The 288,358-nt window shown below is 41.9% G+C and overlaps 1 protein-coding gene across 3 annotated transcripts; it reads right to left on the bottom strand.

Annotated features, from left to right (window-relative positions):
- Nucleotides 1-48,677: 48,677 nt before the first annotated feature.
- Nucleotides 48,678-188,353, bottom strand: LOC115147218 (VPS10 domain-containing receptor SorCS1). 3 transcript variants are annotated; one of them, XR_003866295.1, is made up of 27 exons: nucleotides 187,166-188,350; nucleotides 118,950-119,017; nucleotides 115,702-115,801; nucleotides 100,389-100,547; nucleotides 88,151-88,224; nucleotides 86,143-86,207; nucleotides 85,067-85,185; nucleotides 84,635-84,724; nucleotides 82,343-82,522; nucleotides 79,565-79,711; nucleotides 78,411-78,513; nucleotides 75,332-75,408; nucleotides 72,594-72,685; nucleotides 71,632-71,739; nucleotides 69,720-69,837; nucleotides 67,560-67,693; nucleotides 66,437-66,550; nucleotides 65,529-65,700; nucleotides 65,060-65,246; nucleotides 63,911-64,044; nucleotides 63,235-63,358; nucleotides 62,131-62,243; nucleotides 57,168-57,302; nucleotides 52,157-52,256; nucleotides 51,380-51,485; nucleotides 50,184-50,349; nucleotides 48,678-49,826 (listed from the first exon to the last, which is right to left on the bottom strand). XR_003866295.1 is itself a non-coding variant. In XM_029689324.1 (27 exons), exons 1-27 carry the CDS (start codon nucleotides 187,976-187,978, stop codon nucleotides 49,762-49,764), a joined length of 3,867 nt encoding a protein of 1,288 aa, XP_029545184.1. In that variant the 5' UTR covers nucleotides 187,979-188,350; the 3' UTR covers nucleotides 48,678-49,761. The 3 variants fall into 3 exon arrangements, 2 of the variants coding, with proteins under 2 accessions (XP_029545184.1, XP_029545185.1); XM_029689324.1 differs by having other exon boundaries at nucleotides 50,184-50,353; XM_029689325.1 differs by lacking the exons at nucleotides 48,678-49,826; nucleotides 50,184-50,349 and adding an exon at nucleotides 51,705-51,802 and having other exon boundaries at nucleotides 51,401-51,485; nucleotides 187,166-188,353.
- Nucleotides 188,354-288,358: the final 100,005 nt, after the last annotated feature.

Genomic DNA, 288,358 nt, shown 5'->3' with positions numbered 1-288,358 from the left:
CACAACTAATCATCAAGCCCTCAATGAGTTGAATGAGGAGTGTTTGTCAAGAGCTACAACAAAACTGTGTACTGTTGGGGAACTTGAGTACCAGGCTTGGGAAACACAGCCATACTCTATAGAACTGTTTAATAAGTAAATATCCCAAACCCCAGTTCAATTAGGCTTCAACTCAGCGACTTCAGCCATTCAAGAAACTGACCATTTACATTACTCGTGAATACTTCTGCATTTACTTTCATTCCAGTTATCGCCATTCCGAGGTGAAATATTAACAAACAAAACCATCTTCCAGGCTTCTGAAAGAGAATCATCACTGACTCACACCATTCATCTGTCATATTTTTTTTGCCCAACATAGTAGTATTTTTGTCCCCCCCACATTCTGAAATTATCTTTTTGTCCCCCCCAGGAAAACGTGTGCTTTAGGACCATGCGGAAGCCTCCGAGCAGTCGGGTAGGCTGTTTGGAGTGTTTATCCAACTGGATAAAATTGAAAATATATACACTGCTCAAACAAATAAAGGGAACACTTAAACAACACATCCTAGATCTGAATGAAAGAAATAATCTTATTAAATACTTTTTTCTTTACATAGTTGAATGTGCTGACAACAAAATCACACAAAAATAATCAATGGAAATCCAATTTATCAACCCATGGAGGTCTGGATTTGGAGTCACACTCAAAATTAAAGTGGAAAACCACACAATACAGGCTCATCCAACTTTGATGTAATGTCCTTAAAACAAGTCAAAATGAGGCTCAGTAGTGTGTGGCCTCCACGTGCCTGTATGACCTCCCTACAACGCCTGAGCATGCTACTGATGAGGTGGCGGATGGTCTCCTGATGGATCTCCTCCCAGACCTGGACTAAAGCATCCGCCAACTCCTGGACAGTCTGTGGTGCAAAGTGGCGTTGGTGGATGGAGCGAGACATGATCTCCCAGATGTGCTCAATTGGATTCAGGTCTGGGGAACGGGTGGGCCAGTCCATAGCATCAATGCCTTCCTCTTGCAGGAACTGCTGACACACTCCAGCCACATGAGGTCTAGCATTGTCTTGCATTAGGAGGAACCCAGGGCCAACCGCACCAGCATATGGTCTCACAAGGGGTCTGAGGATCTCATCTCGGTACCTAATGGCAGTCAGGCTACCTCTGGCGAGCACATGGAGGGCTGTGCGGCCCCCAAAGAAATGCCACCCCACACCATCACTGACCCACCGCCAAACCGGTCATGCTGGAGGATGTTGCAGGCAGCAGATCATTCTCCACGGCGTCTCCAGACTCTATCACGTCTGTCACATGTGCTCAGTGTGAACCTGCTTTCATCTGTGAAGAGCACAGGGCGCCAGTGGCTCTGTGGACGTCGGGCCCTCATACCACCCTCATGGAGTCTGTTTCTGACCGTTTGAGCAGACACATGCACATTTGTGGCCTGCTGGAGGTCATTTTGCAGGGCTCTGGCAGTGCTCATCCTGCTCCTCCTTGCACAAAGGCGGAGGTAGCGGTCCTGCTGCTGGGTTGTTGCCCTCCTACAGCCTCCCCCACATCTCCTGATGTACTGGCCTGTCTCCTGGTAGCGCCTCCATGCTCTGGACACTACGCTGACAGACACAGCAAACCTTCTTGCCACAGCTCGCATTGATGTGCCATCCTGGATGAGCTGCACTACCTGAGCCACTTGTGTGGGTTGTAGACTCCGTCTTATGCTACCACTAGAGTGAAAGCACCGCCAGCATTCAAAAGTGACCAAAACATCAGCCAGGAAGCATAGGAACTGAGAAGTGGTCTGTGGTCTGTGGTCACCACCTGCAGAACCACTCTTTTATTGGGGGTGTCTTGCTAATTGCCTATAATTTCCACCTGTTGTCTATTCCATTTGCACAACAGCATGTGAAATGTATTGTCAATCAGTGTTGCTTCCTAAGTGGACAGTTTGATTTCACAGAAGTGTGATTGACTTGGAGTTACATTGTGTTGTTTAAGTGTTCCCTTTCATTTTTTGAGCAGTATATATATATATCTATATGTATGTACTGTATGCCCCCCCCAATTCTAACACCAAAGTTAAGTGCCTGATCGTTACACACAGCTATACCTGCATTGAAGATCTCCCTGTGTTCTGGTGTCTATCATTTCTGTGATGAAACAAATGCCACCACATCTCCCCACTCGACACACAACTCTGTGAAATGCAAAGTACGTCTTAAACGCTCAGTTTCCAATATGCAGGGTCTAGTTCAACCTAGCCCAGTGAGCTTCGATTGTACTCTCTTCAAACATTTGAGAAATGTTTCAGACAAACTCATAGAAAATTATGAGTTTTCCAACCCCCTTACCTGTATTGGTAACTCTCCTACGGCATCCACTTTGTTTTTGTTGTTGTTTTTTTACAAGGTGCTAAGAATCAAGGACAAGCATCCATTCCACAAGGGAGGGAGGGTGGGAAGGAGTACACCAGTTTGTCTTCTTATTTGATGATTCCAGATGCTTCATTAGGACTTGATGTCTTTCATCATTTTTCTTTCATGTTATTCTGTAGCGCTCGGCACCTGCACTCCACTCAGGTTGCACTGTTTGTTTTTTATGGAAATCGATTTTCATCACCAATGACATAAACTGGCTTTGAAAAAGTAGTAGAATACTTCAGAATCTTCCAGCAATTGCTGAAATCATGAGGGGAAAGATACTGTATAACGTTGATGTAACATTGGCCCAATCATCTGGAATTGACTTTCATTTTCCGTTGACTGAGTACAACGGCAGGCAGATGCACATTGCATGTTTATTGCACATCTCCATTTTGGGTTTGAAATTACAAAACAATTTCTGTGTGTGCAACACTTTTTATACCCTTTGATATACAGTACCAGTCTAAAGTTTGGACACATACTCATTCAGGATTTTTCTTTATTTTTACTATTTTCTACATTGTAGGCATCAAAACTATGAAATAACACATATGGAATCATGTAGTAACCAAAAAAGTGTTAAACAAAAACAAAATATATTTTATATTTGAGATTCTTCCAAGTACAGTAGGCACACTTTGCCTTGATGACATGCTAAAACTCAGAGGTGAAACCTTGCAGCATTGTGTAAGCAGCTGGATGATCTGAATACACAATAGCTTCAGACACAATAGCTTTAGACACATTCCCTATGGTCCTTTGGAGATGGAGAAATTGAAAACGAATGCACAGATCCTGTACATTTGGAGATCACACTTCATCAAATAGTTTTTAAAAGTGTCATGAAATTCTAATACCATTGAGTGTATGTAGCTCAGTGCAGTGGCGGATGACAACCCCAATTACATAAGGAATCAGTTACATTTTCTCTCTAAGGTGAGTCGAATCTTATCATTGAGGGAAAGCAATTGAAAACAGGTTATGTTATCTTGTCTCCACAGACCAATGTTAGACAGTGTAATGTGCAGCATTAGTGTGTGCTGGTTCTTTCACACAAATGTACAGGGATTTTTTCCTTGAACTAGCGATGAACCAACTATCTAGTTGGCCCAATAATGAAAAGTAGCTATTCCATATACTGTTAATGCACCATGTTCTCTCTGACTGCATCCCAAATCACCAGCTTCCCCTCGCCACTCGGACCTCCGTTTGCGCATTCACGTTTGCTTCTGCAATTTGCACAAGTGTCCCAAAGCTGAGGGAAGGTGTAGAGGGTGTAGGGGCTAAGTAGACCCTCAGATAGTTACTTCGGACGAGCCAGCAAGTCTGTAGGCTTCAGAGCAATGTGCTATCCCAACACCCTGTGATATGTTTGGAGTTTGCACAATGTCATACAACATAATGGAGAGGTGTGCCTAATTATGTAACGTGCATTTGTTTATGTCTGATTTCGAGACTTGACATGTAACAGATGAAATACCTCCCAAATTAAATGTTTAACTGAGGTTACTGAGGTCATATCTTGTAACACAATAGGCGGATTTATCAATTTGAATTTCATGCTCGTTTTATTATTTAAAAGTGGAACATGAATTGCATCATTCAAGTCAGGAGGAGTGTGTCCTGAAATTGATGGGTGTATTGATCCCATCCCCAATCTCTGAAAGTCACCCTCGGAGTTTCGTCAGCAACACGTGACAACGGAGGGCCCTCTGAGTTAGTTGGTAGGGTCTCTCTCTCTCTTTCTCTCACTCAAAGACAGATTACAGAATATTACAAACTTAACAAGTTTACCTCCGTTTCCTTATATTCTTAAATGATCAAATTTTGCATATGCCTCAATATACTTACGTACATACGCTTGTCTTTTAATGGATATTACTAATCTAAATATCTACATTACCATCAATATAATCATATTGACAATGAGCTCAATATCTCCCTAACGGACCCTCCATATCTCCCTTATTTAGCTATTTTCTAAATCTCTGCAGTGAAGTTGGACCTTCTGCTCACCCATGCTCCTCTATGACCCTGTAGAGTTGATATCAGGCTTAGACAATTATATTACCTTCATAAATTGAAGTTAAATTATCATAAATTGAAGTTAAATTAGAAGATAATGTATTTCCTTTTTATTTAGTTGGAGCCCATGTCCAAACGTGTTAGTGCAGATAATTTTTTCATACATCATACCATGATTCAGTCCTAGTATTGAAGATTTTTTTTGTTCTGGCCAATGGATTGCTGTTACAACACGGGAGAAGTCATGCTTTAGATAAGACTGATGAATGATGAGTAGAGTTATTGTGATTAAGATAAATTGGGAGTTTTAATTTGATTGACAACTGTATTTTGTATCTAAGTTATATAAATCAACACACAACACAGGAAAGATGTCAACAAGTCACTGTATATGCAGTGGTTTCCCAAACGTATCTCCTTGGGTGACAAAAATCCTCACCAGAACGGATGATGACAGATTTGTTACCTGGGTACAATGATGGGTACAATGATATATATTCAGCTTTTGAATTACGACAAATAGCCTCCGGTGTTGTTGTGCTAACTGATAAACAATTACTGGATATCTGAAAGCTCCATTTGGACGAGAGGTAGACAATTCATATGTATAATATCATCTGCTGAGCATGTGAAATCATGAATAAATATTCCCTTGTTTTTAAAAGCGAGACAATGTTTATGTTTCATAACTGATTTTATGTGATTTTGAGAATTGATTTATGCTAAACTGGGAGAGATATTGTTCAAATATTGTGGACAGCAGCACATCTCCTCAGATACTTCAGTCTGTAGTAGGACCCCAGAAGGAATACTAAATATATTGTTGTTATAGCCTGGCACTCACTTCACTTCACTTTTCTATGTTAAATGTATAAGATTACTCCCACTTGCAGAGTCAAAAAGTTGCTGAGCTCATTTATATTTGATATCAAACCAATTCTCTTATGATAATCGACATGGTTAATTTGTATACCCTCTCTTCAGGATAAGTGTTTGCTGAACTCTTGAGTGACTAGAAGGGCTTTTCATCTAGCTAAGTGCCTCTGTTTATGTAATCGGCTTCTTTGTGAATGTGATTTAGTGGTAGATTTAATAAAATTAATATTATTATTAGAATATGCATGGCTTCCTGTCCTCTTCCGGTCCCTGTGGGATGTAAGACAATGGAAAGCTTTCCTCTAGCCTGGCTGCTGTTAGTAGAGGAAAATAACTCTAAGTCAGAGGCAATTACAGATGCTTATGAAGGTTGTTTTCCTCAAAAATGTATTTTGTCATCTCTATGTTAAACTCAATGGGAGACACAAGATGATGACCGTGCAGTTTTCAAGCAAGACCACCTCATTTGACGTCACATGTCATCACTGTTTGTGCAATACCCCAGTGGACCTATAGTAATAAGTATTTTGATAAAGGGAAAGAGGGATACCTACTCAGTTGTACAACTGAATGCCTTCAACTGAAATGTGCCTTCCGCATTTAACTCAACCCCTCTGAATCAGAGAGGTGCAGGGGGCTGCCTTAATCAACATCCACGTCGCCCGGGGAACAGTGGGTTAACTGCCTACTCAGGGGCAGAACGACAGATTTTTACCTTGTCAGCTCAGGGATTCAATCCAGCAACCTTTCGCTTACTGGCCCAATGCTCTTTCGCTTACTGGCCCAATATTTGAGTGATTACACTGAAACGCCAGTCATTTTTTGTTCACCTTTTGTGATAAACTATATGTGGGAGACATGGAACTATTATAAAATGGTTTATGACAGAAAACGCTAGCTGGTGAAATTAGCATTTTCATTATGATTACTCACAATCAACTACTTTAAACACCAAAAAACACATCCTCGAGCCCTGTACGGTCTTGACAAAATCTACATCCTTATCAAACCACCTCTTTACCGCACTATCATCCTAACCAAATATCAGTGTTATACTATGTGTGGGATCTCTGCATACTGTATGTGTGGTAGCCCAGCTCACATTTAAACGATGTGTAAATACATTCCAGCCTAGCTCCAAGCTTCTATTACCCATCCCACAGGTCTATCAGCAACCCTCGCCAAGGGTTAGAGTATGTGCTTGGGGTTCTAAGGCTGTGTTTACACAGGCAGCCAAATTCTGATCTTTTGTCCACTAATTGGTCTTTTGACCAATCACATCAGATCAAAATACCAATTAGTGGAAACAAGATCAGAATTGGTCTGCCTGTGTAAACGCAGCCTAAGAGACCTGTAATACATTGTGATGGGGTCCCAATGCGAAAGGGAGAGACAAGCCCCAAGAATAATCTAACCCTAGGTACAATGAGGCTGCTCCGAAGGAGTCAAGACAAATGGCCCTTGTTTATGCCAGGCTTTACCATCCAGTAGTATCCATTTCATGTCCAAGTCGAACAATCTGCCAACTACGCCTGAAAACTGCGAAAGTTAAATAAACTGTAATCGAAGGAGAGCGTTTATTCATATATAAGTGACAGAGTACTTTTATAGTTTGGTGAAGGCCCAATCCTGTGAGGGGATTGTGGCTTTCCAGATGACAATGCTGCCATCTTTCTTGACAAAGGGTATTTTATCAAGTGCAAATATTCTGCCTCCAATCAATTCTTCACCGCTTCTTCAGCTCTTACCGTCTACAGGCGGCTTGAGGATAATGAACAAAAACAACGTGGCCACTTAGACAACGCTCATTGTTGATGTTCGAGTGGTAGCGGGTGTCACACGGCGCAGATGTCAAATTAGAGTCGATTTAGCTGTCAGTGTGCAAAGAATGGCGAGGGAATAGATCAGAAGGGGAGGTGGCATCCCATGATACCGTGAGGTCATCCTGTCGCCGTGGTGATAATTAAACCAGTGCCTCATGGGAATAACTCTAACTTGTTCGGGTTCAGGAAGGAGACACGCAGCGACTTTGCTACCATACAGGAAGTGGAGAAATATCACTTCTCTAAAATATCAAGATGCAGTATAGTATCTACAATAACAGGATACAATATAGTATCTACAATCATGAGATACAGTGTAGTATCTACAGTAACTCTGGGGCCTTTCAGAACAGGTGTACATATACAGAGATCATGTAACAGATCTTGTGACACTTAGATTGCACACAGGTGGACTTTATTTAATTGATGATGTGACTTCTGAAGGTAATTGTTTGCACCAGATCTTATTTAGGGGCTTCATAGCAAAGGGGGTGAATACACATACACGCACCACTTTTCCATGTATTTTTTTTAATAATCTTTTGAAACAAGTCATTTTTTCATTTCATTTCACCAATTTGGACTATTTTGTGTATGTCTATTACATGAAATCCAAATAAAAAGCCATTTAAATGACAGGTTGTAATGCAACAAAATAAAAAAAAGGCCAAGGGGGTGAATACTTTTGCAAGGCACTGTGGGTCCTCATGAGCAAGCAGCTTCAAGTTAAGTGAAAAACATTAGGGTAAACCGTTTTATTACAATCATTGGGAAAATACACTTCAATTTAGAATAACTGTTGTTACAGCGCCAATAAGTGTAATTACAATGCGATTTCAATGCAATTACATGGTTCACAGGATATATCAAAATGTCAGTTATTACAATGTTGTTAAAAAGAAAAGTATAGTAACTACAATGTCTCTACCCAGGAACAAGCAACTTCATGTAAAGTACTATGTAGTTATTATATGACAATGATACCAGACACCCAGTATTGTACTTGAAGTTGTGATCAATGGGAATCCATCTCAAATCTTAGAAAAACGTTGTTAATTCACCTTAAAAGTGAAATTGCTATTTACTTTCAATATTGTTAAATATTTCACAGGGTAAATGAAATGTTTAAATATTACAATGTTGTTATAAAGAAAATTATTTTAGAGACAATATTTTTACGCAGGAACAAGCAACTTAATGTCAATTCTGTGATTATCTTTCACTGAACATGTACAGACTGCTCTCTCCACTGCTCATCTGGAGCAAGCGTCAACTACTCACAATATTTTTTGTTTATTTACAGCCAGAACATGCTGTATCCTTAACAGTTCAACGTACACTACCGGTCAAAAGTTTTTGAACAACTACTCATTCAAGGCTTATTTTTATTTTTACTGTTTTCTACATTGTAGAATAATAGTGAAGACATCAAAACTATGAAATAACACATATGGAATCATGTAGTAACCAAAAAAGTGTTAAACAAATGATATATTTGAGATTCTTCAAATAGCCACACTTTGCCTTGATGACAGCTTTGCACGCTCTTGGCATTCTCTCAACCAGCATCATGAGGTAGTCACCTGTAATGCTTTTCAATTAACAGGTGTGTCTTCTTAAAAGTTAATTTGTGGAATTTATTTGTGACAAGGTTGGGAGAGGGGGGGGGGTATAAAGAAGATAGCCCTATTTGGTAAAAGACCAAGTCCATATTATGGCAAGAACAGCTCAAATAAGCAAAGAGAAATGACAGTCCATCATTACTTTAAGACATGAAGGTCAGTGAATATGGACATTTTCAAGAACTTTGAAAGATTCTTCAAGTGCAGATGCAAAAACATCAAGCACTATGATGGAACTGGCTCTCATGAGGACCGCAACAGGAATGGAAGACCCAGAGTTACCTCTGCTGCAGTGGATAAGTTCATTAAAGTTACCAGTCTCAGAAATTGCAGCCCAAATAAATGCTTCACAGAGTTCAAGTAACAAACACATTTCAACATCAACTGTTCAGAGGAAACTGTGTGAATCAAGCCTTCATGGTCGAATTGCTGCAAAGAAACCACTACTAAAGGACACCAATAATAAGAAGAGACTTGCTTGGGCCAAGAGCAAGAGCAATGGACATTAGACCAGTGGAAATTTGTCTGGAGTCCAAATTGGAGATTTTTTGTTCCAACCGCCGTGTCTTTGTTAGACGCGGTGTGGGTGAACGGAGGATCTCTGCATATGTATTTCCCACCGTGAAGCATGGAGGAGGAGGTGTTTTGGTGTGGGGGTGCTTTGCTGGTGACACTGTCTGTGATTTACTTAGAATTCAAGGCACACTTAACCAGCATGGCTACCACAGCATTCTGCAGCGATATGCCATCCCATCTGGTTTGGGCTTAGTGGGACTATGATTTGTTTTTCAACAGGACAATGACCTAACACACCTCCAGGCTGTGTAAGGGCTATTTGACCAAGAAGGAGAGTGATGGAGTGCTGCATCAGATGACCTGGCCTCTACAACCCCCCAACCTCAACCAAATTGAGATGGTTTGGGATGAGTTGGACCTCAGAGTGAAGGAAAAGCAGCCAACAAGTGCTCAGCATATGTGGGAACTCCATCAAGACTGTTGGAAAAGCATTCCAGGTGAAGCTGGTTGAGAGAATGCAAAGCTGTGTGTGCAAAGCTGCCATCTAGGCAAGGGGTGGCTATTTGAAGACTCTCAAATATAAAATATATTTTGACATGTTTAACACTTGGTTACTACATGATTCCATATGTGTTATTTCATCATTTTGATGTCTTCACTATTATTCTACAATGTAGAAAATAGTAAAAATAAACAAAACCCTTGAATGAGTAGGTGTTCTAAAACGTTTGACCGGTATTGTACATTTCTGCAAAATCACATGTATAGGGTGTATGGAACAGTTCCATGTGCCTCATTTAAAAAATCAGACTAACACAAAAAAAAGTATATTTATTTTACCACGGGAATACACTGTATCTTACTCTTACTTTCTCTCACATTATCTTGACCTAGAGTATGTGTGTGTGTGTGTGTGTGTGTGTGTGTGTGTGTGTGTGTGTGTGTGTGTGTGTGTGTGTGTGTGTGTGTGTGTGTGTGTGTGTATATAATCAGTGTTTATTTGAACTTAAGTTATAGGGAGCAGTTGATTACGCCTGTTCTCTTTTACAGTGTCGCTCACCTCTGCTATTGCGTTTTTGGTGATCCTTCTTACATATTGGTTTAGCGTCTCTTTAGAGCTGTCAAACGCTGGCTGTGAACGACCACTGGCTTGAATCACATCGTAGCGTAAAAATACTGTGAGTTACATGCCAAGCCTGATAATGATGAGGTTTATGGCTAGGGTTATTACAGTACAAGCTGGATTGTCTTAGCTCTTAGCTCAATTCCAAATTGACAGGCGTAATACAAGGGTGTGTGTGGTGGGAGGGCTGTTGGGTGTGTGTGTGTGTGTGTGTGTGTGTGTGTGTGTGTGTGTGTGTGTGTGTGTGTGTGTGTGTGTGTGTGTGTGTGTGTGTGTGTGTGTGTGCTTATGTGAGTCAACGCATGTATTTGTGTCTGTATGTGTGCTTGTGTGTGTATCCATTAGACATGCATTTGTTTGTAAGAACTGCATTTAATCCTCTGTGTTGTTGCTTCGATAGCTAAAATAGCTAAGGTTTGGTTTGGAATAGCTTTCCTTTTTTCTGCTGATGTGGAACAGGTCTTTGCTGGCTTACCTCATACAAAATGTATTAATTGTCTAGTCTATGATTGATGACCTCAGCTTTTGCTCCCTCGCTCCCATTCATCACCAGCAGTGTAGGAGGATGGGACTCCAAATATTACATTTTTCTTCCTTTTATGTGCCACAGCTTTGTGAGGTAGTCACAAAAAAACGTGTTGATGCTCTTGTTGATTTGATTGAGTCGGGCTTGTTGGTTAACATACTGTTGTTGTCCTACATTGGCAATGTATATATCACCGCCAATGAATCATGTGCTGTCATATTGTTTCAGGTATGAATTATGTTGAATTAATGTATCTGCTGCAGTACAATTGTTTTGGCTCACAGAGGATTCCAGGGATACATTTATCACATTATACACACTTTGTAATAGGTATAATACAAGTGTTGACTGATGATTAATAATAGCTACAGAATCAAATCATACAAAGTCGTAATATTACTGAAGTTATTAAATTGTGTGGATTGGCAGTTCAGTATATACCAACCTGGACTAGACATAACAAAATCTTAAATCTGTCTCCCTCCATTGTTACGAATTAGAATTTGTATGATATATTATGAATTGCAATTTGTACAATATGTTACGAATTTACTATATACATGACATATTAGGAATTCCAATTGGTTGTTGCAAATGTTAGCTTGGTGGCTAATGCTAATGTTAAGCTAGGCTAGGGGTTTGGGGTTCGGGTTAAAGATAGGGTTATGGTTAGGAGTTAGGTTAAATGGTTAAGGTTAGAGTTAGGGGAAGGGTAAACTAACATTCTAAATAGTTGCAAAGCAGCTAAAAAGTTGTACGTTTCAAATGCCATCTGCCACCAATCTCTGAGAATAGAATAACCATAGGGATGGATTCTGTTCAAAAAGACCCCCTACCAGCTCAGTGTCACTCACTGAAATGCTTGACTGATGCACTGTCATTCACTCATTCATTCATTTGGCAAAAACTCCAGGGCTCCGTATGAAATAAAGGTTTGGATCATATTTATTTGAGAACAATTATGACTTTCCAAAAAATCTACCTAATGCTGTCTGTTTTGTATTCCAACAGGCAATCTGGATTTCTTTGTAGCCAAAATACTGCATGTGTAAGTCTTCGGCCCAATGTTAATTACAAATACATGTTCTCCTTTGCTCATCTTTTTTGTTTTCTATACTGACATTGATGCAAAGATATGCAGCTAATTAAGAGTATTGGGCCTAGCTGCTCTAGTTCAATGACAACTAGTGTGATCTTTATAGCAAAATGAATTAGGCCTTATACAGAGTTTGGAAGACACTGATAATGATAATCTGTTAGTGCTGCCAATGTGATATAGATTGCGTTACCCCAGAGACAAAGGGCGATAATGCATCTGTCTGATGCCTATGTAGACGTGGAGAGAGCTAGTGGCCACCACGGTAGCAACGTACCTTCAGGCTCTGATCAGGCCCTACACCCAAACAAGGGCACTGCGTTCATCCACCTCTGGCCTGCACGCCTCCCTACCTCTGAGGAAGCACAGCTCCCGCTCAGCCCAGTCAAAACTGTTCGCTGCTCTGGCACCCCAATGGTGGAACAAGCTCCCTCACGACGCCAGGACAGCGGAGTCAATCACCACCTTCCGGAGACACCTGAAACCCCACCTCTTTAAGGAATACCTGGGATAGGATAAAGTAATCCTTCTACCCCCCCCCCCCGAAAGATTTAGATGCACTATTGTAAAGTGGTTGTTCCACTGGATATCTTAAGGTGAATGCACTAATTTGTAAGTCGCTCTGGATAAGAGCGTCTGCTAAATGACTTAAATGTAAATGTAAATGTAGCAACGGAGGAAACTGAAAAACACATACGGTTGAAGTCGGAAGTTTAATTACACCTAAGACAAATACATTTAAACTCAGTTTTCACAATTCCTGACATTTAATCCTAGTAAAAAGTCCCTGTTTTTGGTCAGGTACGATCACCACTTTATTTTAAGAATGTGACATGTCAGAATAACAGTAGAGAGAATGATTTATTTCAGTTTATATTTCTTTCATCACATTCCCAGTGGGTCAGAAGTTTACATACACTCAATTAGTATTTGGTAGCATGGCCTTTAAATTGTTTAACTTGAGTCAAATGTTTCGGGTAGCCTTCCACAAGCTTCCCACAATAAGTTGGGTGAATTTTGGCCCATTTCTCCTGACAGAGCTGTAGCAACTGAGTCAGGTTTGTAGGCCTCCTTTCTCGCACATGCTTTTTCAGTTCTGCCGACACATTTTCTATAGGATGGAGGTCAGGGCTTTGTGATGGCCACTCCAATACCTTGACATTGTTGTCCTTAAGCCATTTTGACTCCACTTTGGAAGTATGCTTGGGGTCATTGTCCATTTGGAAGACCCATTTGTGACCAAGCTTTAACTTCCTGACTGATGTCTGAGATGTTGCTTCAATATATCCACGTAATTTTCTCTCCTCATGATGCCATCTATTTTCTGAAGTGCACCAGTCCCTCCTGCAGCAAATCACCCCCACAACATGATGCTGCCACCCCCGTGCTTCACGGTTGGGATGGTGTTCTTCGGCTTGCAAGCCTCCCCCTTTTTCCTCCAAACATAACGATGGTCATTATGGCCAAACAATTCTATTTTTGTTTCATCAGACCAGAGGACATTTTTCCAAAAAGTACAATCTTTGTCCCCATGTGCAGTTGCAAACCGTAGTCTGGGTTTTTTATGGCGGTTTTGGAGCAGTGGCTTCTTCCTTGCTGAGCGGCCTTTCAAGTTATGTCGATATAGGACTCGTTTTACTGTGGATATAGATACTTTTGTACCTGTTTCCTCCAGCATCTTCACAGGGTCTTTTTCTGTTGTTCTGGGATTGATTTGCACTTTTCGCACAAAAGTACGTTAATCTCTAGGAGACAGAATGCGTCTCCTTCCTGAGCAGTATGATGGCTGCGTGGTCCCATGTTGTTTATACTTGCGTACTATTGTTTGTACAGATGAACGTTGTACCTTCAGGCATTTGGAATTTGCTCCCAAGGATGAACCAGACTTGTGGAGGTCTACAATTTGTTTTCTGAGGTCTTGGCTCATTTCTTTAGATTTTCCCATGATGTCAAGCAGAGGCACTGAGTTTGAAGGCAGGCCTTGAAATACATTCACAATTACACCTGCAATTGACTCAAATGATGTCAATTAGCCTATCAGAAGCTTCTAAAGCCATGACATAATTTTCTGGAATTTTCCAAGCTGTCAACTTACTGTATGTAAACTTCAGACCCACTGGAATTGTGATACAGTCAATTATAAGTGAAATAATCTGTCTGTAAACATTTGTTGGAAAAATTACTTGTGTCATCCACAAAGTAGATGTCCTAACCAACTTGCCAAAACTATAGTTTGTTAACAAGAAATGTGTGGAGTGGTTGAAAAACGAGTTTTAATGACTCCAACCTAAGTGTATGTAAACTTCCGACTTCAACTGTACAAAGCCTTTGTCTAGCTCAGTCTCTGATGTCTGTGATGGACCTTGTACCATCAACTTTCAATATCCTCAAAGACAGATGAGGGAAAGGGAAGAATAATGATGCATATCTAAAATATCATCACATTTGTATCTGAATGTTGCCATTATAGAGCTCAGCGTTTGACTCCCGGAGAGATAGATAATTACTCTAGGCTGCACGGTGCAAGGACATGTGCAAATAGCCTGTTAGTCGCATCTCCCGTGGCAGCATTTCACCTCGCTTTTGTTCTCTGTCATCGTAGCCTCGCTAATGCAAATAAGCCAGGAAACGTTTGAAGTTATCACAGCTTCTCGGAGTTAGAGGGAATAGCTAATGTCCAATCACAGAAGACACCGGAAGAATACCTATCGAAAGTAAGAGAGAGAGGGGAAGAGACAGAACGTGTGTGATGAATATAGAGGGCAAAGGAAGGGACGGGGAGAGAAGGGACAGAGTGAGAAAGGTGGGTCAGAAAGAGATAGAGAAGGGACAGAGAGGGGGGGCAGAAAGAGAGAGAGGGGGCAGACAGAAAGAGAGCGAGAGGGAGAGAGAAAAGAGAGGGGGACAGAGCGAGAGAGACAGAAAGAGAGCAAGAGAGAGACAGAGTACACAGTGGCAGAATACCTGACCACTGTGACTGACCCAAAATTAAGGAAAGCTTTGACTATGTACAGACTCAGTGAGCTACCGAGAGAGGCTGCCTTAGGCAGACCTGGCTCTCAAGAGAAGACAGGCTAGATGCACACTTGCTAACCTCCTTGCTAACCTCCTGCCAAATGTATGACCATAGAGGCACATATTTTCCTCAGATTACACAGACAAAGAATTCAAAAACAAATCCAATTTTGATAAACACCCATATTGTTAGGCGGAGCGGAACAGGTGAACCCAAGGGCAGACTCGGACAAGGGGACGGGGATGAAGTAACCAAGGTATTTATTGGAACACAGGGGGAAGATGGAGTGCAGGTCAGGGGAAGATTGGGCGGGTTGCTGGAGACCAGGTCCGGAGGCTGAGGCTGGAGCGAGAGGGGTTGAGATAGGGTAAGCAGGTCCGAGGAGGAATCCAGGGGAGTAGTGGAGTGAGGAATCCAGGACAGAGTAGCAGGATGACGAGATGTGGGACAGGAATCAGGGACCAGAGTCAGAGCGGGCAGAACTGTAGTGGAAAGGAAAAGAGCGTCAGGCAGGGAAACATGCACAGCAGTTTAACAGGATCTGAGTAGTAACAAATAGCTAGAACCATAGATTGACTGAGCAGAGATTACGATCTGGCAGTGTGGAAGTGGCAGGACTGAGTATTTGTAGAGGTCTTGATTATGCAGCTGGTGGGGAACTGCTCTGACTCCAGCACACCTGTCTCCACACACACACACACACACACACACACACACACACACACACACACACACACAGGGAAAGAGCACTGGGGGAGGTGGCAGGTCAAAGAGACACAGGATGACCAGTAGAGTGTGTTGCAGGAGCAGATGTGACACATATCTATTGGGTGAAATACCATAGTGTGCCATCACAGCAGCAAGATGTGTGACCTGTTGCCACAAGAAAAGGGCAACCAGTGAAGAACAAACACCACTGTAAATACAACACATATTTATGTTTATTTATTTTCCCTTCTGTACTTTAACTATTTACACATCGTTACAACTCTCTATATAGCCATAATATGACGTTTGAAATGTCTCTATTCCTTTGAAACTTTTGTGCGTGTAATGTTTACTGTTCATTTTATGTTGTTTATTTCACATTTGTTTATCTATTTCACTTGCTTTGACAGTGTAAACATGTATTTCCCATGCCAATAAAGCCCTTTGAATTGAACTAAATTGAGAGAGAGAGAGTCACGCCTCCACCCGCTCATCCCCCCCTGGCGCTCGAGGGCGCCAAGTTCCCCAGCATTACACAATCCTGGTACAATCCACCATCACCACGCACACCTGTCTTCCCCCGTCACGCGCATCAGCGGTTATTGGACTCACCTGGACTCAATCACCTGTCATTACCTCCCCTATATCTGTCTGTACCCCCACTCTGTTCCCAGCCTCAGCATTGATTGTCAAATGTCGTTGTTTTGCCCGTGTGCTAATGCTGTGCCTGTCTTGTTTCATGTCTGTTCCTTATTAAATGTTGACTCTCCATACCTGCTTCTCATCTATGGCGTCGGTCCTTAAAGAGAGAGCATTGGAAAGGAGTGGGGCAGAGAGAGAGATACTTTAAACACTTTGTATACACAACAATGTGAAACACCCTTAACCTGTCTGGGCTAAGGGGCAGTATTTTCACGGCCGGATGAAAAAAAGTACCCAATTTAAACAGGTTACTACTCTGGCCCAGAAACGAGAATATGCATATTATTAGTAGATGTCGATAGAAAACACTCTGAAGTTTCTAAAACTGTTTGAATGGTGTCTGTGAGTATAACAGAACTCATATGGCAGGCAAAAACCTGAGAAAAATCCAAGCAGGAAGTGAAAAGTCTGGGAATTGTAGTTATTCTTTTGATTCTCTATCGAAGCTCCAGTGTCTGTGGGGTGACGTTGCACTTCCTAAGGCTCCCATTGGCTGTCTAAAGCCTTCAGAAAGTGGTTTGAGCATTTTCCTGTCACTGCGCAGAGTATAGGAGCTCAGTTACTGAGTGGTCTGCCTGGCAACAAAGTGATTGGATATGCTCGGTCCCGCGAGCGCGCCCCTCCTTTTTCTTCTTGAATGAATATGCTATTGTCCGGTTGGAATATTAATCGCAATTTTACGTTAAAAATACCATAAAGATTGATTTTAAATAGCGTTTGACATGCTTCTAAGTACGGTAATTGAACATTTTGACTTTTCGTCTCTCTATTCGCGCTCCTGCATTACCCTTTGGATAGTGCTCTGAACGCACGAACAAAACGGAGGTATTTGGACATAAATATGGATTATTTGGAACAAAAACAACATTTATTGTGGAAGTAGCAGTCCTGGGAGTGCATTCTGACGAAGATCAGCAAAGGTAATACAATATTTCTAATACTAATTCTGAGTTTAGGTCGCCCCGAATTTGGCGGGTTTCTGAATAGCTCGCCGTGATGGCTGAGCTATGTGCTCAGAATATTGAAAAATGTGCTTTCTTCGTAAAGCCATTTTAAAATCTGACACAGCGGTTGCATAAAGGAGTAGTCTGGCACAGGTGGTGTGGGGCTGGCACAGGTGGCGCCAGACTGGTGACTGGTAACCTCAGGGCAAGTGCGAGGAGCAGGCACAGGGCGTACCAGGCTGGATATACTCACTGGAGGCCTGGTATGTGGGGCAGGCACAGAGCGCACCGGGCTGTGAATGCGCACTGGCGACACAGTGCGCATCACCGCATAACACGATGCTTGCTCAGTCACTCGCTCCCCACGGTAAGCACGAGGAGTTGGCTCAGGTCTCCAACCTGACTCTGCCAATCTCCCCATGTGGCCCCCCCCCCAAAAAAAAATTGGGGGGCTGCCTCTCATGCTTCCCTCATTGCCGTGCTTTCGCTGCCTCCACCTGTTCCCATGGGAGGCGCTTTTCTCCTGCCCCTAATTCCTCCAAAGCCCTGGATATACTCCTCATCTCCTCAATACACCAGGATGCCATTTCCTCCTGGGTGTCTTCCCAGGTCCATTGCTCCGGACCATGCTGCTTGGTCTCTTGGTGGTGGGATCTTCTGTGACGATCGTCAAAAGGAGTAGACTAAGGTGCAGCGTGGTAAGTGCTCATATTTCTTTAGTGTAACTGAGAACACTAAATCAAAATAATGAAAATGAACGTCACGTTCTGCAGGCTTACGGAGTTGTACAAAAACAAGATCCCACACTGAAGGAGGTAAAAAGGGCTGCCTAAGTATGATTCCAATCAGGGACTACGATAGACAGCTGCCTCTGATTGGAATCCATACTAGGCCAATCAAAGGAAAAAACAACATAGAAATATAACACATAGAATGCCCACCCCACACCCTGACCTAACAAAATAGAGAAATAAAACGTCTCTCTCAGGTCATGGCATGACAGTTGTTGGGGTGTGACAACATGAGGAAGACAGCAGTGTCGATGCAAATGAAGCTGTCCAATGAATTATGGTGCTCACTGTATGTCTCCAGCTTCAGTGATTTTTGCAATTCGTTCCAGTCATTGGCAGCAGAGAACTGGAAGGAAAGGTGGCCAAAGGAGGTGTTGGCTTTGGGGATGACCAGTGAAATATACCTGCTGGAGCGCATGCTACGTGTGGGTGCTGCTATGGTGACCAGTGAGCTGAGATAAGGCAGGGTTTTACCTAGCAAAGACTTATAGATGACCTGGAGCCAGTGGGTTTGGCGACGAATATGAAGCAAGGGCCAGCCAACGAGAGCATACAGGTCGCAGTGGTGGGTAGTATATAGTGCTTTGGTGACAAAACGGATGGCACTGTGACAGACTACATCCAATTTACTGAGTAGAGTGTTGGAGGCTATTTTGTATATGACATAACCGAAGTCAAGGATCGGTAGGATAGTCAGTTTTACGAGGGTATGTTTGGCAGCATGAGTGAAGGAGGCTTTGTTGCAAAATAGGAGGCCGATTCTAGATTACATTTTGGATTGGAGATGCTTACTGTGAGTCTGGAAGGAGAGTTTACAGTCTAACCAGACACCTAGGTATTTGTAGTTGTCCACATATTCTAAGTCAGAACCGTCCAGAGTAGTGATGCTAGTCGGGCGGGCGGGTGAGGACAGCGATCGGTTGAAGAGCATACATTTCGTTTTACTAGCATTTAAGAGCAGTTGGAGGCCACGTAAGGAGTGTTGTATGGCATTGAAGCTTGTCTGGAGGTGTTTTAACACAGTGTCCAAAGAGGGGCCAGAAGTATACAGAAAGGTGTTGTCTGCGTTGCGGTGGATCAGAGAATCACCAGCAGCAAGAGCGACATCATTGATATAAACAGAGAAAAGAGTCGGCCCGAGAATTGAGGCCTGTGGCGCCCCGATAGAGACTGCCAGAGGTCCGGACAACAGACCCTCCGATTTGACACACTGAACTCTCTGATAAGTAGTTGGTGAACCAGGCGAGGCAGTCATTTGAAAAACCAAGGCTATTGAGTCTACCGATAAGAATGTGATTGACAGAGTCAAAAGCCTTGGCCAGGTCGATGAAGACGGCTACAAAGTACTGTCTTTTGTCGATGGTGGTTATGATATTGCTTATGACCTTGAACATTTACATCATTTAGCAGATGCTCTTATCCAGAGCGACTTACAATAAATGCATACATTTCATACATTTTTTTTTCTTATTTTTTATTTTTTCTGTGCTGGCCCCCCATGGGAATCAAACCCACAACCCTGGTGTTGCAAACACCATGCTCTACCAACTGAGCTACAGGGAAGGCACTGAACGTAGCTGAGGTGCACTCGTGACCAGCTCGGAAACCAGATTGCATAGCTAAGAAGGTACAATGGGACTCGAAATGGTCGGTGATCTGTTTGTTAACTTGCCTTTCGGAGACTTTAGAAAGGCAGGCCAGGATAGATATGGGTCTGTAACAGTTTGGGTCTAGAGTGTCTCCCCCTTTGAAGAGGGGGATGATCGCGGTAGCTTTACAGTCTTTAGGACAATACGAAAGAGAAATTGAACAGGCTAGTAACAGGGGTTGCAACAATTGCAGCAGATCATTTTAGAAAGATTGTCTAGCCCAGCTGATTTGTAGGGGTCCAGATTTTGCAGATCTTTCAGAACATCAGCTATCTGGATTTGGGTGAAGGAGAAGTGGGGGGGCTAGGGCAAGTTGCTGCGGGGGGTGCAGAGCTGTTGGCCAAGGTAGGGGTAGCCAGGTGGAAAGCATGGCCAGATGTAGAAAAATGCTTATTGAAATTCTTGATTATTGTCGATTTATCAGTGGTGACAGAGTTTCCTAGCCTCAGTGCAGTGGGCAGCTGGGAGGAGGTGCTAATATTCTCCATGGACTTTACAGTGTTCCAAAACTTTTGGGAATTTGTGCTACAGGATGCACATTTATGTTTGAAAAAGCTAGCTTTTGCTTTCCTGACTGACTGTGTGTATTGGTTCCTAACTTCCCTGAAAAGTTGCATATCATGGGGGCTATTCAATGCTAATGCAGTACGCCACAGGATGTTTTTGTGCTGGTCAAGGGCAAACAAGTCAGGACTGAACCAAGGGCTATATCTGATCTTAGATCTACATTTTTTGAATGGGGCATGCTTATTTAAGATGGTGAGGAAAGCACTTTTAAAGAATAACCAGGCATCCTCTACTGACGGGATGAGGTCAATATCCTTCCAGGATACCCGGGCCAGGTCGATTAGAAAGGCCTGCTCGCTGAAGTGTTTTAGGGAACGTTTGACAGTGATGAGGGGTGGTCGTTTGACCACAGACCCATTACGGACGCAGGCAATGAGGCAGTGATCGCTGAGATCCTGGTTGAAAACAGCAGAGGTGTATTTAGAGGGCAAGTTGGTCAGGATGATATCTATGAGGGTGTCCGTGCATACGGATTTAGGGTTGAACGTGGTAGGTTCCTTAATCATTTGTGTGAGATTGAGGGCATCTAGCTTAGATTGTTGCACGGCCAGGGTGTTAACTTCTATTGGCTACGTGTGCGTCCCACCTGCGGGACACAGCCAGTGAAATATCAGGGCGGCAAATTCAAAAACAACAAAATGTCATAATTCAACTTTCTCAAACATACAACTATTTTACACCATTTTAAAGATACACTTCTCTTTAATCTAACCACATTGTCCGATTTCAAAAAGGCTTTACAGCGAAAGCAAAACATTAGATTATGTTAGGAGAGTACATAGACAAAAATAATCACACAGCCATTTTCCAAGCAAGGACATGTGTCAATAAAAGCCAAAACACAGCTAAATGAAGCACTAACCTTTGACGATCTTCATCAGATGACACTCATAGGACTTCATGTTATACAATACAAGTATGTTTTGTTCGATAAAGTTCATATTTATATCCATAAACAGCATTTTATATTGGCGCGTGATGTTCAGAAAATGTATTCCCACCAAAATGTCTGGTGAATGTGCACATCAATTTACAAAAATACACATCATAAACGTTGATAAAATTTACAAGAGTTATTGAAAGAATTATAGATACACTACTCCTTGACGCAACCGCTTTGTCAGATTTCAAAATAACTTTACGGAGAAAGCACATTGTTCAATATTCTGAGTACATAGCTCAGCCATCGAAGCAAGCTATACAGCTACCCGCCAAGTTCTGGCATTAACAAAACTCTGAATTAGTATTATAAATATTCTCTTACCTTTGCTGATCTTCGTCAGAATGCACTCCGACGACTCCTACTTCCACAAGAAATGTTAGTTTTGTTCGAAATACTCCATATTTATGTCCAAATACCTCTGTTTTGTTCATGCGTTCAGATCACTATCCAAAGGCATAGCGCAGTACCAGAGACGAAAAGTCAAACAGTTCCATTACCGTTCGTAGAAACATGTCAAACGTTGTTTACAATCAATCCTTAGGGTATTTTTAACAAAAAATGTCGATAATATTCCAACCGGACAATAGCGTATTCATTCCAGGAGGAAAAGAAGGAATGGCGCACTCGCGGGATCGCGCATACCCAAGCTCTTTGTCCATAGGCAGTCCACTCATTGACTGAGCTACTATTCTCTGCCCAGTAACAGGAGAAGGATGAAAAAAACTTTCTAACGGCTGTTGACAGCCAATGGAAGCCTTAGGAAGTGCAACGTGACCCCACAGACACTGTAGTTTCGATAGGGATTCAAAAGAAGAACTACAATTCTTAGATTTCCCACTTACTGGTTGGATTTTTCTCAGGTTTTTGCCTGCCATATGAGTTCTGTTATACTCACAGACATCATTCAAAGAGTTTTAGAAACTTCAGAGTGTTTTCCATCCAAATATACTAATAATATGGAAATATTTGACTCTGGGCCCAAGTATTAGGCAGTTTACTCTGGGCATGCTTTTCATCCGAAATCGAAAATACTGCCCCCTATACCTTAAAAAGTTAACCAGGATTCAGACACGGCTAGGATATCAGGGTTGGCGGAGTGTGCTAAAGCAGTGAATAAAACAAACTTAGGGAGGAGGCTTCTGATGTTAACATGCATGAAACCAAGGCTTTTACGGTTACAGACGTCAACAAACGAGAGCGCCTGGGGAATAGGTGGGGTATTGGGGGCTACAGGGACTGGGTTAACCTCTACATCACCAGAGGAACAGAGGAGGAGTAGGATAAGGGTATGGCTAAAGGCTATAAGAACTGGTTTCTGGTTGGGGAAGGATTTAATAGTCACAGTGGGTATCACATGGGCATCACATCACCTAATATACTCGCTCACCGAATCAGCATATACATCAATGTTATTGTCCAACGCTATCCGGAACAAATCCCAGACACGGGTATGGTAGGATGAGAGTACAGTGGAGGTAAACCTAGGCATTGAGTGACAATGAGAGAGATTGTATCTCTGGAGGTACCAGTTATGCCAGGTGAGGTCTCCGCATGTGTGGGGGGGTGGTACAAAAGAGCTAGCTAAGGCATGTTGAGCGGGACTGGGGGCTCTACAGTGAAATAAAACACTAAGTGCTAACCAAGACAGCAGTAGACAAGGCATATTGACATTAGAGGGAGGCATAATGCAATCACGGGTGTTGATCGGTAGAGCTAAGACAACAACGGGTAAATGGCGATGAATGGGCAGAGAGGGTCAGTTAGGTATGCACATGACCTGAGTTCGAGGCTGGGGCCGACAGAAAAAAAAAGAGGTACCGTATTAGTGAACATTCCAGCAGGCATCAGCTGTGTAGTCGATTGATCATAGGGTCCAAAGAGCAGCAATAGGTGAGTCAGGGAGCTGTTCAGAAGTTGCTACTACGCTAGGTGAGCGGGAGACAATGGCGTTCAGAAAGCTAGCGGGCCGGGGCTAGCGGATGGGTCTTCGGCAACATCGCAACGGAAAAGCCTGTTGAAACCACATCGGATGATTACGTCGGCAGACCAGTCATGATTGATCAGCAGGGCTCCGTGTCGACAATAAAGGGTCCAGGCCAATTGGCAAAAGAGGTATTGTACCCCAAGAAGTTAGCTGGCATATGGGCCTATTACGAAGCTAGCTCAAGGCTAACTGGTGCTTGCTTCAGGACAGAGGTGTTAGCTAACAGTAGCCACTCAATTGCAGCTAGCTAGCTGCAATGATCCAGTGTAATGGTCCAGAGCTTGCAGCAGGAATCCGGTTATGTGGTAGAGAGAAGCAGTCCGATATGACCTGCAGAACCACTCCTTTATTGGGGGTGTCTTGCTAATTGCTTATAATTTCCACCTGTTGTCTATTCCATTTGCACAAAAGCATGTGAAATTTATTGTCAATCAGTGTTGCTTCCTAAGTGGACAGTTTGATTTCACAGAAGTGTGATTGACTTGGAGTTACCTTGTGTTGTTTAAGTGTTCCCTTTATTTTTTTGAGCAGTGTATGTATTTGAAAGATTTCAAATAATACTTGAACCCAGGTCTGACAGTCAGGAGAAGCATTGGGCTGCTGAGCTGCAGTTGTCTTTCAAAGGGCCAATGTCAATGCACTAGACTGGGACCACATGAGAGAGAGCGAGAGAGAGAGAGATCTGGGATTCCCTTTGCATCTCAAAATTATTATTATACAGTCCCCATTGACATTTGTCCTGCGTGAAATTCAAGCTTATGCAGTTGGCCTAACTAAGCATGGATGTTGAGCTGCTACCAGACTGTTCTATGTAGCTCTTCTGGTGTCATTTGATGTTGCTTTTAAACCCACCACTCAAACTTCATTGGGGTTGTCATGATCCAAGACAAATTTAATATTAAGAACTCAATGGGATTCTTTTTGGAGCTGCCAGCTCTTCCGATAGTATAAGGCTGTTGAATACATGCATAACCCAGATGGGGAATGGTAATACAGTATTGCGGATGAACACTCATTTTGAGAACATGAAAATCAGGGCCGATATCACAGATGTATTTACCACGAGTCAGTCGCAGCTTTCAGTGGCATCAATTGAACCTGCACCACCTGTTTTTAAATCCTTTGAAATGTATATTTTTTTATATCCTGGAAGGGCTACAGAGTGTCAAGAAAGCATAGTTTCCAACAAACACACATGTTTATTTATGAGAGTTTTGTCTATCACCAGAGGCCAAGGGGCTATAACAGCCATTCTTTCTCAATAACACCCACTGTGCAACATTCAATCCAACTGCAGTACCAATCGTAGAAATATATATACATTACTTTCACAGGAGCCTGCTGAGGGGAGGACGGCTCATAATAATGACCAGAACGGAGTATGTTTGATGTATTTGATACCATACCACTGATTCCGCTCCAGTTATTACCACGAGCCCGTCCTCCCCAATTAAGGTACCAACACTATAATATTTTATAAGTGAGAGTTGGCATTTTTGAGTATTCCAAGACGTACATGTGGGCCAATAAGATGCCTTGGCTCATTCGAGACAAGACGGCACCATCAATTCTACACCATAGAAATGCATGAGAAGAAAATCTAAGGCCAAAATGAGCCCCAATTCCTATTGGATGAACACCTACCGGTTGCATCCAATCGGACGATAGACAATTCAGTCATATAGTTAGTGCCAAACATTGACAGTGCACATCCAGCTAATCACTTTTAGCATACAAGTACTGCACCAACTGTTGACAGTCTGGCATGAGCTGATGTACTCAGCACCTAAAGTGATGGAGAAGTCCCTATCTAATACACTGTGTGTCACCAAACATGGTATAGGCCATTCTCTTTTGCTGACTCAAGTCTGCATTGTGTAAGTGTCGACTATGCTACTTTGGTAAGATGGGGGTTTCTTTCTGTAATTATGAAATTATTATAACTGCAGCGGCCATAAAATGTTAAGTGGATAATAAAGTGATTTTATTGATGTGAATTGAGAATACAGACAAACTGATGAGTCAATAATGGCTTAGTTAAACTTTGAAGATGGAGAAAGTCATCAGACTATTCATTACACTTTTGCTCAAGACTGTGTGCACAGTGCCACCTAATGGAAGTCAAGTAAAATGCATAGATGGAATATATGGGAGATGTAACTACGTGTACTATAGGTGGGTATGAGAATATGCCAGTCTTGGTGGTGGGTATGATTGCTAATTCTTTTAAAAAATTGCACATTTACCACATGTGGTAAAAATACCTCAAGTAGAGGTACTGTACAAATGTGTTCAGTATTTTGGACATACTCCGAGGATGAAGGAAAGAACAGACATAAGGCTTAGCATACACGTTGGCTTCTCAGAGACTGCAGTGTTCAATGTCATTTATTTCCCTGTTGAGGTATTACAACAACAATAGCAGTATAATTCGGTTCAAAGTCAAATCGGTGCTAAAACGGTCAATATTGAGAATTGTGAAATAAATGTCATACCTACAGAAAGCCGAGACCCTCCTCTCTCCAACTGTCACAACAGCGAAATGGGAGTAATGAGACAAAATGGTCATGATATTGTAGGCTCGGTCTGGTCCTGCATGTCCATTGTGCATGCTGTACATCCACGTTTGGAGCGGGAGTGTAATTTGTACCTTTCTGGGGTGACTAATCTAACAGCTCACATTTGTTGCCTATGTTTTGGACCTAGTGCTTATTTGACTCAGGTATCTGGCTTTATTTGACAACCTTATTTGAAAGAATTTAGGGTTAGTTTGAATGGAAAATCCCCTCAGAAATGTATATTTTGGTATTTACAGTGCCTTCAGAAAGTATTCACACCCTTGACTTCTTCCACATTTTGTCTTGTTACAGCTTGAATTTAAAATGTATTCAATTGAGATTTGGTGTCACTGGCCTACACACACTACCCCATAATGTCAAAGTGGAATTATGTTTTATAATAATATTTTTTTTTAAATGAAAAGCTGAAATGTTTTGTGTAATTAAGTATTCCACCACTTTGTAATGGCAAGCCTAAATAGGTTCTCGAGTGAAAATGTACTTAATAAGTCACATAAGTTGCATGGACTTAAAAGTTGCAATAAAAGTGTTTAATAAACATGATTTTTGAATGATTACCTCATCTCTGCACCCCACAATTATAATTATCTGTAAGGTCCCACAGTCAAGCAGTGAATTTCAAATACAGATTCAACCACAAAGACCAGGAAGGTTTTCAAATGCCTCGCAAAGAAGGGCACCTATTGGTAGTTGGATAAAAAATAAATCAGACATTGAGTATCCCTTTGAGCATGGTGAAGTTATTAATTACACTTTGGATGGTCTATCAATGTACCCAGACACTACAAAGATACAGGGGTCCTTCCTAACTCAGTTGCCGGAGAGAAAGGAAACCACTCAGGGATTTCACCATGAGGCCAATGGTGACTTTTAAACAGTTACAGAGTTTAACCTGTTGGGGCTAGGGGGCAGTATTTGCACGGCCAGATAAAAAACGTACCCGATTTAATCTGGTTACTACTCTTGCCCAGTAACTAGAATATGCATATAATTGTTTGATTTGGATAGAAAACACCCTAAAGTTTCTAAAACAGTTTGAATGGTGTCTGTGAGTATAACAGAACTCATTTGGCAGGCCAAAACCTGAGAAGATTCCAAACAGGAAGCGCTCTCTCTGACCATTTCATGGCCTTCTTGATCATCTCTAACCAAAACAGGGGATCTCTGGCATGACGTGACATTTTCTAACGCTCCCATAGGCTCTCAGAAGGCGCCAGAAAGATGAATGGTGGCTTTGCAGGCCCTGGCTGAAAAACATTAGTGCATTTTGTAAGTGGTCGATCTGAGAACAATGAGACTGGAGGCGTGTGCCCGAGCCGACACCATGTTTACTTTCTCTCTCTTTGAACGAAAACAACCACTCCCGGTCGGAATATTATCGCTTTTTTACGTGAAAAATAGCATAAAAATTGATTTTAAACAGCGGTTGACATGCTTCGAAGTACGGTAATGGAATATTTTAATTTTTTTTGTCACGAAACACGTCGGGCGCGTCACCCTTCTTTACCCATCGGATAGTGTCTTGAACGCACGAACAAAACACCGCTATTTGGATATAACTATGGATTATTTGGGACCAAACCAATATTTGTTATTGAAGTAGAAGTCCTGGGAGTGCATTCTGACGAAGACAGCAAAGGTAATCAAACTTTTCTAATAGTAAATCGGAGTTTGGTGATGGCTGGCGGTGATGGCTGGGCTATCTACTCAGAATATTGTAAAATGTGCTTTCACCGAAAAGCTATTTTAAAATCGGACATAGCGAGTGCATAAAGGAGTTCTGTATCTATAATTCTTAAAATAATTATGTTTTTTGTGAACGTTTATGTATTGTATAACATAATGTCCTAGGATTGTCATCTGATGAAGATCATCTAAGGTTAGTGCTGCATTTAGCTGTGGTTTGGGTTTATGTGACATTATATGCTAGCTTGAAAAATGGGTGTCTGATTATTTCTGGCTGGGTACTCTGCTGACATAATCTAATGTTTTGCTTTCATTGTAAAGTCTTTTTGAAATCGGACAGTGTGGTTAGATAAACGAGAGTTTTGTCTTTAAATAGCTGTAAAATAGTCATATGTTTGAGAAATTGAAGTAATAGCATTTCAAACGTTTTAAAAATCGCGCCACAGGATTCAACTGGCTGTTACGTAGGTGGGACGAATTCGTCCCGCCGGTCCCATAGAGGTTAAAATGGTGTAAAATAGTCATATGTTTGAGAAATTGAAGTAATAGCATTTCTAAGGTATTTGAATATCGCGCCACGGGATTACACTGGCTGTTGAGTAGGTGGGACACAAGCGTCCCACCTAGCCCATAGAGGTTAATGGCTGTGATAGGAGAAAACCAAGGATGGATCAACAACAGTGTAGTTCACAGAGTGAAAAGAAGGAAGTCTTTAAAGAATACAAATATTCCAAAATATTAATCTTGTTTGTAATAAGGCACTAAAATAATACTGCAAAAAAAGTGGAAAAGCAATTCATTTTTTGTCCTGAATACAAAGTGTTATGTTTTTGGCAAATCCAATTCAACATATTACTTAGTACCACTCTCCATATTTTCAAGCATAGTAGTGGATGCATCATGTCATGGGTATGCTTGTACTTGTTAAGGACTGCAGGGTTTTTCAGGATAAAAAAATCAACAGAATGGCACTAAGCTTAGTCAAAATCCTACAGGAAAACCTGGTTCAGTCTGCTTTTCACCAGAAACTGGGAGATAAATGTACATTTCAGCATGACAATAACCTAAAACACAATGCCAAGTCTACATCGAAGTTGCTTACCAAGAAAACGGTAATGTTCCTGAGTGGCCAAGTTACAGTTTTGACTTAAATCTACTTGTAAAATCTATGGCATGACCTGAAAATGGTTGTTTAGCAATGATCAACAACCACTTTGACAGAGCTTGAAGAATTTTTTTAATTATAATGGGCAAATGTTGCACAATTCAGGTGTGGAAAGCGCTTAAAGACTGACCCAGAATGATGCACAGCTGTAATTGCTGCCAAAGGTGCTTCTACAAAGTATTGACTCGGGGGTGTGAACACTTACGTAAATTAGATATTTCTAAAAACATGTTTTCACTTTTTCAATATGGGGTATTGTGTGTAGATGGGTGACATTTAAAAAATATTTAATCAATTTTCAATTCAGGCTGTAACACAACATAATGTGGAATAAGTCAAGGGGTATTAACTACTTTCTGAAGTCACTGTACATTTTCAAGATATTGGACTTTCAAGAAGCAAAGTGTCACCGGGCACAAAAATCATGATGTGGCAGGTGATATTTTGCTTCTTGAAAGTTGACTGCTGACAAACAAAACATTTTGGGTCTGTATCAACAGCAGTCTTATGCAAAAAATAGTGGGTTTACCAATTTAAAAGTTGGGATAAACAGGACAGCAAGGCATCACTCAATCTTCAACTATGTAGGCCTAGTTGACCTAAGCCAAAGGTTATAAGTGCAGCAGTGCTGTTGATTGGATACCTTACTGACGGTAAGAAAAGTATTTCATTCTGTTTAATGCAGTTTGTCTTCGAGGACAATGAAGCACTGCTTTCAAATTTGAGCTGTGAACGTAAAACAATGTTAGCCTATTGACTTGTTAAGTCATTGAAATTCATACATAGCAATGAGTGAGTGTGGAGTGCAGAGGATCCTAGAAGTTAGACTATTGAAATCTAAAATAATCCAGGCCTACATGTAGCCTACTGTATATCAAATCACAGCGTGTAGACTTGTTTACATGCTGCTGTGCGGTTTGTTGCTAACCTTACTTTGCTACCTGCCAACTTTACGTTTTATATTTCAATTTTTTCCCTCGCTCAACTTTTTTCATTCAACTTTTTCACCCCGGACGCTTTATCTGGACGTGGTTCATCAGGACTTCCACCAGTCGAAGCTAAGTAGTAACATTAACATTATGCCTTCTAATTGCAGTCGCTGTACTCATAATATACAGGAGAACGATCTCCTTATGGCAAGGATAGCTGTGCTGCAAGCCCAGCTTCAGACGCAATTGTTAGGCAAGGGTAATTTAAGTGTAGGATGAAACAGCGTCTGTACCACCAATAAGTACAGATAGTAGTATAAATCTCCTCGCACAGTCCCCGCAGCCGGACAATTTTCTCATGGCTTCTGGAAGGAAATGCTGTAGGAATGCACGAACGGTGTCGCTCATTCAGCCGACAGAAACTTTCAACCGGTTCTCCCCATTAAACAACGGGTCGGAGTCAGAGGCCAAGCCTTCTCTGGTCTCTCCTCCTCCCATTACGGGGTCTGAGATGGCGAAGGCTCCCACCATTAGCTCTGACAAATTGAAAACCCTAGTCATTGGCGACTCCATTACCCTCAGTATTAGACTTAAAACAAATCATCCAGTGATCATACACTGTTTACCAGGAGGCAAGGCTACCGACGTTAAGGCTAATCTGAAGAGGGTGCTGGCTAAGGCTAAAACTGGTGAGTGTAGAGAGTACAGGGATATTGTTATCCACGTCGGCACCAACAATGTCAGGATGAAACAGTCAGAGGTCACCAAGCGCAACATAGCTTCAGCGTGTAAATCAGCTAGAAAGATGTGTCGGCATCGAGTAATTGTCTCTGGTCCCCTCCCAGTTAGGGGGAGTGATGACCTCTACAGCAGAGTCTCACAAGTCAATCGCTGGTTGAAAACTGTTTTCTGCCCCTCCCAAAATATAGAATTTGTAGATAATTGGCCCTCTTTCTGGGACTCTCCCACAAACAGGACCAAGCCTGGCCTGCTGAGGAGTGACGGACTCCATCCTAGCTGGAGGGGTGCTCTCATCTTATCTACGAACATAGACAGGGCTCCAACTCCCCTAGCTCTACAATGAGATAGGGTGCAGGCCAGGCAGCAGGCTGTTAGCCAGCCTGCCAGCTTAGTCTGCCACTAGCACAGTCAGTGTAGTCAGCTCAGCTATTCCCATTGAGACCGTGTCTGTGCATCGATCTAGGTTGGGCAAAACTAAACATGTGGTGTTCGTCTAAGCAATCTCACTGGAATAAAAACCTCCTCCATTCCTGTCATTATTGAAAGAGATTGTGATATCTCAAATCTCAAAGTCGGGCTACTTCATGTTAGATCCCTCACTTCCAAGGCAGTTATAGTCAATAAACTAATCACTGATCATAATCTTGATGTGATTGGCCTGACTAAAACATGGCTTATGCCTGATGAATTTACTGTGTTAAATGAGGCCTCACCTCCTGGTTACACTAGTGACCATATCCCCGCACATCCCGCAGAGGCGGACTTGTTGCTAACATCTACAATAGCAAATTTAAAAACGGAAAAACAGAAAAGTGGTGTGTGCATATGTAATCACCCCCTTTGCTAGGAAGCCCCTAAATAAGATCTGGTGCAACCAATTACCTTCAGAAGTCACATAATTAATTAAATAAAGTCCACCTGTGTGCAATCTAAGTGTCACATGGTCTGTCACATGATCTCAGTATATATACACATCTGTTCTGAAAGGCCCCAGAGTCTGCAACACCACTAAGCAAGGGGCACCACCAAGCAAGCGGGCACCATGAAGACCAAGGAGCTCTACAAACAGGTCAGGGACAGTTGTGGAGAACTACAGATCATGATTGGGTTATAGAAAAATATCCCAAACTTTGAACATTCCACGGAGCACCATTAAATCCATTATTAAAAAATGGAAAGAATATGGCACCACAACAAACCTGCCAAGAGAGGGCCGCCCACCAACACTCACGGACCAGGCAAGGAGGGCATTAATCAGAGGCAATAAAGAGACCAAAGATAGCCCTGAAGGAACGACAAAGCTCCACAGAGGAGATTGGAGTATCTGTCCATAGGACCACTTTAAGCCGTACACTCCACAGAGCTGGGCTTTACGGAAGAGTGGCCAGAAATAAGCTATTGCTTGAAAAAATATATAAGCAAACACATTTGGTGTTCGCCAAAAGGCATGTGGGAGACTCCTCAAACATATGGAAGAAGGTCAGATAAGACTAAAATTTAGCTTTTTGGCCATCAAGGAAAACGCTATGTCTGGCACAAACCCAACACCTCTCATCATCCTGAGAATACCATCCATACAGTGAAGCATGCGGGTGGCAGCGTCATGCTGTGGGGATGTTCATCATTGGCAGGGACTGGGAAACTGGTCAGAATTGAAGGAATGATGGATGGCGCTAAATACAGGGAAATTCTTGAGGAAAACCTGTTTCTGTCTTCCAGAGATTTGAGACTGGGATGGAGGTTCACCATCCAGCAGGACATTGACCCTAAGCATACTGCTAAAGCAACACTCGAGTGGTTTAAGGCGAACATTTAAATGTCTTGGAATGGCCTAGTTAAAGCCCAGACGTCAATCCAACTGAGAATCTGTGGTATGACTTAAAGATGTACACCAGCAGGAACTCATCCAACTTGAAGGACCTGGAGCAGTTTTCCTTGAAGAATGGGCAAAAACCCCAGTGGCTAGATGTGCCAAGCTTATAGAGACATATCCCAAGAGACTTGCAACTGTAATTGCAGCAAAAGGTGGCTCTACAAAATATTGACTTTGGGGGGGGGGGGGGGGGGGGGGGGGTTGAATAGTTATGCACGTTTAAGTTTTTTGTCTTATTTCTTGTTTGTTTCACAATAAAAAATATTTTGCATCGTCAAAGTGGTAGGCATGTTGTGTAAATCAAATCAAATCAAATGAATTTATATAGCCCTTCTTACATCAGCTGATATCTCAAAGTGCTGTACAGAAACCCAGCCTAAAACCCCAAACAGCAAGTAATGCAGGTGTAGAAGCACGGTGGCTAGGAAAAACTCCCTAGAAAGGCCAAAACCTAGGAAGAAACCTAGAGAGGAACCAGGCTATGAGGGGTGGTCAGTCCTCTTCTGGCTGTGCCGGGTAGAGATTATAACAGAACATGGCCAAGATGTTCAAATGTTCATAAATGACCAGCATGGTTAAATAATAATAATCACAGTAGTTGTCGAGGGTGCAACAATTCAGCACCTCAAGAGTAAATGTCAGTTGGCTTTTCATAGCCGATCATTGAGAGTATCTCTACCGCTCCTGCTGTCTCTAGAGAGTTGAAAACAGCAGGTCTGGGACAGGTAGCACATCTGGTGAACAGGTCATGTTTCCATAGCCGCAGGCAGAACAGTTGAAACTGGAGCAGCAGCACGGCCAGGTGGACTGGGGACAGCAAGGAGGAGTCATGCTAGGCAGTCCTGAGGCATGGTCCTAGGGCTCAGTGTCACAGTTTACGTCGGTGAAGGACGACCAAAACGCAGCAGGTATGAGTAAGCTCATCTTGAGATTTATTCACTCCAAAATGAACGCCAAAATAACAAACGAGAACGAACGATAAACTGACAGTCCTGTAATGTTGACACACACTAAACACGGAACAATCTCCCACAAGTGACAAACACAAACACACCCTCATATATGGGACTCTCAATCAAAGGCAAAAGGGAAAACACCTGCCTTCAATTGAGAATCCCAATCCCAAATAATCAACCATAGAAACACACTTACTAGACTAACATAGAAATACATAAACATAGACCATAAACCAAACACCCCAGAAATACTAAATCAAACACCCTTTTAACAAACACACCACCCTGAACCACATAAAACAAATACCCACTGCCACGTCCTGACCAAACTACAATACTAATTAACCCTTATACTGGCCAGGACGTGACACTCAGGTCCTCCGAGAGAGAGAAAGAAAGAAAGAAAGAGAGAATTAGAGAGAGCATACTTAAATTCACACAGGACACCGGATAAGACAGGAGAAATACTCCAGATGTAACAGACTGACCCTAGCCCCCCGACACATAAACTACTGCAGCATAAATACTGGAGGCTGAGACAGGAGGGGTCAGGACACCCTGTGGCCCCTTCCGATGATACCCCCGGACAGGGCCAAACAGGCAAGATATAACCCCACCCATTTTGCCAAAGCACAGCCCCCCTCACTAGAGGGATATCTTCAACCACCAACTTACCATCCTGAGACAAGGCCGAGTATAGCAGTGTAGCCCACAAAGATCTCCGCCACGGCACAACCCAAGGGGGGCGCCAACCCAGACAGGAAGACCACGTCAGTGACTCAACCCACTCAAGTGACGCACCCCTCCTAGGGACGGCATGGAAGAACACCAGTAAGCCAGTGACTCAGCCCCTGTAATAGGGTTAGAGGCAGAGAATCCCAGTGGAGAGAGGGGAACCGGCCAGGCAGAGACAGCAAGAGCGGTTCGTTGCTCCAGAGCCTTTCCGTTCACCTTCACACTCCTGGGCCAGACTACACTCAGTCATAGGACCTACTGAAGAGATGAGTCTTCAGTAAAGACTTAAAGGTTGAGACCGAGTCTGCGTCTCTCACATGGGAAGGCAGACCATTCCATAAAAATGGAGCTCTATAGGAGAAAGCCCTGCCTCCAGCTGTTTGCTTAGAAATTCTAGGGACAATTAGGAGGCCTGCGTCTTGTAGCTGTAGCTTACGTAGCTTACGTGTAGGTATGTACGGCAGGACCAAATCGTAAAGATAGGTAGGAGCAAGCCCATGTAATGCTTTGTAGGTTAGCAGTAAAACCTTGAAATCAGCACTTGCAGAAAATTTATTTTAATTCCAGGTTAAGGCAACAAAATAGGAAAAATGCCAAAGGGGTGAATACTTTTGCAAGGCACTGTATATCTCTTGACACATTGATGAAAATAATCATGGCCTCTAAACCTTCAAGCTGCGTACTGGACCCTATTCCAACTAAACTACTGAAAGAGCTGCTTCCTGTGCTTGGCCCTCCTTTGTTGAACATAATAAACGGCTCCCTATCCACCGGATGTGTACCAAACTCACTAAAAGTGGCAGTAATAAAGCCTCTCTTGAAAAAGCCAATCCTTGACCCAGGAATCTCCCATTCCTCTCAAAAAAAATTGAAAAAGCTCTTACCCAGCAACTCACTGTCTTCCTGAAAACACTTTACTTTAAACAAAGTACAGCTTATAAAGGCTTAATATACAGTATACATAAAGGCTTCATCTATAAGCATATGTCATACTCTATAAATGGTGTATAAACATACGTAGTGCGTTATGTCACATTTGGCATTTCACCCTTTGGTTGGAATGGCTATGTCATTCTTTACACACCATTTATAGAGTATGACACATGATTATAGATGATTTGTGAAGCATTTATGTAGTGCTTATGAAGCCTTTTGTATGCTATATAAAACCTTTATAAGTTGTACTTCGTTTAAAGTGGGACCCAAAAATACAACACAATATTAGGAAAATGTTCCTAATGTTTGGCATACTCAGTGTAAAGTGGACAATACCATGTGGGAAGATGACACACTTCTTTTGAGTGTAAAAGGAAGAAAAGCGTCCCAACATTGTAGGAGGAGATCCTCCCTCATCTTAAAATCCTTAGTGTATTATAATACAGATATAGACATTCGTCTTGTCCTATATCTATGTGCCAATATCTTATCACATACAGCACACCTGGATACAACAACAGATGTGTCTATTTCATTTCTCTCCAACTTCCATGGAGCCTTAGCCTGCATGATAGAGGCAGTCTTTTACTCAGCTATGTGCCAGTATCGTATGACACATACCACGCCTGGATATAACCACAGTTGTGTGCTGTTCCTATTCTGTGTATAAGTCTAAATTTAACTCCCATTCTTCCAAAGCCTTTATGACAGAGGCATGAGGTTTTGAGAAGAAGATGATGATTCACCTCCCAGTCGGTGATCTTTCTGTCAGACAGCCTCCTGCTAGATATTTTTCTGATGGGTAATAATACAATAATTACAACATGACCTAACAGCTCCTTTTCTCACAAACCTCCCTCCCTCCCTCCCTCGCTCCCTCCCTCCCTCGCTCCCTCCCTCGCTCCCTCCCTCCCTCTATCCTCTTCTCTTCTCTTCCCACATCTCCCTCTCCCTCCCTACTCCCCTTACTTATACCCCCTCTATCCTGCTCTCTTCTCCACTCATCCCTCTATCCTTGCAGGGGTAAAAGTTGCCCCGTCTGAAGAAGCATATGCAGAAAGCAGGAGAATCTGCATTGCTGCAGATGTAAGATGTCTCTGAACCCAGGCACGGGATCTCAGTGTGAGTTCTAGTCGCTGTGCCCATCAGTGACGTCACTCTCGGTGCTACGATTCGGTACACACTAACCCGGCGCCCATCAGTGGGTGTCGACCCGTTTTCTCTCTGGTTCTGTTTTGATGTTGTTTTGTTGTTCCGTATCAAACTTCATACAACAATAAGCTGCTGATATTGTACCACAGACGTGTGCCTGCATGGAACTTACAGTACAGTGATCTATAAAGAACTTGTACCATAATAAATATAAATACATGCTCAATGTATAGACCTAACCTTTCTATGGAGGTGAACTGCCACTGTTTTGATAAGCCATACCGAACTCTTTACTATGGTCTGTTCTCTCAGTATGTTGCAGATCTACTCACAGTGTAAGATACTTTAACATGACAGAGCCACACCTCCCCCTGTTGAGGGAAAAGCGTACTGCTGCACACAGTTTCCACACCTTGATAAGCATAACCACTGTTACTGTTAACTTTAAAACCCCTCATAACTAGGGCCAGGAGATTTTCCTGATCATGTGACAGGGATGTGAACAGGAAAAACTCCAGGCCCTACACCATCAAACTGAAACATGACCATTTTCATATCGTTAGAGTATTGGATAAATAATGGTACTCCAATGACTGTTGCTCAACAAATACACATAATAAACTCTCTATGATGTTCTACTAAAAGGTCTTAAAGTCCAAGCAAAGTACTGTACCCATTACCAGGGGTTCTTAAACTTTTTAGCTCGTGACCCAAAAGAGAAATTGACCGTTCTCCCAGGACCCAAATCGTCATCCAATGACCCAAATTAAGAAGAAATAGTGGGTAATTATAGACGTATTCTCATAACTCGAGGCCCACCTCTCACATGCCCAGGGCGCAGTTTGGGTTCCGACCCATAGTTTAAGAAACCCTACATTAGACAAATGTTTTGCCAACATGTTGCGCCATGTTGAGCACTTCTGATAATTTACGCTCTGTTTCATTTCCAGCTGTCTAATGGAAGAATTCCCTGCGCTGGTATAGTTCACATAAATTGCATTTTAGTCCCATGAATGATGAAAACGTTTAGTTTGACTAAAAGCTTACGATAGCTCCTGGTTTCTGCACTCACAAGTGCCAAAGGAAAGGAAAAATGTCATGCATTTAATTGGCAATCATCAAGAGATATGGCTTTCAGGGATATTATCAGATAATATGACTGTCTGTGCGCCAATTCGTTTGATTCAGGTTTAATGAGAATTTCATTTTTCCTCAATTAATTATGAATCCATTTTAATCTCTTAGATTTCCTTTCAATTGAATCACAGAAAAGATGAACAGGAAGTTAAAAAGAAGCTTTTTGGGAAGAATTGTGTTGATTATCAGCTGGATCATCTTTTTCAATTCAGAATACATGCTTTAAGAAACAAAACTAGATTTGACTTCATTATTCAACTTAAAGTAAGACTTCTACTCTACAGCATTCATAGCACAATGCAAATGAGTTTTAAACAGAGCTATCACAGAAACAGAGATAAGCGAGGAATATGAGGCACCCAAGTGGATTCTAATGAAAACCTGTCAGTCTCACTGCATCTTGGCTTCATATTTGTTTGAGTTGCTTGTAACGTTTAAACACCAAAAGCAAACAGTGGCACAATAAACTGCTTCATAATGACTACTGCCTTTATTTCTCTGAATGTTGTCTGTCTTTTCTTTTTACCGTTGTACTTATCGTAAAATAGTCTGAAGGTATTATGAGTTCACCAATCATAATGCGAGAAAGTGTGTGTGTGTGTGTGTGTGTGTGTGTATGTGTGTGTGTGTGTGTGTGTGTGTGTGTGTGTGTGTGTATGTGTGTGTGTGTGTGTGTGTGTGTGTGTGTGTGTGTGTGTGTGTGTGTGTGTGTGTGTGTGTGTGTGTGTATTCAGTATTCAGCACCATGGCCCAATAACTAAAGAGTCCAACCGCATTGAACTCAGTTTTAACTACCTGGCTGTAAGCTCCTCTTCCAAGGAGAGAACATTAACATGTAAGACCATTAAACTCCCGGGTACTGTACGTTAATGATCTTGGGAAGGCGGTGAGGAGTGTGTGTGTGTGTGTGTGTGTGTAAGTGTTTGAGTGTGTATGAGTGTGCACGACCATGTGTGTGGGAGGGTGTGCATGTATGCATGCGTGTGTGCCTGTTTACATACAGCTGGCCTACTGTGTGTGCATGTGTGCGTGTGTTTCTGTGTGTTTGAGGGTGTATGAGTGTGCACGACCATGTGTATGGGAGGGTGTACACATATGCATGCCCGTGTGCCTGTTTACGTACAGCTGGCCTACTGTGTGTGTGTGTGTGTGTGTGTGTGTGTGTGTGTGTGTGTGTGTGTGTGTGTGTGTGTGTGTGTGTGTGTGTGTGTGTGTGTGTGTGTGTGTGTGTTGTATTGTCAAATCCTTGTCGAGCCTCCTGTAGGGACATCATCGTCAAATCACATTAATTGTAAGCTCAATGGATAAACACCCTCTGTAGTCAAAACAAAAGGCCTATTGTAGCAGCCTAGTCTTCATTCAAAATATTGCATACACAGAACGCCCCTAGAATGAAGAAGTAATCAGTAGAACTATAAAATTAATTCTTTGTATGGGTTGGTGTGTTTGTATGTGTGTTGTCTTTCTGCGAATGTTTCCCTTTCATATACAACCCTCCTCCCAAGAAAATTGCCATTGTGTTTCATATGTGTGTGTGTGTTTGTTTGGAATGCATGTGTTTGTGTGTATGTATGTGTGCATGCTTCTGTCTGCAGACTTCTTACCAGTCCCTCTCCACTCTGCTGCTTTAGAAGGTTACCAGCAAAGGCATTTCTCCCTCCAACTCTCTGCTCTGAAGCCTCTCTGCAGACCTGTCCCCTCAGGGAACCCCCTTTACTGAAATAAAGCATTTCCAATGGCAATTAATATTAGAGCATGCAAATCACTGAGGAGAGGACCAAAGTGACATTCCCTCACCAGTGTCCTCACTCGCCCTTCCTCCTCCTCCCTACTTCCTTCCTTCCTCGAGGGACAGCCAGCTCCCTCTCTAAAGTACACGACACAGGCTCCATCATGTGGAGTTAATAGAGAGAGGATGGCTGGTTTGTTACTGCTACACTGCACGCTGGCGTCCCTGTATTAGAGGTCCCGTTTCTAACCTTAATGGTTCACTGTGTGATGTACTTCTACAGTTCCTGGGTGGTGTGTGTTTGCTAGACTTTGAGGTGTTGGCTCAAAGTGAAGAGAAGACATGTCCTGCTATTGCTTTTTGTCAGACGCATCTTTGGGTGTAAATGTTGTTACAGGATGAATAAGCCTTCTGAGAAGTCTACTGATGTGGAACGACCACTACCAGGAATACAGGTTGTTGTCTGTAAAGTAATACATTTTACTGCAGTGTGCTAAATCAGGGTCACACAGGGTGTTTCTTGGTAGTCCTAAACAAATCAACTTTGAAACAAAAGTATACGCCTCACATGGGCTTAAAAAACAAAGAAGACACCTGTACCATGTCAGAAGCATACCACTCTGCATCCTCCTGCTGGTTTGCCGCTGAAGTTAGGCAGGGTTGGTCCTGCTTGGTCCCTTGATGGGAGACCAGATGCTGCTGGAAGTGGTGTTGGAGGGCCAGTAGGAGGCACTCTTTCCTCTGATTAAATAAAATATCTCAGGGCAGTGACTGGGGACATTGCCCTGTGTAGGGTGCTGTTGTGTCTCTGACTGATTAAATTAGATGACAGGCTATTTTATCAAATCAATTACCTAACGTTTAATTGATTACGTGATTGAATTAAACCATGCAACAATTAACTCATTAATAACCTGGGGCACCACGGAAGAGTGTTTATAGAGGTGCTGTCTTCCGAATAAACTCTCTTAAAGATCTGAAGACCTTTTGTATCAATAGTAGTCAATTATTAACCGTCACCTCATTCAATCTCATTCTGATTGTCGTAAAGTACTTGGTTATCTGCACGAACCCTGGCTAACAAGTTGAATCAGCAATACACAAATTGGCTTAATTATTTATTTACTAATCACACAGAATTACATGTATATACACAGGATTGATCATACATCGATTACTAATCATGCCATGAAATCATGAACTAACCCAATATGACGACTGGTTACACAAAGGAAGGGGGTTGGGTTTGAAGGAAAGAGAGGGAAGACTGAGGGACAAAGGAATTGGGTCTCTATTGGACCTTGAGAAGCTATGCTTCTGTAAACGCAGAAGCGTATGCATTCTAATAACCACTCATTCAGAAAAGGAGAATGCAACATATATATTTACTCAGCTGCGCATCGATAGATGGGTCGAAGATGAAATACTGGTTTGCCCAGCAGAGATCGCCATTGTCCTTTGAAGAATCGTTCTGGTCGTAGCGTTGTAGAGCGGATACGTTGAAGTACCCTGTCGTTCTTAGGAGATTGTCTGTTCTTTCCTAGGCCACATATGTTTACAGCTGCAGCTGATAACTCGACGTCTAGGATGTATCACTTCTTCTTTAGTGAATAATAGTTCAAAGTTCATACCGAGATTCCATAATCAGCTCATGCTGTATTCTGGCTGGTCTAGTCGAAATTCACCATTCCAGCTTGGTGATCGTCACCTCCACGTTGAAATTCGCCCTTTTTTAACGTTCGGACAGCAGTCTTCACATTTCTGGAACTAAATGTTAATTATCGTTACGGGGGCTTTTGTACTGGGGAGGAGAAGGGGCGTGTTTCATCCTTCTAACCAATGTCTGTGTTCCCATGGGTGGGGTTACTGAGTGAGCATACGTTTACTTACTCATTTAGAAGCTAAAATTACATTTTATCTTCTCACAAATACTTTCATGTTTAATCACATAAGTTTTGTAACATTTTGATGTAAATCTGATAACTAGAATGTGTAGACTTTCAAATATACAATTATGTCATCCTATCATCAGTAACAATCTATCAAAACAATGACTGATCTGACATCATATTCTTTAAGTACCATCGGACCCTTCCATTACAGAAATATTGTCTGATGTTACCATCCTGTAGAGTCTTTCTCTGTGGTAACAAAGGGCTTTCCAAAAGTCCATTCTGTAGAGTGGAGAGAGAGAAAGTTTTGGTATTTATGGGGGGATCATAAACTGGTGGGGGGGAGAGTGAGAAGGGGGGGGATTATGACCCTCACCCAACAGGACAAAGTTATGATGGGATGGGACTTTAAACGGATATCCTAACTCTCTGTGGTCACTAAAGATCACATGGCACTGTGCCCTGGCTAAATTCCCAATCTGACCATCATGGCCACCTAATCATTCCCAGCTTCCAATTGTCTCATTCATCCCCTGTAGCTATTCCCCAGGTCATTGCTGTACATTAGAATATGTTCTCGGTCTACTTACCTGGTAAAATAAAATGAAAATAGTTTGCATCCCAATATTACACTTTATATAAATCACTGAAGACTGAAATATAGCAAAACTGTTTGACATGGAAAAACCCGATTTTTGGCGGGTTTTATGAAATTCTGAAAAACATGAATAACATTCCATCCATGAGACCACTAGGTAATTTGACTGCAGGAAAGGGCTACTTCTCGAGTTGCCTTCAGAGGAATATCAAATCAAATTGTGTTAGTCACATGCGCCGAATACAACAGGTGTAGACCTTACAGTGAAATGCTTACTTACGAGCCCCTAACCAACAACGCAGTTTAAAAAAATAAGGATAACAATTAGAAATAAAAGTAACAAGTAATTAAAGAGCAGCAGTAAAACAACAATAGCGAGACTATATACAGGGGGGTACCAGTACAGAGTCAATGTGCAGGGGCACCGGTTAGTTGAGGTAATATGTGCATGTAGGTAGAGTTATTAAAGTGACTATGCATAGATGATAACAACAGAGAGTAGCAGCGGTGTAAAGGTGTGGGGGGGGCAATGCAAACAGTCTGGGTAGCCATTTTATTAGGTGTTCAGGGGTCTTATGGCTTGTGGGTAGAAGCTGTTTAGAAGCCTCTTGGACCTAGACTTGACAATTTTTAGGGCATTTCCTCTGGTATAGAGGTATAGAGGTCCTGGATGGCAGGTCCTGGATGGCAGGAAGTATGGCCCCAGTGATGTACTGGGCCATTCGCACTACCCTCTGTAGTGCCTTGCGGTCGGAGGCCGAGCAGTTGCCATACCAGGCAGTGATACAACCAGTCAGGATGCTCTCGATGGTGCAGGTGTAGAACCATTTCAGCATCTGAGGACCCATGCCAAATATTTTCAGTCTCCTGAGGGGGGATATGTTTTGTCATGCCCTCTTCGCGACTGTCTTGGTGTGCTTGGACCAAGTTAGTTTGTTGGTGATGTGGATACCAAGGAACTTGAAGCTCTCAACCTGCTCCACTGCAGACCTGTCGATGAGAATTGGGGGTGTGCTCCTGGACTGTGTTATAACTATGCAGTTCCTTGTCTTTGATTGATGTAAAGGCTAAGAAGGGGCTTTAATTACCCAGGGCGCTGTTCCACCAGAAACACACACACTCTCCTGTCCTCCTCCTGTCCTTCCCTTTAAACCTCTCTCTTCAAGCAATTACGTCTTCTTTTCTTCAGCGCTAGACTCCCTGACTTTAAGTCTGGGCTTTAACTCAACATGACATCATGGACTATTGAAGTTGACATTATCAGGGGTGGCTAACTCTATAAGGGATGATAGGGGACCAGGATTACAGTCATTGCTAAAACCGATGTATTACTGATCATCAATGATCAAACGCTATGTGTACAGTGCTTGTAAAAGTATTCAACCCCTTGGCATTTTCCTATTTTGTTGCATTACAACCTGTAATTTAAATAGATTTTTATTTGGATTTCATGTAATGGACATACACAAAATAGTCCAAATTTGTGAAGTGAAATAAATAACTTATTTCAACAACAAAAAAAAAGAAAATTAAATTAAATTATGCATATGTTAAATTGTGCATATGTATTAACCCCCTTTGCTATGAAGCCACTAAATAAGATCTGATACAACCAATTACCTTCAGAAGTTACATAATTAATTAAATAAAGTCCACCTGTGTGCAATGTAAGTGTCACATGATCTGTCACATGATCTCAGTATATATACACCAATTCTGAAAGGCCCCAGAGTCTGCAACACCACTAAGCAAGGGGCACCACTAAGCAAGGGGTACCACCAAGCAAGCGGCACCATGAAGACCAAGGAGCTCTCCAAACATGTCAGGGACAAAGTTGTGGAGAAGTACTGATCAGGGTTGGGTTATAAAAAAATATCCGAAAATTTGAACATCCCAAGAAGCACCAATTAAATCCATTATTAAACAATTTAAAGAATATGGCACCACAACAAACCTGCCAAGAGAGAGCCGCCCACCAAAACTCACAGACCAGGCAAGGAGGGCATTAATCAGAGAGGCAACAAAGAGAGATTTGAGACTGGGATGAAGGTTCACTTTCCAGCAGGATAATGACCCTAAGCATACTGCTAAAGCAACACTTGAGTGGTTTAAGGGGAAACATTTAAATGTCTTGGAATAGTCTAGTCAAAGCCCAGACGTCAATCCAATTGATAATCTGTGGTATGATTTAAAGATTGCTGTACACCAGCAGGAACTCATCCAACTTGAAGGAGCTGGAGCAGTTTTTCCTTGAAGAATGGGCAAAAATCCCAGTGGCTAGATGTGCCAAGCTTATAGAAACACATCCCCAGCTGTAATTTCTGCAAAAGGTGGCTCTACAAAGTATTTACTTTGGGGGGGTGAATAGTTATGCACGCTCAAGTTCTGTTTTTTTTGTCTTATTTCTTGTTTGTTTCACAATAAAAAATCTTCAAAGTGGTAGGCATGTTGTGTAAATCAAATGATACAAACCCCCAGAAAATCTATTTTAATTCCAGGTTGTAAGGCAACAAAATAGGAAAAATGCCAAGGGGGGTGAATACTTTCACAAGGCACTGTAGGTATCATGTCCCTGTAGGTATCATGTTCCTGGGGTGATGAACCATTGAAGTCAAAGCACACTAGAAATGCAATCACATGATTAACTTAAAAGTGTTTGATGCCATTCTCTTTCTCTTGTAGAGTCAGGTGATTTAACAGGAGGATAGAGGCGAAGTGTTCCAGAGTGTACACGTCGGAGGCAGAGTTGGCTACCCCTGTGTCTCACTGGTTTCCTTCTCTCTCTCTCGGGCTAATATTGGCATTGCAAGTTGAACGTCATCATCGCATGTTTTACTTCAACAGTGTTAAACGCCCTACTCTGTCTGTGTGTCTCTACCGTCAGTCTAATAATACCAGCCCTATATAGGCAGCAGGGCTACACTGTGCTGTGATGTGTGCTCTAGCTGCTGGGTCTCTGGGGGCACTGCAGTCCGTTTCCTTGAGATGTCAGGAGCAGCAGTAGGGAGCGCTGGGCTGGCCCCCTGTTGGCATTGATCTTTGGTTAATCTCCCCTCCGTCTCCCAGGGCACCGGCCCTGGTCTGACTTTGAACGATTAAAGAGTCCCTCAAGTCAGTCTGATGCAGCGTCACCATGCATCACTAATGGCCCCGGACGTTACTTTTCTAGTCTCCATCTCTCTTTCCATTGTTCTTTCTCTTTTTCTCAATTCTGCTCTCCCTCTCGGTCTTTCTCTCCCTCACCTACATCATTCTCTCTCTCTCCCTCCATATCTCTGTCCCTATCCCCATCTCTTCTCCATCTGTCTCTATCGCTTGATCATCTCCTTTCTGCCTCTTTTACTCCCTCTCTCTTTCTGTCACTCTCTCCATTGCTCCCTCTCTTTCTCCCTCTCTTTCTCCCTCTCCCATTAACCCTTTGTTAGGGACACAGGGTTCTGTATTACCGTCAGAATTATCATCACCACTCTTGCCTCTTGCGTTATGTTGCCTCAGATACCCTCACAGGACAGGAAGCGTGATGAGGATTTTATAGTGAAGTCATTGTTGTGATAAAAGAATAGGCTATATTGAGTGCTTTATGCATGGTAAGGTTTGTACTATTACTTAAAGTTGACATATCAAGTATACCATTACTGGAATCACTTATGAGATGCTAAGTCACATCTGCATGTCAATTTATATATCTCTCGAAGTATGCATATGAGAAAATACATTTGTCATTGTATTTACCAAGTATGCATGTAAAAGTAAATGCAACATTTGTCAATGTATTTGTCATGTATGTCTGGATAAGAAAATACCAACACCTGTTTGATTCAATTTTCTTTATAGGTTGAATATAACTTCCCTCAAATACATAATATTTTTTTTACAAATATTGTAAGAAAATGAAAACACTTAACATCAACTTTCTTTCCATTTAATAAATATGATTGTAAATGCATAAAACAATTACACACAGCACATTTAAGGTCAAAACAAAAAACATTGTACACCTAAACTTTTGTATTTTTATATAAAAGCTTTACAGTAATAAAACTCTGTCTACAAAAATAATCTCACTAACTCTATGGGGGAAGAGAGCGAAGTTATAGCTTAGGGATGAACAAAATCAAGTCCTCGTGAAGTGTGAGTGTCTGCTGGTTTCCTTTTAATGCTTTCACACATCTGGATAACGTCCTAAAATGGACACCATACTGCAGGTTTCACTGGTAGAAATCAGACCTTGTTTCAGATGTTAAACAAGGTTTTACAATGTCCATATTAGAACTGCTTTAGAAACAAAGACATTCGGGCTGTTGAGAACTGGACATGCCCGTTTCTTACTCTAGCTAGTCTGTCGTTCGTATACAGCCCAGCCCACACCTTGGGTTCCTGTCCTGTGACATCACAGTATGTTATAACATCCTGTCCTGTGACATCACAATATGTCTGAACATCGCGGCCCAGAGTTTCCCTATCACTTGCCAGCAGAGCTTCCAGGAAGTTCCACCTGTCCGCCTCCATATGTGAACCTGAAGGATTCAAAGGCAGAAGGTGCTTAACTTGAGCCAGTGTGGGCCGGTGGATTCGTTCTCAGCTGAATATTGCCTAAGGGGTTGTTCTGAGAGCCCCGCCATTGTTCTATAGGTCAAAAATACTTATATGGAGCACGAAAGCTTGTTATTCGAGGACTTATGTTAAAAGAGACCATTCACTCAGAAAAGTCTCTCAAATCCTTTAATGTGATGATAATCAGGAGTAAATATAGGGTCATATTGCTAGAGTTTCCTGCTGCTCTGATGGAGTTATATATTCTGTAGTTCAACCAGTCATTTGTTAAAACATTAGCCAAAAGCTGTTAAAATGTCATAGTTTTTGATATACATAAAATAATAGCAACTTTATAGTATTCTTTCTGAGAGGAAATTACTGTGTTCTTGTCGATTTGTAAGTAAAAAATTAAACAAAATAAACAGAAGATGAAATTAGATTTGTTATTTAAAAAAGTACTAGCATGCAGCCTCAAATATACATTATTTAAACCGGAGAATGGGCTGTATTTTTTATATTGAAATATCTAAGAAGCTTTGTTATGAAACACTATTGGAAGATCGCAATGTAACAATGAGTTAGTCCAGTCCATATCTATGTGAAAAGGCCTCTTATTTCCAAGGTCATAGACATGAACACTGTCCTGTTTCTTTCTCGATTTACAGTACCAGTCAAAGGTTTGGACACACCTACTCATTCAAGGGTTTTTCTTTATTTTTACTATTTTCTACATTGTAGAATAATAGTGAAGACATCAAAACTATGAAATAACATGTGGAATCATGTGGTAACCAAAAAAAAAAGTGTTAAACAAATCTAAATATATTATATATTTGAGACTCTTCAAAGTAGCCACCCTTTGCCTTGCCTTGATGACAGCTTTAAACACTCTTGGCATTCTCTCAACCAGCTTCATGAGGTAGTCACCTGGAATTCATTTCAATTAACAGGTGTGCCTTGTTAAAAGTTAATTTGTAGAATTTCTTTCCTTTCCTTCTTTCCTGAGTTTGAGCCAATCAGTTGTGTTGTGACTAGGGTGGTATACAGAATATAGCCTATTTGGTAAAAGACCAAGTCCATATTACGGCAAGAACAGCTCAAATAAGCAAAGAGAAACAACAGTCCGTCATTACTTTAAGACATGAAGGTCAGTCAATGCAGAACATTTCCAGAACGTTGAACGTTTTTTTCAAGTGCAGTAGCAAAAACCATCAAGCACTATCATGAAACTGGCTCTCATGAGGACCACCACAGGAAAGGAAGACCCAGAGTTACTTCTGATGCAGAGGATAAGTTTGTTAGAGTTACCAGCCTCAGAAATTGCAGCCCAAATAAATGCTTCAGAGTTCAAGTAGCAGACACATCTCAACATCAACTGTTCAGAGGAGACTGTGTGAATCATGCCTTCATGGTCGGATTGCTCTAAAGAAACCACTACTAAAGGACACCAATAAGAAGAAGAGACTTGCTTGGGCCAAGAGACATGAGCAATGGACAATGGACATTAGACCGGTGGTCTGATTAATCCAAATTTGAGATGTTTTGTTCCAACCGCCATGTCTTTGTGAGACACAGAGTAGGTGAACAGATAATCTCTGAATGTGTGGTTCCCACCGTGAAGCATGGAGGTGGTGGTGTGATGGTGCTTTGCTGGTGACACTGTGATTTATTTAGAATTCAAGGCATACTTAACCAACATGGCTATGACAGCATTCTGCAGCGATACACCATCCAATCTGGTTTGCGCTTAGTGGGACTATCATTTGTTTTTCAACAGGACAATGACCCAAAATACACCTCCAGGCTGTGTAAGGGCTATTTGACCAAGAAAGAGTGTGATGGAGTGCCTCATCAGATGACCTGGCCTCCATAATCCCTCAACCTCAACCCAATTGAGATGGTTTGGAATGAGTTGGACTGCAGAGTGAAGGAAAAGCAGCCATAAAGTGCTCAGCATAGGTGGGAACTCCTTCAAGACTGTTGGAAAAGCATTCCAGGTGAAGCTGGTTGAGAGAATGCCAAGAGAGTGCAAAGCTGTCATCAAGGCAAAGGATGGCTACTTTGAAGAATCTCACACTTTTTTGGTTACTACATGATTCCATGTGTTATTTCATAGTTTTGATGTCTTCAATATTATTATACAAGGTAAAAATAAAGAAAAACCCTTGAATGAGTAGGTGTCCAAACTTTGGACTGGTACTGTACATTCTAGGTTGTGTGTTGGTGGGTGGGTGTTCGTATGTGTGTATACAATATGTATGCTACATAGTTCAAGTCACTTGGAATATTTTAGCATCACTGTCCAGCTACAGTAGAATAATGGTTACATGAACATTTCAGAAATATCCACATTTTTCCACCATAATTGTCTTTATGGAACGACAAGGACAATAAGGGCCTTCTGAAATGCCATAACCATCAACCAAACAATCACGTCTGTCAGAACACTTCAGGGTTCGACTGCGTCTAACCCTGCTTCTCAAAACAAGTTAACCATCCATGTACCCTACCATCCTCTACTGTCTGCGCTCTATTTCCTTTGGTTCTTGAAAGGGGGTATAATACGCTACAGAGATGGAGAACACGAGGCCGAGACTGGGGGACATTAGCCTAAATGTGTCACCAACCTTAACCAGCATTGAGCTTGACTGGCTGCATTAACTAAATTCCCGACTAGACTTGCTGTTCTGTTCTCCCTATTTCAATGCCCTGGTGTGTCTTGCCCTAAAAGGCAGCCCACTCTTTTTTCGCTCTGAATGCTCCATTTGATATTTCATCTTAAAGCAGCTGTTTTTCATTTTAACTTTTGCAACCTCCAAATTGGGACATCAGTTAACTTCGGGAAAAAAGGTTACTTTGAGAGGATATTGACTGATTTTGATGCCCGCCAAATAACTGTCTTCTGCCCATTTCTCTTCTATGAAATCAAGTGTAACTAATGCATGGTGTCAGAGGGAACTGAAAACTTAATGAATCTACATTGACTTATCTTGAAGTCCCTATCATGGTAGCAGGCTAGCACCATGGTTCTCAGGCAAGCTATTATACTGGGGAAAAAACAAAGTGTCATACAACTAGTGTTTCTCGTTAAATATAGCTCGTAGTGTAGAGATTAACAGCAAAGTTCAATAAAATCACCAAATCAAGAGAGACAACCAAACCCTATATCTGTCTTCAAATTATTACATTGTAAGCAAAAACAAAACATTTTAGTACAAAAGTGTATTGTGCCATAATCAGCTTTTCGCGAGACAGTGAACGGAACGGAAACAAAATGGTTGTATTAATAATTGATATCGTTTTCAGTTTGCAATTTGTTATTAAAATACACAAATATCACAGACATTCATGATTTACTAAATAAATGTGATTTTAAATTCAATTATATACTTTAAAGTATATTCTTATGAATAAATAGTGTACCACCTCTGTTAGCGACACACAGTAGCGAAAAAGATGTAAGACACTTACAGTAAGCTAACCAAAAGAGTTGTTTTTTATGCATTTTTTTCTTTAGATCATGCTGGCTTTCCATTTGTAGTTATGTACTTGACTTTGTATAAATACATTTCATTAAAAATTATTTTTTATTGGATAGACATATATTATGTATAAAAAAAAACCTGTATACAGTTTCTTCTGGTTTTCACAGAGCACAGTAAGTGTCAGCAAAGTCAGTAAAGTCCAACATGCACAGGTATAAAGCTCAAAACCATTGTGTCCGCTCAAATGATTCAAAAAGTCCATGACACAGAATGGAGTTGCTGTTTTCGGAGTTGTCCAGAGTTTTTAAACGTTGATGTACGTGGGGAGTTCCGTTGAGAACTTGACATGTGCGTGAGGTTTGATGCATCCTTTAAAGGAGAAAATGATGGGAGACAGAGACATGAGGAAAGATGTCAGAAGACATTCCAGTCAGTATGAGTTAAGTCACATTTCTCCACAATGAATGAGGCTCTTGCTCAAACCTTGAGTGGAATGGGGCTATCAATTTAATAATCAAAACCTCAGTGACAGTCTCTTTTGTGAATGACAAAAGATTATATTCATGGCAACCGATATAGTATGTGAAAGCGATGGAACCAATTTAATTATATGACAAGAAATTGCAGTAAAAGTTAAATTAAATTTGTAGTACTACACTTTGTAACTCATTAAAAAAAAGAAAAGAAAAAGAAAAACATTTTTATAAAAGTGGCGTATTCATTCACCGATGGGCCGTATGTTCAACTCTGTGTCCATAAGCTCCGGAGAAGTCACCAGCTCCCTCGGAGTGTTCGGGGACACCAGGGTGCTTTCCGTCGGACTTACTGGACTCGGGATCATTTCTTGTTCTTTTTCGTTCTGCATCTGCGCATAGACGTTGAGGCCTGGGATCTTCCTTGAGGAAAGATTTACAATGAGACGGGGGATAAAGAAATTTGCCAGACTAATAAAATGGGAGAGGGATTGCCTGCTTCAGGGACCAAATAATTCTGATGCTCCTCTTTACAACCCAATAATGTGTAGCCGCACCCAGGAGACATACCCAGTTGACTTAAATGCTTTGTTTCAATGCCTTCCGGCCTCATGTCTAAGTTTGTATATACAGTTGTATGTAAAATAGGATTATACTGTATGCTTTTGGAAGGCAGAGGGTCTGGGCAGAGGAGTTGTAGTCGTTGTTTGTGTGTCTCTGTAAGTTGCTGTTCGTATGTGTACGTTTGTATTTGATGCAAAAAAAGGGAACACAAAAATACAATATTATTAAAAAACGCAATTAGACATTCTACTGTATAAACACATTTATGTTCTAAGACCTATGCGTTGTTTCGCTCTCCCTCTTCTGTTTCTCTCTATAGATCTCGTCTCATTGACCCCTACTGCCCTTTCACACAGAACTGTAACATGGTGGATGGAAATAATTTAACATTTCAGAAAGGTCAACTAGCAAAGCTCAAAGGGCTAAATATTGATAATGCCTGAAGGCTGACTGGCATTTCATTTGCGGACAGAGAAAATGCCTCGACAAAAGGATTCTAAGAAAGTTGAGAGAGATAAGCCATTTCTCCCTTGAAACTGAAAGTTTTCACACAGACGTTTGATAGACAGTATTTTTGTTAAATGCCAAATGTCTAGACACTCAGTAACTCCCATTTGGTTAGTCATTTTCCCCAATGTACTTTCTGATGTATAACCATAATTATACTGTAGCTCATAGCTCACAATTGGTGTCAGAAGTGGGATTAGACCCTAGTCGAACAGTGAGATCATAGATCACTCCTCAGTGTCCTAGCCAATTCAAAATGTTTTGTCAACACTCAGGAACGTTCCCACTTGGTTAGTAACATTCTCCCAACGTCCTGGCAACTTACAACCAGATATGGGTTATAGAGATCGTCTCTATAGTATATCATGAGCACTGTACCTTTTGAATTTATAGACGACAAATATCGCCAAACCCAGAACCACAACCGACAGCAGCATGAGCATGGCCGAACCGCTGTGGTTCTCACTCGTGTCCACTAGGGGCGCTGTAGAAGTGGGAGACAAGAGTCACACAGTACAGTATACATTGAATTCCAAACAGTTTCCATAGAGAACAAGTAAATCATGCGTTTAAGAAGTCAACATGAAAAGTGACACCTACTAATTAATAAAATACAAAACATAAAATAATTAATAAAAAAAATATATAAAATTGTATTGTGATTACGTTTTTGATACGGTAAGTATTTATTGACTTCTCTTACTCTTTATCTTATAAGCCCCTAGGACAGTAGCAGCATCCCCAAAAGGAAGAGGCACACATACTTGTAACGATGCTCACTCTCTGAATGTCTCTGTGTAGCTACATGATGGGAGCCAATCAGACAACAGGGTTGGGGGGGTGTTAGTCGCTGGGCAGGAAATAGACCTCCTGGGCCTGTATTCACAAAGAGTCTTAGTGTAGGAGTGCTGATCTAGGATCAGGTCCTTCCTTTCCATATAATCTTATTTGTTATGATCTAAAATGCAAAACTGATCCTAGATCAGCAGTCGTATTCTGAGACACTTTTTGAATACGGGCCTTGGCTCTCTATTTCTATCTAGAACTATCTCTATCGATCTATATAGTCATTAAAAAGACCCAGTTATCCTCAATACACCGAGCAAACACAAACAAAATGCAGGTATTTGTATTCGAAGAGATGTAGACACTTACCTGCTGACAAATGTGCAGCGTATACTGTGACCTGGACCCCAGGCCGAAGGGTGAACTGGACCAGGTTTTGGTTGAGGGCGCTAAGCAAGATTTCAGAGAGCTAGAGAGGGAGAGACAAACACAACAAAAAACATCCATTTAAAGTATATGCGCATCGATTTACACAATAATTAGAGTATTAAGATTTCTAAATCAACTTATTGGAGCTTTTTATATCAGAGAAAGAGTATATACAGTGTGTGCAAATGGCATGAGGTGGTAAGGCAATAAATAGGCCATAGTAGCGAAGTAATTACAATTTAGCAAATTAACACTGGAGTGACAGATGTGCAGATGATGATGCGGTGCAAAAGAGCAGAAAAGTAAATAAAAACAATATGGGGATGAGGTAGGTAGATTGAATGGGCTATGTACAGTTGCAGCTATTGGTTAGCTGCTCAGAAAGCTGATGTTTAAAGTTAGTGAGGGAAATATATTGCTCATATATTTGTGAGCAAGACAAATGAGCTGATCATGGACAACAGGAAAAGGCGGGCCGAACAGGCCCCCGTTAACATCGACGGGGCTGTAGTGGAGCGGGTCGAGAGTTTCAAGTTCCTTCACCAAGTCCACATCACCAACGAACTATCATAGTCCAAACACACCCAAGCCAGGGCACGACAAAACCTTTTCCCCTTCAGGAGATTGAAAAGACTTGGCATGGATCCCCAGATCCTCAAAAAGTTCTATAGCTACACCATCGAGAGCATCCTGACACGTTGCATCACCTCCTGGTATGACAACTGCTAGGCATCTGACCATAAGGCACTACAGAGGGTAGTGCGTACGGCCCAGTACATTACTGGGGCCAAGCTTCCTGCCATCCAGGACCTATATACTAGGCGGTGTCAGAGAAAAGCCCAAAACATTGTCAGAGACTCCAGTCATCCAAGTCATAGACTGTTTTCTCTGCTACCACATGGCTAGCAGTACCAGAACACCAAGTCTAAGACCAAAAGGCTCCTTAACAGCTTCTACCCCGAAGCCATAAGACTGCTGAACAATTAATCAAATGGCCATCTGGACTATTTACATTGACCCCCCCATTTGTTTTTACACTGCTGCTACTCGCTGTTTATTATCTATGCATAGTCACTCTACCTACATGTGCAAATTACCTTAGACTAAACCACTGTATCGTTATTAGCCTCATTATTGTTATTTTATTGTGTTACTTTTTATTATTATTATTAGTTCATTTGGTAAATATTTTTTTAAATCTTTCTTGAACTGCATTCATGGTTGGTTAAGGGCTTGTAAGTAAGCATTTCACTGTAAGGTCTACACTTGTTGCATTCGGCGCATGTGACTGATTAATAACTTGTTGGGGATAGGGGGCAGTATTTGCACGGCCGGATAAAAAACGTACCCAATTTAATCTGGTTACTACTCCTGCCCAGTAACTAGAATATGCATATAATTGTTTGATTTGGATAGAAAACACCCTAAAGTTTCTAAAACTGTTTGAATGGTGTCTGTGAGTATAACAGAACTCATATGGCAGTCAAAACCCTGAGACAAATCCTGACAGGAACTGAAATCTGATGTGTGGATATCACTTCAAACATTTGCCATTGAAACACACAGGGGCTTATGAATCATTTAGCACTTCCTAAGGCTTCCACTAGATGACCCCAGTCTTTAAAAGTGGTTTGAGTCTCCTACTATCAAAACTGACTGAAAGAGAGGCTGTGGAAAGTGGTCACAGGTGGAGGGCCATTTACCATTATGACGCGGCCGCCCATGGCTACCCTCCCCTTTTGAAACGTTTTGAAAGACAATGCAAACGTCCCCATGGAATATTATTGAAGCTCTGGTTGAAAAAGGCCCTAAAGATTTATGTTATACAACGTTTGACATGTTTGAACAAACTTAAATATTTTTTTTTTGTACATTCGTGACGAAAAGTCCGACTCACCACGGTACATTTTCAGTAGCCTTCGGAGCGCGCTAACAATTGGGACATAAATGATTAACTTCTTCGAACAAAACTACATTTGTTATGGACCTGGGATTCCTGGAAGTGCTTTCTGATAAAGATAATCAAAGGCAAGGTTTTATTTACAATAGTATTTTTGATGGTTGATCGTTCCAAGATGGCTCCAACATGTATAGCCTAGCCTATTTTGCTGGGCATACCATGTCGTTTATTGCAAAGTGTGATTTCCCAGTAAAGTTATTTTTAAATCTGGCAAAGCGGTGGCATTCAAGACATGTTAATCTATAAGTCTTTGAATGACAATATTACATTTTAACAATGTTTTCGAATAGTAATTTTGTAAATTGTAGTGCTGATTCACCGGAAGCATTTGAGGGAAAAGATTTTCTGAATGTCCCGCGCCGATGTAAAATGCTGTTTTTATATATAAATATGAACTTTATCGAACAAAAAATGCATGTATTGTGTAACATGATGTCCTAGGATTGTCATCTGATGAAGATTGTCAAAGGTTAGTGCTGCATTTAGCTGTGTTTTGGGTATTTGTGATGCATCTAGTTGCTTTGAAAATGGCTGTGTGATTATTTCTGGCTGGGTTCTCTCCTAACATAATCTAATGTTTTGCTTTTGCTGTAAAGCCTTTTTGAAATCGGACAACGAGGTTCGATTCAGGAGAGGTGTATCTATAAAACGGTGTAAAATAGTCATATGTTTGAGAAATTGAAGTTATAGCATTTATGAGGTTTTGCATTTTGCGCGACGCGATTCCACTGGCTGTTGATTAGGAAATGTTTTACCTAGTCGGAGCAGAGATTCAAACGAGCAACCTTTCGGTTACTGTCCCAATGCTCTTGACCGCTAGTCTATAGATCAACACTAAATCAAATCCAACTGTATCTAATCTGCATATAACCTCTCAATACACTTCACCATACAGTATAAGAGACAGAATATAAATAGTATACCTACTAGAAGTATCGGTTCGTTTCAGAATGAGTTTCATCTCATGCATACCATGCTGAGGCAGATCTTTCCACCACATACTTACTGATACTAGACACCCCCACGGCTCGCTGCTACTAGACACCCCCACGGCTCGCTGCTACTAGACACCCCCACGGCTCGCTGCTACTAGACACCCCCACGGCTCGCTGCTACTAGACACCCCCACGGCTCGCTGCTACTAGACACCCCCACGGCTCGCTGCTACTAGACACCCCCACGGCTCGCTGCTACTAGACACCCCCACGGTTCGCTGATACTACACACCCCCACGGCTCGCTGATACTGCACGCTCCCTCCATCCAGAAACACATTTAAAGTGAAATATCTATGGATGAATCCATGCAGGTTCTCACCACTTTAATACATAATGCAGGGCCTATTTGATGAAAAACCTTGCTTTTACTCCGGTTTTTAGAGCGACAAGTAACCTTCTGCACAGAGAACGTGCAGTTTGGACATAAATCAGACATATCACCCTGACCTTGAGGCTACAGCTTGAATACAATGTTCCATTTCATGATGCTTCCAATTTAGTCTGGACATAGTCCCCTGAACTATACCGTCCATTTGATATCAAATCACACAAATTATGATTTGTACCATTATAAATCTAAACTGAAATGCATTATGTCAGATGTGTCATTTAACAAAGTTGTATCCTTTTTACTTTGCGTTCAGGCCAAAGACTAAAACAGAGAATATATATGCAGGTCATGCATAGAAAGACCCTGGCTAAACAAATTCCCTTTTCCCTGCGGAATCCATTTTATTTCTTTGCTAGGCTTCATTAATTTTATCTGCCTCATTTACCAAATGAATTGTGATATGAGTAGTTTCTCCCAGTCCTTCACATTGCTCCCGCTTTTATTTCTTACCAAGTTTAAAATTAGACTATAGCTATGAATAATTACTTTTTCCTCACTGTGTATCGGGGTCACTAAATCTATTATACATTCTAATAAGCACAACCGCACATTACACTTTCAAGATGCAAATCTTGAATAAAGATGTATTGCTGGGGCCTGAGTGAGAAGGGTCTTGCCATAGCCAGGTAGATTTGAAGGGGGGGGGGGGGGAATACAATTCATTTCTTCCTGGTTCTATTCTACTCACATATTTTTAATGATCATCTATGATCTATTATTTGGCCTTGGAGCTAATTCAGTACATCTTGATACCTGCTGGTGATTCAGTGGCCAGTATCAGCAGAGACACTATCTTTGTCAGGGTTTATTCCTGTGAAAGACTGCAACCCCTGCCCTCTCACAGAGATGACTCGGGGTATTCTACAGTAAAATTGTCCACAGTGATGACTTTTAAAAGCGTGTCACACTTATTGATGAGGCTAGTTGATATTCTGCAGTGTGTGTGTGTGTGTGGGGGGGGGGGGGGGGGGGGGTGCATGTGTAAGCCCATGTGGACAATATTGACATCTACTGGAGAAAATATGAAGCCTTATAAGCCATACAAATACGTTGCAATTCTGTTTTCAGACCATGTAGCAGTATAGACCAACACAGCTATGTATTAGTGAAGAATATTAGAAAAATGAATATTTCTAAGCCTACTCATATTTAGTTCAGTGGAGACCTCTAAATTATGCCAAATGGAATAACAAGGAAATCAACAGATGGCGAACATGTTGGTGCAAGAAAACAAGTGCTTAGCTGTCAAACCCAAACATCCAACAAGCAGAGTAATATCCCCCTAAAATATAGCTCCAAATGTCATTCAGTGATAAGTATTTGTCAAAAGAACACATAAAAAGTATGCTCCTACTCCCACTCAAACATCTGGCATGAATCAATATAGGAACATGATGTATTCAATTTTATAGTTTACTTAGATGTCAGATACCCATTTTGCTAATAGTTAACTGACAGGTAACACTGACAGATATGCTTTTTTAACCTGTTACAAGCATGAATAAGCCTTTATATCATGTATTTTGAATAAGGCTAAGGCCTATAATATGTTATGTCTATGTTTCAAACTCACAGAAAATGCCTGTTATTTAATCGATCATACCTGGTCTAAATGAGCTGAGTTCTTCTCTGGCTTGCCCTCCGTTAACTCTTTGTCTGGCAGGAGGAAAACCTCTGCTGCCGTGGGCAACCCTGGTAGGACGGTGACAAGGAGCTGCTCTGGGCTCACCCCTGTGGCCTAGAGAAAGATGAGGAGGAGGGAGAGAAAGAAGAGAGAGATGAGAAGGGAGAGGGGTAGGATGATGAGTTGGGAGAGGAAGGGGAAAGAGAAAGCGGGAGATGGAGATCAGGAAGATGGAAGAAGAGGAGGGAGATGGAGAGGAAGAGCAGGAAGATGAAGAGGGAGAGGAGGAAGAAGAGGGAGATGAAGATAAAGAGGAGGAGGAAGATGAAGAGGAAAGGGAAGAAGAACAGAAAGAGGACCAGACTGGATCGCTTTTCATGTCACTAAGCACATCAAAGTGGAAAGCAGTGGCATCGAAAAATAGGAATTGTCTGTATGATCATAATTAGTGTGACTGTGATACATTGCTGTGATACTCACTGTGATGCATTATTACTAACATCAATGAGACTTAGATGTGAAATTATCATACTTCTCTGGTCCTGAGCTGTTTGTATCAAATATGGTATGATTTCCGTTCTCAAATATATTGAATAGTATGAGCAATTCAATACATTTTGTGGATACTACAATGTCTATCCAACATGTCATGTGAGAATTTGAAGTACATTATACAGTTGAAGTCGGAAGTTTACATACACTTAGGTTGGAGTCATTAAAACTTGTTTTTCAACCACTCCACAGATTTCTTGTTAACAAACTATAGTTTTGGCAAGTCGGTTAGGACATCTACTTTGTGAATGACAAGTGATTTTTTCCAACAATTGTTTACAGACAGATTATTTCACTTATAATTCACTATATCACAATTCCAGTGGGTCAGAAGTTTACATACACTAATTTGACTGTGTCTTTAAACAGCTTGGAAAATTCCAGAAAATGTCATGACTTTAGAAGCTTCTAATAGACTAATTATTATCATTTGAGTCAATTGGAGGTGTACCTGTGGATGTATTTCAAGGCCTACCTTCAAACTCAGTGCCTCTTTGCTTGACATCATGGGAAAATCAAAAAACATCAGCCAAGACCTCAGAAAACAAATGGTAGACCTTCACAAGTCTGGTTCATCCTTGGGAGCAAATTCCAAATGCCTGAAGGCACCACGTTCATCTGTACAAACAATAGTACGCAAGTATAAACAACATGGGACCACGCAGCCATCATACTGCTCAGGAAGGAGACGCGTTCTGTCTCCTAGTGATGAACGTCCTTTGGTGCGAAAAGTGCAAATCAATCCCAAAACAACAGCAAAGGACCTTGTGAAGATGCTGAAGGAAACGGGTACAAAAGTATCTATATCCACAGTAACCTGAAAGGCCTCTCAGCAAGGATGAAGCCACTGCTCCAAAACCGCCATAAAAAAGCCAGACTACAGTTTGCAGCTGCACATGGGGACAAAGATCGTACTGTTCGGAGAAATGTCATCTGGTCTGATGAAACAAAAATAGAACTGTTTGGCGATAATGACCATCGTTTTGTTTGGAGGAAAAAGGGGGAGACTTGCAAGCCGAAGAACACCATCCAACCGTGAAGCACCGGGGTGGCAGCATCATGTTGTGGGGGTGCTTTGCTGCAGGAGGGACTGGTGGACTTCACAAAATAGATGGCATTATGAAGCAGGAAACTTTTGTGGATAGATTGAAGCAACATCTCAAGACATCAGTCAGGAAGTTAAAGCTTGGTCACAAATGGGTCTTCCAAATGGACAGTGACTCCAAGCATACTTCCAAAGTTGTGGAAAAATGGCTTAAGGACAACAAAGTCAAGGTATTGGAGTGGCCATCACAAAGCCCTGAGCTCATCCTATAGAAAATTTGTGGGCAGAACTGAAAAAGCGAGCGCGAGCAAGGAGGCCTAGAAGCCTGACTCCATTACACCAGCTCTGTCAGGAGGAATGGGCCAAAATTCACCCAATTTATTGTGTGAAGCTTGTGGGAGGCTACCCGAAACGTTTGACCCAAGTTAAACAACTTAACGGCAATGCTACCAAATCCTAAGTGAGTGCATGTAAACTTCTGACCCACTGGGAATGTAATGAAAGAAATAAAAGCTGAAATATATATCTCTCTCCTATTATTCTGACATTTCACATTCTTAAAATCAAGTGGTGATCCTAACTGACCTAAGACAGGGAATTTTGTACTAGGATTAAATGTCAGGAATTGTGAAAAACTGAGTTTAAATGTATTTGGCTAAGGTGTATGTAAACTTCCAACTTCAACTGTATATACAAAAGTATGTGGACACCCCTTGAAAATAGTGGATTAGGCTATTTCAGCCACACTTGTTGCTGACAGGTGTATAAAATTGAGCATACAACAATGCAATCTCCATAAACAAGCAATGGCAGTAGAAGGGCCTTTCTGAAGAGCTCAGTGACTTTCAACGTGGCACCGTCATAGGATCCCACCTTTCCTACAAGTCAGTTCGTCAAATATCTGCCCTGCTAGAGCTGCCCCGGTCAACTGTAAGTGCTGTTATTGTTAAGTGGAAACATCTAGGAGCAACAACGGCTCAGCTGCGAAGTGGTAGGCCACACAAGCTCACAGAACGGGACCGGCGAGTGGTGAAGTGCGTAGCTCACTACCGAGTTCAAAAATGCCTCTGGAAGCAACGTCAGCACAATAACTGTTTGTCAGGAGCTTCATGAAATGGGTTTCCATGGCCGAGCAGCTAAGCCTAAGATCACCATTCGCAATGCCAAGCATCGGCTGGAGTGGTGTAAAGCTTGCTGCCATTGGCCTCGGTTAGTGTCCCAACACAGTGGAAAAGCGTTCAATGGAGTGATGAATCACACTTCACCATCTGGCAATCCGACGGACGACTCCGGGTTTGGTGGATGCCAGGAGAATGCTACGTGCCCCAATGCATAGTGCCAACTGCAAAGTTTGGTGAAGGAGGAATAATGGTCCGGGGCTGTTTTTCATGGTTCGGGCTAGGCCCCTTAGTTCCAGAAAAGGGAAAACTTAATGCTAGAGCATACAATGACATTCTAGACGATTCTGTGCTTCCAACTTTGTGGCAACAGTTTGGGGAAAGCCTTTTCCTGTTTCAGCATGACAATGCCCCCGTGCACAAAGTGAGGTCCATATAGAAATGGTTTGTCAAGATTGGTGTGGAAAAACTTGACTGGCCTGCACAGAGCCCTGACCTCAACCACGTCGAACACCTTTGGGATGAATTGGAACGCCGACTGTGAGCCAGGCCTAATCGTCCAACATCAGTGCCTGACCTGTGAGAGAAAGATTACGTATTTACCTGCTTTGTTTTAATATTAATAGTTAACAATTATATGCTTAACAAATAGTAAGAGATTTTCATAACTACTAATGCTGTGCTTCTGTAGAGGGATGGTTCTCCTCTAGCTCCCTGCAGCTGGTCTGTGAGTTTACTCAAGGACATGGGGTGACCTGAGATAGAGAGAGCCTGGACGGAGTAGAGCAAACCCCTATTTGTCAAGGTGGCTTATGATGCCCCAATCTGCATGGGAGGGGTGGAACCAGCCATGTCTAAGAATTTTTAGGTCTGCTATATGGGGCCTCAATTATTTTAAGTATTGTTGAGCTCTCGGTCCATCACTCAAGAGTGTGGGGTCGACCAGCTTCATTATTGCAATAATTAATCGATATTAAATTAAGATCATTGTTTGAAGAAATGCCAAAGTCTCTCTAACTTGGTTAGAATTTCCACCATAGACCTCACTAATGCTCTTGTGGCTGAATGGAAGCAAGTCCCCACATCTAGTGGAAAGCCTTCCCAGAAGAGTAGAGGCTGTTACAGCAGCAAAGCGGGGACCAACTCCATATTAATCCCCATGATTTTGGAATGTGACATTCAGCGAGAAGGTGTCCACATACTTTTGTTCATGCAGTGCATGTCCCTCACACTGACGGTTGATTACATTCGGAGCTACAGTCCAGCTGGGCCTAAATTCACTAAACCATGACAATCAGACATTCAGTGAGATTTATTTGTACATGTATGGCCTCCATAAATACGACCCTGAACTCACAGGCGACCAGCAATCCCATAGTTCAATGTGACAGGGAAGGCAGTGCAACAGCAATTTAGAATGTACTTGAAGTCATTTTCCCTTGCCAGTTATCATAAAACGTGGATTCATCTCAGTCACGACCTGAGGTCACAGGGAATGTATTGTAAAGTGGACCACAGACTAAATACACTGAACCAAAATATAAATGCCAAAGTGTTGATAAACAAAGAGTTTTATGAGCTGAAATAAAAATTAAAATCCATATGCACAAAAAGCTTATTTCTCTCAAATGTTGTGCACAAATTTGTTTACATCCCCATTAGTGCTCCTTGCTACAATAATCCATCCACCTGACATGTGTGCAATTGGCATGCTGACTGCAGGAAAGTACACCAGAACTGTTGCCAGATCATTTTCATATCTCTACCAGAAGCTGCCTCCATTAGAGATTTTGGCAGTACATCCAACTGGCCTCACAACGTCCAACTGGTCTCACGTAGACCACATGTAACCACGCCAACCCAGGACCTCCACATCTGGCTTCTTTACCTGTGGGATCGTTTGAGGTGGGGGGGATTTGTGATTAGCTGGGCCTGGCTCCTAAGTGGGTGGATCTATGCCCTCCCAAGTGGGTGGGCCTATGCCCTCCCAAGTGGGTGTGCCTATGCCCTCCCAGCCCCACCCATGGCTGTGCCGCTGCCCAGTCATGTGAAATCCATAGATTAAGGCCTAATGAATTTATTTGAATTGACTGATTTCCTTATATGAACTGTAACTCAATAAAATCGTTGAAATTGTTGCATGTTGCGTTTATATTTCTGCTCGGTATATACTCTGTGTGTGTGAGTGTATGCATGTAATATACAGTTAGATACAAGGACCACTCACTTTGACCATGGAGTTCTTGATGACTCTGCTGACGTCCAGTCTCCATTCGGCCACGTCGGGGTTGTGGTCATCCAGGTTAGATGAGAAGGCTAGTAGATGTGACCTGGAATATTCTACACAGAGAAACAACTATATGATGATCAGCTGATGATGATGCTTTTCTATTTCTGTCCTATTGTCTGAAATAATTAATGTGTCAAATTATCGAGTAGCAAACAATTACTTTTAACTACCTCTAAATAGCTACCGTAAATTACGGACTACAAGCCGCAACTTTTTTCCCAGGCTTTGAACCTCGCGGCTTAAACAATGACGTGGCTAATATATGGATTTTTCCCGCTTTCATTTTTATTTTATTTTTTAAAAACACATTCTGTGACGTGCTCAGTTTTTTGGCGGCATGAACTTTCATTAGACCAATGAAATTGCCGAACGGGTTACGGTCAAACAACTTTTTTGTTTACTGTTTAGATTAAATCGAGCGCTCTCAAACTTCATCATTCTGATTACGGTAGTCATTTTGTCACCCTCATCATGGCAAAGACACGGAGAAATGCATATGATGCAGCTTTCAAGTTGAAGGCGATTGATCTGGCTGTTGGAAAAGGAAATAGAGCTGCTGCACGGGAGCTTGGTCTTAATGAGTCGATGATAAGACATTGGAAACAGCAGCGTGAGGAATTGACTCAGTGCAAAAAGACAACTAAAGCTTACTGCAAATTTTTTGTTACAAGCCGTGTTTCGTTAAAGCCTACTCATTTTTGTTACAAGCCATGTTTCGTTAAAGCCTATTTATTTTTGTTACAAGCCGTGTTTTGTTAAAGCCTGTGTAAAGGTCATTTGTTTCAATGTACCGGTAGGCACCTGCGGCTTATAGACATGTGCGGCTTATTTATGTTCAATATATTTGTATTTTTTAAAATTCAGTGGATGCGGCTTATATTCAGGTGCGCTTAATAGTCCGGAAATATGGTACTTTAAAATCACACTTACTAGCCAACCTCCAGTGCATTAAAATCTACAAAGTCAACTAGAAACCAACCTCTGGCAGTATACATGGCTGTCTGGCTGTTTACAATACAAACCAAACAAAAAACAGCTCACCGTGGACAGCGATGGTTTTCCGGTCCTGCAGGATGGCGTTCCCAGCGGACACCTGCACAGTGACAGTGTTGACGCCTTCCTGGGAGAATGTGCACGCCACGCTCCCTTCCAGGGTGATTATCGGCTGCAAAGAGAAAGAGAAAGAGAGAGAGAAAGAGAGAGAGCGAGAAAAAGGGAAGAGCGAGAAAGGGGAAGAGCGAGAGAGCAAGGGGGTTCCCATGGGAGGCCCTTATCAACCTTGTTAACATCTCACACAGGCACTATTTACACTACAGAGGTGTCAGCCGGGAGGCAGGCAGGCAGCCACAGACATAAACACAACCCACATCGCCCCCCAAGGAACCATGATCGCAGCTGTGCTACATAGAACTGTCCGGAGAGAGTTCCATGAGACACCAGCAGTTCTCTCTGTCGTTACTTGGATCTCCATTTGTTCTTGAAATGGCTCAGACATGCTAATTCTGGATAATTTCCTCATGTACTAGAATAGCTAGCAGCTGCATTAGTAGTTAAACTCATTGCCCAACCAAACAAAACAAATTTTGAATTAAGTCAGACAAATACTGCTCAAATTTATAAATCTGGCACAAATCTTTCTTCACGTCACTTTATCTTACAGTGTGAAGGATGAGCATACAATAAAACTACAAGTCCCAGCAGTATTGAAGTATCTTACCTCAGTGTTATTTCCGAACCACCAGATGTAGGTGACTGTTCCCACTTGGCTAGGCCACAGCACAGCGGTGAGGTTGACTTCCTTGCTCTTCACTGCCACAAAGGGAGCGGAGAGATGGATATACTCCAGCTGACCTACTCAGTCACAAAAATACATGACAGTGAACCCACTGAGACTGACTCCACAACGTTTTGGGGCCTCTTATGAAATGGATGAAGTTGCATTCAAAATGATCTGCCCCAAAAATGCATCACAGTGAAATGACTGAATCCACAAAGTAAGTTTGTAGCCCCGTATGATATGAAATTAAACCACACAAAATACATACTACAGTGAACCAATTGACTCCTTAAAATTTTGTGGCCTTGAATTAAATGAAGGTAAGCAGAAAACTTCAGAGTATCCGTCTATGGGGCCCTTATGAATTGAAGGCACACAACAACAACAAAAAAAGTGCGCTGCATTCAGAGGATCTGGTCCATTCTGGGACGTTGTGGTCACCATCTGTGTGTTATTTTTCATCCCTGGCACTCCTGAGGCCTGGCTGGTCCCATTTGGAACGGCTGGCACATCAAAATGGACAGATTGCAAGGTCCCACAGCTCCCTGATCAATAAGTCAACTACGTTACATCTGTTACCCATGAAACCACCAGTGGTGGTCAGCCCCATCATCACAGAGAAGACGGGAATGACTTGCATGTTAGAGTTAGAGTGGGGGTACCCTGAAGGGGTATTATATAGAGAAAATGGCTTCGGCTTGACTGGAATTGTAATGGATTTAGGCTACCTTCATCTCCACTGATGTCGGACCACGACATGTCGGACCACGCATATTACACAAACAGATAACAAATATAGCGTTCTATGCCAGGACTACAATACAAATGTGTACTGTTGGGGGTACTCGAGGACCAGGGTTGGGAAACACTGTTCTACGCAAGTAAAAGTCTGCAAAGGAACAATTTTGTGTGTCAGAATTGTATAACTACCTCATTCATATGTCTGTAGATTACGGGCTACACTGACATAAGGTAAGGTGCGGTAAGGAATAAAACTACACTCACATGTTAAAGGTTGAAGACCAAACATGAAGTACGGAGGATGAAGATCATGACTTGGTGAACCCACAGTGAGAGAGACAGACTCACATGTGACGTGGAGGTACAGCACCACGCTCTCCGACCCCAGGCTGTTCTCTCCCGTAGCGGTCACACGGTAGATCCCCACAGCCTTGTAGACGTGCTTGACCCCATCCTCTATGGAGCTCACGTTGGAGTAGGTCAGTGCGTGACCATCCCCGAAGTCCACCATGATGCTCGTCCTGGCTCCGTCGCCCTATACAGGAGGTAACAGTCATCAACGATTGAAGAAAGAAAACGGTACTCTTACAGTAGCTACTGTAGGTATGTTTGAAATAACATTTCCATGAACATGTTATTTGCTAACACTTTATATGAAGATGTAATGGCATAGTAATATAATAGAGAGTATTTTGTTGCTATTACAGAAGTGGAGAGTTGACATACATTTTACAATACTGAGTTAAAAGTCAGCGCCCGGTCTGAATGAACAGGGAGCCAGTTATTGTATTGCTCCTTAGGAAAAAAAAACACTCACCTCTTCAAGAAACACCAGGAAGGTGACATTGGTGCCCAGCGTAGCTGTCAGCTTTCCTTCACTGGTGACGAGGTGCAGGCCTTTGGGGGCCTGGGTAGGACAGTGCTGCCTCCTGGCCGTGTACTCTGCTATCACTCCCGCTGTGCAGTTATTGGACACAACCTTCCTGTAGCTGAATGTACATAGGTCACAACCGCGGTTAGAAGCTTTGCTGATGGATACATGAGCATAGAGAAGGACGACCTTAGCAGGTTGGCAGGTTGGATATTGAGAATACATTCTCTTACAATAATGTCCTGTCATTTGAAATATCCTTATTCCAAGTGTACCTTTGCAGTCAGTTTTAATTAAATAGTGAATGAGTGTACATACAGATGTAGGAACTTAATTTGAGCCAGAAAATAACATCTTACTGCAGTGGGCTAAATCAGGGTCACACAGTGTGATTCTTGGTAGTCTTAAACAAATCTACTTTGAAACAAGAGTATACAACTCACACACACGGTGATGGGCTTAAAAAAAGAAGACACATGTACCATGTCAGATATAGAGTTGAAATGTATTCCATTTTTAGTTTGCATCCCAAAATTACTCTTTATATACACATCACAGGAGACTGAAATATACCAAAACTGTTTGACATAAAAACATCTAAAATCCGGTGTTTCTATGAAAAATATTAATAACATTCCACCAAAAACATCTATTTTGGTCGTTGACGGCAGGAAAGGGCTACTGAGCGTTTTTGTAAGGGAAAATTACAAACTTCAGAAGCCTTTTTAAACCTCAAATACACTACAAATTTTACATTTCCTGCATTGCAGGAAAGTTCTCCTTCAACAGGGTGATCAAATTAAGATCCAACATCTGTAAGAGGCTAATGAGAGTCCTGGGGAAAATCTGCTTACCCAGTGCTGTTGATGAAAGTAGTCCCTGTGGTACAGCTTCTAGACATGGACGATGGGAGGAACCAAAAGGCAGGGGTGCACTTGCCGTCACTCCGCCTCTCGTAGCCATAGTCACTGTAATGTTTGGATCATATCAAAATAAACAGCAGTCGAGTGAAATGCTACACAGTAAACTTTTATAAGTGATTCAATTCCCGTCTCTGGTTTGTTTGTCCTATCATTAAAAGGCAACGTTGCCAGCATGCGCATCCTCAAAATGATAGGAACAAATTGGCCCAATTAGGCCGACATGCAGAAGTGTTGTGATAGTTAATGAACACTATTAAGCCCGATGATTAACTGTCTCTTACTAAAACTCATTCCAAGTTCACCGCCTCACTCAAGGGGCCCATGGATTTAGGAATTAACAAAAGCAACATTAATAATACTGATAGATAATTAAAAGAAATTGATTGTGAAGTTTGTAGCAAATATGCTTTGGAAATGCGTCGTTGATGAACAGAGTCACTGGCAAAAGCAGAAAACCACAAAAGCAGTGACAGAGTTGGTTTCTTAAACGTATGGTGACATTCAAGGAAAAACACACACACTTCCCTATCCCACTCCCTATCCCCATGCAAACTTGGATCCTGTCAACCCTCCTCTCTCTCTGTGCTTTTTCCTTCATTCTTCGACACACACACAGCTTGGAGTGGTGCAGTTGACTGCATTCCAAGCCTCCAAGAGAATCCAGAAGCTAAGTCTCCTCTGCAATTCTAATCTGGAGTGAGCTTCACCATGACGGTGATCCCTTATCTTTTCATCCTTCGCTTCCAGGCTTCTTTTTTTCATCCTCCACTCCATATGCCAGTGGTATATTGATAGGGCGGCTTAGGCAGAAGTTGTAACGCTAGATGTGTTTGTGGTCGAGTAGTGTGTTGGAGTCTCTCCTCAAGTACCATCAGCCAGTTCCGGTTAGTTGATCTACCTATTCCATTCAAATAAACCGTTAACTTGTGTAATGTTTACTATGTGTATTATGTGCCAGTTTACTTACATTGTATTTACACTGTACCTACTTATGCGTAATTTATGCGTAATTTAGGGGTACTTAATGTGAAGCGGGACACATCTGTCTACTCACCACTCAAAGTCGGCCTCTGTGCAGTCGCAGGGCGCCGAGGTCATCGTGACCGAGTATGTCTTACCCATAACGCACCTGGCTATGGGCTTCAACTTCCTGTAGATTCTTTTCACTCCCATGATGCACGGCTCGCCCTGTGGATATATTTTCCGAATTGAAAATATATTTTGGAGAAAATGGGTTGCTTTTGTTACATTTCACCCCATCGCCATACATAATTTACTGCAGTGCGGTGAACCATGCCTGTATCATACTGTGTGTGAAAAGGCATGCTGTTGCTTTTTCCTTTACATGGGCTTATTTTGCATCGCTGCCCACTGAGGCTCATGTGTGGTGTGCTAGCGGTAAGCGTAGCTAAACTTAAGACACTTCTCTCTCTCATGTATCCTACACCCAAGCTGTTACAGCTCGCTTGACTTAGTTTCGGAAAAACATGTATATTTTTCGTTTTGGTACGTAGGGCCGTGCTGGATGAATCAAAATGGGGTTTTTTTAGGGGCAAAACAGTAGTTCTGCCATTCTCTCTCGTAGAGTCAGGTGGTTTAACAGGAGGCTCGAGTGTACCCTTCAGAGGCAGAGTTGGTGTCTCTCTCTTGTTTCAAATAGGGATACCTACGTAGATTACATACATATGAATTTGGACTATGACAGCAAATACACTGAATGTGGAGTCAGGTGGTTTAACAGGAGGCTAGAGGAGTGTACCCTTCAGAAGCAAAGTTGGTTCTCTCTCTCTCTCTCGATGTGATAACACAAATGGCCTGATTGTGGCTTTAAGACCATTTGGACCCAATCTGCTATTTCAACACCTTACCCTGCCACAGACTGTTGCTTTATAAAACACACACACACACCACAGCCTTTCCTTTGTGCCAGTTCCCAATCTGTTCTGCAATGTTTACCTCTATAATTGAATTGGACTGTTGTCCACTTCCATGGCTATATGTTTTGATCGTTAGGGCCAGCCCAATCATATAGCTGCCTGAGTCAATTGTGGTAGCTTGGTCAGAATAAAGAAGCCCTCTCCGTCTCATCCTTATGTTTGGCTCTGGGTCTGTCTAGGCATGAGGTAGAGCATTCGCTCTGGCTCAAACGTATGCAGTGTTTTATAAGGAGCGTTGTAGAGACATCAGCAAGAATTAGAGGGACTATGCCTAAGTGCTTTTGGGCCTGAGGGAGAGGAACGCCCGGCACCTGTCCAGCGCACACTCAAGAGCTCAACGCAAAGCAGAGGGTGGAGGTAAGTGAGTGATCAAGCAAGTACACTGCATGCCAAAACTGTTTTTCATTCTATCAAGGGTCTCGGTCTATCTTGACCTCTCTGTCAAGTAAATGACAAGAGATGGAGGTTTGTGGGAATGGCCCCAGAACACACATAGTAGCAGTAGGGGCAGCATGTAACCTAGTGGTTAAGAGCGCTGAGCCAGTAACCGAGAGGTCGCTGGTTCGAATCCCCGAGACGACTAGGTGAAAAAAATATACCGATGTGCCCTTGAGCAAGGCACTTAACCTGGATAAGAGAGTCTTTTGAATGACAGAAATGTTCATGTAGCAGGTTAAAGACGCATTATGCAGAAATTGCTCCGCTGGTTGCTAAAATTCTAAAAGTTCGCCTAATTTCAGTTTATGTGGCAAGTATAGTGTAGAGAATCATTGTAATATCTAAACCACTGTGGAATATATTTTCCGTAACCAAAAATGTTTGAAACTGGTGTACAAAATTATAAGTGAGACTCAAAAACAAAACTTATGACCAGAAAGCATAGAAGTAGGACACAGAACAGATCTACCACTTCTTAGACTTGCTTTCAATGAGAATGACAGATCTATAACTGAATTTGGTCGGGTCGCCCAAAAAGTTACATATTGCAGCTTTAACTTGATAACATTTTCCTGACGTCAGACATCTTTTTGAAGAAGTCAGAGTAAGTTACAAGTTTTATCCCCATCTTAAAAGTTTGGGTGACACTTCAAAATAGAGGTAAGTGCAAAATATAAAGTGCTCACAACTTCTTGCAATGGAAGTTCTTTGGTCATAAAGCACAGAGTTGGGTTGTTAGTGTTCTACATGTTAGGAGCTATCCATGGCTGAAATGACCAGGCTGAGGTAGGCCTGTGAAGCTAGTTCTTCTGCAGACAGAGTTATGTAGGTGCCATTACCCGGTTGTGTAGGTGCCATGTTTGGTAATCGCCCTCTGTACATCTCCGGTTGAAGATGGACCTGAAGTCAATCTTGACCAGCTGCCACTCGGACCGGTGACTGACGTGGCCAAAGATCCTGCAAACAGCAAAGAACCTTACAGCCTTAGCAGAAAAGGTACACTGGTATCTGGTTGTCAGTTAGCAAAGCCACAGCAGCTGTGAACACTGATAGGTACACTACACTGAAACACAGCAGTCTGGTTATAAGTACAGAAGGTGGCAGAGGGAAAAACACTAGTCAAACTAAGGTGTGTCAGGTATGGCACCCATATTAGGAAGTCCCTCAGTGGTCAGACCGAGGCATCAGTCAAGACAAGACACTTCTGAGCTGAATAAAATATACTTAGGAGTAGTTGGCTAGAGGAATGTAAAAAGTGTGGACTCCACATATTTTCTTTCTTTGACTTGGACGAACAGGACAGTTATTACTAAAAGCTTTAGAGAAACGGCATTTGGCAACTAATGGAATGTGTACTATGGAATCTAAATGAATCACTTTAAAAGAAGAGATATGTCTTACAGGGTGTGTATTTCCCTCAGATTCAACAAAAAACTTCAACCGAAATTCAAGGTTATAACACCACATCAAATTAACATTCACACGTCTCAGAAAACATTCCTTCTCAGAGAAAATTGGGTGGGAGTTTAACTGGAATTGACCTCCTCTCTCTGCTAACCAAACAACAAATGTATCACAATCAATCCATCAATTAACGGACTGAGGCGCTGGTCCATAACTGTCACTAACTGTAAAATCATTATTAATTGATAAGAAAATGATAAATAATGAGGTGTCCATACACAGAGATGCAGAACAGCTGTAGTAGGCTGTCAACAATCTCCTAACAGTATCATATCCCACAGTCCTGTCTGTCTCAGCTGGTTCAGAGAAGTGTATAGCACTCTGGGCCTACAGGGAGAAAGTCATTTATCCTATAAATTCCTTCCATCTTCCCCGCTCTCTCTTTCCTTCCCTCCCATCATCTGTCTGTCTCTCCCCTCATCTCTCTCGCCCCACTTCTGTCCTTCCCTCTCCCAGTCTCAGCAGCTGTGGCCTATCCTTCTGTTGCCGTGCCGACTACAAAGTCAACTGTCTCTCCGTCACTCAGTTACGGTGATGACAGGTGTTAGAAAAGACTGATGTAAGGGCTATGGGAAACCTTATGCAGCAGCCGTCAAAGTTTTACACCAAAAAGTGCAATAAGAGCAGTATCATCTCATGTAGTATAGCTAAGTGGGTCATTCTAGAACGAAAGAAGTTATCGGAAAGACGGAAAACTTCATATGCCGTGTTTCTTAAAACTATTGAGTCAATGTTGCTACATAATGCAGAAAGAAGTTGTAGAGTCGTACTTTCCTCTTCGGTCCTTCAGACATAGTCTATTTTATTTTTGATGATGTTCCTCGTGTTCTTCAAACGGAGTGCTCTGCTGTCGCCGGTCTCCCAACACCACTGATGTCTCTGTGATCATAATCCCGAGACAGATGGTTTTGATGTGAGTCTAAACCTTGAGAGGGATCTATTCCATTCATGTTAGGGAAAATGAGCAGTCAGCGCTGCCGTTACTACCAGGGTTTGGATACGAGCAAACTCCCACTCTCGCACATAATGTTAACACATCTAACACGGTTACGGTTCATTCAATCTCAATTCACTATGTTAACATGTCAAACATACTGTTTATCTGCAATCAGATGGGATTTGATTTCACTGTGTGGTGTAGTGGCAGCGCTGTAGTCTATACGGACAACATACAGTAACACTTCTGGGCCAACGTTTGAGTCCTGCATCCAGCCCTTTTCGGCTCCGAGTTTCCCCTTTACCGGTCTCTCCCTCTCATTCAAAAGTGGGTAAATAAAGTTGACTTACGTCATGATGAGAGTCTCCTCCCCCGGCTCCCCTAGTAACCCGTCCACAAACAGGGGCGACATGGTGAAACTGTATTTATTCCACTGTCTCCCCTCGTCGAAACTCATCCTGCGAGAGGAACCATAGAAATATAACTACTTTTGTTCTGTATCTCTATGGGAGAGACCATAGCAATAGAATAAGAACTCCATTAGTGTTTTAAACAGTATTATAGTATTTTATGCTGTATCTTTATGGTAGAAACCACAGCAATATAATAATAACATATACCATAACTGATGGACAGAATTAGAACATATTATAGTGTATAATATTACAGTGTTATATACATCTCTACGGGAGAAAACACAAATCTTCTCCAGTGTCTCATCAAACTGATAAACTGAGTTTAAATTATTCCACCATGACACAGGATATGAGCACTGCATTCTAAAAGGCACTGAAAGGCAAGGCTTACATGACGTAACGAGCAGGGAAAGGTGAAATTTAATGGCAATCGTCAAAGGAGGAGAATATCTCACGGCCTACTGGTTTGGAATTACACTAATCACTTCGTATGTTCTTAGACATACTCATTACGCTATCGGGCTTGTGGGAACGTGAGGATTGAGTCTTCCTCAGAAAGAGAGGAAGGAAAAGAGAGAGAGGAAAAAGAGAGCGAGAGAGAGAGAGAGAGGAAAAGAGATTGAAAGAGAAAGAGAGGAGTGAGGGAGAGAGAAATGAAAGAGAGCGAGAGAAAAAGAGAGAGAGAGGAAAAGAGATTGAAAGAGAAAGAGGAAAAGAGATTGAAAGAGAAAGAGAGAGAGGAAAAGAGATTGAAAGAGAAAGAGAGAGAGGAAAAGAGATTGAAAGAGAAAGAGAGGAGTGAGGGAGAGAGAAAAGAAAGAGAGCGAGCGAGCGAGCGAGAGAGAGAGAGAGAGAGAGAAAGAGTGAGGGGTTGAGAGAGAGGGATAGAGATTCACCATAGGTGTCGGATGGGGAGTGGAGTGTGTCTTATAGCCACCAGGGCTCCTCCTTGGTCCAGGTAGAGAACACTGTACTCCTCATCAAAGATCTGAAAGACAAAAGGTATAAATTATAAACTCATTAAATTACTAGCGTTATTGATTACCAAAACATTTTTGTTTTAGTAGTGGACTTTAATGTTGATGAAAGAGCAACCTAATGAATGAAAGTACACACACATAGGCATGCACACACATACACACACACACACACACAAACCTGAAATGAGTTATGGCTCAAATCAGCATGATGAGAATACATCAGACACCCCTCCCCACATCTCCCTCCCTCTCCCCCACTCTCCCTCCCTCCACCCCTCCCTTCACTCACCCCCCTGGCTCTCTCCATTCACCCCTCCCTCCCTCCCCCTCCACTCCTCTCCCTCTCTCAATCCACCCTCTCTCCCTCCACCCCCCCTCCCTCCAATCCTCTCCCACCTTCTCCCCCTCTCTTCACCCCATCGCTATCCCTCCACCCTCCCTCTCTTCCCGCTCTCTCCCTCTCCACCCCTCTCCCTCCCTGCCTTGACTCACCCCTCTCGCTCTCTCCCTTTCTCCATCCACCTCTCTCCCTCCAGGCCCTCTCCGGCCCTCTCCCTCCGGCCCTCTCCCTCCGGCCCTCTCCCTCCGGCCCTCTCTGTCCACCCCTCTCTGTCCCCCTCTCAATCCCTCTACCCCACTCCCTCCACCCCCTGTCCCTCTTTCCTTCCCTCTTTCCCTCTTTCCCTCGCTCTACCCCTCCCCCCGGCTCTCTCTCTCCACCTCTCCACACCCTCCCTCCCTCCCTCTCCACCCCTCTGTCCCCCTCCCCGTCCCGCTCTCCCTCCGCCCCTCTCCCTCTCCCCACCCCTCCCCGCCTCTGCCACTCCCTTCACCCCTCCCTCTCCCTCCCCTCCCTCCCCGCCTCTGCCACTCCCTTCACCCCTCCCCTCCCTCCCCACCACCCTCTCTCTCTCCCTCCCTCTCTCCCTTCCTTCACAACTCTCCCTTCACCCCTCCCTGTCCTGCTCTCCCTCCCTCTCCCTCTCCCCTCCCTCTCCCTCCTTCCATCTTCACCCCTCTCCCCGCCTCTGCCTCTGCTGCTCCCTTCACCCCTCCCTCTCCCTCCCTCCACCCCTCTCCCTCCAACCCTCTCCCTCCAACCCTGTCCCTCCAACCCTGTCCCTCCAACCCTGTCCCTCTGTCCACCTCTCCACCCCTCTCTATCCCTCTCCCTCCACCCCTCTGTCCCCCTCCACCCCCCTCTGTCCCTCTCCCTCCACCCATCCCTCTCTCCCTTCCTTCACCCCTCTCCCCCTCCACCCTCTCTCCCTCCATCCCACTCTCCCTCCGCCCCTCTCCGGCCCACTCTCCCTCCGCCCCTCTCCGTCCCACTCTCCCTCCGCTCCGTCCCTCTCCCCCTCCGCCCCTCTCCCCTCCACTCCCATCTTCACCCCTCTTCCCGCCTCTGCTGCTCCCTTCACCCCTCCCTCCCCACCCCTCCCTCTTCACCCCTCCCTCTCCCCCCTCCACCCCTCTCCCTCCAACCCTGTCCCTCTGTCCACCTCTCCACCCCTCTCTGTCCCTCTTCCTCCACCCCTCCCTCTCTCCCTTCCTTCACCCCTCTCTCCCTCCACCCCTCTGTCCCTCTCTCCCTCCACCCTCTCTCCCTCCACCCCTCTCAGTCCCCCTCTCCCTCCGTCCCACTCTCCCTCCGCCCCTCTCCGTCTCACTCTCCCTCCGCCCCTCTCCGTCCCACTCTCCCTCCGCCCCTCTCCGTCCCACTCTCCCTCCGCCCCTCTCCGTCCCACTCTCACTCCGCCCCTCTCCGTCCCACTCTCCCTTCGCCCCACTCTCCCTCCACCCCTCTCCGTCCCTCTCCCCCTCCGCCCCTCTCCCCCTCCACTCCCATCTTCACCCCTCTTCCCGCCTCTGCTGCTCCCTTCATCCCCCTCCCCACCCCTTCCTCTTCACCCCTCCCTCCCTCCCTCCCCACCCCTCCCTCCCCACCTCTGCCACTCCCTTCACCCCTCCCTCTCCCTCCACCCCTCTCCCTCCACCCCTCTCCGTCCCTCTGTCCACCTCTCCACCCCTCTCCGTCCCTCTGTCCACCTCTCCACCCCTCTCCCTCCAACCCTGTCCCTCTGTCCACCTCTGTCCCTCTCCCTCCCTCCACCTCTCTCTCCCTCCACCCCTCTCCGTCCCTCTCTCCCTCCGCCCCTCTCTCCCTCCGCCCCTCTCTCCCTCCGCCCCTCTCCGTCCCGCTCTCCCTCCGCCCCTCTCCATCCCGCTCTCCCTCCGCCCCTCTCCCCCTCCATCCCTCTTCCCGCCTCTGTCGCTCCCTTGACCCCTCCTTCTCCCTCCCTCCCCACCACCACCCTCTCCCTCTCCCTCTCCCTCCCTCCCCACCACCACCCTCTCTCCACCCCCTCTGTCCCTCTCCCTCCACCACTCCCACCCTTCACCCCTCTCCCCCTCCACCCCTCTCCCTCCACCCCTGTTCTTCTCTCCCTCCACGTCCCCGTCCCTCTCTCCCTCCCCCTCTCTCCCTCCTTCCTTCCATCTTCACCCCTCCCTCTCCGCCTCTGCCACTCCCTCCACCCACAGGCATGGTTGTACGGGCAAAGGCAGGGTTTATCTGCACTAAATCACAGCGGCGGGTGGCAAGGTGGTGGATTAAACACCATCCTGGGGATCTCTCCCTCCCTCCCTCTTACCTGTCTCCACGTGTTGCCGGCGTCCGAGGTGATGAACATGCTCACGTTGCTGGTGGTCAACTCCGCTCCGATGGAGCCTGAGGAGAGGAGAGGAGTGGGGGGGGGGGTTGGGTGAAGTGTTCAGGATGAGAGAGTCCCGTATGACTTTAGCCAAGTGCTAAACTATTGATATCCTTGTGGGTGTGGGACTGATTTAAATCAAATCCAAAATTCCACAGCTGCCTGTGGAATTCCATAACCTTAATAAAATATGTTTCTTAAATTACAGAAGTGATTGATGTTATTTCTCCCTGAAGGACGCAGATTGTACACTAGAGTCAAAGTCAGTCATGTCCTTTCATACAATGACAACTAAAACGATTCCCTAACACACATTACAGTAATAGAGTCCACTTACAGTGCTGTATTAACCATCCAGTCTCCTCTATCACATAAAGACCTCCGCTATCAGATTGAGGCTGTTGAGTCTACTATAATTACTCCCATTTAGTGGCTAATTAGTCAGGTGGTTTAACAGGAGGCTAGAGGAGAAGTCTCCCTCTCGCTCTCCCCTTCATGTATATATCTACCTCCGATACCTCGTACTACTGCACATTGATCTACCCCTTGTATGCAGCTCCGTTCTTGTATATTATATCCCTCGTGTTACTATTTTTTTTTTTATTCTAATTTCTTCAACTCTGCATTGTTGGGAAGGGCTCGTAAGAAAGCCTTTCACGGTAAAGTCTACACCTGTTGTACTCGCCGCATGTGACAAATGAAACGTGATTGAATTAGATGTGTACCCTAGGATTAAGGGCTTTTATCCAGTGTCGAGGTAAAACAGTGCTCTGCTCAAGTTCCCTATAGCTGTTGCTTTAGAGATCTATCACCCAGCAAAACACTGTCCTTTGCAGTAGCCTACTTTGAATGGATACAGAGATGTGAAAACACTATTTGTGTGTTTGTATGTGAATGACTGGTCCCACAGCTGTTGTCCCAGAGCCATGACTCGGCTAAACACAGTCAGTCAGTTACATTATGGATATATGGTCCCGTGTGGCTCAGTTGGTAGAGCATGGTGTTTGCAACGCCAGGGTTGTGGGTTCGATTCCCACGAGGGACCAGTACGGGAAAAAAATGTATGAAATGTATTCACTACTGTAAGTCGCTCTGGATAAGAGTGTCTGCTATATGACTAAAATATAAAATGTAAATGTAATAATATTCTATATAACGGATACAGAGATGTTCTGTAATAACAATTCTACTTGTACTAGTGATAGATCTTCTGTCATACTATGCCAGTTATACTACCCCGTGAAGTCCTCCAGAGACCCCATGGCACTGTCTAATAGTAGACTAGACCCACTCCTGACTCCTAAGGGGTGTGGAGATATGTCATAGACTAGTCTAGCCCAGCAGGAATTAAAATGCTGCTAAAATGGGAAGCCATTCTGAGACTGATGCTGATCGTGAGTCCAAAATGGCACCCGATTCCCTATTTAGTGCATAGGCTCTGGTCAAAAGTAGTGCACTATATTGGGAACAGGGTGATATTTGGGACACATCATAGTCTCTGATCCTCCTGTGGTTTTTGTTGTACTCCACTAATGGTGGGGAGATGATGAGTGCATCGAGCGGATATGCACTCCTGTGCCTGGATGCCCATTCGGCAGCCATAAAGGGCTAAACCATGATGAGTATAGTTTTGGGCACCACTGTGGGTTTCTGGAATATGGTTTCCTGTGTTAGGCCACAAATTTGAGATGACACAGACAGGCTGCCACCTAGGTTCCTGTGGGAGAGAAAAACTCACTGTGGATGGTAGGGCTGGGTGTTTTGTTTTTTGTCCCTTTTCATACAACAGGTGGGTCTAATCCTGAATGCTGATTGGTTAAAACCACATTCCAGCTGGTGTCTATTCCACAAGTTACCACCGGCTAAAGCTAGACGTTATAATGCCTATTTACTCTGTTCCATCTGACTGCGCAATCCACCGTCTCATCAGCCCAGGCAGGCACTTCATAAACTTTATCTCCATTATAAAAAGCATCTAGACATTATCTCACATTTCTTTTAGACTAATATTTAGTTTTCAACAGCAGAGAAACCTTGCTGTCTGTCTCTCATTGATTCAATATTCAAATTCAATCTCCAGCTGTCCCATAGTAATGAACGTGTCGGGAGTCAGGACGAGACAGATAGGCAGGCAGGCAGCGTTTCTCAGCCAGTTTAAAATCATGAATCAGCTGGCATCATTTTTATTGATGTATACAAAGAAATGTCAATTGAAAAAAAGGTCAAACGAAACAAAGTGCAGCTAGTTTGCAGTCTTTCCAGCTTCAGTTTGAAGTGATTGACTTCATCTCGGGCCTAACAACACCCGTGCCAATATATCCTCCAAACACCGGCTTCTCTGCATTATCACTGAAATAGAAACATGTTCAGTTGGGTGGCAAAGGTGGTATTTTAACATTGCGAAACCATATATTTAGTCTCTGTTCATGTGCAAATGGGAGAATGTCATGGGCCATGTGAAGCCAGTGATGAGCAGTGTGTCACAAAGAGTCAACAGTTCCATACAGCACAATATAAAAGACAATAGAAGGGCACTAGTCAGGCAGTGACTGGAGGAGAAAAAGAAAAAAGGCACTTAAGAGGAACAGCAGGCACTCTGAAGATTCTGTCCCACTCCAGAATTCCCAAGTGTAGCACTTAGCTAGTAAATCTATCTGTATACAACGCACAGTGGTGACAGCGCGGGGACGTCAGTATGGGCCAACAACAAATATTATGCATGGCCGTCCTAAAGTATGCTGGATCAGAAACTTTTCAGGAAGTGCTTTGGGCTGAGTACGTCATTTAAATCCAGATATTTGCAACGTGAATGAAGCCCCCGAGTTGTATAACTGCCAGAGCTTGAAAATTTTAACACAGGATATGTTCTTCCGGAACGATAAGGTTTGTAAATTGTCTAAACTCAACTCATAAAGTCAAAAGAAACACCTCAAGTATCTGAGCTTCACAAAATTTTCGCAATAAACGTAACTTTAAAAATCCACAATGTCACTTTAAAGAAAATCCCATGTTCACCTACCTGAGGCCACAATGATCCCCGGGGCAGAGTCCTTGCTCTCGATATTCCCCGACGTGTAAGGGTTGGCCGATACATGTAGGTGGAGGTGTAGGGAGCAGTATGGCTGGGGAGGAAGGACAAACAGAACAGTTAGACTGACTCATTAACAAACGAGGGGGAATATCTGTCAACAGAATAGACTTAACTGTATGTCAACACAAACACTCTTTAGAGAAGACCCCCAAGCAAATCGAGGTGGGATTTATTGACACACAGGAACGCACGCACAGGAACACACGCACGCATGTGCACACACACACAACCCCCCTCACACAAACTCTACTCCCCATTGGCTCCTTCCACCATTAGTTTTGATTGGAATAACCTTTAGCTACACAATTCTCATTAGGACACTGCAAATGCCAGTTGTGCGAGCATGTGTGTTGTGTGTGTTTAGAAGTTTATTAAAAGGCTGACATTTTCTGACAAATGACTGCATCATACTGGGTGAAGGCGAGGTGCGCTATTGAATCACTAATTACTTTATCAAAGGGTAATTATTTTGGGGTGTATAAAGGGAGCTAAAAAGGGGCTATGCTCTACCCCTTGGCTGACTGGGACCTGTATCTATAATATACACTGTAATAAAGCTGACCATTAGAGCAAATCTGTGTTACTTTTAGACGGCCAACACACTTAACAATTAGAAAGACACCGAATAGAGTTGATATCCACAAACAACAGAGCAAAGGTCTCAACTTTGGCCACTGAAAGTAGCTACTAGCTAGCATGAACAATCAACACTCAAGTTTGTGGAGAAACAAAGAAAAGAAGGGCATAGTTTGTCTCTCTCTTTATGACACATATCCAGCTCTAAACGTGAGATCAGTTTATTGGACTGGATCAAAATCAAAATGGCTGACCTTTCAGCTCCGCTAGCTTCCTCCACTGCACAACCTCCGGAGCGCTCAGCTTTGACGAGCAGTGCTCTTTCAGAGCTCTATCCCCACTCCCTCACCACCGCGGCAACGGCCCGGCTCAGTCAACTTCTGACAAGGCCCAGTTGACAAGTCCAACAGTGTTATGACGTGTGTGTGTGTGTGTGTGTGTGTGTATCCATGTGTGTTTGGTACGTGCGTGCATCTGTGTGTGTGTGTGTTTTTGTGTGTCCTCACTAGTTCACAGCGGATGCTGTTGCCCCTCAGGTCAGCAGTGGGAGCCTGCAGTAGCCTCCAGTCTCTCCCTCTGTTGTAGGTGATATAAGTCTTCACCACGTTGTCCATCTTCTTGTTGGCGAGGAACATCCCTTTTATACCCGCCACCTAGGAGATAGAGATTAGGGAAAACATATTTGGAAGATGTAATTCTTATTTTATATCCTGCTATCAGCACCAAATTTTAGCTGGTCTAAGAATGACTGGTTACTTCAAGGAAGGTTCTAGACCTATTTCTAGGGAAACGGTCAGACACATTGTTCTCAACTGAAAGTGGTCTTATGGTATTTTTTGTCTTTTATTAACATAAAAAGTGCAAAATGTAAGTTTGTTATGAACAAAATACGAGACCAGGCTGTCTCATCAAAACAATGGATGAGGGATAAAAATACCTGACTAATATTACGTATTTTCATAGAGTCTAGACGATAAATCATGTCTTACTTATCTTGTAATACAAACATATATTATATGGTGTTTAGCGAGATGTATTCACGTTTTTATTGTTATAGGATGTTTGTGTGCAGCGCCAGAGGAGATCTACTGTAATATGCTTCATAATATATTGTGCTCTGCTTAATGCAGGAAATATGATTGTGATACAGATGTCAGATCTTAATTAGACCTATATTAATCGCAGCAAAATAATCCTGCAGCAACAGGATTTGAACGTTTAGTCCATAATGTTGCTTGATCGGTGGTTAGGCTGTTAGCTGGCAAAAAGTAGGCTACATAACCGTGTGTTAGTGCGGGTTTTCAGTTCCTTTATGTCAATCACAAAGCTCATCTGTATTTTCTGCAGCGCAGGAAAATTCTCAGCAACGAGAGATCAAATTAAGATCCGACATCTGTAACACAATCACATCTCCCTAATTAAGCAGAGCACAATATATTATGATGCACATTACAGTAGATCCCCTCTAGAACTACACACAAACATCCTAGAACCATAAAAGCGTGATAACATCTTGCTAAAAGCCATTTATTACAAAATAAGTAAGAAGCGATTTATCGACTCTAGAGACTGTAGTAAGATACGTGTGTCCTAAGTTAATCTGACTTGGGGGCTTGGGAAATAACTCTGAATATGAAATTGAGTTGAAGTCCTCACGTGCATCTGCCAAGCACTCCCTTCTCGTCAATAATTGACAGATACTTCAATCTCGCCTGGAGCTCAGATTTTAGCATATGCTGTGTTTCGGGTCCCCGACCCCAATCAAGGGACTGGATTTGATTCTATCGCCGACCGCAAGGCCAAATGAGGGGTTTAGACACGGCTGGTATATCATCAACAGCCTAATTATTTGATTTTCCATGGAGCTGATATCCATTCAGAGCTGCTATTTTCTTCCCTGGCAATCTGGTTTACAGCGGGCCCCTTGTTTGTATCAGGTATGTAAGCTAATGTCTGCAGTTACTCATCAAAGAAAAGAATATGCGCGTCAGCAGTTTGAAACTGCTTCTGTGTTCATTCCAAAGCGCGTTTGAAAATGGAACAGCAACTCGGTTTACTTCCAAAAGTGACAGGAGATTACTTTATTCTCTACACCTCCTGGTTCTTAAACTCTCCCACATTGATCGCTAGTCAATATAATCTAATATTACCGGAGTAGGAAAGAATAGGTCTATTTGGGAAGATTGCATTGAAACGAGGCTGTGTGTGATGGTTATTATCAGTGATTTATTCATTCCATCTGTCAACTGTGTGATTGGAAATCCTTCAATACACCTTGTACTTGGGGGTCGAACACCTTGAAACTGTATAGTTTGTACTTCTGCCAACATTCGATATCATGGCCCCGCAGGGACGCCACACTTCAAAGCCTACTATAGGCATGGGCCTATGTACTGTACCACTAGAGTATGTGGTATAGGTGTCCCAGAGCATAGCTCCATAGGCAGCATTTCACTTCCGGTCTCAGGAAAGATGAAGGCAATTGGTATCTCAAGGTTACACTCTCGTGCAAACCACCTCTGTTTCTACAATTACATGCCAACCTTGAGCATTGTCAACCTGTATGTGTATTACACCTTTTCTCCAGTGTATTTACAGATCAATCATGACATTAAGCATGCTCCTTCGCCACACTCCTGCCTTGTTTCAGTATACTCACTGTATACATATACAAATTATAAATATATATTCTATATGTATATTATGTATATATTATTGAGACAGAGATAGGTAGAGATGAGTAGAGAGACAGAGAGAGAGGACGATTCAGAGAAGCAGTGGAGCCAGGATGACGTATTTGTGCTGCAGGCATCAGTGTTACCCACACAAACAGGTACATCTATCTTATCTCCAGTATATTTACTTTGTACATGTACAGGAGGTCTATCATGACGTATATTTACCTCATACAGCTCTATCATGACATTGTATATTTACCTCATACAGGTCTATCATGACGTTGTATAATATACCTCATACAGGTCTATCATGATGTTGTATACAGTATTTACCTCATACAGGTCTATCATGACGTTGTATAATATACCTCATACAGGTCTATCATGACGTTGTACATTTACCGCATACAGGTTGATCATGACATTGTACATTTACCTCATACAGGTCTATCATGACGTTGTATATTTACCTCATACAGGTCTATCATGGCGTTGCATATTTACCTCATACAGGTCTATCATGACGTTGTATATTTACCTCATACAGGTCTATCATGACTTTGCATATTTACCTCATACAGCTCTATCATGACATTGTATATTTACCTCATACAGGTCTATCATGACGTTGCCCTCGTGCCCCATGCTGCTGACTACGTTCTCCAGGGCCAAGGTGTAGAAGACCCCTCCATTCTCTGACACGTACAGGTTGTAGGTGTCGTTCTGGTTCCACTCCTGCACCGCCGCAACCACCCGGTTCTCATCCGTACTGATCACATGCAGATCCTAGCAGAGAAAGAACGTCAGTGGGTTACATTTGACATTAAGTTGCATATATACTGTATCATGTAATTAATTACAGACTAATATACATTGAGTGTACAAAACATTAGGAACACCTGCTCTTTCAAAGAGAGACTGACCAGGTGAAAACTATTATCCCTTATTGATGTCACTTGTTAAATCCACTTCAACCAGTGTTTATGAAGGGGAGGAGACAGGTTAAAGAAGGATTTTTAAGCATTGAGACAAGGATTGTGTATGTGTGACATTCAGAGGATGAATGGGCAAGACAAAATATTTGTGCCTTTGAATGGGGTATGGTAGTAGGTGCCAGGCGCACCGGTTTGTGTCAAGAGTTTTTCACGCTCAACAGTTTCCTGTGTGTATCAACAATGGTCCACCACCCAAAATATATCCAGCCAACTTGACACAACTTTGGAAAGCAATGGAGTCAACATGGGCCAGTGTCCCTGTGAAACGCTTTCAACACTTTGTAGAGTCCATGCCGCAACAAATTGAGGCTGTTCTGAGGGCAACTCAATATTAGGAAGGTGTTCTTAATGTTTGGTACATTGAGGTAAATGAACATTTAAATTAATCCTTTTTACAGCAATTTTGTTTCATTACAATTCAATAATTAGTTGGTAGCTAACAATTTCAATTAGATTGCATTGGTGAAACAATCAGGTTTAATTAATGACATGCAGGCCAACTGTAATTTCACTTACACAATAAAATAATGACACAATAGTAATTACAGTGAAATTACACTGGAATGAACAACTTAATGAAGAGATTATCAAGCAACAGACTCAAACGTCCAATTTTAAAATCCCCATGTAATTATCAAATTACAGAGGTGATGCAGTATGTAACTCTCAAAATGGTAACAGAAAAACAATCTACTGCTTCAGAAGTAAGTGATCTGATACTATCTCTAACTACTGTAGCTCCCCCCCCCCATGGAGATGATAGTTCAACCCTGACAACTTTTGCATGCATCTACCCATTTAGAATGCATTCTATTAAATCCAGCACATAATAAGGAACGTAACAAAAAAATACGAAAATAACAAATTATAATCGAATCTAACCTCTCCCTTGATTAACCTGAAAAATTGACACTTTGAATCAGTTTTGATTTCCATGTACCCACAATCAACGCCTGTTAATAGTAATATGTCAACGGGTGTATTACAGTGGCCTTTCGAGAACCTCCGTCTACCCAATTTACCATCCCACCCCCGCTGGGTTTAATCAGAAGAATAAATCAGTATCCGACCTCATTCTCACCAACGTAACTCCAGCGAGGAGGATATTACACTTATTAACTTGAATTGTGTGCTCGTCGGCCCGCACTAACACAGAGGGACACAAGCTGTTCTCGCTAGTGAATTTCATCTACCTCTGGCTGCGCCTGCAACACCTCAGTGTGGCGAGAGAAAGAAAGAGACAGAGCGAGAGAGAGCGCGAGAGAGAGCGCGAGAGAGAGAGCGCGAGAGAGAGAGCGCGAGAGAGAGCGCGCGAGAGAGAGCGCGAGAGAGAGAGAGAGAGAGAGAGAGAGAGAGAGAGAGAGAGAGAGAGATTAGGATGGCCCATGGCTTGATTGAATAAAACATGTTTAATTGTCAACGGAGAGGCGGGAAGGCCACAAGAGAGGCCACAGGCATATAGGTGCATTGAATAACAATGCCAGAAACAATGGCAGTTGGTTTTGGCCTCAGTTCACTCATAAATAACAAAGAGATGCTGGATAGAAAGCTACCTGTGTTGTTTCCAGTATTGGTCTCATGATGGCTTAGGTTTGAATTCCCATAGAGATTATTCTTTTGATGCATTTAAGGTAGGTTGAAAGATAGCTATATAACTACTGGACCGGAGTCTGGTCGAGTGGGTAACACTCTTGCTTCTGGAACCATATACTTCTTCCTGCAGCAGGGATCCCGGTTTGTTCCCGGCATGAGCCCTAGACACTTCTGTTCCCTCTACTCGGTCTCCCTGCTTCTGTTCCCTCTACTCGGTCTCCCTGCTTCTGTTCCCTCTACTCGGTCTCTCTGCTTCTGTCCTGGAATGTTGATCGACCATTGTATGCCCATGTGTGTCTGTGGGTTATACCTTAGGCAAGGTGTATTTGGGTAGCTTCATGGGTGTGAAGACTTCCCGCTTGGCTGACACGTAGTAGATCGGACGCCCACCAGTTGACACCTGCAGGTCATGAAACCATTGAATGAAAACACATTCAAGATATACGACCCATCAAGCGTACTACATACTAAATCCCTGATTAATATAACCTGTTATAATACATTTCCAATAAACGTATTACATGGTCTCTCTCGCACACACACACACACACACACACACACCCCTTTGGATTACATCAATAAAACACGTTTATCAGTAAAACGCACCAATCCCAAAAATACATAGCCTTAAAATAAACACTTAAGAGTAAAATGATCTTCAACATGTCTGATAATCCTATTACATGTTCTCTTACACACAAACCTCTGTTCTGGTTCACGTCAGATATGGGCAATTACCTACCTGGACAAACACATACTCGTCTTGCACCACAAGGGAATTGGGGTCAATGTAGCCAGGGAACGGCTTGCCCTTATTGGCCTCAGTGCAGTTCTGCAGCTTGCAGGTGACGTACAGCGCCTCTGCACACAAGGAGAGAAGAAACCGCAGCCATTGAACCAATGACCATATTAGCCAATGGGGGACAGGCAGCCTTCACCGCGAGCTAGCCTTCCATCAGGTGTCTCACATTAATTGCATCAATAAAGTGGCGAGCAAAAAGCGAGGGGAAAGCAGATGGTGGACCAGGGAGGACAATTGCTTTCTTTCCCTTCAACAGCGGTGTGAGGTGGGGAGCGAGGTGTGGGACTGGCTGTCCCTGTGTGTTAGGCTTCAGCTAACTATGTTGTCTGGTTTACACAGTGAGCCGCGTGACCAATGGTGATGGCCATACAGGGGCAAGGCTTGCACTGTCACAAGGGTGTCTGTATCTGTGGTGGCTGCTAACTGGGGGTGATTCTGCCACTCCGGCCAAAAGGGTGGTTGTTTGCTTTCTGTCAGGGATTAGAGGGAAGTTTCTATTTTTGTCTATTGAGTTGAGGACCGGGGAGAATACCCCTTAAGTTTTGAGAGATGTATCCCCAGTACAATGGCGTAGATTAACTATGAGGTTACCTCCATATCTGTCTCAACCTTTTGACGTTAGGATACATGGTCAATATAACATGTTCATGACAGAGTAGAAAAATATCAACTGTGAATTGGTATTGTATCATGCATATTGCGTCACTGTATCAGGTAGATCCATTCAAATGAATTCTGTTCTGCCAAACCACAGACAGCTGGCCATTGGGTTTCCATCCATTCCATTGACATTCAGAATGTTGAGCATCTGGATCACTCTGGTTTTAAAGGCATTCTAATATATGCATTACTTTTCTCAATTGTCATTGTGTGTCCCCCACGCCTTTAAATCGTGTGGCTCATAGCCCTTCATACCCTCTCAATCCCTTTCCACTTTAGTTCAAGGCTCATGGTACAGTAGAGACACCGGGAAAATTGAGGAACAGAGCAGGAACTCTGAAAATGTAATTACTCACGTCCTTCAGAGATGATGGTTTCCAGGTGAATTAAGCCCGGTTCTTTGTCTAAACCCGTTTTTGACCTGCGAGGGAAAAGACAAATTTCTTTCAGGTACATCACTATCCTTTAGCAAGGAAAGACAGAAGGATATCACTGATGCTACCGAGCCTATACGTACCTTCTTATCCCTGACATTGCTTGTCAGATAAATTCAGAACACTGAGGGGAAATGACAACCAGAATGACAATTGCCAGAAACTTCAAGGGCCCCAGGCTATACCCCTGTGGAACACCTCAAAAGGTTGTACATTGAGGTAAAAAGGAAAACTTCCTCAGGTGTTGCATGTGATGTTACCGTGTTCAAGGCAAAACCTTACAAAACTGCCCTTACTTTCCTGACAGATTGATGGGGAACGCATCCTGACATCATTAGTAAGAGGGAAAGTAATTGATTTGCTTGCTCAGAACGCCCGCAGACACGGTGCAGGTACACAAAATCATTACAGGCCTGAAATATTTACTTAAAATCAGAGGGATATCTTCATAGAGCAAAGGAGACAGCACACAAAGGGAAAGGATGTCACGCACAGAGCCCACCCCTCGATCTTAAATATGGCAGTTTTTGTCAGTATTGGTGATTTCCCAGATAAAATGCATCATCTCTAGTTCTCCCTCATTCGCTCTTCTAAGGGTGAACAACCATTCTTTAAGCTCACCTATTTCAAATCTCAGACTGTACTAGAGGATGAGTTTGAACCTACAGCATCTACAATGTGAGAAGATGTAAGGGGCAGTAATAATGATTTGACGTTTCATTAACTGTGATGTTGTCTCCCTTGAGACTAGTGGTAAAAATTAGGAGAAGGATTGTCATGAGATGGAGCTCTTGCCTCACATAAACTCAGAGAGGATGTGATCTATAGACGTGATCCAGATTCAACTACAATGGTCTGAGTCAGAAAGGAAGTTTCCCAAAACCTTATTAACAGGGTTCACACAGTCCTAAAAATACATCTCACTCACTCAAGGAGTGCAGAAGCAAACCCTCTAGGCATCCTCCTCCCAGAACTGCCTAGCTTGTTACCACTGACAGTTTCTCACGAATTTACTCAACAAAAGCTTTTTTTATACATCCGACTTAAGCCAGTTGTGTTAAAAATGACTGGATTTGACAGTTCGTGTCTGGACAGCTACGTGGGACCAGCTACGAAGTAGAACAGATGGAGAACAGAGGAGGATAACAAGAAACGAAACAGTAAAAGGAAGATCAAATCCCTGCAGAATATAGATAGAAGACGAGCATTCTCATGGGGTGGATTTGACTGACACGGTCAAGTAAGGTCATGCTTTCGAAAGACCTAGGGCTATATAGTTCAAACAGAAGATCAAATCAAACTACAATGCTCTTATTATCAAGTATTATCAAGGACTGCTGTATCCCATGACAGAAAAGTAAAAAACAAAAGAATAATATATTTTTTGCAGTATTAATTGTACAAGGTAATTCATGCATATCCAAATCCATTTAACGCCCTCAAATTAACATTCCAAACGTAACTCCAAAACCTTGCATATAACCTTGCTTTAGGAATAACATTGAACAGGATCCTCCAGAGCTCCAACAGGTCCAACTGAAATCACAAAACTGATCCAAAATCCAACTCATGTGTTGACTACTCTGTCTGTTCACATTCCCTTGTTCACTAGCACCGCTCGACCAAACGAAGACCACATCGTTAGCTGCATTCCAAATGCTGAACCATTCAGCATAGTGAGTTCACTAACAAGCCCTAACGGGCCGCTGCATTCGTTAGAAGTCTGAACCTCTTTGGAGTGTCAGTACCTTGCTATCTCATGTTGAGAAAGAACAGGCGCAGACTCATCAATAATGTAATGCAAAGAAGATGATTCACTCTGGCATATATCCTTCCATTAAGAATGTGGAAAGACCAAAAAGGATTTCAATGTATAGTTAGTCTCGACATTAGGAAAGACAGGAAGAAGGTTATAGGTTGCTGTGCTTACCAGTAGAATCGATTGGGGGCCACCCTCTCATGGACAAGTTGCCACCTCCTTCCAAACTCCACCGAGCTGTACAGCTGTGGGGAGAAAGCCGATGGGAATTACATACTGTATTCAGTCAGACAAGACAGATTAAATGAATACTGTAAAATAAACATTCAACACAAACCCTAAAAGTCCAGATATAGTTTACTTTAATTCAAATAGTTTAGCATTTTCCCATTACAGTCAATGTGATACAATATGAGCATAACTCGTTATATAATTAGTCCTGTTCACTTCACAAATGATGCGATCATGCAATTACTTCTACTTCTGTAGGAAAAATTGCTCTCAAGATAATTTACATTCTTGAGAAGCTATGTTACCTACATGGCACAAGAGGGCAACAAAAATGTGCCTCAGAAGAATCCCCAGAACAGGGCTGAAGCTGAGGACACGATCTGTCAATTCTCCACACATTCCTTCCATGTGAAAACCCCACACACATTCCTATGTTAAATATGAAGCTGTTAAAGGGATTGTGTATAGTGAGGGTGTCATTGTACTGGAGATATGGCTACATACTCCTAACAAGGCTACAGAACAGCGGGGAGGGGGGGGGGGGGGGGCTGATGTGTGTGCGTGTTGGGGAGCCTAGCAGGGGAGCCGCGGCACAGCCCGTGGTCCCAATGTGAGCATTGTTTCACTAGTCAGCACTTCGGTAGGTTGCTGAGATATCCCAATCTCTACTGAGAGCTGCTACACAGAGATGGTTCACACACACAGAGAGATATCACAGTCTCTATCGGGAGATGGTATGAGCCGAGGGGGGATTCTTTCAAGAAACAGGAAAGCTTATTTGGGGAAGGAAGCATGGTACAATTGAATATCCTGAATAAGCATGGAATAAATGCCTTTTGTTTGCTTCTTTTTTCACTATTTATAGTGGAGTCAGTATTTTTTTTTCTTACTAACTGGTTACTGTGAACTATCCAAGGTAATTGGATAGAATAATGTCAATATTGGGCTTTGTTTTTTGTTTGTTGTTTTCTGAGCTTAATGAGTTTACTGCTGTCCAGCCAATAAGGCGCAAACCTTGTGAGAATGGTCAAGTTGTGAAAGTTTGGATGTGTTACTTTTTTTTTTTTACAAAAACAGCTGCGACAGCTAAACCAAATTATGTATTCGTTTACTGATTACAGCAGAGAAGTCAACGAGGCGTAAGACTTTATTTAATTGTTTTAGTTTGTGGACTTTTTCCCATTTTAAACGTGAGCAATCAAGCATAACATGTAAACAGTAATTTGTTAACGGCCGACTGAATGGTGATACTGTTTGTTTATATTTGTTTATTTTTTTAAATTGTAGTTATTTACTCTTTCCTGAAGGGTGTCAAGGCCTCAGTGAACAGACCTCAATATCAGCACATTTTCATTCAAATAATCCCCTTGACAATTATTGTTATTCAATTGATAATCATGTTTATCAAACTAATCCGAACCACTATTAAAGCCAAGCTGAATTGCAGGCATTTGAACTGTAGTGAATTGATATTCCATTACGTAAGGTCTTTAACAAGGTCTTTACACAATAGTCTTCAAACAACACCAGTGACGGCCAACCATTAAGGTCTTCAGTCCACAACACATACTAATACCATTTGTAACATCATTAACCATTCCATAACATTAGATCAGGTTGAACACGCTACTATGCATGTACTGTACTGCACTGCACTGCATATGTACTATACAGTCTGTTCCTTCCATACCATATGTGCCATATAAAATATCTACCTATGAGCATATGCAATTCTGGCCACAGAACATGGTCACTATATTTCTATGTCAATACATGGCAGTGGAAAATGTGAAAAATGCTATTTGAACTGAGCTATGACTTTCATAAGGAACAGAGTTAAATTAAACAGATGCAAGAAGGGGTAGAGAGGCAGGAAATCACTCTGGCTAATTAGCTAACCCCCACACTGAGGTTGTGTCTCAAATTGCACCCTATTCCCTAGTTAGTGCAATCATTTTAACCAGGGCCCATATGGATCTGGTCAAAAGTAGTGCATCATATAGGGAATAGGGTGCCATTTGAGACACATGCAGTGTTAGCACTTAGTCAGGCAAGTCGGAGAGGAGGGAGAGGGATTTGTACATTGAAATACGGACTGGCTAGAGAGCCAGTTTCTCAATCTAGGAAATGCCAAGGAGGAATAGCTCCAAGGCACCATAGAGAGTAAATAAAGAGAAGGGGAAAGACGGGAGCAGGAGAGAAAGGGAGGGAGGGAGACGAGGGGAGGGTGTGAGAGATTGAGAGAGAGCGAGAGAGAGCGAGATTAAAATAGACAGAGAAAGGCAGAGATAGAAAGAGAAAAGTCAAGAAAGTAGTGAGGGTGTATAGAGCCTGGCATACATATATATATATATATATATATATATATATATATATATATATATACATATATATACACACACGGCCAGGTGCATCCTATAACAACAGCAAAAAAAACTCCCGAAGTACAATAAGAATCTCCCCTGGAAAAAGTATTATTATTATTTATCAGATGTGAAACATTAGGCCCAAATTGCTCTGGCTGCAAGCAAGGCATTTTATTAATGGTAATGGTCATTCTCAAAATGGCTATATATCACAGGTCTGGAATATATCTTTTGCATAATAACCTTCTCTCTTGTCTTAGTAGTTCACCAACAATTACCATCACAAGACAGTGTCTCATGTATTAGATGATTATTTACTCGCTAAAAATATGCACTTCATTCCCTTAGACTCCGATATCAATTAATTATAAGCACAATGTTTATATGTTTGTCTGATTCATCGAGCTTAAATGGGGATATGAAATCCCTGAGTCATGGAGAAAAGGTATTAGTCAAACCATTGGTCTAAGGGTACATAATACACATTTAACCTTTGTGAAGGTGCTTATGATTGTTTATCGGGGTTCACCTCTGTTGGTTTTGCTTTCTCATCAAGTTATTGGAAGGAATGCCGGGACTACATTTAACGGACGAGGAGTTTAAAGGGAAATCTATTTCTTATTCATCATCTCCAGCACCACCCCAACATTAACATATGTGAAAATGGCGCATTTCTATGTTTTGTAGTAAAAACAATAGAGAAAGATTAGTCTTTCCAAAGACATCAACCAATTAGTAGAGAATTAGTAGGCAATGCCTACTCACAATTGGTCAGAATCACACGATGCACATCTTCCTCTATATTTTTTTTACTACCAAATTTGTCAAATATGTTGATGTTGGGTGTGGTGCTGGAGATGATGAATTTGAAGTTTAAAAATTGTGAAGTTTCCTTTTAAGGGACTTCGGTATTGGTCCTCAAAAGTCCCCATGCAGCAAAAGAAAGTCCTCATGTAGGGCCATCTATAGGACTCTATAAAATATATGAAGTATGTTGAGTGTATACAGTGCATTTGGAAAGTATTTAGAACCATTCCCTTTTTCCACTATTTATTCTGTTACAGCCTTATTCTAAAATGGATACAACAATTTCTTTCCCCTCAATCAATCTACACAATACCCCATAATGACAAAGCTGAAAAACATCCCCACAGCATGATGCTGCCACCACCATGCTTCACCGTAGAGAGATTGGGAAACTAGTCAGGAATGAGGGAAAGATGAACGGAGCAAAGTACAGAGAGATCCTTGATGAGAACCTGTTCCAGAGCGCTCAGGACCACAGACTGGGGCGAAGGTTCACCTTCCAGCAGGACAACAACCCGAAGCACACAGCCAAGACAACGCAGGAGTGGCTTTGGAAAAGTCTCTGAATGTCCTTGAGTGGCCCAGCCAGAGCTTGGACTTGAACCCGATAAAACATCTCTGGACCTGAAAATAGATGTGCAGCAACACTCTCCATCCAACCTGACAGAGTTTGAGGATCTACAGAGGAAAATGGGAAAAACTCCCCAAATACAGGTGTGCCAAGAGTGTAGCGTCATACCCAAGAAGAATCAAGGCTGTAATCGCTGCCAAAGGTGGTTCAACAAAGTACTGACTAAAGGGACTGAATACTTATGTAAATGTGATATGTTTTTTTTTTAATACATTTGCAAAAATATCTAAAAACCTGTTTTTGCTTTGTCGTTATGGAGTATTGCGTGTAGATTGATGAGGAAAAAAACGATTTAATCAATTTTAGAATAAGGCTGTAACGTAACAAAATGTGGAAAAAGTCAAGGAGCCTGAATACATTCTGAATGCACTGTATATGGAGTGTATGGCTCTATATACGGCTTTGGTCTCAGCCACAAGAACTGAATTAATTCAAGTATGAGCAAATCAGTTTGAGCAAGTTATGACTAATTGATTTTGCCACTCAGTTGAACTTAAACATATTACACAGTCTAGTGTCGTTATGTCAACAGTCATCAACCCACTGTGTGAATGCTACTCGCTTTCAGGAAAGTTCAGGGCTACATTCAGGACTACTTTTAGCTTACATCCACCGACACCAATCAAGTCTCTAATTCGTCTAATCTCTCTCTCTCCCTTTGTCATATCTGAATATGAGTAATGAGTCAGACAATAGCCTCTCGCCATGGTTACGCCACTCAATTACCGGCAGAGAAAATAGTCCAACTGATGCTGCCTCACCCCTCACCCTCGCCCTGACTCATAACAGCTCACCTTGTTTTGATGTCTGACAGAGGGCAAAACCGACAGAAGACAGAAAGCCTCTGATGACAAAAGAGACAGTAGCTAGCTACCAGATACAGTAGTTAAGTGATCTCTCTCTGTGTGTGTGTGTGTGTGTTTTCTAGAAGTCCCTCAATCTAGGACATGCAAATAATGAGGAGAAATAGCTCTAAGGGCCCACTGCAAGAGAAATGAAGGAAAGGGAGTAGGGGAGAGGGAGTGAGGAAGGAATGGAGGGAGGTAGAGAGGTTGCCTGATGACTCAAACTGAATTCTTCCGCTGCTCGTCTAAGACTGCCATCATTGAAGCCATTTGTCGTGACGTCAAAATGAGGGGTGTTGTACAAAACAAAGTCATCAGTGATAGGATCACTTCTAATCAATCAGGTTATCAAAGCCAGTATTCAAACCCACTGCTTTACTCACGTGTGTTCTGGCTCTGGCCCAACCCATAGGCTTCTGGGACCAATCAAAATGGTTAGAATTTGTTTGCATTCAAGAAATCGTCGGGGGAGGTACTTGTATTCAGACTCATTGCGGAGAATGAACTAACACTCGTGGGCGTGGCGTAGCATTTACAGTGAGGGAAAAAAGTATTTGATCCCCTGCTGATTTTGTACGTTTGCCCACTGACAAATGATCAGTCAATAATTTTAATGGTAGGTTTATTTGAACAGTGAGATACAGAATAACAAAAAAATCCAGAAAAACACATGTCAAAAATGTTATAAATTGATTTGCATTTTAATGGGAGAAATAAGTATTTGACCCCTCTGCAAAACATGACTTAGTACTTGGTGTCAAAACCCTTGTTGGCAATCACAGAGGTCAGACGTTTCTTGTAGTTGGCCACCAGGTTTGCACACATCTCAGGAGGGATTTTGTCCCACTCCTCTTTGCAGATCTTCTCCAAGTCATTAAGGTTTCGAGGTTGACGTTTGGCAACTCGAACCTTCAGCTCCCTCCACAGATTTTCTATGGGATTAAGGTCTGGAGACTGGCTAGGCCACTCCAGGACCTTAATGTGCTTCTTCTTGAGCCACTCCTTTGTTGCCTTGGCCGTGTGTTTTGGGTCATTGTCATGCTGGAATACCCATCCATGACCCATTTTCAATGACCTGGCTGAGGGAAGGAGGTTCTCACCCAAGATTTGACGGTACATGGCCCCGTCCATCGTCCCTTTGATGCGGTGAAGTTGTCCTGTCCCCTGAGCAGAAAAACACCCCCAAAGCATAATGTTTCCACCTCCATGTTTGACGGTGGAGATGTTGTTCTTGGGGTTATAGGCAGCATTCCTCCTCCTCCAAACACGGCGAGTTGAGTTGATGCCAAAGAGCTTCATTTTGGTCTCATCTGACCACAACACTTTCACCCAGTTGTCCTCTGAATCATTCAAACTTCAGACGGGCATGTATATGTGCTTTCTTGAGCAGGGGGACCTTGCGGACGCTGCAGGATTTCAGTCCTTCACAGCGTAGTGTGTTACCAATTGTTTTCTTGGTGACTATGGTCCCAGCTGCCTTGAGATCATTGACAAGATCCTCCTGTGTAGTTCTGGGCTGATTCCTTACCGTTGTCATGATCATTGCAACTCCACGAGGTGAGATCTTGCATGGAGCCCCAGGCCAAGGGAGATTGACAGTTCTTTTGTGTTTCTTCCATTTGCGAATAATCGCACCAACTGTTGTCACCTTCTCACCAAGCTGTTTGGCGATGGTCTTATAGCCCATTCCAGCCTTGTGTAGGTCTACAATCTTGTCCCTGACATCCTTGGAGAGCTCTTCGGTCTTGGCCATGTTGGAGAGTTTGGAATCTGATTGATTGATTGCTTCTGTGGATAGGTGTCTTTTATACAGGTAACAAACTGAGATTAGGAGCACTCCCTTTAAGAGTGTGCTCCTAATCTCAGCTCGTTACCTGTATAAAAGAGACCTGGGAGCCAGAAATCTTTCTGATTGAGAGGGGGTCAAATACTTATTTCCCTCATTAAAATGTAAATCAATTTATAACATTTTTGACATGCGTTTTTCTGGATTTTTTTGTTGTTATTCTGTCTTTAACTGTTCAAATAAACTAAAATAACTAAAAAATAAAAATAAAAGACTGATCATTTCTTTATCAGTGGGCAAACGTACAAAATCAGCAGGGGATCAAATACTTTTCCCCCCTCACTGTATCTGGAGCAAGGAGTCTGGGTAATCAGGTAGAGAGGGGGGGTAGGTAGAGGGGGGGGGGGGTAGGTAAGGAGAGAGTGAGTGATTGAAAGAAAGGGAGGAAAAGAGAGAAAGATTGAGAGAACGAGAGGGTGCACATATACTGCTCAAAAAAATAAAGGGAAAACTTTAACAACACATCCTAAATCAGAATGTCTTCCCTGTGGCTCAGTAGGTAGAGCATGGTGTTTGCAACACCAGGTTTGTGGGTTCGATTCCCATGGGGGGGCAAGTACAAAAAAAAAAAAAAAAAAAGAATGCATGAAATGAATGCACTCACTACTGTAAGTCGCTCTGGATAAGAACATCTGCTAAATGACTAAAATGTAAATGAATGAAAGAAATAATCTTATTAAATACTTTTTTCTTTACATAGTTGAATGTGCTGACAACAAAATCACACAAAAATAATCAATGGAAATCCAATTTATCAACCCATGGAGGTCTGGATTTGGAGTCACACTCAAAATTAAAGTGGAAAACCACACTACAGGCTGATCCAACTTTGATAATGTCCTTAAAACAAGTCAAAATGAGGCTCAGTAGTGTGTGTGGCCTCCACGTGCCTATATGACCTCCCTACAACGCCTGGGCATGCTCCTGATGAGGTGGCGGATGGTCTCCTGAGGGATCTCCTCCCAGACCTGGACTAAAGCATCCGCCAACTCCTGGACAGTCTGTGGTGCAACGTGGCGTTGGTGGATGGAGCGAGACATGATGTCCCAGATGTGCTCAATTGGATTCAGGTCTGGGGAACAGGCGGGCCAGTCCATAGCATCAATGCCTTCCTCTTGCAGGAACTGCTGACACACTCCAGCCACATGAGGTCTAGCATTGTCTTGCATTAGGAGGAACCCAGGGCCAACCGCACCAGCATATGGTCTCACAAGGGGTCTGAGGATCTCATCTCAGTACCTAATGGCAGTCAGGCTACCTCTGGCGAGCACATGGAGGGCTGTGCGGCCCCACAAAGAAATGCCACCCCACACCATGACCCACCGCCAAACCGGTCATGCTGGAGGATGTTGCAGGCAGCAGAACGTTCTCCACGGGGTCTCCAGACTCTGTCACGTCTGTCACGTGCTCAGTGTGAACCTGCTTTCATCTGTGAAGAGCACAGGGCGCCAGTGGCGAATTTGCCAATCTTGGTGTTCTCTGGCAAATGCCAAACGTCCTGCACGGTGTTGGGCTGTAAGCACAACCCCCACCTGTTGACGTTGGGCCCTCATACCACCCTCATGGAGTCTGTTTCTGACCGTTTGAGCAGACACATGCACATTTGTGGCCTGCTGGAGGTCATTTTGCAGGGCTCTGGCAGTGCTTCTCCTGCTCCTCCTTGCACAAAGGCGGAGGTAGCGGTCCTACTGCTGGGTTGTTGCCCTACTACGGCCTCCTCCACGTCTCCTGATGTACTGGCCTGTCTCCTGGTAGCGCCTCCATGCTCTGGACACTACGCTGACAGACACAGCAAACCTTCTTGCCACAGCTCGCATTGATGTGCCATCCTGGATGAGCTGCACTACCTGAGCCACTAGTGTGGGTTGTAGACTCCGTCTCATGCTACCACTAGAGTGAAAGCACCGCCAGCATTCAAAAGTGACCAAAACATCAGCCAGGAAGCATAGGAACTGAGAAGTGGTCTGTGGTCCCCACCTGCAGAACCACTCCTTATTGGGGGTGTCTTGCTAATTGCCTTTAATTTCCACCTGTCTATTCCATATGCACAACAGCATGTGAAATTTATTGTTAATCAGTGTTGCTTCCTAAGTGGACAGTTTGATTTCACAGAAGCTTGATTGACTTGGAGTTACATTGTGTTGTTTAAGTGTTCCCTTTATTTTTTTGAGCAGTGTATATTAAACCTGTATGCTGTATACACTGAGTGTACAAAACATTATGAACACCTGGCTCTTTCCATGACAGACTGACCAGGTGAAAGCTATGATCCCTTATTGATGTCACTTGTTAAATCTACTTCAATCAGTGTAAAAGAAGCGGAGGAGACAGGTTAAAGAAGGATTTTTAAGCTATGAGACAATTGAGACATGGATCTTGAACGGGGTATGGTCGTTCTTGACACCGGTTTGTGTCAAGAACGGCAATGCTGCTGGGTTTTTCATGCTCAACAGTTTCCTGTGTGTAGCAAGAATGGCCTATCTCTCAAAGGACATCCAGCCAACTTGACAACTGTGGGAAACTTTGGAGTCAACATGGGCTGGCATCCCTGTAGAATGCTTTCGACACCTTGTAGAGTCAATGCCCTGACAAATTGAGGCTGTTCTGAGGACCAAAGTGGGAGGGGGGGGGAGGTTTGCTTCAACTCAATATTAGTAAGCTATTCTTAATGTTTTGTACACCCGGTGTATATGCATGGCCAGGTGCATCTTATAACTACAGCCAAACACCTCCCAAGGTACACTAAGTACCTCCTCAGGAAAAAAAAGAGAAACATTAATTATTTATCAGATGTGAAACATTAAGCCCAAATTGCTCTGGCTGCAAGCAAGGCATTTATTAATGGTAATGGTCATTCTCAAAATTGCTATAAATCGCAGGTCTGGAATATATCTTTTACATATTACCATCTCTTGCCTCAGTAGTTCATCGGTAATTACCATCATCAGACAGCGTCTCATATATTAGATGGTTATTTATTCTTAAAACATATGCACTTCATTCCCATGGACTAGAATGTTGATGATTAATCGCCACATTTTTTATACCTTTGATGCCTTGCCTGAAAATACTGTAGGGGATATCAAATCCCTGAGTCATGGAGAAAAGGAATTAGTCAAACGCTCGGTCTAAGGGTATCTAATACACGTTTAACCTTTATTAAAGGTGCTTATGACTGTTTATCGGGGTTCACCTCTGTTGGTTTTGCTTTCTCCTGAAGTTATTGGAAGGGATGCCAGGCCTACATTTAACGGATAAGGAGCTTAAGGGACTTAGGGATTCGTCCTCTAAAGTCCCCAAACTGCACCGGAAAATCCTCATGTAGGGCCACCTGAGCCACATATACAGTAGGACTCTATGAAGAATGTGGAGTATATTGAGTGTATGGCACTATATATGGAAAATATGGGGACTATTGAGTATACAGTATGGCACTATATATGGCGTACGGCTCCATATACAGCAATATGTAGTAGATTGAACATATGGCGCTACAGTTGAAGTCGGAAGTTTACATACACCTTAGCCAAATACATTTAAACTCAGTTTTTCACAATTCCTGACATTTAATCCTAGTAAAAATTCCCTGTCTTAGGTCAGTTAGGATCACCACTTGATTTTAAGAATGTGAAATGTCAGAATAATAGTAGAGAATTATTTATTTCAGCTTTTATCTCTTTCATCACATTCCCAGTGGGTCAGAAGTTTACATGCACTCAATTAGTATTTGGTAGCATTGCCTTTAAATTGTTTAACTTGGGTCAAACGTTTATGGTAGCCTTCCACAAGCTTCCCACAATACGTTGGGTGAATTTTGGCCCATTCCCCCTGACAGAGCTGGTGCAACTGAGTCAGGTTTCTAGGCCTCCTTGCTCACACACACTTTTTTAGTTCTGCCATCAAATTTTCTATAGGATTCAGGTCAGGGCTTTGTTATGGCCACTCCAATACCTTGACTTTGTTGTCCTTAAGCCATTTTGCCACAACTTTGGAAGTATGCTTGGGGTCATTGTCCATTTGGAAGACCCATTTGCGACCAACCTTTAACTTCCTGACTGATGTCGTTTCAATATATCCACATACTTTTCCCTCCTCGTGATGCCATCTATTTTGTGAAGTGCACCAGTCGCTTCTGCAGCAAAGCACCCCCACAACATGATACTGCCACCCCCGTGCTTTACGGTTAGGATGGTGTTCTTCGGCATCCCCCCTTTTCCTCCAAACATAACGATGGTCATTATGGCCAAACAGTTCTATTTTTGTTTAATCAGACCAGAGGATATTTCTCCAAACAGTACAATCTTTGTCCCCATGTGCAGTTGCAAACTGTAGTCCGGCGGTTTTGGAGTAGTGGCTTCTTCCTTGCTGAGCGGCCTTTCAGGTCATGTCGACATAGGACTCGTTTTACTGTGGATATAGATACTTTGTACCAGTTTCCTCCATCATCTTTACCAGGGCCTTTGCTGTTGTTCTGGGATTGATATGCACTTTTTGCACCAAAGTACATTCATCTCTGGGAGACAGAACGTGTCTCCTTCCTGAGCGGTATGATGACTGCGTTGTCCCATGGTGTTTATACTTGCGTACTATTGTTTGTACAGATGAACGTGGTACCTTCAGGCGTTTGGAAATTGCTCCCAAGGATGAAACAGACTTGTGGAGGTCTACAATTTTTTTCTGAGGTCTTGGCTGATTTCTTTTGATTTTCCCATGATCTCAAGCAAAGAGGCACTGAGTTTGAAGGTAGGCCTTGAAATACATCCACAGGTACACCTCCAATTGACTCAAATGTTGTCAATTAGCCTCTCAAAAGCTTCTAAAGCCATGACATCATTTTCTGGAATTTTCCAAGCTGTTTAAAGGCACAGTCAACTTAGTGTATGTAAACTTCTGACCCACTGGAATTGTGATACAGTGAATTATAAGTGAAATAATCTGTCTGTAAACAATTGTTGGAAAAATTGTGTCATGCACAATGTAGATGTCCTAAATTACTTGTCAAAACTATAGTTTGTTAACAATACATTTGTGGAATGGTTGAAAAACAAGTTTTAATGACTCCAACCTAAGTGTATGTAAACTTCCGACTTCAACTGTATGTATGGAGTATATGCCTCTAGTCTCAGACACAGAAACTGAATTTAATACAATAAAGCAAATCGTTGAGTAAGTTATGAACACTTTGTTAAATCAATTTAATATAGTGTAGTTTAGACGAGTGGCAATCAACCTTAAAACCCACTCAGTTTCTTAGTTGAAGGCTATCATAAGTTTAAATCCACTGGATATGCTAATCACATCTCTTCCCCCCCCCCCGGTAACGCACCTCACTCAACTGCAGACTAAATAGTCCCCAAATGATGCCACCACATCAATCACCCCACCGCCTGACACAGAAGAATGGTCATTTAATTACCATAGTGAATCATTGTAATGTTTGTTTGTGTGTCAATTAATCCCTTACGGGATTGGGTTGCCAATTGGCGATTTGACACCAAGAAAAAAAAATAATAATTCATAACAGCTCGTCTTGTTTTGATGTCTGACAGAGGGCAAAACCGACGAAAGACAGAAAGCCTCTGATGACAAAAAGAGACTAAAGCTAGCTACCAGATACAGTAGTTAAGTGATCTCTGTGTGTGCGCGTGTGTCAGTCAGTTCTCTCTCCTCCCTCTCCTCTTACCTTCTGGTCATGGCTGTAGGCAAGGATCCAGTCCTCCTGCTCAGGGTGGAAGAGCAGGCTGAGGATGTAGAAGCTGAGGCGGTACTTCTGATAGGTGGCTCCCTCATCGGAGCTGATCAGCAGGCTGCTTTCCACCTCTGGGTCAGTCAGAAGCATGATCTGAATGAGAGCAGACAGAAATATAATCAGAGCTAGCCATTGAGGGAGCTGGTCCTGGAAGACTGGGAAATATTATTGTTAGCTTGGGAGTGAGGCTTAGTTTGAATCAGTGTTGGATACAGATAACTCCGATTTAAATGGTATATATTTTGGTAATCCATGCTGTGAAGGCTCCTCAGAGGAGGAAGGGGAGGACCATCCTACTCAGTAAATATCATTAAAAAAAATTGTGTAACATTAAAACAGTTATCCTTTTTAGAAAAAACTATACCAAATATATTCACGTCACCAAATAATTAATTAAAACACATTGTTTTGCAATGAAGGTCTACAGCAGCCTCAACAGCACTCTGTAGGGTAGCACAATGGTGTACTTGGTGGACAGCTAGTTTCCGTCCTCCTCTGGGTACAACGACTTCCATACAAAATCACCCCCTTCCATAGACTTACACATTAATTATGACAACTTCCGGAGGACGTCCGCCAACCTATCAGAGGTCTTGCAGCATGAACCGGCATGTGGTCCACCCAATCAATCAAAGGATCAGAGAAGGAATCTAGAACTGAAAGTATAATCTACAGCTAGCTAGCACTGCAGTGCACAAAATGTGGTGAGTAGTTGACTCAAAGAGAAGGACAATAGTTGAACAGTTTAACAAATTAATTTCTTAAAAAATGAAGCAGCAAGAGAGAGAGAGCTATATTTTGTTGTATTTTTTTCACTTTCACTTAGATAGCGAATGCAGCTAGCTAAACTCCGCAATAAAAGAAAGTGTTACACCGAGGCCTGAAGCGGGATCGATTTGGAGGTGGAGGGTTCGTCATGGTCTGGGGCAGTGTGTCACAGCATCATCGGACTGAGCTTGTGGTCATTGCAGGCAATCTCAACACTGTGCGTTACAGGGAAGACATCCTCCTCCCTCATGTGTTACCCTTCCTGCAGGCTCATCCTGACATGACCCTCCAGCATGACAATGCCACCATCCATACTGCTTGTTCTGTGCGTGATTTCCTGCAAGACAGGAATGTCAGTGTTCTTCCAAGGCAAGCAACGAGCCGGGATCTCAATTCCATTGAGCACGTCTGGGACCTGTTGGATGGGAGGGTGAGGGCTTGGGCCATTCCCCACAGAAATGTCCGGAAACTTGCAGGTGCCTTGGTGGAAGAGTGGGGTAACATCTCACAGCAAGAACTGCCAAATCTGGTGCAGTCCATGAGGGGGAGATGCACTGCAGTACTTAATGCAGCTGGTGTCCACACCAGATACTGACTGTTACTTTTGATTTTGACCCCCCCCCCCCCTTTGTTCAGGGACACATTCCATTTCTGTTAGTCACATGTCTGTGGAACTTGTTAAGTTTATATGTCTCAGTTGTTGAATCTTATGTTCATACAAATATTTACACATGTTAAGTTGATAGTGAGAGGACGTTTCTTTTTTTGCTGAGTTTAGTTTAGCCTACTCAAAACACCTGGCTCAAACAGAGAGGGATGCTATGTTAGCTAGCTGGCTATGGCTATCCAACACTGGAACTCTTCCAAGTCAAGGTAAGCTTTTGGTTTTATTAATGTATTGCTACCAGGGCCCATCGGTGTAACTGCTAAACTGCTTGCTGCCTGTACACTGTACTGCATGATTGTAGCAGGTTTACTAACGCGTTAGTTCTAGTAACCATGTTGACTATGACCTTAGCTAATATTGTGACAATGACGTAGGCTGTGTGTCGCGGTTAGCGGTTATGATGATATGAAGGTTTGGCTTGGAAAGGTTTTTTCACCTGGTCACAGACAGTTGATGTGTTGTGTACTGAAGTCCACAAGCGAAGGGAAAATGTGAGCGGAGGAGAGTGTGTAGATGCGAGAAGGAATTATACAATGAGCAAAATAATCATGCTGTTTGTATGTGGCTGCTATGAAAGTGAACTGTGTTTGCGTGTGATTAGGGTGTATTCATTTCGCCAATTATGTTGGAAAAACATTTCTTAAACAGAAGCAAACGTAATGAAACAGGGATAAACATACCTGAATAAAAACTATTGTTTGCAACTGTTGGACTAATGATTACACCCTAATAATCATATACTCAGCTAGATGCAGCCAAGAGTGTGCAAAGTATTGAATGTGTCACTGTCTGTCACCTTGATTTACTCAAATGTCTCTCTCAACCTTTGCAACCAAGTTGTAAACTTTTCATAGGTTAGATTGTAGCAACCTCATGATGGGAATAGGGAAAAATCTAGTATCATGTAGTAACCTAAACCGATCGATTGTACATTAAGCTGGTAACAGAAATAAGGCCATGCTCATCACCGACCGCCAGTGAATCCATGTGATGGGCAGCTTGAGAGTTTGAAGTTGATTGAAAAATATATATTATTATTAGATTATATGATTTGATTATAAAGTCTACATTTAATAACAGATATAATGTCAGTAATTTGTGGTTCTAAATTGGCATCTTTAGACTCACTGTCATCTCCTGCTTGTTAGACATCTCATTTATAAACCTGTGTTTCGCTCTGCTAGATCCTAATTATTGTTGTACAGACAGTCTTTTAACACACCCTTTGCCTATCTTGTAGCGAGTGTGTATGGGTAACGCATTCAGATTTCTCTCCCTTTTTCTCCTGCTCTCTGTTCAGTCAGGCTTTGAAAGCTCTAATTTCCCACAAGCTTTGTTCTTTTCTTGGAGGTTCACAATTTTTTCCCTGTGATTGTGCCAAGAGAGAAAAAAACACATATATCAAAAGATATAATCAGCATCAAATGTAATTGAATCAGTCATCCTGAACACTTACATAACCCCTTATCAGTAGCACAGTGGGAAGGAAGTTGTGTGTGTGTGTGTGTGTGTGTGTGTGTGTGTGTGTGTGTGTGTGTGTGTGTGTGTGTGTGTGTGTGTGTGTGTGTGTGTGTGTGTGTGTGTGTGTGTGTTTCTCGAGTCACTATGTTAATAAAAACATGAACTGATTGGCACTTATCCTAACTCATCCATCCCAGTAGTGCCCACAGTTTCAGTGTCAGACAACGACTGAAACCTCCACAGTTTCAGTGTCAAGACATTATGGAACCCTCAAACCGTCGAAGTCTAGGAGTCTCCTCACACCATCATATTTCTAGAGTTCACCAACCCCAGCAAAACCACTGGTCGCATTATACTAGCAAATTGTCATTAATGAAATCAGTCGTGCAGGGATCCCACCGCTATGGAACCATGCTGACTGGGTTATAGAGGATAGAGAAAAGGCTAACAGAGTAGGGAGACAACCTTCAACCAACAACCCAAGGTGATTTAAACAGGTTTCCCCATTTGACAAATCTCCTAAGTTTCCCTGATTACCATCAATAGGGGTGGATTTGGGAATGGGGCATGAGGTAAAACGTCTAACACACTTCCAGCAGGCACCATTGGCTATATAACATAGCAAGCTTGAGCAGGCGCGGCTGAGACTAAGTCATTTGTCAAACTATGCATGGTAATGGTAGCTATAGTGGGCCGACCCCAAACACAAGTTCATCAATCACAGTGAGCTAGCTAGCGTAGCACCATACGTGATCCACATGCTGACCAATCCAATCAAATATCAAATGCAGCACCCAACACGGTTTATTTTTACATTCCATACACAATTAACAGTGTTTTAACTCTGGGCACTATTAAAACTTTGTCTGCTCCTATAAATATGGAAACACCCTATGGCGATACAGCCCTATTCTAGCCTAGCAGATGTAGGCTAATGCAGCTATTGTGAAGGGAGGATTATAAGCGGTTTCATGAATTCTGGAACACTAGCATGACGACTTATTTCAATAATTTGTTGTTAGAATATGGAAATCGATATATCCTAGTGCGACGTGAAAATGGGTTAGGAAGATTCTGGTGAGCGTCTCGGGGATGTGGTTGTGTATCTGATTAGTTCCACTTATAACCTTCAGATGAGAGAGAAATGAGGGAAAGAGTTGGACAGATGTGGCAGTGAGGGAATGAATCCTGTAGGAGTTGTGTTGAATACTATATTCTGCTTCATAAAATGACATTAACCATGAGCGGTAAACAGGGCAATGAAGTTGCCAAGCATTCAGCTGTCATACTTTTATCTAAAAACTAATCTTCACTTAACATGGATAATATACGTTTAGCGTCAAACCTTTAGACTTATGTTATGACAGAGCTTTACCTTGTTATTTTACAAATTCATATAAAACTGTATAAACATTTCAACAACATCCTCATCATGCAAAATTATATGACTGTTTAGACATAGCTGTATCTTTAGATACGCTATCTTGGAGCTTCACCTTGTAATTTAACAGATTTATATTAAAAACTGCATAGAAATGGCAACATCCTCGTCACATGACATTACGGTGTCATGTTTAGACAGGAAATGACAGACTGAACATGTTGACTCAATCAACTTTTCCAAGTGTAATTTCAAGGAACCATCTCACTCTGGTCAAAAAAACTCTGAAAATGCATATCCAAATGTTGCGTAATGTTATGCCGCCCTATTAAATCCTTCACTTTACCGGAGTTTTCTAAATAAGAGAAAAACTAAAAAGGAATCATGCTGACCCTGAAACTTTCTCCAGAGTTCCATGCTCTGTAATCCACACAAACGCTGGCATTTTGTTCATTTCGACACTTCACACTTTCCCCTGATGGAGGACGAGGAAAAGAGAGGGCATGCCTGGAATTGCTACCATTGTGTGTGTGTACATGCGCCAGTGTGTGTATACGTATGTGTGTGTGCATGTATTTAGTTTATGAGGCCAAAGAGGTTCAAAATGACCAAAGGATAATGAAGCAGCCACCAACTGCAAGACGTTTAAGAAGTGTGCGAGGAATAACACAGTGAGTTAATAGTCGTGCAGCAGTAAATACTCAGTGATAGAATATTAATGAAATTAGGCCCATATTTTCCATTTCACCCCAGTCACAGTAATTGGATTGTGAAGCCTCTAAATCCAAGCGTAACACAGTCGGTGCCCAAGCGACAAATATACTCTCTTTGCATTATAGGAAGTTCAAATGGCAAGATTTCAAGGAAATTCATGGAGAAGAGTAGAGGGAAAGTAGAACTCACTAAATTGTAGCTCCTAACAACAGACACCCACTTTTAGGCTGACATGTTGCTGCTAGTTTGACTACCCAGACGTGACTATGAGAGTTTGAATGGGCAACATGGCAGATGTTACTTCCTGTAAACCAGCAGCAGGTGTGTTTGTTGTTGAACAGAAAACAATAGGAGTTGCTTGTTCGCTCATGTCGTAGATGGACTGTCGGTGACCAGTAAGTGAACTCCTCAGACAAAAAGGTCAGTCTCGACTGTCTCTTTAGCCTTGTAGAGATGTCTGAAGAGCAGCACAGTAGTGTAGAAGCCATGAATCAGCCACCATCTAGTGGCCCATGTCAAAATTACACAATACCCAACATAACTAGACCCAGGGTCTTCAACCTTTTCTTGCCAAGGGACCCCCCCTCCCAGGCAAACCAGCGACCCAGGAACCACCATCATACGTTAGCAAAAACGTTTTTTCTGTCACGTCTTGTCTTATCAGGTGAATGATAAATGGCAAGGAGAAGTAATTAATATATTTGGTATAGTTTTTCTACATTTTGACTTCCCCACATTATAATTGGAAGAGGAAATGCAACTCCAAACACATTTTGGCTAAGAGCACTGGTGTAGCGCAGTTTCTCTTGGCCCCCGCAAAGTCTAATGCGTCAGCCCCTCAGTATAGACTTCCGATCGCTGTCCGTGGTTCTGAAGTTGCAACGTATATGTGGCTGCCTATCGATAGGATTCAGATTGGTGCTAGTGCTTGTAGTAGCCTATAGCTTTGCTTTACTGGATACATGTTTAGTTTTTTTGGGTGGTCCTTTTCTCATGTTAAGCCTAACATTTATGTTTCACTAAGCTATAGGCCTACAGTGTTGCAATTAGGTGTTGCAATCTGCTATTTAGAATGCTGACTGGTTGCAATTAGGTATTTACTTGCTGGGTAATTAAAGTAGGACATTCAAACATTGCAGATTGTAAAATGCATGTTCTATGCAACAACATACTAAATCAGTAACCAATGTATGTTTTTAATAGGATACAACTGTCCTGTAGACCTATAGCCTACCTTTGCCGTCCACACGCTCTCGCACAGCTTGGGTAGAACGTTCATGCTGTGAAAAACCAGTCTATTAATGCCAATGATCAAAACAATAGCTTTCTAGGGATTGTTTCATTATGCAGACAATGCAGTCTAGCCTACTAGCCTATCTATAGCTATATACAGTATTTAGCATGGTAGCCTATTTATATTACACACTGAAACTCAGACTCCACACTGTGGGCTATCCGTCTCATCACTCGTAGGCTAAACAATGTTCACAGAAAGGGGGGGGGAGGGTCTCAGGCACTGCTGCTAGTGCTTGCTGCTGCATAGCTAGGCCTACTAGTTTCCACCTGGTGTTTCGTTTCACTGCGTTTTTGTGCACCAGTTGGTCTTGCCTTTTGTTCATCCATCTTGAACAATGCCCTCACTCTCCATCCGAGTCTGACCTGATTCACTGAACTTTTTGAACTGTTGATAGCCAATTAGGTGAGGAGTCCGAGGCTGGCTGCCTCCGGCTCTGCTGAGAAATAGGCTAATTAGATGCATGACAACTATATTGTCTGACTAACCTACTGCCATGTAGTCGCTCTGGATAAGAGCGTCTGCTAAATGACGTAAATGTAAATATAGTTGGACAACAAACACGTCGCTTGCTAGATGTGGAAATTCAAAAATGAGGGTTACTGTCAAAATGATTAAAAACATGAATTAAATTTAGACATAGGTGTGAGTTGACGAGCTAATCAGCCCCCAGAGGTTGTGCCCCCCCGCGCGCAGGGGTTTCCGCTACACCAGTGGCTAAGAGCAGCTGTTCAAACAAAGGTTAGCCATGTGTTGGCAAAACTGCATGTCCGAGTTAAGAAAGCTTACCAGCAGCCAGTGGCACTTGCTGCACTGGTAGCCTATAATGCAGGTGCTTTTCAAAGCCTATGTCAGATACTCAAGTGAGTGTAATTGGCTCCAATGAGGGTAACTTGCTCAATATTAAGAGTTGAGAAATAAAGTTGACATCATTAGAAATAAGACAATATCCTATTTTCTACTGTAGGTATGTAATTTTAAAATGTTTATTCTGTTTCTAGCGATATTCATAAAATATATATTTTTGCGGACCCCCTGCAGTATCTCCAGAGTTTTAAAATAACAACTTCCTCTGTTTAAAACTTAACAATTTGGCAGAGTTCTGCATCACCTGGTCAGATAATTCAAAATATAAATTGGACTAAGGCGATTCCAAAATGTGTCCAAAAACAGAAGAAACCTCCCAGCAAATAAGTTAGAGTTTGATGGATAGGAAGCTTATGGGTTTTTCCATGGGGAAAATCATGAATAGAAACCATCCAACTTGGCAGGAGAAAAGGCAGCAAGATCATATTGCGTAAATCTTTTAAGACATAATGCTCTTGAACTACAGTAAATCTGAATGTACATCTATCGACTGTGAGTGAAATGTTCCAATATTCACATGGACATTCTATATTAATGTCTTAAGAATGTATCTTAATAATGCTATTACAACTGAGTTAATTGTCCACAGTGCATTTTAATTACTGGCAGAATTGCTTCATTTCCTTTGTATGCCTATCTGGAAGTAATACAAATGGCCTCCTCTTTCCTTTGTAAGAAATCTCAGTCTAACACACTAAGACCTAGGAAAGATAATACATCTTTAATGAAAAGCCCTACAATGCCTTGGAGAGATCATTTCTGCCTAATGGACTTCAGTCTCTTCATCTGCTAATACAATGTACTGTACTTGCGCTTACTAAAGATCTACCCAAGGCGTTATTTAGCCGTTGCTGCTTTGAACCCAGGACATAACCTATTTATGGAGAACATGTTAGCAATAGAAAGGGATTGAATGGGTTTAACTACAGGGTTATGTTCATTTAGGGCAGGTTTTAAAATGTTTTACAAAGGAAAACTAAAATGAGCATTTCTTAGTGGACAGGTCCAGGTAGTCTCTTCCTCTGTTTCAGTCCGTTTTTGTCCAGTTGAACACAATCCAGGTCTTGCTTTGGATGGGAGACCGAGTAGATGCCCAATTGAGGCTACGGGCAAAAGGGCAATCAAGCAGGGACAAGGTCTGGCATGGGAAAAGAAGTGAAGTCTTCATAAGAGGGTAATAAAAATGTCAGCCGGGAGACTTGGGATACTCGGGCAAAGGTCTCACCAAAGTGAAATGGGGGCCAAGCGGGAGGAAGAGAAAGAGGGACATTGAACAAGTGAGAACACACTACGGAAAATGGTGCATGGATCATCTTTTTGGATTTCTAGTCTGACAGAGGCGCTGTATCATTATTACCTTGTCATTAGTTCACCTCTTCATTTCACCCGTATTTGATCACTCCCTTAAAAAAACTTTGTCTTGTCTTTTGCATACACTATTACAGCTCTGTATTCTGGACTACATAATGAGCTCTTCTCTTTCTTTTCCTTCCCTGATGGAGTCCACCAGCCAACCAGGAGCTGCAACACTTTGAACTCTCCTTATTAAACACAAGTACTGTCTCTTGAGCCCAGGCATTTGAAGTCTAGACTAATTGACTATCTCCTTGACATTTCCACTGCACTCCGGCCCAGACCTCACCAACACTAACATTGCATCTTCACACTGACGGTAATTGGGGCTTTATGACTCCCATTCTAGCCCCTACCACCCAACACACACACACAGAAACAAATTGGAAGACTTGGTGGAGTGTTGTGTACAACAAGCACATCTAATCGGGGATTGATGGATAATATTAAGCATATTAATGATAATACTGTTTGCGTTGCCTCTAGAATTAAACAAATATGTAAATTATATTTTTTGGAGTGCAGACCCTCTACACTGCATCACATAATGAGGTCATACAAGGAAGGCACGCAACAAAGTTTGAGGTAGGTCTACTTGAAGGGCAAGGAAGCATGCCGTTTTGCCATTTTGTTTCGTCACAAACAATCACGATTCGTGGAACATTAATAAATCAGAAGGGAATGTAAGAATAATTGCACGTGGCGTCATGCGATGCGATCTGTTTGAGATTATGGAAGCACTCCAAGGGCTTCTCCCTCCCTCCCTCCCTCTTTCTTTCTCCGCCTCTCTCTCAGCCTGCTCATGGGCCTTAGTGTTCTTGCCTCGCTCTCATTTGTAGATTGTGCCTTAGGGCTGACAGATGTTCTATATATTTCTCCACCGTTAGGTTATTCGCTTCCATCACATTTACCACCACATGCACAGATACTCCCTTCCTTCATCCAGAGCATGGCTAACTCGCCTTGACTCAGATCACGACTGTATTGTCTCCCATAAAGAACAGTGAGATGAGTAACCACTCCCGTGCTAGTGTTTACCTCCACCAGCTGAAGGATGGTGAGGAACAGGTCAATTGCACCATGCTAAACTATCATGCTAGAGCCAGTTGGGTCCCATGGCAGTTCCAGTTGCTAGCACGCTAAACTAACATACTAGTGCTAGCTGGCTCCCATGGTAGTTTCACGTCCCTGTAGTTTCACGTTCCTGTATTAGGGATGTATCCTGCATACAGAAGTTATCACACCATGTGTTGCAGCGAGCTAATCATCCATTATAGCTATTAAGACAGATGTTTGCAGTTAATGATATCCTTGCATATGGAGTTTAGCATTCATATTAAATAATCACGTGTTGTAACCTTGGCGTGTCATCTTACAGTCAAGGCTGAAAGTAAGACTTTAAGTGATGGGAGTGGAGCTGCTTTTTAATCAAATCAAAGTTTATTTGTCACGTGCCAAATACAACAGGTGTAGACCTTACAGTGAAATGCTTACTTACAGGCTCTAACCAATAGGAGGGGGGAAAAAAGGTATGTGTGTGTGTGTGTGTGTGTGTGTGTGTGTGTGTGTGTGTGTGTGTGTGTGTGTGTGTGTGTGTGTGTGTGTGTGTGTACGTAAGTAAAGAAATAAAACAACAGTAAAAAGACATTTGAAAATAAGAGTAGCAAGGCTATATACAGACACTGGTTAGTCATTTTACTGATGTATGAGGTTAGTACTAAAATGACATCTGGAATTGTTTAAAGATGCTCATATGATGGACCATTTAGCTATTTGATTTAACATTTTAGGAGCCCTTTAGGTATCCCAAAAAATATAGTAATTTTTTTTAAATAAAAAATATTGAATTTGGTGTTTACTACTATAGTCCATAGAAAAACATTCATAAATGTCCAAAAAAACGGTCAAAAAATAAATCATAAGGAAAAAGGTTTCAAAGTGTCTGTCCTATATCTGGGTAATATAAGAAAGCTCAGGAAATATTTGAGTTTTTTTGGACATACTTAATAACCCCTTATGTTTTTTTGGCACAAAGCAACCTCCACTCAATTACATGGGTTACCTTCGATGAGTCCTGTGACACTTGTGGGGGTTGTAGAGCAAAACGAAGAACACCATCGTGTTTGTGAGATTTTCCCTTTCCAGAGGTTATAGGCCAAACCGTTCGGATGCTACAGATGTTTTCGTGAGAAGACCGATTTTCGGGATGTCTCATGGTCTGACATATCGCTGTAGCTCAGCCACCTTCCACCGCAGATGCTGAAGGCCAACATGGTGGATTGCGACGCAGCCAATATCTCTAGCTTAAACTGACAGATTTGAATGGGGATTTTTTTATTATGTTACTTAGATTGACGCATTGGTACGTCAATAGACACTTAAAGATTTGAACCAGTGTGCTACAGCAGGAAAATAATCCTGCAGCAACATGAAATGTGGATTATAATTAATGGACATTTTTTAGTGGGGGTTGAACATGGAATACACTAGAAGTTTGCATTTCCTGCAGTGCAGGAAAATTCTCAGCAACAAACGAGTGATCAAATGAAGATCCTACATCTGTACGTACCCTCATTTGTACTTCTTTGGGAAGTGATGGGAACATTTCTAAAGAGTTTGTCTTTACTACTTTGAGGACAGTTTGAGGACATTAAAAATAAATGTGCACTTATAAATACGTGCTTGTTCCAAAAAGAGTGGCAATGAATGCAAGTATTTGAACTCTGTAGTGGGAGAGATCTCATCTGAAGCAAATTCATATTCCACCCACCTGCCTGTTGATGCTGTCTGAGCTGGACAGAGGCTGTCATTGTTTTGGAGCACAACACACACACACAGAAATAATTAAGGCCTTCGCCTGAAACATTTGTGCCGATGACTGCTGCTTTAGTCAATATGTTCATGAGAGGAAGCATTCTTCAGTATTTTCCATAAGCGCCGGCCGTCGGCTAAATAGCCGATAACACTCATTGTAAGCCGGCTACTTTTTCCACTTCATAAATTAACTAGGCATTTTTTCATTTAAAAGTTTCAATTAGATAGTCAGAAAAGTCCATAAAGCCTTCTGCCACTAAAATGAATGATATGCATCTTCTAGTGATCTATTGATAGGACAGACGCCTGTCAGTCTTTCGCATGTTTTATCGGCCTATACAGCCACGGAGTCGGGGAGCATAGGCTATTTACTGTGCTTTGATTGATTACTGAACAGTAAGTGTTGACTAGTTTATAAAAGGTTTCGAAATGACTGAATAAAGTCAATCTCCTATGTCCCTTTGCTATTCATAAATCATACAATGTAGTTATGTCCATGGAATCGCATCGGGACATGTAAACCAAAAGATCTTGTTTGTTTTTTCCTAGGATTCGAAGACCATGAAAAAAAAAAAATAATAATAAAACTTGCCAGTGACTGTAAAATGACTCGTCAGTGTAGCCTAGTGATGGGTTGTTTGCGAACTAACAGCTCTTTTTTTTTAATGGATCCGTTAGGTGAACGGAACCCAATCTCATCGGTAAAAGACGTGCGTTTTGGCTCCCTAATTTGCATACTGGTAGGTTACTCCTGCTTTTTTGTCGATTATCTGCAGATAAATTATGAAAAACATTCGACGAAGATGTTGAATTCTCACTGCAGGAACAATAAGAAGTGGAGAGAGAGCCTCATTCTGGTCCAAAATATGATACAGATTGAAGGATACAAAAGTTCAAGTAAATTATACTTATACGCTAGTATTAAAGATATTGATATAGGCCTACTGATTTAATTAAAGTTAATAGGAAACTGCTGCTTTCTGTTTAGCAAAGCCCATGTTTAACACCTGCTTCATTCTTCAATAATACCGGTTGAAGTAAGACTGTAAATGTGACTTGAATCTCAAGACAGGTTTAATGTTAAAGAGGTTATCTTACTTAGAAAATAGTTGTGCTCAGGACTAGGCCTAGACAATATCCAAAACTACTAACACACTACATTTCAATCATTTTACTATAAAGTAATGTCTTTCTACTTAATACCACAACAAATTTTACCAAAATGCGAGGAAAAGTCATTCAATTATTCTATAATTTAGGGGTGTATTTTGGATGGAATCAAGGCATTAGAATGTACCAGAGGCCACCAAAATTGAGCTTGTTCTGCCATTTTCACGGAAAACAGAGCTATTACTTCCCAAAAAAATATCACTGCTTCTGAGAAGGAACCAGAGAGGTTGTTTGTCTGAATCTGTCCGTCGCTCAATGAGCCCCCCATCAAATTCCTTTCATTTTCTGGTAGCATTAGCCGCCCTACCAAACATTTATACAAGATAATGATCTGCAAGCATGTCAGAGGGGTTCTCGATATTTACCGTCATTACGCATTATTTCTTACGTTTCTCTGTATTAAAACCTGTTTATCCACTATTTGCTTGTGGTTGCTCTTCAACTGGACTGCTCTGCTCTGATTCTCTGCACCTTAGCACACATGCACTCACCCACACAGACATATCACAACGGCTGCTACAAGACTTATTATACTGCTCAATTTATACACTGTGCCCCGCCCAAACGTGTAAATATTGGACTGTAAATTGTGCCTTCCTGTATTACACTTATGCTAAAATGTTTATTCTATTCTACTGAACCATTAACTTTATGTTTCTATCATCTTGTATTATGTTTTATTGTGGTTGCACTGTCCAGAAGGAACCTGCCAGTAAGTGTTTAGTTGGATGATGTATACCATGCGTATCCCATACATACAAGTAATACAACTAGAAACTACTGATAGTACGGTTATTTGCCTTCGCAAGTGTTTCCCTTATAAGCATTCTCATACTCAGAATGAGTCAGAACGCATGCAGTGTTCTGATCTCAGTGATAAAATAGTGGTCCATTGTTTCTGACTGGTCTCCACTGGTCCTTGTACACCAGTGACCCCATGCATCTCTCTTCCACTCCTCTCTACTCCTCCATCCCCTGCAGCAACAGAAGGTTGACTTACCCCAACAGCGTGGGTGACAACTAGCCAGAGTGATGATGACAAAGGTAACCTGGGTCCAACAGGCTGTGTGTGTGTGTGTGTGTGTGTGTGTGTGTGTGTGTGTGTGTGTGTGTGTGTGTGTGTGTGTGTGTGTGTGTGTGTGTGTGTGTGTGTGTGTGTCATTAGCACCCAGTTACTCATTTTTACACGTCATATCACCTGAGTTGTGTGTTAAAGGGGCGGCTCTGCAGTAGTATGCTGTTGTCATTTTAGAAACCCACTAGCTGTGTTTTGTTTAGAGAGACATACACTGAGTGTACAAAACATTATGAACATCCTTTTTGAACACTCAACACCTTGTAGAGTCCATTGGCCCAACGAATTGAGTCTGTCTTGAGGGCAAACCAATGTTACAAAAGGTGTTCCTACTGTTTTGTACAGTCAGTGTATAAGCTAGAAGGTTTGCTGCAGAGACGGGTTGAATTACTTGGAACGGCCCACTAAGGTCTTTGTAAGATTACAGGCTATTTGACTCTTAGTAGCTTGTTAGTTTCTATTTTGTAGCAACATCAAGGCCTATACCTTCCACTTCTTTTCAATAAAACTTTTCAAAACAGCGCAGGCTAATGTTCCACAGGCTAACAGTCCACACTATTCCACAGGCTAACAGTCCACACTATATTTAAAGGAAATGGTAAAGCTCACTATACTGTATTCCCTGTATGTCTCACTATCAACATCTGTTAGCTTGACAAGCTTTTCCTGGACTTTGTTTTTTATTTTGCACGATTATCTAGGCTTACTTCCTACCTCTTGTTAAGATAAGTGTTCATGTTCCAAACAAAACAGGCTAGCATTCCACATGACAGTCCACAGCAATGATAAAGCTCACTGCTGTTTTTCCTGTCCTCTCACCATTAGCTTGACACCTCTTTCCTGGTCTATGACAGAAGCTTTCTCATTGGACTGTACACGGGGGTGAGGAGAGGTGGAGTGGAGGTTAGGGGGCACATTTCATCTTCATTATTAGACAATAATTAACTAGGAGAAAATGACCTGTTCCGATTAGAGTCTTGTTAAAAGGGAGGAATGTGAGAATGGAAGGATGAAGGGAGTTGGGACTAATGATTCGAATTGTCAGGATGGCTCCTCTTGAGGGTTGTGGGAGAAGGGGTTGGGGGTGCAGGGGTTGGGGGGGGCAACGGTCACAAATATGAAGAGCTTGTCTATCCTTTGATTAAAACACTGGAATTTATTAAATCCTTCTTCTTCCTTCCTTTTTGTTTTGTCTGGTCTATAATTCATTAGTTCCGGAAAGAGAGAAATTATAGGGTCGGTATAAATATTAACGATTGGAAGTATTTTCTTAGAAGATCACTGCTAACTCTCTGGGTGGAGATTAGCATGGCTTAATGGATGTGGCGGATACTGTTGAAGATGACAGAGGCACCAAACAGACATGGCAGTACTAACTTCAAAAACGTATGTTCGTTTTATATCGGCAGTTGACATCTCCATTGACGTGCCTTTGTAAGTGTATCCAACTGCACCGCAATGAGTAGATCAACATTTTCTACTACAAAATGACTTAGAAGTTATACTGACAGATCGTTCGACATTGAGTCAAGTGGGCTGTTTTATATGAGTTAGGACATTTGTCAGCATTTACAGTGTAAGAAACACCCCACACAGAGAGGCATTTAGAAAGCAGACGGAAAACTAGAATGTTAACTATGAGATAAGACAAAACAACACTTAAAACGCATAAATGCACCTTACCTTCCTCTTGTTGTTGGGACTGACGTACAAGTAGCTGAGGATTGTTTTCGTCCCCACTTTCTCATTGAGCTTCTGGTAAGTGGTTCCGTAGTCGGTTGACCTGGAATTTAATCAGAGTGTTTGATGAAGACTTGATGAATTACTTGTTGTAATTAAAAATCTTCTGGAGAATGTTTAGTAGGAGAACAAAAAAAAGCATGCACAGTTAAGTCCCACCTCCTTGTGGGTCGCTGTTCTACGACGACACGCTCAGATTACAAGGGATAAACAACCATAACCTAGCCAGGGTGTATGTCTCCAACTATCTGACCAATGTCCAGCTCTTCTTTTAAAAACAGCACAGAATTCAAAACAGCATCACCAGGAACAATAGCAATTGTTCTGGAATAGTTTCTCTGTTATGGTCCAGGAAAAGATTTTAAGTCAAATCATGTCATTTACTCCTTCAGTCCAAACTGTTAGGAGAAAAAGGCACAACAAAGTGAAAAACTTCACGTAAAGCTGAAAGACTGGCTGCGTAGTCTCAAGTGGACTGTTCTATGGCTGGTCAAAGATGAAGCCATTGAACCATGAGTGAGACTAGCTTTATGTAAAGTTTTCACATGGCCTCCTACATTGTCATTCACACAAAGCTTCCTGTTTTAAAAGGAAGTAACAGCAATGTTTGAGTGGATTTTGAAAAGAATTCTGAAAAGGCAAAATAATGTGTGAAGTTTTTTGGAGGTCGTGTCTAGGTAGCACAACTCTGTTGTTTCAAAGTATCACCATATCTGTCAGCATAAAACTACTAACCCAATTTGGATCCCAACAGTTGAGTCAAAGCTAACAGTGGATGAAAGGGGATTGTGCTGAAATATTTAAGCGATGGTCAGAGTACTAATGTGAAATTTGTGTTCCGTCTGGGATGTGACATTCCAGAACGTCTCGAAGTTTGAACAACTTATCTCCCCTGCCAGGTTCATTTTATTCATAGAGAAGCGAGGCTCAATCAAGGAGCTATTTCATGTTCAGCTAAAACACACACACACACACACACACACACACACGCAAAGCAGGCAAAGCTTCAAAAATACACCATGCATGCATCACCCTTCAATGCTTGTTACTACTACAAACAAAGCAATCACTGACTTCGATAGAGGGTTTTCATTCATCCTGTGCTTATAGAAATGTTAAATCCTGATTTTGGAAACTCAATTGAAATGGAAGCGTTACAACTTTGAAGTCGTTTTTTTTTTGTAGTGAAGTTGACAAAGAACAAACAGAAACACACAAATAGCCCAGCCCCATGACACCAGCTTGGTGACTTTTATTTTCCCTTTTTCAGATTTATTATGGGATGGTTTCCATGTCGATTAAATATGGGCGAACTCCTGAATACCAGCGGTAGCATCTATCAACGGGTGGATCCATCGACACTTTGGACCACAGGACAATGACATCATCTGGCTATTGATCTGCTCCTCATAGAACCCCATCATATGGCTGCTGTGATTTAAGGCCCAATGACTTACTTTTAGTGGTGCAGCAACTCTCGACATGAACCAATGAAACCAATACTATCGGCCACCCCCCTCACATCATATACCTAGCTGTTTTAGCTGAGGGTTCAATTTCAAGCTCTTTTATTCATACCGGACTAGCGTGATACTGCCTTGTTGAGTTCTTTTCAAGGACAACAACTTTATTTTGGGAGGAGACTTAGAGCACCCCCAGTACACGCCCAATTAGATTTCCCCCCATATATCTACTGTACTATGACAGCAGCAGCCCGAAGCCCTGTTGTCTTCCCTATTGGAGTTTGATTAATCAATGAGTGGGGGGTATCTGGAGATGGTTAGCTAGAGGTCGCTAATCGCATTAGCGGGGTGCAACGTAAACAATAAACAGCTTGAAACGTCCAACGGATGGCAGCTTTGCTGAGTATTCCAAATTAATTCATGAATGCCTCGGCGCATTCCGATAGCATTTCTCTCTCCACTCCGCTTTGAGAGCAGCAGGTTGGGCTTGTACCCCATCCCATTTCTGCCCCAGCTTTGATGGCTGTCTTCCATTCTTAAACTACCAGGTTCTCCATCTCTCCCTCATGAAGTGAGGGAACAGTCAATGTTAGATGCACCATTAACAGGGTAAGGAGGTGTCACGCCCGTTCACGTTTGAGCCATCCACGACTTAAGCCACTAAAGGCTAGTGGTTAGGACTTAAGTGGAGACAGTCATTTAACGCTACATTTACCACTGCTGTGGTTGGGAGATAGGCCTTGGGGTGACCCATGGATCTGTTGTGGACAAGGCCGCTGAAATCACTGGAAAGTCCTGAGGTCCATTTTCTGTTTTCCTCTTTCTCATATGAGGGCCACAATGTTCCAGCAGACCCGCACCGCTGAGATTTGTACAGATTTGACAGGCCTCCTGTTACAAAGTCTCTTAAATGCCAAAACCGCATTCTATCAACTTTAATGAATGCCAAGTGGAACAAATGTAAGAGCATTCAATTTGTCCCTCTTTCTACGAAAGCCTGGGGTAAAATAAGGCGATATGTCATAAAACATGTTCCGCTGAAAGGAGTCTATAGAAGAACAACTAAAATCCTCTAACTGCGGAGTTCCCAATGGACAGTCAAACACTTTCTATTTTCAGCCAAGTCTCAAACATACTTGTATGTCACAAATAACCTATTGGGCACCGAATCTCAAGGTAGCAAGAACACAACCTGTAGACCTACAAATACAAGATATTACAACTATAGCCAAGGGAGTGGATTATGTTTGAATTTAGTTTTCAGTAATGCGGAGAAGCCCCTTGAGCTGAAAGTGCAGCGAGACTCGCTTGAGCTGCACTCAAGGCCAGTCAAAGTAAGTGCACTTGGACAACACTGGAGAGCACATTGGCTGTCTGAGTAGCTGTGACTCATATTCACACTAATGCCTGTTTGCTTTGGGCTGAGTTAAACATCTGGTCGGTCGGCTGGAAGGTTCTGGCGACAGGTGCACGTTTTTCTGGCGAAAAGTCTCCTCAATGAGGAGAGGGCAAGTTGCACCGTTTAAATATTCAAGGTGATTTCGTGTAAGCCTTTGATTTGTCAACTTCTTATGGTGATGCACTTATGTATTTACAATGTGGTATACAAAGGAGACAGAACATGAAACCACCTTGTTGCTGCTAAAATCCGATATACAGGCAGTCACTGAAGACTTTACACAGAAATGTACACAGAAGACTTGCAATGACAAAGTATGATGTGCTTACCTCCACAATGAGCTCTCTGTGACACTGTTCAGGTTGAAGTCAAAGAGCTTGGTCAGCATGAGAATCACCTGCAAGACATGAAGAGAATTCCTTATTAATACACTTTAATACAGAGCCTACAAAAAAAATGCACGTTTCAACACACAATTCATCTTGAACATAAGTGTAATCACATTTCACATAGCATTTCAAAACATTTGATGATTCGTCCTGAATTACATTGTCAGCAGTCAAGGAGATTGTGTTTCTTCTACAGTATGCGAAATCCAAGGAAATTATCTGTTATTGGAGTTACAAGCCACAGGTCATCAACAATTTTTACATCCCCAAAAGGTTGCTGAATCAAATCCCCGAGCTGACAAGGTACAAATCTGCCATTCTGCCCCTGAGCAAGGCGGTTAACCCACTGTTCCCCGGGCGCCGATGACGTGGATGTCAATTAAGGCAGCCCCTCGCACCTCTCTGATTCAGAGGGGTTGGGTTAAATGCGGACGACATATTTCCGTTGAATGCATTCAGTTGTACAACTGACTAGGCACCCCCTTTCCTTTCCCATGTTCAAGTGGTGTCCCTTTATTTCATGATCACTTGTGTAATACAAGATGCTTCTTCCATACTGTCTAAAATCACCCATCACATCCTTTCAAAGTAGAAAACAGAAGGGACAGACAGGAAGATATTAAATGTTGGATATGTAACCTCTGTAGCCACACATGAAAAGGCATAGTTCCGTCTTTGGGAAACTCACGGTCTACCTGATAGAGAACACATTACACAAATGTGTCCTCCAGCAAGCTTGTTCGGGGGATCTGACTACTGACTAGCAAGCTCAGCTGAACTGTCAGCGAAAGGAACTAAAAGATACATCAGACGAACAGCGTGTGACGACTAATTATTAAGAGCTCATTACTTAATCATATCCTATTCAATCTAAACGCGGCACTGTAAATATTCTTTATAACTGTAACACCCTTAAAGTGCATGGGATTTAGAAGGAAAATCTGGGTCGATCCAAGTCTTCAGGGAAAATGAAAAGACAGATAAATTGCATTCTGCCCGAAGCAGAATGAGAACTACAGAAGCACGGGAACTACAGAAGCACGGGAACTACAGAAGCACGGGAACTACAGAAGCACGGGAACTACAGAAGCACGGAACTACAGAAGAACAGAACTACAGAAGCACAGAACTACAGAAGCACAGAACTACAGAAGCATAGAACTACAGAAGCACAGAACTACAGAAGCACTCGCAATCCATTTACTTTATGACTAGAGGTATATTTCAAATTCATTGCAATTTGTGGCGGTGGAGCTATTCACCAAGCCCATCTGTAGTTTACCAGTCTACTTTAACATAGTACTACAGACCCCTGACATGTCACGCAATGTTTGCTGTCTGTTAGCATGTTGCTAACTGTGTGGAATCGCCTGGAGTATGACGTCATGGGTTTGACAGTTTCGGGATTGTTCAAATGCTGTGGATGTCATACAACACGCAGAGGTCAGTAACAACATGTCCATCTTTATCAGCCTCATGTCATCCAGATGAGCTTAGCATCATCTACATAGCTTATTTTTCTCCCTCCAAAAACCCATAGGCGGTCTGAAACGTCTAAGAGGAACTGCACTGTATGCATATTCAGGGGGGGGGGGGAAAGTCCATAGTGTACAGCAAAAACAAAACAACCGGAGCCTATAAACAATTTGTACATGCCGTCTCCAAGACCGGCTACACAATGTTCCTTGGCTGCACGCTGCGTCATGGCAACATCCAACTGTTTCCCTGTCCCTCGGATACCTTCGAGTCTACCTCCCGCTGCATGTTGTGGAGGCAGGCGTGGCGGAGGAGGAGTCACCGTGGGAGTTGTGTGACTTTGTGAAGTGTGTTCTGCCAGCGTGGGGGCCCCGCGAGTGAGTTACAACGCCAGAACAGATGCACCTCTGCAGTGGGGAATTACATTGTGAGGCAGGCCCCTTTGATCACCCTGTATTATGTATGAGGGAACATCTGCGGCCTCGGAACGCACTGAACCAATACACCCCCCCCCACACACACACACACACGGCTGCTTTGGGTCGACCTGTGGAGGAGTTTAGGTTAGAGAGAAGAACCCATCAACACAAAACTTGTTTAAATTAAGAGCTTGTTCACAATGTAGCCCGGTGTCTCCTCTAAGCATCTGAGTGGTAGATACTACGGTGAGGAGAGAATTACCCCAGGGGACGAATAACCTTACATGTGCAGATGAGACCAATGCATGCTAATGACCCAGTCCATTTTGCTGGCCAGCTGGAGGGAGAATTCACACACAGGCACGTACACACGTGCACAAAGGCGCACACACACACCCACACACAACCACCTCCACAAGGCTTCTCTCTCTCTAGCTCTGTCCCTCCTTGCTCTCTCCTAAATTCTACCAAAACCTCGAAATTCAGTTTTTCTATATCTGTTTGACAGAGCAGTTGCCCTTGTACCAATGTATCTCTGTACTCCATGCCTATGCCGCCACCTGTTTCTGTGTACTAGAGCCAGGTTCTCTATCACCTCGCCCTCGCTCAAACAACCAATAACCTGGACAGATAAAGTCCTTTAAAAGCAAAGTAAGCAGAGCTGTAGAAGCGGAGCAGGCCAGGCGGGGCTGGCTGTGTAGCTGGCATCATTAGCTGAAGGACAGTGTGCATGCGGACCCTTCTGTCTGCCACATATGGAGCCTAATGTGGGTGGCCATCAGCGTGCGTCCGTGTCAGATGGTCTCCCCGCTGGAAAGTGCATATGCTACATTACCGAGCTTGCCAATTAGGCCCGTGGGTAGACTCCTACTGTAAATATTACCTTGCCGAGCAATAGAAGGAAAAGACAGACTTTTAAAAATGAAGATATCTGAGAGGGACTAACGATGGGGAGAGAGTTGTGTGAGGGAGAGAAAAAGAACAACAAGAAGGTCATTCTACCAGAAGCGGTTAGGAGTTGTTTGAAGGAGAGAAGATGGAGGACTGTGACTTTCATTAGCTTGGAAGGTGTTTGGGTTTACGTGGCTGTGGCAGGTTGAGGCGGCAGCTCTGTTTATGGATGCATTATGCTGAAAACCCCACATTGAAGTAAATCATTGGGCTTCAGAAAATGTTCGAGGTGGTGGGCCTGGTGAGGTTTGTATTAAGATAAGTGTCCCCTTTCGAATAAGTAAAACTTTCAAAGTGCATTGAAGGCCAGTTGGAGGGAGTTTGCAAATGTTATGCTAAGACTCTGGCTGGCAGAATTTTAGGGGGTATTAGAAATGCAGAGAGGTTTGAGCTCAGGGTGCGGATCAATAACAGCTGTGTTTCTGCAAAGACTTAAGTGCTTAGAGTTTCTCTTTCACACACAAATACACACAGAAACACACACACACACAGAGAAAAACGCACACACACTGGGTGCCTTTGTTGCCAGAAAACGGCTCGTTGTGTTTCCCACTATCTGGTGATTGTCCTTGACAAGGGGAGAAAAAAAAGAGAGCCCAGAACTGTAAACAAATAGAAAACATAGGGATCCTAGCCACAGCTTTGTCTGTGAAACTCCCAGAAATGAGACATGTTAAGCACACAATTCAGGGCATTCATATAAAACAATTTTTTTCCTGAAATCCCCTTTTTATTCTGTATTTCTTTCACTAAATTGTAATCACGAGAGAGAGAGTTGTCATGTTTTTTTCTGACTGCATGCTAAAGTACAATCCCGTATTCCTCACTCTCGTTAATGTTTCAGGTATCGTCTCAGATATTCAGATACTGTAGTAGGTGGATGCACTCTGGAGTCTTGAGTGTTCAAGATGCAATTTCGTAACCATGTAGTGAACACCGCTCGCACTCAATGCTTCTCCGTGTTTTTCATCTATAAGGAATGCATTACACCTCATATCTATTATATTCTTGAGAAAAAACAAGTCAAATATATAAATATCATATCTAAACATGATTCATCTTCCTAGATGCTCAAAAACCTGAATCTGTCAAACTCCGGAGGGATCATCGTGACAACATGCCTTCTCTCTGTAGGATTAGCTGTTGTTGTTTCATATTTTGGAAATATTTCACAATCCATGCCTATCCCAGATATGAAAGTAAAATGTAGCTGCGAAACCTTGATTTTCAAGTCAACTGTCAAATTCTTGGATATCCCACCAAAAATTTGTCTCCATTGAGGTTCAAAATGTGTCATTTGAGAGCAATGTCCCAGGGTAGGAAATGTTAGTATAAATACCAAACATTTATAGTAATGTTCTGGGATGCCTATTTCTGGGGCCTAAATTAGCTAGTCTTGTGTTAAAAATGTTTTCTTTTTTTTTCTTCTGACAATATTACCCAGAAACCACAGTGATATCGTTTTCTGTATACTTTAAGACCAACATATTCAGTGTTGTAAACCCACTTGTTGACATACCCAAAGGGTTTTAGTCAAAATGCATGGCTGGATATTGTATGTTGATATGTATATTCCAGGTTGGATACTATGTTAATAAGATGTTATATTGTACTGATGTACTTAGTAGATATCTGCCATGCTTGTATGTGCTTAGTCCCATCAGCAGAAGAACAGAAACAAAAAGACACCATGGTGGGAAGACGACTCTGAAGTTACTAATACACATCCAAGGTGAAAATGCAGATTTTCATTGCTGTAGTTTGACTCTGCCACCTACAATGCTAATGACCTGATTAGATGGCAGGTTTCACTTTCTTCACAGTGTGATCACTGTTACAGGGGAAGACATGGAGCTACTGTGTGTGTGTGTGTGTACAGTGAGGGGAAAAAGTATTTGATCCCCTGCTGATTTTGTACGTTTGCCCACTGACAAAGAAATGATCAGTCTATACTTTTAATGGTAGGTTTATTTGAACAGTGAGAGAGACAGAATAACAACAAAACAATCCAGAAAAACGCATGTCAAAAATGTTAAATTGATTTGCATTTTAATGAGGGAAATAAGTAATTGACCCCCTCTCAATTAGAAAGATTTCTGGCTCCCAGGTGTCTTTTATACAGGTAACAAGCTGAGATTAGGAGCACACTTTTAAAGGGAGTGCTCCTAATCTCAGTTTGTTACCTGTATAAAAGACACCTATCCACAGAAGCAATCAATCAGATTCCAAACTCCCCACCATGGCCAAGACCAAAGAGCTCTCCAAAGATGTCAAGGACAAGATTGTAGACCTACACAAGGCTGGAATGGGCTACAAGACCATCGCCAAGCAGCTTGGTGAGAAGGTGACAACAGTTGGTGCGATTACTCGCAAATGGAAGAAACACAAAAGAACTGTCAATCTCCCTCGGCCTGGGGCTCCATGCAAGATCTCACCTCGTGGAGTTGCAATGATCATGACAACGGTGAGGAATCAGCCCAGAACTACACGGGAGGATCTTGTCAATGATCTCAAGGCAGCTGGGACCATAGTCACCAAGAAAACAATTGGTAACACACAACGCCATGAAGGACTGAAATCCTGCAGCGCCCGCAAGGTCCCCCTGCTCAAGAAAGCACATATACATGCCCGTCTGAAGTTTGCCAATGAGCATCTGACCTCTGTGATTGCCAACAAGGGTTTTGCCACCAAGTACTAAGTCATGTTTTGCAGAGCGGTCAAATTATTTCCCTCATTAAAATGCAAATCATTTTATAAAATTTTTGACATGCGTTTTTCTGGATTTTTTGGTTGTTATTCTGTCTCTCACTGTTCAAATAAACCTACCATTAAAATTATAGACTCATCATTTCTTTGTCAGTGGGCAAATGTACAAAATCAGCAGGGGATCAAATACATACATACATACAGTGAGGGGAAAAAAGTATGTATGTATGTATGTATGTATGTATGTATGTATGTATGTATGTATGTATGTATGTATGTATGTATATATATATATATATAAATAAGCTACTGGGCTCCCCGACTTCATTTCAATTGAACACTGTTGAATTTACTTTTATACAGTACCAGTCAAAAGCACCAGCTTCAGAAATCAGCAATTAACTAACTGCACCTCAGATTACAGCCCGTTCAGAGGAGACTGCGTGACTCAGGCTTTCATGGTCAAATTGCTGCAAAGAAACCACCACTAAAGGACACCAATAAGAGACTTGCTTGGGCCAAGAAACACGAGCAATGGACATTAGACCGGTGGAAATCTGTCTTTTGGTCTGATTAATCCAAATTTGAGATGTTTGGTTCCAACCGCCATGCCTTTGCGAGACCCAGAGTAGGTGAACGGATGATCTCTGCATGTGTGGTTCCCACCGTGAAGCATGGAGGAGGTGTGATGGTGCTTTGCTGGTGACACTGATTTATTTAGAATATAAAGCACACTTAACCAGCATGGCTACCACAGCATTCTGCAGCAATATGCCATCCCATCTGGTCTGCGCTTATTGGGACTATCATTTGTTTTTCAACAGGACAATGACCCAAAATACACCTCCAGGCTGTGGAAGGGCTATTTGACCAAGAAGGAGAGTGATGAAGTGCTGCATCAGATGACCTGGCCTCCACAATCACCCAACCTCAACCCAATTGAGATGGTTTGGACCGCAGAGTGAAGGAAAAGCAGCCAACAAGTGCTCAGCATATGTGGGAACTCCTTCAAGACTGTTGGAAAAGCATTCCAGGTGATTACCTCATGAAGTTGGTTGAGAATGCCAAGAGTGTGCAAAGCTGTCATCAAGGCAAAGGGTGGCTATTTGAAGAATCTTAAATATATTTTGATTTGTTTGACACTTTTTTGGTTACTACATGATTCCATATCTGTTATTTCATAGTTTTGATGTCTTCACTATTATTCTACAATGTTGAAAAAAGTTAAAATAAAGAAAAACCCTTGAACGAGTAGGTGTCCAAACTTTTGACTGGTACTGTATACTGCCATGAATTATGCATATAGACTGCAGAGATTGTTCACAATCTATTGTTTTTGGGGTTTGAGTGTGCGTGCGTGTGAGTGCAAATGTGCGTGCGAATGAGCGTGGTCGCGCGCATTGAATGTGCGCACGTGGGTCTTCAAATGAATGACGTGTCTGAAAATGTTGAGTCGGGTAATAAATCACTGTTTAGTACTTTGCCATAAGGGGAAGATAACACTTGACACAATTATTGAAATTGAATTCATGGACACTCTCGCTCTAGACAAAAGATAACAGGACTATTCACATTATCCCAAGTAGGTAAGGTTCCTGCCTGCGTAGAATGAAAAGCCAGAGCTCCAACAATTGAGTTTTAACTTCCAAAGTAGGTTACAATCCACCCACCGGTTAAATATAGTACATCACTTCCGTGCCGCGAGAGAGGAATGTGGTTGCTCACTCCTGATCATTTGACAAATAAAACTGAATATATGAATGTTAATCCAATGAACCCGTTCACATATCCCCGGGGAATATTGCAATAACCCATAAAACCTTGAACTGTCAACGTGGAAAATCGAGTTTTATGTTAGCGGTGACAGAAAGGTGTAGATATGAAAGCACTATGAAACTCAGACACTCTCAAAGTTTCTAGTGGTATTGAATGGGAATGACAAGTCTGTGGGTATATGATTTTCAACGATTTGAATATCAAGTTTTATGTTAGCAGTGACAGAAAGGTGCGGATATGAAAGCACTACACAACACAGACATACTCAAAGTTGAGACTGGATGCAAATCCGAGTCTATGAGTAAAATGCTGTGGCTGACTAGGATTTTGGTTCTAGACTACAGAGGCCCAAGAGGCTAGTCTAGCGGCTGTTTTCCCCGTGTTAACAACACAACCTACATGAGATTATTAACTACAGTCGCTACACTAGTAGACACATGGAGCGTGACAAATAAAGCTAAAAAGAATCTCGCTCATTGCAGATTAATTATTCAGATGGTCATCCTCAGAAGTAGCATCAGCTCACTAATGGGATGATAAAAGGTATTTACAAAGCTACATCCATCCATCCGGCAAAGGCAATCTCTTCCCCCTCTCTCCATCAGAGGGAAAATAAATCGGTCCACTTTTTCTCATTGATATCACTTGATTTGCCTCCAATTTGGGGCTGGGTAGTTTAAGTAGTAGGGGCCGAAGGCAGATGAACACTCCCTCCAGGCTTTGCTGCCAGAGCGAGAGAGCGAGCGAGAAGTAGGAAGAGGGAGAGAAAAGAAGGGAGAAGAGAGAGCGAAGGAGGAAGAGGGAGAGAGCAAGAGAGAGAGAGAGGGGGGAGAGAGATGGTGGTAGTAGCTAACAAGCTCTTCTCTGTCAATCTCTCGCTTTGTTCCCATTATTCAGAATCAAAGACTCCTGATTCCCAGCATTTGCATGTGATTAAAGGTGATTAGCAGTACAGCTCCACAGTCTAAACCAACACTTCCCTCCCTTGGATTCATCACGGCCCACCTACTGCTACTGTTGCAATCACCACCGCCATGACAGACCACCTTTTTGTTGTTGTTCAGCTCTGTTGTGTAACCATTGTGTGAGGCACCTCAATATCAACATCATTCACGTGCTTAATTTGCATCAAATAAAAGACGTTGGAAAAAAGACAAACCAAAGTAGATATTATGTTGAGGGATAAAAACGATACAAATTAGAAACAAGCTTTTCAAGTGGCTGAGTTTGACGCGGTGGTTAAAGAGATAGCCGTTAACACGAGAACACAGAGGAATGAGAATTGCAATCAACGGGGGTCTTAACCTTGTCTCGCACGTCACTGTAATGAGATGATAAAATGAATCCCCGGGGGGTTGGAACAAGCCGTATTCTAGCGTGTACACAGAAAGCTGTATCAATACGGGAGCAATTGCTGCTGAGCTTCATACTCTGGTAATAGAATAAGAGACACGCGCTGCACACCAATAGGCACACTCAATTTCAGCACAAGAGAGCATTGTATAAGCTACAGTAAGAAAATGTATGGCATTCAGAAGTCAAAAATGTCATCAATGTCAGAGATATAGCAGTATTCCGAATAGTCAACAATGTCGTCAATTTTAGAGATAGCAGTATTCAGAATATTCAATATTTCCTGTATAAAGAAAAACAAATAAAAACAAGAGGAAGGAGAAGACAGAACTCTGGTTTCAATCACAGTCCAATGGAGTTTGATCAATCTCCCCATGATGTCAGATCTGACCAAGACTTCAACCCAGTCGACACAGGAAATCATTCAAGGCCAGGCCGTTAGCGCCAGCCTTGGCTGAGGAGGCCACACACAAACAAGGACAGAAGGGAAGCCGCCATGCTAGGGCCAGAAACACCAAAAGATTGATAGGACCAGACGAGACCAACACTGTAGCCAGCAAGGGGGAAAACACAACCTGTTGTCGAGTCAATGGCACCCATTTCTAAAGTGTCATCTGGAGACGATCTCATTGGCTACCATCCACCAAATCCATTTACAGGGGGTGCAATCAGATTCATTGATCTGAACGGTGTCATTAACTAGGTAATACAGGGGACATGATGTAAACACGATCAATGTCCGTCTCCCCAAGGCCTCTCCTTTCAACACAGCGCTTAATAAATAGCCTCACCTTCACTGTAATGTAAACTCCATTCAAGTACAATTTATAGGCCTCTATCACCTCCTTGATTACTTATGGTATATCATCATATGGATGCGCATTCCACGCCACGAACAGTAGTACTCAAAGCTCGGGAATTGCCGCGACACCTTTAGCGTTGACCTTTGCATAGATGTCCCAGTAAATCATGTAAATAGTGGGGTTAGTGAGCCGTGGTGTATTTGTTTACTACAGAGGGACATGCCTGGGCAAGTCCAGGCGGAACCATACGGCTATTTAAAATCTCAACAATAATGAGTTGTTGTGTAACGGACAGGCGGGAGGCCCCTATTGGTTAGTGGTTCGGGATCGGGAGTGATTGATCGGTTGGTTGACCCGCGTCCGCCGGCCCCCTTTACTGTTTTTAATGGTGTTCTTGACACTATATCCAATTACTTAGAATAATTATTTGGGCTTGGAGAGCTGATGACTGGCTGCATTTTGGAAATGTGAGACTGGATTGCGTCCAAGTTAATGCATAAATTAATAGACCAGGCCACTGGGAGGGGAGTTGTTCAATCTCTCATGGAGAGAGGAGGCTACTGTATACAAGGAACTCCTCAGTGACGAGACAATTGAAAGCAATAAACCCTGGAGGTTATTGGTAGGACATAAACCTCCACTCCCCTTATCCTCTTGTCTATTTATTGTGACTTCACATATACAAACGGCAGCACACACAGATCCACTCACCTCTATAGGCCCGAGAAAGGAGAAAGGGAATGGGATTCTCCTTGGTCAGCTAAAATGGAGGAGAGCGAATGAGTCCTTAGGGATAACAGGGAGATTATGGAAAGGGGAATTAACAATTGAGAGACGCATAACTGGTTTAAAGTTTTATCTATTGACTAATCGACAAAGACTCAGGCAGGATCCATAGAAAGCCAAGGGAAGCTGACCTTTTTGTTGCAGGTCGTTCCGCGTGTTCTTGTAATGCAGGGGAGAAAAGTCCCGTTTGAAAGGCACGGCTAAAATAAGCTGCTCTGCAGAATACAGTGTACAAGTTGGCGGATAGGGACATTCTGCTTACTTTTCAGGGACAAAAGTTCAGCCCGGTCTGTGGAGAAAAGTGTCAGTGGAAGAGACTGAGCATACTAATTAATAAACTCTAAAAACATACTGTTGTTCAGTATGTACTAATACCATTCTAAATTGATGCATTTAAATCCAAACACTTGAAACAAACCCTTCATGAAGTTGTCCTTTTTGACACTGACTTTGTGAAATTAAACTCCCTCTCCCTAGACAGTTGTTACCTGATGATTAAATCTTCAATCTCAAATGTATGCCAACTGTAAAAAGGTCGCCAGCTAATTTGATTTGTGGGCCCCCAAAGAAATTCATTATAAATCTGAAAAACACATGGAGGGAATTCGCATTTGAAATGTGTTTTATGATTACAGAAATGTAGAGAGCAGCTTTATTGTACAATATGTACAATACAGCTACGCAAAGTTCAGTTAGATGTAATTCACTTTGTGTATCCTGGGGATATGGTTATTATTAGCAAAGGGATGTAAGAGTATCTGAAATTAAGAAAACAAGCCTGATCCATTCATTCCAATTAATTTCCAGCATTCCAAATTCTGCCAATTCTGCACTTAGCTTACCTTACCAATCGTACTGTCCACCGTATTTACCAGATGGAATTAGTAATAAGTGGATGTATTGACTTGGCGAGGTCACAGGAGGTAATTGTTACCCATGTATGAGACGGAATCCACTGTACTACAAACTAGCCACTTCTCCTGATTTCAAGTGAGATGAATGGCAAATGAGAATATTATCTGAAATAATAATATATTTTGGCAAATGTCCACAGTTGTTTGCCATCTATCATTATTTGGGTTCCTCAGGAATAGTTGTAATGATTCTGTATAAATGTTACTGAAACTATTCAACACTATAATTTTATACTAGTGCAGATACAGTACTTACACAAAACGGAGGACTCATCAGAACCACAGCTAGTTTGTTCTCCGACTGACTAATATATAAATACAGTATACATCCAATCTCTGTGCATACCCAAACAAGCTTTCCAGCCTTCCTCTCATCCCCTACCTCCATTCTTCAATCCAATCATTTCCATCTCTTTGTACCGGCATTCGATGGTGATGGCAGGCACAGCTCTTTTTTTCATATTGATGTGCAGAAATAGACAGACGAGACAGATTTCCACGGCTAGGCTAGAGGCAGGGAGCTAACTGGAGCAAGCAGACGTCAGGGCCCATCAGCATGCTATGGGATGATTGCTATAAGAATCCCATCCGCCATTTTAGCGCTAGGCACTAGATTATGGGGTGGCGGCTAACATGTGACGAGACTAAAACGGCATGAAAAACCTGGTGTTCATCGAATGAGTGAATCTGGGTTGATGGTGAATTTGAGTTCTGCAGTGAGCAATGTTTGTGTCTTCGGGTAGATTTTGGATAGTTGTTGACGTTGTCATTTTTCCACTCAAATGATACCCTTACAATATATTTTCATACAGATGTAGGATCTTAATTTGACCTATAATGTGACAGAAAAATAATCCTGCAACAACCGAGTTTGAACTTTTAGTACATTTTTGTTGCTTGATCAGTGATTAACCTATTAGCTGGCCAAAAGTAGGCTACATGAAAAGTGCAATACAACCATGTGTTAGTGTGGGCACAGGAGAATTCTCAGAAACAAAAGAGTGATCAAATTAAGATCCTCGATCTGTATATCTTTAGTGTATTACTGCAGACAGGGCTAAGTGGAGAAACACTGTTGAGGCTCTTTGCTCCACTGGGAGCTAAATTGAATAAGTCAAGTAAATAAGTCAAGTCAGTCATAGTGTATAACTATTTCAGTGTTAATTGCAGTAATGTGTTAAAAAAAGGGGGGTAAAACTTAATGCAGACCAATCCGAGCTCTTTCGAGCCAGAAGAGAAAACTTGAAGGACTCATCAGCTAGGCATTCTGCTGCTGCCGTTACAGTTTCCAATCGATGTTTGCCTAACCTGCCAGATGTGTGTGGAGTATAAACCTACACAAGATCATATCTTTGCATAGGTAAACAACGACTGAGCCAACAGAATCTATGCAGACGGCTGCATAATCAGTGGTAAGACATGGATGTCCTGTCCCACCACAAACTGATTGGAAGGAGAACTAAAACAGTTAGCTAATACGAAACATTTTCTCTGTCATCAGACAGTCTGTCATACAGGTAGATGTTCGGGATATTTACACAAACATTAGTAAATTACTTCCCTCGACATCTGGTCTGATCCCTATTGCAAATATTCCCCTGAGATAATAAAACTGATGCCTTATTACTGCCTTATACATTGCCCAGTAATACACAGTAAATATATCTCACTGAACTTTAACAGCAAAACAAATTATGATTTGAGTAACCCTCTAAATGGAATTGACACTTATTGACCTGTTATATGGTAATATACATGTAAATGCATTAACTGAGGGTAGTCCTTTATAGGAGAGCGATGGGGAATTCAGAGCGATAGGGAATTTACAGTGAGAGAATCAGACTTTCATTAGTGATGGAGAAAGAAGTTTTTTGACAGAGTAGCGCTGACATACGACATCATAGGATCTGACACCAGGGCTGGTGATGAGTGCTAAAGGAAAGACAGCATGACTTTTTAAACAGACACACACACACACACACTCTCACACACACACAAAGTCATGCCGACACACCACCCACATCACATTAAAATGCTTGTTAATGTTAAGCAGATCTGACACTAAAATATGCCTCCAACCAGCTAAAACTACCACATTCAGTTGAAAAGAAAGAATTATATAAATTAGACCAATTAACAGGATGCATGGTCTTGATTTGTTTGTCTAATTAGATGAATGGAATAAATGCTACCGCTGGCAGCATTTTTTAAGACTGTGTGCGTGTGTAATTCCCCATATTGACCTGTCTGACCTTCTTGAAGACTTTGAACAAAAAAAAGATTACCCTTAATTTGGATGACGGAGACAGCAGAATTTTATTAATGAGCTTTCACATCTTTCCACGCTGATATGAAAAAGACTGCCTCTTTTTAACTATCAGATCATTTATACGCTGAAATAACATGCAGGGACCAATTAGGTACTGCCTGGAAAGGCAAAGAGGAGAGGTGGTCTAATGGGATGGTTGGGAGGATTAGAGGAGACTTCTGATGCATTGCCTCGTTCACTTTCTGACCTTGTTATTGTACCTTGAGATGCTAGAGATGATGTCTTAGAAAACAAGGACGCTAACACATGAACAGTTCATTGGAAAGACTGTTGATACATTAATGAGCTTAAGTAGTTTAGTTAATATCTTTGAGATATAGTGGAACGTGGGTACAGTAAGGGATAGTGAGATTCTATGAGACATCTCCATTTATTCGCCGACTATCTGTATTTTAGCACCTTTACAAAAAAGGATGTGGTTTCATCACTTTGTCATTCGTGTGCGTTTTTACTTGTCCATTTAGGTTCCTAAATGAGTGTGGGAAACTATAGGTCCCTATCAATAAAACTTCACAATATGGTACAGAGTTCAATTTGGCTGCTAGCCAATTTGACCTGGTCCATCAATCAATCATCTATCATGTCTGTAAGCAGCAATTGTGATTAAACACTCTGAAAAACAATGTTGAAAATGGGCTGTTAGCTAAATTCGCTAGGTAGGCCTACATTAGCTAGAGAGAAAAAGCACATTAGATCTACATACCACTATACTGTGTTTATCCAACTGCACAAAGTTTCTTCTGGTAGCTTGCAAAGTAAACATTATCAGCTAACAGTACATCGGCAAATGTGCCCTTCTGCTGCTTTACAAGCAGAGCCCACAAAGGATGGGAAATTAAACTAAACCACTCATACGCGTCTGGTATAACTCACTTTTATTTTGTAACACTCAAATATACAATTTAGGTTAGCAAATACTGAGAGATATCGTGAGGCTACCCTCCGTATCTGAAATGACCTGATCAATTGAGGTTTACTGATTATGAAAAACAAACAGTTACTTGCTGTATAACTCTGATGATAGAGCTAAATGTGTGCAATTGTTTTGCATGGAATAATGGGAAATTTGATGTTCTGACTACACTCTTAGAACCTTTTTTTCTATCAAGAATCTAAAAGGGTTCTTCGGCTGTCCCCATAGAAGAACCCTTTTTGGTTCCAGGTAGAACCTTTTTGAGTTCAATACAGAACCATTTCCACAGAGGGCTCTACATGGAACCCAAAAGGGTTCTACCTGGAATCAAAAGGGGTTCTCCCATGGAGACATCCGAAAAGCCCTTCTGGAACCCTTTTTCCTAAGAGTGTGTGCTCTTAAAGAGGTGATGATATTACAGCCAAATAATTAACAATCCCTTAAACTGGGGATCCTTGCCCCCCTGCAGGCAAAGCGAACACTCTGCACCTTATTGTGACGTATTGATAACGACCTATAGACCGGTTGTGCTGAGAGGGTTAAAACCACATTCAGCATTCCGGGGGAGAGCACAAACAGTTGTCTCTTCAGCAGAATCAAGTGTTGTGATTATATTGTTCCCTTACGGTCCATAATGTATCAGAATCTAATCTCATGGATTTCTTAAACCAGCTGATTTTTCCAATATGGTGTAATTTGCAAAGGAGGGGAGAAAGCTTTCCACATTAAATATCATGGCAAATCCATCTGACCCCCATCTCTGAAGCTATCATACCTGGTTGGATTGGCTATTTCCTGCCGACAAAATGTGAATTTTCCCCTCTTTTGCCCTGGAACCCTAGCGTCGTCGCTGGCACGGCGCATTTCTAAATACGGGAAAATTCATCTGATGTGCTTAGACTCGCACCTTATGGTGGAGCCTAGCATCTGTCTGTATAAGTCTGCGATATAGCCGTTTCATCAGGATCAAATTAAATTGTATTTGTCACATGCTTCGTAGACAACAGGTGTAGACTAACAGTGAAATAATAAAAATAAAAGCGTAAAAATAACATTGCTATATATAGGGAGTAGAAAATATCAGGGTTGTATACAGGGAGTAACAGTACCAAGTCTATGTGCAAGGGTACGTGGTAATTGAGGTAGTTATGTACATATACTGTAGGTAGGGGTAAAGGGACTAGGCAACAGGATAGATAGACAGTAGCAGCAGTGTATGGGGTGAGTGTGTAAGTGTGTGTGTGTGGGGGGGGGGGGGATGTCAGTGTGTGTGGCTAGAGTCCAGTGTGTGTGCAACGAGTCAGTGCAAAAGAGTTTGTGCAAAAAGGGTCACTGCAGGTAGTCCAGGTAGCCATTTGATTAGCCATTCAGCAGCCTTGTTTAGAAGTCTTATGGCTTGGGGGTAGAAGCTGTATCTCATGACTTAAAAATCCTCAGCCTTTAAAACAGAGGGTCAGGGATCAGCGAATCCTCACCGCTGGCCAAGGAGCTTATGAGTCCATTGAGATGGAATCACATCTTCTCTGATTACCTTCCCACTGTGAACATGAAGCCTATTGATATCTAATCTGTCTGCAATTTCATCTGTCCATGTTCTGACCGATTCCCTTCTCTAAAGCCTGATCCCTCCTGTGATTCACCTGAACACTTCCCTTATTCCATTGTCGACATGTGAATGCATGACAGCCTTTAGTATGCCAGTCGACATCTACTTTTCACATACAAATGACATCCGTGGTATAATCTATTTGGACTATAAGTAGGCCTATTTGTTTGCATGACATCTTTACATTGACATCTAAATGACATGTGTCATATATATGGAATATAACTCCAGGACAATACCTGAAGAGGAAATGTAAAATTAGATTATTTGGTCAGTAGCCTTATAAACGACATAATCTTAGTTGTAGCAATAAACCCTAGTTGTAGCAATAAACCCTGAAGAGAATATGAATGTAATGGGGGTAAAATGAAATGGAATGTCTTACGTCACAGTGAAGTGCTAGGGCAATTTGTGCATAAACGATTCTGAACAGATGGCTTGGTTTGTGCGGACATCTCTGGAGAAGACTGCAACTGTTGCGCAGTGCCTTTTTAAAAAAAAAACATAACATGATTGCTTTAAATGTATTCCAAATCCCTCCTTACCAGACCAACAAATCTGGAGAGTTTAAAGAGAAGACATTTTCAAAAAATCTCAACCTTCACAAAAACAACAACCCTCAAAGACAACAGTTTCTTTGGTAAAACACCAACGGAGGTATAAAGCAAAAAAAAAAGTGAACGGATAAGCTTGGAGACCTTTGGGATAATTGCATTACGTCGCTGTGAAAATGGCATCAAATGATGCATAATTTGATTTCTGGGAGGTGAAACAGCGTACCTCCAGCTATACAAACAGGTGGTAAACCTGATTATCATGGTAGAGTTGTACAGCTTTACCCAGGAACCACTCTGGAAGGTATTGCATAGATGATTTATGGGGTAGAAGTGTCAAGATGCAGCTGACACTCAAGTATCCGCTGATGCCATATCATCACAAACTACAGTAAAAGGCCTAACGTTTTTGGTTATTAGAAGGACAATATCAGTCTAAGTTTTCAGCAGTCTGAGTTTCATATACGTGACTCACCAACTGGATTCAGCAAGTTTTGAAATTGTGCTTTTTACATTATACAAAAGTAGACTCAGAGCTACAACATGTTATATCATACACTGCATTTGAGGAACAATGGGAAAGTAACTCTGCTTTTAAAGTTGTTACTCAGAATTTTTGTGATCACTGTTAAAGCTAAAATCCTTAAAATCGAAACAGTTTACTTTTTGGGGGGGATAAAAAGCTGAGGGATGGGCCTGGAGAAATGTAACCACTCAAAATCATACACAGAGATTTGGATGCAAGGACATGATAACAATTATAGTTTTAACCATGTTTTGAGGCTATACAGTGCTAAACATTTACATTGTTTACAAACATTGGAGTAAAACAAGCTTGTATTTTGGGTTTTGATGGGGTACAACAGAACTAAGCTCATGAGGTATTTATAAGTTATATTCTTCAAGAACCAATAGGTACATATCAATAATCTATAAGTCCAGAAATGGATGTAGCAACTAAGAATTCTAGCTTTAAATCAGGGCGAGTCGTCGATAGTTCCACCTTATGTCATCAGCATTACATTGACTGTGAACCCATCCACTACACCACAACAGTTGGATATTATATAGCATGGCATCGTCATTCTGTATGCCTTCGTTTACTATAAAAGTGGCCATTAAAACACAGTGTGTTTTCCTCAGTATCCAACAAAGAGGTCTTTATGTCTTTGTCGAGCGGAGCTTGAGGACCATAAAAACGGCTAAATAAACAAGGAGGAATAGTCAATTGTTTGAGGGACACTGGCTGAAGGTTTGTCTTGGAAATGTTCAGCATTGTTGTATTCAGGGTTTGTTGTTCATTGAAAAGATCTGTATATTATTAGTAGAATACATAATGCGAAGATTAATGTTCGTCATTATTGCACAGCCTTATTCACTTTGATCAAGACTTTCTTTGGAACTTTCAAACGCTAGCGCTTTGCGAGAACCATAAAGATTCAAGGGTGAATTATATCTCAAGTTTCCCTTATCAGTGGCTGACACACTAGCTTACCCCTAACATGCCGCACCGTGCATTTTGACGACTAAGTGGAAAAAAAGACACCTGCGTCAGCGAAATAAACTGTGTCGGAGTATGAGAACATACATAACCCGATCAGGAGACAAAAAAGGGGGGAAAGGAAGAATTTGTTATACCGAAACAGCAGCTTTTGAAATTACATTCATTATGTATTCGATGCTAAGAGGGTACCGCTAACACTCCAGCTACAAAAAGACCGTGTCACACTATTTGGCTTCCAGACTTGGGAATAATCACCTGGGCAATGTAAAATTAATTCAACAGGAAAAGTATTTTAATACCTGTTATGAGATTACATTTTAAATCACGGCCATAATTGGTGCACCCCTCTTCCCATTGATTCCACTTCTTCTACTGCTTTCCATCTGCCCTTGTTGTCTCCATCTCCCAGCTCCTCAATATAAAAGGGAGTCTTTTTAACAGTATCTGTGTCGGCTACTCGGCTCGGAACTTGACTAGGAGTTGTGCCAGGGGCTTGCAAATGGATTCTGAGCCCCTTCAATAATGGTGCTTTGAGCTGGTATCAGCACAAATAGAATAAAAAGGGGGCCTCGCTTTACATTTTCATTGATTGGGACTTAACTTTTTTTGGTGATAAATTACTCTTTCACAGAGGCACTGCACGCATGCCTGTCTTCCTGCCACGGGTAGCCTGCTCCATTAGACTAACGTGCATTTCGCCTCCCGGTCCCTGACAGGTTGTTGTCAGCAACCTATAATATCCACGAGCAGCGTTACACAGCATGATGCTTGGTTCTGAAGATGCACTTACAGTATACCTTGGGACAAAAATAGATAGGTGGTTTTTCATTTCTTTTAAAATGGTCACCTGACCTGGGAGGCTTCTTTATAGTTTTTAGAATGATGTCATCCTAATTGTTCTATAATACATAGCTGTGGTATTCATTAAAGGTTGTGTGTAAATGTGATGTTCTGTTATGGATTCTGACACACTCACTCTAATACATCTACGTCTGGATAGTTAAATTGGACTCGTTCTGTCATTTCTTGATTTCTTGTTTTGATTTTTCCTTATTTGTGCATTTGTATTTGAGCTAGTAACATAAGCATTTCACTGCACCAACTATCACACCTGCAAATCTGTTTGCGCGACCATTCAACTTTGATTTCAGATCTTTTTAATACCTAATAATCTATAACTACTTGGTTGTATAAGTATACAGTGGAAACTGCAGTCATGTTGCATGCCATTAATGTCCATCTAGCTAATTGGCCAAATCTGGATTCATGACAGGAAATGTTCATTATCTCTGAAAGTGGACTAGCAGTACAGTCTCAGATTAGCCTATTATGACTCCACTATGTATAAATAGAGTGCATTGGTATCCCCACGGAGAGACTGCATTTCCTGAGTACAGCAGCAAGGATGCAGAATTTAATATAGAAGTAATTTATGCAGATCATTTTAGAGTAAACTGGGCCTGTTGGGCTTTGTATTGGAAATTGCAGGTGTAAGCAGCTCTGCCAACTTGGATGCAAACATGCCAAGCTGGTCTTTACCAACATGGTAATGAGTACTTAGATTATTCTAATGTTCAAGGTCCCAAAATTGGACACGGACTTAAATAACCGTACCTCAAGCCTAATGAGCATAACTTTTTTTTAAATATAAATACATGGAAAAATTCAAGGCCACATTTTCTGCTGTGATGAATAAAACATGGTTTCAAGGTAACTGGGGTGCCGTGGAACTCTAATATGTCTGGGGCTTGGGACACGGTAAGGTCAATAATCTGGCAATTTGGGACAATCTTTTTTACATTTTTTTATGTTAACTGCTATGGTCACATTGAAACCAAAATATTCACTTATTTATGTTAACTTAATTCATCGTGAAGCTTTCCGTGTCAGGCCATACTACGACTGTAATATGTGGTTGTCTCACCAAGCCATCTTAAGATGAAGAATGCACTAAGGTTACTTTGAATAAGAACATCTGCTAAATGACTAAAATGTCAAGCATAACATGTCAAACATAATGTCAAGAAAATAACTCCTAGCCCCAACTTCTATGTAAATGTGTGAGCTGACCAGGAATAACTCCTGGCACCAAACTTTGATAGACATAAGGAGGATTGACAGCTAGCTAGGGCATTCAACAGGCCTATATACATCCAGCTAGCTAGGGCATTCAACAGGCCTATATTCATCCAGCTAGCTAGGGCATTCAACAGGCCTATATTCATCCAGCTAGCTAGGGCATTCAACAGGCCTATATTCATCCAGCTAGCTAGGGCATTCAACAGGCCTATATTCATCCAGCTAGCTAGGGCATTCAACAGGCCTATATTCATCCAGCTAGCTAGGGCATTCAACAGGCCTATATTCATCCAGCTAGCTAGGGCATTCAACAGGCCTATATTCATCCAGCTAGCTAGGGCATTCAACAGGCCTATATTCATCCAGCTAGCTAGGGTATTCAACAGGCCTGTATTCATCCACTCAACGAAACTGTAGATACAGCAAAGCCTTTTACATAAAAGTAAGTGAAGCAAAGAGTGGTACCACCTATACTATAAGACAACGCCGTGTAAGTGATGCAGATGCCTAATGAATATGCGTTGGGTTGGCTTTTCTCACTCCCAGATTTATTACCTGCATATTACCACTTCATGAATTAAACATAAAAAGTATTTGAAAGCAATTTTAAAATATTTGGGATTATGGCTTATAGTTCTGCAACTGATCCCATAAAACAACCACTTTAGATGCATAATGTTACAGGGAGCGAGAGAGAGACACACGGGCATTTTCCTTTTTGCAAGTCTTTAGCTTCAGTGTAAAATAAAGAGTAATGGCTTGCATAAAATAAAAGCATGTGAGCTAAATAGCGTGTTGTGGAATAGCCACATATTACAATGACAGCATGGGTTCCCTACTCTGCAGTATATCATTGACAATGAGGCACCGTTACAATAGCGAGAGACTATGGAGTATTGCTGGGGACCCTGAAACACCCCCCTCATGTAGACTACGGACAATCAAAACACTAATCAAACAGGTGATTAGTCAGCAGAAGTTCATTGGTTCTCCCTTCTAACACATCCAGTGGGATTGTAAGATAAAAACGTAAAGCGAAACGGAACACAGAGGGTCATTTCGGCAATTACCAATGAGCAAAGAAGCTCCAGAGGCTCGAGTGGGAATTCGGAGAATTGTTTACCTCAAAAAAGCTAAACTACTTAGCATAATACGGCAGAAAATAATCCCTCCCCAATGTAATCAATTTAAAGAGAAATGTGTAGTAAGGGGGCGCAACAAAGCCAAGCGCCACTTCCTCCATGTAACAGCTGGCAAGGGCTTCCATAACAGGGAGTCAGGGGACTGGCCACAGCTGATGCTTCCCCCATTAACTTTCAACGTATGGATAGTGTGGCTCTCCTCCAAAGATATCTTGAACCCGGCTCCTTTATGATTGCCAAGGTCGTTTCTGATGAAAACCTGATGAACCAGCAGTTTATCTTTCAACGCTTCCATTTTTTCTTCCTGTCCTTCTGTCCTGGCGAGGGCTTCTTATTGAACAGTAGGGGACCGGGAGTTTTTAATTACAACGAGAACCGCAGAGTTAATTGAACATAACAGAGGCACTAATTTCGTATTACAGCAAATGAAGATGTTACTTATGTAAATTGGGTCCTCGTCCCACTAGGGGGTTGGGGACTTTGCTTTAGATGCCAATGTCACACTCGTCTCTGGTGCCAAGTGAAATCCGCAATCTCATAAGTGACTTTTCATATAAAGATTTTCTCGGAAAGTAAATAGACTATCGAATTACATTATTTTTTCATCAAGACATCTCATAGGTCACACATCAATCATTCCTCTTCTACGTCTGCTCACCACTTTTCCTTTGAGGGCTGACAATCCGAAACACAAAAAAAAAGAATATGTTTATTCTTCCCCTTGAGAGCAGAACACAACCAGGAATAAAAAGATCCTCCTTTCCAGAATAAGCTTAACAAATGGTTTGGGGGAGGGAGGCTACCTTCAGTGTTTTTCTTCTTCAAAAACGATTGGTGTTGAGATGCCCATGTTAAAGGGGGGGGGGGTTTGGGAAACCAAGCACTAGCTCACCAGAAGATGCAGGACTAGAACAGCCTGTCTGGCCTACACCCTGTCTGCCATCTATTAACTGCAGAATGCCATGATTATCTACAGGGCAGACTATAGGTCACTGCGTCTCAGAGGCCTGACACACTAAGTACTACTTGCTGTTTTAGGCCTCAGATGCAGAGGCCCATGATATAATCTGCAGTATTATCAAAGTCTATTTCATATTATTGCAAAATAGACTTTGTGATGATACTGGAGATTATAAATTGTTTAAATGTTTCTAATGAGTAAACATTCTTGAATTAGACATTTCGGGAATGTTTTCTGTTGTTGAAAGTAATAATTTCTCGTCAGTTATTTACATAATAAAAACAGATGGTAAACAAGGTTATAATGAAAGTCAAAATCATGGCATTTAAGTATCTTTTTAGGTTCTTGTTTTTCAACTCAAGCTCCGGAAGGTTAAACTCACAGTAAAAAGTATTTCTATTCTGATCCTGACAAAATAAGGAAGACCTTTCTTAGTGACTGATTCTGTTTTTGTGTCTGATTCTATGGAATTTTTCATGATCAGACACATTCTTATCCTGATAGTAAATTCAATACACATCTGCACCAAAACAATTTACAGAAAGTATTGAGTCTTACATATGATAAGGAAAGACACACTATTAATATAATGTTAATAAAACAATAACTTTATTGAAAGAATAAGGTTAGGGGACTACATTGTCTCATTCAAACCTGAAAACAAAGTTACATAATATAGACTTGGTCTTTTACCAAATAGGGCTATATTCTGTATACCATCCTTGCCTTGTCACAACACAACTGATTGGCTCAAACACATTAAGGAAAGAAAGAAATTCCACAAATGACTTTGAAGCTAGTTGAGTGAATACCAAGAGTGTGCAAAGCTGTCAAAGGCAAAGGGTGGCTCCTTTGAAGAATCTCAAATATATTTTGATTTGATTCGGTTTTTTGGTTAATACATGATTCCATGCATGTTATTTCATAGTTTGTCTTCACTATTATTCTAAACCCTTGAATGAGTAGGTGTATCCAAACTTTTGACTGGTACTGTATGTATGTATGTATGTATGTATGTATGTATGTATGTATGTATGTATGTATGTATGTCTGTCTGTATGTATGTATGTATGTATGTATGTATGTATGTATGTATGTATGTATGTATGTATGTATGTATGTATGTATGTATGTATGTACACACACACAGCAAAAAAAATGAATGTCCTCTCACTGTCAATTGCGTTTAATTTCAGCAAACTTAACATGTTGAATCTTATGTTGATACAAATATTTCCACAACAGACAAACTGAACAAGTTCTACAGGCATGTGACTAACAGAAATGGAATAATGGTGTTCCAGAACAAAGGGGGGGGGGGGTCAAAATCAAAATTTAACAGTCAGTATCTGGTGTGGCCACCAGCTGCATTAAGTACTGCAGTGCATCTCCTCCTCACGGACTGCACCAGATTTGCCAGGTCTTGCTGTGAGATATTACCCCACTCTTCCACCAAGGCACCTGCAAGTTCCCGGACATTTCTGGGGGGAATGGCCCTAGCCCTCATCCTCCGATCCAACAGGTCCCAGACATGCTCAATGGGATTGCGATCCGGGCTCTTCGCTGGCCTTGGCAGAACACTGACATTTCTGCCTTGCAGGAAATCACGCACAGAACGAGCAGTATGGCTGGTGGCATTGTCATGCTGGAGGGTCATGTCAGGATGGGCCTGCAGGAAGGGTACCACATGAGGGAGGAGGATGTCTTCCCTGTAACGCACAGCGTTGAGATTGCCTGCAATGACCACAAGCTCAGTCCAAAGATGGTGTGACACACCGCCCCAGACTATGATGGACCCTCCACCTCCAAACCGATCCCGCTCCAGAGTACCGGCCTCGGTGTAACGCTCATTCCTTCGACGATAAACGCGAATCCAACCATCACCCCTGGTGAGACAAAACCGTGACTCGTCAGAGAAGAGCACTTTTTGACAGTCCTGTCTGGTCCAGCGATGGTGGGTTTGTTCCCATAGGCAACGTTGTTGCCGGTGATGTCTGGTGAGGATCTGCCCAACAACAGGCCTACAAGCCCTCAGTCCAGCCTATTGTGGACAGTCTGACCACTGATGGAGGGATTGCACGTTCCAGGTGTAACTCGGGCAGTTGTTGTTGCCATCCTGTACCTGTCCCGAAGGTGTGATGTTCGGATGTACCAATCCTTTGTAGGTGTTGTTACACGTGGTTTGCCACTGCGAGGACAATCAGCTGTCCATCCCATCTCCCTGTAGCGCTGTCTTAGGCATCTCACAGTACAGACGTTGTAATTTATTAACCCACACAAGTGGCTCAGGTAGTGCAGCTCATCCAGGATGGTACATCAATGCGAGCTGTGGCAAGAAGGTTTGCTGTGTCTGTCAGCGTAGTGTCCAGAGCATGGAGGCGCTACCAGGAGACAGGCCAGTACATCAGGAGACGTGGAGGAGGCCGTATGAGGGCAACAACCCAGCAGCAGGACCGCTATCTCCGCCTTTGTGCAAGGAGGAGCAGGAGGAGCACTGCCAGTGCCCTGCAAAATGACCTCCAGCAGGCCACAAATGTGCATGTGTCTGCTCAAACGGTCAGAAACAGACTCCATGAGGGTGGTATGAGGGCCCGACGTCCACAGGTGGGGGTTGTGCTTACAGCCCAACACCGTGCAGGACGTTTGGCATTTGCCAGAGAACACCAAGATTGGCAAATTCGCCACTGGCGCCCTGTGCTCTTCACAGATGAAAGCAGGTTCACACTGACAGACGTGAGAGTCTGGAGATGCCGTGGAGAACGTTCTGCTGCCTGCAACATCCTCCAGCATGACCGGTTTGGCGGTGGGTCAGTCATGGTGCGGGGTGGCATTTCTTTGGGGGGCCGCACAGCCCTCCATGTGCTCGCCAGAGGTAGCCTGACTGCCATTATGTAGCGAGATGAGATCCTCAGACCCCTTGTGAGACCATATGCTGGTGCGGTTGGCCCTGGGTTCCTCCTAATGCAAGACAATGCTAGACCTCATGTGGCTGGAGTGTGTCAGCAGTTCCTGCAAGAGGAAGGCATTGATGCTATGGACTGGCCCGCCCATTCCCCAGACCTGAATCCAATTGAGCACATCTGGGACATCATGTCTCGCTCCATCCACCAACGCCACGTTGCACCACAGACTGTCCAGGAGTTGGCAGATGCTTTAGTCCAGGTCTGGGAGGAGATCCCTCAGGAGACCATCCGCCACCTCATCAGAAGCATGCCCAGGCATTGTAGGGAGGTCATACAGGCACGTGGAGGCCACACACACACTACTGAGCCTCATTTTGACTTGTTTTAAGGACATTACATCAAAGTTGGATCAGCCTGTAGTGTGGTTTTCCACTTCAATTTTGAGTGTGACTCCAAATCCAGACCTCCATGGGTTGATAAATTGGATGTCCATTGATTATTTTTGTGTGATTTTGTTGTCAGCACATTCAACTATGTAAAGAAAAAAGTATTTAATAAGATTATTTCTTTCATTCAGATCTAGGATGTGTTGTTTAAGTGTTCCCTTTATTTGTTTGAGCAGTGTATATAGTGTAGCTCAGAAAATGCATTGATTGAGTAGTAGAACGTTTATTCGGGCATCAGTCCTCAAGAGAACGTTCAAAACAATATAGTGACGAAGCATGCAACTCATGATTAGCATGTCCTTTACTTATAATAGAAAACTAATATAATATAAGTAAATTCAACGATAAACATTCATTGGTCTATAGTAATCAGATCGTGACAATATGCGACGGCCAAAAACTCCATCCCACCTGAAAGGGCTGAAATTCCTGGCATTTGTTTTTTCATACAGCTATTGCACAAAAAGGGCATTACCATCATAGTGTGGAAATATCATCCAAAAAACAGGAAATTATGATTTGACTGCACTGGTCCTTTAAGCATGATTGCATGCCATTGAGCATTCAAATGATACCAAATAGCTTATAATAATCATGTAGTGCTAACGGTGTGTTAACCGAGGACTGTGACCTTAGACCCAATATGCCAAGGACTTTAAGGGCACTATGCCATCAACTAAATCTCAACCCTAATGCTGGCTTCTGTGGCTACATAGGGCCAAGTCATCCACGCTGCATTGTATTACTACTCATATTCTGGGACAACTTTGTCTAGATTCTTTGATTTCAAAAGGGAGGTTATCATTTGGGAGGGAGGGGGTTAACATGTACAGTGCCAATTCAAATCTGGGGAGATGTAAGTAAAGAAGTCACCCAAAATGTGTTAACTAAATTTCACCCAAACCCTCACTCAGCTGGATTTGCTTTATTAAAGTTTTTCTACTAAAATTCCTAAAACGGTAAGCCCCAATGGTTTGCGGAGAAGCAGGTGGAGGAGTTAGGAGAGCACTCAACTCCCCATAGTCTGTTTGCACTCAGTCCCATGGGAAATCCCATGCAGCCGCCAGCACGGTTGATAACAAAATAAAATTATCACACTCCCTCCTCTAGCGCTTTCCTTTTCTCGCTCTCCCTCCCTAATTTTCTGTGACTACCCCTCTTGCTCTCTGAAAACCCGTCTACCACTCACTCTTTCTGGCCGTCTCCCTTCCTTTCTTTCTACTCTCCCTCGCACTTTAGCTACCTCACTTTCTATCCTCCCTCTGCCAGCTTTTCCTCTCCTCCTGGACCTTATATTAAATACCTGGAAGTGGAGGCTCTTGGGGAACAGTGTAGGAGCTGTCAGCTGGGGTCCAATGAAAGGCCTCAGCGGGGTTGATGGGTAGTGGGTAGTTCAGTTACCTCTCTACCTCTCCTCTGCCCTGTTGCATTGAGGCCAGTGAACCAGACACCTACAGCCCACACCTCATACTCTTTAAAGGGCTAGCACTGGAGTTTTTAAAAGTGTATGTCAGGTACATGAGGAGAAAGCTAAGAGGCTATTCAAGCAACCAGTCTGGTGGAGATTCATCAGATTTGTAGAAACTCTTCATGCTAAGGTGTAAGTACTGAAAACCAAACTGGGAGGTGTTGGAAAGATATCTACAAGAGACGGAAGAGGAAGCAAGACACCCCACTCACAGTTTAATTTCTGGTTCAGTGAAGGTCAATGAAGTATGTAGACCAGATCCAGCTGCTATTGCACTGGTGTCTATGGGAGACACACCCAGTTAAGTAGACCATAACTACAATTTCAATGGTAAACAGCCTCAGTGAACCATCCTCATTTATCCAACATCTTTGATATCTACTGCTTTTAGGCTACTCATGTGAGGCTGACCCTCTACTGTTGTCCATTGAGGTTCATGAATAGCTCCTGTAATATCTGGGGGTTTTCACCTTTGTGAACATGGTTCACTCAGCCACAAGTGGTAACCATAGATTGGCCTTAACCACAGTCCGCCCAGAGTAAGTCTTCTACAATGAACTCTACATGGAGTCTAACATGATTTTCTCAAAACCCATCTTTGCCATTCCCACTATAAAAGCCATGCAATGGACAATGCATCTCTCATACTGTTCCGGATTGCCTGTTCCTTTAGCACAGTGCCTTCCGAATAAAAGACTGACACGGCGTCTCTCTCCATCCCTCCTTCAGGGAATCCAATACCGAAGCATTCGCACCGCTTGCATCAGCTTTCAAGATGAGACAGGGGTTAGAGGCTGGAGGGAGAGCTGAAGTCAAAGGAGAAGGCATGGTGCTTACTTAAATGTCATGCTGTCTCCTCAATTTGCATTTGGACCATTGTCGGGGCCCCGGTGACTGCCAAATTGCATAGACGCCAGCAGTGTCGATATCGGTCGCTAAATCAGGAGAGGAGAGTATCGCCTAGATCCTTTTATTATACCAGACCCAGGAAATAAACTACATGGAATTGCTATTCGACAGTTGGGCTTTTTTTTGTTCTTGGTTGTGATTATAATAGTGATGGCCCTATTAGATCATTTTAGACATTTTCAGTTTGGGGATGTTGTTCACAGCAAAATGAGACAGGGAAATGTGTAAGATAACGCAGGAGGAACCTCTGCAAAGTTGAAGCTATAATTTTCACTTACAAGCTCCTCCACAAAGCATTATGTATCTAATAATCATTGGTCGATAAATGGCGTCCATGCCGAGGACAGTCTGTTATTCTGCACAACTTTTTCAAGTGACATTTAGAGGAACAGCAACCAAATCGACAGCGGTATCATCTGCTCGATTAGCTCTCGAAGGAGCGATGGCGGCAAAAATGATTTCCTCCCCAGTTTTCCTGCCTGTTTAATTACCTCAGATGCTCACGTCTGAGCAAATAGAGGCAAACATCACAGGTAAGAAAAACAGAATGGTAACTCTGTTCTCGGGGATTGATGGAAAAGAAAGTCCTGTACAAAAAAAGGCCAAGGGATGGAAAGAAATGAGTCTCTCTTCTCTCCCTCTATGGAGACTAATTATTTTCTGAAGCCTTCTCCGTTCCTTGACGCTGTCCTCTATATTTAACATACGATTTGGTAGAAAAATGATTCTGCAGAGGTGTTTTTTTGTTTTTAGTTCTTTTTCCACATTTCTTTCTCACAGGATCTTGGTTAGCTGCTTACACCGCAGGTAATTTATATTTAGAATGAATCGATAATAGGTTGAAGTGTCATGAAATCACGCTGGCAGGTTGTTTGTTCTGTATCATTAGCATTGCCCTATCATACACTTGGGGCATTAGCCAATTGAACATAAAATGATAGGTTCACTTAATACACCGTACCTCCGGATATACATCATAACAGGTTCACAGACATGAGTCAATACTAATCTAATAATATTCTAAAGAGATAAATTAAGGTAAATCCTATGAGCATTGAGTGACAATACCGAAATGAACGGTGATAGAAGATAGGACGGACAGCCATTCCACAAAATAAGTCACGTTCCCATTAATCCTCACTTACATACGATAAGCACGACAATCCTCATACATAACAGCAACCATTTTGGCTTGTTTAAAATTTCAGGCATGGGTGGACCGTAAGTGACAAGACGTATATGTTTAGGTCTGCCGGGTGGCACGTCTCCCATAGAAAAAGAGGAGACAAATTTGCGCCGAGGCTCACACGATCCCTCTCAGTTCCATACTAATGACTGATAATGATTTATTAATGCTCAGATATTCTCTGCAGAGGGATCTAAACAAATTGTGGCAATTTAGTCCATCCAATGGCTGGTATCAATCATTTCCACCAGCAAATGATCATGCATCAATGCCATATTTTCCCCCTCTAAACCAGGTTTGGAGAAGCCGGGAGCAGCTGCATCATATTTAGAACCCGTATGAATTAAAAGGTGGGTTTTTGGAGCTTTCGTTTCTTAAGTTGCATATGAGCATTTTTGGAAATTGTTTTCTATATAAATTGCTTGTCATTATGGGTGTGACTGAACTTTTACTAACGGATTGATACACAATGTGTCCCTGCATACCACTTAGTCATTTTATAATGGAAATATACACTGTGTACAAAACATTAAAAGACACCTTCCTAATATTGAGTTGCACCCCCATTTTACCTTAAGGACAGCCTCAATTCGTCAGGGCACTGACTTTACAAGGTGACGAAAGCGTTCCACAGGGATGCTGGCTCATGTTAACTCCAACGCTTCCCACAGTTGTGTCAAGTTGGCGGGATGTCCTTTGGACCGTGGACCATTCTTGATACACACAGGAAACTTGAGCGTGAAAAACCCAGCAGTGTTGCCGTTCTTGACACCTTCTACCACACCCCATTCAAAAGGTACTTAAATCTTTTGTCTTGCCCATTCACCTTCTGAATGGCACACATAGCCAATCCGTGTCTCAATTGTCTCACGGCTTTAAAAAAAAAACGTTCTTTAACATGTCTCCTCCGCTTCATCTACACCGATTGAAGTGGATTTAACAAGGGGCATCAATAAGGGATCATAGATTTCGCCTGGATTCACCTGGTCAGACTGTCATGGAAAGAGCAGGTTTCTTAATGTTTTGTACACTCTGTCTAAACAATGAGTAGAAAGTGTAGAAAGATCAAGCGTGAGCTAGATGATCAGTTCCCCCTCAATAATGCAACTGGATTGATGTATGTTGTATACACTTACAGCAGCCTTTCAAGCATTTACATACTATTGGTCAGCTCTAGAAAGACTGATGTATCTTAGTTATAAACTCACAGCCAACTTCTCTCAAGATAACAGGACATGTTAACAGTAAACAGTACAAAGCACAGCAAAGGATCAACACAGAGTATGCTAAGGACGTGCCAACTCAAGGTAGTCTCTGCATAACTGGCAATACAGCATAGAAATCAATAATTGTGTTTTTCCTGTTTTGGTTCTGACAGAATGTGTGTGTCTCAAGTGTCCTTTCTCTGACGTTGAAGTGGTATCTATCCACAGCTGTAAACCAAAACATCGGCCACGTTCCAATGTCTATACTGCAGTAGCATACCACTATCTCGATACATTGCTTCATGCTAAGTGGCATGCTAGAGTTTATATTGGAACAAAGCCATCATGTTGGGCTGCTACAGGTATCTTAATAACTATGAAGGACACAAAACATGATCATATCCAAAAGATGACCATATAAACCTATGTGACAAAGTGAAGTACTTCAAGTAGTCAACATCTGTTGGAACTATTTTGGGATCATTTAGGATTTCTAGATGAAAAGAAATGACCAATCAAAAAGTTACTATCTTACAAATGCGCTAGAACAAGCACCATTGAATCACTAAGTTCACGTATTACTTCCATCACCGTTACAACCCTCGAACAAGTGTCAAACCAGCAGTCATATATTCTGAGTGATGCCTGTCTGCCTACCTGCCTTGCCCGTGACCTTCGTCTTTGCCATCCCCCTAGCGTACAGTTCTCCATCCCTCCCCCTCCTTCCTAGGTACGAAATGTATTCCTCCGCCTCCATTTCACATGCTGGAGAGCTCAATCACTTCAGACAGGTCATCGTTCTCAGAGGTGATGAGAACAAAAGGTCTCCCCCGGAAGGGAGGCTGAGAGGTGGCCGTGTGGCGGTGCCTTGGGCCGGTGCCATGGCTGTGGCCGAGCCTCGCTGTGGAACCAGGATCAATCACCTAGAGCCTGGCAGGGCCGGGAGGGGTCTAGATGGACGGATGCCTACAGCTATAATTGACTACATCTCCCAGCAGGGGGATGGATGGGAGGATAGAGAAGGATGGGTTTGGAGGGAATCAGAGGGAAATGTTAGGAAGGAACGTTTATGACAACGCTGCCCGACTTTGCTTTCTGATGTGAACTTGGGAGTTTTGGTGGCTGGTGAATAAAGTTGTGTTAATTGGTTCGGGAATGACAGGAGTGTTACTGTACTGCTCATTTGTGCTGTTGGCAATAAGGAATAGTGACTGGATAGAGTAAAGGGAAACATGGAAGACGTTTGCATGACATATGATCAATATGGCAGACTATTGAAGAAATATGAAGTGATGACCCATGAGAGTGAGAGGAAAAAAAGAAGCTAACAAGTGCTAATGATTAATCCTGACTTTCTGGTCAAATTCTCCCTTCTGTGCCATAAGTTAAACATGTACATCAATACCTGAGTAAAGAGCAGCCGCTTCACATCAGTACCTAATTGCAACACTAGCACAAATAATTACCACTTACGACATTGATCAGTAATGGTTTGAGTAAGGGGTTGTGCAGGTTCAACTTTTCAAAAATGATTAGTATGTAAGCATTTTATCAAGAGGTAGTTTTGGGGAAATATGATAGTTGGCCAGCACTCCAGCGCACGATGAGAGATCAATATGGACTGAATTAATGGGCAACTTAACAAGGCGCTTAAAACCCTCTTAACAGAAAATATAAAAACCCATTGAACTTTGAAAGGTAATGAACATTTCTTATCCCCTGACAAGATTTCCAGCTTTATTAGCCGTGAGAAATGGAGTGAGCACTTAAATAAGACACTAAAATTGACTACTAAATAAATTAGATACCCGTAAACATATCAGCTGACCGTATTGGTCAGGCTTTGCAGTGAACAAATGAACAGCTGTGGTCTGGGCAGATGCTCAACCAACCATGATTTGTTGAAACTTCCTGTCAAACGTCTTCTCAAATACATGAGTGATGAAAGCCCATCTGTGGGATAAGAACGGGGCGTGTCACTTTAATAATAGTTTTCTAATTCATCATTCATCTCTGTTGATTTAATAACAGCAATCAACCAGAGTGTGTTCTCCATCATCTCTGTTGAATGTTTTAGCAGTAATCAAAGAAATAGCAAAGAAATCCGCCACATTAAATCAATTCACTCCCACCTCTTCTGTCAAAAGTACAAAGGTACTTAACGGTTGTCTGCTGTCCTAGTTTTCATAAAAGTTTTAAGAGACACGGTAAAAGTAGACCTCCAGCTTTCTTTATCTAGTGGTGGCACTATTCCTCTTGCTAGTGATTCATTGTTTTGCTTATCTTATTTACTCCGTTAAAGGTTACCATCATCTATAATCAACAGTGTCAACTCCCCTCCTATCAATTCCAGCAAAAGCAAGCATAACCACAAATTTAGGCGAAAACGATCATTATCCTAAATATCACCCTATCTCAACAGCATTGTGTCATCCACAGCTGCCAAACAGCAGTCAAAGCCTGTGAATAGGAACCAAAGATAAAATGGTGTCAGTGTGTCTAGAGTGGGGGGGACACCCTGAGATATTACCCCATGACGAGGCACCGTGACTCAATTTAAATCAGCCAATCCAATTGTGTGGAACTGATTAATGAGAGAGACTTCATTAATAAACGTTTGGCCGATAGGATAGCTACGAAAGCAGCGGGAAGGGAAGACATCAAAGGAACAGCCACATACTACTGTTGATTCAATCACAAGATACACCTGCTCCTGTAGTGCGCAGAGCAACAGAAGCATTGGCTATTCCCCTCAGGGCGGCCATCTTGGATGGAGAGGCAAACTTTGTTTGGTTGAATTACACAGGGCTGTTAGGGGAGCACTGGTCCCTCAAGCAGATGGCTCCTCTTTCCTTAATCAGTGTGCTAAACACTGGATAATATAAACTTTAATGAGTTCAATGCCAACTTTCGACTCGCTCACTCCCAGACAGTTTGCCTGGGAGTCATAAATCAATCCACTATTATAGGTAAAACAACACACGATCGGATGGGAGGAACGCTGGTCGTTAGCCACTGACAAAGGCAAGGTCTAGGGAACGCTGCTAACTCATCTCACTGAGAAAAGTCCGGTTTCGCAAGCATTGAGAAAGATTGTGGGTCACATTTTATTTGGATAGTCCTGATAGAGCATCTACAGATATGCCCATCTATAGCCTACGATGAACAAACTAAGAGGCCTGTAACATACTTTGTTTCACGGAAACATGGTTCTCTCGGGATACTCTGTTGGAGTCGGTAAAGCCAGCAGGATTCGCAGTACATCGCACAGACAGGAATAAATCTCTCTCTGGGAAGCAGGAGGGCAGAGGGGTATGTTTCATGATTAACGACTCATGGTGTAATTCTAGGAACATACAGGATCTCAAGTTCTTTTTTTCACCCAACCTAGAATACCTCACAACTAAATGCCGACCATATTGTCTCCCAAGAGAATTTTACTCAGTCATCCCCATGGCCGTTTACATCCCACCTCAAGCCGAAACCTTGACAGCCCTCAAAGAAGTTTACTGGACTTCATGCAATCTGGAAACCACATATCCTGAGGCTGCATTTATTGTAGCTTGGGATTTTAACAAAGCAAATCTGAAGACCAGGCTGCCGAAGTTCTATCAACATATTGACTGTACTACTCGCGCTGCTAAGACTCTCGACCATTGCTATTCAAACTTCTGGATTGCTTACAAGGCCATCCCCCGCCCGCAAATCTGACCACGACTCCATCTTGCTCCTCCCGTCCTATAGGCAGAAACTCAAACAGGAAGTGCCCGTGCTTCGTACTATTCAATGCTGGTCTGACCAATCGGAATCCACGCTTCAGGATTGTTTTGATCACGTGGACTGGGATATGTTCCAGGTAGCTTGTGAAAATAATCTAGACGCATACACGGATACGGTGACTGAGTTTATAAGAAGTGTATAGGAGATGCAGTACCCACTGAATACAAAAAAAACATACCATAACCTGAAAGCATATAAGATATATGGTAGCATTCGCAGGAAACTGAAAGCGCAAACCACCACATTTAACCATGGCAAGGTGACTGATAATATGGCAGAAAAGGAAAACCAGCCACGTCGCCGAGACCGACGTCTTGCTTCGGGACAGGCTGAACACATTCTTTCTTCGCATGGTTTGAGGATTACAGTGCCACCAATGCAGCCCGCTACCAAGGACTGTGGGCTCTTCTTCTCCGTGGCCGACGTGAGTAAAACCCTCACAAGGCTTCCGGCCCAGACGGCATCCCTAGCCGCGTCCTCAGAGCACGCGAAGACCAGCTGGCTGGTGTGTTTACGGGCATATTACATTTACGTAATTTAGCAGACACTCTTATCCAGAGCGACTTACAAATTGGTGCATTCACCTTATGATATTCAGTGGAACAACCACTTTACAATATTCAATCTCTCCCTATCCCAGTCTGCTGTCCCCACATGCTTCAAAATGGCCACCATTGCCTTCTTGGGTACAGAACAAAGGTAACTGAACTTAATGACTATCACCAGGTAGCACTCACCTCTGTCATCATGAAGTGCTTTGAGAGACTAGTCAAGGATCGTAACACCTCTACCTTACCTGCCACCCTAGGCCCACTTCAATTTGCTTACCGCACCAATAGAACCACAGACGATGCAATCGCCATCACTCTGCCCTATCACATCTGAACAAGAGGAATACCTATGTAAGAATGCTGTTTATTGACAACAGCTCAGCATTCAACAACATAGTACCCTCCAAGCTCGAGGCCCTGGGTCTGAACCCCGCCCTGCGCAACTGGGTCCTGGACTTCCTGACGGGCCACCCCCAGGTGGTGAAGGTAGGAAACATCACCTTGACTCCACTGAGACGCAACACTGGGGCCCCACAAGGGTGCGTGCTCAGCCCCCTTCTGTACTCCCTGTTCACCCATGACCACGTGGCCAAGCACACCTCCAACTCAATCACCAAGTTTGCAGACAACACAACAATAGTAGGCTTGATTACCAACGATGACGAGACAGCCTACAGGGAGGAGGTGAGGGCTCTGAGTGTGTGGTGCCTGGAAAACGTCCCCTCACTCAACGTCAACTAAACAAAGGAGATGATTGTGGACTTCAAGAAACAGCAGAGGGTGCGCCACCCTATCTACATCGACGGGACCGCAGTAGAGAAGGTGGAAAGCTTCAAGGTACTTGGCGTACACGTCACTAACAAACAAATGGACCACCCACACAGACAGTGTGGTATAGAAGGCACAACAGAGCCTCTTCAACCTCAGGAAGCTAAAGAAATGTGGCTTGTCACCTAAAAACCTCAAAATTTTACAGATGCACAATTGAAAGCATCCTGTCGGGCTGTATCAGAGCCTGGTACGACAACTGCACCGACCCACAAATGCAAGGCTCTCCAGAGGGTGGTGTGGTCTGCCCAATGCATTACCGGGGGAAACCTACCCGCCCTCCAGGACACCTACACCACCCGATGTCACAGGAAGGCAACTGACTGGCACTGACTGTTCACCCCGCTATCATCCAGAAGGCAAGGTCAGTACAGGTGCATCAAAGCTGGGACACGAGAGACTGAAAAACAGCTTCCATCTCAAGGCCATCAGACTGTCAAACAGCCATCACTAGAACATTAGAAGCTGCTGCCTAAAGGCAAAGACTAGAAATCACTGGCCACTAAGGAATGGAATACTAGTTAATTTAATAATGTTTACATATCTGGCATTACTCATCTCATATGTATACAGTGGCTTGCGAAATTATTCACCCCCATGGCATTTTTCCTATTTTGTTGCCTTACAACCTGGAATTAAAATATATTTTGGGGGGGTTTATATCATTTGATTTACACAACGTGCCTACCACTTGGAAGATGAAAAATATTTTTTATAGTGAAACAAACAAGTAGTAAGACAAAAAAACTGAAAACTTGAACGTGCATAACTATTCAGCCCCCCAAAGTCAATACTTTGTAGAGCCACGTTTTGCAGAAATTACAGCTGCAAGTCTCATGGGATACGTCTCTAAAAGCTAGGCACATCTAGCCACTGATATTTTTGCCAATTTTTCAAAGAAAAACTGCTCCAGCTCCTTCAAGTTGGATGGGTTCCTGCTGGTGTACAGCAATCTTTAAGTCATACCACAGATTCTCAATTGGATTGAGGTCTGGGCTTTGACTAGGCCTTTCCAAGATATTTAAATGATTCCCCTTAAACTACCTGAGTGTTGCTTTAGCAGTATGCTTCGGGTCATTGTCCTGCTGGAAGGTGAACCTCTGTCCCAGTCTCAAATCTCTGGAAGACAAAACAGGTATCCCTCAAGAATTTCCCTGTATTTAGTGCCATCCATCAATCCTTCAATTCCGACCAGTTTCCCAGTCCCTGCAGATGAAAAACATCCCTACAGCATGATGATGCCACCACCATGCTTCACTGTGGGGATGGTGTTCTCGGGTGATGAGAGGTGTTGGGTTTGCGCCAGACATAGTGTTTTCCTTGATGGCCAAAAAGCTACATTTTAGTCTCATCTAACCAGAGTACATTCTCCCATATGTTTGGGGAGTCTCCCACATGCCTTTCATTGAACACCAAATGGGTTTGCTTATTTTTTTCTTTAAGCAATGGCTTTTTCCTGGCCACTCTTCCGTAAAGCCCAACTCTATGGAGAGTACGGCTTAAAGTGGTCCTATGGACAGATACTCCAATCTCCGCCTAGGAGCTTTGCAGCTCCTTCAGTGTTATCTTTGGTCTCTTAGTTGTCTCTCTGATTAATGCCCTCCTTGCCTGGTCCGTGAGTTTTGGTGGGCGGCTCTCTTGGCAGGTTTGTTGTGATGCCATATTCTTTCCATTTTTTAATAATGGATTTAAAATGGTGCTCCGTGTAATATTCAAAGTTCCTGATATTTTTTTATAAGCCAACCCTGATCTATACTTCTCCACAACTTTGTCCCTGACCTGTTTGGAGAGCTCCTTGGTCTACATGGTGCCACTTACTTGGTGGTGCCCCTTGCTTAGCGGTGTTGCAGACTCTGGGGCCTTGCAGAACAGATGTATACATACTGAGATCATGTGACATTTAAATAAAGTCCACCTGTGTGCAATCTAAATAATTATGTGACTTCTGAAGGTAATTGGTTACACTAGATCTTATTTTACTGGCTTCATAGAAAAGGGGTGAATACATATGCACTAACCACTTTTTACGTTTTGTTTTTTAAACAAGTTATTTTTTTAAATTTCACTTCACCAATTTGGACAATTTTGTGTATGTCCATTACATGAAATCCAAATAAAAATCTATTTAAATTACAGGTTGTAATGCAACAAAATACGAAAAATTCCAAGGGGGGTGAATACTTTTGCAAGGCACTGTATTTTATAATATCTTAGTCCATTCCGCTCTGACATCGCTCGTCCAACTGTACAGTTGAAGTCGGAAGTTTACATACACCTTAGCAAAATACATTTAAACTCAGTTTCACAATTCCTGACATTTAATCCTAGTAAAAACTCATTGTCTTAGGTCAGTTAGGACCACCACTTTATTTTAAGACTGAAATATCTGAATAATAGAGAATGATTTATTTCATCTTTTATGTCTTTCATCACATTCCCAGTGGGTCAGAAGTTTACATACACTCAATTAGTATTTGGTAGCATTGCCTTTAAATTGTTTAACTTGGATCTAACATTTTGGGTAGCCTTCCACAAGCTTCCCACAATAAGTTGGGTGAATTCCTCCTGACAGAGCTGGTGTAACTGAGTCAGGTTTGCAGGCTTCCTTGCTCACACACACTTTTTCAGTTCTGCCCACAAATGTTCTATAGGGTTGAGGTCAGGGTTTTGTGATGGCCACTCCAATACCTTGACTTTGTTGTCCTTAAGCCATTTTGTCACAACTTTGGAACTGTGCTTGGGGTCATTGTCCATTTGGAAGACCCATTTGTGACCAAGCTTTAACTTCCTGACTGACGTCTTGAGATGTTGCTTCAATATATCCACCATTTTCTTTCCTTATTATTCGATCTATTTTGTGAAGTGCACAAGTCCCTCCTGCAGCAAAGTACCCCCACAACATGATGCTGCCACCCCCGTGCTTCACGGTTGGATGGTGTTCTTCGGCTTGCAAGCCACCCCCTTTTCCCTCCAAACATAACGATGGACATTATGGCCAAACCGTTCTATTTTTGTTTTATCAGACCAGAGGACATTTCTCCAAAAAGTACGATTTTGTCCCCATGTGCAGTTGCAAACCGTAGTCTGGGTTTTTTATGGAGGTTTTGGAGCAGTGGCTTCTTCCTTGCCTTTCAGGTTATGTCAATATAGGACTCGTTTTACTGTGGATATAGATACTTTTGTACCCATTTCCTCCAGCATCGTCACAAGTTCTTTTGCTGTTGTTCTGGGATTGATTTGCACTTTTCGGACCGAAGTACGTTAATCTCTAGGAGACAGAACGCATCTCCTTCCTGAGCGGTATGACGGGTGCATGGTCCCATGGTGTTTATACTTGCGTACTATTGTTTGTACAGATGAACGTGGTACCTTCAGGCATTTGGAAATTGCTCCCAAGGATGAAACAGACTTGTGGAGGTCTACAATTTTTTTTTAGGTCTTGGCTGATTTCTTTTGATTTTCCCATGATTTTGAAATACATCCACAGGTACACCTCCAATTGACTCAAATTATGCCAATTAGCCTATCAGAAGCTTCTAAAGCCATGACATTTTCTGGAATTTTCCAAGCTGTTTAAAGGCACAGTCAACTTAGTGTATGTAAACTTCTGACCCACTGGAATTGTGATACAGTGAATAATAAGTGAAATAATCTGTCTGGAAACAATTGTTGGAAAAAAATCACTTGTGTCATGCACAAAGTAGATGTCCTAACCGACTTGCCAAAACTATAGCTTGTTAACAAGACATTTGTGGAGTGGTTGAAAAACGAGTTCTAATGACTCCAACCTAAGTGTATGTAAACTTCAGACTTCAACTGCATATACTGTTTTCTATACTATTCTACGGTATCTCATTCACTTAATGTTTACATATCTTGCATTACTCATATGTATATGTTCTATTTTACTGTATTTTATGACGTTGCTCGTCCATATGTATATAGTCTATTCATTCCTACTTAGATTTGTGTGTATTGAGTATATGTTGTGTAATTTGTTAGCTATTACTGCACTGTCAGAGCTAGAAGCACAAGCATATCGCTACACCCGCAATAACATCTGCTATTCACATGTATGTGACCAATAAAATGTGCTGTTAACTAGCTGGCCTGGTGCATAGTTGCACATGAAAAGAAGTTTGGCTAGTGAGCAAGCATTTTAACCAGGTTGCCTAGGACATGTTTTTTTTCTACTTGCACACACACACACACACACACACACCAGTTCCATGGACAGCCACATCATATATAGCTTACGTTGATTGGACTAAATCGTTTTTGGTATCTTTTAGTTGTTACCGTATTAGACTAAGCATAGGTGATTTGATGATGTTGAAATGGTGCAGCTCCTGTTTTCTTTGCGTCTTGCGATAACTCTCCGTGGTTCTAAATCAATAGTTGTTTAGTGGTTTGAAATCGTTGGAAACATTACCTTGTTTGACCATGCTGTAGGTCATGTAATGAAATGTTTTATGGACTTCACCGGACAGATGTTACTCTCCGGTTTTGTGATGAAGCAAAGGTGTGGTTGAATTTATTTTGCCACTGGCTTCTTATTGTCTCGGCCTTAGACCTATATAGCACGATGTCAAGGCATATGAACTAACAGGTTACAGAGCTAACAACGCAATTATCACAACACAGGTTGAAATCTGACTTTTTTCCCCCCCTGGCTTGAATTTCCCCAGGGATTTTACCCACGCACCACTAATGGACGAAGTTGGCTTTTTTCCACTGGGTGTCACACAATTTGTGTGCGTGGTAGAGGGGATTTCCTTATTTTTACGTGAATATCGACTCGGACTATGGCTGCCTTGTATTGTGATGCAATAATTTTCATGGTAATATAGAATGTTAATTCAAATGATGTGGCTCATGTAATGGAATGTTCTTTTTGTGAGTTGAATCAGCAAATATTGATGGGTGCACCTCCTGCTTTTACTTCCTGCTTTGCTCTTATGGGTAAACTTGCACCCATTATGCCATCCTTGACTTGAATGATGCCGGTCTACTCATTCTATTACTATGGCAGCATATGCCACAGTAATATAGTGCCATTTGAACGGATATTTGGCGGGCCAATTACCATCCAAAATTAATTAACTGTCACAGCCCTAACTGTAAATCTTGTAAGTCAATGTTTGTTTTCTTGAGTTGCAACTGTAGGTTACATTGCATTATGGAAAGAACATTCACTCAGTGGTATAAAATAACCTAAGAGATCTAACAACCTCTATGCATTTATTGATCAATGGTTTTATTACCTTTTTTTCCCTCCCTGTTCTTTGGCACAGATCATGGAATTCAAAATGAAAGACCTACGTAAAGAATGCCTTTTTCTGGGAACACATGTTATTAAATTATGACTGTAGGTTTATGACACCACAGTGACTTCTGCCAACACATACACTACATGGTGTGGGCTGCCATCTTATTTAAAGGAAAAGTTTATTATGTATGCCTATAAATAACTTTGAGCCTTATTGGTGGGTTAAGGAGAAGCTTCTGTCTGTAGTCTTTTCTTTCTCGTATTGCATTGGGGTTGTTCTGAAATGTCTGAAAACATTGCAAAGCTCATCATTCTGCAATGGATTTAAAATAAATTAAATAAAAATGTCCGCTTAACGCAATATGAATAGGGATTTACATCTTGGACAATATTGTTTTTAATGTTCTGAGGAAACAGAAGCACATTATTGGCAATGTTAGATTAATGTGAATCACTTCAAATTGGAGTATGATACAATCCAGATCCCCTTTCAATAATAGAAATTGGTTACCTTAGCTACATTATTCCCACCAAGCCCTGAGCCAATTAAATTAAACCCTAAGTTTAGCTTGAGCTACCAGTCTTAAATCTGTCACTTGCTGGCCTCTAGAGATCCAGAGCTATAGGCCGGAGCTAAATTTGCTGTCTGTAGTAAGTTGGATTCGAGAATAGACACTGTACTCAATTCAGGGCATTCCAGAACATAACGCACATGATTTATGTGGATTTTCACCAAAATCCCTATTCAGTGAAGAAAATCCAAAGAACAGTGTCTGAGGAGCAGAACAACCTGTCATGGAATGAAATCTCTCTCCTCCTAGCAACCGCTCTCTGCAGTGCTATGATATTGTCATGGTTGGCTCTGGATAATCTGAGCCTTAGCATATTTGAAATTCAGTACACATTGCTTATTATTTGGCAAAATGTTGTCTTGAAACAAGACCTGGGTTCAAATAGTATTTAGAATCATTTAACCTGTCTGGGCTAGGGGGCAGTATTTTCACGGCCGGATGAAAAACGTACCCAATTTAAAACAGGTTACTACTCTGGCTCAGAAACTAGAATATGCATATTATTAGTATAGATTTGGATAGAAAACACTCTGAAGTTTCTAAAACTGTTTGAATGGTGTCTGAGTATAACAGAACTCATATGGCAGGCAAAAACCTGAGAAGAAATCCAACCAGGAAGTGGATTGTAGTTTTTCAAGACTGGGCCTATTCAGTATACAGTGACTTAGGGTTCAATTTGCACTTCCTACGGCTTCCACTAGATGTCAACAGTCTTTAGAACGTGTTTCAGGCTTTTGCAGTCAACAGAGAGCGAACAAGACCTCCTGGAGTCTGATGACCGAGAGAATGACAGGCCACAATTACGCGCATTCACGTGTGGAGGTAGCTGTGTTCCAAAACGTTTTTCAAGACACTGGAATCGTCCGGTTGGAATATTATTGAAGTTCTAAGTTAAAAAGGCCCTAAAGATTGATGTTTTACAACGTTTGACATGTTTCAACGAACGTAAATATAACTTTGTGTTGTGAAATTTTCGGCGCGCTTCCTACATTTGGAGTAGCTTACTGAACGCGCAAACAACAAGGAGTTATTTGGACATAAATTATGGACTTTGTCGAACAAAACAACATTTACTGTGGACCTGGGATTCCTGGAAGTGCCTTCTGATGAAGATCATCAAAGGCAAGTGAATATTTCTAATGCTATTTATGATTTTAGATGACTCCAAAATGGCGGGTATCTGTATTGCCTGGTGTATTTTTCTGAGCGCAGTACTCAGATTATTGCAAAGTGTGCTTTCCCCGTGAAGCTTTTTTGAAATCTGTCACAGCGGTTGCATAAAGGAGATGTTCATCTATAATTCTTTGAATAACAGTTTAATATTTTATCAACGTTTATGATGAGTATTTTTGCAAATTGTTGTGCTGATTCACCAGCAGTATTGGAGGCAAAATATTTTCTGAACATCACGCGCCAATGTAAAATGCTGTTTTTGGATATAAATATCAACTTTATCGAACAAAACATACATATATTGTGCAACATAATGTCCTAGGAGTGTCATCTGATGAAGATCTTCAAAAGGTTAGTGCTTCATTTCGCTGTGTTTTGTGTTTTATTGACATATGTCCTTGCTTGGAAAATGGCTGTGTGATTATTTTTGTCTATGTACTCTCCTAACATAATCTAATGTTTTGCTTTCACTGTAAAGCCTTTTTGAAATCGGACAATGTGGTTATATCAAGGAGACGTGTATCTTTAAAATGGTGTAAAATAGTTGTATGTTTGAGAAAGTTGAATTATGACATTTTGTTGTTTATATTGATATTTCACTAGCTGTGTCCCGCAGGTAGGACGCTACCATCCCACCTAGCCCAAATAAGTTATAGTTAACTGTGCTAAACTGAGTTTGTCTGACAATGGAATTGACCCAAAATTGCTAACTCTAACCATCTGGCACTCTAGTCAGGTTCAATCAAACAAACAAACTATTCAAAAATAGTATCTGAACCCAGGTCTGCATGAAACACCATCAATTAGGCATAGTAATGATCCATAGTTCAAGAACACTTTATTTGGACAGTCCATCTGAAGATGCTCTATAGACAATCAGTAACATTTCAACTAACTATCTACTAACCCCAGCCCTAACCTTGCCCCCGGTAATCCGTTGGGCAGACCGCACCACACTCTAGAGAGCCTTGCGGTTGCGGGCGGTGCATTTACCGTACCAGGCGGTGATACAGCCCGACAGGATGCTTTCAATTGTGCATCTGTAAATAACAGAGGTGAGTCCTACGGGGGTTACTGTCATTAAGTTCAGTTACCTTTGCCTTCTTGGATACAGGAACAATGGTGGCCATCTTGAAGCATGTGGGGACAACAGACTGGGATAGGGAGAGATTGAATATTCCCGTAAACACACCAGCCAGTTGGTCTGCGCATGCTCTGAGGACGTGGCAAGGGATGTCGTCTGGACTGGCAGCCTTGCGAGGGTTAACACGTTTAAATGCTTTACGTCTGCCGCGGAGAAGAAGAGCCCAAAGTCCTTGGTAGGGGATGCGTCGGTGGCACTGTGTAATCCTCAAAATGTGCGAAGAATGTGTTTAGCCTATCCGGAAGCAAGACTTCGGTCTCAGCGACGTGGCTGGTTTTCCTTTTGTAGTCCGTGATTGTCTGTAGTCCCTGCCACATGTCCCGTGTCTGAGCCGTTTAATTGTGACTCCACTTTCTCTATACTGACATTTAGCATGTTCGATTGCCTTGCGGAGTGAATAACTACACTGTTTAAATTCTGCCATATTACCAGTCGCCTTGCCATGGTTAAAATGCAGTGGTTCGCACAATTACTACCATCTATCCATGGTTTCTGGTTAGAGTAGGTTTCAATAGTCACAGTGGGTACTACATCTCCTATACACTTCCTTAAAACTCAGTCACCGTATCTGTGTATGTGTCTAGATCATTTTCACAAGCTACCCGGAACACATTCCAGTCCACCTGATCAAAACAATCCTGAAGCATGGATTCCGATTGGTCAGATCAGAGTTGAATAGTACGAAGCACTGCCTATAGGACGGGAAGAGCAAGATGGAGTCGTGGTCAGATTTGCCAAAAGGAGGGCGGGGCAGGGCCTTGTAAGCATTTTGGAAGTTTCAATAGCAATGGTCGAGAGTCTTAGCAGCGCGAGTAGTGCAGTCAATATGTTGATAGAACTTCGGCAGCCTAGTCCTCAGATTTGCTTTGTTAAAATCGCAAGCTACAATAAATGCAGCCTTAGGATATGTGATTCCAGTTTGCATGAAGTCCAGTGAAGTTCTTTGAGGGCCGTGGCGATGGAGGAGAATTCTCTTGGGAGATAATACGGTCGGCATTTAATTGCGGTATTCTAGGTTGAGTGAAACAAAGGACTTGAGTTCCTGTATGTTCCTAGAATTACACCATGAGTTGTTAATCATGAAACACACCCCTCCGCCCTTCTGCTTCCCAGAGAGATGTTTATTCCTGTCTGCGCGATGTACTTCGAATCCTGCTGGCTTTACCGACTCCAACAGAGTATCCCGAGAGAGCAATGTTTCCATGAAACAAAGTATGTAACAGGCTTTGTCTCTCTGGAAATAAATCCTTGCTCTTAGCTCATCAACTTTGTTATCCAAAGACTTAACATTAGTGAGTAATATACTTGGAAGCGGTGGGTGGTGTGTGCACCTCCTAAGTCGAACCAGCAGGCAACCTCGAGTGCCTCTCTTCAGCCGGCGATGTTTTGGGTCGACCTCTGGAATAAGTTAAATTGCTCTGGGGAGATTGAACAAAGGATCTGCTCCAGGGAAGTCGTATTCCTGGTCGTCATGCTGGTAGTTCTGGTGAGTTACTGCCGCTATAATTTCCAATAGTTCTTCCTGAGCTAATAATGTAACAAAAAATAGTACATAAAAAAACTAAACTACTGCAATGTCTCCTAAGAGCTAGTCGTGATGCTGCCATCTCTGTCAGCTCCATCTTGAACTTCCATCCTCTCAGGCCAGGAGCACAGTGTATGAATTTATGGTTGAATCAGAACCGCCATTATAATCATTGACCAGTACGGAGAATTAAAGTAAAATTAAAGTAAAAACACCAGTCCAAATCCTTATCTCCATCCATGGCTAAAATGGCTGATTTTAGCTAGCTAGCCACCGGAGGACAACGACACAATGAGACTCAACAATTCAAGTTTTCTGTCAATGAAGTTTGGCTCCTGATGTGAAGTGATTGGTGTGAAGCAAAATCCAAACTGGCTTCCCTTTTCTGCATAAAGCCCTAAATCCTCCAACTGCCTTTGATAGAGGAAACAACTCCAAACACAAAGCGATCAAATTCAACAGCGAGCCAGGTTGCCTTGGCGCAAGCTGTGTGTTTAAAGAAAACGAATCAAAGCTAGCACTTTTCAATCAAATTGGTTTCCTACGTGTCCAGGATAAGTTATACCACAAAAAAGAAATGTTTAACTATCTGGTAACACCTTTACTTACAGCCAAATAATAATAATCAATTTGTGAAAACTATTTTTTACTTATATTTAGATGTTTTGAGATAATACACTGCCTTCAGCAAGACCTAGCATAACTTAATTATCATACAGTCTTCAGATGTCAAATTAAAAATCATTAGTACGTCCGTTTCGCACGACTACTTATCTTCGTAACTCTCCTGTTGTTATATTCATATGAACCCAAAAATACCCATATAAATATATTAATTTGAATCCAAGTGAAGAGTAACTACTTTGACTTAATTTTTTCTTTGCTGTAACTTAGTTTTATATTTTTGTCAAACAACTCAGCAGGGTTGTGGCATCTTCACCAGCAAAGGATAAATTAAGTCATTTAACTTACATTTTTGCTACAACTGGGGCCTTCCGCCTAAACCTATAGATTAAATTAAATTGGCTTTCCTTTACAACCACTTTAATTTAAGAAATTGCTGATGCACTTGTATGTGATGTCGAAGCATGTTCAAGAAGGAACAGGTAATGCACTTTATGCGTAACCATTAACAGACACTGCAGAAAATATATGCAAGACACATTTTGTCACCTCGTATCACACGGTGTCCACTTGGTAAAAAAAAAGCTTTCAGAGCTTTTTATTAAGTGATTCCACTCTCTTTTTCTGCCAACTATATATACACATAGTTGAAGTCGGAAATTTACATACACTTATGTTGGAGTCATTCAAACTCGTTTTTCAACCACTCCACAAATTTCTTGTTAACAAACTACAGTTTTGGCAAGTCGGTTAGGACATCTACTTTGTGCATGACAAGTCATTTTTCAAACAATTGATTACAGACAGATTTCACTGTATCACAATTCCAGTGGGTCAGACGTTTACATACACTAATTTGACTGTGCCTTTAAACAGCTTGGAAAATTCCAGGAAATTATTTATTGGGTTTAGAAGCTTCTGAAAGACTAATTGACATCATTGAGTCAATTGAAGGTGCACCTGTGGATGTATTTCAAGGCCTACCTTCAAACTCCGTGCCTCTTTGCTTGACATCATGGGGGGAAAAAAATCAAAAGAAAATCATCCAAGACCTCAGAAAAAAAATGGTAGACCTCTACAAGTCTGGTTCATCCTTGGGAGCAATTTCCAAAAGCCTGAAGGTACCACGTTCATCTGTACAAACAATAGAATTTAAGTATAAACACCATGGGACCACACAGCCGTCATAATGCTCAGGAAGGAGACACATTCTGTCTCCTAGAGATGAACGTCCTTTGGTGCGAAAAGTGCAAATCAATCCCATAACAGCAAAGGAACTTATGAAGATGCTGGAGGAAACAGGTACAAAAGTATCTATATCCACAGTAAAACAAGTCCTATATCAACATAACCTGAAATGCCACCATAAAAAAGCCAGACTACGGTTTGCAACTGCACATGGGGACAAAGATTGTACTTTTTGGAGAAATGTCCTCTGGTCTGATGAAACAAAAATAGAACAGTTTGGCCATAATGACCATCGCTATGTTTGGAGGAAAAAGGGGGAGGATTGCAAGCTGAAGATCACCTTCCCAACCGTGAAGCATGGGAGTGGCAGCATAATGTTGTGGGGTGATTTGCTGCAGGAGGGCCTGGTGGCACTTCACAAAATAGATGGCATTATGAGGCAGGAAAAATGTGTGGATATATTGAAGCAACATCTCATGACATCAGTCAGGAAGTTAAAGCTTGGTCGCAAATGGGTCGTCCAAATGGACAATGACCCGAAGCATACTTCCAAAGTTGTGGCAAAATGGCTTAAGGACAAAAAAGTCAAGGTATTGGAGAGTCCATCACAAAACCTGACCTCAATCCTATAGAAGATTTGTGGGCAGAACTGAAAAGGCATGTGCGAGCAAGGAGGCCTACAGACCTGACTCAGTTACACCAGCTCTGTCAGGAGGAATGGGCCAAAAGTCACCCAACTTATTGTGGGAAGCTTGTGGAAGGCTACCCGAAATGTTTGACCCAAGTTAAACAGTTTAAGGGCAATGCTACCAAATACTAATTGTGTGTATGTAAACTTCTGAACCACTGGGAATGTGATGAAAATATAATTCTCTATTATTCTGACATTTCACATTCTTAAAATAAAGTGGTGATCCTAACTGACCTAAAATAAGGAATTTTTACTAGGATTAAATGTCAGGAATTGTGAAAAACTGAGTTAAAATGTATTTGGCTAAGGTGTATGTAAACTTCTGACGTCAACTGTATATAAGTAAAAAGAAGATAATCTTATCCTAAACTAATATAGTCTGTACTAGTCCTCTGATTGCAAGAATCTGTGAATAACGACACCAAAATAAGAACACTAATGTTAAGTGTAACCGGAAACTTCAATAAAGTTCCCGGTTAAACGTCAATTGCTGACATTGCTCAACCATATATTTATATATTCTTATTCCATTCCTTACTTAGATGTGTGTATTAGGTATTTGTTAGATATTACCTGTTAGATATTGCTGCACTGTCGGAACTAGAAGCACAAGCATTTCGCTACACTTGCAATAACATCTGCTAACCATGTGTATGTGACCAATAAAATTTGATAAAAGCAATGCTTCCGATGTAAATGTGCATAGAACATAGCGTATATCAAAGCGATAGGAACCCCCTACCTGCTTGATGCTGGAGCTAGGTGTAATAACACCCTACACACAGTGACTTATGGTGATAAACAGCCTCTTGCATTCCTTGGCTGCTGACAGGTCGGAGTCAAAATAAAAGATGACGCCGACATTAAAAGAGAGTTACGGCCCTATGGGGGAAAAGACCATAGAAAACACTCAACAAGCCTACACTAGAGAAATCAAGTCCAGAAACACTTTCCAAATGACAATATTGAGCTTGACGATCACATCTACTTAGAGAAATGGGTAAATCAACAGAAATATTTCAACAATCAGGCGAGGGGAGCAGATGTCCATCCAATTTGTGGCTAATTGGTGTTTGATTGCGATTCATTCACTCAATTTCCCCACCTTCTTTGGATGCGTCATGCCTAACAAAACTTGGTCATACCGTAAGATAAACAACTAGGTTGTTGCCGCTGGTTTTACCACCACTTGCTTTATTTACAATAATTTGTATTTATCCTTTAATTTAACTAGGCAAGTCAGTTAAGAACAAATTCTTATTTACAATGACGACCTAGGAAAAGTGGGTTAACTGCCTTGTTCAGGGGCAAAACTACAATTTTTTTACCTTGTCAGGTCAGGGATTCAATCCACCAACCTTTCGGTTACTGGCCTAATGCTCTGACCACTAGGCTACCTGCCGCCCCCATAATGAATACTCATTTATATATCGTTCAATGTTTTCAGCTAATGTTGATGTTTTACCACCAACAACATAAACATAGTTGGAAATGACAATGTGCAATAAACAGACAGTTGTCGTGACAACTCAAGAAGGTATCTTGTGACAATTAATAGTACTTTAATAACGTGGGCTGTTTGACTGGGGGTTCGGGTAGAGTGTTCCTAAGTATAATTCAGTGAGCAAATCATTCCATACGAGTTGGCCTTTCCACTCCTTTCACACATTCGACAGTTGACATGGTTTACCGTAGGTCAAATTAGAGTAGGTCAATTTGCACACCTGATGAGCTTTGCAAGTAACAGTGAAAAAAAGCTATAAAATCTTTCAAGACACTTGTTAGACAAGAGTGAGTGTACCATTTATAGTTCAAATGACCAAGAAATCAAAATATATCATATAAACTATATTATCAAAGGTATGTGGACACTTCTGGGAAGGCTTTCCACCAGATGTTGGAACATTGGGAGCAAGTCCCCACAGCATTCAGCCACAAGAACATTAGTGAGGTCGGGCACTGAAGTTTGGTGATTAGGCCTGGCTCGCAGTCTGCATTCCAATTCATCCCAAGGGTGTTTGATGGAGTTGAGGGTCAGGGCTTTGTGCAGGCCAGTCAAGTTCTTCCACACTGATCTCGGCAAACCATTTCTGTATGGACCTTGCTTTGTGCACGGGGGCATTGTCATCCTGAAATGGGAAAGGGCCTTCCACAAACTGTTGCCACAAAGTTGAAAGCACAGAATCATCTAGAATGTCAATGTACAGTGCCTTGCAAAAGTATTCACCCCCTTGGTATTTTTCCTATTTTGTTGCATTACAACCTGTAATTTAAAAAGATTATTTTGGATTTCATGTAAATGGACATACACAAAATAGTACAAAATTGGTGAAGTGAAAAAAAACTTTGAACATCCCACCAGTAAATCCATTATTAAAAAAATGGAAAGAATATGGCACCACAACAAACCTGCCAAGAGAGGGCCGCCCACCAACACTTACAGACCAGGCAAGGAGGGCATTAATCAGAGGCAACAAACAGACCAAAGTTAACCGTGAAGGAGCTGCAAAGCTCCATAGCAGAGATTGGAGTATCTGTCCATAGGCCCACTTTAAGCTGTACACTCCACAGAGTTGGGCTTTACGGGAGAGTGGCCAGAAAAAAGCCATTGCTTAAAGAAACAAAATATGGAAGAAGGTACTCTGGTTAGATGAGACCAAAATGTAGCTTTTTGGCTATCAAGGAAAACACTTTGTCTGGCACAAACCCAACACCTCTCATTACCCCAAGAACACCATCCCCACAGTTAAGCATGGTGGTGGCAACATCATGCTGTGGGGATGTTGTTCGTCGGCAGGGACTGGGAAACTGGTCAGAATTGAAGGAATGATGGATGGTGCTAAATACAGGGAAATTCTTGAGGGAAACCTGTTTGTCTATCAGAGATTTGAGACTGGGACGGAGGTTCACCTTCCAGCAAAACAATGACCCTAACCCTACTGCTAAAGCAACACTCATGTGGTTTAAGCGGAAACATTTAAATGTCTTGGTACGGCCTAGTCAAAGCCCAGACTTCAATCCAATTGAGAATCTGTGTTAATGACTTAAGGATTGCTGTACACACGCAGGAACCCATCCAACTTGAAGGAGCTGGAGCAGTTTTGCCTTGAGGAATGGGCAAAAATCCCAGTGGCTAGATGTGCCTAGTTTATAGAGACGTACCCCAAGTGACTTGCAGCTGTAATTGCTGCAAAAGGTGGCTCTACAAAGTATTGACTTTGGGGGGCTGAATAGTTATGCATGGTCAAGTAAAGATTTTTTTTGTCTTATTTCTTGTTTGTTTCACAAAAAATATTGTGCATCTTCAAAAGTGGTAGGCATGTTGTGTAAATCAAATGATACAACCTGGAATTAAAATATTTGGGGGGGGGGTTGTAAGGCAACAAATAGGAAAAATGCCAAGGGGGTGAATACTTTTGTAAGGCACTGTATGCTGTAGCGTTAAGATTTCCCCTCACTGGAACTAAGGGGCCTGAACCATGAAAAACAGCCCCAGACCATTATTCCTCATCCAAACTTTACAGTTGGCACAATGCAGTCAGGCACGTAGCGTTCTCCTGGCATCCTCCAAACCCATATTCGTCTGTAGGATTGCCAGATGGTGAAGCGTGATTCATCACTCCAGAGAACACGTTTCCACTTCTCCAGAGTCCAATGGCTGCGAGCTTTACACCACTTCAGCTGACACTTGGTATTGCACATGGTGATCTTAGGCTTGTGTGCGGCTGCTTGGTCATACAAACCCATTTCATGAAGCTCCCGACGAACAGTTCTTGTGCCGACGTTGCTTCCAGAGGCAGTTTTGAACTGGGTAGTGAGTGTCGCTTCAGCACTCGGCGGTCCCGTTCTGTGTGTTTGTGAGGCCTAGCACTTCGCGGCTGAGCTGTTGTTGCTCCTAGACGTTTCCACATCACAAAAACAGCACTTACAGTTGACCGGGGCAGATTTAGCAGGGCAAAAATTTTACAAAGTGACTTGTTGGAAAGGTGGCATCCTAGGACGCTGTCACATGAAAGTCACTGAGCTCTTTAGTGAGGCCATTCTACTGCCAATGTTTGTCTATGGAGATTGCCTGGCTGTGTGCTCGATTGTCAGCAACGGGTGTGGCTGAAATAGCCGAATCCACTAATTTGAAGTGGTTTCCACATACTTTTGTATATAGTGTTATTACTAAGTTGGTTCTTGTCTTGTAGCTGCATCAATAAATTCATGAGTTTTCAATCTCATGTTTAATAAATCCAGTTAAACTTAACTTGAAGTACATGGAAAAATGTATTCCCTCTTTAGTCGACATTGGTCATAAGTTCATATTCATTCCATCACTGTGTAAGTCCATGTACTGTACCACCAAACACATAGCACTGCATTGGAGTACGATCTGTGGATCCCTTCCAAGTTACACAGGCTTTGAAATCATCCTCTGAACAGAATATGTGCAGCAACAGACAGGCAACTCTGGTGGATGAAACTGAAGCCAACATTAATCATTGAAATTAACAATTAAATGATTGATGGTCATGAAAAGACTGCCCTCACTCTATTCATTAGCAGATTCCATTAGCAGAGACTTCACTCTCTCTCCTACGAATCCTAACGTTGTCTCTAATACTATTGCCATAACAACCTCATGAATAACTAAGGAATGCCAAAGACTTAACATATTGGGGAATTCTCTGATAAGTCATCTGTTGGCAATCACGACTTCCCCGATTTCCTCTGGATGGGAAAAAAGAATCCAAACCTTGAGCAGAAAATCCATCCTTTGAGCGTTGGGGTTGAAGTCTATGTCAAAGTATTGCACAGTACAAAAGATCAGACAGGTGCTATCCAATTGCGAAGACCTCACCATTTGATAGGTGTCTATTATTAGTGCTCAATTGAAGAATTTCATGATATAAATGGATGGAAAACTGACCTAACTCAATCCAACCATAAACTGACACCTTCAAGATAATAATACTTAGTTACCAAATCAGTGCTATACCAATGCCATCAATGTATGTAGACTTTTTAGCCTGTGATGAAAAAGTATCAAACTATTCTACTGTAATTACCCTACATACAGGGACTTGATGCCCCAAAATGACATAACGTCATATGGACTACTGTCTAACGAGCCAACGTCTTTGTTAGTTCTGACCAAAACTTAACCGTTAATCTATAGATTTTTTATTTCAAATTCATTTTAAAAAGCTTGGAAAGCCAAAGTAGAAGACTTTTGGTGCGCAGCTTGTCTCCTCCCTTTCATGCTGCTGGAGTACAGCACCTTTGATTTACCTCAGATCAATTCAGCCGGGCCTGACGGATCAAACACGATGGGAATTTGCTCGAGGTGTGAATCTGAAGGAGTCCTTCGACTGAGGAATACGGTAATAAGGTAGCTACCCGTTTGAACTAAGCAGGCTTTCGTTTCGTAGACCCCCGGGCAAGGGGAAAAAGATAGAGGATATCTCATTAGGTAGCATACCTGTTCTCTATCTACATGGCCCTGCCATTGGAGTTGGGGGAAGCTGAAATACTCAGGTTTTAAAGGAGTTATTCAGATGAAGAGGTGTAGCGAGAGGAGAGGGAAACCTAAGAAACACAGCGCGAGCGCTTCGTAAGACCTCAGCAGCAGTGGAAACAGAGGCATAAAAAAAGCTGCAGCAACTGCAAATTTGCTTGTTAAAAAGTAAAAAATGCTCAAACCAGCAATATTTAATAGTCCCAGGTGGAGGAAGTGCTTGCATACGAGGCACACAAACAAAAATTTCCCTCAGATAAAAATAGATCACTTCAAACAAGTCCAGACTTTGTGAATGCTCAAGGATCGCAAAGGGAAGATATCCCAAAACAAAAAAAACACGCGCACACACTCCCTTGTTGGAGACATCTTTAACACAATATTTAAATGGATCTCCAGTAGTGAGAAGTAAATCCGATGCAATAACTTAATCTCACGTGACAATGCCGGCTGAATGTATTGCCTGTTTACAAACAAATATCTGGATGGTGAAATTTGCTAAGTCAGTAAACTACGCTGTACAGCAGACTGTATTATGATGCAATCTAATCAGCTCTCTGGCATGAGTCATAAAACACAAATTCAAGATGGAGCCAGACGTCTGAAGCACATTAGCTGAAAATTTAAACAAATGCACCATTTATTTGTATTTCCTCACATCTACCCTTCTGTCAGAGGATTCAGAGCATCAGTGTTTTTCAGACGTTAACATCAGTGTTAAACTGCTGAACATGTTCAACTGTTAATCTTAGGCATCTTACACATTGGCACGTCATTTCTAGCTGTCACATTTATTCTGGGAGGTGGGAAAGCATGTGGCAAAGATAAACCAGGGAGGAGGAGAAGGAGTAGGCAGGGAAACAAGAGACAACATGGAGAAGGAGCAGGCAGGGAAACTAGAGAAATTCAGGCCCTGTCTACTCACCAGCACACACAAGGAAGGAGACAGACAAGACAGGTCCCTGATAGTTTTCATAATAGCCATTCCATATTTGAATATTATAAGCGATCAACTTTTTTCACAATGTATATTCAGTATTATTTGTATGTAAGCAACACAACTGTCCCAGAAGCTTGTGGTTAGCCAGGGTTACATAAGTTGCTGTTGCTTGGAAGGTAGTTTTCTTTTTTTACATCTCAATATAACAACACGACAGATGCATTGTCATTTTCATCAGCGATGCTTCTGTTTTTGTGCCTCACATGTCTAACCCAATTCAGTCAAAATCTGACAGGAGAGAGAGAAAGGACAGAGGGATCTGGCATTGAGGTGGCAACACACAAAGCAAATATTGTTCTTTCTCCGATCAACAGAGGAATACAAGAGCTACCATACAATCTTAGGGGAAAAAAAGGTGCTATCTAGAAGCTAGAAGGGTTCTTCAGCTGTCCCAATAGAGAACCCTATTTGGTTCCATGTAGAACCCTCTGGGGAAAGGGTTCTACATGGAGCCAAAAAGGGTTCTCCTATGGGGACAGCCAAAGAACCCTTTAGGAAACCTTTTTTCTAAGAGTGTATTGTAGTAGTACCTTTACTGGTCTCTAATATTACTGTTAATCCCTATAGATAATGATGTTGAATTGATGGTACTATTCCCTGGTGAGATGCCATCCACCTCTGTACATAGCTTATGCAGCAAAATTTCAAAAATGAAATGACAAAATGGAAAAGTGCAAACAATATCCTACAAACTACACTGAACAAAAATATAAAAAGCAACATGTAAAGTGTTGGTCCTATGTTTCATGAAACATTCCATAAGAGCTTATTTCTCTCAAATTGTGTGCACAAATTTGTTTACATCCCTGTTAGTGAGCACTTCAACCTTGCCAAGATAAGCCATCCACCTGACAGGTGTGGCATATCAAGAAGCTGATTAAACAGCATGATCATTACACAGGTGCACCTTGTGCTGGGGACAATGAAAGGCCACTCTAAAATGGGCAATTTTGTCACACAACCCAATGACAGATGTCTCAAGTTGAGGGAGTGTGCAATTGGCATGCTGACTGCAGGAATGTCCACCAGAGCTGTTGCCAGAGAATTTGAATGTAAATTTCTCCAACGTCGTTTTAGAGAATTTGGCAGTACATCCAACCGGACTAAAAACCGCATACCATGTCTAAGCCAGCCCAGAACCTCCACATCTGGCTTCTTCTCTGTGAGATTGTCTGAGACCAGCCACATCTGTAATAAAGCCCTTTAGAAGGGAAAATTGAAATTGTTGCATGTTGCGTTTATATTTTTATTCAGTATATTATGTTTATGTCAGCATAATTGATTAAATTCAATTGAATCTTTTGTCTTTGTGCAAATGGTTTGGTAGTGAAACAATTATTTCGAATCACATTCAACATTCACAAAAGTGCGTTGTTTGTGGGATTGCGTCCCCCCGTATTGTTTAAACAACACTTACCGTCTCAGGGAATTATCCGCATTTGTATAAAACACCATTTTAAACTTGTTATCTGCTTCCACAATCTCTTCATCCAAAGAGATGCCACTGTAGGCAACAGCTCTGCAGACCTTGGGTTATTTCGCATGAGACAACCAGTCGAGGTTTTTACAGATATGAAGTGAATAGATATGCTTGCAGTCAGTTCTGCCGGCCGACCTTGACCTTGGACAAGCCTGGAGGGATGTGTGCGTTATGTGGAAAGACTGGACGGTTTTGCTTTGAGCTCCTCTCGCCATCTTCTGCATACTATTGTATTTTTTATATTTGATTGGAATTAAATCAAGCCACGGACAATCAAGCACTGCTGGTACAGTATGTTTAAAGCCTAGAGTCCTGTGCCTTGCTATCCTACATTAAGCTTTAATGTTAATGGCTTTAATGTTAATGGCAAAGTCATTTTGAGATGAAACCCGCCTTGATTGCCCCTTTTGTGAGCTAAATCCCAATGGGCAGGGTATAACACATAGGAAGCGCAGTGCTAGGAAAGTGACTACTCTGAGGCACCATCAGTTACCTAAGTTCACTAAAAGCACAGTTTCTTGATTCTTTGATCTCTCTGATTTAAATTTAAACGTGATGGTTATGGGTTTTCTTGGCACCCCTGGTGGTGATGACCAGCGGGCAGTGGCAGACGGCCCCAGGGGGAGGTCTCGGTGACGTAGCCCCAGGGTTGGGCCATCTGGCATGGGGAGGGCTACCTGCCTTGGGCCCTTGCATCGGGGCCTTGAGCACCTGGCAAACCTGGCATAGTAGGATCTGGCAGGCCGCCAGAGGAGGAAAGAGTCCACTTTGATTTGGATGGCACATCCCAGTATGGCACCATCTGACTGGAAGTGTACCAAGTAGAGAGGAAAGGTCAAAGGTGACTTCCTACTGGTTGCCGGTGTACATATGCCTCTGTATTTCTCTGTTAAAAAGGGGAATACCACATAAAAGTTGAAATTGGAAGCATTGAATGGACAGACTATGAATGGTCCATTGTACGTGTAGGAGTGATTTCATTTCCAAAGACCTAAGTTATAATCATATTGTGTGTTAGAAGGAATCATTATGGTTTAATGTCTGCTAGCACAGGCTTTTAACTTAGTTTCAAAAGTTCCCCTAATTAGATCATTACTTGATTAAAAAGTAGATGTTAATTAGCAGCGTGTGAAAAAAAACATCTTAACCAGTTGTCAAATTGAAAATTACCAAATGACGTGTGATTATGGTTCAGTAAGTCTGCTTTTATAGAATTAAATGAAAATGGATGTAATCTTCTTTAACTGTTAAAATTACAAAATGACTTGAAATTACCATAATTATATTACAACGGTGAATAGCAATAAGGTTTTATAATACCCTACATACAGTGGTTGTGTAAATTGATCCAATCTTCAGATAAGTAAGAAAGGGCATGAAACAGACTTGGTGATGTATATTGTTAAAATGACTGAAAACATTGGTCTGGTTTTGCCTCTTAAACATCCCTAGAAAAGATAGTCATTGAAGCACCAAACAAAGAAACACTCCAGATGTTTGGTCAAGCACTTTATGTTGTTTTTCCTCAAAATAAAAGGCCGGGTCCCATTAAAAAAATCATTTAAATATCAAAAAGGCCCACCTGCTTTAGAAAAAACCCACCTATGTATAATGAATAAATGACTGATTCATGAATAATGGAATGTACAAACTCATTTCGATCCTCCACGTTGGAGGCAGTTGGGAGGTAATACAGTGTCGCACCACCAGGGCTCCCATGAGCCCCCTATCTGGCAGGTTGAAATATGTCCCTTCTCTATCGCAACTCATGCTAAAATAATCTAATACAGTATCACCTAATCTCGCAAGAGGACTCACTCAAGCTTCCTCCATGAAGGTCTTTGGGAAAGAGTGAAGGTAGATATCCCTATCCCCGTCTCTCTAATCTCTCCCATCTATCTGGAGCATCTTGGCATTACAAAGAAGTATGAAACAGGTAATACACAGAGACAGAACTAAATTGACCAAGACCGCCAGACGTATATAGTCTTGGATGATTTCTTTTGAACTCCATGTCAACGAAGAGGGCTGAGAATTCATCTTTGTCTGAATGGTAGAAGCCTTTATTTAGGCTCGGTGAACCCCATGAGCATATCGCTGCTGAGTGGATGAACTAATTAAGCCCCTGTTTCCTGGTGCACCAATCGAAAGCCCAGAAATACTAATGAGCTAAGCCCCGCTGTAGTCAGACACTATCAATCAACCGCCACCTGCACTCCCACTGTCCCCCTCTACAACTTTACATTGAAATGACTCACCAAAAAGCATCCCTTTTAAGGCAACTATATTCTAGGCACATTTAATATGTAACAACATTTAGATGCAGGAAATCAGATCAGTGAGATGGGGATGACCGTGAGGTTGGTGAATGATGGTGATCATTCGGCTCAATTACACACATGGGGTCAACGACCAGGAAAAACAACAAGAGAAACGGACATCCATATCCGGTCTCTAGACTATGAGAATAGAGATTAAAAGACAAAGTCCAGTCAGGATGCCTCTACTGTAGCCTAGCCTATGTGTGGTGTCAAAACCGTCACTTTGGTGGCAGCTAATGGAGACTGATGGTTGACGGTTGGCTCCGGGAGCTGCGACATTGAGAGCAGCCCGATCAAAGCTTCATCTGAAGGCTACATGGTAATTCGGCAGTGATGAGGGCTGTTGAGGTAAACGCATTTGGATGCGGGTAGTTGTGGCAGGCAGATGTGGCAGATAGTATCTCCAGATGTCTTCATCAGTCTCCGACATGTCTTTCAATGAGGTTTCACACAGATGGGAGCTGCCAAAAGCACCAGGCTTATCTCGGCAAATTTCATCCAAACCATTCCTTACTTCAAAGACAGAACCAAAATGGCCGCCCGGTTTCCAGATCTACCAAATCCGGTGGGAACCGGTCCAAGGCACATTTCAGAATGCTAAAAAAAGCTTTACAAGCCCAGTCAGTCTCAGATTTCTCACACCAAAAAAAACATGCTAAACTAATTTACTGAACAAACATTATCTTACTGTGTAAACAATGAGATTAGACATCGGTTTGTTTTTGCACCTCAAAGTTATGTATATTTTCATATGCACGCACCAGCTTAGAGATTCAAAGGAATTAACATTTTCTGGGCATGATTTATTTAACATATTAATTCACACCTGCCTTTGATATGTCTCTCACCTTATCAAGACAGGGGGCCCTTCCTCTCCACGCTCACAGCTGTTTGATGTTGCATTCTAGGGAAGGTTTTTTCTTCCATAAATCCTCATTTAATATTAATACCTCTATTCAATCTGCTAATAGGGCCACCACTCACCTGACTAGAATATCTAAAGCCACCGAGGGAAGAATTGAGTCCTTACAGGTTCACAAAAGGACAGCTGAAAGTGTTACTTCTTCACAGTCCAATCTGCAATATTCTCAAGGGAATATTGTATACTGAAATTGTAAGTAGAGTTTGTCCAATATCTATGTTGCCAAGGGAATATAGACTGAAATGATCAGTAGAGTGTGAACAGTCAACGATGCATGCCAGGTACAGCCAATGTGCTTTTTCATCTAACATCAGATAGGATGTCATTTACATACCATAAAAGATTGAGTTGAATTCGTACACTAAAATGTTAATTCTACAGATAAATCATCATGTTCATTTGTTGATTCTACCTATACATATTCATCCTCTCTCCTTCACTTTAAGAACTGAGATCATCTAAATGAACAAGTTCATTCTTAGAAAAAAGGAAGAGGAAATTAACTATCTGGCTTTATTTGCTGAACCTATCCAGTATTGTACTGTAGTAATAGCTGGTACTCAATCCTTTTTGTGTGCAACCACACCACTGTGGTAAACCTTTTTCCAGTTGTTTAATGTTGTCAGTGGGTAGCAGCGGAAGTGGGCAACTAGAATTCTCTGTTCTGGGCAAAAGCGAGCTGCATGTTTAATAACATTTAGGGGGAATTTCAATAACACACGTAAGATCTCGCTCTCCCGTGCAGCTGGAGAAATATTGTGTGGACTTAATTAACCGGTGCAATGTAAAAAAAAACAACATTATTTTTCCGTTTAAAATGGGTGACAAAAGTAAAAAAAACTGTATACATGTTCTATATAATAGCATTGTCATTTCTCAGCCCACGATTAAAAAGAAGCTCTGAGCAGAAGCTGATACAGAGCCAAGTCACGTAGAGAGGGGAACATATAGATATTAATGCACAGTAATCCTATCTGTCCTCATAGAAAGTCGTAATCTATTAAAACTACCTCCAGTGGGTGTAATAGAAAAGGAGAAGAGAACTTTGCCGTTCGCTTTTTGGTTTTGAATCTGAAAGTCCCTTCTATTGTGAGATGTCGGTTTTCCAGAGCGTAAGTGGGGAAAAAACAAGGTTAATCTCGAGTTTGATCTTGTCGCAGTGCCCATAGACGGCGCCAGACATAACCAGCCATTTATTGAAAGGAGAAACACATGTCGGCTGATGGTTCCTAAGGAGAGCAAATGCCATTCTATATTTTTGGGGGGTGGGTTACCATTCTCGGTCTCCTTGTTTTATCTGGACCTGGTCAATTAACTGGAGCCAGTCATCTCATCCCACCTCATCTCTTTCACCCCGTCTGCCTCCCCAGCGTTTCTTCATTGAAAAAAAATAATCATTTTTATCTTCGCTTTCAGCCATACTCCTCGGGGTCACAGATTGCCTGGCATTCAATTTGTGCCACATACAATTCTGCACCTGATCAGTGCGGAGATGGGCCTAGATGGGACTGTCTGGCTGCCTAAAGAGGACATCCGACTGTCTTTCAATAGCTGCCAACAATCATCCTTGTCAATCTGAATGGCGAAAGGGGACACGAGCTGCTACGAGCTCCGAGGAAACTACTAATGTGTACACACTCTGTGCACGGCGATTCATCCCAATTTGCCTGAGTTTAAGGAGGAGAGAGAAGAAGACTAGCTGAAAGCTGAACCCATTCTGGCATCTTGATATAGGGCCTACTGTATGTGTCTGGAGGAGTGTGTTGTATCTCTGTGTGTTGCAGCACAACCTATTCCAGAAACGTTCATCTTGTTTCTTTTCCATCCGTCTCCATCTTCCTGTAGCTATTTACTGAAGGGACATAATCATCAGATCTGGAATCATGCAGCTGTTCCCGTGGATTGCTTTACTAAGGTGTCGTTCAAACGCCTTATCTCGCGCCTGGGGAAAAAGTTGCTGGATGGACGTATAAAACGTTCAATTTCTCGATGTGATTAGCAAGATAGACGTGGAAAAGTGGCTTGATGTATCAAAATGTTCCTCATGCTGTATCAAATGTCCAACATGTCAATGGGATTAGCAGGATGTGTGAGTATATGAACGGTCCAGATACTCAACCATCCTCCTACTGGGAGGTTTGAACCTCTATTTCTGTCCAGTTCTGGTTAAAGGACAAACTCCACTTACTGGAGCTACGAACATGAGTGGTTCAACTCACTGCCAAAGTGGCTAGGCCTTGAATGTGAAACTCAACATTTACAATCAAATCTGAAATAATACATCTGACCAAACAAATCTAATATGAAAACTCTGCACTGGGCACATTCTATTCCATACGGAGAGCAGAGACGTACACACACAGAAGATAATCAACTCAATAACATGGCAATCAAGGAAATCCAACACTTGAGATACACAAAATGCATTGTGTTTCCCTGCTCAAGTAATTGTAAGAATATGATGCCACCAATGATTCATATTTTCTGTGCCTTTTTGCAGTTTTGAAGCAGGTGTGGACATCAACAGTACCCACATCATAGTGAACATAACTTTTCTACCAGAAGTCAACAAGGTTTTTGTTTTAAAGTAGTCTAACCTGATGCATGACACCAACCATAACACCCATCACAACAAATATACATATTACTATTTCCTGCTCACTGACAAGTCATTTAGCATTTTCCTGAAACACATGCAGAGGGAAAAACCTGATTCATAACTCAGTCATTCTGATTAACCCCTTCCATATTTTAGTCATCCTCAGATGTCTCCCTACTCTTCAGTATATACATAAATCATAGGCCGATATCCGAACAGGGATGAATTCTCACAGAGACTGATCGTGTTCCACCTTGAAGCCAGGCCTTTCCATCGCGCTTCAATGCACCTCTAATGTCATGGCCCTGCTAAGCACACCTCGCATCTCTCCCACACAGCACACACAGCCAGCTCCTCAATCACCATCACTCCCATCATCATGTCCATCGCCGTCTGCCTAAGTGTGTATGAGTGCATGTGAGATGGCTTTAAATAAATGCCACCAGTGAGCAGGAGAGGGGAACCAGAGAGGATAATATGCCATTACCACCACCTGCCTGGTATATGACGTGTCGCTGGATATTATGAAGAGGGAATCCATCCAGACGTGTGATGTGCTGAGAGGGAGAACTAGCACTTGTATGACTGCACCACTGACTGTTATTTGAGTGCGAGTTAGTTATCCGAATGAACCAACATTTGTCAAAAGGTAAACTAGGGGTACTTTCAAAAAGGAAAGTGACAAAATGTTTTGTTGTTCATTTCAGCTGAATTGGCTGGTGAAAACTATAAAATCTGTAAACATATTCAAAATGAATGGGTTTGAATTAAATAAAATTGTATAGTTAATGACAGATAAGTATATTTTATAGCAGTAATGTGCTCCAATGGCTTCCCATCCCTGCTGTCCAACATCTTGACACCAAACCATGCATGAAAAACACTATTATTTCACCTACATTTACAGCCCTGCAATCTATTTACCCCCAAGCTCTCAGCAAGCATCATCTACCAGTTGGCTTTTACTTGATTCAATCTCTATTGGTAAATAACTAATCTACTTCACTTAACACTACAGGGACCTGGAATATTGTCCAGGGCAAGCAAACATGAAAGATGATGAAATCATCAAAATATGACTGCGACAGGATCCAACAGTGAGTGGAGGAGGGTGGAAGGCAGGGGAAAAGGGCACTTACTGAAATGAAGTGTGCACTCCTGAGGCCTCCTAGGGTTGGATTAGAGTGCCACCCAGGTACATTACTTAGAAACTCAGTTTTATTATTTGTCCATGCATGCAGAGTCTGGGGCTCTATAACAACAAGGAAAGCTGACGCCTTCAATATCGCTACTAGATTTTGTTAAGGTTTTCCAACTCAGGCCGTCTTTATTATTTGTGAATAATCCTCTGGGAGTTGTCTGAGAAAGAAAAGTGAGAAGCGAAGAGCAAACCTGGGCCTGGTGGGTTTTGTTTACAGGCAAACGAGAGAGGGCTGTTAGCCAGACCGGTAAATAAACGCTGGCTAGTGGACCGTGACGGCCTCCGCGGGCCCGCCGCCTGATCAGTGCCTGACCCAGCACATACCCTGCGGCTCAATTATCCCAGACAGACACCGACACCAGAGTTAACTCTCCTACCAGTGGGAGGTGGTGGAGGGGGGAACAGAGCTTGGGAAATGTTCTCCCGTAAGATAAGCCAATCATATGGCATTGATACAGTAGTTATCACAAGATTGTATGTCTGTCTATACAAATAAATATTAGTGTGTACAGTACCACAACCACCAACCAACTGTTGAATGTAGCACATTATGACAAATATTTGTATCTATTATAGAATATGACAAGATATTTACCAGTTGCTCAGTACTATCATTAGCCCCTCTGCCACTGTAGTTGGAAGGGAATCCCATTGCCATGCAAGTAAATGTGTTTCTATCACTAATTCCTTTTGGAGATGGGGGATAATTGAAAGAGTGGATTGCACTGCGCCTTTGTTAGGCTGCTGTTGTTGTTGTTCGTATTCAAGTGATGTTACTGTGACTCACTGTTTTGTACATGGGAGTTGGGGTGTGAGGAGTGGGAATACAGGAACAGCACAGTTGGTGGTGCAGGATAATAATAAAGTGCCAAATGACTGGAAAGAAATAGCAACAGAAAACAAACTCCTCTCTGGCCATTTCTGGCAGGGCCAATGAATATGTAATAGTACATTTCTATGGTGGTGTTCTCTTGTTTAACTGCTGTGGCCCTGATTGTGTGGGTCTGTCAGTTTAGCATACGGCTCATTTAAATTGCCTGTTTGATTTTCAGCCATCTTGGATAACAGGTTGTAAATGTGCTCGGTTTAACACGACTGGCTACGCCGTGGCCACTACTGCAAGCAGGACCCGTGTCAACTTGACACCATCAAATTGTTGGTACACGAGCAAATTACAGAACATTTGATGTGGTAGAAAAACAGATCTTAGTTTGAAAGAGGACTTTCTTCTTTTTTTGCTGTAAATGTGCCACCACTGCTGTATGAGACGACTGCTGTACAGAACCATAAATAGATTCCCTCAACACATAGGAACAGCCAGAGAGAGACCGTCGTCAAACCGAGACAGCTGGTTTCTCACAACACACTTCTCCACCAACTTTGTGATCAACTCACTCACTAATTGGCTACTAAAACGTTTGATTTTCTTCTTCTGTTCGGCTCATAAAGAAACTTCTCAGAGAAATGCTTTTGTTTCGAAGTATGTTTGATCATTGTATGGCTAAAAACTCATTTCATTTTCAGTATGGGTTTTGTCTTAAGAAAGAACTGCCTCAACTGGGAAAATGGAACCAGAGTATGGCTCCTAGCTTGGTTCAAGTCTGGCTTTGGTTCTGGCTCATTGATTCTGATTATATGACTCAGACCTGGGTTCATGGAATCCCAGATGGGCGGGGTTGGCACTTTTGGGATTATTCCATTGGTTCCATTGCACCAGGCAAGCACAGCTGAAATATTTGACAGAAAACAAATACTATTTAAACCCAGATCTGCTATGACTAAAGTGAAGACGTTTCTGAGCAATACCCGATACTGAGGAGTACTGTGGCAACATGAATTCAAGGATGAAGCTTCAACACTATGTTGGCCCAATCTCAAATGGACCCCAAAGCCCTACACCCTATGCACTCGTGGAGATCCGATAGAATTTGATTGGTGTAAGCAATGTAGTTTAAACTTCTACCTAACCTACCAGATCTCCACAAGTGCTTAAGGCAAAGGGGTAAATTCGGCATTGGGCCGTTGACTTCCATACCACTCAATCCATATAAATACCCATGATGCATGTGGGCACATTCTATATCTTCTGAGGCAGTCCAAAGATGCGGAGTATACTTGTTACATGGATTGACTGTGTGTCAGGCTGCATCTTGTTATCTTGAATGACAAGCAAAGTATTTAATACCCTGACATTTCAATAATGTAAATATGCAGTCTCCTGGCACACTTTTATGTGCATGCAAGGAATATGCTAGTGCCACATATCCCCCGTTGGGACTCTGGTGTGTTTGCTGTAACCTTTCCATGAGATTTAAAATCCCAAGCCTGTCCCAACGTCTCTCCAAACAATGATCAGAATGTACAAATTATCTCAGCTCAATTTTGAGGCAAACATTTGAATCATCCATCATCTACATGTAAAATCATACAGTATTTCTCTCTCACACACACACACACACACACACACCTCTTCATCTCCTCTACTGCATGACCTCATCACTTAATCCACCACTGTCTCCTGGGCTATTATGAGAAGGCATATTCCTTCATATTCCAATCTGGCACAAACACAGCATGTGGGATCATTAATACCCTTAACTATGTAAATGCCCAATAGGTTAGATATACAGCAGCAGCACACATCCCATAAAAAGACACAGAGACACCTCCATTTCTGCTCCACGAAGCATTGTCAACTATCTGTTTATTTGCACTAGCGCTGAGATGGGAAAAATCTAAGAGTCTCTATTTATTTCTGCATACAGCAACAACTCTACATATTTAATGCAGTAGATCTATTCTTGCTCATTACAAAGTTACTTGCGTCACAAGTGAGAAGAGAGGGGGAATTGTTTCACAGTTGCACACAATTAGAACCCAATCTATTCATATCACAAAACAGCACAGGTTCCATATGATGCTGCTGGGCGATGCTGCTGGGCAATTCCACGATGCTGCTGGGCAATTCCACGGTAACAGAATTATGCTGAGCCTCAAATTTTTCTATTCAACAAAATGTATATCAAACAAAAAAAAAACATTGATTTCAAAGTTCAACAAACCAACACATTTACTGGAAGAACTGTGCCGATGCAAAGTTGACAAATTATGTTTCCAATCCCCCTTCATTTTTATGGGTCCACGTTTTCCCCAAAAATCGTAAATACCTGCTCCGAATTAAGATTCAACGATGTCTGCAGAAAGAATGGGGTGTCAGCTATGACACGACACATTGGCTGTGTTCGAAATCCCATACCAACATACTGCATACTTAATGAGTATATACACTACATACTATTAGTTCCTTTTAGTATACTGTAAACGAACGGTATCCTTTCAGTTGAGCATACTAGATCTAAGCCTGTCTACCGGAAGTTGATTCTGTTGCTATGCAACCTCTTGCTAGCTTGTTAGCATAAATTACTAGCTAGACATTTTTGTCCATTTGTAAATTCTGAGCGTTTCCCCTCTGAGCGTTCAGAGCGCACACTGGCCAAGGGGTAGGGTTGATCCAAGAATTCTGACCATCACAACGGCACTGCAGTCAAGCACACAAGCCAACAGGCTACCTCACTATGACCATTTTACTCCTCGCCACAGCAGAGCTGGTTGGGCTGTTTTCATGTTATCCAGAGCGTTGGTGACTGTAACTGTCCTGCTGGCAACAATTTAATTGAGCTTTTTTGCTGATGTTTACTGACACCGGCCATATTCAACAGGTGTTGAGCGGTCGTAAATTCATCAGTTATTCTCGCTCTGGTACACTCAGACGAGAGTGCTCTGAAATCGGAGTAGATAGCCAGAGCGAATTTATGTCCACTGAGAACTCACAACGACTCTACCACTTAGCTAAGAATGACGTGAATAATCAAGTCAATAAACATTGGGTAGTTAGCTAGCATATAGTTAATATACTGGCAAGTTCAATTTATTAGTAGCCAACTAACGAGGTAGCTAGCTAACATACCAGTAGTACCTACTGGTGTAATGATATGCGGTTCACAAGGATAGAGTAGCCAACACATTGTCAGCCAACATAACGTGTAACTTAACTTACTTGAAAAGTCATTACTTTAATAAATTGCTCAACATTTGTCATAATTAGTTAAAGCAATTTATTTTTTATCCGCTCTCGTTGGACTTCAGCTGCATATTTTCTGCCATTTTCTTCAAATCTGAAAATGGTTGTAGCCATGCCCATTTCCTGAAGAATTGCATTATGGGCCCTAAAAGTACAGAAAAAGTGTCCACTGCGTGTATACTTCATATTTTGATGAATGTAGTACGACATCTGGGAACTTTTGGCATACTAACTCTCTCCATACTATGACCAATAAGTATACTACATTCTCAATTTACATCACAAATAGTATGGTTAGTGCAAGTATTCAAACAGCTATTGACTTGAATTTACACCCGGTAACATAATTACAGTAATGGAATTTCATCATAGGTCCCTGGGTATAACTCTACACACTGGCTATTATTTTTATGAGCTCTGCCCCCAAATAAGACCACATTTGGTTGGTCCAAACTGGACAAAATCTGAACCAATCATAGATGTCTATGTTTCACAAGTTTGGACATCAAAGTTCAGCACAGTAGAGTACAGCACAGAACAGTACAGTTCATTACACTACAGTATAGAGTAGAGTTCAGTACACTACAGTACAGTTCAGTAGAGTTCGGTATAGAGTACAGTTCAGTAGAGTTCAGTACAGTTGAGTGTGTTAGCGCTGGGTAGGAACAAAAATGTGCACCACTGTGTATTAGGAAACCCTTAACAAGAGACTAGGATGACCATTTAACTACTGCCTCAGAATAAATAGGTCATACTGTTGGTGTATTTGATATCCCCCCACCTCAAATGCATAAGGTCACACTTTGGAAGATGGTTTTTCAAGCCCCCTCAGAAACACTGGGGGCATGAGAGCTGGTGATGTGTTGAAATGAAATGAGTTTCGTTACAGACAGGACTAAGTGTGGGTAATGAGGAATGGGGAGAAGGGTCAGACAGACTCTCTCTGAAAAACATGGGGGAAACTGTCTCATATAAGCAAATCCTGAGGTGATTGTGTTCTGTCTTGAGTGTCTCTGCCATGATTTCTTCAGGCACTTGATGATATCACTTAACAACAAAAGAGATGCATGTCGAATAGGCTTTGGCAATTATCCTGTGAATCCCACACTCTATAAGCGCGCCATCGCGCGCGCGCGCACACACACACACACACACACACACACACACACACACACACACACACCCTTTCGTAGGACTAATTGGCAATTTCACGAAAGTCAAACTGATGGCTACATTTTCTCTCCATTGATGCGCTGCCTGAATGCGCACATAGACCAAATATTGTTTTAAGACAACTGTACAAGTATTCACTTACACTGCTATTTTGCCCAGACCAGTGCACCATGGCTTGGTTGTGAGCGGAATCTCCGGTCAAAGCGAAGGTTGAACTGGTGAGTTTGAGTTCGTCCTGCCTCGAACTCGCCGCTCTCCTGTCCTCGTTGCTCCATCGCAATTCGGACCGTGTCACTCTGCTGCGCCCAGCCGGTGAGGTGATGCCCTCTCGAGAGTAACTCAGAGGTAGCGTCTCCCTTCTCTTGGGTGAGCCGGAGAACTTCACTTTATTGTCCCCAATATTAGCTCTCGGGCTGTTCCTACGAACTCGGTGCTTGTGTGAGATGTCGGGAATTAAATCTGCGCGAGTCTTCCCGACATCTGTATTTCCTGCATGAAGGTTCATTTTCAGGTTGGAAACTTTGTACTCACCGCGCGGGGTGAATTTTCTCTGTTTACCACCACCGTAGTGCATTCCTCCATCGAGTAGTGCGTTCTTGGAACGGAACAGCATGTCAGTATTCCGTTTTCGCCTTGAGTAGATGTATTTCCCCTGGATGCATTCATCGGACCCAACTGCGCAATCAAGCTGTTGAGTTTCGGCACTTGCAGAATTTAAACTCCGTGAAGCAGTTGCCCCGTCTCCATTTCCAATAACTTCCTCTCCGTACCCTGTTGCGAATTCTCGTGTGTCCGTTTTAAACAGTAATTCCTTAATACGCCCCTTATCTCCCGGCTGACATGATCTGCAAGTTAGCTCTGATTTGGCGGCTAGAAAGAAATATATGATTATCAAAAGCATAAACCAAAAAACGTTATTGTGCCAAATAGGGCATAATCTGACAACCCTCTCCATAGCTGGTGGCAAAGAAAGATGCTCAGTCTGGATACAATACTTTTTTTTTTTACTCTCTTCCCTTTGTGACTGTAATTGATGTTAAGCAACAGACCTCCTCGCAAATTGTGGCTCGTCCAATTGTTCTGCAGCGTTAAAAAGTGCGACTCGGCGAAGTGGTCCCAGATGAAGGATATGATCAAATGAAGCCCTGCGCGCGCGGGGGAGGAGCTGGTAGAATCCAGGGGAAAAGATAGGCGAGATTTCTTCTTGCGTCTGTGTTTTTTTTTCCCTCAAGAAGAACGACGCATTAATAAATAATTTCGCATTAAATCATTTGTTAGCATTTATCGTACGTATGTAATCTTATTCGCTCTCTCTTTAAATACTATTGTTTATATGATTCCTTTGTCAATGTTGTTGGCTATTACTATGGTATTACAATGTCCCTAACAGCTGTAGATTGTATCTACCAGTGGGCCTAGGTCTACTGTGCATGAGTCAACTTCTCAATCACATTTCTCAGAAGATGAAAGACAATGGTTATATTCATTATGAATCTTTTTAATTGCTTTAAAGTTATAGTCGTGATATTGCTCTTAGGAGGAGGGGGGGTGTTCCGAAAATATTAATTAAACTCCAATTATGCATAATGTCACGGATCACAGAGGTATGACGTATTAAGCAATCATTAAGATTTAAATACCCTCTATATGGGCATGACAATTATTATAGAATATATACTTTAGATCACATGTATCAAACTCATTCCAAAGGGCCGAGGGTCTACGGGTTTTCGCTCCACCCTTGTACTTGATTGATGAATTAAGGTCACAAATTAGTAACGAACTCCCCTCACCTGGTTGTCTAGGTCTTAGTTGAAAGGAACAACCAAAAAACCCGCAGACACGCGGCCCTCCGTGGAATGAGTTTGAAATCACTGCTTTAGTTTGTCTCTCTACGTGTGATGTGAGAACATCATAAGCAATGTGAGGTCGTTCACTTGCCTACACGATACATCTGACATCTAAAAGAGACTCAAGTTCACCTGGGACTTGCTAGAACGTGCCTCCGTGCCAAATTGACGCCGTAAATATTTTTTTATCTGAAAATATTTCATGAAGTGAGAGATGCCGCCAGTGAAGAACACTGGAGTAAACATATAGCCTAGGTACGGTTATCATAATGAGATAATGTTAATTTCCCTTCACACATCAGAAAGAAGAGTATTACCATTTAAAAGGCATAGGTTCCTAGACTGGGAAAAACGGTCAATGTCAGTAACTTGGGGGGGAAACACAAACACGCCAGAAATGTAGCTGTTTGTTTTTCTCTGCCTTTTAATGATGTGATACGCTATATATTATGTATGCGATAATTGTTGCGCTGATGAGCATTTAAATGCATAGCGTGAAATACAAATTAACACAAACCACCTTGATAGGTTTTTTTCCTTAATATTCAGAACATAAAGAGTTGTTGAAACAATAAATGGAGATATAAAAATATGGATTTTCTTGGCTTTCATCCAAGTAGCCTATAACGTCGGCCTCAGATGAAAAACCGATCTAATGGTATTGGTTTTAGATCAGTGGTGGGCTATCCAATTCCCAATGTGTATTTTTAAGGTTTCATTCTCCGTCATTGGTATAGAATTCCCATTGTACTGGAATGTTTCTCCTCTCTTGGTGGCCTAAAGTGTTAAATCCCCTGACGTCCTACCATAGACCTAAAATATATTAAGTATTGCCTCTCTCCATGGCACACTGCATTAAGCAGACATTTTGGATTGGATTAATGGTCCTGCGATGGGCAGGCCCCACGTGGCTGGAAGACACTTATCACACCGTTCTTCCCCCAGTGTGCACACAGGCACAAACACACACACACACACACACACACACACACACACACACACACACACACACACACTGAGGCAGACGGCAATAGACATGATGATGGGAGTGATTGAGGAGATGGCTGCCTGGCTGAGAGAGAGAGAGAGTGTGTGTGTGTGTGTGTGTGTGTGTGTGTGTGTGTGTGTGTGTGTGTGTGTGTGTGTGTGTGTGTGTGTGTGTGTGTGTGTGTGTGTGTGTGTGTGTGTGTGTGTGAGTGGGTGGTAGGTAGAGTCTCACACCCCATCATCTCACATCCAAGTCTGGACACGCCATCCATTCACATAGAATCAATGCCCTGTCAATAGCAGAACTTGATTTGGAGGATGTTGCGGAATATGATATTCAGACCTTACTTTGTCTGATTTGTACCCAGTTGTAGTGTTCTCGTATGCACTTGGACTATGAATGCACGACAAGGTCAATGAGTCACCCAGAAAGAGGGACTGGGAGAGAGGAGGTACAGTATCATGACGCATAAGGAGGGTGGTTAAGTATAAGATGCCATCTGACTGAAGGTGACTGTAGAGGTGTGTCAAGTGTGGGTGATTCAGACTTCCCTTTGAATATTTTGACTAAGATTTCTGAAGTACATACAAGAAACTTCACTGAAGGACTCTTTCAAAAACAAGAAAATGTATGTCTCGTTTGTAATCCGAATTGTTGATTGAAATGTAACTTAGTCACGGAACCTTTTTTAGGCTATAATTGTTATTTCAGGTTAGAAGTTTCTGTGACAGATGATCAAATGGGCCTCCATGCTACATAGCTACAACTTCTACTCATACATTTGGGATTCAATTAGTTTTACTGCAGCCCTGCATTTCCCTAGTGAAGCTCCCAGGGCCACATTTCAACACCACAGCCACAGATAGCCTATCATAAAAACCATAGGCTCTATTAAACAGGCCTGCAACACCAACACAAACAAGTAATTGAAATCGCCAGACACAACCTAGAAAAGCCATGGCTTTTTATATAGTTATCTGCCAAAACATTCCCTTCATAAAAGTAGCTCTCGAACAAGGAAGTTGTCCAATACATGATTTACATATAGGCTGCGTTTAGACAGGCAGCCTAATTTTGATATTTTTTTCCACTTATTGGTCTTTTGACCTATCACATGAGATCCTTTCACATCAGATATTTTGGTTAAAAGACCAATTTGTTTAAAAAAAAAGATCAGAATTGGGCTGCCTGTCTAAACACAGCCAAATGGATCTTTTTCTAAAGGGGTAAAAGGAGTGGTGACTAGAATAAAGGGAAAAGGAAGAACTGAAGTCTTGGAAAAAAATCGAAAGTCTCCAGCTCCAGGAAAAGCTAGAAAAGACAAGAGATCAAGTGAATGGTTCTTTTCTTTCTACTTTGTGGAGTCTCAAACAGAGAGTTCTATTGAATAGAGATGTTTCCCGTATTACAGCCTTTATTTGGTATTCACCCTCTGTGTGGTTCTGCCGGGTTCAATCATCAGGTCAGGAGCAATCAGTTGGCAGTGACTCATTGAGAAGAGTTCAACAGCAGAGTTCAACACTTTCAATTTCCACTGTTTTGGGATGTTTGTTTCTCGGAAAGATTAATTGCCCGACCGTCCATCCATAACAATATGAGGTTTCAAACCCAAAGTCAGACTTTGGGAGAATCAGAAGCCCAATTGCTATGAATGAAAAGTCACAAAAGTAGGCTTGACCGTGGGTGGTTAAGTTAAGACCCCCGTTTCCAATTCATGATTCAAATTTCAATTCCTTTCTTCTAAATTGGCTCAGTTTGAATTGAATCGACCCCAATGTCTAGTGAATATAGTGAGACATTGGGACATGGATAATTGGATTATCCGTTTAAACAGAACTGAGAGACCCAGGTTTTATGGCAATGAGAGATCTCCCCTAATGAACCAAGCCAGAGCTTAGCAATGATGTCATCCAGCTAAAACCAAAAGCCTCAGTCATAAAAGCATTATACATGTACAGTAGCTTTTATAACAAGGACCCACTGAAGCCAGCCAATAGAATTTATCATCAGAGACTTTCTTGTTCAACACACTGAATGGTGTTAGAATACCAGATAGTTTTTTGTTGTTGTTGTTGTTTTGATTACCTTGTGGAAAGTTAATATACATTTTTTTGTTCCAAATTTTTCACATTGGGTGATCTTGAAGAAGGTTTGTTTTGCCACTCTGTGCAGTTCGGGAGCAACCCACTTGTACTTGATCAAGCACTTATTGTACTCTCCTTAATTCACTTAAGCCTCCAAATTTATGTTTTCTTTCAGGGTGCTTAATTGGACTATAGAGCTGCAAATTGTAAATGGTTGCAGTTATTATCAACAACAATGAGAATAAATAATTATCTTCCGGAATATTAACAGAGTTGTTTCCCATTTATACACAGTGGTTCCCTTGAGAAGGTTTAGGAAATAAGTATCATTTTCACAGAAAGCTGGAAGCATGAGGGCCCTTGCTCCACTAGGGGCAAACAGGAATAAATCAAGTCAAATCACACACAAAGCTCGAATTCTATAGATTTGTTCAGGCTTTCTAGAAACGCATAACTCCTATTTCTTATAGAGTACTGAATATTGTGTTTTTTTATGTCCTTTCCATAAAGACAGTTTGTGAATGATTTGATGTCTGATTTACTGTTATTTACAGTACATTTTTTACACTTAAGCCCTATTGTTCATTTAGTTCAACTTATTACAGTTCAGTTGTATTTATTTCAACTTCTTACAATTCCGTTGTATTTAGTTCAACTTGTTACATACAGTTCATTTTTATTTAATTCAACTTATTTCAGTTCCTAAGTGCCCTGCTAACAAGAAAGAACAAAGGGACTGAAGATGAGCCGTCCACCATCAGAAAAAAAGCAGTCTGTCAACAGAGCTCTAGACTAAACTTCCTAGCACTCTCATCAACATCATCTGCTGCTGAAAAGTTTTTTGGAGGAGCCCAGGTACGAGAGGGAAAAATATCACTCTTAATCCATTTGAGGGATTAGATGAGCGACTACTTTAAAAGCTTTCACTACCGGGGCTGAAATATTAATATTTTGCTGCAGACTGAACATTACCGGGAGTCTTCGGAGTGAAGCAATGATAATTATTAATGACTCTTACTTCAGAAGCCCACTGTACTGAAAGAGGAAAGCATAGCTTCAAATTTGGACTCACCAGACTAGAACAGAACAATCTGTTATGGGATCACAGTTTTAGATCTTGCAGTTGTGACTTTTTTTTAAATTGTTTACCTCAACCATGCTCCTCTATGATGACTTTTTCATGAATCAAGTGTCTTTAAAAATAATAGGACAGATGCCTGGCTTTTATTTCAATAGGTGCATCAGTCTCTCGCTCTGTTGCACTGATGCTGGGATGTCCTTTCAAAGATTGTAGAAATGGGCGGGGTTTATGACTTTGTGGCTTTGGTAACTAATGACCTTCTGCCTTCTTACATTTGAGACAACGACTCCCATTGTTAGAGTGGAGACATGAGCACCTCATCATTATATACAGATCTCTGGCTATAGACCATTTTTTTATTGTTTGCTACCAATGATTTATATATACACTAGATGGTTAACTGGGGGCGCTGTTTTGACGGCAATGTGCCTCCATCTTGGCACTTCCTCACCGTAATAAAAAATATTTTGGAAGCTTAAGAAATGCATATATTAATGTCGACATTTGTTTTTGCCACGTTTGTTTTGTTACAGACACCTTAATGCATACTTTTAAATTATATTATGTGAGCTAAACATATACATATAAAAAAACTATTTTTCCTTAAAGTGTAGTTTTTTGAAAGTTCTAATGTTATTGTCCCCACTACAACAAAAAATGACTTAAACACATGAAATGTTGTCCTTGAAACATTCCTATGGAGGACTGTTTCTTCTGGGAAGTGCCAATATGGTCGACTGGTGACTTCTAAGCCTCTCATTGGCCAATACATACCATCTGTAATCCAAGGTTTATATACATTATTGTTTGCTACCAAGTTGATTGCACAGGTGTGGTGAGTTAGATAATTAGTGTGCTGCTCAGCCTTGCTTTCAGTGTGCCTAAGTAGTAGCTCTAATCATGTTCTATTTTATGCAGCTCTATGTCTTTTAAACTAAAGTGTACTTGACTAAATATGGTAATTTAAAGTAAAACATGCAATTAACTTAAATCAAGTTTTTTACAGTATTGCCTTGTCTAATTAACAAAGTAAAGTCCAGCTAATTAAATGTACATTCTCATTGGTTAATCGTTGTGTTGAGCTTTAGGAGCAAAGGTAGAAATGCTGTCCTTTTCTCTCAGCTCAGGGTTGAACTCCATTTTACAACTGTCTCCATGTTGACCTTAGCTGTCCTGATTGACTCTTTAGTCCTAGTAAAGGTCAGAGTTACAGTAGGCTCTGTTTAGAGCTGGAAAAGGGGTAATTCCTAGTTATGCTGTTTAGAGTTTAGGCCTCGTCTTCGCTGCAGTAGGAACCCTATTGAGTGGGAGCTATTAAATATTGCCTAGTCAGACCATTATTACTGTTCCAGCTGGCTGGAAGGCATTATTAGGTAGGTGATGTTGTCAAGTTGCAGGGACTTAGAATTGAGAAATTTCCCCGTTATTAAATAAAATAAATGTTTGCTCCATGATGTAGTCCAACAATGTGTACGACACCATCTTGTCTATGTCCAATCTTCTCTCATTGATTGCGGTGGGTGGGTGTGTGCCCGAAAGGGCTGCATGTCATGACACTCGCCTGTGTTGATCAATACGAGAAGATTTGAAATAGATAAGATGGCTGCATACACATTGATGGATTACAGTGCATTCGTTAAGTATTCAGACCCCTTGACTTTTTCCACATTTTCTTACGTTATAGCCTTATTCTAAAATATATGAAATAAAAAAATCCTTATCAATCTACACACAATACCCCATAATGACGAAGCAAAAACAGGTTTTTAGAAATGTTTAGAAATGTATTAAAAATCAAAAACAGAAAAACCTATTTACGTAAGTATTCTGACCCTTTGCCATGAGACTTGAAATTGAGCTCAGGTGCATCCTGTTTCCATTGATCATCCTTGAGATGTTTCTACAACTTGATTGGAGTCCACCTGTGGTAAATTCAATTGATTGGACATGATTTGGAAAGGCACACACCTGTCTATATAAGGTAGCACAGTTGGCAATGCATGTCAGACAAAAACCAAGCCATGAGGTTGAAGGAATTGTCCGTAGAGCTCTGAGACAGGATTGTGTCGAGGCACAGATCTAGGGAAGGGTACCAACAATTGTCTGAAGCATTGAAGGTCCCCAAGAACACAGTGGCCCCCATCATTCTTAAATGGAAGAAGTTTGGAACCACCAAGAGTCTTCCTAGAGCTGGCCGCCTGGCCAAACAAACTGAGCAATCAGGGGAGAAGGGCCTTGGTCAGGTAGGTGACCAAGAACCCAATGGTCACTCTGACAGAGCTCCAGAGTTCCTCTATGGAGATGGGAGAACCTTCCAGAAGGACAATCATCTCTCCAGCACTCCCCCAATCAGGCCTTTATGATAGAGTGGTCAGACGGAAGCCACTCTTCTGTAAAAGGCACATGACAACCCGCTTGGAGTTTGCTAAAAGCCACCTAAAGCCTCTCAGACCATGAGAAACAAGATTCTCCGGTCTGATGAAACTGAGATTGAACTCTTTTGCCTGAATACCAAGTGACACTTTTCAGGAATCCTGGCACCATCCCTACGGTGAAGCATGGTGGTGGCAGCACCATGCTGTGGGGATTTTTTTCAGCAGCAGGGACTGGGAGGCTAATAAGTATTGAGGGAAAGATGAACGTAACAAAGTACAGATTGATCCTGGATGAAAACCTGATCCAGAGTGCTCAGGTCTTCAGACTGGGGTGACGGTTCACCTTCCAACAGGACAACGACCCTAAGTACACAGCCAAGACAACGTTGGAGTGGCTTCGGGACAAGTCTCTGAATGTCCTTGAGTGTCCCAGCCAGAGCCCGGACTTGAATCCGATCAAACATCTCTGGAGAGACCTGAAAATACTGTAGCTGTGCAGCAACGCTCCCCATCCAACCTGACAGCACTTGAGAGGATCTGCAGAGAAGAATGGGAGAAACTCCCCAAATACTTGTGTGCCAAGCTTGTAGCATTATACCCAAGAACACTCAAGGCTGTAGTCACTGCCAAAGGTGCTTCAACAAAGTACTGAGTGAAGGGTCTGAATACTTAGGTAAATTAGATATTTCCATTTTCTTTTCTATTAAATTTGCAAACATTTCTAAAAAACTGTTTTTTGCCTTGTCATTATGGGGTGATGTGTGTAGATTGATGAGGAAAAACTATATATTTAATTCAGTTTAGAATAAGGCTGTAACTTAACAAAATGTGGAAAAAGTCAAGGGGTCTGAATACTTTTCAAATGCACTGTACTTCATGTAGCAAAATAAATAACACATTATTTTGTAAATTCAAACAAACCCCTTGAAACTAGCCATGGAAGTTTAGAATGACATGTGTTCCAAGATGGTAATTGAGGAGTATCGCCAATTAAAGGTTGGTCGAAAATTCTCGGTGCTACTCTTAACTTCACTAGGGTAGGGGGCAGCATTTGGAATTTTGGATGAAAAGCGTGCCCAAATTAAACTGCCTGCTACTCAGGCCCAGAAGCTAGGATATGCATATAATTGGTAGATTTGGATAGAAAACACTATAAAGTTTCCAAAACTGTTAACCTGTCTGGGCTAGGGGGCAGTATTTTCACAGCCGGATAAAAAACGTATCCGATTTAAACAGGTTACTACTCTTTCCCAGAAACGAGAATATGCATATTAATAGTAGATTTGGATAGAAAACACTGAAGTTTCTAAAACTGTTTGAATGGTGTTTGTGAGTATAACAGAACTCATATGGCAAGCAAAAACCTGAGAAACTTCCAAGCAGGAAGTGGCCTGTCTGACAATTTGTAGTTCTTCTTTCTAGTCCCTTTCGAAACTACAGTATCTCTGGGGTTACGTTGCACTTTCTAAGGCTTCCATTGGCCCTCTAAAGCCTTCAGAAAGCGGATTGAGGCGTCTCCTGTCTCTGGGCAGAGCATGGTAGCTCAGTTTGTCAGTGGTCTGCCTGGTGAGAAAGAGATTGGATATGCGCGGTCCCGCGACCATGCTGTTTTTTCTTTTCCTCTGAATGAATACACTATTGTCTGGTTGGAATATTATCACTATTTTACGAGAGAAATACTATAAAAATTGATTTTAAACAGCGTTTGACATGCTTCTAAGTACGGTAAAGGAACATTTAGAATTTTTTTGTGTCGAAATGCGCTCGCGCGTTACCCTTTGGATAGTGACCTGAATGCACAAACAAAACTGAGGTATTTGGACATAACTATGGATTATTTGGAACAAAACCAACATTTCTTGTGGAAGTAGCAGTCCTGGGAGTGCATTCTGATGAAGATCAGCAAAGGTAATACCATTTTTCTAATAGTAATTATGAGTTTAGTGAGCCCCGAAGTTGGCGGGTGTCAAAATAGCTAGCCGTGATGGCTGAGCTATGTACTCAGAATATTGCAAAATGTGCTTCGCCGAAAAGCTATTTTAAAATCTGACATAGCGATTGCATAAAGGAGTTCTGTATCTATAATTCTTTAAATAATTGTTATGTATTTTGTCAACGTTTATGGTGAGTAATTTAGTAAATTCACCGGAAGTTTTGGGTGGGAATGCATGTTCTGAACATCACATGCCAATGTAAAAAGCTGTTTTTGGATATAAATATGAAGTTGATTGAACAAAACATGCATGTATTGTATAACATAATGTCCTAGGAGTGTCATCTGATGAAGATCATCAAAGGTTAGTGCTTCATTTAGCTGTGTTTTGGGTTTATGTGACATATATGCTTGCTTGGAAAATGGCTGTGTGATTATTTGTGGCTATGTACTCTCCTAACATAATCTAATGTTTTGCTTTCGTGGTAAAGTCTTTTTGAAATCGCACACTGTGGTTAGATTAACGAGAGTCTTGTCTTTAAAATGGTGTTAAATAGTCGTATGTTTGAAAAATTGAAATTATTGCATTTTTGAGGTTTTGTATTTCGCGCCACGCTCTTCCACTGGCTGTTGAATAGAGTGGGACAGTGACGTGCCACCTAGCCCATAGAGGTTAAAATAATGTCTGAGTATAACAGAACTGATATGGCAGGCGAAAACCTGAGGAAAATCCATCCAGGAAGTACTATTATTTTGAAAGGCTGTTTTTCCATTGAAAGCCAATCCACCATACAAAGACTTAGGACCCAGTTCACAATCTCTTTGGCTTCTTCTACATGTGGCCAGACTTTAGGCATTGTTTCAGGCTTTTACTCTGAAAAACGAGGGAGATACAGCACTTTCAATGAGTGGACAGTGGAAATTTCCAGACATGAGTCAAGCGCGTGATCGGTGCGTGCCTTTCTTGTTTCTCCTTTTCTATTGACGAAGCTTTTGTCCGGTTGAAATATTATTGATTATTTATGACAAAAACAACCTGAGGATTGATTTTAAGTATCGTTTGACATGTTTCTACGAACTTTTATTGTACTTTTTTGACTTTTCGTCTGGATGTTGAGAGCGCGCTTTGTGCCTTTTGGATTACTGAACTAAACGCACCAACAAAACTGAGGTTTTTGGACATAAAGAGGGACATTATCGAACAAAACAAACATTTATTGTGTAACATGGAGTCCTGGGAGTGCCACCAGATGAAGATCATCAAAGGTAAGTGATTAGTTTAATCGCTATTTCTGACTTTTGTAAGTCCTCTCCTTGGCTGGAAAATGTCTGTATGGTTTCTTGTGGCTAGGCGCTGTCCTAACATACTCGCATGGTGTGCTTTCGCCGTAAAGCCTTTTTAAAATCTGACACAGCGGCTGGATTAACAAGACGTTTATCTTTAATCCTATGTATAACGCTTGTATCTTTCATCAATGGTTATGATGAGTATTTCTGTAATTTGATTTGGCTCTCTACAATTTCACCGGATGTATTTGAGACAATGCATTACTGAACATAACGCGCCAATTTAAACTGAGGTTTTTGGACATAAAGAGGGACTTTATTGAACAAAACGAACATTTATTGTGTAACATGGAGTCCTGGGAGTGCCACCAGATGAAGATCATCAAAGGTTAGTGATTCATTTAATCGCTATTTCTGACTTTTGTGAGTCCTCTCCATGGCTGGAAAATGTCTGTATGGACGGCTAAGCGCTGTCCTAACATAATCGCATGGTGTGCATTCGCCGTGAAGCCTTTTTAAAATCGGACACTGTGGTTGGATTAACAAGAAGTTTATCTTTAAAATGGTGTATAATACTTGTATGTTTGAGGAATTTTAATTATGGGATTTCTGTTGTTTGAATTTAGCGCCCTGCAATTTCACTGGCTGTTGTCGAGGTAAGACGCTAGCGTCCCAATGATACCAGAGAGGTTAACAGTATGTCCCTAAATAAGGCCTATCAGCCAGGACACCTGTTTATTGTCTGTGCATAGTGACTTTACCCCTACCTACATGTACAGATTACCTCGACTAACCTGTAATCCCGCACATTGACTCGGTACCGGTAGTCCCTGTATATAGCCTCATTTTATTGTGTTATTTTTTACTTTAGTTTATTTAGTAAATATTTTCTTCACTCTATTTCTTGAACTGCATTGTTGGTAAAGGGATTGTAAGTAAGTATTTCACAGATTAATGATGGTTTGACTAGGAAATATTTTTTATAGCTAATTGAGAGGCTGAGCTTTAGACTCGCCATCATCCGTCATTTTTGTGAGTTTCTTGTATCCTAAAAGTTGCTATGGACAACTGTTTTTCAAGCCAAGCCATGCTTCCTGAAAATCCCAAATGTGCAATATATCGTATACAATTTTTTCTGCAACCACGGGTCCTCCTCATTCCCACCTATCAGCTCCATTGGCTACTCTGGGTCCACTATTCTACACACTGTGACAGTGTTTCAGTCCCCTGTTAGAGCTGAAAGAGTGACATCTTATTTTTCACGACCATTGGCTGTTCTTAAACCAGCAGATCAATGGATCACAATCCAAGAGCTTCAATCTGCATATGAATAGAGTGAGGATATCCAACGCTAAGGGCATAGGTAGTCTGATAGGAAGACCCTGCACCAACAGATCCTTGAAATGCCTGGGCCTTGAAGTTTATTTACAGCAAGTGACGATTGTGCAGGGGTCCATATTTACAGTTAGGCGATCGAAAACTCGTTTTTAAAAAGCCTTTAAACAAAAATGTTAAATGTATTGACTAAAAATAAAACTGAGCTAATATGCCAAGTTGGTCCATACACACACCACCTCCTATTACCATGTACCAAACGTGTTCAGTGGAGGAATTTATGCAGCAGGGTAGCAATGTCGTCATTCCTCAGGTTGAATATGCATCTACTGCATGCACCTCTATGCAGTATATTTGTAATTGACCTCACATCTGAACAGAGTCACCAGCCTGAGAGAATAATTATTAGTGGAACCGAGATAATGATGTCTTTAAGTTTCTACCCCCCTCGCCACCCTGACAACTTTGACCCAGGGAAGAGTTTGCAAATGATATAATTGTGAAAAGTTTAATTAAGCACTAATATGAGGCATGGGCCAGAATTTAATTGCAACACGGTCGGTGTTCTTGTTGTGCCAGTCTGAGAAAAAACGTTTAATAAGAGATGTGTCTTGCTTCTCACGAACTGTTAGCAGTGATGCCCTGTTGTGATGCGTTGGTGAATAATTGCACAGAGAAGCTAGTCGAATATTATTGTTGCCATCACTTCATTCTCACCTTTAGTCCCTCTTTGACCACCAATGTGAGAAACGATCACAAAATTATCCCTCAATGTTTTGACTGTATAATTTCACATTAACTCAATTAATAGAACAAGTGGATGTATCAATATTAATGTCTAAGGGAGGAATTTTCAGAGTGTTAATGATGCTGACTATCCCACCTGTTTACTATGCAGATTGTCAACATGTAACATTCGGGTTTAATGCATCATGTCTTGTAATTAAGAGGTGAAAAATGCTCGTAGCCTGTAGAGAGATCTCATGGTTTGTTTTGCATCGCAGCACCCGGCTCCACAGCTCTGTGACCGTAAACTATCTAGCTCAGACCCAGAGTCAAGCTGTTACCAATACACATAGATCCACTCACTTGGGGTTTCCTTTGGTTTCATCAAGGGGCACTAGTACTGGGTCTCCTGGGGCTCTTCATGGCCATGCTCCTCCTAATGTATTCACTCAGAGAGTTTGTGGTTCGGAATTTTCAATGTGTTGATAATGTGTTTATTCCCTAAAGCAGACGGAGCTCTGTACATATTAAATGCATTTTGGTTTTAGTTTACTACCAAATCGTCTGAAAACCCAACACGCTAGATACACATACTGCAGTGTGTACATGATGGAAGAAACCGTGTTCCTTAAAGGAAAACAACTAAGTGTTCTATTTCCAGGAGGGCTATAACTAGAACATTTTCAATCATGGAAATAGCTCGTACACACTTGCCATATTAACATGGCCCAAAACACACAGAGTAGAAAAACAAATCACCTGAAAACAGCTGACCCTCACATTTCACACCGCAAACGTCTTCACACCCACACATGAACCTAAATAAATAACACATTTGTTTACGCAGAGGCTTAGATTGTTGGCCAGGACCGTTGTGTATATATGACATGTTGAGTGATTGAGTTCACTATGCATATTTATGACTAAATAGTCGCCCTATCGGTCGGCATGGACGATTTATCGGCGGGGATCGTTGTTTTGGGTAAGGCTGCTAAGACGGCGGCTTGGCAATCTATGGCTTTATAAAAGGGCTTTGGTGAGCAAAACAGTTAATCAATCATTCTGTTTGGCTGATATATCATCAGATTGGATGCATTTTCAAGAGATCATGTTCCTCCAGCCGGCTGTAGTGTTTATTGGACAAAGGTGACTCATTCATTAGCCCGGCCTGGACAATGAGATTATATTTAATCAAATTGGTTGGAAGGGCAAGGTGCCAAATCTGTGTCAGTGCGTATTTCACTGTGGCAGCCTAAATAGGGTTGTGTCGGATCGAGGTTGTTGTTTTGCTAAGGGAGCAAAGGATGATGGGTAATGAGGAGGTAGAAAATGCAGCGTTCTGTGTGTTTGACACCTTGACTAAACACAGGTGTCGACAGACTTGAATTTGAGAGAACTTGGAATGGAGCAAAAGCTCTATTCTGTTATTTTAGTATTCTTAGAATCTGCAGTGTGCTACATGGTGCTGCAGCCAACATGTTGCAACAACTAGTAGAGATTTGAGTTGATCAACTGTTTAAAACCTGAAGGATCTGCATCACAGAAAAGTCAGTTATACTTTATTACAAGTTATGACTTAATAGTGTTTCCAAGTAATTCACTATATGCCATTGAGTAACTAAAACGTCCTACTTTTAGACATTCAGAGGATAATTGTTTACGACCTAAAATTCAATATTGTAATTTTTATTGAATTTTTGGTATTTTACTCCCTTTTTTTATATCCCCAATTTCGATCTTGTTTCATCGCTGCAACTCCCTAACAGCCTAGGTCGAGTCATGCGTCCTCCGAAACATGACCCACCAAACCACTCACTTTAACCCGGATGCCAGCTGCACCAATTTGTTGGAGGAAACACCGTTCAACTGAAGACGACATCAGCCTGCAGGCGCCCGGCCCGCCACAAGGAGTCACTAGAGCGTGATGAGCCAAGTAAAGCTCCCCCGACCAAACCCTCCCCTAACACAGACGACACTGGGCCAATTGTGCGCCGCCCTATGGGACTCCCGATCACGGCCGGTTGTGACACAGCCCGGGATCGAACCCAGGTCTGTAGTGATGCCTCTAGCACTACGATGCAGTGCCTTAGACCGCTGCTCCACTCGGGAGGCACAACCTACTTTTAAAAGGCAAATGGGGAAACGAAAGATTTGTTTTGAACAATCATTCTGCAAAACTTAACCGTCATGTAGTAGCCAAAATTAAACTTTAGGGAAAACAATGCGAAACAGGCATTCCAGTAGGCCTGTCACAGAAACTACTAAGAAATATGATTGCTTGCTTGTTGATTCCACTATTGATGTGCACGGCATGGCAACACCTCGGTATACAGCCATTAATATTTTGCAGGGTTGCCATGAAATATGAGCCATTATGCACAATTTATACCTCTTATTCATCCATTGCAGTATTAAAATATATTTGAGAATACAGCTGGGTAACTGGCTTTTTAAATAGGAGTGAGATGGATGGTTATTCATAACACAAACACACACACTCGGATCGTATATTGCAGGGAAAATGGCTCATCATAAAGACTTCGGAATGAAACATACATCACCATAGGGTCATTGTTTAAATGGATTATGTCACCGATAATATTTCAGGTGTCTTATTATCATAAAAAGCCAAATTAATTAAAGCATGCAAATGTGCCAGTGACACTTGGGCAGTGAAAAACTCACTAATGAAGCAGGGGAAAAGGTGGCAGAAGTTGACAAAGTTTGTCCATTTTATTAGGTAGTTATGGAAAGTTAATTAAAGATTTCTGTAAGAAAAAATAGATACTCTGGAATTGGTGAAGGCTCAGTTTAAAACGCGCACTGCATTTGACATTAGGGGGTTGGGAAATTGCCAAGGCACTGGTAGTGTTCGGTCTTCAAATGTTTAACAAGCAATCTGCATATAAATGCTGTGAAGGCTATGCCCATGAGGCAGTGATTATGTGAGGCCAGTTGCTACCCTGGGCTGAGTGACTAGATCTGAGGGAAAAGCAAATCACCGTAGCTGCAGTGAGTTGACTAGAATATCTTTTCGGAGGAAGAAAACAACAGATAAAATCACCAGACAGCATAAAAAGGTCATTGACCAATTACATATCTGTGTTGAAATATAATGTCATCACACTTATTCTCCTGGCCAAAACCCATAACTGTATTTAAAGACATCATTGTGAATGAACTAGGTCTTAATTGACTTATTTGGTTGTGAGTCGTTAGTTGCATTGAAAAGACAGGAAAAGGTTGCTAGGGGAACCAAATCCAAGACCTAAGGTACTTCCCCTCCGCTGCAGTGGTCATGACTTTTAGCCTGTACTGTACCTTCATTAAAATGCCAGATTCCCATTCCATCCTCTTCCCTGTCGTCGCAGACAGAAAGTGATTCATATTTCAGTGATTAATATGTATTTATAAGGACCTCATCAACCACCAGCATTATAGCGACCGACCTCATAAGCCACCAGAATTATGAGGACCTAAGCATGACTCAACAAGCACAAGAACCACTGGATCAGATATGCACAGTTTTATGACCAATAATGCTTTATGATCTCATTACAAATAAATATTGTTTGAATCAACCCATAGTTAATGCACGCCTGGCTTGGTTTGATAGCTGTTGCGATTACACAATATAGCCATTACCTTATATCATAAAACATTGCATCATTACTCTCGTAGTTAATAACCTATATATCTGCACTAAAACAATATGAAACATAGTTTTAATTTACTCCTAGCTTGACTCGTACCTATTTATATTCTTACTGCAAAAGGTTGTATTACAAGGAAGAGGTCAGAAACCTGAAGGATTACATTAAGATTGCAGTTAATCATCTCATATCAGCCCAGAACTCCCCTGGTGTTAAACACCAAACTATTTTCAATATTTTTTCTCCTAATGGGGCGGCAGGGTAGCCTAGTGGTTAGAGCGTTGGACTAGTAACCGAAAGGTTGCAAGTTTGAATCCCTGAGCTGACAAGGTACAAATCTGTCGTTCTTCCCCTGAACAGGCAGTTAACCCACTGTTCCTATGCTGTCATTGAGAATAAGAATTTGTTCTTAACTGACTTGCCTAATTAAATAAAGGTAAAATGACTGTGTTTCCTCTTTGGTCAGCGGAAAGAAAACAAGGCACTCTTAGACTGTTAATGAATATATTATAATGAGATAAAAACAACATATTTGTAGTGTATCTATGGTAAACAATCTTGGACATGAATAACCCTTAGGAAACATATAAGTATATAATACCCCTTTCTAGCAATGTCAAACATGCATATATGTTTTTATTCCGACTTCTTATTCCATTCCCTCTCTCCTCGTTCCATCTCTTCTCGAGTCCTACAGTACCCTGGCTCGGTTTAAGAAAGCCCCTTGAGTACCAATAAAGAAATATTGAGAACAGAGGAATACCCAATGTAAGCACTATAAATGAATGAGAAAGAAAAATCAGTTACGAAGATTTCTTTTTATCTACTTCCCTCGCTTCTTTGACTCCCAAGTCTACTCTGGACCACCATAGATAGTTATGACACTGTGCAACACATCATTTTCAACGCTAGGCACTTTAAATAATTCACCGCTCCCTTTGCAATTTTCATGAGCTAGGTGATTACGTATAGAAATGGTACTGCGGGCGAAACAGGAAACATTTTCTCAGCAGCCAGCAGCAGCCAGCTCGACATTCAAAGCTTTATTCTAATTCGGCTGCAGTCTATTCAGCAATCTAAAAAAGGTCCCTCTCCGCTTCTCCATCTTTTAATGAGGGTCACGACCTGTTGGCTGGTCACATGCAAAAGCAGGAAACAATTTCTACGGAGGGTCGGTCGAGAGGGTGCAAGGTGGGGTGCACCCATGCATAATGGCGGAATACATTTCAAGTCATTTTAAGCTACAGAACACTGAGGGGGCATAGTTAACGCTTGCGGTCAATATCTTCAATTGTGCAGAATCTCTTTAACCCATTTAGTGGTTGAGCTTGAGAGTCATTTAAAGCAGACTTTAAATGACAAAGCATAGCATCACACATGTTGTTTCTGTACTGGTATCAACCTGTCACAGCAATTCATGGTTTCCTAAAGTTAGCCAAATGTAATCAATGTTTGATGAGCTGCAATTTGCAGCTGTGCTACTACAGTAGGCTACAGGACATGTCTTTGATTTGTACTAAGCACTTCACAACACTAAAAACAAGCGTTGTTGATCTCAAGCACTCCAATCAACAGAGTTGAATATACAGCCATTTCACTTTTATCTCTCAAGTCATATGTGCCTGTGTGTGAGTGTGCTGGCAAAATGTGTGCCTGATATGAACAGTGGTTAGCATTTAGGAACTGTCAACCTTGCTCTGTAGGGCTAGGGTAGTCCTTTAATCTCCAGGCTCCTTGACCATCCATTTCTGTCTGCAGCTCCAGCAAGAGAAAGATAGATGCATTCAATAAATGTAGTCTTGAGAAATCTGCAGGAAATGATTTAGAGTGATAAATGGGGACGTGGGGATTTTTGCGAGCCTGAGTTTCACTTGACATCCATTATATCATCGTTGGCAGCGATGAGCTTTTCGCAAGCGCAAGTGGAAGGAGGCTTAAGTATTCTTTGTAAAACTCTACGTAGCTCTCTGAGAGATACATGCAAAAAGTGTCTTTCTGCAAGTTAAGGACCAGACTTTGTTGTCTTTAATGTTCATGGCATTATGCATGCAATGAACTAATGGTGTTAACCTCTGCACATGTGAATTTCTCATTATTTGACACGTAACAGAGATGTTATACCAGATCACTGTGTCTAGACTCCAGGACTTCTTGTGGCTTCTTTCTCAATAGCTGTAAGTGCTGAGGAACTAGACCTGTATTCCACAAAATACATCTGAGAAATGTGCAAAGCTGCAGGGCTCCAACTAGCTTGTAAGGTTTAAAGGGACCTTTTTGTTGGAGAGAAGGGATGCAGAGAGTCCATCACACAGGCTTAGAATCACAGTGGTCCTTCAAGACAGGTCACTCTAACTCTCAGGAGATAGGTAGCTAGCAGCTCTGGGTTGTTAAATCAAAGCAAGAACACAAGACCAGTAACTGACATACTGGTACAAAGACAGGGGAGCTGTTTGGAGGTACATTTTCAATGCAGTTGCTGTATGATGGATTTCATGTTCTTTATAAGTGGTCAAAAATAGAATGTGTTAAAGTTATTTTCATCGGGGTATTTGTATCTGGTGAAAACATGCTTGAAGGCATGCTAAAAGGCAACAGGAATCAACAAAACACTATGTTCTCGTCTTTTATCAACCAAGTCATACTCTTCTTTAATGATACATAATCACAATTTGTGTAGGATATTGTGTTTTACATGTTTGGTACTAGACACAGAAGTGAAGCAGAAGAAGTTAAAAAAAAAGTGCTTTGACTGCTAATGTTTTAGAGATGCTCTGTTTATCGACCATTTCATAGTTTTGAAAGTAATTATCTTCCTCAGAAATGCCTAATTTGTTATCTCATTTTACATGGTTCACAAAAGTGAAGCTCTAGAAGTAGAAAAATGTTGGTCTTTTGGCCGTGCTAATATTTCAGCGATGTGCTGTGAAAACGTATGTCTGGCTCAGGCTGCAGACTTTGGGGGAAGGCGTTGCTTTCTAAGGGACATATTAATTCTGCCACCAGACAGCTGTGCTTGATTGATTCAAAGTCTATTCTTAGTTGCCATTTAGCTTTAAATGATTTTCAGCGCTCTCTCTCTCTCTCTCTTTCTCTCTCTCTCACTCTCTCTCTCTCTCTCTCTCTCTCTCTCCGTTTTTCTTGTTCTCTCTAACTCTCTCTCTCTGGTGTTCTGTCTTGTTCTCTTTCTCTCTGTCTGTCATTCCTTCTCTCCTCATTCTTGCTCTCTCATTCATTCGGTCTCTCCATCTCTCACTCTCTTTATCGTTCTCTGTGGCGAGTGAGGTAAAGGCAGCTGCCTTTCCCATTGCTCAAGCGTTGGACAGAACTTGTTACAGAACGGGACAAACTACTTCACCCACCAGTCAGCGGCCAGAACTCTTTCATTCAGCTCTGTTAGCAATGCAAGGTAGAAGAGCTGTCTCAACCAGTTCCACTTGATTACCGGGCCTATGCTAGAGGACGGGGAATGATGCAAGTTTGCAGTTCAGCTGAATTTCCTGCAAATTCCAGACATCTTATCATGGGTTGGATGGGGGAAAAGGGGTTTGATAGAAATTTTGGCACATCCAAAAAGTTTTAACCTGACGTCTTTGGGAAATGAACCTTTCTGACTAAAAAACAGACATTTATTCTGAAGTAGGAAGCATTAAAGCCTAGGCTTCACTGCAACTACTGTCTGACTCAGTTCCATACTGCTGATGTAGGCTCTAGTCATAAATGGGCCGGCTGGAGCGTTCTTCATTATAGTAATAGTGATTGGGACAGTACAGTTGGAGCTTTAAGGGGTCGATGCTGATGAAAGATTAAAAGAACAGTGAAGTAATGCACTGTGAGATCAAACCGATCCTGTAGAATTTCATCACAAATGGCATTTGTTCCATGTTTGGCTCCACAGTGAAGATTCAGAAATAATTTTGTCTGGGGTTTGGAATGGTGGCTTGAGGCAAGATGTGAAGTTTGATGTACGAAGGCAGTGTACACGGTTTTGCAATTCATCTTTGATGAGTTCATTCTCATCTCCAACTCTATGTTATGTTGAAAGGTCATTTTCTTGTTAGATTGAAGAAGTAGGTGATAATATATCTCATATGTCAAATAGGTTGGAGCCTCAAAATGGAGTATTCCCCCAGGGATTCAACTCTAAACCGCAAAGTCATCATCTTTTCAAGGTCACGATACAAATGTTCCTGATCCTCACGCATCAAACTGTTTTGGCTGATTAATCAAACAAATACAGCCACATGTAAACAACAGGGATTAGTTAGTTCGTTTAGTTAGTTATAAATCCTTGTACAAAGGATATTTGGTATTTGGTAAACCAGACATAGAGTTGTTCTAGGAAATTGCCCAGAGATAATGGTCATGCAAAAACAGATATCTAACACCAACAATGACAACTGTAGTGTTGATATTAATAGGACAAATCAATCAATCACTACAGCATAGGCCTCAATTGCTGACAATATTGGCTATGTACTATAAATCACATTGCCCCAATGTGCTGTAACCCGCAGCACTTACCCCGAATATTTAATATATTATATGTACTTAAGGTGTCCATGGCTCCTTGATAATTATAATAATAGTAATACTTCTTATAATACAGTATCCATTTGTAATTTATGTGCGCCTGTCACAGCCATTCACTTTTATATAGGTCATTCTGAGGCGGTGATTTATGGATGCCCCTGGCCAAACTTCTTATCTGTCCAGTTTTATACCTCCATTAGGAGCTCTTTGGGTGTTATTGATGGGCCCTGCGAGATACATTGTTTATGTCACCGTTTTTGACACAAGTCCTCCAGATCAAAATCTGGGGCCATGGCTTGCATCGGCTTGCATATCTTTCTCTCTCTCTCTCTCTCTCTCTCTCTCTCCTTTCTCTCTTTCTCTCCTTTCTCTCTCTTTCTCCTTCCTTTCTCTCTCTCTCTCCTTCCTTTCTCTCTCTCTCTCTCTCTCTCTCTCTCTCTCTCTCCTTCCTTCCTTTCTCTCTCTCTCTCCTTCCTTTCTCTCTCTCTCTCCTTCCTTTCTCTCTCTCTCTCCTTCCTTCCTCTCAATCACTCTCTGGTTTAGTCTCTTAATAATGCATGGAGATTAGTTGTCACAGACAATAACACTCGAGAGACGTTTTTTTTTCTATAGTCTTGAAAGCGCTTTCACCTACGTCTGCCAATATTAAGACAGCCACTAGACTAGTCGACATGCTTTATTGCTCGTGTGTGAAAGATAGAATTTGGCACGTATTTCCTGCTCCTTGACGGACCACTTTGCTGATTAAGATTGAAGGCATTTAAATGGTTTTAAGTGACATAAGTTGAGAATTCATTGATGAAAACACATTTTGGTCACACTCGCTTTGTATAGGCTTTTGGGTAACACACGTTTGGGTAACACATTGCAGGCAATGCTGGTATACAACTAAATTAAGCACCTTACATGACCTGGTAGTTGACATGGCAGTGGCTGTTTGAAGAAAACCAAACCATGGTTGATAGTTTCTCCAGGCCAATAGATTGCTGTCAATGTGAGGAACCATCCAACATTATGTTATAAAATACTGAACTTCCCTTTAAGACCCTTACATGACCTAGTACGGTTATCAGCATTATGTTATAAAATACTGAACTTCCCTTTAAGACCCTTACAATACCTAGTACGGTTATCAGCATTATGTTATAAAATACTGAACTTCCCTTTAAGACCCTTACAATACCTAGTACGGTTATCAGCATTATGTTATAAAATACTGAACTTCCCTTTAAGACCCTTACAATACCTAGTACGGTTATCAGCATTATGTTATAAAATACTGAACTTCCCTTTAAGACCCTTACATGACCTAGTACGGTTATCAGCATTATGTTATAAAATACTGAACTTCCCTTTAAGACCCTTACATGACCTAGTACGGTTATCAGAGACCAAGTGATTCTGGTCATCACCAGTGACCATTTACATGTCCTCTTCCTTTTATCTCAAGCCCGACAACTACCCTTACACTGTTGACTATTAACTTGTCGATGAGGAGATTCTTAACAACGAAATTGCCTTCAGGAAGAAAAAACAGAGCTTTAGCTCAAAACCCTCTTTGAAACAATCTACGTGGCTAACACATCAAGGTTGCACGAGCATATTATTCAGAAATTACATTGTCTGTATCTTGAATAACATTTCTTTTCAGCATCAAAACCGAACGCAGGCTCTTTGAGGCTTTGATGTTTATTGAAATATCAAGCTCTTTGTCAGCCTGTTCTGATTGGATTAGTTTATACCTTTAATATACACCATATACACCACATTCTTATATTGTATTAATTTAATACTCTTCGGTCTTGGTATCTTGTGAATGGTAACCATACTGACTATATATTGGAGAGTTACCTTTATAAATGTGGAAGTGGTATGGAAAATCAAATATTCACCAATAGTTTACCACGTTATGCACATAATGTGAGCAGAACCTCACATCAAAGTCACAGTTATTAACATGTTATTACTAGATTAATTACAGTGTAACTACACAGGTGTAGGACAACTTAATATAAAGTGGAATATGCTAGGCTAAGGGTTCTCCCAGTCACATAAACTGAAATTAACGTTTTGACCCTTAACAAATTAATGTATCTTATTGAGAAGGTACCACGTAAAAACTATTTTAATTTGTTTTTAAAATGAATGCCCATAAATGGTCTTGTTCCGCTCACACAATTACAGAAATTAGCATGTGCCAGTAAGCACAGCAACCGTTACCAAGAGCCAATGGCATGCCTCTGCCCAACTAATTAGATCAAATCATAAATATTATAATGTGCCTTTTGTAGCTTAGATGCATTAGCACAATGCCCTTTTGTTAGAGAGTGACACTGTAGGCCTTTACGTCCTTGTCATTTTTTGCACAACGTTGCAAGAAACCTCTTCAAAGACGGTTTTCAATTATTGCTTATATTCGGAGTGTCAGAAACATCATTTTGGTGAATAGAAATACCAAGCAGGGAGACGGTGCATTCAGACACACTAGGAGACCCGGAGGCATAGAGACAGTAGCACCGCTTGTGAAGGATTTCTCTTCAAAAGGACCCGGTCCATTCAACTGGGCCTGCAATGAACACTAAATATTCACTCATCAAGAAAATTGAATGCCTTTGTCTGCAATCCCTCGCAGAAGTCCAGATCCATGCCGATAATGCAAACACAAATTTGCTATAGCACAGGGAGTCAAATGAATGTAAGGAAGGATGAGTAGGCTCCAGTAGCCAGTACATCAAGATAATATACCTCCACAGTAGGCCAGGCTGAGGGCATGTTAACACAACATCCCTTGCTCTTTCATGAACGTCGGATATGGTCCCATGTGGCTCAGTTGGCAAAGCATGGCGCTTGCTATGCAAGGATTGTGGGTTCGATTCCCATGGGGGACCAGTATGAAAATGTATGCACTCACTACTGTATGTCGATCTGGATAAGATTGTCTGCTAAATGACAAAAGTGTAAAATAAACATTGTTAACAACAGCCACTGATGATACACACTGTAGAAAGGTCTTGCTTTGCACTGCTAATAGTGTGGTCAGAGACATGTGCTATGTATAGTGATTTTCTCACTGGTGGTGTTTAATAACCACCGTTTAAAAAACGCCTGTCGCAGAGCGAAGCTGAAGTAACTGCGCACAAGGATGTCTATATTAACACTTCTCCGGGGCCGTCTTCTCCTTCAGGTCCCCACCCTTCTCCTCGGCGTGTGGTGGAGTAGAAGGAAATATGAACTCATTGTTACTGCAGTGGAGTTACTAAAACAGAAAAATAGCTAATTGTCAGATTTGTTAGCACGTCAGCGTTATTTTAAATAGGGCCCATGAAGAAGAAATCTGCCAGCGCAGCCAAGAGCGTTAATGGAGGTGGAGGTGGGAGAGGGGGGGTCAGTTAAGATTGCTTACTGTACTGCCTCTCTACTGTTAGCAGAGAAGTGCTGTAGTGTGTGTGTGCGTGCGTGCATGTGCTCATTTCTGTGTGCGTGTGTGTGCGTGTGAGGTAAGATACACACAACAGAGGCAACAGGGAAAAGTTTGGATATTTCTGTTGCCTCCCCGGAGGGATTCAATTCTTGAGCATTGGCTGTCATGAACTTGTTAAACCAACACGCTTTACTGAACCAGAAGGATGTTATAGTAGGGTGGCTGCTGTGAGTCCATCAACCCTGTCTTCGTCTGTGGACCTCACAAATCACTGCTGCATTAAGAAGCCTCAAGACAGATCAAGAGAACAGAAGGAGAAAGTAGAAAGAAAATGCTCCAAAAATGTACATTTTTGGATAGGAACAATAAGTCCCCAGTTCTGAATCTTGATATGAAATGTGAGCTGAGCATTTTGGATGACAGTTAGACTTCATTTTGAGGCCAAGAGGTTAATGTGAAGGATAGACGAAGCAACTAGCCCAAGACACGATATGGCGTTTGATTTAACATTGACAGATCAATTGTAATTGCATTTATCATCCCAAAAATCAAGTTGATGATTGAATCAATGACAATGTGCCTAATATAACTGAAAGGAATGCAGTGTTTGTACGTTTTTTGTTATTTCAGTCAATTTACTGCGATAATTCATTAAACTTTCACATAACGAGTCCAATTAACATCTTCTAAGCCTTGTCGTATAATGCGTAAGTAGTATTTACCCTTAATGAACAACAGAGAAAATTAAAAACACCTAACCTTTTACTGCAGTGGGCTAAATCAGGGTCACACAGAGTGTTTCTTGGTTGTCTTAAACAAATCTACTTTGAAACAAAAGTATACACCTCACACACATGGTTATGGGCTTAAAAAGAGGACACCTGTACCATGTCAGATATACAGTTGAAATGTATTCAGTTTTGGGTTTGCCTCCCAATATTACACTTTCTATATACTGTACAGAAGACTGAACTATAACTAAACTGTTTGACATAGAAACACCAGATTTTTTGTGTTTATTTTATATTTTTGTATGTTTATTAAATATGAAGTTATGAAAAATATGAATAACCTTCCACCCATGAGGCCACTAGGTCATTTGATTGCAGGTAAGGGCTACGTATACAACCGTTTATCCGTCTCTGTGTGGCTTGTGTTTGCACAAGATTCTAATAAAGGCCAGAGGAAAGGCTTAGGGGAGCCTACCTGGCGCATTCTCCTTTAATAAGACAAGAAGGAAGCCAATCATGGGCCCTTTGCTGCTCACACAACTCCCAGGAGAAGGGGGTGAATTAAGATATTGCAGGGGATTTTGAAAGGAACGGCAGAATTTTTGTCATTTATTCATCAGTGTGAAAAGCCTTGAGAGCTATGTAGGCTTCTTGCCAGTAAGATTACAAGTGGAGAAGGCCATGGTCCTTAATTAGCATATGAAAACATGTCAAAACTATGATGCTATTGGGTAACACTTTACATTAAGTTTCTCTTATACCTTCACATTACGTTGCTCTTATAACTTTCCATTACGTTTCTCTTGTACCTTTACATTAAGCTTCTCTTATACCATTGCTGTATGTTTTTCTTCGACCTTTACATTAAGTTTATTTTCTATTTTACATTAAGTTGATCATATACCTGTGCAATAACTGTGTGACTACTCCAGTAATATGGTGTTACATAGTCATCCAGTAATCAAAAATTGTTCATCAGAATTAGACCACATTGATGAATGCAGATACATGTTGGATTTATTTTTGCTCCAGTTTACAAGGTTGAAGGTTTACAGGGTGGTAGAGTTTATCATAAAGACATTAACACTACACATGTGGACGTTCATAACGTCCAAGAACATTGATAAAGAGGCTGAAGCTCTACCCGCAGCCTTAATGTACTGTACAACATGCTGGAAAATTGAATAAGGCTCATTACTGTCCTCCGTCATTGAGCAAATGAAATGGGGAACCCTACTGTTGATGCGGTTAGTGTGAGAGATAATCGTTTCTGTGACAAGCGGGGACCGAAGCAGCAAGGGAAGAACATTGTATTATCATGTCTTACACGTGTAACATACTGTATCGTATGTTGATGGATCAAGACGCTCCGATATGAACATGGCTGTTAAGAGGCTTGAGAAGTCTGCATGAAGTTACTAATTAGAGTTAATAGTTAGGTGATGGTTATTTCCCTGTTGTTTTGCAAGAGCTGCTGTCATTATAATGAGGTGGGTATCAGAGCAAACTAAATCACAGTTGCTCCAGCTAGACCTCGCACAAGAAAACAACACCGCTTTTTTCCGCCTTGTATTAGAATTACAAATCAGCAGTTGGTTAGCACTTGGGGGGGGGGGTTGTGCAATGACATTTTCTGTGCAATGTGAATACATTATAGATGTATTTACAAGGGCAAATGTTGTCAAACTAAGTCACTTGTTGAACAAAATGTATAGCCCTGTTTCCCTAATACATGCTGGGTATTCAGAAAATCCAAATAGAGTTGAATGGATAGGGAAATTATGTATGATTTTAAATACAAATGCACACATTCAGACAGGTTAAGGCAATGTTTCCCAACAGTGGTCCTTGAGTACCCCCAACAGTGTATAGTTTTGTTGTAGCTCTTGACAAACACTTCATTCAACTCATTGAGGGCTTGATGATTAGCTGACTAGTTGAATCAGGTGTGCTTGTCCAGGGTTACAATACAAATGTGTACTGTTGGGGGTACTGGAGGACCAGAGTTGGGAAACACTGCTTTAAGGCATAGATAGGCAGGCCAAGGACCCTAAGACATAGCAAGAGTAGATGTATTCACAGGCTGGCTGGCTGGTTTTGTAGCATATGGGGGGGCTTTACCTGGATCTACATCAACAGACTGTATAGCTACAGTGCTTCCGAGTTTGCTGATAATTGTATTGATTAGGCCTATATTACAGACATAGTATGTCTTCATTTGATCAGTTTCTCACAGCAGGAAAATAATTGCAAGAACAGGACATTTTCATTATTATGTGAATTATAATTTTGAAGGGGTTGATACATTTTTCATTAGGGCAAATCAAATCAGAAATTTTAAATGGCAAACTTTAGAAGCCTTTTTAAACATAGAATACATTACACGTTTGCATTTAAAAATTCTCTGCGATAACAGAGCGATCAAATTTAGACAGCACATGATCTAACAATCCACCCTTATTAAGAGTAGATCTCTCTGCCCAAGTGTTTTCCATGCAGAGACCAAAGCCAAAGCGCTGATTAGAAGTCTGAGAGGATTCTCATGTCGCTTTTGTCCTACTGGGAAAAGAAAGTGCAAATCATTCAGAGCCGGTTATCTGCAGTGCCTACACTGCATGGGGACAAAAAAAGTGAATGTGCACTCCTTGTCTATTTTGTGTGTTGGTATACGGGTCTATCAGTATGAAGTTTGTGATGATGAAACTGGACCAGATAGCGGTAAGGGGTACAGTCAGTAGGATGGTTGAGACATGTAAGTGTTGTTGTATTGTACTGTTGCATAAATTGTATTAGAATAATCCACAAAATGTAGTGCCTATACTGTACCTATACCTAGTCAAGAACAGCATAGGAACATATGGAATCGTGTATCAACCATAAATACCTGCTTAGCATGCTAGACTCTTATGAAGGCGATTATCTAGTTAAAATGCTAAGCATGTTTTCATAAAAAGGAGACAGAAACAATGAAAAGAAACAAGAATCTTAATTCTTCCAACCCCTTTGTGGGTGAAATCACATTCTCTAAGTTCTCCAATAACTGGCCATCTCAGCATCTCTTCCATACTCGCTCCGAAACTCAATTTCACAAAAGTATGAGATATTGATTCCATACAGATGTAGTCATAGATGTAGTTATGTCTGAGCAGATGCGTTAGCTGTCGACTAATCCTTCAGATCTACTGAAAAGGGCTGAACATTGGAACTGGCAAATTTATGCCGTAAATCTGGCCTCTTTTACCTCCTAGTCCTAGAAATCCTCAACTGCATCCCAAATGGCATCCTATTCCCTATTTAGTACACTAGTTTTGACCAGGGCTCTTGCACTATATAGGGAATAGGATGCCATTTGGGAAGCAGCCCTATAGCTGCTACAGCACTACAGATGTATTAAATCAACCAGGCGTAAATATCTCTTGATAGACTTTGGAGTTACAAATCAAACATCCTTACTTGTGCAATATGTAAAACCACAAGCTTATTACAGGCACAGACAAATGTCCTAGACTCCCTTGTCAGTAAACGGGAGTGGGATCGAAAGGAGAGAACTCAAATGAATTTCTGGTTAAAACTCATGACTTCATATTGGCCTATAGGTAGGTACCTATGAAACAAACAATTCAATGGGATGTATCAAATTTGGACTCAAATATTTCATCCCTGAATATGATTTATGAAGCTATCTTACCTGCCTTTGATACTGCTATTGTTCATTCACCAGTTAAGACAATATAGAGAGCTGTTTTAATTTTAAATGAATGTATAATGTTAATTTAATCTTCAATCATATTAATATGATTTACAAGATCTAACAATAAGATTTTGATCCCAAAAATTCCAATGTACTTAGATTTATTTTTAAAATACTGTATAATCTGCTCTTCTGTTTACCCTTGTGCATAAAACATGGACTCAATTTATTGTAATTAACTATACTTAGTATTAATGCATTACTTAACCACAAGACAGAGCCAACCTAGACTTATTCAGATATTTAAAAAACACATTTAAATCAAACATGTTTCCCAAACTGGGCCGAAACTGGTCACAGTGGAATAGACTACACTTTGCTCATATTTGAAAATTAATATATTCTTCAACTCGTCTCTATTCTACTTTGTGTTTTAGCATTGCTTCTATTTAAATCAGCCCAATGCTCTAGACATGAAGATCCTTTTATCTCCCACTGTGGCGTCCCATCCCTACAACACTGTGTGCCTTTCAAGAGGCGAGATTATAGCCTTGTAATCTATCAATCGGAATACTAACCACTCTCCCTCCACAAAGTTGAAGGGGTGAAACACTCCCCCAAAGGGAGCTACAGAGAGGACTTTTAATATGGATGAAAAACATTCATATTTTTCCCCAGCGGGTGACCTGAATGGACGGGCACACTAAGAGAGACAGTCCTCTGGTGTAACAGGTCTGTGGCGTCCTCCTCTGTCATGGAGGTCTTTTCAAAGCAGGACCTTATTCATTGGACGTATAAGACGTGGACTATATCTAGATCGTAGGCTCCTACTGTACTGTGTAACAATGCTGTTTTCCATTTTTGGGGCTTGGTAAAGGTGATTAAGATGATGACATTTCTAGGGTTACGTGATTCCTCCTGTGTATAGCTGTACTGGAATGTCCTCTGTCCTCTATAACGCCATGGCCTGCAGAGAATAAAAGAAAAAGATACATGTCAAAAATCCTGATTATCCCTCTCTATTTTAATTACCGTCCTCTTTATCTGTGCAAGGGACTGGTGGCTACTAAATGGTTTTGAGCTATGGAGGAGCTTTGAACTGTATTTTTGTGTTATGCCAGACCTCAGAAGAGAAAATATACTGACACACCATGGATTCCCAGGGATTCCAGGGATTCCAGACTAGCTCGTTAGTCGTTTCTTGTTCTTTAACAAAAGCGAACGCTGAAAAATATCGTAATTGATTCGTATTCTTCATGCCTTACCCCGACTTCTCTTGAGCTAATCATTTGTTCAAATGAGAGCCCAGTGAATGGGCAGCAATGAGTGGCCTTGTAGGCAGTTGGAATATTTTGTATGAAGTATTCCTTTTTATTTGAAACTCCTGGGTCCTTAATGACAAATAAAGGAAAATGGGTATATTTTTATAGAAGACTATTTTGATTGATTCTATACAGTACAAACATAACTTTTCTTCTCTGAACGTCCACCTGGAAATTCAAAAATTACTGGCCAATTAGCGACGTTCTAGTATTGATTTTGGGCAGCTAGGAAGTGGGTGAAGGCTTGAACACTTGTAAATGACAGTCATGCTTCTATTTTGTGGGAGTTTGTGGGAGTGTGGTCTGACAAAAGCATTCATCTTCTGCTAAAGTGTTCTACCAATGTAAAAAAACATTTGCTGGAAGTTTTAAAGCCTTAATTAGTGATTAACTTGGTGTATGTAAAACCGTGGTGCAGATCACAGAGTAAAAATGAATTATTTCATGTACACTTATACATTTGCTGAATTTTATTAAATGATCGTTAACTTAGACAAGTAAATAATAATTACATTGGTATTCAATTAACCAATTTCTGTGCAAAACAAAGGGAAAAAACACATAAAACATTTTCTATGAAAATACTTATTTCGACGAGAGAAGGTGTTATAGGTAGAACAAAGAGGATCAATAAACTAATTTCAAAGTTTCAAGAAACTCCATAACTTCCAAGCGTCAGAATGGTAATAGGCATTTATACGACATGAATTGCCTGAAATGCATTTAATTTAACCAAGCAGAGTGGTGATGTTTGTAGATTTGTAGATGCAGCTATTTTGAGACTAGGCTCAGTTCCAATTTGAATGCCCTGTACTAGCATGGCTGTCACTGAGTATAGTCTATGGTGGAATAGACTAAAATATTGATGTACTGTAGACCAGTGTGGGGGCCCAATTAATTGACTTCAGTTTGTGTGGGAAAAGATATCAGTATATTTCTCTATGTTGGAGAAATGATGAAATGTTTTAGCCTTGCTCTTCAATAATATAACAAAATCTTTACATGAAATCAGAATTATCCGAAAAAATGTTTTGAAACCAGAAACTGGTTTATCACTCTACAACTCTATGTGTTTCAACTAGCTACTGTCCTATTATAACACTGCTGTAAGACTATTTGTATTGTGTCCTTATTCTTAGTCAGCCAGTGTATATAGTGTATTGTCTGACCTGACTGTGCTGTTGGCAGGTACCCAGGCCTCTCTGTACCCTGTTCATAATGAGCCATTCCCAGCCTTTTTGTTTCCTTTACCACAGCCATAATATCTCCGTTTGACCTTTCGAAATACATATATGAATGCAGTGCGTGGGTTAACCTTATTAGCAACCTTTATAAACCTTTATTCATGGATCTATCTAAAAAGGGGTGGTTGGAAATGTGAGGGAGCAAGAAAAGACGGTAATCAGGTTCTCAGAACTGACAGTGCCCCGGCAGCAATCAAACGTAATGGAACAAGCCTGGCGAATCAATACCTGAGCAGTGATCGCAGACAGACAAAGGTTGTTCAGTAGCAGGCAGCACTAATTGAAATCAATGGCTAATCTGATGACAGTTCTTAACCTTTACACCCTCCGAGGATTCATAAACGAGTGAATATCATGGCGGGCAGGGGGCCGATTGGTTTTTCCCTCCCCACACCCAACACCTTTTTTGCTGATTCACAAATTCGCCGCAGATCAATACTGGTGATAATGTCCCGATTTAATGGCGATTTAGCCAAACTTGTTGTTTTATCAAGTGCCTTCAGAAAGTATTCACTGCCCTTGTCTTTTTACACATTATGTTGTGTTACAGCCTGAATTTAAAATTAATTACGTTTAGATTTTTTTTGTCACACAATACCCCGTAATGTCAAAGTGGAATTATGTTTTTGAATTATTTTTCTAATTCATAAAAAATTGAAAGATCTTGAGTCAATAAGTATTCAAGCCCTTTGTTATGACAAGACTAAATGAGTTTATGAGTAAACATTTGCTTAACAAGTCACATAATAAATTGCATGGACCCTAGACCCACTCCAATTTGCATACCGCCCAATCAGATCCACAGATGATGCAATCTCTATTGCACTCCACACTGCCCTTTCCCACCTGGACAAAAGGAACACTTATGTGAGAATGCTATTCATTGACTACAGCTCAGCGTTCAACACCATAGTACCCTCAAAGCTTATCACTAAGCTAAGGATCCTGGGACTAAACACCTCCCTCTGCAACTGGATCCTGGACTGACGGGCCGCCCCTAGGTGGTGAGGGTAGGTAGCAACACATCTGCCACGCTGATCCTCAACACTGGAGCTCCCCAGGGGTGCGTGCTCAGTCCCCTCCTGTACTCCCTGTTCACCCACGACTGCATGGCCAGGCACGACTCCAACACTATCATTAAGTTTGCAGATGACACAACAGTGGTAGGCCTGATCACCGACAACGACTAGACAGCCTATAGGGAGGAGGACAGAGACCTGGCCGGGTGGTGCCAGAATAACAACCTATCCCTCAACGTAACCAAGACTAAGGAGATTATTGTGGACTACAGGAAAAGGAGGACCAAGCACACCCCATTCTCATCGACGGGGCTGTAGTGGATTAGGTTGAGAGCTTCAAGTTCCTTGGTATCCACATCAACAACAAACTAGAATGGTCCAAACACACCAAGACAGTCGTGAAGAGGGCACGACAAAGCCTATTCCCCCTCAGGAAACTAAAAAGATTTGGCATGGGTCCTGAGATCCTCAAAAGGTTCTACAGCTGCAACATCGAGAGCATCCTGACTGGTTGCATCACTGCCTGGTACGGCAATTGCTCTGCCTCTGACCGCAAGTATATCACTGGGGCTAAGCTGCCTGCCATCCAGGACCTCTACACCAGGCGGTGTCAGAGGAAGGCCCTAAAAATGGTCAAAGACCCCAGCCACCCCAGTCATAGACTGTTCTCTCTACTACCGCATGGCAAGCGGTACCGGAGTGCCAAGTCTAGGACAAAAAGGCTTCTCAACAGTTTTTACCCCCAAGCCATAAGACTCCTGAACAGGTCATTGAATGGCTACCCGGACTATTTGCATTGTGTGTGCACCCCCCCAACCACTCTTTTACGCTAATGCTACTCTCTGTTCATCATATATGCATAGTCACTTTAACCATATCTACATGTACATACTACCTCAACCAGCCTGACTAACCGGTGTCTGTATGTAGCCTCGCTACTTTTATAGCCTCACTACTGTATATAGCCTGTCTTTTTACTGTTGTTTTATTTCTTTACCTACCTATTGTTCACCTAATACCTTTTTTGCACTATTGGTTAGAGCCTGTAAGTAAGCATTTCACTGTAAGGTCTACACCTTTGTATTCAGGGCACGTGACAAATACATTTTAATTTGAATAGGGGTTAACATAATTTTTGAATGACTACATCATCTCGTACCCCACACATACAATTATCTGTAAGGTCCCTCAGTCGAGCAGTGAAATTCAAACACAGATTCAACCACAAAGACCAGGCAAAAAAAAAATTTAAAAAGAAAAGCTCCTATTGGTAGATGGAAGTGTGCATCCCACTTCCACCCTGCATCGCACTGCTGGCTTGCCTCTGAAGCTAAACAGGGTTGGTCCTGGTCTGTCCCTGGAGTCCAGACGCTGCTGGAAGTGGTCTTGGCAGGCCAGAAGGAGACACTTTTTTGTCTGGTCTATAAAAAAATAACACAATGTCCCAGGGCAGTGATTGGGGACATTGCCCTGTGTAGGACACTGTCTTTTGGATTGTACGTTAAACCAGTGTCCTGACTCTCTATGGTCACTAAAGATCCTATGGCACTTATTGTAAGAGTAGGGGTGTTAACCCTGGTGTCATGCCGTCATGGCCGCCTAATCATCCCCAGCTTCCAATTGGCTCATCATCCCCTCTCCTCCCTGGTAACTATTCACCAGGTTGTTGCTGTAAATGAGACCGTGTCCTCAGTCAACTTGCCTGGTAAAATAAGGGTAAAAAATGCCTTTGAAAATCCCTTTGAGCATGTTGAGGTTATTAATTACACTTTTGATGGGGTCTCAATACACCTAGTCACTACAAAGAATACAAAGGGAAATCCAATACAACACATTACTGAGCACCACTCTCAGTATTTTCAAGCATAGTGGAGGCTGCATCATGTTATGGGTATGCTTGCAATCGTTAAGGACTGGGGAATGGAGCTAAGCAGAGGCAAAATCCTAGAAGACAACCTGGTTGTCTGCTTTCCACCAGACATAATAACCTAAAACACAAGGTCAAATCTACACTGGAGTTGCTTACCAAGAAGACAGTGAATGTTCCTGAGTGGATGAGATACAGTTTTGACTTAAATCTACTTGGAAATCTATGGCTAGACCTGAAAGTGGTGGTGTTGCAATGATCGAGCTTATATGACTGAGCTTGAAGAATTTTTAAAAAGAATAATGGGCAAATGCTGCAAAATCCAGGTATGGAAAGCTCTTAGAGACTTACCCAGAAAGACTCACAGCTGTAATGGCTGCCAACGGTGATTCTAACATGTATTGATTCAGGGGGTTGAATAATTATCTAATCAAGATATATTAGTATTTTATTACACATTTTTGAAATGTTCTTCCACTTTGACATTACAGAGAATTTTGTGTAGATTGTTGACAGAAAATGACAATGAAATCCATTTGAATCCCTCTTTGTAGCACAACAAAATGCAGAAAAAGCCAAGGGATGTGAATACTTTCTGAAGGCGCTATAGCTATATAGGTAACTGAAATATCCAAGCATGTTAACTTCACATAAATTAGAAGGGTTGTACATCTGGTAATGTATATGTGAGAAATACTCGTTTCAACTGGTCACTAATTGATTGATACACAGAGGGATTGGTCATGTGGTCAGGGTGGATGAACCATGGTTGGGTGAATGGGTGTTCATCAATGCGGATCAACCCAATCAACATGCAATTGCATCTAATGTCCACTTGTGTATTATATTGATCCAGTAGCTATAGTCAATACTGTAATGGAATCGCAAGCCTCCTTACAGTCATTCATCAGCTAACATAACCGTTCCTACCCAGGATAGAGGGAAAGGACCGTAGACAGTATAGCACCCCAATCATGTTGGGGTGCTATAGTGAGCTGACTATATTAAATTGTCATAATAAGGCACACTGTTCTAAAATTCCTAGTAGACTCTTAAAAGTGCAGGATTTGAATCCAAACTGAATGGAAAATATCCAAAATGACTGGTAAGTTAGTGCCAGAGAAAATGACTCTTCAATCTATTGTGTAATGACTCAGGTTGGTATGTAAGAGAGAAATACCTATCATAGAATCTAGTGACTGCTGCCTTTTCTCAACCATACTGAGAGTCCCTGTGGTGTTTGTACAAGTGCTCCTCTCAACATGAAGCCTGAGTACAATACGTAGGAGTAGCTACCGCTCCTGAAGTGTGCTTCAGCCAAGGTGATTATTAAAACGATTAGTGGAGATTGCTTTATTGGAATTAATTTATCTCCTAGGAACAACATTATTGAACATTCAAAACCTCATTCATAATCATAAGCTGGCAAAATCGTTCATGTTTCATGTTCGTGTGAAGACTGTTTTATATAGCCACATGAAGAGGGTAATGTGTAAACTTCACAAAATAATGATGATTTTCATGATTACAAGCTTTTGTATAATGTCTCTTCTAACAAAGGGATAACATATTGTAAGAGTGTGCTTGCTCTATGTGAAATGGGTTGCTAACTGCTGAGAGCTAGATATTGAGAATATGGTTTAAAATCAAATAATAGTCATTTTTGCAGTTCATTTACACAGTTGCAGAGGCGAAGCCATGGCAGGGCCAGCTTGAACTGGCCCACCCAATCAAGATGGCTTAAAATCTATCTATACACTGCTCAAAAAAATAAAGGGAACACTTAAACGACACAATGTAACTCCAAGTCAATCACACTTCTGTGAAATCAAACTGTCCACTTAGGAAGCAACACTGATTGACAATACATTTCACATGCTGTTGTGCAAATGGAATAGACAACAGGTGGAAATGATAGGCAATTAGCAAGACACCCCCAATAAAGGAGTGGTTCTGCAGGTGGTGACCACAGACCACTTCTCAGTTCCTATGCTTCCTGGCTGATGTTTTGGTCACTTTTGAATGCTGCCGGTGCTTTCACTCTAGTGGTAGCATGAGACGGAGTCTACAACCCACACAAGTGGCTCAGGTAGTGCAGCTCATCCAGGATGGCACATCAATGCGAGCTGTGGCAAGAAGGTTTGCTGTGTCTGTCAGCGTAGTGTCCAGAGCATGGAGGCGCTACCGGGAGACAGGCCAGTACATCAGGAGACGTGGAGGAGGCCGTAGGAAGGCAACAACCCAGCAGCAGTACCGCTACCTCCGCCTTTGTGCAAGGAGGAGCAGGAGAAGCACTGCCAGAGCCCTGCAAAATGACCTCCAGCAGGCCACAAATGTGCATGTGTCTGCTCAAACGGTCAGAAACAGACTCCATGAGGGTGGTATGAGGGCCCGACGTCCACAGGTGGGGGTTGTGCTTACAGCCCAACACCGTGCAGGACGTTTGGCATTTGCCAGAGAACACCAAGATTGGCAAATTCGCCACTGGCGCCCTGTGCTCTTCACAGATGAAAGCAGGTTCACGCTGAGCACATGTGACAGACGTGACAGAGTCTGGAGACGCCGTGGAGAACGTTCTGCTGCCTGCAATATCCTCCAGCATGACCGGTTTGGCGGTGGGTCAGTCATGGTGTGGGGTGGTATTTCTTTGTGGGGCCGCACAGCCCTCCATGTGCTCGCCAGAGGTAGCCTGACTGCCATTATGTACCGAGATGAGATCCTCAGACCCCTTGTGAGACCATATGCTGGTGCGGTTGGTCCTGGGTTCCTCCTGAAGCAAGACAATGCTAGACCTCATGTGGCTGGAGTGTGTCAGCAGTTCCTGCAAGAGGAAGGCATTGATGCTATGGACTGGCCCGCCCGTTCCCCAGACCTGAATTCAATTGAGCACATCTGGGACATCATGTCTCGCTCCATCCACCAACGCCACGTTGCACCACAGACTGTCCAGGAGTTGGCAGATGCTTTAGTCCAGGTCTGGGAGGAGATCCCTCAGGAGACCATCCGCCACCTCATCAGGAGCATGCCCAGGCGTTGTAGGGAGGTCAAACAGGCACGTGAAGGCCACACACACTACTGAGCCTCATTTTGACTTGTTTTAAGGACATTACATCAAAGTTGGATCAGCCTGTAGTGTGTTTTTCCACTTAAATTTTGAGTGTGACTCCAAATCCAGACCTCCATGGGTTGATAAATTGGATTTCCATTGATTATTTTTGTGTGATTTTGTTGTCAGCACACTCAACTATGTAAAGAAAAAAGTATTTAATAAGATTATTTCTTTCATTCAGATCTAGGATGTGTTGTCTTTATTTTTTTGAGCTATATATATATATATATATATATATATATATATATATATATATACAGTTGAAGTTGGAAGTTTACATACACTTAGGTTGGAGTCATTAAAACATGTTTATCAACCACTCCACAAATTTCTTGTTAACAAACTATAGTTTTGGCAAGTCAGTTAGGACATCTACTTTGTGCATGACACAAGCCATTTTTCCAATTATGTTTTACAGACAGATTATTTCACTGTATCACAATTCCAGTGGGTCAGAGGTTTACATACTCTAAGTTGACTGTGCCTTTAAACAGCTTGGAAAATTCCAGAAAATTATGTCATGGCTTTAGAAGCTTCTGATTGGCTAATTGACATCGTTTGAGTCAATTGGAGGTGTACCTGTCGATGTATTTCAAGGCCTACCTTCAAACTCAGTGCCTCTTTGTTTGAGATCATGGGAAAATCAAAATAAATCAGCCAAGACCTCAGAAAAAAATTGTAGACCTCCACAAGTCTGGTTCATCCTTGGGAGCAATTTAAAAAGCTTAAAAGGTACCACATTCATCTGTACAAACAACAGTACGCAAGTATAAACACCATGGGTCCACGCAGCCGTCATACCGCTCAGGAAGGAGACACATTCTCTCTCCTAGAGATGAACGTACTTTGATGCGAAAAGTGCAAATCAATCCGAGAACAACAGCAAAGGACCTTGTGAAGATGCTGGAGGAAACAGGTACAAAAGTTTCTATTTCCACAGTAAAATGAGTCCCATATCAACATAACCTGAAAGGCTGCTCAGCAAGGAAGAAGCCACTGCTCCAAAACCGCCATAACAAAGGCAGACTATGGTTTGCAACTGCACATGGGGACAAAGATCATACTTTTTGGAGAAATGTCCTCTGGTCTGATGAAACAAAAATAGAACTGTTTGGCCATAATGACCATTGTTATGGTTGGAGGAAAAGGGGGAGGCTTGCAAGCTGAAGAACACCATCCCAACTGTGAAACACGGGGCTGGCAGCGTCATGTTGTGGGGGTGCTTTGCTACAGGAGGGACTGGTGCACTTCACAAAATAGATGGCATTATGAGGAAGGAAAAGTATTTGGACATATTGAAGCAACATCTCAAGACATCAGTCAGGAAGTTAAAGCTTGGTCACAAATGGGTCTTCCAAATGGACAATGACCCCAAGTATATTTCCGACGTTGTTGCAAAATGGCTTAAGGACAACAAAGTCAAGGTATTGGAGTGGCCATCCCAAAGCCCTGACCTCAATCCTATAGAAATGTGTGGGCAGTACAGAAAAAGTGTGTGTGAGCAAGGAGGCCTAGAAACCTGACTCAGTTACACCAGCTCTGTCAGGATGAATAGGCCAAATTTACCCAACGTATTGTGGGAAGCTTGTGGAAGGCTACCCAAAACGTTTGACCCAAGTTAAACAATTTAAAGGCAATGATACAAAATACTAATTGAGTGTATGTAAACTTCTGACCCACTGAGAATGTGATGAAAGAAATAGAAGCTGAAATAAATCATTCTCTCTACTATTATTCTGACATTTCACATTCTTAAAATAAATTGGTGAGCCTAACTGACCTAAAACAGGGAATTTTTACTAGGATTAAATGTCAGGGATTGTGAAAAACTGAGTTTATATGTATTTGGCTAAGGTGTATGTAAACTTCCGACTTCAACTGTGTGTATATATATGACAACAAAATCACACAAAAATAATCAATGGAAATCCAATTTATCAACCCATGGAGGTCTGGATTTGGAGTCACACTCAAAATTAAAGTGGAAAACCACACTACAGGCTGATCCAACTTTGATGTAATGTCCTTAAAACAAGTCAAAATGAGGCTCAGTAGTGCATTAGGAGGAACCCAGGGCCAACCGCACCAGCATATGGTCTCACAAGGGGTCTGAGGATCTCATCTCGGTACCTAATGGCAGTCAGGCTACCTCTGGCGAGCACATGGAGGGATGTGCGGCCCCCCAAAGAAATGCCACCCCACACCATGACTGACCCACCGCCAAACTGGTCATGCTGGAGGATGTTGCAGGCAGCAGAACGTTCTCCACGGCGTCTCCAGACTCTGTCACGTCTGTCACATGTGCTCAGTGTGAACCTGCTTTCATCTGTGAAGAGCACAGGCCGCCAGTGGCGAATTTGCCAATCTTGGTGTTCTCTGGCAAATGCCAAACGTCCTGCACGTTGTTGGGCTGTAAGCACAACCCCCACCTGTGGACGTCGGGCCCTCATACCACCCTCATGGAGTCTGTTTCTGACCGTTTGAGCAGACACATGCACATTTGTGGCCTGCTGGAGGTAATTTTGCAGGGCTCTGGCAGTGCTTCTCCTGCTCCTCCTTGCACAAAGGCGGAGGTAGCGGTCCTGCTGCTGGGTTGTTGCCCTCCTACGGCCTCCTCCACATCTCCTGATGTACTGGCCTGTCTCCTGGTAGCGCCTCCATGCTCTGGACACTACGCTGACAGACACAGGTAAACCTTCTTGCCCCAGCTCGCATTGATGTGCCATCCTGGATGAGCTGCACTACCTGAGCCACTTGTGTGGGTTGTAGACTCCGTCTCATGCTACCACTAGAGTGAAAGCACCGCCAGCATTCAAAAGTGACCAAAACATCAGCCAGGAAGCATAGGAACTGAGAAGTGGTCTGTGGTCCCCACCTGCAGAACCACTCCTTTATTGGGGGTGTCTATAATTTCCACCTGTTGTCTATTCCATTTGCACAACAGCATGTGAAATTTTTTGTCAATCAGTGTTGCTTCCTAAGTGGACACTTTGATTTCACAGAAGTGTGATTGACTTGGAGTTACATTGTGTTGTTTAAGTGTTCCCTTTATTTTTTGGAGGAGTGTATATATATATATAGTTACACTATATATATATATATACACTATATATATACCCTAGATAGATAGATAGATAGATAGATAGATAGATAGATAGATAGATAGATAGATAGATAGATAGATAGATAGATAGATAGATAGATAGATAGATAGATAGATAGATGATAGATAGATAGATAGATAGACTACCAGTCAAACGTTTGGACACACACCTAAGGATTTTTCTTTATTTTTACACTGTTCTACATTGTAGAATAATATACCAACTGTTGTCACCTTCTCACCAAGCTGCTTGGCGATGGTCTTGTAGCCCATTCCAGCCTTGTGTAGGTCTACAATCTTGTCCCGGACATCCTTTGGTCTTGGCCATGGTGGAGAGTTTGGAATCTGATTGATTGCTTCTGTGGACAGGTGTCTTTTATACAGGTAACAAGCTGAGATTAGGAGCACTCCCTTTAAGAGTGTCCTCCTAATCTCAGCTCGTTACCTGTATAAAAGACACCAGGGTGCCAGAAATCTTTCTGATTGAGAGGGGGTCAAATACTTATTTCCCTCATTAAAATGCAAATCAATTAATAACATTATTGACATGTGTTTTTCTGGATTCTTTTGTTGTTATTCTGTCTCTCACTGTTCAAATAAACCTACCATTAAAATTATAGACTGATCATTTCTTTGTCAGTGGGAAAACGTACAAAATCAGCAGGGGATCAAATACTTTTTTCCCTCACTGTATTATGGCAAGAACAGCTCAAATAAACAAAGAGAAATGGCGGTCCATCATTACTTTAAGACATGAAGGTCAGTCAATACGGAACATTTCAAGAACTTTGAAAGTGTCTTCAAGTGCATTCGCAAAATCCATCAAGCACTATGATGAAACTGTTTCTCATGAGGACCGCCACAGGAATGGAAGACCCAGAGTTACCTCTGCTACTAGCCTCAGAAATTGCAGCCCAAATAAATGCTTCACAGAGTTCAAATAACAGACACATCTCAACATGAACTGTTCAGAGGATTCTGTCTGAATCATGCCTTCATGGTCGAATTGCTGCAAAGAAACCACTACTAAAGGACACCAATAATATGAAAAGACTTGCTTGGGCCAAGAAACATGAGCAATGGACATTAGACTGGTGTAAATCTGTCCTTTGGTCTGATGAGTCCAAATTTGAGGTTTCTGGTTCCAACCACCATGTCTTTGTGAGATGCAGAGTAGGTGAACAGATGATCTCTGCATGTGTGGTTCCCACCATGAAGTATGAAGGAGGAGGTGTGACCATGTGTGGGTGCTCTCCTGGTGACAGTGTCAATGATAATTTATAATTCAAGGCGCACTTAACCAGCATGGCTACCACAGCATTCTGCAGCGATATGCCATCCCATCTGGTTTGCGCTTAGTGGGACTATCATTTGTTTTTCAACAATACAATGACCCAACACACCTCCAGGCTGTGTAAGGGCTATTTGACCAAGACGGAGAGTGATGAAGTGCTGCATCAGATGACCTGGCCTCCACAATCACCCGACCTCAACCCAGTTGAGATGGTTTGGGATGAGTTGGACCCGAAAGTGAAGGAAAAGGGCTCAGCATATGTGGGAACTCCTTCAAGACTGTTGGAAAGCATTCCAGGTGAAGCTGGTTGAGAGAATGCCAAGAGTGTGCAAAGCTGTCATCAAGGCAAAGAGTGGTTATTTGAAGAATCTGTTGAACACTTTTTTGGTTACTACATATGTGTTATTTTATAGTTTTGATGTACCTGCTGATTTTGTACGTTTGCCCACTGACAAAGAAATGATCAGTCTATAATTTTAATGGTAGGTTTATTTGAACAGTGAGAGACAGAATAACAACCAAAAAATCCAGAAAAACGCATGTCAAAAATGTTATAAAATGCTTTGCATTTTAATGAGGGAAATAAGTATTTGACCCCTCTGCAAAACATGACCTAGTACTTGGTGGCAAAACCCTTGTTGGCAATCACAGAGGTCAGACGTTTCTTGTAGTTTGCCACCAGGTTTGCACACATCTCAGGAGGGATTTTGTCCCACTCCTCTTTGCAGATCTTCTCCAAGTCATTAAGGTTTCGAGGCTGACGTTTGGCAACTCGAACCTTCAGCTCCCTCCACAGATTTTCTATGGGATTAAGGTCTGGAGACTGGCTAGGCCACTCCAGGACCTTAATGTGCTTCTTCTTGAGCCACTCCTTTGTTGCCTTGGCCGTGTGTTTTGGGTCATTGTCATGCTGAAATACCCATCCACGACCCATTTTCAATGCCCTGGCTGAGGGAAGAAGGTTCTCACCCAAGATTTGAAGGTACATGGCCCCGTCCATCGTCCCTTTGATGCGGTGAAGTTGTCCTGTCCCCTTAGCAGAAAAACACCCCCAAAGCATAATGTTTCCACCTCCATGTTTGACGGTGGGGATGGTGTTCTTGGGGTCATAGGCAGCATTCCTCCTCCTCCAAACACGGCGAGCTGAGTTGATGCCAAAGAGCTCCATTTTGGTCTCATCTGACCACAACACTTTCACCCAGTTGTCCTCGGAATCATTCAGATGTTCATTGGCAAACTTCAGACGGGCATGCATATGTGCTTTCTTGAGCAGGGGGACCTTGCGGGCGCTGCATGATTTCAGTCCATCACGGCGTAGTGTGTTACCAATTGTTTTCTTGGTGACTATGGTCCCAGCTGCCTTGAGATCATTGACAAGATCCTCCCGTGTAGTTCTGGGCTGATTCCCCCGTTCTCATGATCATTGCAACTCCACGAGGTGAGATCTTGCATGGAGCCCCAGGCTGAGGGAGATTGACAGTTCTTTTGTGTTTCTTACATTTGCGAATAATTGCACTCCCTTTAAGAGTGTGCTCCTAATCTCAGCTCGTTACTTGTATAAAAGACACCTGGGAGCCAGAAATCTTTCTGATTGAGAGGAGGTCAAATACTTATTTTCCTCATTAAAATGCAAATCAATTTATACAATTTTTTGACATGCGTTTTTCTGGATTTTTTTGTTGTTATTCTGTCTCTCACTGTTCAAAGAAACCTACCATTAAAATTATAGACTGATAATTTCTTTGTCAGTGGGTAAACGTACAAAATCAGCAGGGGATCAAATACTTTTTTCCCTCACTGTAGCCCTATGTACAGTGCCTTGCGAAAGTATTCACCCCCTTGGCATTTTTCCTATTTTGTTGCCATACAACCTGGAATTAAAATAGATTTTGGGGGGGTTTGTGTCATTTGATTTTCACAACATGCCTGCCACTTTGAAGATGCAAAATATTTTATATTGTGAAAAAACAAGAAATAAGACAAAAAAACTGAAAACTTGAGTGTGCATAACAATTCAATCCCCCAAAGTCAATACTTTATAGAGACACCTTTTGTATAATTACAGCTGCAAGTCTCTTGGGATATGTCTCTATAAGCCTTGCACATCTAGCCACTGATATTTTTGCCCATTCTTCAAGGCAAAACCCTTCCAGCTCCTTGAAATTGGATGGGTTCCCACTTGTGTACAGCAATCTTTAAGTCATACCACAGATTCTCAAATGGATTGAGGTTTTGCTTTGACTAGGCCATTCAAAGACATTTAAATGTTCCCCTTAAACCACTCGAGTGATGCTTTAGCAGTATGCTTAGGGTCATTGTCCTGCTGGAAGTTGAACCTCCGTCCCAGTCTCAAATCTCTGAAAGACTGAAACGGGTTTCCCTCAAGAATTTCCCTGTATTTAGTGCCATCCATCATTCCTTCAATTCTGACCAGTTTCCCAGTCCCTGCCAATGAAAACATCCCCACAGCATGATGCTGCCACCACCATGCTTCACTATGGGGATGGTTTACTCGGGTGATGAGAGGTGTTGGGTTTGTGCCAGACATAGCGTTTTCCTTGATGAGTCTCCCACATGCCTTTTGGTGTCACGTCCTGACCAGAATAAGGGGTTATTTGTTATTGTAGTTTGGTCAGGGCGTGGCAGGGGTGTGTTTGTTTTGTGTTTTTGGGTATTGTTCTATGTTTTGTATTTCTATGTTCTTTCTATGTTGTGTATTTCTTTGTGTTGGCCTGGTATGGTTCTCAATCAGGAACAGCTGTACATCATTGTTGCTGATTGGGAGCCATACTTAGGTAGCCCTTTTTCCACCTGTCTTTTGTGGGAAGTTATTTTTGCACTGCTATGGTTAGCCTGCAGAACTGTTTAGCTGTCTTTCGTTTTTTCATTTTGTGTAGTGTTCTAAATAAAGTAAATATGAGCATTCGCATACCTGCTGCATTTTGATCTACTCCTTACGACGGCCGTGACAGAACTTCCCACCACAAACGGACCAAGCAGCGGGGTAAGGAGCTGGAGAGGAGCTATCTGGAGTCGTGGACTTGGGAGGAGATCCTAGCCGGAGAGGGACCATGGAGGAAGGCTGGAGAGGACCGGGAGTGTTATGCTGGAACCCGGCTGGCATGGAAGCCTGAGAGGCTGGGCCAGGGTTGAGCCCTAAGCCAACTCCCCGTGTTCACCGGAGGCAGCGTGGTACTGGTCAGGCCCCGTGCTATGGGGTGATGCGCACGGCATCGAGGCCGAGCATCCACAGGCCGGTGTGCTCGGTGCCGGCGTTGCCGGGGGGAAGCGGGCACCCAGCCAGTATGGGTGGTGCCAGTCCTGCGCTCGAGTCCGCCAGTGTGCCTCCACGGCCCAGTGTATCCTGTTCCTGCTCCCCGCACCAGCCCTGAGGTGCGTGTCTCCAGTCTGGCGCCTCCAAAGCCAGCACCACGCACCAGGCCTCCACTGCGTCAGCCCAGTCCAGTACGTCCTGTTCCCGCTCCTCGCAGTAGCCTTGGGGTGCATGTCTCCAGTCTGGTACATCCAGTACCAGCCGCACACACCAGGCCTCCAGTGCGTCAGCCCAGTCCTGACCAGTATAAGGGGTTATTTGTTATTGTACTTTGGTCAGGGCGTGGCAGGGGTGTGTTTGTTTTGTGTTGTCAGGAGTTTTTGGGTATTGTTCTATGTTTTATATTTCTATGTTGTATTTCTTTGTGTTGGCCTGGTATGGCTCTCAATCAGGAACAGCTGTACATCATTGTTGCTGATTGGGAGCCATACTTAGGTAGCCCTTTTTCCACCTGTCTTTTGTGGGAAGTTGTTTTTGCACTGCTATGGTTAGCCTGCAGAACTGTTTAGCTGTCGTTCGTTTCTTTGTTTTCTTGTTTTGTGTAGTGTTCTAAATAAAGTAAATATGAGCATTCACGTACCCGTTGCATTTTGATCTACTCCTTACGACGGCCGTGACATTTGGTGAACATCAAACATGTTTGCTTATTTTTTTTCTTCAAGCAATGGCTTTTTTCTGGTCCCTCTTCCGTAAAGCCCAGCTCTGTGGAATGTACGGCTTAAAGTGGTCCAATGGACAGATGCTCAAATCTCCGCTGTGGAGCTTTGCAGCTCCTTCAGGGTTTCTTTGGTCTCTTTGTTGCCTCTGATTAATGCCCTCCTTGCCTGGTCTGTGAGTTTTGGTGGCCGGCCCTCTCTTGGCAGGTTTGTTGTGGTGCCATATTCTTTGTCCCTGACCTGTTTGGAGAGCTCCTTGGTCTTCATGGTGCCGCTTGCTTGGTGGTGCTGCAGACTCTGGGGACTTTCAGAACAGGTGTATATATACTGAGATCATGTGACAGATCAAGCTATTTTTTGCTGAATGTTATATTCGGCACCCAATAGAACTCACGGTGTCACACCCTGATCTGTTTCACCTGTCCTTGTGATTGTCTCCAACCCCTCCAGGTGTCACTTGTTTTCCCCAGTGTACTTATCCCTGTGTTTCCTGTCTTTCTGTGCCATTTCGTCTTGTATGTCCAAGTCAACCAGCATTTTTTTTCCCATGCTCCTGCCTTTTCTATTCTCTTTTTGCTAGTCCTCCCGGTTTTGACCCTTGCATTTTCTGGACTCTGTACCCGCCTGCCTGACCATTCTGCCTGCCACTCTGTACCTCCTGGACTCTGAACTGGTTTTGACCTTTTGCCTGTCCACGACCATTCTCTTGCCTATCCCTTTTTGGATCAATAAACATCTAAGACTCCAACCATCTGCCTCCTGTGTCTGCATCTGGGTCTCACCTTGTGCCCTGATAAATGAGTAGTTTGAAAGAAGAGCAGTAGGCTACAGCAGTTATTTATTCAACCCTTTACCTAGCAAAGACCTGTAGATGACCTGGAGCCAGTGGGTTTGGCGATGAGTATGAAGCGAGGGCCAGCCAACGAGAGCATACAGGTCGCAGTGGTGGGTAGTATATGGGGCTTTGGTGACAAAACGGATGGCACTGTGATAGACTTCATCCAATTTGTTGAGTAGAGTGTTGGAGGCTATTTTGTAAATGACATCGCCCGAAGTCGAGGACCGGTAGGATAGCCAGTTTTACGAGGGTATGTTTGGCAGCATGAGTGAAGGAGGCTTTGTTGCGAAATAGGAAGCCGATTCTAGATTTAATTTTGGATTGGAGATGCTTAATGTGGGTCTGGAAGGAGAGTTTAAAGTCCTATCCTACCAACTATCCCGTTGGTAGGATAGTCTTGATTTTATATATCATCCATTATTTTCCCAATGATTGCACGTTGGCCAATAGAATGGATGGTTGTGGAGGTTTACTCACTCGCCTACGAATTCTCAGAAGGCAGCCTGACCTCCGCCCCCTTTTTCTCTGTCTTTTCTTCACGCAAATGACAGGGATTTGGGCCCGTTACCGAGAAAGCAATACATCCTTCGCTTCGGACTCGTTTAAGAAAAAATGTTTGTTCAGTTTGACATGAGTAATCACTGTTCTGATGTCCAGAAGTTATTTTCGGTCATAAGAGACGGTAGCAGCAACATTATGTACAAAATAAGTAAAAAAATAAGTTCTAAACAACGCGAACGTGAGCCATCCCCTTTGGCGCCATTCTTGTGGCACTGTCAAGAAGCATTTTGACCATCATAATCACATAAGCCAGATAGGCCTATCATGTACTGTACATGCCCTTATAGTCATCAGTAAAAAAAGATGGTGTCTTGTCCTGCTCCTGAAATCTGCTCCTGCATTCATCCCAGTCATCAGGAACAGAGCACTGGGGTAGGTGCATGTCTGACATCAATGTGTGCATAATTTCAATGTTAATTTATTATGGACAATTTCAGAAAATGTTATATAACATACACATACTGTTGACAAGTAGGCTATGGTGTAATGGAATGTTTTGCCATGTGTGGTAGGTTTTGTAGGTTTTTACACTCTTATGTAGGTGTCATAACCAGTCATAAAATAATGCAATAATGTCACACCAGGTCTAAATATATGTGTAAGGACAGTGTTATGACCATATTATGACAGGTTATGTCAGCTGTTATGACATTAGGACGTTATGACATTATGTGGTGTCGATTACAGCTTTGAAATTGCACATCTGAGTTTGGGGATTTTCTCCCATTCTTCCTTGCAGATTTTGTCAAGCTCTTAAGTTAGATCGGGAGCGGCGGTGAACAGCAATCTTCAAGTCTTTCCACAGATTTTCAATGGGATTCAAGTCTTGGCTTGGCTGGGACACTCAAGGACTTTCACATTCTTGTTCTGAAGCCATTCCAGCATTGCTATTGCTGTAGGCTTGGGGTCATTGTCCACGTAAATCTTTGCCCCTGGTTTAAGGACTTTGCACTCTGAAGCAGGTTCTCATCAACGATTTGCCTGTATTTGGCTCCATTCATTGTTCCCTCTATCCTTACCAGTTTCCCAGTCCCTGCATCCCGATAGCATGATACTGTCACCACCATTCTTCACAGTAGGGATGGTGTTAGATGGGTGATGAGCTGTGCCTGGTTTTCTCTAGCACTTTGCATTCCTGCCAGAGAGTTATATTTTTGTCTCATCAGACCACATAATATTTTGCCTTATGCTCTCAGAGTCTTTCACGTGCCCTTTTGCAACCTCCATGTGCCTTTTTCTCAGGAGTGGCTGGGATCCCAGATTGGTGAAGTGCTGTAGAGACTGTTGCCCTTCAGGCAGGTTCTCCCATCTCAGCCAATGAACTCTGTAGTTCTGTCAGAGTGGTCATGGGTTCTTGGTCACCTTACTGACCAAGGTCCTTCTTGCCCTGTTGGACTTCATGGTATAGTTTCTGTTCTATCATGCACTGTCAACTGTGGGAAATTATATAGACGGGTGCGATTCTTTCTAAATCATGTCCAAACATTTGAATTTGCCACAGGTGGACTCCAATCAAGTTGAGTGACATCTCAAGGAAGATCAATGGAAATTGCATGCACCTGAGCTCTACTTGGAGTGTCACAGAAAAAGGGTGTGAATAATTATGTAAATGAGATTTTCTGTATTTCATTTTCAACACATTTTAAAAAAACTTTGAAAACATGTTTTCACTTTGTCATTACTGGGTATTATGAGTAGATGTGTGAGAATTTTTTTTTTTTAATACATTTTGAATTCAGGTGGTAACACAACAAAATGTGGAATAAGTCAACCGGTATGAATACCTTCTGAAGGCACTGTATGTGTTTGATTCCAGTGGGCTATTGTCTTCATACCCACCGTGATATTAGGCTATGTGTGATGTTTTCATGTTTTCATGTCTGCCTTGGTAGGCCAGGTTTTTTTATTAAAGTGAGCTATTATATTCATACCCTCTGTGGTATTATATTTAATGATAATATGTTTTCATGTCTGAATGCCTATACAGCAGCATTTGCTTATTCAAAGTAATCTATTCATTTTATGCCCGCCATACAGTTCAAGATACAGGCCCAAAGTGTTTGCATTGTATTGTGTTTGGCTGTTTTCATATGGAAAAAATTGTGACACTTTCAGGGCATTATATTCTTTCTTGTGCAATAAGCTGTTTGCCCATATTCCAATGTAGTGCCGAGCTGGTGTCCAGCCAATGCGCTGACCATGGTCCTGAATCCACCGACCTGTACTGTAGATCGCTCCTTTGAGTGGGAGTGGTCGACCTGATCTGATAATATGTTGATTATTTCATGTCAGACTGAACGCTTCATCCATCATCTGTATTTTGTGACAGCATATTATTTCCCATTTTACCTCTGCACACTTGCCTGATGCTCTCTTCTCTCTCTCTCTCTGAATATGTAAGTGATAGACATGTTGTGTATTTCATTATGTTTGTTTACTGTCAGATTCAGACATTCATCGGGCTGTTTTGTAAGCAATGTTGTTTTAAACGGCTCTGTCATTGCCTATTTTGCTACAACGGGCTTGTTTGTCGAGGCAACTTTATGTTTTTTGGTCACATTTATCCTGTGTTATGCGTTAAATGATGCAATGTGATCACACACATTTTCCCATAAATACGTTAGGCAGTAGAGTGTATAGTCAAGTTTTTCTTAATCCCCCACTAATGCGTCTCAAAGTGGTGTAGCGGAGGCATGCGCCCTATCAATTATGTCGTACACTAGAGAAATCATGAACAAAGTCGCCTACAAAAACACAAATCAATATTTGTTTGAAAAGTGTGAGTGTGAAACCATAGCATAAGGCCTATATCATTCAGCCACATGGGCAGGTAATGTGGCTTGGCCGGTGCTGGCTGAGCCCATGAGAATCAGATCAAAGATGTCAGAACTGGACAGCTCTGCACTCTTTTCTGTTCTCTGACTCCTAATATTCGCATTCAAAAAGAGAGTTGTGCATTTATTCCCATGTCTCACGAGTTCTACTGTTTAGCCTCTTCATTTTGCTTCTCGATAGAAGAGCTTTAGGGACAGGCTATGAGGTTTAGGCCAGGGCCCTGACCAGGTAGCGATCACCATTTCCCTTATAGATGAAATAGCCTAGGCCGACAGACATCATGTGGCAACGACTACAGCCTAGAAAAGTTATACAATAATAGTAATATTAGGGCAGAAATATGTGAAAACCATGGTGTATGGAATTTAATGTGGCCTAGGCCTTTTTTTGCAACCAATAATTCTCCTCTAGCAAAACGCACAATACAGAGATGAACAAACCGCGACTAGCATCCAAGCTTTCAGCTGCTGTAAAGTCTAGGAACTCCTCCAGTATCCCGGTCTCATGTAACGCACCACCACAGAAATCGGTTTATTTTCTTACCTCTGTGCTTATCTGGTCCCGAAGCTTAACATATCAGCCATAAGGGCTAGGTCTATTATTTAGTTCTGGATATCATGGTGGATGTATTTCTCATTGCCATGATTTTAGGTCATTCAGTGTAGCCTACATCTGTTTCTCATAGAATATTTCACGCCTTTCATTCGCCAGGCAGGACGTTTGGGAAATGTTGGGAAAAAATTGGAGTATACCCACTTCTCCATGCACCACGACTACACGACTGATGTTTGGGTATTTTTGCTGTATTTTGGCTGGAAAATGTTGGCCCAGTCACTTTTACTCAGGTCCAGCCATATGACAATTTCTGCCTGTGCCTCTGTACAGTTGTCATCAGATTAATTTATGATCAGGACATGTTTTTCAGAAATGCAGCCTTGTCACAATCAAAGAACAAATTCACCTGCAAACAAATCTTTTTCACTTCAAGAGCGAACCTGACATCTAAAAGCAAAGCATATTTTTTTCTCTGTCATCTGTAAGATATACTATTTTTTGCAAGTGTAGCCAAGTGATATGTACACTCCGGCAAAAGTCCTTGAAATGCAAAGTGAAAGTAGAAGAAAAGAGCCAATACGCATTATCAAAGTAGTTGATGCCTCAACTCATTTGAAATCCAAACAGAGAGGGTGTATTTGAACAAGACCTTTGATTCATGCATGCACACACCCCTTAATCCCTCCAGCTTAATCCTTCAATTGGCTAGGACAAGAACACTTTGACAATTTAAGACCTCTTCCCTCAAAGTATATGGAATATTCCTGTTGACCTATTACAACATAGTCTCGCGGATCTGGAAACATGCATTCAATTAATCAGTCTTGTCGCTCTCAATTGCAGTCAGTAAATATACCCACAAGGCATGAACCTATCTTCTTTGAACAGAAAAATCAACATAGTTCAAGTTATACAATGGAAACTTTGTAATAGGTTGAGGCCTTTAAAGTTTATATCAACTTTATCTTCAGTTGCTTATTATTTCAATACCTCTGACCTGCTCCTCCATCTCTCTAAACTGAAATTGAGGTGAATAACTCTTCCTAGTCAGGTTAATGGGCGGTACTCTGGACAAACCTTACCACCACTGTGACACCTATCAATCAGTGATCCCCAGGGAAACTGGGAGAAATAGTCTCAGGTGCAGGGTTGCCATTTTGTGCCAAATGACATAATTTAATGCCTCATCAATCTGTCCATGTTCTGCCATTTTGTGCCAGATGACATCACGTAATGCCTCATCAATCTGTCCTATGTTTTGGTGCACTTGCCTGGTTCAGTCCCCGACACTCATTATCAAACATACACACCTATGACTGTCTTATATGGGGATCCTTTTCGGTTTCCCGTTTCCTCTCCAGGAACCAGACACACCGAGGTATCAGCAAAGTGTCAAACTGAACAGAACTGGGACTGATGAAAACGTAGCCGTCCTCAAACCTGAGCAGACAAACAACTAGAAATGACAATGACTTTTCCTCAGGGGAGGGATGTTATTGAAGACTGGAAAACTTGCCCGTTTCTTGGAGAGAGCAGGGCGTCCTGTGAGGCGCTATCAACCAAAGGGCCACTTCAAGTTGGACACACCACACGCACTCACACACACACACACACACTTTCACACACTTTCACACACTTTCACACACTTTCACACACTATCTGGGGCCTATGTAATCACCAGCCAGGACAAAATAACCTCCCAAACAGAACTCTTCACACGTCTGTCCCTCTCTCTTTAGAGAAAATGATTAGGAGAAAAAGGGAGAGGAGGCAGAGGACAGGTCACTTGATTCTAGGGGTGCAGAATAATACAGCTGAAATTGGGTGACAATGGTTAGGCCCTCGAGGTACAAATCTGTTGCAAATTACCTCTTTTGCAGTGTTTCATCACTAATGGAGACCTAGGACTAGGCTATGTGCCAAATTGCACCCTATTCTCTATATAGTGTACTACTTTTGACCAGGGTCCATAGGGGCAAGTGTTGCCAAGTGCACTTAAAAGTGAACAAGGTACCACTCGGGACGCACCCAATTTTTTTTTTTTGCGAGGAGAAAAGAAACGGGATGTGGTGACAGACAGTATCGAGCAAGGCAGATTGCTTCTGATGCACTGAAAACATTAACGCCTCAGGGATGCTATGTTTTGTCCTTACCAAACAATACTTAGTAAGCAGTATGGCTATGCAGTTAAACAGGTGGTTATATACTGAGGTCCAAAAGTAGTAGGACAGTGACACATTTTTGGTTGTTTTGGCTCTGTACTCTATACATACTCTATAACATGTAAACTAAGAGGCCAAATTCCCTGATTAATATGTTACATATTCAATACTTTTTCTGTGATATAGTCCATGTTGTCTCATTTGAAGCTCTTTCTCCCTGCTGTCATTACTTCACTCTAACAAAGAAAAAGATCACTGTAATCTTATGCATTTCTTTGGAATTGGAGGTTGGGGATCCCTATTTCCTGATAAACTCTGACTTTCCACATTTCCATCATACTTGCTATGCTAGCTGAGCAAGGTGAGGGATACGGTACTGAAATCTGACAGCGAGGACATTTGCCTCAAAATGGAAGTAGTGAACTGCCCTCAGGGCATCAGGATGTTCATGTGAAGTAATAATTTACGCTTTGACTCCAGCAGCACACAAAATGAACACTAATAACCGAAGGTCATTTCTTATTTATCTCTCTTCGCGGGTGCATCATTCCTTTGTTTCTGCTCGTCCTCTCCACATCTGACAGGAGTTTCACAATCCTCTATCGAGTCAATAAAACATTGCAGTACTTGTGGCTCCTAAGAGACCTCATATATCCGTTCTTATGAAAAACAATGTGCTGAATAGTTAGTTCATACAAACACACACACATACCCAAACACACACACACACAAACGGAAGCGCAGACACACACACACCCATGCCATCATTTCCATAAACAAGACTTATCTAGTAGTGGATACTTCTTTACAATCCCCCCTACCTGCTTGTACAATCCACACCTCAGAATAACACCTATTGTCATCAGTCATCACCACATCAACAGAGACTCCTGTACTGAGTGTCTCTTCAACTACCGACAGCTAAGGGGGTGATCAGCAGTCTTCTGAAGGTTATGGCTCTCTAGACCGACCAAATCTAGACAGACCAAACGCACACGCACACGCACACAGGCTCTCTAGACTAACTTACTCACGCACACACGCACACACACACACACACACACACACACACACACACACACACACACACACACACACACACACACACACACACACACACACACACACACACACACACACACACACACACACACACACACACACACACACACAGGACCCCAATGAATTTCCTCTAATGCAGCTATTCTTTATCTCCTGCCAGCTGAGAAACCTGAGGAGATCCTTCACTGTTGCTCCCACACAATATGACTAAATAATTACCATCCAACCTATAGGAGTCCTTTCAACAATATACCTCTCTGTCTTTGTATTTCTGTCTCTCTGTCCTTGTATTTCTGTCTCTCTGTCCTTGTATTTCTGTCTCTCTGTCCTTGTATTTCTGTCTCTCTGTCTTTGTATTTCTGTCTCTCTGTCCTTGTATTTCTGTCTCTCTGTCTTTGTATTTCTGTCTCTCTGTCCTTGTATTTCTGTCTCTCTGTCCTTGTATTTCTGTCTCTCTGTCCTTGTATTTCTGTCTCTCTGTCTTTGTATTTCTGTCTCTCTGTCCTTGTATTTCTGTCTCTCTGTCCTTGTATTTCTGTCTCTCTGTCCTTGTATTTCTGTCTCTCTGTCCTTGTATTTCTGTCTCTCTGTCCCTTTCTGTCTCTCTGTCCTTGTATTTCTGTCTCTCTGTCCTTGTATTTCTGTCTCTCTGTCCTTGTATTTCTGTCTCTCTGTCTTTGTATTTCTGTCTCTCTGTCCTTGTATTTCTGTCTCTCTGTCCTTGTATTTCTGTCTCTCTGTCTTTGTATTTCTGTCTCTCTGTCCTTGTATTTCTGTCTCTCTGTCTTTGTATTTCTGTCTCTCTGTCCTTGTATTTCTGTCTCTCTGTCCTTGTATTTCTGTCTCTCTGTCCTTGTATTTCTGTCTCTCTGTCTTTGTATTTCTGTCTCTCTGTCCTTGTATTTCTGTCTCTCTGTCCTTGTATTTCTGTCTCTCTGTCCTTGTATTTCTGTCTCTCTGTCCTTGTATTTCTGTCTCTCTGTCCTTGTATTTCTGTCTCTCTGTCCCTTTCTGTCTCTCTGTCCTTGTATTTCTGTCTCTCTGTCCTTGTATTTCTGTCTCTCTGTCCCTTTCTGTCTCTCTGTCCTTGTCTTTCTGTCTCTCTGTCCTTGTATTTCTGTCTCTCTGTCCCTTTCTGTCTCTCTGTCCTTGTCTTTCTGTCTCTCTGTCCTGGTATTTCTGTCTCTCTGTCCCTGTCTTTCTGTCTCTCTGTCCCTGTCTTTCTGTCTCTCTGTCTCTCTGTCCCTTTCTGTCTCTTTGTCCCTGTCTTTATGTTATTCTGTCTCTCTGTCTCTCTCTCTCTCTTTCTCTCAACATCTGTCCATTGACTCACTAGGCGTAACATCTGTCATAATAAAGAGATGACCCCTAGATATCAATATTACGGTGTGTTTTTATTGGGCAACATCATGTTGAACTAAAACTTTATAGAGGTCTATATTGGGTGCATGTAAGGACAGCTGCTCATTCTATCCTGACACCTCAAACAGACACAAAACGTGTCCGAAATTCTCCCAAACATTTGTATTTCATTGATATTTCCACACCTCCTAGAGAGGAACGCATGTCTTACATATGTCTCTCTCCAGGTATGATGACTGACAAGCTAGAGAGAAGAAGAGAGATTAGCCCATTCTGTGAATCCTGCAACGCCTGTGATTTGTATTCCCTAAAAACAGCTCAAAGATACCTTGTGCCAAAAACACCAATAAAAGTAATTAAATCCAGCAACCTCATCAATCTCCCTGATGCCATCTTCCCTGCCAACAAACCCTGTCTCTCTCTCTCTCTCTCTCTCTCTCTCTCTCTCTCTCTCTCTCTCTCTCTCTCTCAGTACTAAATAAACACTGGGTGGTCTTCTGCCTAGCTGGTTATTCACCAACTCTCTCACCTGGCACGCCTCCAGAATGGGAAGCTCTGATTGGGCTGTGAAAGATCGAGAGGGCCGCGGACCGTTGGATCATTGGTACCACCATGGAAAAACAAGGAAGTCTTTATGACGAGATTGTACTGCCTCATACTGCCACCAGTTGATAGGACGCAGATAGGTGTCTGGGTTTTTCATGTTGACGTTTGCGAGAGACGGGTGTAGACTGTTACTTTTTGTTACTTTTATTTCTTGTTTTTTTTTGTTGGTATTTTTCTTAAAACTGCATTGTTGGTTAAGGTTTTGTAAGTAAGCATTTCACTGTAAGTTCAACACCTGTTGTATTCGGCGCATGTGACAAATACAATTGGATTTGATTTGAGTGTCATGCCACAGTGGTCAAATGCTGTGATATATTTGGAGTTACTGTAGTGATGTTGAGGCTATTTAGGTTCTAGATGTCATTTTGGGGATTATTTTCAAATAATCTTGTCAAATGTACCATGTTTTCCCACCCAATCATCCTTGGAGGTTGCTACATAATAAATGTCCTGTTATCAACATTCCTTTTTTATTTAAGCTTCCTCTCATTAATTGCACGACTAAATGTTAGCCTGGTTCGAGTTTGATGACCTGTGCTGTTCATTGTCTTCCTCTGTAGTAGCTACATACAGTTCAGCTTGATGATAAGAGAATAAAACACTACTCAGACACTACTCCATGCTACTTTACAAAACGACATTTCCAAAAGCGTGTTTCATTAAGTATGTGTCTATGGGGAGAACAAAACATTATTATTCGGCACTTCTCAAATCTATTCTAGTCCCAGGATGGAGGGACGATTGATGGGGGAATATGTCTCCTGTCAGTCCCTCTTTCCATTTCAAACAACAATTTGGCGAATTGTGCGTGTCTACATGATGAATGTGATCATTTGATGTGATCCAGATTCATTAAAAAGGTGTCTCACCTGAATGGTGATGGATAGGGTGCGAGGAAATAAAACAGACTGAATCATTCCTCTGTGTTTTTGTAGTGAACGTGAGGCCTACAGATTATGTAGGCTGTTCTCTTCAACCATAAAGGTATGTTACTGTGATTCTCAGGGCTTGACTTGGGCAGGAGCTCACCGGAGCCGAGTACCGGCACCTCACACTATCTACTGCTTGAGCTCCTGTTCCTCTTATTGAAAGTAGTGTGGAGCTCCTGCACCTAAATATAAACAGTACCGCCAACCAAAATGAGTACCGGCACCTATTTCAGTTCAAGTCAAGCACTGGTGATTCCGTATAGCTTAAGGTCAGTTATCATTACATATAACACCATTTCTGTTTTTGTGTCTCTTTGGATGCTTATAGGACTATCGAAAACTATCAAAAACATCACCGCCAACAATCTGTAATGACAGATAATGTACATTAACTTCATGAGAAACGTATCTCGTTACAACCGTTCTGGAGACCACAGTTTCCAAACATTGCCATAAAATGGCACAAATTCTAAGTGTTTTTCCTACCAGAACACAGCGACAAGTCATTTGCACAATTCCAAATCTGCAATCCAACCTAATGCACAGTGGCTCACCTTCTAATTCGATCAGGGACTACGACTTAATCACACTCATCACAGCCGCCGTCCGTCATTTTGTTTCCTCGCAGTAAACACTCATTGGACAGAATAGTAATCATGCAATATTTTTCTCTCCCCTGATTATAACTATATTTCTCATTGCCTGCCCCCCCCCCCCCCATCCTTCCCATCCCTCCCCTCAGTTGCCAGACAACCCTAGGGTGTTGGTTGGTTTATCGAGAAACTCCTCTCGTTCAAGCTGTCAACTGCCACCGCCCTATTTTTCCAGAGCATATAAACTCATTACTCTCTGCTATGAATTCAGTGACAACCAGATCTGGCTGCTGATATGATAAAAATAGCTGACAGGGATTTTAGCACAATAGTAACATTGTCTCATAGAAAGAGAGGGCTTCTGGTGAATTCCGATGAGGCCTTACTTCGATAATTATCTCCATGTCATTCAGATAGAACACCGGATAAGCCATTTTGTTTGCAGAGAGAGTAGAGAGAAAGAAAGTGAGAGACACAGACAGACAGAGAAATAGGGAGGGAGGGAGGGAGAATAATGAGGAGGGAGGGAGAATAATGAGGAGGGAGGGAGAATAATGATTGAGCAAAGAGACCTAGGTGATAATATCGTCTTTGGACAAACTTAGTCAATTGTGATGACTTCATCCAGAATGTAATGTGTGTTGCATTGTCTGTAGATAAAACCAAGGAGATGGTGAAATTACTATCATCAATGTTTTGTATGTGTAAAGATAATGCCTATCGTGCAAAAGCAGTTGTCTCAATTCAAAAGAGCAATTGGTTAATTAGGGAATATGATCTTATCTTATCTCCACTTTAGGGCTCGGACACATCAACAGCGTTTGCCTGCCAAACGGGAAATCCACATTAGGTTTGATGAGTCCATTACTATAGGCCGCCATTTTGAGGCAATGGCAAACGTACAGCTATTGAGTCACCCAAGAAATATACTAAACAAAACTATACACGCAACATGCAACAATTTCAAAGAATTTACTGAGTTGCAGTTCATATCTGATTCAGAGGAGTTGGGTTAAATGCGGAAGACACATGTCAATTGAATACATTCAGTTGTACAACTGACTAGGTATCCCTCTTTTCCTTTCCCTTATATGGAAATCATCCAATGGAAATAAATGAATTAGGCCCAAACCTATGGATTTCACATGATTGGGAATACAGATATGCATCTGTTGGTCACAGATACCTTAAAAAAATGAGCCTCAGAATGGGCCTCAGGATCTCATTTCTGTGCATTCAAATTGCCATCGATAAAATGTGTTTGTTGTCCGTAGCTTATGCCTGCCCATACCATAACCCCACACCTACCATGGGGCACTCTATTCACAACGTCGACATCAGCAAACCGCTCACCCACACGACGCCATACACGTGGTCTGAAGTTGTAAGGCCGGTTGGACGTAATGCCAAATTCTCGGAAACGACGTTGGTAGAGAAATTAACATTCAGTTATCTAGCAACAGCTCTGGTGGACATTCCTGCAGTCAGCATGCCAGTTGACCACTCCATCAAAGCTTGAGACATCTGTGGCATTGTGTTGTGTGACAAAACTGCACATTTTAGAGTGACCTTTTAGTGTCCCCAGCACAAGGTGCACCTGTGTAATGATCATACTGTTTAATCAGCTTCTTGATATGCCACACCTGTCAGCTGGATGGATTATCTTGGCAAGGGAGAAATGCTCACTAAAAGGTATGTAAACTAATTTGTGCTTATGGAACATTTCTGGGATCTTTTATTTCAACTCATGAAACATGTGACCAGCACTTTACATGTTGCAGGTCCCATGTGGCTAAGATGGTAGAGCATGACACTTTCAACGCCAGGGTTGTGGATTTGATTCCCACGGGAGACCAGTACGAATTCAAATGTATACACTCACTACTGTAAGTCCCTCTGGATAAGAGCCTCTGCCATAATGTAAACGTATTTATCTTTTTGTTCATTGTACATCAAACCAATGTGATCTTGCCATAACACAATCCTTAGCGGAAAACAACTAGCCATGACTCACCACCACCAGTGCGCTCTTCAACCCCCCCTTTTCCAGAAATACTATTTCAGTCCAACAAACCCAGAGTCAGATCATTCATGCCGACACGCGGTTCAAGACTGCCATGTAAGGTTATAAAAGAGGTCTTTCTGGCGGTCAATTTACTGGTGAAGGTCACCCAGGCTTCAAATCACACACAGAGGAATACAGGGCCAGATTAATTGCTTTTGTGTATCGAGCCAAGCCACCCTATAACCGCTGACACGGGGCTTAAAGGAATGTCTCAGAAAGGCTTTTCTAGAGGTGAGAGTTCAAACGGAAGGTAGCCACGGTGTTGAGAAACATGGAGACCTTCAACTTGTCCTTTTGAACACCAAACGTAGTTTGATAGCAAATCTAGCTACTATTAGTTACCACTGGTTACCACTTCTACTGCTACTGTACTTCTACATGTAGCTATTACAACTTCTACTAGCAGCTTATTCTATGCAGTTACTACGTGTAGGCCTACATATACTTCCAGCTACTCCTTTCTAGTTGCGTCATTTTGATCACGGTTGCTGTGAGTGCATTGAAGTCTGAGATCCCTGGTTGGTGTCTAAACATTATGGACACACGTCAAGAGAGCGACACCTCAACGGGGAGTTGAGATAGGTCACAGTAAATACCACGCTTCAGTTTTATTTTGTAATGCCAGACCATTTTGTTGGGGTAATCTAAGATCAGAAACAAGAAGATGTCTCAGCAATTCCAATTTCTTTGTCTGTCTGGTCATGTCTATTCTGTTTGATCATGTCTCTTCTAAAGGTCTCGGATGTGATGAATTAAGTATGATATACAGAGTAGCATACCAGTCCAATAATCTGATACAAAGTGGGGGCTTGGCAAAGCAAGGCAATTAAAATATTTTTGCCTTCTTTCTCCCACCACAGTCCCTCTCCCTCCCCCCTCTTATTTCTTGGTGAATAATAACATTGGTAACCTTTTTAGGCTATTCATCCCCGCATTAAAAGTGTTAACCAACCATGCACAGCCTTCAGAAAGTATTCCACATTTTGTTGTGTTACAGCCTGAATTTCAAATGGATTATATTGAGATTTGTTCACTGGCCTACACACAATACCCCATAATGTCAAAGTGGAATTTTCTTTTTACAAATTAATTACAAATGAAAAGCTGAAATGTCTTGAGTCAATAATTATTCAACCCCTCTGTCATGACAACATCCGCTTAAGTCACATAATAAGTTGCATGGACTCTGTGTGCAATAATAGTGTTTAGTGTGATTTTTGAATGACTACCTCATCTTCATAGTCCACATATAAAATTATCTGTAAGGTCTGTCAGTTGAGCAGTTCATTTCAAACACAGATTCAACCACAAAGACCAGGGAGGTTTTCCAATGCCTCGCAAAGAAGTGCAACTATTGGCACCTACTGGTAGAAAACAGACATTGAATATCCCTTTGAGCATAGTGAAGTTATTAATTACACTTTGGATGGTGTATCAATACACCCAGTCACTACAAAGACACAGGTGTCCTTCCTAACTCAGTTGCCAGAGTGGAATTAAACAGCTCAGGGATTTCACAATGAGGCCAATGGTGACTTTAAAACAGTTAGAGAGTTTAATGGCTGTGATAGGAGAAAAATGAGGATGGATCAACAACATTGTAGTTCACTCCACAATACTAACCTACATGACAGATTGAAAAGAAGGAAGCCTATACAGAACAAAAATATTCCAAACATGCATCCTGTTTGCAATAAGGCACTCAAGTAAAACTGCAAAAAAATTGGAAAAGAAATTAACTTTATGTCCTGAATACAAAGCATTATGTTTGGGGCAAATCCAACATAACATCATTGAGTACCACTCTTCATATTTTCAAGAATGGTGGTGACTGCATCATGTTATGGCTATGCTTGTCATCGGCAAGGACTAGGGAGTTTTTTAGGACAAAAAAAACAGAATGGAGCTGAGCACAGGCAAAATGCTCGAGGAAAACCTGGTTCAGTCTGCTTTCCAACAGACACTGGGAGACAAATTCACCAGGACAATAACCTAAAACACAAGGCAAAAAAAAACACTGGAGTTGCTTACCAAGATGACATTAAATGTTCCTAAGTGGCCTACTTACAGTTATGACTTAAATATGCTTACAAAATCTATGGCAAGACTTGAAAATGGCTGTCTAGAAATGATCAACCACCAACTTGAAGAATTTAAAAATGAATAATGTGCAAATATTGTGCATTCCATGTCTGCAAAGCACTTACCCAGAAAGACTCACAGCTGTAATCGCTGCCAAAGGTGATTCTAACATGTATTGACTCAGGTGTGTGAATACTTATGTAAATGAGATATTTCTGTATTTCATTTTCAATGAATTTGCCCAAAATGTTAGTTTTTTAAATTCACTTTGACATTATCTATTTGCTGTGGCTAGATTTGCTACATGAGCTGGCATCTTTCTTCTCCCGGGAGAAGGCATATGTCGGTTAGCAAATCCAGCCACAGAATATATTTTTATTTATTTATTTCACCTTTATTTAACCAGGTAGGCAAGTTGAGAACAAGTTCTCATTTACAATTGCGACCTGGCCAAGATAAAGCAAAGCAGTTCGACAACATACAAAAACACAGAGTTACACATGGAGTAAAACAACATACAATCAATGATGCAGTAGAAAAAAATAAGACTATATACAATGTGAGCAAATGATGTGAGATAATGGAGGTAAAGGCAAAAAAATGCCATGGTGGCAAAGTAAATAAAGTATGGCAAGAAAAAACACTGGAATGGTAGATTTGTAGTTTGAAGAAAGTTAAAGTTAAAATATAAATATAAATAATATGGTGCAAAGGAGCAAAATAAATAAAATAAATAAATACAGTAGGGGAAAAGGTAGTAGATTGGGCTCAATTAAAGATGGGCTATGTACAGGTGCAGAGATCTGTGAGCTGCTCTGACAGCTGGTGCTTAAAGCTAGTGAGGGAGATAAGTGTTTCCAGTTTTAGAGATTTTTGTAGTTCGTTCCAGTCATTGGCAGCTGAGAACTGGAAGGAGAGACGACCAAAGGAGGAGTTGGCTTTAGGGGTGACCAGAGAGATATACCTGCTGGAGCGCGTGCTACAGGTGGGTGCTGCTATGGTGACCAGTGAGCGGAGATAAGGGGGGACTTTACCTAGCAGGGTCTTGTAGATGACCTGGAGCCAATGTGTTTGGCGACGATGATGAAGTGAAGGCCAGCCAACGAGAGCATACAGGTCGCAGTGGTGGGTTGTATATGGGGCTTTGGTGACAAAACGGATGGCACTGTGATAGACTGCATCCAGCTTGTTGAGTAGGGTATTGGAGGCTATTTTGTAAATGACATCGCCGAAGTCGAGGATTGGTAGGATGGTCAGTTTTACGAGGGTATGTTTGGCAGCATGAGTGAAGGATGCTTTGTTGCGAAATAGGAAGCCAATTCTAGATTTCACTTTGGATTGGAGATGATTGATGTGAGTCTGGAAGGAGAGTTTACAGTCTAACCAGACACCTAGGTATTTGTAGTTGTCCACAAATTCTAAGTTAGAACCGTCCAGAGAAGTGATGCTGGATGGGCGGGCAGGTGCAGGCAGCGATCGGTTGAAGAGCATACATTTAGTTTTACTTGTGTTTAGGAGCAGTTGGAGACCACGGAAGGAGAGTTGAATGGCATTGAAGCTCGTCTGGAGGTTTGTTAACCTCTCTAGTACATGTGGGACGAACTCGTCCCACCTACGTAACAGCCACTGAAATCCAGTGGCGCGATTTTTGAATCGTTAGAAATGCTATAACTTCAATTTCTCAAACATATGACTATTTCACAGCTATTTAAAGACAAGAATCTCGTTAATCTAACCCCACTGTCCGATTTCAAAAAGGCTTTACAACGAAAGCAAAACATTAGATTATGTCAGCAGAGTACCCAGCCAGAAAAAATCAGACACCCATTTTTCAAGCTAGCATATCATGTCACATAAACCCAAACCACAGCTAAATGCAGCACTAACCTTTTATAATCTTCATCAGATGACACACCTAGGACATTGTGTTATACAATACATGCATGTCTGTTCAATCAAGTTCATATTTATATCAAAAACCAGCTTTTTACATTAGCATGTGACGTTCAGAAAAAGCATAACCACCGCAAACTTCCGGTGAATTTACTAACAGTTTGCTAAATTACTCACGATAAACGTTCACAAAAAGCATAACAATTATTTTAAGAATTATAGATACATTACCCCTCTATGCACTCGATATGTCCGATTTTAAAATAGCTTTTCGGATGAAGCACATTTTGCAATAATCTAAGTACATAGCCCGGCATTACAGGGCTAGCTATTTAGATACCCACCCAGGTCAGCATCCACCAAAATCACATTTCCTATAAGAAAGATGTTCTTACCTTGCTTGTTCTTCATCAGAATACACTGCCAGGACTTCTACTTCAATAACAAATGTTGGTTTGGTCCCAAATAATCCATCGTTATATCCAAACAGCGACGTTTTGTTCGTGAGTTCTAGAATGCTTCTTCACGGTGTCGCGCATGGCGCATTGGCGTGTCAAAAATGTCTAAATATTCCATTACCGTACTTCGAAGCATGTCAACCGATGTTTAAAACCAATTTTTATGCCATTTATGTCGTAGAGAAGTGATAATATTCCGACCGGGAGTATGCATTGAGCCTAAACAGCCGAATAAAATTTCTCCTCAGAAGCGACTCATGCACGCGCATCATTGAAAGGTCCTCCGAGCATCCACTTACAAAAGGCGATAATATATTTCAACCTGAGGTTCCCTCGTAAACCTTCAGTTATTTCGCGGGCTCTGAGAGCCTATTGGAGCCCTGGGAATTGTCACGTTACAGCTAAGATCCTTACTTTTCAATAAAAAGAGGTAAGACGCACGACTCCTTGTCAGACAGGGTACTTCCTGCTTGAAACCTTGTCAGGTTTTTGCCTGCCATAGGAGTTCTGTTATACTCACAGACACCATTCAAACAGTTTTAGAAAATTCAGAGTGTTTTCTATCCAAACCTGAACAATAATATGCATATTCTAGCTTCTGAGTTGGTGTAGGAGGCAGTTAAAAATGGGAACATATTTTTTCCAAAATTCTCAATACTGCCCCCTATACCAAACAGGTTAACACAGTGTCCAAAGAAGGGCCAGAAGTATACAGAATGGTGTCGTCTGCGTAGAGGTGGATCAGAGATTCACCAGCAGCAAGAGCGACATCATTTATGTATACAGAGAAAAGAGTTGGCCCAAGAATTGAACCCTGTGGTACCCCCATAGAGACTGCCAGAGGTCCAGACAGTAGGCCCTCCGATTTGACACACTGAACTCTGTCAGAGAAGTAGTTGGTGAACCAGGCGACGCAATCGTTTGAGAAACCAAGGCTACTAAGTCTGCCGATGAGGATGTGGTGATTAACAGAGTCAAAAGCTTTGGCCAGGTCAATGAATACGGCAGCACAGTAATGTTTCTTATCGATGGCGGTTACGATGTCGTTTAGGACCTTGAGCGTGGCTGAGGTGCACCCATGACCAGCTCTGAAACCAGATTGCATAGCGGAGAGGGTGCGGTGGGATTCAAAATAGTCGGTAATCTGTTTGTTGACTTGGCTTTCGAAGACCTTAGAAAGGCAGGGTAGGATGGATATAGGTCTGTAGCAACTTGGGTCAAGAGTGTCACCTCCTTTGAAGAGGGGGATGACAGCAGCTGCTTTCCAATCTATGGGAAAAATATAACATATAACAATATAATATATAATAATATATAATAATAATAATATATAATATATAATATAAATATAAATATAACATATAACATAAATATAACATGGATAATAATAACATAAGCTAGTAAGAGTTAAACTGCTAAATAGCTAATCAAAATGGCTACCTGGACAATCTTCATTGACCCTTTTTTTTTAACTAACTCTCTTGTAGACACACTAGACTCTACCCAATCACTCACACAGACTTACACTGACACCCCAACACACACGCCCACACACTACACGCGCACACACTACACGCGCACACACTACACGCGCGCACACACACACACACACACACACACACACACACACACACACACACACACACACACACACACACACACACACACACACACGCACACGCACACGCACACACACACTGCTGCCACTGCTCCATAGACGCTGCTGCTACAGCTCAGTCTATTATCTATTCTATTGCCTAGTCACTTTACCCCTACCTATATGTACATAGTTACCGCAATGACCTCATACCCCTGCCCATCGACTCAGTACTGATACCCTGTGTATATAGCCAAGTTATCATTACTCAGTACTGATACCCTGAGTATATAGCCAAGTTATCATTACTCAGTACTGATACCCTGAGTATATAGCCAAGTTATCATTACTCAGTACTGATACCCTGTGTATATAGCCAAGTTATCATTACTCAGTACTGATACCCTGAGTATATAGCCTAGTTATCATTACTCAGTACTGATACCCTGTGTATATAGCCTAGTTATCATTACTCAGTACTGTGTATATAGCCAAGTTCTTTTTTACTTGTTATTCGTTATTCACTGTGTATTTATTTATTGTGTCACTATTTATTTATTTTTTATCTTTAACTTTGCATTGTTGGAAAAGGACCATGTTAGTCTAGTTGTTAGTTAGTTGTTTACGAAGCATGTGACAAATAAATAATAAACGTGTATCTGTCATTGTTACTGTAGTCTGCAAATATTCCTTTTTGTCTCAGCTTTCACAAACCCTGTTGTGACTTTGTTGGAAATATATCAACTTCAATGTATTTTTGCTTTTTGGCACGTTCATGTTATTATAATAATGTATATTTTGAATATCTGAACGTGATCCAATTTGTTTATCGTCTTGTTTCCTAACTAAAATAAATCCTAAATACATCTGTGCTCCAATTTGCCAATTGTTTCTTGGATATCCTGAATGGTTTTATAATACTCTCAGCTGTGATAATAGGCACAATTATAATTCTTTTACACCTCAAATTAATCACTTTACTTCAGGTGTCTGTTCACACTATAACAACATATGACATGGTTATGACGCCCATCATTCCATTCGATGTAATAATGTGACACAGAGATTAAATTATATAATGCCATGTTATAACATCTGGTATGTAGACACTTATGAAGCATTCATACTGAACAAAAATATAAACGCAACATGCAATATTTTCAAAGATTTTACTGAGTTACAGTTCATATAAGTAAATCAGTCAATTTAAATAAATTCATTATGCCCTAATCTATGCATTGCACATGACTGGGCAGGGGAGTAGCGACCTGTGGGCTTGGGAGGGCATATGCCCACCTACTTTGGACCCAGGCCCACCCACTGGGAAGCCAGGTCCAGCCAATCACAATTAGCTTTTCCCCACAAAAAGGGCTTTATTACAGACAGAAATACTCCTCAGTTTCATCAGCTGTCTGGGTGGCTGGTTTCAGACAATCCCGCATGTGAAGAATGGATGTGGGGGTCCTAGGCGGGTTTAGTTACACTTGGTCTGCGGTTGTGAGGCTGGTTGGATGTACTGCCAAATTCTCTAAAATTACGTGGGAGGCGTCTTATGGTAGAGAAATGAACATTCAATTATCTGGCAACAGCCCTGGTGGACATTCCTGCAGTCAGCATGCCAATTGCACACTCCCTCAAAACTTGAGACATCTGTAGCATTGGGTTGTGTGACAAAACTGCACATTTTAGAATGGCCTTGCATTGTCCTCAGCACAAGGTGCACCTGTGTAATGATAATGCTGTTAAATCAGCTTTTTGATATGCCACACCTGTCAGGTGGATGGATTATCTTGGCCAAGGATAAATGCTCAATAACAGGTATGTAAACTAATTTGTGCACAACATTTGTTACAGTGAGTTCCAGAAATGTTGGTAAATTAACTTGTATTGTTTAAAGAACCTATGAAAGAGATTGGTGTTTTTTTTACTATCTAATTATGGTATGTTCAATGACAGACATGTATCAAGATTCCGGTAACTTTGGAAAATTACCAGTAGCTTTGAAACCTCAGTTGTGGTTCATTGATTGGCTGGGGCGGCAGGTAGCCTAGTGGTTAGTGTTGGACTTGTAACCGAAAGGTTGCAAGATCAAATTGCTGAGCTGAAAAGGTAAAGGTTTGTTCCTAGGGTGACATCTTAACTGACTTGCCTAGTTAAATAAAGGTTAAAAAAAACCCGATGTTTCTTTAAAAAAGTGTTACTGTAAGAGCCATGCACGGTATTTGAAATTATCTTCTAATTGGTATTATACTGTATGACATGTTTTCATTTCCTAGTACATATCCTGATCCTTTCTCTGACCAATTTCTGACTAAGAATTCCAGATTATGAAATAGCTTGGTGTATAACTATTCTATTATATTACATTCTATTCACAGATAAATCCAACAAAATCCTCCTCAGAGATTGAGGGATGAAACAAATAAACCATGATGGCCTTCTACACTATCACTAGGTACAGTTTGAATATCACATATAAAGTCCTTGGGACATATTATCGTAGTATAAGTTACAGTATGATGACACTCGCAGCCTTAGGGTCACTTAGTACTACAGTGTTAACGTTCATGTTTCTAAGGATAACAAACAAGCAGCTAACACCATGTCCAGCTTTGTTCGCATTGTCAACACGAATGCTCTCAAGGATTCCTCCAGAGATAGATTGGGATAAAAAGAGGAGACTAAAATAATGAATAATTTATCACGCTAGATTAATTTCATGGTCCACTAGGATTCTGCCAGGACAATTTGTTGTGTGCGCGTGTGTGTGTGTGTGTGTGTGTGTGTGTGTGTGTGTGTGTGTGTGTGTGTGTGTGTGTGTGTGTGTGTGTGTGTGTGTGTGTGTGTGTGTGTGTGTGTGTGTGTGTGTGTGTGTGTGTGCGTGCGGGCGGGCATGTGTGTGATATCCGAGAGACAATATCCCCAATAGTATCGCTTGGAAGAGGACATACTGTATTATGGTTATGGTGTCGTGACTCGACCAAGAACTTTGTAAGGAAAAATCATCAATGGGTATGTATGCGTTCTATAGAAAATAATGAAGGACGTGGAAGGTGTGCTCCACAATGCGCTAGCTGAGTCCACGGAGTTGAATTATTTTCCAGAGAGTGTCAAATCTACCATTCCAGTGTTTTACTTGCTATATTGTATTTACTTCGCCACCATGGCCTATTTACTGTCTTTACCTCCCTTATCTCACCTCATTTGCTCACATTGTGTATAGACTTATTTTTCTACTGTATTATTGACTGTATGTTTGTTTTACTCCATGTGTAACTCTGTGTTGTTGTGTGTCCAACTGCTATGCTTTATCTTGGCCAGGTCGCAGTTGTAAATGAGAACTTGTTCTCAACTTGCCTACCTGGTTAAATAAAGGTGAAATAAATAAAATAAATAAAGAGACCCGAGTTGATTTTCCCTTTTATACCATGGCTATAATTTAAACCATTTGCCGCTAGAAATGTGTTAATTTGACAGTAGAAATATGTTCAACATCCACTGAAGTAGCTAGCAAGTTTAGTAGATAGCTACAGTAGTTGCCGTGGTAACCAAACAAACAGGGCTCCAACCACCCAATTTATAAACACAAATAATATAATGTATTGCTTTTCTTATTTATTATGTTTATTTAAGTCCTTGTTAACAATGACTCCTAGCTGCGTTCAGGTTGTTCTTAATCAAAAGCTTGATTACATTTGCCTAATCAGGATGTAGATAATGTGATATTATTTTGGAAAAGTTGTTCAAAGCCAGTGGGCATGTTATTTCTGGCACTTTTTGTGATGGTGATTTACTCATCTTAAGATGTTGAGAGAGAGAGAATTTGTGTGTGCATGTGTGTGTGTGTTCCATGCAGCTGTGCTAGCCTAAACTTTGCAAATGAGATACAGTATGCAGCTCCCTTTAATCCTCAGAGTCTGATTTACACCATGACAAGCGATGACAAGTCCTGTATATTTTCATGATTAAACACATATGCTATATGCCACATTTCTTTACGTCTCTCTCAGTTTGGGTTTATTTTATGGGCGTACAGTGGCGAGAATACATTGTCTCAATTAACACAAGCTACTGTATGAATCTACAAAATGTCAAAGTTTCAACCAAAGTTGTATAGCTTTTATCTAAAGCTTTGTTGATCACTCGTTACAAATCTCTTAAATATAAAATGTTTACCAGACCATCATTGTTGTGTCAGACCAACTCTGTGCTTGTGACTGACCCGGTTAAAACCTGAGTCTCCTGCATACCACAAGAATGTGTTAGCCCATTGAGCTAAAGCCTAGGCATTCGCTCGGGGAGCTAACACAAGTCTTCAGGTCTCAGCTAAGGTTACTCATCAAACAAGCATGGTTTTGAACCACTTCCATTAAGCTTGCACAAAAAGTTTCCACATGGCATCACTGCCGAAAGTTTCCCCAGTTAATATGCCATTCATCCAGTTTAACACCTAGTCTCTGTTCCCCAAATAGTCTCACATTCATTTGGGGTTTTGCATTTCAATAACCACTCAAAATATGATTATGTGGATGTGTTTAGCTTGAAACATTTCTGATTTCAAAGACCCTGACGCGAGTGATCTTCTGGGCTCCATAGCCAACGCACAAACAAAGGGAACTTGCATTGTGTTGACTTCAGCAAACACAAATCTATTATCAACATGTGCTCAGGGGTTTGTTATTTTTGACCAAATACCCAGGGAACGAACGTTCTGTATTTCCTGCAATTAAAACCTGTGTATGCGTCAAATGTTTAAGCACGCCTGACAGAATATCAATTTCCCTGCAGTCTCTCCTCTACTACAGATTGAAGAGCGTTTTGCTTCCCATTAACCTTTTTTGAAAACCAATTGGGCAAAATCGAGCTCAGAAGGCTGTACCATGTTTTGCTGAAGGGAAGAATTAAAGGGGATGTTAGGGTGACGTGTCAGGTCACAGTAGCTGTTTAGCCGTTTAGCTCTGACCTGACCTTTAAAGGGGCGCTGCAAGAAAAAACATGATTCCCTGTTTTTTTATGCTATTTCCACACTTTCAAGTTGAAATAACCCTCTAAATTGTGAAAATGATAAAGCCTTTTTTCACAACAATCACAACAACAAAAAATGTACAGGCCTATTTTAACATTGAAAAGGCTTTTTCTAAATTAAATTAAACATCCATGTGACATTGTTACATACAATGATATACCATGACATTTCAATTGAGTAATTCAATAAGACAACTACATTTTCAATGTAGATTTGACTAGTAGCCTTCACATGTGTACCTTGTTGTTTATGTTCGCCAATCAAAGCGGCAAACAGGCTCAATGTGTAGCAAGTGGAGTGAGAGTTTACTAATGCAATGCAAGATGGAATAAAATGACGGATTTAAAAGTTTGCGAAATGTGAAATAGTCGGCTACAACGGGCAATCAACAGGTAGGTTGTTTCATCTAAATGGGGTTGGGGAGAAAGCGCAACATGTAGCCAAAAAAACCAACTCCTGACTGTAATCTTGGCATTCAACATGTGCATGGAGTTCAGACAATGAACATGAGAAGATGTATAATGAATTGAGTACATTTTGGAGTGGTTTCCCAGACACTTTCCATTGAAAATGCTTCTTAGTGCAGGATTACGCTTAATCTGGGTCCTAGAATGTGTTGTCTTTGTTACAGGAGGCGACGTTTGCTTGTGTGGTACCTGAATGCGAGGGTAAGCAATTGTGTATGATGTTATGGTTATGATAGTGATGTAACTTGCACTTTGTTTTCAGGTTTGAATGAGACAATGTATTCCCCTAACCCTATTCTTTCAATAAAGAGTTGTATTAATATTATATTACTTGTGTATGTCTTTCCTTATCATATGTAAGACTCAATACTTTCTGTAATTTGTTTTGGTGCAGATATGTATTTAATTTACTATCCTGATAAGAAAGTGTCTGATCACAGAAAATGTTACATACATTTTTTTTAAGTACCGTCAGTCACTAAAAAAGGTTTTCCTTATTTGGTAAGGATTAGAATAGAAATATGTTTTACTGTGAGTTATACCTTCTAGAGCATGAATTGTATTCTGTTATGTAAATTGACAAGAGAATTTGTGAAGACGACAACCTTTCATTTCAGTCTGGTTTATTTATTTACCTTCAACAACAGAAAACATTCCCGAAATGTGTAATTCAAGAGTGTTTATTCATTACAAATGTTTTAATAAGTAACAATCTCCAGTATCATTACAAAGTCTATTTTGCATTAGTATTACTTAGCGTGTTAGGCTTCTGAGATGCGTAGACCTACAGTATAATCTGCCCTGTAGATAATCATGGCATTCTGCAATGAATAGATGACAGACAGCGTATAGGCCAGGATGGTCCACCATGTAAACAGGATGTTCTAGTCCTGCATCTTCTGGTAACCTACTTCATCTTCTGGTGACCTATTGAAAACAGTACAACAATGATATAGCAAATTAAGATGCGTGGAGGATGCCTTTCGTTTTGTTGACATAACAAAGTAGCCTACATACTATGTGCCTCTATTGTGAAGGGGTAAGGGGGTGGGTTCTAGATGATTCTATCAGGCAATCAGGGCTGTATATGTAAATATATTCAAATTTTTATTCCCACGCCCACACAGGCTCAGGGAAATAAATGATAAAAAATACATTTTGAATTTCTTTAAAAAAATAAAAAATAAACACAGTTATTTATTAGACATAAAGTGATGATTTAAAAAATGTATTAAAAAGACTGCATTAAGAGTGAATGATGTATCAGGATTAGGCTTGCAAAATTCAGGGAACTTTCAATAAATTCCCTGGTTTTCACGAAATCCCTGTTGGAAGTTCCCGGAATCCCTGTTGGAAGTTCCCGGAATCAGGAGGGAATACTGTAAGCAGGAAATCCGGAACCCTCCAACCAGTTATTCTGGAGAACCCAGGGGATTTATTGAAACCCTAATCAGGTCCAATAACAAAAGTTAGTGTCTTCAGTCTTATCTTTCTTCGAGGTTCTCTCTTCTTGTTCTGAGGCCTTGTCTTGAAAGATGTAGGCTATCAGGTTCAATGACAAAAGTTAGTGTCTTCTCCATTTCCTTGTTCTCTATTCTTGTCTGAGGCTTTGCCTTGTTTCCTTGTTCCAGTTCAGCAACGCTCTTGTTCTCTGTTCTTGTTCTGACTGAGGCCTTGTCTTCCTTCTGTTTGACTCCCGCAGGTTCCCTGTCTCTCGTTCCTAATTTAATTCAGAGCAGAGTCTGCGAACAGCAAGTGTTCTCCCTTTATCTGCCACCTACAGAGGTGGATCTACATCTTTGGACTATTATCTCTGACTGTTCTGGTCTAATGTTTATCTTGGGATGAGTAATGGTCTCCCCCCCCCTCCCCCAACGTCTTCTAAAAATATTCCCGGGATTCTGGGAAAATGGTCCGATGCAAATTCCAATTCCACATTTCCACGGACAGCATGAAAATGTAGGAATTGTTCAGGAATCCTAATACGTGATATAGCATCGTTGGGGTTTGGGGTGTTGTTATTTAAGGCTTGTTTCTTTTCCAGCGTGTTGGGAATCAAAAGCACAACAGGGGACGAGAGTACCAAAACCAAGCCAGATCCTCTCCTTTCTATTGAATACCATAGTTCACTACACTCGCATTAACATCTGTTAACCATATGTATGTCACCAATAAAATTTGATTTGATTTGATATGATTTGAAGTAATTTAGCCATTCGTCCTTCAGCTTCAACCACCAACCGGATTCTAAAACTAGATCTGTCGCCATGTGATCCATGTGAAACGGAGAGAGGAGTGAATCATACTCCTCTGTTTAACAGAGATGAGTGGATTAGAGTGAAATATCTTTCCTTGAGCTTGGCAAAATGTCTTGACCCCGTGCTGGTCGGTTTTAAGCATTACCCATGATTAATCTTCAACAATCACCGAGAAATGAGCCTCATACCTTAAGGAAAATGCATTTAATTACAATAATACAATGCGGCTTTATTTAAAATCGCTGGAACTGCCTCCAGACGTATTTTGCCATGGCCATAACTTAATGAAAGACGAATGCAAATATTGAATTCATGTCATTGGGTTCATTATAGTAATATATCTCCGATATGTGTTAAATGGCACAAAAACGTTTGGCCGCGTATCCATGGGAACTCTGATTAAGCGGGTCCAGCGGAATTACAGAGATCTAAGTAATGATAAAAGATGTATCAATTGCATAAAGGTTAAAAAGGTGTCATTATGTATTCTATGACCAGCACAAGGTGATGAGACTTTTAAAGTCAGAGTTCTCCGATTGGATTTACTGAGATATGATGATTCGCAGGCTTGATACTTGAGACTTGTACACACTTTATGTGACAATCAACGTTTTTTGGGCTTCGTGACCTTTCTGGAGATCTAAACATACTTGTGAATGACAAGTGCATCGATTGCATCAGAGTGTGCTTCGTTCCCTCATTAGACTGAAACATCTTAACTCTGTCACTTTTGAATGAGAGAAAAATAAAATTAGAAGCTATCACAAACCCCCCCACCATTATTCACGTTATCATGCCTTCCTGGGTAAATTTGTATAACATCAGCAAAAAATAAACCTTATTGTCAGGGTAGAGAGAGAAATGTTCCTTTAGAAGGCTCATAAATAACCTTGGGCTCTCATTGACAGCTTGTTACTCACTCTTTATTAGCAAAGGGAGACCGTAAATCACTGTGCATGTGCATGTCAGCAATGGAGGAGAGGGAGAGGAGTAAGAGAGAGAGAGAAAGAGAGAGAGAGAGAGAGAGACAGAGAGAGAGAGACAGAGAGAGAGCGAAAGAGAGAGAAAGAGAAGGAAGGAAGGAAGGAAGGAAGGAAGGAAGGAAGGAAGGAAGGAAGGAAGGAAGGAAGGAAGGAAGGAAGGAAGGAAGGAAGGAAGGAAGGAAATGAGAGGGAAGGGGGAAAGCAGGGGAGTGGGAGAAGGAGCAAAAAAGAGAGAGACGCGAGAGAAGCAATATTCAAGTTCCAAGTAAATTATACATTATCTCCCACCACTCCAGTAGCACACTGTTTGCCGTTGCCGAATCAACTAGATGACTCTCTGACTAAACCAAAAAAGGCAAAGAAACCCAGGCAAACACTGTGGCATTATGTTAACATCAGGTAAATCTACTTGAATATTAGGTACATCAAGCAGAAAGAGACTTTATGAGAAAGGTAATTTGAGGTGACCTGAAGGTATTGTATAGTTGTTAAGACCACGGACAGAATGTTTTGAAAAACTCTGGACCTTAGTTTTAGGGTACAAGGCCAGCAACTAGATATTTTCCTGGTCTATTCACAAGGTGGAATTCACAACCTCCTGTTCTTGGTCCTAACTAACTGTACAAAAACTTTAGGACACCCCAAGTAGACTTCTTATGACATGGTTTTGTACTCACAGAAAAATGAAAAGACTCTCCCCCTTCCCAGACAGTCTGGAGGCCTGTATACTGTAAGTCCTCTAATACTCTGTAATTTAGGGCTTTGAAAGCTACCTCCTTATTCTTCTCCCCAGGAGTCCTGTAGCTAGCCCTATTTCTAGCCTTCATCAAAGCATGTCAAGGAAGATCTGACATCGGGCCGAGCACCAATCTCCAGGCTATCTTCCCAGCAATGATAGCTGGGAAAATGGCTGTTCTTTGGGGGCAGTTTTTAAGGCGAACAAGGTAGTAATGGGAGTCACATCTTATTTCCACGCCGACCCTGTCTTTATCTGAAGGCTTATTTCGTGTATGTCATTCTCACCGGTTACTGTCAGAACAGTTAAGCTCCAACCGTAATACTGCTAACTAATGATTTCCCCTGTGTGGCACAATGACGAAAAATACAGTACACCACAGTTTGGCTTGACTGCTGTATAAGTGTAGCCTAAAAAATGGTGGGGTTTTGAAATTAGGAAGTTGAAAATAACAATGTATTTAGCAATGAAGCTAATGTGTGAGCTAGTTAGCTTTACAATGCAATGGTATATGTCATCAATCTCATCATATTGTGTTCAGCAAGCTGGAATTTCTTTTGACAGGTCCCCCAACATTGATTCTCTCTGCAAGTTATTATTCAGGAATTGTAACTTTGATGCTAAGAGTATTTAACATACACCTACATAAATTATAGTTAATAAATGGATTAAAAGCTGTGCAATAAAAAAAAACTCACTCTTGTAGACTGCAAATACTTTTCTCACTTACAATTAAAAGCTGAACAGCTATCCTGACACCTCTGTAGACTTTGTCTTCTGCTACGGTACAGTATTTAAGAGGAAATAATGACCGTTCATCCTACAGATCCAATATTAATCCTCACAGGAGGGAGCTAGGTCACTCTTCCCTTCTCTACATACCCACTCTTGCTTACACGCAGGTTGCCTCCATATGCTTATACTAATGAGGTCAGACTAAAGTCTCCACAGTTTTATTTTTGGAGTGGTCCAGCTGCTTTATAATAAGGTGGTTGTGTTTGCGCCTGCTAATGACCCCAGTGTTAATAAGCTAATTTAGAAACCCACCAACGCTTCATCCTATTCTCCCATGATTGACTCAGAGGTTCATGTTGGCTAGCGACTAGCTTAACATGCAAATATATCATGAGAAATATTTTGGTGGCCATTTTGAACTCCATACTGGTTTATTTTCCCAGTCTTTTTGAGAGGTATAACGGTCAGTTACGGCTGGCACAATTAATCGTGCTAATTGTGCCAGCAATAATCGTGTCTCCATGCTGGCACTATTATGAATGAAGACAGTCATAAAAAAAAACATATATACTGTATATATCATTTTTGTTGTGGAACAAACAGCTGACTGAAGACAGGACAGTCGGGCATTCATGTGATTGAGTCTGTTGCTGCGGTAACATGGACTCATTACAAAATGATTAGATTAAACATTGTTGCTCGTTGCTGAAACGAGTCTTTGGTTGCCTAGGCAACGCCTCCCTGCAGCAGCAGCACATGCAGTCAGGTGCGGAAGAAAGGAGAAAATGTGTTTTGGTATTCAAATGACTATAACAGTGACCGCGGTCATTTGGCTGACCAGTTAAATTCCATGACCGTCACAGCCCTACGGTCAGTTAGCACTAAACACAACATCGCTAATAGAAAAACAAGGAATGGCACAACTGTCATGCAAAGAATGATGTGCATTCAAGATGGATGTGTATTCCCAAATGATTCAGCTGGTATGCAGAATTAAACCAAAATTCTACAAAATCAATTGAAATGTATAGACTCAGTCTCTGAATCACAAAATAAATAAAGTTTCTGTTTTAGTTGTGCAACAATGCATTTGTCCTCCAGTAAGTCCCAAAATCCAGCAAGAAATACAACATTTTTGCAAAAAATCTAAATAATCTAGCTGAAAGAAATAAATTACAAGATTGATTTTACCAGCTCAGTTGTTTCCCACTGGGCACACATTGGTTGAATCAATGTTGAACCAATGTGGAATAGACATTGAATTGACATCTGTGCCCAGTGGGTTGTCTGTGAATAGTCCAAAGGAAAGTGGTGAAGAAAAATTCTAAATATTTAAATTGGCTTTAAAAATAGTCATCTGAAATTTAGTCCTTAGAAGCAATACAGTACCACAGAGGAAACCTCTCTTAAAAACCAATACAATATCCCTTAAGCAAGTATTTGTGAATGTAGGCTTTTAAACTATAAACAGTTTTCTACTTCTTCTTCTTCAGTGAGTTTAAATAGTTTTCTAGTTTGCATTTAACTTTTAATGAACTATGGGGTAGAAAGTAACATACTGAAACTAACATAATGAAATTAAATTTGATCATATACAAATGTGGTTGCCATCTTACATTTGATTGGTAGACCCTGAAAATAAGATATTTAACTGAATCATGAGGTGGGAGTAAAAAGGAGTAAATTGATAAAGGATACAGTGAGGTGAATACGATTAATAGGAAATGTGAGAGAATTGAAACTATCAACTTTTAACAACCCCAATTAGCTACAGTACAAGAGCTGACCTTCTGACAAAAAAAACAATCAAATCAAATCAAATCAAATCAAATGTATTTATATAGCCCTTCTTACATCAGCTGATATCACAAAGTGCTGTACAGAAACCCAGCCTAAAACCCCAAACAGCAAGCAATGCAGGTGTAGAAGCACGGTGGCTAGGAAAAACTCCCTAGAAAGGCCAAAACCTAGGAAGAAACCTAGAGAGGAACCAGGCTATGAGGGGTGGCCAGTCCTCTTCTGGCTGTGCCGGGTGGAGATTATAACAGCACATGGCCTAGATGTTCAAATGTTCATAAATGACCAGCATTGTCAAATAATAATAATCATAGTAGTTGTCGAGGGTGCAACAAGTCAGTAACACAAGAGTAAGTGTCAGTTGGCTTTTTCATAGCCGATCTTTGAGAGTATCTCTACCGCTCCTGCTGTCTCTAGAGAGTTGAAAACAGCAGGTCTGGGACAGAAATAAGAAAGAGGTTTTATTGTGACATAGTAGTACGGTGCCCCTGGAGCAAATGAAGGTTAAGTGCCTTGCTCAAGGACACATCAACAGATTTCTCACCTTGACGGCTCAGGTATTCGAACCAGGAACCTTTCAATTACTGGCCCAATGCGCTAACCGCTAGGCTACCTGCCACCCATTAAATGTGGTCCATCTCCAAATTTCTACCCGATTTAATATTAAGTGTATATTAACTGTGTGTTCAATACACTCTCCATTTATCAGTGCGTGAATAACTACTCAATAAAAGCATTTTGGCCATATTGCAAAACTAGAGCCTGCCTCCAGGCCCAATAGCTTTAAGCTGATACAAGACTTAGCCCTGTAGTCTTGACGTGACAACCATTGACAGAATGTATGGATTTACACACACTCATTTTAAAAAAATCCATATTTTATCATTAATAAAACAGTTGGCCCTCTCCTGTCCTGCCAATAGCAATCAAAGTGCCATTGCCTCAGCCAATGTATGGAATATAAACATGTCATAAATCACTTCCGTGTTTTACTGTACTGTAGCTGACCCATCTCTGTTTTTTATTGAGGTGGTTAACGTCAATCTATGACTTGCATACTACACTGTTCTTCTTATAGACGTCATCCTATAAGCCATGTTATGACCAGGCCAAGTCCTTTGGGGTATACTGCAGTATGGCTTGACCAATCAGATCGGGCCTATATGTGTTGACCAATCAGAAAGGGCCTGTATGGGATAATTTACGTCATGGAAGGGTGTCCATCGAGGTGCGGCATTAGACAGTTCAGTTTGACAGTGGGACCGTTCAGAGACATTAATGGCATATGGTTACTGTATGCCATATGGTTACTGTCTCCTGGTGGCTTGTGGGTAGCCACGGAGGTCATTATGGATACTAAATCATGTTGATAAATCACTAGGAGTAATTCATTAAACCTTGAACTAATTGTGAATGGCATTTAGTGTCTGTAATATGTGGTGTAAAGCAGGGTATGACACGTGTTCCTCACAATGACAGTGATTTCAGGTGCTACGTATTCTCAAGGTCTCTCTGTGGGTTAGAATAGGGTTGTTGTACAGACGTGTCAATGACCTTGACAAGGAACCAATGCTTTAACTGTGAAATCGAAAACTTTCAACTGAACATTGACCTTGTGAACCAACTGTCAATAAAACACTTTCTCGAAAGTTGAATTTGAGTCATTCCTAATCGACAAAAAAATATTCTCGAAGTGTAATACCCCTTTAATTTTCATCCCCCGGTGATATACTCTGTTGGTTTTCACTTGTTTTCCCGGCCAAATCCATGTAACTACATTACTCTGACAACAATTGTATTGACATTTCACAGCGCACTATACGATAAAGTGATTTAAAAGTAGTACCGTAAGCATGTTTCAGTCCCTTCTCTGATTGGTGGGAAAAAGGCAAATACAGCAGGTTGTTCAGGTGATGAAATATAAAAGGCTGAATCAGGAATAATCTGGCCAAATTGGACCCAAAGTAGCAACCTTTGGTTCTTAGGGGAAAGAGAGGAAAACAGTCTGTTTTCCAGTACGTGATAATATACAGTAGGCTATAAAAAGTACCATGACATCTTCATGAGCCTGTTCTGTCAAAACTACAATTTACTAACCCACATTGTCTGTGTGTGATGATATAAACGTGTGTCCATGAACCCATGAACCCATATTACGGTTACGAGGGAGCTATGTGGAGGTCAGTCCTCCATTTTCACACTCCCTCCATTCCTGCACATTACACATCAGCATGCCACAGCTGCTATTGCACATTACACCTACCCCCCCCCCCCCTTATCGCTACTCTTCATTCCAAATGAAGACAAAACTTCTCTCGGGGGAACCGTTATATTCCCAATGATTAGTGGTTCTCCATTTCATGTGCCCTGATCCACAGCAGATACTCAGATTCTCTATAATGTAATTGTGCACCACCTCTCTTTACTCCTCAATCCGTTCCAATCTGTTTTATTACAGCTCATGAAAGCCAATCCTGGCTATTATTCACAGGGCTTTTCACCTCCGCCATGCGCCTGATTGTGGTATGAAACCTTGACATGTGTGGCCATGGGGTCTGGAAATACTCCCTCTGTGGCTTGAAGTGTAATCACCACACTGACCTGAACATTACTGTACCCCCAGCAGTCCTATGTGTGGCTGTCCCGTGTGTGTGTGTGTGTGTGCGTGCGTGCGTGTGTGCGTGCGTGTGTGTGTGCGTGTATGTGTGTGTGTGTGTGTGCCTGCGTGCGTGCGTGCGTGTCTGTGTGTGTGTGTGCGTGTATGTATGTAGTTACATTAGCCACTAAACTGTAACTAGAGACATCTGAATGACTATTTGCTGCAGGTATAGTGTATTTGGCTGCAAAACCATGTGTGTTTGCAATCTGCTACATTTCTGCAGCCTCCCCCATTGAGAATATGCTATGCAGTTTTTTTCTCATCCGCCCCCAAGAAATTCCATTGTCTCATTAGCAACATAATGAAAACTCTGTCTGCATGGTGCCCCATCGGATTTATCCTTCTTTGATAGGTCGGTCATTTAGACTGCTCTTTGTATGTAATGCCTACTACAGCAATTGTGTTTCATGCAAATAGCAGAGGTGGGTGTAGGTCGTGAATTATACATTATTTCATTGAATTGATTTCCAGATTGATTCAGGAACACAAAGGAAATGTCTGTCAGAGTAAGAGATGAGCTAACACCACTGATGTGTAAGCTCAATACATTGCCGTTCGCTTTGTCATTGGGATTCTTAATGGGACAATAATAGCTCAATCCCATTGTACTTACACAATGAAGAAGAGACCATATAAATGTACTGTGTTAAAGTTGTGGCAGGAGAACCAACATGGTGTACAATTTATGTTGAACGGAATGTGTGATAAGTTTGTTTGGGGTACATAAGCGAATTGATGATATTTGTAATGCTTAAACAAATTTAAGTCTAACATGAAAACAATGGTCACAAAACAACCAAAGAGAAAGAGGGAAAATATCACAATAAGACAAATACTTGAGCGCTTGTGCAACTTTCATCCCACACACAAAGCTACAACATATTGGTAATATTGTGACTAGAGTGCTAATGCATATATTTAGTCTAAATGCTTATAAACATGAACACCTGTTATGAATGGAACCACGTCCTCAAAATATTTCTGGCCCTAATTTGACTCCATATTCGCTGGGGAAGCTACCTGCAATGATGTCAGGCCTCATTATCTGACCTTTGACCCTTTTCTGAGGAGATGAATCAGAGTGCGAGGGAGTGTGGGTGACCCCCATTCCCCTGTCTGCCGTTTTACCAACGCCACAGCTGATGCTTCAGCATCAGCACTGTTAATGTGATTTCACTGCATTGCAGCGGGAAGTATTGCTATGCAGACAATGACAGAGGAAAATGAGGAGCCGCCGTGTTCTAGTCAGCGAAATTTGTCAAATTCATATCAAATCAGCAGTGCTGATGGGTGCAGATGATTAGGGAGTATTTTCACTTTCTACCTGGTTGAAAAGGAAATTGACAGCCAGGTTAGGATGAATAACACCTCAGATACTAGTAGCCCTATCCTGCAAATGACCTAGTTGCCTCTGGTGTCATTTTATTACTATCTTTCATAATTTCATAATAATTACTTATTCAATTTTTTTGGTTTTCTATGACAAACGGTTTTGTTATATTTCAGTCTTCTATGATGTATATAAAGTGTAATATTGGGATGTATACTAAATATTTTAACATTTTACTCTATATCTGACATAGTACAAGTGTCTTCATTTTTTTTTTACCCATAACCGTGTGATATATACTTTTGTTTCAAAGTAGATTGGTTTTAGACTACCAAGAAACTACCAAGAAACCCTCTGTATGACCCGGATTTTGCATACTGCAGTTAAAGGTTTATGAACTTTGGTATTGTAGTCTACCTAGTAACCAGGTACCGTATGTTGGCATAGAACATTTTAGCCTGTGACAATAAACTGCGACCTCTGTTGCATCGTTGCTTACATAAAACATAGACGGTTATTAAAGCATCGTACAGTATTGTCAAGAGAACATATTGCCTTAAGCTCTACAAGCCATTAAGTATCGGAACTTAAGTTACTGCCACAATACTGCTGTTACATATAGTACATGCTGAACAACAGATTTGTAACTTGTCAGCTCGGGGATTTGAACTTGCAACCTTTCGGTTACTAGCCCAACATTCGCCCCACTAGGCTACCCTGCCACCCACAGATTCTCCCATAATATACAAGGGAGTCTTACTCCAGACCACATGGCAGCCCATTCATTCTCCCACCATTGAATTGCTTCATCAGGACATGTTACTACAGCCCCAGTTTTCCACCAAGTGACTCGGGGCTATTGGCAAAAATTACACTGTTTACGCAACTATAGCCAGCTACTGATAACAACTTGGAATCTGCCTGTGAAAATTGAATTTTTTTCCCCCATTACCCCTCCAGTGTTTTATCAACCCGACCCAAGCACTGGCGGCGCTCCTAAACCGTTTCCATAAAACATCTGCACGAAGAAACAACGCAATTATGGAAGCCATCTGGAACAATAACGGGAGGAGAATGGATATGATTAACACTAACGCAAACAGATGGCAAAGTGTTAGATTGCTGTTCCACAAGCACATAATAGAGGCAACCTTAAGTCCAATTATGGATGGTTGCAGGGGACTCTGTCGTTGCTGTCGCCAACCATCGTCGTAACGGGAGTCAAAGCCCTTTTTTATTGCGAGGCTTGAGCTTTCTTAAAGGGAGTCGCCCGCACTATTTCCTGGCGTTACGAAATTGCCACAACACCACTAGAGACAATTGCAGACAGACATGTGTTAAGGTAGACAAAGGAGGGGTTCAGTTGATATGATCATGAGAATAAGTAGGTGCACCAGGGGTCGGGCTGGAGTCAGAGTGCAGGACGGTGCGGTACTCAGCGGTGTAGATTTATTCAAATGAGCTGTCAGCGTAGCTGGTCTTCTGATCGGTTTTTGAACAAAGTGACAGGAAAGCTCCCAAGGGACAAGGGGATGTTTCTAATGATAGTCTAATGATAGTCTTCCCTACAAGGGGAGGGAAGGGAGTGATGAAGACTCATTTAGCGTTATATCCCCAAGGTAACGCTCGATTAGAGCCCTCATTTTGATTTGGAGCACTCAATTATCGAAGGTAGCTCTAACACCTGTACGTGGTCTTTTATTTAGACCAAAATGTGCAAAGTTGGGGAGAGATTTCCCGACTTCACAACTGAAGAGATCATTTATTATTTGTTGGGTTTTACGCTTTCGGAAAATGTTTATCCGAGAGGTGTTTGGTTTGACTGTTTCAGTATTATTATATTCACATTTGGACTCTGATTCTGGATCAAATCCCCTCTGCAACCGACCAGCGAGAGCCTGAGAGGATGATGGGAGGAGGAGAGGAGGATGGCAGGGATAGGAAGGATGGATGAGTGTTCTCTCCCTCCTCCCCTCTGTAGTGGGTTGTCTCGTCTCCCTGAGAACATAACCAGAGAATGTTGACACCTAATTGCCTCCAGCAGGACTAGCCTCATCAAGTGTGTTTGTGTGTGTGTATGTGTGTGTGTGTGTGTGTGTGTGTGTGTGTGTGTGTGTGTGTGTGTGTGTGTGTGTGTGCGTGCGTGCGTGTGTGCGTAAGTGTGTGTGTATGCCTCATCAAGTTGATTTCTGCCAGGCATCTGTTCGCCGAGCGCACCACCAGCGATGAGCGATGATGAGAATCAACCCCATATTATTTTCTCTATTCTCCCCCTCCTTGTTGCATCCTGGGGCCATGTAAGTCTGCCAATTGTGAGGTTTATTCGGAATCCTGGCCAGGAAAGTGTGTGTGTGTGTTTTGGCACAAACAGCTTTTTGGCCTTTAGCGAGTAACAGGCATTGCAATGACCCTTAGAAGTCATACACGTAAAGACATGCTCTGGTACTTTGGCGACTCGTAAGTATTTTTTAAACCTCCTGCTTTGTGTCAATGTGTAGTTTGTACATTCATAATTAGCCACGAAATCCCTAGTTTGAAAGAGACATTTTCCCTTTTAATCACTAGATAGAGAGAGATTATACTTACATATGACGTCCCAGCAGGCAAAGCAGGTTGAAATGATATCATTACAACCAATGACGTCATTTCAACCACTTTCACCCTCCGGGTTACACGTATCAGTTTCTACAACCCTATTAAGTATAAACTAAAACCAGGGATGCTATTGTATCTCATTGCGTCGCCTGAATACCAGATTAAGCCATAGCTTAAGGGAGAAGGCGCAATATGTTGCATCTCCCTCCATTCGATGATGCATGGCTAATTCCATTTAAAAAGGTAATCCGTCCAAGTACTGAAGAGTCCCCCTTAGGAGCCGGTTATGAATCTGTTATCCACATGTTCCCTCACTCCTGAAGCCCGCAGAGTGTGCTGTGTGTGCTGGTGTGTGCTGTCCTGAGCACCACATGAATGACAGCACTGGGGTAGACGAAGAGTAAAAGCCAGCCAGAAAGGGTCGACCTCAAAGCCCGCAGCCTATGATTTGTTGATGATGAGTGTCTAACTGTACTGTAGAATATGTCCTTTGTACGCTGGATAGTCAATACCCTTTTAACACTACTGAGCTGAGCTGAGCTGAGCTGAGCTGAGCTGAGCTGAGCTGAGCTGAGCTGAGCTGAGCTGAGCTGAGCTGAGCTGAGCTACAGTCCGCTGGCATGGTTACGCATCCACCATGGTGGCTTGGGCCATGCTGGAAAGGACAGTGTGAAAAGAAGATATGCAAGCTATGTTGGTTCAGGGGAGCACGATGGTATAAAAAGATTAGAAACGTATTCATCCGGTTCCCATTTAGTTCAATGAGATGTTAGTAAACAACATGCAAATGTCAAGGTCTTGTGATTCAACACATATATACGTACACGAAATATAATGACAATAACAAGTTCTCTAATGCTGTAAAGACCAGGATTATTCTACAGAAAAATGATGCTTGGCAGTGGCGGTGCGTTTCAGATGCACACGGCACCTACACAGATGTGGCATTTAAAACCGAACGCATATATCATCGCGGCTATATATATGAAATTGTTTAAATGTATCATTTATTTTCCCCCGAGATGAATCACTTTGGTGCCTGTCAGGGTTGATGCACTTTCCCGGTTAATTTATGTGACAGTGTTATTCAACGTTCACGCCTCTGATTGTGTCTCATAGGACAAACATTGATTCAGCTCAAACTCAATTAGTCATTAAAGAGAAATAAAGAAGAACTTCTCCATAGGTAGGTAGTTATATTCATCCCTATCTGACTGGGGTTCTGCTTGATAGGAAACAATGGCCTTTAGATGATTCGTTCAACCACCGAAACGTGTCACCAGAGAGAGGATCTGTCGCATCTCCAGTAACGCTTAAACAACTGAGAAAGAGAGAGAGAGAGAGAGAGAGAGAAAGGTGGGAGAGAGAGAAAGGTGGGAGAGAGAGAGAGAGAAAGAGAGAGCGAGAGAGAGGGAGAGCGAGAGAGAAGAAGAGGAGAGAGACGAGAGAGAGAAGGGAGAAATGTTTTTTTTTTTTTTTTTATGGGAGAGAGAGAGAGAGAAAGAGAGAGCGAGAGAGAGAAAGGTGGGAGAGAGAGAGAGAGAAAGAGAGAGCGAGAGAGAGAAAGGTGGGAGAGAGAGAGAGAGAAAGAGAGAGCGAGAGAGAGAAAGGTGGGAGAGAGAGAGAGAAAGAGAGAGCGAGAGAGAGAAGGTGGGAGAGAGAGAGAGAGAAAGAGAGAGCGAGAGAGAGAAAGGTGGGAGAGAGAGAGAGAGAAAGAGAGAGCGAGAGAGAGAAAGGTGGGAGAGAGAGAGAGAGAAAGAGAGAGCGAGAGAGAGAAAGGTGGGAGAGAGAGAGAGAGAAAGAGAGAGCGAGAGAGAGAGAAAAAAAAGAAAGAAAGAAAGAGAGAGAAAGAAAGAGAGTGAGAAAGAGAGAGAGAGAGAGAGAGAGAGACAGAGAGAGAGAGAGAGACAGAGAGAGAGACAAGAAAAGAAAAGAAAAGAAGAGAAGGACAGGGTGGTGGAGAGAGAGAATGAGAGATACAAAGAGAGAGACAGAGACAGAAAGAGAGAGGCATAATGAAAGAGAGGGAGAGAGAGAAATCAAAGTCCTATTAATGTGTCCTTGGCATCAATTATTGACCAAAGTAGAAGCCACATTGTATATTTATATTATATATTTTAGTCATTTAGCAGACGCTTTTATCCAGAGCGACTGCATACATTTCATGCTTTATTTTTTTTGTACTGGCCCCCCGTGGGAATCGAACCCACAACCCTGGTGTTGTACACACCATGCTGGCATTGCAAACACCATTCCCTACCAACTGAGCCACAGGGAAGGACATCGTCTTAGATCAAAAACATCTGCAACCTCTTGTACACATCAAGAATATAAATATATATTCAACTCCAAACAGAAACATGTAGCAGGCGTACATGAGTCAAAGGTGAGCCGTTTCAATACATAACATTGCCAACCCAAACCCTGGCATAGATTAGTTCTTATTTGACAGGTAAACAAAACCAAGGCAGATGCAACCGCTGTGTTAGAAGCAGATAAGGGGAACTCATCTATATGCCGAAGTGAGGAAAGAGAAAGAGTTGGGGGTTTGCCGTTCATTTTCAGGAGTTAAATATAATTCGATTCTGAGAACTGTTACTAATCTTCTAACCCCCTCTTCTCAGAGTTGCTTAGTCATTATTATTATTGAAAATAATAGTATGGTAATTATGTCATGAATTATAATACATCATACATAGCTTATAAAGTGTTATAAGATAATGCATTATGTCAAGGATATTCATAGGGTCACAGTGGACTTTCCTGTGTCCTTTTCAGTAGAGAGTGACTGGCAATGCTAATTAGCGAGCGATGACACAACACGTTTCATAGTCTGTTGCATGCTGTGCGACAGTGTTCCCAGTAGGAACATTGTTACTAACATGAGTTATCTAATGTCATGCAGGGCCTGAGCAGACTTAGAGACACTGAATGATGTCTGTGTGTATCTTCCTGGGCAAAGGATCAATTTATTATTGGAATGAATTCATTCAATTCACTCTTTTGTTTTTCAATTTTGTACAAGGTATGGTTTGTCCCTGTGCTACTGGGGTTGAAATTGCAGTATGGCGACTTATTTCAACCAGATGTTCCCGCTGGGTTGAAATAATATTTTCCTTCAACAGTTCAATAACCTTGAAATATCAGACTATAGAATGTATACAAAGAGCCACTCTCACAGGTTTCCATTGTTAAGGTGTTCAAGAGTACATTTCTAAAGACAGACCACAAATAGAAAAACATGCAACTATTCAACTATTCAATTTTCCATGATTTGTTTTCCACTCATGGTGAAGCAGAACATTCTAGTCCACTTCATCCTGCTCTCTTCTAAATTACCTTTATTTTTTTACCTTGTACTTCTCCCAACCACTATGATTTGGGATAATTTGTTTTTCCTCTACGTCTCTTCATTTTTTCTCTTTCCCCCAGGTGGTGAAGGTAGGAAACAACACCTCCAATTCGCTGACCCTTAACACTGGGGCCCCACAAGGGTGCTTGCTCAGCCCCCTCCTGTACTCCCTGTTCACCCATGACAGCGTGGCCATGCACACCTCCAACTCAATCATCAAGTTTGCAGATGACACAACAATAGTGGGCTTGATTACCAAAAACGACGAGACAGCCTACAGGGAGGGGGTGAGGGCCCTCAGAGTGTGGTGTCAGGAAAACAACCTCTCACTCAACGTCAACAAAGCAAAGGAGATGATCGTGGACTTCAGGAAACAGCAGAGGGAGCACCCCCCCCCCCCCCCCCATCAGACAGTAGCGGAGAAGGTGGAAGGTTTTAAGTTCCTCTGTGTACACATCACAGACAAACTGAAATGGTCCACCCACACAGACAGTGTAGTGAAGAAGGCGCAACAGCTCCTCTTCAACCTCAAGAGGCTGAAAAATGTGGCTTGTCACCTAAAACCCTGACAAACTTTTACAGATGCACAACTGAAAGCATCCTGTCGGGCTGTATCCCCACCTGGTAAGGCAACTGCACCGCCCTCAACCGTAAGGCTCTCCAGAGGGTGGTGCGGTCTGCACAACGCATCACCGGGGGCAAACTACCTGCCCTCCAAGACACCTACAGCACCAAATGTCACAGGAAGGACCAAAAGATCATCAAGGACAACAACCACCCAAGCCACTGCCTGTTCACCCCACTACCATCCAGAAGGCGAGGTCAGTACAGGTGCTTCAAAGCTGGGACCGAGAGACTGAAAAACAGCTGTTAAACAGCAATCACTAACTCAGAGGCTGCTACCTACATACATACTCAAATCCTTGGTCATTTTAATAAATGGATCACTAGTCACATTAAATAATGCCACTTTAACAATGTTTACATATCTTACATTACTCATCTCATATGTATATACTGTACCTTATACCATCTATTGCATCTTGCCTATGCCGCTCGGCCATCGCTCATCCATGTGCTAACCATGTGTATGTGAACAATAACATTTTATTTTATTTTATTTGTTTATTTGCTTTTCATAGCCACTAGCTGTTCAAAGGGACATCTTTCAGTTGGCCACCATTTTCCTGTGTATTCATTGGATGGATAGCCACTGTTGACAACCACCCCATGGGTTTTAAATTGTCCGTTTTTTCTTTTAAGAGGAAAAGACACAATCTACCTTTTGTAGCCCTGAAGTGAGGCCCTTCACATTGCTTCGCCTGGCTTCAGAGGTTATTTTAAGAGAGGAGAGAGCAGCAGTGTTGACAGATATTTCCAACGGCCCTACTAAATGAGCTATATCCACAAGCCAGCAGGGACATAGGGGGAAAGAGAAACGAGGGGTAACTGCTTCTTCCACGAGCTCATGACACGAGGGGACAGGGGGTAGAGGCTATGATCAAGAAACCTAGTGGTCACATTGACTTGATCAATCACAGTGAGAGAACTTGCCAGTCTGTTTCTTTTCATATAAGGAGCAGCCTGAAATAACCCTGACTGTATCCCAAATATCAGTAGCCTGAAATAACCCTAACTGTATCCCAAATAGCAGCAGCCTGAAATAACCCTGACTGTACCCCAAATATCAGCAGCCTGAAATAACCCTAACTGTATCCCAAATAGCAGCAGCCTGAAATAACCCTGACTGTATCCCAAATATCAGCAGCCTGAAATAACCCTAACTGTATCCCGAATAGCAGCAGCCTGAAATAACCCTGACTGTATCCCAAATAGCAGCAGCCTGAAATAACCCTGACTGTATCCCAAATGGCACCCTATTCCCTTTATCTTGCACCACTTTTGACCAGGGCCTATCTACAGTACATTCGGAAAGTATTCAGATCCCTTCATTTTTTCCACATTTTGTTACGTTACAGCCTTATTCTAAAATGTATTAAGTTATTTTTTTCCCTTATCAATCTACACACGATAACCCATAATGACAATGCGAAAACAGTTTTTTTTAATTGAGGACGGAAGTCGAGGGGTCTGACTACTTTCTGAATACACTGTATGTTCAAAAGTATTGCACTACATAAAGAATAGGCTGCCATTTGGTGCATACCCACTGTATTTTTCATAAGACAGTTTGTTAAGGTTAGCCTTCACACATTGACATATGACTTTCTGGGAGAGAAGAGTTCAATCTGCTATACACAAAAATGGTAGAATGGCAACCACTATAGCTCTTAGAGAGGGTGATGATTTTGTTGAATTTTTTCCCCCGTAAAAAAAATTGTTTCTGCACTAGATAGACTGTCTGCACACCACTCCACATGTTGTTTTGCCTCTTGTCTGTCCATCAGTGAATGAGTAGTTGGAATTTTGAAACGTCTACAATACATCATACAGCACCTTTTCAGCTAATCAAAAAGCTCTCAGTACCGGTAAACACATTGCATGAAAAATCATAGTCGTGTTCTCCCTGTAATGTTCTTTGAGGCTATTTATTTTGTACTTTTTAAAAGGACTCTTTATTTCAGGAAACACATGTTCTGTTGATACCCTAATCTCCCATATCTCGTGGAGTCTGTCATTCTCTCGCAGAAGAAGTTTTGGCACAGTTCACAGGAATAGTCAACACTCCTCCTCCCTTCCCTGTGCCTCCCTCCCCCCATCACCCCTCCCCCATCACCCCTCCCACCTCACCCTCACCCCTCATCCCCAGTCCTCCATCCTCCCCCCCCCCCCCCCCACACACCCCACCCCTCCTTCCTCTCCATAGCAACATATCTGTCGTCCAGCAGGGGAATCCTCCATCTCCCCACATAATTGAGAGCTCACCACACACATCTGGTCAAGCTCCTCAAGGGAAAGTACAGGCTACTGCCACTCCTACGCTTCCTCAGCCGCCACTGCAGCCGCAGCCTCATTCACTTCACTACTGTAGTGGAACTCTTGGAACAGTGTACCTGAATACTGTAGGAACAAGGGACTGAACAGTAGGGATTAGGGACTGTATAGTAGGGATTAGGGACTGTACTGTAGTGATTAAGGACTGTACTGTAGGGACTAGGGACTGTACTGTAGGGACTAGGGACTGTACCATAGGGATTAGGTACTGTAGGGAGTAGGGACTGTACAGTAGGGATTAGGTACTGTAGGGACTAGGGACTGTACCATAGGGATTAGGTACTGTAGGGATTACGGACTGTACTGTAGGGACTAGGGACTGTACTGTAGGGACTAGGGACTGTACTGTAGGGATCAGGTACTGTAGGGAGTAGGGACTGTACAGTAGGGACTAGTGACTGTACCATAGGGATTAGGTACTGTAGGGATTACGGACTGTACTGTAGGGACTAGGGACTGTACTGTAGGGACTAGGGACTGTACTGTAGGGATTAGGTACTGTAGGGAGTAGGGACTGTACAGTAGGGACTAGGGACTGTACTGTAGGGACTAGTGACTGTACTTTAGGGACTAGGGACTGTACTGTAGGGATTAGGTACTGTAGGGAGTAGGGACTGTACAGTAGGGATTACGGACTGTACTGTAGGGAGTAGGGACTGTACTGTAGGAACTAGGGACTGTACTGTAGGGACTAGAGACTGTACTTTAGGGACTAGGGACTGTACTATAGGGAGAAAGGACTGTACTATAGGGATTAGCTCAGTCCAAATTGGTAGAGCATGGCACTTGCAATGCTAAGGTTGTTGGTTTGACTCTCAATGGGGACCAGTATGAAAATGACTCCAACCGTGTCACTGATGTATGCATTACTATAGCTGTTCACTCTGAATAATAAATGAAAGCTATGGAACTTTGATTCTTGGTTTGGAAAAAGCATGATGGAGTGGTTCAAATCAAATCAAATTTTATTTGTCACGTGCGCCGAATACAACAGGTGTAGACCTTACAGTGAAATGCTTACTTACAGGCTCTAACCAATAGTGCAAAAAAGGTATTTGGTAAACAATAGGTAAGTAAAGAAATAATAAACACCAGTAAAAAGAGAGTGAAAAATAACAGTAGCGAGGCTATAAAAGTAGCGAGGCTACATACAGACACCGGTTAGTCAGGCTGGTTGAGGTAGTATGTACATGTAGATATGGTTAAAGTGACTATGCATCTATGATGAATAGAGACTAGCAGTAGCGTAGAAGAGGGGTTGGCGGGTGGTGGGTGGCGGGACACTATGCAGATAGCCCGGTTAGCCAATGTGTGGGAGCACTGGTTGGTCGGACCAATTGAGGTAGTATGTACATGAATGTGTAGTTAAAGTGACTATGCATATATGATAAACAGAGAGTAGCAGTAGTGTAAAAAGAGGGCTTGGGGGGGCACACAATGCAAATAGTCCGGGTGGCCATTCAATTACCTGTTCAGGAGTCTTATGGCTTGGGGGTAAAAACTGTTGAGAAGCCTTTTTGTCCTAGACTTGGCACTCCGGTACCGCTTGCCATGTGGTAGTAGAGAGAACAGTCTATGACTGGGGTGGCTGGGGTCTTTGACAATTCTTAGGGCCTTCCTATGTAGAGGTCCTGGATGGCAGGCAGCTTAGCCCCAGTGATGTACTGGGCCGTACACACTACCCTCTGTAGTGCTTTGCGGTTAGAGGCTGAGCAATTGCCGTACCAGACAGTGATGCAACCAGTCAGGATGCTCTCAATGTTGCAGCTGTAGAACCTTTTGAGGATCTCAGGACCCATCTCAGGGGGAATAGGCTTTGTTGTGCCCTCTTCACGACTGTCTTGGTGTGTTTGGACCATTCTAGTTTGTTGATGATGTGGACACCAAGGAACTTGAAGCTCTCAACCTGCTCCACTACAGCCCCATCGATGAGAATGGGGGGCGTGCTCGGTCCTCCTTTTCCTGTAGTCCACAATCATCTCCTTAGGCTTGGTTACGTTGAGGGATAGGTTGTTATTCTGGCACCACCCGGCCAGGTCTCTGACCTCCTCCCTATAGGCTGTCTCATCGTTGTCATTCATCAGGCCTACCACTGTTGTGTCATCTGCAAACTTAATAATGATGGTGTTGGAGTCGTGCCTGGCCATGCAGTCGTGGGTGAACAGGGAGTACAGGAGGGGACTGAGCACGCACCCATGAGGGGCTCCAGTGTTGAGGATCAGCGTGGCAGATGTGTTGCTACCTACCCTCACCACTTGGGCGCGGCCCGTCAGGAAGTCCAGGATCCAGTTGCAGAGGGAGGTGTTTAGTCCCAGGATCCTTAGCTTAGTGATGAGCTTTGAGGGTACAATGGTGTTGAACGCTGAGCTGTAGTCAATGAATAGCATTCTCATATAAGTGTTCCTTTTGTCCAGGTGGGAAAGGACAGTGTGGAGTGCAATAGAGATTGCATCATCTGTGGATCTGTTTGGGCGATATGCAAATTTGAGTGGGTCTAGGGATTCTGGGAAAATTGTGTTGATGTGAGCCATTACCAGCCTTTCAAAGCACTTCATGGCTACGGACATGAGTGCTACGGGTCTGTAGTCATGTAGGCAGGTTGCCTTTGTGTTCTTGGGCACAGGGACTATGGTGGTCTGCTTGAAACATGTTGGTATTACAGACTCAATCAGGGACATGTTGAAAATGTCAGTGAAGACACTTGCCAGTTGGTCAGCACATTCCCGGAGCGCACGTCCTGGTAATCCAGCCTTCCCTGTAGCTCAGTTGGTAGAGCATGGTGTTTGCAACGCCAGGGTTGTGGGTTCGATTCCCACGGGGGGCCAGCACAGGAAAAATAAATACAAAATAATGTATGAAATGTATGCATTCACTACTGTAAGTCGCTCTGGATAAGAGCGTCTGCTAAAATGACTAAAATGTAAAAAAAAAAAATGTAAATGTAATCCATCTGGCCCCGCAGCCTTGTGTATGTTGACCTGTTTCGAGGTCTTAATCACGTCGGCTACGGACAGCGTGATCACACAGTCGTCCGGAACAGCTGATGCTCTCATGCATGCCTCAGTGTTGCTTGCCTCAAAGCAAGCATAGAAGTGATTTAGCTCCTCTGGTAGGCTCGTGTCACTGGGCAGCTCGCGGCTGTGCTTCCCTTTGTAGTCTGTAATAGTTTGCTAGCCCTGCCACATAAAACGAGCATCGGAGCCGGTGTAGTATGATTCAATCTTAGCCCTGTATTGATGCTTTGCCTGTTTGATGGTTCGTCGCAGGGCATAGCAGGATTTCTTGTAAGCTTCTGGGTTAGAGCCCCGCACCTTGAAAGCGGCAGCTCTACCATTTAGCTCACTGTGAATGTTGCCTATAATCCATGGCTTCTGGTTGGGATATGTACGTACAGTCACTGTGGGGACGACGTCCTCAATGCACTTATTAATAAAGCCAGTGACTGATGTGGTGTACTCCTCAATGCCATTGGAAGAATCTCGGAACATGTTCCAGTCTGTGATAGCAAAACAGTCCTGTAGTTTAGCATCTGCTTCATCTGACCACTTTTTTATGGACTGAGTCACTGGTGCTTCCTGCTTAAATGTTTGCTTGTAAGCAGGAATCAGGAGGATAGATTTGTGGTCGGATTTACCAAATGGAGGGCGAGGGAGAGCTTTGTACGCGTCTCTGTGTGTGGAGTATAGGTGATCTCGATTTTCTTTCCCTCTGTTTGCACATTTAACATGTTGATAGAATTTTGGTAGAACTGATTTAAGTTTCCCTGCATTAAAGTCTCCGGCCACTAGGAGCGCCGCCTCTGGGTGAATGGTTTCCTGTTTGCTTATTTCCTTATACAGCTGACTGAGTGCAGTCTTAGTGCCAGTATCTGTCTGTGGTGGTAAATAAACAGCCACAAAAAGTATAGCTGAAAACTCTCTAGGCAAGTAGTGTGGCCTGCAATTTATCACAATATACTCTACTTCAGGTGAGCAAAATCTAGAGACTTCCTAAATTTCGTGCACCAGCTGTTGTTTACAAATTTGCACAGACCGCCCCCCCCTCGTCTTACCAGAGTGCGCTGTTCTAGCTTGCCGGTGCAGCGTATATCCCCCTAGCTGAATATCCATGTCGTCATTCAGCCACGATTCCGTGAAACATAGGATATTACAGTTTTTGTTGTCCCGTTGGTAGGATATTCGTGATCGTACCTCGTCTAATTTATTGTCCAATGATTGCACGTTGGCGAGTGATATTGACGGTAATATTGACGGTAACGGCAGCTTTCCCACTCGCCTTCTGCGGGCCCTCACGAGGCATCCGGCTCTGTGTCCTCTGTATCTGCGTCTCTTCCTCTTGCAAATAACGTGGATGTTGGCCTTGTCGGGTGTTAGCAGTATGTCTTGTGCGTCCTGCTTGTTGAAGAAAAAATCTTCATCTAATCTGAGGTGAGTGATCGCTGTCCTGATATCCAGAAGCTCTTTTCTGCCGTAAGATACGGTGGCAGAAACATGATGTATAAAATAAGTTACAAATAACGGGAAAAAAAACACATAATAGCATAATTGCTTGGGCGGCCGTAAAACTGCTGCCATTTCTTACGGCGCCATTTTATACTGGTTGCAATGGTCTCATGTCATATTTAACGAACATGTCCAATACAGCTGTGAAAAGGTGTACTGTACACAAGGTTTTTAAATCATTTTGGCATCTACAGTCTACAGCACGTGTCAAACTCATTTCACAGAGGGCCGAGTGTCTGCGGGTTTTAGCTCCACCCTTCCACTTGATTGATGAATTAAGGACCCTAATTAGTAAGGAACTGCCCTCACCTGATTGTCTAGGTCTTAATTGAAAGGAAAAATCAAAAACCAGCAGACACGCGGCCCTCCGTCGATTGGGTTTGACACCTCTGGTCTACAGTATAATATAAGAAATGTCCTCTGTGGATGTAGTATTATATTTCTATTCATCAGCCAGATGATTCTTTGAGGATTTATATTTTGGACATATTTAACTGCGAAGTCAGTAAGCCAGTATAGGGGTAATTAAATAAACTGATAGACGGACACAGTCATAATTCCTCATTGGTCAAAACCCTCTCATACATTGGGTTATTTCCAACCTCAAGTGCTTGTGAAGGCTATTGCTCTCCGAGGCGTTAAAGTGAGTCATTTTGGAAGCAATAGCTCATTATGCTTGTCTGTGATCACCTAAATGTTTTGGTCAAAGGCCATTGGCTCCCTGATAGCCAGGGTCAGCTCTCTTGCTTTCTAGCTTTCTCACCTTGCTACAGCGATCAAGGTTCCCATTGGAGTACCCTCTTGTTATAGGCTGATTAGAGCAGTTCTCAAAACCTCTCCTCGGGGACCCCCAGACATTTCACAATTTTGTTGTAGCCCTGAACTAACTCACCTGACTCACTTAGTCAAGGGCTTGATGAATAGTCAACAAGTTGAATCAGGTGTTCTTGCTCTGGAATAGATTAAATACATGGAATGGCTGGTGGGTCCCCGGGGAGAGGTATGATAACCACTGGATTAGATCGTGAAGTATCCCATTGTACTCCCCTGTATTAAAGGCTGATTAGAGTCATGAAGGATCCCATTGTAGTGCCCTGTTATTAAAGGCTGATTAGAGTCATGAAGGATCCCATCGTACTGCCCTGTTATTAAAGGCTGATTAGAGTCATGAAGGATCCCATCCTACTGCCCTGTTATAATAGGCCGATTAGATTCATGAAGGATGCCATCGTACTGCCCTGTTATTATAGGCCAATTAGAGTCATGAAGGATCCCATCGTACGGCCCTGTTATTATAGGCCAATTAGAGTCATGAAGGATCCCATTGTACTGCCTTGACTTTGTAGGTTGATTAGAGTGTGGTAGGACTTCATGGAGTGTGATAGGACGACCTTTTCAGTTTTGAACCCCTATACAAATGGCATTTAAAAGGCAATCTAGTTTTTGGATAAATGATTTATGAAAAGCAATTGCAGTGTGTATAATAATGCAGTGATTACAGTATCGCTGTCTGTGAATGCAATTGCAGATGAATTCTTGAGACTGTGGCCAGGGGATAGAACAAAGTTAGCTCCGGGTGTAAATGAACTCAATTAAAATTCTCTCCCATGTGTTCCCCAAAACTCTAAAACTCAACATTGGTACAGCCAAAAAAAGGCATTTTTACTTCATTTAATTTCAGACTTGACACACAAACCTGTAACTTTTAATAGTCATCCCCTCAGAGACTTTTTGTAAGTGTTTTCAAAAGTGCATTAGAGCGCTTTTTAAGATATTGCTTCCCATTACCTTAAAGGCTTTCCACCAAGCAGAACTCTCAATACACATTTCCCATCTGTCATCGAAGTGGAGGTGCTTTATGCCTTTAGACAGTCTCGGAGCAGCAGAGAAGGAGGAAGGGAAGAGGGGAGGGGAATGATTTCACTGCTCTCCAGAGAGAGAGGTATGCCCTGATGTATATTCAACGGTACAGGAAAAGGTGATGAATCTATTGGAAAAATGGCACCTTGGATACAATCCTGAAGTAGTGGGAGAGCTCTGACAAGGGGAAAACATGTGCCCCCCCCCAGAGGCCACAGAAGTGGTGGCCTTTCGGCGCCTTTCAGAGTTGATAGATACAGTTGCTGCATCAGGGTAAGTTAGAGGTGGAGGATCATAAAGGATCCCGAAGTTAGCTGTTTCTATAGGTTTTTAGTTGAATAGGTGCATTTATGGAGATGAAGTCCTAGAAAATGTACCTTTCACCGCAGGATCACAGTGGGAAGTGGGAGAGACTGATGAAGTGCATGTTTATTCATGGCTATAGACTCTCAATGACTAACCAATGAGCTGCAATCATAACACCATGAACGTCAGTTCGTCAGAGGTGAACTGGGAGACAAAAGAACTCATCATAGGTCATATTAACTGATCTTGAGAGGGCGTGCCATGCTCATAGCTCTGAAAGAAATCCAAATACTTCTGAACCTAACACGTAAGAAAATATATTAGCATAAGAAAACATACAGATGTAGGATCTTACAGATGTAGGATCCCCCTGTTGTTGCTGAGAATTTTCATGCACAGCAGGAAATGCAAAGTTGTAGTGTATTCAAGGTTTAAAAAGGCTTCTAAAGTTTGTAATTTCCACTTTCAAATGTCACACATGATTTGCCCTAACAAAAAATATATCAACCCCTACAAAAATGTACATTAATTATAATTGACACAATACTTCTCACTTCCTGTTGCTGACTGATTATTTTCCTGCTGTGAGAAACTGGTCAAATTGAGATCCAACACCTGTATTGATGTGAACACCAGGTCTATGTCATAAAGTGAAATGAGTTGTTCTATTCATTTTACTAACCCTAACCATATATTGGAGGATTCTACAATGAGTCATGTAGTCTGATTAGAGATGAATGAACCTTTAGGGACTGTACTGTAGAGGGTGGGGAATGTACTGTAGGGAGTAGGGAATGTACTGTAGGGAGTGGGTAATGTACTGTAGGGAGTGGGTAATGTACTGTAGGGAGTGGGGAATGTACTGTAGGGAGTAGGGAATGTACTGTACGGAGTAGGGAATGTACTGCAGGGAGTGGGGAATGTACTGCAGGGAGTAAGGAATGTACTGTAGGGAGTGGGGAATGTACTGTAGGGAGTAGGGAATGTACTGTGGGGAGTGGGGAATGTACTGTAGGGAGTAAGAAATGTACTGTAGGGAGTAGGGAATGTGCTGTAGGGAGTAGGGAATGTACTGTAGGGATTGGGTAATGTACTGTAGGGAGTGGGTAATGTACTGTAGGGAGTAGGGAATGTACGTGGGGAATGTACTGTGGGGAGTGGGGAATGTACTGTAGGGAGTAGGGTATGTACTGTAGAGGGTAGGGAATGTACGTAGGGGGTAGGGAATGTATTGTAGGGAGTAAGGAATGTACTGTAGGGAGTAGGGAATGTACTGTAGGGTAGGGAATGTACTGTAGGGGGTAGGGAATGTATTGTAGGGAGTAAGGAATGTACTGTAGGGAGTAGGGAATGTACTGTAGGGAGTAGGGAATGTACTGTAGGGTAGGGAATGTACTGTAGGGGGTAGGGAATGTACTGTAGGGGGTAGGGAATGTATTGTAGGGAGTAAGGAATGTACTGTAGGGATTGGGGAATGTACTGTAGGGATTGGGGAATGTACTTTAGGGATTGGGGAATGTACTTTAGGGAGTAGGGAATGTTCTGTAGGGACTAGGGAATGTTCTGTAGGGATTAGGGAATGTTCTGTAGGGACAGCAGATCATGTCCTACTCCAACTGTGTCTCTGATTTGTACTTTCAAACTAGATATCAACTTTTGAAGACTGCGGATGTGAGGTCAAATGATGCATCCCTGCAGGAGAGGGAAGTTCTTTGTCCAGTGAATTAGTTGGAAGTTTTGTGTTGAGTGAAGAACACTGTATTAATCCATACAAGATGGAAATGTGTCTTCTGCTTTTTCCCAACCCCTTCGGTAAACACACACATAAGGTTGAAGAGGCTGGAGCAGCCGAAGTGAAGCACCCAATGACTTTCGCAAGATTTCCCCCCATCAGCAGTGGGATTCATACCGCCAACCCTCCAGTTGCTTGGCTGCTTCTCTAACCTTGAGGCTATTGATTACAAATGTTGGCTGGCTTAAGACTTGAGATGCTCTATATTGATGCTGCTGACAGACATACCAGGAAGGTTTTTGTCCTATCGTTCACCTTCAACTTGGTCATCCATGATGGACCCATAGATCTTTGAGCTGGCAGCATTGTTGTAAGGTGCTGTGAGTACGAACTTATTGACTTCTAGATTATTTTCATCGAAATAAAGCACAGTGTTGAACAGTAGTTTTCTGTCCTAGCTACTAATCCTCTCAGGTAAGATATGCAACCTCACTTCCTGAGTGTATCTTTGAGGTATACTGTATGCTTCTTTTGATATCTGTGTTATGGAGAAACAGAGAACAAACAAAGGCCTGAGAACAAAAAGTTGTATGACCAACAAACAATGGAATACAGAAATGCTGTAGAAACAACAAGATTAGAAAAACAATAGCAAACATAGATTTTTCATTACAACAGATACCAAAACATTTTCTCAAAAGATACTGCAGGGGAATTGATTTTATATTCTTGGAGTATGCATAGTAAATCATTGGGACATGTTGGGAATTGGTGGTATGGTTCAGTTCATCTGTATGGGGCTAATCATGACAAGATGGCAAAGAGTCTACATATAGGGTTACTGATGGACAACAAGGACAGTTTCCTGCCTTCTTTCATTCATTCCTTCACTCATTACTTCTTTAGTCCACTCTTTAAAGGGATAGTGTGAGATTCTGGCAATAAAGTTGTTTTTCTACTTACCCAGAGTCAGATGAACTCAGATGAACTCAGTTTGAAGGATGCCTAAGGTAGTTTTTTGAGCCGTTTGAAGATAGTTTGCATTAGTGTTAGCGCTAGCTGTACTGGTAGAATTCCAGTCATTGCGCTATTGCTAGTTAGCATATCAACTTCAGATCCTTTAAACTGCATGCAATTTGACTCTGGGTAAGTATGAAATTGCCAGAATCTCGCACCAATCCTTTAATTTCTGGATTAATTGGTTCTCAGCTCATCTGTCGCTTTGAATGAGAAATTGCCACAAGTTAACTCTATTAAGACATTTACTAGCCATACAGTAGGCTGTGGTGTAGAGTATCTACAACATGTGGATCCCCATGATAATTCTAATGATAATGATATGTGATCATGATAATGATATATGATTTTTATTTAATTTAATTTAACCTTTATTTAACTAGGTAATGATACCGATAATGATATGTGATCATGATGATAATATGTTATCATGATAATGATATGTGATAATGATCATGGAAAAATGATATGTGGTTGTGATAATGATGTGTTACAATGATAATGACATGTGATAAGGATAATGTGATAATGATATGTGAGAAGGATAATGTGATAATGATATGGGATAATGATATTGCATCCCCACCTGGAAAGTACTGTAGCAACGCACGTGACTCGTCCACCTGAGGATCTCTCCTTTTCATCCATCAATTTCCTGTATTTCAGCCATCTATTTCCTGTGTTTCAGCCATCTATTTCCTGTTTCAGCCATTGATTTCCTGTGTCTCAGCCATCTATTTCCTGTGTTTGAGGTGCAAAATCCACTTGTCACTTAAATCTCACCGGGTTGATTG

Source organism: Salmo trutta, chromosome 14, assembly GCF_901001165.1.
Source record: "Salmo trutta chromosome 14, fSalTru1.1, whole genome shotgun sequence".
NCBI lineage: Eukaryota > Metazoa > Chordata > Actinopteri > Salmoniformes > Salmonidae > Salmo > Salmo trutta.
This window is presented reverse-complemented; position numbering and strand designations above follow the sequence as displayed.

Excerpts from the sequence above, each read along its gene's own strand:
- LOC115147218 (XM_029689324.1), bottom strand. The coding sequence starts at position 187,978 with ATGGAGAGGGTTGTCAGATTATGCCCTATTTGGCACAATAACGTTTTT. Across the intron at positions 75,409-78,410 it reads GGGGATCATTGTGGCCTCAG|GCTCCATCGGAGCGGAGTTG; the intron begins GTAGGTGAACAT and ends TCCTCTCCTCAG. Across the intron at positions 51,486-52,156 it reads CGCTGCACATTTGTCAGCAG|CGCCCCTAGTGGACACGAGT; the intron begins GTAAGTGTCTAC and ends CCACTTCTACAG.